At 44.3% G+C, this 204027-nt stretch overlaps 4 protein-coding genes, 1 long non-coding RNA gene and 1 pseudogene across 7 annotated transcripts; 3 read left to right on the forward strand and 3 right to left on the reverse strand.

The window, feature by feature from the left end:
- Positions 1-4291: 4291 nt before the first annotated feature.
- On the reverse strand, positions 4292-7023 carry LOC115146050 (NF-kappa-B inhibitor alpha-like). Its single transcript, XM_029687815.2, has 6 exons — positions 6706-7023; positions 6089-6194; positions 5689-5902; positions 5407-5495; positions 5008-5265; positions 4292-4790 (listed from the first exon to the last, which is right to left on the reverse strand). Exons 1-6 carry the CDS (start codon positions 6996-6998, stop codon positions 4746-4748), a joined length of 1005 nt encoding a protein of 334 aa, XP_029543675.1. The 5' UTR covers positions 6999-7023; the 3' UTR covers positions 4292-4745.
- A 12800-nt stretch (positions 7024-19823) lies between these two features.
- On the forward strand, positions 19824-22245 carry LOC115146052 (insulinoma-associated protein 2-like). Its single transcript, XM_029687824.2, has one exon. It carries the CDS (start codon positions 19965-19967, stop codon positions 21618-21620), a length of 1656 nt encoding a protein of 551 aa, XP_029543684.2. The 5' UTR covers positions 19824-19964; the 3' UTR covers positions 21621-22245.
- A 164-nt stretch (positions 22246-22409) lies between these two features.
- Positions 22410-99182, reverse strand: LOC115146051 (ral GTPase-activating protein subunit alpha-1-like). The gene is given in 42 exon segments (XM_065004163.1): positions 22410-26157; positions 29617-29741; positions 39413-39540; positions 40263-40421; positions 44649-44804; positions 45009-45132; positions 45253-45324; positions 48523-49516; positions 50839-51022; positions 53115-53249; positions 53446-53514; positions 53651-53761; positions 55548-55656; positions 58046-58104; positions 58812-58937; positions 60143-60271; positions 60365-60520; positions 60719-60817; positions 60996-61189; positions 61283-61441; positions 61632-61814; positions 61974-62190; positions 62389-62513; positions 64000-64955; positions 64957-65482; positions 67216-67392; positions 67532-67599; positions 67758-67927; positions 68330-68453; positions 68760-68908; positions 69053-69124; positions 69358-69540; positions 71518-71775; positions 72213-72427; positions 72877-73015; positions 76429-76535; positions 76768-76945; positions 77179-77222; positions 77734-77791; positions 79067-79116; positions 79207-79317; positions 98815-99182. Coding segments are annotated over 42 exon segments (7656 nt in total). The 5' UTR covers positions 98921-99182; the 3' UTR covers positions 22410-26005.
- Positions 92826-93770, forward strand: LOC135561564 (uncharacterized). Its single transcript, XR_010459561.1, has 2 exons — positions 92826-93180; positions 93361-93770. It is a non-coding gene; the product is annotated as an uncharacterized LOC135561564 (long non-coding RNA).
- Positions 99183-103337: 4155 nt separating the features above from the next.
- Positions 103338-167429, forward strand: LOC115146053 (tetratricopeptide repeat protein 7B). Of its 3 annotated transcripts, none has more exons than XM_029687825.2 (21): positions 103338-103512; positions 107648-107802; positions 108728-108896; positions 117168-117301; positions 119707-119828; positions 129678-129756; positions 129856-130034; positions 132033-132096; positions 132821-132958; positions 139215-139298; positions 139421-139525; positions 139655-139772; positions 140540-140597; positions 141282-141354; positions 142582-142742; positions 147218-147334; positions 148807-148904; positions 150310-150498; positions 154660-154800; positions 159447-159649; positions 164636-167429. In XM_029687825.2, exons 1-21 carry the CDS (start codon positions 103392-103394, stop codon positions 164855-164857), a joined length of 2730 nt encoding a protein of 909 aa, XP_029543685.1. In that variant the 5' UTR covers positions 103338-103391; the 3' UTR covers positions 164858-167429. The 3 variants fall into 3 exon arrangements, with proteins under 3 accessions (XP_029543685.1, XP_029543686.1, XP_029543687.1); XM_029687826.2 differs by lacking the exon at positions 150310-150498 and adding an exon at positions 151804-151863; XM_029687827.2 differs by lacking the exon at positions 150310-150498 and having other exon boundaries at positions 103339-103512.
- A 16639-nt stretch (positions 167430-184068) lies between these two features.
- Positions 184069-198595, reverse strand: LOC135561631 (helicase-like transcription factor; annotated as a pseudogene).
- Positions 198596-204027: the final 5432 nt, after the last annotated feature.

Below are 204027 nucleotides of genomic sequence, written 5' to 3' on the forward strand. Positions count from 1 at the left end.
ATTTTCCCATATAGATATGGTGCATATATCCAAAGCCTAATGCTGACTATAGAAATCTCTGAAACTCCTCTGTTACTTACTTACACTCCAGAGTGGCGCAGCTGTCTAAGGCACTGCATCTCAGTGCTAGAGGCTTCACTACAGACCCTGGTTCAATACAATTGGCTCAGCGTCGGGTTTGGCCAGGGCAGGCCGTCATTGTAAATAAGAATTTATTCTTATCTGACTTGCCTAGTTAAATAAAGGTTCAATTAAACTTACTAACCGACATAAGTGGTTTCAGCTCTTCTGGAATAAATTGTGGGCCACTAGTATTAAGCATGAGAGATACTCACCAGCTCAATACATTTGTGATGCAACAGCACAATAATATTATAATTAATTGATTGCTACTAGCTCCTATCAGTACAGCAAAAATGTCAAACAAGTACACAAATAATAAATCAAATGTCAGAACGAGTCCAGTTAACCCAAATAACACTTTCAGTAATCCAAATGCAATCTATTCGTATATACTGTTGAAGTCGGAAGTTAACATACATCTTAAACTGAGTTTAAATGCATTTGGTTTTCACAGTTCCTGACATTTAATCAGAGTAAAAATGATCTTAGGTCAGTTAGGATCACCACTTTATTTTAAGAATGTGAAATGTTAGAATAATAGTTGAGAGAGTGATTTATTTCAGCTTTTATTTCTTTCATCACATTCCCAGTGGGTCAGAAGTTTACATACACTCAATTAGTATTTGGTAACATTGCCTTTAAATTGTTTAACTTGGGTCAAACATTTCGTGTAAACTTCCACAAGCTTCCCACAATAAGTTGGGTGAATTTTGGCCCATTCCTCCTATCAGAGCTGGTGTAACTGAGTCAGTTTTCTAGGCCTCCTTGCCCGCACAAGCTTTTTCAGTTCTGCCCACAAATTTTCTATAGGATTGAGGTCAGGGCTTTGTGATGGCCACTCCAATACCTTGACTTTGTTGGCCTAAAGCCATTTTGCCACAACTTTGGAAGTATGCTTGGGGTAATTGTCCATTTGGAAGACCCATTTGCAACCAAGCTTTAACTTCCTGACTGATGTCTTGAGATGTTGCTTCAATATATCCACATCATTTTCCTACCTCATGATGCCATCTATTTTGTGAAGTGCACCAGTCCCTCCTGCAGCAAAGCACCCCCATAACATGATGCTGCCACCCCCGTGCTTCACGGTTGGTATGGGGTTCTTCGAGTTGCAAGCCTCCCCCTTTTTCCTCCAAACATAATAATGGTCATTATGGCCAAACAGTTCTATTTTTGTTTCATCAGACCAGAGGACATTTCTCCAAAAAGTACGATCTTTGTCCCCATGTGCCGTTGCAAACCGTAATCTTGATTTTTTTATGGCGGTTTTGGAGCAGTGGCTTCTTCCTTGCTGAGTGGCCTTTCAGGTTACGTCGATATAGGACTCGTTTTACTGTGGATATAAATAATTTTGTACCCATTTCTCCCAGCATCTTCACAATGTCCTCAGAGTGACCATCGGGTTCCTGGTCACCTCCCTGACTAAGGCTCTTCTCCCCCGATTGCTCAGTTTGGCTGGGCAGCCAGCTCTAGGAAGAGTCTTGGTGGTTCCAAACTTCTTCCACTTAAGAATGATGGAGGCCACTCTGTTCTTGGGGACCTTCAATGCTGCAGACATTTTTGGTACCCTTCCCCAGATCTGTGCCTCGATGCAATCCTGTCTCTGAGCTCTACGGAAAATTAGTTTGACCTCATGACTTGGATTTTGCTCAGACATGCACGGTCAACTCTAGGATCTTATGTAGACAAGTGTATGCCTTTCTAAATCATGTCTAATCAATTGGATTTACCACAGGTGGACTCCAATCAAGTTGTAGAAACATCTCAAGGATGATCAATGGAATAAGGATGCACCTGAGCTCAATATCTTTTCTCTGTAGACATCAATGATGTCACTCTTGCTTCTGGGGATTCTCTGATCCACCTCTACGCAGACGACACCATTCTGTATACTTCTGGCCCTTCTTTGGACACTGTGTTAACAAACCTCCAGACGAGCTTCAATGCCATACAACACTCCTTCCGTGGCCTCCAACTGCTCTTAAATGCAAGTAAAACTAAATGCATGTTCTTCAACCGATCGCTGCCCGACCCCGTCCGCCCATCTAGCATCACTACTCTGGATGGTTCTGACTTCGAATATGTGGACAACTACAAATACCTAGGTGTCTGGTTAGACTGTAAACTCTCCTTCCAGACTCACATTAAGCATCTCCTATCCAAAATTAAATCTAGAATCAGCTTCGTATTTCTCAACAAAGCCTCTTTCACTCACGTTGCCAAACATACCCTTGTAAAACTGACTATCCTACCGATCCTTAACTTCGGTGATGTCATTTACAAAATAGCCTCCAGCACTCTACTCAGCGAATTGGATGTAGGCTATCACGGTGCCATCCGTTTTGTCACCAAAGCCCCATATACCACCCACCACTGCGACCTGTATGCTCTCGTTGGCTGGCCCTCGCTTCATATTCATCGACAAACCCACTGGCTCCAGGTCATCTATAAGTCTTTGCTAGATAAAGCCCCGCCTTATCTCAGCTCACTGATAACCATAGCAGCACCCACCCGTAGCACGCCCTCCAGCAGGTATATTTCACTGGTCATCCCCAAAGCCAACTCCTCGTTTGGCCGCCTTTCCTTCCAGTTCTCTGCTGCCAATGACTGGAACGATTTGCAAAAATCACTGAAGCTTGAGTCTTACATCTCCCTCACTAACTTTAAGCATCAGCTGTCAGAGCAGCTTACCGATCATTGCACCTGTACACAGCCCATCTGTTAATAGCCCACCCAACTACCTCATATTATTTATTTTTTTGCTCCTTTGCACCCCAGTATCTCTACTTGCACATTCATCCTCTGCACATCTATCACACAGTGTTTAATTGCTAAAATGTCATTATTTTGCCACTATGGCCTATTTATTGCCTTTACCCCCCTAATCGTACTACATTTGCACCGCACCCACTGTATATAGATTTTTCTATTGTGTTTTTAACTGTACATTTGTTTATCCCATGTGGAACTCTGTCGCACTGCTTTGCTTTATCTTGGCCAGGTTGCGGTTGTTCTCAACTGGCCTAACTGGTTAAATAAAGGAAATAAAATAAATAATTGAGTCTCATAGCAAAGGGTTTGAATAGTTATGTAAATAAGGTATTTTATTTTTAATACATTTGCAAACATTTCTGAAAACTTGTTCTCTCTTTGTCATTATGGGGTATTGTGTGTAGATTGAGGGAAAACATTTTAGGCTGTAACAACAAAATGTTGAAAAAGTGGAAGGGGTCTGAATACTGTATATTCCCCTTCATGAAGACAGTCCGGATTTTCCATCCGAAGGCTTTGTCATTTCTCCATGTCATGCTGAGTCATACAAGTCCCTCTTAACCCCCATTGGGGCGCTTTTCTGAATTGCCTGACTGCCCCTCTGTGTTTCCTGCTCACTTAGGGCTTTGAGGGAGTATGCTATGACTAAATCATTTGCCTTCACTTGCAGAGGTTTCTTTGAGAATATACCACTGAAAAGTAGAACGACGGGGGCAAAATTACTCATCTTTGTAGTGTCAACACTAGTAGCTCTATGGTAGAATCCCGTGAGAATTTTAGCTTGTACAACCACACTGGCACTAGTATCAGATTTCTAGCAGACAGTTTGTTCAAACACGCAGTTAGTTATGCTGTATCTTCCTCATCATGTGACCATAATTACATTGGAGAATCCCTTCTGACTAATTGTAAGAGAGGAATTCCGTTAAGTTCCTCATGTCTGGAATACCATGTCTGGGAACTATGACTCCCCAGCGGAATTTTCAACGCTGCCCATCTTGGCCCTTCCCTTACAGGAAATTCCATTTTACTCCGCTATAATAATAATAATATAGATACAGACCTCTACAAGTCTATGGATATATGTTACGGCTCTTCCTGCCTGCGACTCATTCTGAAGCCTGATCACCAGCATCCTTACCCTTCAGTCCCTTATTCTGTTCAGGCATTTGTGGTTTGCCATTATATCTTCATAATAATGTGTGTCTTGAACACTGACCTTTCAGGATCTGTTTGATATATTTAACATAATGAAATAATTCAGTCTCAGAGATGGTCACATTCTAAATAGTCCATTGGGCATGTTGCCTGCACTTTCAAGTACTGGAAAAATAAAAAAGCTAATTTTTTTCATCACCATCTCCCACACTGATGGAAAAACACCAGAAATCAAGGCGAAGTTAAATGTCATGTTTTAATTTACTGGAGTTTGTGGTTTGCTTTACCTTTCCACACGCAATGGATAACATTTACAGTAATGTCTAACTTTATACATTTACAGTTATAAAAAAAAATATGTATTTGTATTCACAGCCATTTACAATATAATACATGCTGATGCTATTACATCGTTGGTTGGATGTAAGCTTTGTGATAATGAGTATCTATCAGAGAGCCATAAAGACCATTATTTATTGGCATCCATTTAGTTTATTTGGCATCTTCTCATTGGTTCACACTGTCCATCATCACTATGTCAGTCCTAGGGTGTACCCCAGCCTTCTGCCATCCTCAACCTCTGAGGTTGGCACCACTGCTGGGCATGCCACTGTACCATAGCTAGAGCCTGTGGGCAGCAGAGCTTCTCCCTGTCTGTACTACTGTTCTCTACAGGTTCTTTGGTCGACTTCCTACTTGTGCATATTCCATTGAATGTCATCATACCAACATGTTACCTGCGAAAGGAAAGAAGGTGGATTAGAGCCAAAGTTTATGACTATCTAAAACATCCAATCTGCTAGGTTCACTCATATGCTGAATATATGCTGAACCGTTTTCACAGCCGTTTCAACAGAGAATATGGAAAAACCCTACGCTGCATAAGCAATCACACACAGTAGAGATGCCTCACACACACACACAGTCCACATACATCAGTTCAGTCACACTCACCTCTTCCTCATCAGACTGCCCCTCTTCCTCGCTGTCCTCAGACTCACTGTCTGGCAGTTCTCTCAACTCCTGAGCTGTCAGCTCATACAGTTCCCTTTGGATGGCGGCGTTCTGGCGACCGTAGGTCAAGTGGTACGGCGTGTGACCTCCATAGGTCAGGCTGTTGACGTTAGCCCCGTTACTGACCAGGAGCCGTACCAAGTCCAGGTTCTGTAGGTCCACAGCCAGGTGGAGAGGGCTGCGGCCATTACACTGCTCCTGGAATGCCAAACAAGTGCCAAATAAGTTAATGGGAAATGCACAGCATTTGGGTGCTTTTTTAGGAAATGTGAATGACATAATCAAATGGACTATTGTGAGGGTGGGGTTGAAAAAAGGCTAACTTGCTGCATAGCCCACCTGTGCATCGATGTCAGCTCCGAGAGCAACAAGGCTCTCCACAAGCGAGAGGAAGCCATGGATAGAGACCAGATGCAAACAGTTCTGACCTGAAACAGAGAAAGACCAATGGTCAGAGAACAGGGTAATACTTTACATTAAGTTGATCTTATACCTGTGTAATTACTACAGTAACATTGTTGTTAAACATTTTTTGTAATTGTTTAGTTCCAGTAATGGCCACAGGTTCCCCACAAGCTGAAATAAGTAACAGAAAATAAACTGTGTTTTTCAGTGTCTTACCACTGTAGTTTGGTGTGGCCATGATGGCTGGGAGCTGGGTAGAGCAGGCCTGGGTCTGGGTGAGGACACTGAAGCAGGTGAGAGAGCCCTTCCTACAGGCGATGTGGAGGGCTGTATTGCCACTGTCGTCCACTAGCATTGGGTCACAGCCAGCCCTCAGCAGACGCTCCACTATCTCAGCCTGCTCTGTGATCACAGCCAGATGGAGCGGAGTCTGTATAGGGGAGCAGCACGGGTATGGTTAGGAACTGGAAGTACGGGTCTCTCGCTGCCCCACTCTCGATCTCTCGCACACACACCTTTTACTGTATTTGTGCATCTACTTCATTCCCTCTCATACACACACCTTGTATTCTATCTAAGCATTTACTGTACTTGTGCAGGTCTTAACTGTATGTACCTGTCTCTGGTAGTTCTGTTGATTGAGGAAAGGCTCATTGCAGGACAGCTCTATCAACTTCCTTGCACAGTCCTTGGCTTCATGGATAATGGCAAGGTGGAGAAGCCTGATTAGAAGAGAAAGGGGCATTATTAACTGCTCAGACTACTCAAAAATAAGTGAACATGATTCATGAATACGACATAAGGTTCAAACTTAAGAATGAAAAACAGGCAGCACTTCATAGTCGTCACACCTTTCCCTCAAGCTATTTCTACTAGTGGTGGCTTGAGGCACTGGCGCACGTTGCAGCGTATCTGGTTTCTGGCACGAGGCCCGGGACTTTCCAGACCAGCGGAGTGTGAGCGCCGCCTACTTTGACCCCCAGCCATAGTACATTCCGTTCTGAAAGGTTTGTTTACGTAAAGCCCACAATGGCCATAATCACTCTCCCCCAATACCTTCCTTGTGCATTGTTTAGATTGCAAATGCAACTTTTGCACACAGGAAGACAACCATAATTGCACTATAATTAGTCGACTACAAAAATGAGCTTATTATGTAACCGAGAAATAACAGTCGATTTAACTCGAAACAAAACTTGAATGTCTTGATTTGATTAAAGTATCTCAACATACGTGTCTCCGTCCTCTAAAACGTGTTCCTTCCAGGGTTCATTGCCGCATTCGTCTCTCTGCGGTGAGGAACAATCTACACGAAGACACTCGAGCTCACTGGCGACAACTTCATATTCCTCGTCTTTGAGAGAGTCAAGGCCGCTGTCCAGCCGCTCTTCGTTGATAGATTGCACTTTCCTATCCTTAGAATGTCGAGCATCAGTGTTATAATCCATGTGGTTGAGGATACTAGCTCGATGAAGGTCCATTGTTGACACTGGCTGCAGTGCTGGTAGTAATTCGGATCTTGACATACACCAGCGTTAAATTCTCAGTAGTGCCGGAGGGGGTGGAGTCAACACAGGGTGGGGGATTTCCAGGCGGGTACGCAGGACTCCAAACGGTCTCCATGGGGAAATTTGGGCCCCCCACATTTTTCAATTCTGCATTTTCATACTTGTGGCCTCAACAGATTAGGTTTATGTTAGAACACTGCAAAGGGGATTGGATATTTTGCATAATCCTACATAAAAGAAAAGAATAGCCTAAGTGAAAAACAAAACATATACATTCACTCATGAAATTAAATTGTGTCAAGAATACAAAATATGATTTTGTGCATGGAGATTATAGGCTATGATCTATTCGGCTAGTAGCCTACTGGCTGAGTAGACCTATCAAATGTTTTTATTTTTAAATATTTTGTCCCTTTGCAATGATATATATATATATATATATATGTACAGCTCAAAAAAATAAAGGGAACACTTAAACAACACAATGTATCTCCAAGTCAATCACACTTCTGTGAAATCAAACTGTCCACTTAGGAAGCAACACTGATTGACAATACATTTCACATGCTGTTGTGCAAATGAAATAGACAAAAGGTGGAAATTATAGGCAATTAGCAAGACACCCCCAATAAAGGAGTGGTTCTGCAGGTGGTGACCACAGAGACCACTTCTCAGTTCCTATGCTTCCTGGCTGATGTTTTGGTCACTTTTGAATGCTGGCGGTGCTTTCACTCTAGTGGTAGCATGAGACGGTGTCTACAACCCACACAAGTGGCTCAGGTAGTGCAGCTCATCCAGGATGGCACATCAATGCGAGCTGTGGCAAGAAGCTTTGCTGTGTCTGTCGGCGTAGTGTCCAGAGCATGGAGGCGCTACCAGGAGACAGGCCAGTACATCAGGAGACGTGGAGGAGGCCGTAGGAGGGCAACAACCCAGCAGCAGGACCACTACCTCTGCCTTTGTGCAAGGAGGAGCAGGAGGAGCCCTGCAAAATGACCTCCAGCAGGCCACAAATGTGCATGTGTCTGCTCAAACGGTCAGAAACAGACTCCATGAGGATGGTATGAGGGCCCGACATCCACAGGTGGGGGTTGGGCTTACAGCCCAACACCGTGCAGGACGTTTGGCATTTGCCAGAGAACACCAAGATTGGCAAATTCGCCATTGGTGCCCTGTGCTCTTCACAGATGAAAGCACGTTCACACTGAGCACGTGACTGACGTGACAGAGTCTGGAGACGCCGTGGAGAACGTTCTGCTGCCTGCAACATCCTCCAGCATGAACGGTTTGGCGGTGGGTCAGTCATGGTGTGGGGTGACATTTCTTTGGGGGGGCCGCACAGCCCTCCATGTGCTCGCCAAAGGTAGCCTAACTGCCATTAGGTACCGAGATGAGATCCTCAGACCCCTTGTGAGACCATATGCTGGTGCGGTTGGCCCTGGATTCCTCCTAATGCAAGACCTCATGTGGCTGGAGTGTGTCAGCAGTTCCTGCAAGAGGAAGGCATTGATGCTATGGACTGGCCCGCCCGTTCCCCAGATCTGAATCCAATTGAGCACATCATGTCTCGCTCCATCCACCAACACCACGTTGCACCACAGACTGTCCAGGAGTTGGCGGATGCTTTAGTCCAGGTCTGGGAGGAGATCCCTCAGGAGACCATCCGCCACCTCATCAGGAGCATGCCCAGGCGTTGTAGGGAGGTCATACAGGCACGTGGAGGCCACGCACACTACTGAGCCTCATTTTGACTTGTTTTAAGGACATTACATCAAAGTTGGATCAGCCTGTAGTGTGGTTTTCCACTATAATTTTGAGTGTGACTCCAAATCCAGACCTCCATGGGTTGATACATTTGATTTCCATTGATCATTTGTGTGATTTTGTTGTCAGCACATTAAACTATGTAAAGGAAAAAGTATTTCATAAGAATATTTCATTCATTCAGATCTAGGATGTGTTATTTTAGTGTTCCCTTTATTTTTTTTGAGCAGTGTATAATATTTCCTAATTGTAATGCAGTTCTAAGGGAAAGTCCTGTGTTTGCTTATTTATCCTGGGTGCCAATTTACTTTACTGTTCAAATTGTGTGGTTCTGAACAACACAGGGTATTCTAGGGATCTTCCTATTTGCATAACACGGGATGAAACACAATCACACATATCAAGGTACATTGCTCTTCAAAGCAACAGAAACACAGCAACTATCTCCATGTTACCAGACCACACTGGCAGGAACATACGCACTCTAGTGGTAACCACTGTTCATCTGACTTCATAGACTGACAAAACATGACTAATACCTCTGATAGGACCCAAACTGAACTGGGGGAAGAAAAGAAGAACCATTTGTTGACATTCTAGCCCTGTGTATACCTGGTGCTAACATGGGTCCTGATCTACTCTACATTCTGATTGTGCCCACATTTCCAGAAATGTGTCTACATATGGTATTAAAATGTGTCTTATCTACTGGGTCTGCATTGTGACCCGGTTTCCTGGTTCATTCCTTTATGCAAATTATTTCACAACTATTCTTTCTAAATCCTATTTATTGTAAGACGCATTTATGTTATTAATCAATGGTGCCACCTGTCAATGATTTTAGAGAACCGAATAATGATGATTTAAATATTCTCTGTTCAGTTCTGTCTACACTTGTAAGATATCCAGACACAATGAGCGTCTGACTACTGTACCTCGGGAGGTGTGAAAGTTGAACATTTAAACAATGAGATCACAATGTTCCTTTTGATTGTCTACCCCTGTCTAAAAACGTGGGCACAATCAGAATGTCGACAAGATCAGGACAAAAGACACAGCCAGGTATAAATGGAGCTTTTGAGTCTGTCTGTTTGACTATGGTTGAACCATGAGTTGATCAATAACCAGTATAACAAAACAACTTATCATTTGACAAGGCAGGTGGCAGAAAAATACCTGATTTGCAATAAAGGAAATAAGTCATGTTTACTTCACTGTGACACAAGACTGTTAAATCTGACTTTAAAGTCTAGGTACGGGAGGCCATCACGTTTTTTTTATCTCCTATTATGAGAGGCCTTGTATGGAATGTTCTCTTGAGATATTCTATTGAGACACATGACTGGGTGGACCAGACGTGGTAGGAAACTTCCCGGGACATGGAGTACTTTTTGAGGAACAACAAGAATGGTCTGTCTCTTGCTAACTGTGTGTAAACAACAAGGGGGATGGGAGACTTTCTTGTTACACTAATGAGTGTGCACGCAGAAACACACACACACACTAAGTATAAGAAATGCAGTATATTCATTTTCAAGAGAAAATGTCTCACCTGACTTTGTAATAGAAACACTTAACAACAAGCGTTGCTGCAGGAATAATGTGTGATGGGTGGATGGGAGTTTCCAAGGAAACTCAACCTTGTAAAAAACAATGACATAAAATACACTTAATATACCAAGGAAGGAGACAGAACGCGTCTCCTTCCTGAGCGGCATGACGGCTGCATGGTCCTACGGTGTTTATACTTGCGTACTATTGTTTGTACAGATGAATGTGGTACCTTCCGGCGTTTGGAAATTGCTCCCAAGGATGAACCAGACTTGTGGAGGTCTACAATTATTATTTTTTTCTTATGATGTCAAGCAAAGAAGTTTGAAGGTAGGCCTTGAAATACATCCACAGGTACACCTCCAATTGACTCAAATGATGTCAATTAGCCTATCAGAAGCTTATAAAGCCATGACATAATTTTCTGGAATTTTCCAAGCTGTTTAAAGGCACAGTCAACTTAGTGTATGTAAACTTCTGACCCACGATTGTGATACAGTGAATTATAAATTAAATGATCTGTCTGAGAACAATTGTTGGAAACATTACTTGTGTCATGCACAAAGTAGATGTCCTAACCGACTTGCCAAAACTATAGTTTGTTAACAATAAATGTGTGGAGTGGTTGAAAAATGAGTTTTAATGACTCCAATCTAAGTGTATGTAAACTTCTGACTTCAACTGTACCTCTGCTGCAGAGGATAAGTTAATTAGAGTTAACTGCACCTCAGATTGCAGCCCAAATAAATGCTTTACAGAGTTCAAGTAACAGACACATCTCAACATCAACTGTTGAGGGGAGGGCCTCCTGAGTGGTGCAGTGGTCTAAGGCACTGCATCGCAGTGCTAGCTGTGCCACGAGGGATCCTGGTTCAAGTCCAGGCTCCGTCGCAGCCAGCCGCGACCAGGAGACCCATGGGATGGCGCACAATAATTGTCAATTATTGGCCCAGCATTGTCTGGGTTAGGGGAGGGTTTGGACAGCAGGGATATTCTTGTAGTGACTCCTGTGGTGGGCCGGGCACAATGCACGCTGACACAGTTGGGCCAGGTGTACAGTGTTTCCTCAGACACATTGGGGTGTTTGGCTACTGGGTTAAGCAGCATTGTGTCAAGAAGCAATGCGGCTTGGCTGGGTTGTGTTTCAGAGGATGCATGCCTCTTCCGAGTCCGTATGGGAGTGGATCGATGAGACAAGACTGTAACTACCAATTTGATACCACAAAATTTCAGAGAAAAATGGGTAAAAGTAAAAAAGAAATACAAATACACACTGTTCAGAGGAGATTGTCTGAATCAGGCCTTCATGGTCGAATATGCTGCAAAGAAACCACTACTAAAGGACGGCAATAATAAGAAGAGACTTGTTTGGGCCAAGAAACACGAGCAATTAGACCAGTTGAAATCTGTCCTTTAGTCTGATGATTCCAAATTTGAGATTTGTGGTTTCAACCGCCATGTCTTTGTGAGATGCAGAGTAGGTGAACGGATGATCTTAGCATGTGTGGTTCCCACTGTGAAGGAGGAGGTGAGATCGTGTGGGGTTGCTTTGCTGGACATTGTTGGTGATTTATTTAGAATTCAAGGCACATTTAACCAACATAGCTACCACAGCATTCTGCAGCGATACGCCATTCCATCTGGTTTGCGCTTAGTGGGACAATCATTTGTTTTTCAAAACACACCTCCAGGCTGTGCAATTGGCTATTTGACCAAGAAGTAGAGTGATTGTGCTGTATCAGATCACCTGACCTCAACCCAATTGAGATGGTTTGGGATGAGTTGGACAACAGAGTGAAGGAAAAGCAGCCATCAAGTGCTCAGCATATGTGGGAACTCCTTCAAGACTGTTGGAAAATCATTCCTCGTGAAGCTGGTTGAGAGAATGCCAAGAGTGTACAAAGTGGCATCAAGGCAAAGGGTGACTACTTTGAAGAATCTAAAATAGTTGTGATGTCTTCACTATTATTCTACAATGTAGAAAATAGTAAAAGTAAAGAAAAACCCTTGAATGAGTGTCCAAACTTTTGACTGGTAATTTAAGTATCGCAATTAATAGTGTAGAAAATGTACTTTTTTGGTCTATCTTGAGACAGACCGCTCTGAACTCCTGACAGCATGTGGTACTGTGTAACCATAGCAACGCATGTAAGCAAATGTCCATGTATGCTATTCTAGTTTACAAAATGATAGCCCATTGTTGATATGATTAAGCCTGGATGAAGTGGTGATACATAACAACGGAACTGTTCTTATGGATTTTGTAATAGTCCTTTCACAACTGTTGGAACAAATAGTGCATTGGCAATGAATGTACTGTAGTTAACGTTAGCAGCAACCTAGCATGAAATTATGTTTACAAAAAGGCCATCAGTGAAGTAAGTGTTTTTTACAGTCTGAGTGAACAGTTTATTGTATTAAGAGTCGTTTATTGATCTTAACTAATGCAATTTATGTTTTACTGGCTTCACGGGGGAGTAACAATATAGATCTTAAATTGGTCAGCAATATTAAAAACATATTATTTTGGTATAATGCATTAACTTCTCCAGCTGTACATGACAGTAATCTACATTGTGTTGCTTTGTAGTGTATAGAGATGAGCTACATGTTTTCGTTTCAACAGCTACAGGTTTTGGAAGATGAATACGTTGTTTTGTTTTTAAATTCATTACAGACACTGTAACACGTATTTCTTAAACAATACATAGTACTGTATGAACTGAATAGAAGCCAATCCTTTCTCAAAAGAAAATAGTTTTATTTTTATAGAGTTCTTATGTTGCAGTCCAAACTAGATCAAAAGAAATGCATGTATTTTTGTCCTTGAAACATTACGTTGAAATACTGTAAAATCCCATAAAACCTATGGAGGTTGTTCCTTATGAAGAGTTTCGTAATGGTGGATGGCGTCTTCGAACAGCGCCCCCTGTCAGTCATCTAGTAAATACATATCATTGGTAAGAACCTATAATCTGCATCTCACTGGTAGAGGAGGAAAATGATGGGGGTGGGCATTGATGGAAATACCTAAAACTCCGCAGGACAAGAGTTTCTGAAACACTGAGCAAAGGCCGAGAGCAGACAAGAATGGTGACTCATAGTTAATACTAGTGAATTACTGAATCAAAATACAAAGCAAATTGTACAGTCGTGATGAGTGTGCTGCCTTATCAAACATTAACCCAATACAACCCAATGCAAAACAATAAAGTGTGTTAATGAAATGGATGACTGTGTATTTTGTGTGAACTTTGTCTTTACAGATTGCATTGCTTTCTGATATAATTGTGGCATGTTAACAACAGTGACCAAACATGTTCATACCATCAGCTCTCAAGTCGGACATGGAATAAGTGGAAATGCTTCATTTTCTTAATTAAACTTTATTTTAACAGGGAGGACATATTGAGACCTAGGTCTCTTTATCAAATGTTTCCTGTATAATACAACATACATATGCACATTAGAACCAACATATATACAGTGCTTTCAGAAAGTATTCACACCCCTTGACGTTGTCCACATTTTGTGTTACAAAGTGGGATGATAATGGATTTAATTTTCATTTTTTGTCAATGATCTATGCACAATACTCTAATAAGTCAAAGTGGGAGAGAAATTCTAATGTAAAAAATGGATGAATAATAAACCACTAATATATCTTGATTACATACAGTGGGGTAAAAAAGTATTTAGTCAGCCACCAATTGTGCAAGTTCTCCCACTTAAAAAGATGAGAGAGGCCTGTAATTTTCATTATAGGTACACTTCAACTATGACAGACAAAATGGGGGGGAATCCAGAAAATCACATTGTAGGATTTTTAATTAATTTATTTGCAAATTATGGTGGAAAATAAGTATTTGGTCACCTACAAACAAGCAAGATTTCTGGCTCTCACAGACCTGTAAGAGGCTCTGGTCTGATGAAACAAAAATAGAACTGTTTGGCCATAATGACCATTATTATGTTTGGAGGAAAAAGGGGGAGGCTTGCAACTCGAAGAACCCCATACCAACCGTGAAGCATGGGGGTGGCAGCATCATGTTGTGGGGGTGCTTTGCTGCAGGAGGGACTGGTGCACTTCACAAAATAGATGGCATCATGAGAAAGGAAAATTATGTGAATATATTGAAGCAATATCTCAAGACATCAGTCAGGAAGTTAAAGCTTGGTTACAAATAGGTCTTCCAAATGGACAAATACCCCAAGCATACTTCCAAAGTTGTGGCAAAATGGCTTAAGGCCAACAAAGTCAAGGTATTAGAGTGGCCATCACAAAGCCCTGACCTCAATCCAACAGCCCCAAAACATCACTGCTCTAGAGGAGATCTGCATGGAGGAATGGGCCAAAATACCAGCAACAGTGTGTGAAAACCTTGTGAAGACTTACAGAAAACGTTTGACCTCTGTCATTGCCAACAAAGGGTATATAACAAAGTATTGAGATAAACTTTTGTTATTGACCAAATACTTATTTTCCACCATCATTTGCAAATAAATTCATTAAAAATCCTACAATGTGATTTTCTGGATTTTTTTTTCAAATTTTGTCTGTCATAGTTGAAGTGTACCTATGATGAAAATTACAGGCCTCTCTCATCTTTTTAAGTGGGAGAACTTGCACAATTGGTGGCTGACTAAATACTTTTTTGCCCCACTGTAAGTATTCAACTCCCTAAATCACATTTAGCGACCATTACAGTTGTGAGTCTTTCTGGGTAAGTCTCTAAGCTTTCCACACCTGGATTGTGCAAAGTTTTCCCATTATTCTTTAAGCTCTGTCAAATTGGTTGTTCATCATTGCTGAAGAAACATTTTCAGGTCTTCAAATAGATTTTCAAGCAGATTTGAGTCAAATCTGTAACTCGGCCATTTAGAAACATTCACAGTCTTCTTGGTAAGCAACTCCAGTGTAGATTTGCTGAAAGGTGAATTAATCTTGCAGTGTCTGGTGGAAAGCAGACTGAACCAGGTTTTCCTCTAGGATATTGCCTGTGCTTAGCTCCATTCTGTTTCTTTTTTTTATTCTGAAAAACTCCCCAGTCCTTAATGATTACAAGCATACCCATAACATGATGTAGCCACCACTATGGTCAAAAATATGGAGAGTGGTACTCAGTAATGTGTTGTATTGGATTTGCTCCAAACATAACACTTTGCATTAAGGAGAAAAAGTGAATTGCTTTACCACATTTTTTTTTATTGCAAACATGATGCATGTTTTGGAATATTTGTATTCTGTACAGGCTTCCTTCTTTTCCCTCTGTCAAGTAGGTTATAATTGTGGCGTAACTAAAATGTTGTTGATCCATCCTCAGTTTAATGGCTACGATAGGAGAAAACTATGTAACTGGTTAAAAGTCACAAATGGGCTCATGGTGAAATCCCTGAGTGGTTTCCTTACTCTCCGGCAACTGAGTTAGGAAGGACACCTGTACAGTTGAAGTCTGAAGTTTACATACACCTTAGCCAAATACATTTCAACTCAGTTTTTCAGAAGTTTACATACACTAAGTTGACTGTGCCTTTAAACAGCTTGGAAATTCCAGAAAATTATGTCATGGCTTTATAAGCTTCTGATAGGCTAATTAACATAATTTGAGTCAATTGGAGGTGTACCTGTGGATGTATTTCAAGGCCTACCTTCAAACTCAGTGCCTCTTTGCATGACATCATGGGAAAATCAAAAGAAATCAGCCAAGACCTCAGAAGAAATCAGCCAAGACCACCATTTCTCACATAATTAGTTGTGCCGACACAAAATGGTCCCACCGTGTCAAGTGAACAAATAATCTGTCTGCATTTATAAACTCCTTACCGAAATGTTTTTTTTTTTTATCACAGCTGTCGTCATTTTTTTTACAGGTATGACTGTACTCGCATTAAAAACAACTGTAGATGGAAACATGGTTTAAGTCTCAGCTTGGCAACCCTTTAAGCCCAATGATGCGTTTTTACAACACTTACCTCTCTAGCTGTAGCTCAGAATGTTTGTTTCTCCATCTCTTCAGCCACCTCGTTAAGTCATGTACTTGGCATGGATGGCTTACAACATATGCTTGTGTAGGGGACCAATGTGGTGTCAGACAAGTGGACAGGTTCTAATGTTTCAGAGGCTACTGATGCCACAATAATCATATTGACACACAACAAATATTACTAAGAGATACATCTGGGTCAGAAGAGATGCACTATGTAGTGTTTGACATCATTTTTAAAATTTAGGACCTGTACGGAATGCAGTTTAGGACAAATGCAACCGTGGGTCACACAGGGTTAAAGGCAGTCTGAAAACACCTGATTTGGATACATGTGATGTATTGGGTTGAAACGATATCACTAGCTACACAACAGCAACATCTCAGTTCAAGCACAGCACAAGAAACATACGAATCTGACATTCTGAAATAAAGTGAAAAATGTAACCTACATGCACTAATTTGAGCACGAACTAATCACAAGACACCAGTAGATGGCGACAGAGGACAGACATATTCCTTTAGTTCATGAAGAAGAAAAAAAGCCTATGCATGAAGAAAAAAAAAGCCTATTCTGTAGACTTTGATTTACCAGTCGACCTTTACAGCAGTAGTTCTATATTATTCTAGCTAGGTAGGACTACATGTAAACAGAGAGGAATAATGTAATCATGAAAAAAAAAGAAAGAACGAAAGATGTTTCCGTTTAAGTCATAAACAAGGTTGTCCGATGTCTTCTTTCTAGCGGGCTGGGCAGAACATGAGTGCTAATTAAGAACAATCAAAAATGTAATTACTGAGCAATCTGTCGGTCAGGGAGCTGCCAAATCTTGCAGGGCTGGAGCTGAGGCTGGAGCTGTCCGTCTCCCGCGGTGCTGAAACACCACCGCACCACGCACTAACAAGAGAGCCGACCCTGAATCCAACACACACACTTAAACATCATATAATGCTTAGTAGTACGAGGTCCCCAACATCGATTAAATAAAAACAAAGAGCATAAGAAAAAATGCATATTATTATAAGGACTAAGCGATTATAGGCTACTGTGACCACATGCCAGGCTGTAGTCCAGTAATACTTTAAAACGGATGAAAAAGAAAAATCAATAAATTCATTTTCAGCAGTCTGTGGGATTAGAGGAAGGCATTGATCACACAGATGACATCTCAATAATCTGACATCGGGGCTAATCTTTTCAAAGCCGTAAGTCTATCTAGCAAAAAGAAACGTTCAAAAATCCGGCCAAGGTCGAAACAAATTTTGTTTACATTTTGACAATGAAAAATATTTCAAAAGTTCAATTTCTGAACGAAGTAGCATAGGCCTATGAGTGCCATGAACAAATAGTGTTGTAAATGTTTCCCTAATGTTGATTAGATTTCTTTCATTAAACAAGGCGTAGGCTATGCATGACATAGCCTGCTAAAATAGACTAGAATAAATAATGCAAGCGTAGGCCCACAATTAAAATATATTAGATGTTTTTAATAATACTTGGTGCAAAGCCTAATTGTGATTTCCACTGAATTCGCATTGGATGTTATAACACTCTGTACAGAGACACCTCTTAATTCCCCAGGTGGCCCTTGTCAAGCGCACGTCAAAAGGAAGTGCCGGTTCTCACGCTCATCCGCTTTGATTAATTTCCAGGGACGCCCCCTAACCACGAACCAACTCGGCACAACATATTGTAAACCACCAGGGCCAGAGCGATACGCTCCCCCGGGATAAAAATGTATTTGCTTCTCTGATCTCTTATCTGCGTTCCCAGCTTCGCAAGGAGGGCAGGAGAAACGTAAATGTCCTCTTTCCCGCTGGCAGGTTATCGGTGGGTTGGGTCTCCGCCACCAATTATCTTCTCTTGTCAGTGCCGTGAGCATCACTAACCTTCTGCAGCGGAGATAGCGCGTTGGTCTCACTAGGGAAAACGGACACGGAGATATTCTGTTAGATATTCCCATCGATAACGCAACAAAGAGAGAACAGATAGGGTGCTAATGAAAAAAGCAATGGCACATCTAATTATCTTATGACTTTAACTGATAAAATAGCCTACAGGTTTATATAGGCTGGTTCTGAATGCTGACAAATTAGGATGGCCATCTGTAAAAGCACAGTAGACCTAAAGGCTGAATAAATGAACATGAAGGACAGGCCTAACGATGAACGTAGGTATACTTACCATCTTAGGCACTACCTAGGCTATATCATTCTGATAAGGGGATCTGTTTGAATCAAAACCATCTGCATTCAGGCGACAGATTAAAAGGTGCGGAGAGATAACATCTGTGTTTTATTGTTGATAGGCCTAATTGGGCTCCTCCAATCCGTGTCACTGTACCCAGTTTTAATGACAGTTGGTAAAATCACGCACACATGTAAAACATGAAGATGTCTGTCAAGGAGACGTATATAGGCTACTCAAGGGGAGCATTCGTACGTCTAGTGGATGTTTCTGTAACATTGTTGGCATAGGTTAGGTCCTACTAATGGCTGTTGAAAGATTGCATCTGGAAGAGCTGCCTCTCAAATTAAACGGCTGAATCGCGCGGTTACATTCGTTACTGCGCGCACAGCTTGCAGCCCCACAAAACAAATGAGAAAGCAGGTAAAGTGCATCAAATGGACAGATTAAGACAACAGACTTTTCATAAATGCTATAAATTACGCGGCATGCCAACAGAACAGAAAACCAAAACAATCATGTCATCTTAATTGCTAGTCGCTTATCAACAGCAGGATAATTCAAATCCGAATAAAGAATTCCCAGAAAGGTTAGGCGCGTGAGGAAGCAAATCATTCATTCATTACGCACTTTGCTTGGAGAGAGGGAGTCACTCTATTATAATCAACATGATTTAGGAAATAAACGACCTATCCTTGTTGTATTTGTGACATAATATTAATATTAGTCATATGCAATGACATTATTAGGATTAAACAAACATTTTATGGGCTATTTTTCATTGTCATTTTCAACAATATTTGATCAATTTCTGGAGGTCAGTCTGCTTTTTCGTGCATTTGGCTAGTTTATTAAACACATGCTGTCCATAAAGGACATTAATTAATGTATTTGCAGAAACTTGACTGTCTACGAGATAGTATATAGTATTACGCATCTCTGTATCACAGAGAAAACATTGAAAAATCACAAAACATATCGTAATTGCATGGTCAGTTTTTTTTTATTCTTATACATTGACATTAGTAATGTAATATGGATAGCGTAACATTTAAGGTTTTAGGACATCTTCTGATTCGATCTTGCAAATCGTGAATCACTAGACAAGTTGTAACGTTATTGATGGGTTATTAAGAAGAACATGGTAAACCAATGGGATGATACAATGTTAAGTGTGTAACTGATTTATAATAATCCACTCCACATTAGTAATGTCTTTGTAACTGGATCGTCTCTTAAACGCTCGAGCGTCGCCCACTCCACTGTCCGTGCTGATTGGACAGGGCTTGGCCACAAACGGTGACTTCACAAAAAAAGAGAAGGCGACCCCAAAGATAAAAAACAAGCCACGCTCATCGATGTGGCAGTGTCCTCCGTCCCTTCCACCTGTCAGTAGTCACCTCGCCCGCGCGCCTATCAGAAAGCGACCGCGAGCGCTCCTTCACCAGTAACGGCACTTCAAAGTTGACCCGGGAACCGTTCCGTTCCAGCGTTAAGATGCCCAGAGGATTTTTAGTGAAGAGGAATAAACGCGGCTCAGCGGCTTCTTACAGAACTCGTAATGACAACGAACTGCCAAAAGTGGACATGCCTGTGCATACACCGGAGGAGCGAACTGGGGTGCCAAATGCGTGCCCAATTGTGCTGTTATCCGAGGATGGTACATTTGGAGAGCCATGGACCAGCGACCCGGCTGAAGCGGATCAGGTTCAGCTGCCGGAGAGCGCAGGCAAGGTGGAGATCAGGGAGGACTTTGGGAAATACCCCCTACACTATCCCCTCACTGAATCGGACCATGACGGGTCTCCTGGCCGGGCTGACCTCTCCTATAGCCCGATAAAACCAGTTGGCACCGAGCTGGAAAAATCTTTCTTCGACCGGTGTATGAGTTCACCAACCGTGACAGAGACGTTCGCGATGAGCACGCCCGTGTCCTCAATAGAGAGACTTCTACTAAATCACGCGCCCTTTGGACACTCTGATATGAAATTCGACCCACCTGTGCACCTCTACCCATCTCTCCATCATGCTATGAAACGCACGTACATGGAGCCGGAGCGAAAGACCAAGCCAACATCCAAAAAGCCAAAAGTGATCAGGAAGCTCAGTTTAGAGGATGAAATCTCCACCTCACCAGTGCTTGGGCTGAGAATTAAGAAGGAGACCCCTGAATTTAAAGCAGCAACAGCATCTTCTGGTAATAAGAAACCGTTGGGAGAATTCATCTGCCAGCTCTGCAAAGAGGAATATCCTGACCCTTTCTCCCTCGCGCAACACAAGTGCTCCAGGATTGTGCGCATAGAGTACCGCTGTCCCGAGTGCGACAAAGTTTTCAGCTGTCCTGCCAACCTGGCCTCTCATCGCAGGTGGCATAAGCCTCGTCCGGTTACCAACGGAGAGGCACAGAGCGCAAAAAAGTCACAACCAGAGGCACAGTTGCACGAGAGGACATCCGTGGAAGGGAAAGAGAATGCGAGCGAGTTGAGAGTTAACAATCAGCACCACGTCTCTCCGGACAGCTCCATTTGTCAGCGGTCCATCACGGTGGACAGCTCCCACAGACAAGAGCAGGTACTCAGAAGGGCACAGGAGAGCCCGCCGCCCTTCGATCCGCGCTACCGGGTCACAGAGAAAAGCATTGACCTGCACATCAGAGCGGGTGACAGCTCAAGCACAATGCATTGTCCGGAGACTGACGTTGCCTCTCCCTTCTTACAGAACTCCGGGACAGTTGAGGAGATTTACGAATGTCGCTATTGCAGCAAGAAGTTCCGAAGACAAGCGTATCTGAGGAAACATCTTGCAGCGCACGAGACAATCAAAGTCTCGCCATATAACCAGATAGAGAGTGGGCAAATCACGTTTCCCTGTCACTTGTGTGGTGCCCATTTCCCATCCGCTGAAATTCGGGACAAGCACAGAGTTTGGCATGCAATGAGAGACGACATTCTAATGAATCCAGGGAAGATTGCGGGTAGACCAGAATTAATAAGACCAGACCTCACACAGGGAGATCAACAGATATTCACCTGTAAGCACTGCCCCTCTACCTTCTTCAGTTCTCCTGGGCTCACGAGGCATATCAACAAGTCTCACCCTACAGAGAACCGACAGGTGATGCTGCTACAGATGGCAGTCCGGCCCGGCTGCTAGTAGCCTAGTCTACTGTAACACTGTAACCCATGAGCAACAAGTGGATTCATTCATTACTACATATGAAAGTATGAATGCATTTTCTTTGTACTACATGTGATTGTATTGTAACTTATTATACTACCTGATCAGGTCAAAAACATTAGCCTATTTTCATCACAAGATAGTATTTTTTTGTTTGTTTGCAATGACAGATGAGCCTACAGCCCACTAGGACCACATTTTAACACTTGCTTTTGGCCTATATTCACTAATGTACATTATTGATTGATTTACAGTGTAATGATTGTTGAAACATTTAACAGTGAAAATGGGTATATAAAATGTTTTAAATAGTCAAGAGCTGTCATTTTAAGCATGTAATGAAAATAAGAGGTTGATCCTGTGAATGGGCCATCTGAAGAGTACCAGACCTCACCACCTTTATGTTAATGTAGTTCCTATGGAAATTGAATGTGCTTGTTCAGTATAGTTGTGGAATTGATTTCTAAACCAGCAAGGCTATCAAGATGTATTTTCCTACAGAAAATCAAGCTTACCTGTTAGAGTATAAAACTGTTTTAGTGAGTTTAAAAGTGTATTTATTCTATAAAATGTAATTGCTCAATAAATTCCTTCATGGTGACGATGGTTACAATTACATTGTATTTTGATATGTAGCCTAGGGAACATGGAGAAAAAAATACGTACTTTGATTGTCAATAAACACAAGTCTGTGTGCATACTAATGATGGCTACTATACAGTATTTGATGAGATTTTCACAAGAGCTATTCCAATAACAAGCAGGTGGTAAGAATACTTTTTATTGTCAAATTCCATTGCACACCCACTCTCTTTCTGGACAGCCATTACAAACGTATAGATACAAGTATGCCAATACCATTTCATTTTGTGTGATTGTGTGTGCGCGCGTGTGTGTGTAGATGTTATACCAACACATGCAGTTAGTAGGCTTACTGGCATCATGCAGTATTTGGTCAGTAGTAACATACAGTATAACTCCATAAATGAGCAAGTCATTTTTTAAAAACTTTACAGTATGTACACGTTTCAGTCCCGTCTGAGTGTAGGGAGAGAGCAAACCAATCTTATCCAATCTCCTCAGCTTTAAGTAAGGATGCAGCATGATTTCCTCACTCTCTCTGGCAAGTTTTTAGTTCTCATCCTTGGTCATCTTATAATAATAATAAGTATCGGAACGGACTTCAAGCTCATATATTCAAACGTAACACAAAAATAACATGGATTTGACCTTAGACATGGCAGCAGTTTTTAAAAGATATTACAACCAAAAAGGTAAAAAAAATATATTTACAATCCCTTTCCTCTCTAGCAGAGAACCTATAGCTGAAAGCAAATAACGATAAAGTATAACAAAAAATAATAGCAGTATTCAAAGATAAAACTGCAGTGTTTGCTCTGTTAGTGCCGTAAAGTTGGACACAGTTGGCAACTGGAGTGACAAAGGGGTGGGTCGTTCTTGAATTGCAGTGGGATTTGCCTCCCTTGCCTTCGCAACCACGAAACACACTTTAAAATGACAAAAAGTTACACATCATACATGTTTTTGTTTATAGGGAACAGTTTATCAATACTAAAACAATGTAAGTCCTTTATACTGCAAAACGTTATGTTTATGCATTGTTTAAAGTACTAATGATAAGCAAATGGGCTTTTTCCAGTAGTGATGTAGAGTTGTATTGACATGTTTTGGGGATTTAGTGATCGATTATTTTGAATACTAGATAGTGAACAAAAGTATTTAATAGATTGTATAGATCAGGGATAGGCAACTCCAGTCCTCGGGGGCTGGAGTGCTGTCACACTTTTCCCCCCATCCCTATATCTAACATCTGATTAAACTAATTGCATTCTAAACTGAAGATCATGATTCTTTGATTAATGGAGTTAGGGGTGGGGGCAAAAGTGTGACACCAATCAGGCCCCCGAGGACTGGAGTTGCCCATCCCGGGTATAGATCAATAAAAACAGGCTATTTAAAAAGAAACTGTCCATCAGTTTTATGTCATTGGTGTTACCGCCTTGAAAATCACTCATTGCAAAGATATACAAGGACCTTGAGCATTCCCTCCAGTGGCAAACTTATCAGGGAGGGGTCTGTATTAAAGAAAATGTTTAGCTAATCACACCCTTTAAGTACGTCATACATTTGAGGATTTCATTGATCATTTGGTGTTTAAATCCAACAGGTGTTACTCAATTTAAATGAAGGGAAATTACATTGTGAGCAAAATTAGTAATCATATCACTTTAGTAAATTATTTATATTTTTAATGACTTTACAAGAAAATCCTCAACCTAAAATGTCTCAGTGTTACTACTCCTACAGGTGGCACAATGCTATCATAATGGTAAACATGATTTAAAGTCATTAAGCTGCCATATTAGCTGATTTAGACAGGAAGATGTACCCAAATACATGTAAATAAAAAAATATAAAAAATTACCCCCCCCCCCCCCCCAAACGCCATCGTAACTCAAGAACGACCCAGGTACAGGTGTTGTTGGAGAAGCAGGCCAGGGTGGAAGACCCTGATGAAGACCTGCTACAATACATGAAGGGGACAGTAAGAGAAGTGTTCACGACAAATAGCCCATTAGCTTGCTCTGAAGCCCACCTGCAGAGACCCTAGCTGGAGTTTCAGAAGAACCCAAATAAATAACAGTGGTGTCAAACTCATTTTGCCCCAGGGACGGCATTCGTTCTTCAACGAGGTCCAGAGGGCCACACTGAAAATGTTTTATATTCCCTCGAAGTCCAAATTTGCAAAAAATAGACAACAGTCTTGCTAATTGTTTCGATACTTCCTGACTGTCTAGATTTAATTTAGGTGATTATTGGCGAGCTGGACAGTGAAGAAATGGTATATGGTTGTTTAAGCTCCTATACAGTACATACTGTGTTAATACCAATACTTTACAGGAGGGAATGTCTCCATATCATAGGAGATGGTCCTCTTTCATTTGTGTTGTTGCACAGACAGACACACAAACCTTAACAGCAATGAGCTTTTTCTAGCTGTGGACAAAGCTACAGTACAGTGTTGTATAGGCCAACTTCAGCAGGCAAGCTTTGTGATGACGTCCGAGGCAGAAGACCTCTTATATGAAACACAAGCAGAAGATCTGATCACACATCCAACCGTTGGTCTACGTATCTTAAAGTTAATAAGACATCTAGTTTTTTTTTTGGCAGCTATATTCAAATCTGTACACAGACCAGGTATGGTCCTCAACACTACACACCTTAAATATGTATTCTCATATATATAATATAGTCATCATAAGTGAAAAAAGGGCTGGTTCAATACAACACATTGTATATGAACAAAACTAAATCATCAGTAACATTCTTTATCAGGTGAAAAACAATTTTACAATCTCGATTAAAAAAAATACGTGACCCTCAAAAGAACAACAGTAGTGTGAACTCAGTCGCACGTTTAGCGTGAAAACCAAAACCAAAATGTAAGTGCTTCACTTTAACTAAACAATTTCCACGTCAGAATTCTAGAAACAAACTTTTCCAACTTCAAAACGTTCATCTCATCTTTGAACACTGGCTGACATTGCTTCAGTCCAAGCATAAAGAAAGTGAAAACTCCTGTATATACAGAATATAGTACAAATATATATATACATTTGTCTCACGGTGGACACAGTGACCAAATATGACAAATTAGCTTTTCTTACTTTGTGTTTCTTTGTTCTTTCTTACAAACTCTTACAATCCCTTTCCTAGTGGGTGCAGAGTCAGGTGCCCAGAGAGCAGGGAGGACAGGATATTAGCCACTCTGCTCAGCTACAACAGCAGAGAAAGACCACACTATAGTTCATCATCTCAGTCTAATATCAAGTGATTTCAACCATCAACAATGCTACTTACAATGAACACACATCTCTCATGTTGCCTTTATGCATTCTGTACAAAACCAACCGATGCTGCTTCTTTTATATATCTAAGTATATTATATTTTGTGTAAAGTTGAGGTGGTAGTGAGCATAGTTAGCTAACCTTGCCCAGGGGACTTGTTTATTCTGTTGGAGGCCCTGCTACCACAAGCTGAGTCCTGGGGAACCCTGGGCTGGCCCCTGAGGGTCTGGCTCTGTTGAAGGCCTTATCCTGCATCTTGGAAGGGTGGTGGCAGTAGGGTTGATGCTGATTCTGACCCTGCAGGGCAGGCGTGTCCATGTCCATATAGTGGGGGTACATAACATGCGATGCAGCACTGTTAGCAGGTAAAGGCTGGTAGTTGCAGTGCAGTCCTAGCTATACAGTACAGAGAGTCAGTCGGTTTGTCTGAAGGCTGTGACCTCATGCAGGGCGTTGCATGGAGGACGATCAGCGGAGGGAAAGTCCGATCAGGTCTTATTGGCCGAGCCGGAGGAGCGTCGGAGCTTCATGGACATGCGGCTCTTGCTAGTACGAGGGGACATTGGCGAGGCTAACTGGTCGGCCCCGTCTAGTTGCACTGCTGCTGGACTTTCTCCCTCCTGACTCTCGAGGCATGAGCCTGTGGAAGGAGAGAGGGAGGGATGAAGGATAGGGGAAGAAACAGAGGGAGGGAAGGAGAGCACAGGTATTAGAGTCCTGCCCAGCCAACCCACTACATTCAATAATAAAACAGCAATGCTGAAGGCCCCCCCCCCCCCCCAATACTACTGGATCTTACTCCTCCAGTCTACACCCTGCCTTTCTGGGGTTAGTCCCCAGCTCATATTAGCCTTAGTCTAAGGAAAGCGAGGGGAAAGTCAGTACATGCACTTCAATTTCTACTATAGTGGTAGAGGTGTTATATCTCTTTTAAAATCATTGTTTTGACTTGTGTTTTAGTGACTGTATTATACAGAGAATACAGTCAGCTCTTTTTTAACCGTGATTAATCAAAGCATCAATGTGCATGAAATGAATCCAAACAACTATGGTGGTAATATTAAAACACAGGGATATGACACCTAGACCGTCAGAGAACAATGCACAGGACACTAAAGAAGAAGGAAACAGGGTAAGAAGGAACAAGAAAAAAAGGTACTTTGCCGTGTTCATGTTTCAGCGTACCATTCACAGCTAGCATGAAAGACCTTCCGTTTCAAGCCTTTGCCCTTTACCTTGCCGAGCCCAATGTTTTCTACTGGAGTTTTGGGAAGGAGCAGAAATATCAAGCTCTCTTTGGTGGGGAAGATGAAGAGAAGCCACAAAGCCACAGGGGAGAGAGGGGAGGAGAAGAAAGTAGAAGAGGAGACAACAGGACAACGGAGGTCAGTAGAGGTGAATTGGAAAATGGGTAAGGAGAGGAAAAGGGAAGAGGAAGTAATGAAGCAGTTTGAAGGAGTAGGCAGGGAAGGAGCGGTACAGCGGGGTAGAGCAAGCAAGGAAAGGATTGGAAAAACGCAAAAAGAAGAAGACAAAGACCACAGGAGAGAGAAAAGATAAGAGGTGTGAGCAGAGGGGGAATCAATAGAAGGTGCACAGAGAACAAAGACAGCAGAAGCACCACCTAAACATCATCAAACACACACACGTTTGACTGGCGCATTAATGCAATGATTACACTTACTTACCAACGTTTATGCTGTTTAAATATTGATCTTCAGGGCCAGCCATCTTCAATGGCTACATAACGTGTGTGCGTCTGTCAGTCCATGAGTAAAGAGAGCAACTGTACTGTGCTCTGACTGGGCTCATAAAACAGACTTGACTGCCTAACATTTACTGAACACATGTAAAGAGGTAAAGAAGCAGAGCTCCAGTAAATTCATGCTCAGGAACACACAGAGGAAGATGGTGGTTAGAATCAAACACAGGATTCAGAGTGGGAGTGATGAGGAACAGAGGACAACGTGAGAAAAGGCCTGTTATGGTGGAAGCATGCAAGGTCTGAGGTTCAACGTTAAAGTTAAGACACTCATCTGACAACATGATGGAGAAGAAACAAGAAACGGGGAACGATTGAAATCAGCAGATTTGGTCAGTGGAGAGAGAGAGACAGATAGGTATGGGTGCTCATAACATTGTTACACGTGAATCAGAAGGGAGCGGGGGTTTCCAGGAGTCTTACCTTTAGATATACACAAGTGATAGATTATGATCTAAAGGGGGAAACATAAAGGGAAAAAAAACAAAACAAAAAAAATGGAAAAAAGGGAGAAAAAAAATAAAAAAACAAAGAAACAAAACAGAAATATGATCATTTGGGGTTAAGAGGAACAGAGTCCATCGTGGACTGGTGTTATCAACACAAAGGCAAGAATTAAGGCAAGGTTTTAGGGCTGAAAGATACTCATCACATTCTGTACTAGGAGGCTAATGTTTGCTGAAGCACAGGTCAATGACATAATTACATTACCATAATATTATTGGGGTATTTTTCAGCCACAAAACATGCTTATGTTTCTCACTGTGCGGAACAAAAACCATGTACAATACACATGCATCTTTTTACAAATGAAAGGGTCACAAATTCAAACTGTCAAAAAGCAACGTCATGGACAGATTGAAAATCTTTAGGGATTTTTGAAAAAATTCTAGATTGTATTTATTTTACTCTCTTAATGTAAGCTACTGCTTTTAATAAGCACACACCTTCTTACATCTGTGACTAACATTAGAAAGAAGAGGACAGAGAGAACTGCTCTGTGTCACAGTAGAATGCTCTCCTTTAAGATTGGATATAAGGACAAGTCTTCCGGGTGACTGACCCTTTCATTTCCGGCATGCATGTGATGTAGCCTGTCGCCACAGAGCAGAGACAATGAAGCTGGAGAGAGAATCAATGTGATGTAGCCTGTCGCCACAGAGCAGAGACAATGAAGCTGGAGAGAGAATCAATGTGATGTAGCCTGTCGCCACAGAGCAGAGACAATGAAGCTGGAGAGAGAATCAATGTGATGTAGCCTGTCGCCACAGAGCAGAGACAATGAAGCTGGAGAGAGAATCAATGTGATGTAGCCTGTCGCCACAGAGCAGAGACAATGAAGCTGGAGCCTGTCGCCACAGAGCAGAGACAATGAAGCTGGAGAGAGAATCAATGTGATGTAGCCTGTCGCCACAGAGCAGAGACAATGAAGCTGGAGAGAGAATCAATGTGATGTTGGACCATGAGACCAGGTGTGTCAGCCAAACAAGCCCAGGTCCTGGCAGAGCACTTATCACTCCATGAGGGGCCCTAACTGGGGAGGGAGAGAGAGCACTACGCTATGGAGGGGTGTGAGACGTAGCTAACTGCTCCATATGCGTGTGTGTGTGTGTGGGGGGGGGTCTATCCAGGGGAAACACAGTGTGCATTGTTACAAGAATACAGAAAGAAATGACAGGTGCATCGACAGAACTAGTGCGGTGAAGGTTATTGCAGTAAGTGAAGGAGGTTTTTAACGCCAATACCTCCTAACTCATAACTACACAGACGAATTTGCGGATCATTTCTCAAACAGGCCAAACTTCTCTACTGCTAACTGAGATTACAAGAGTACTTAAGTAAAAACACTTTAATATGTATATTTTTCACAACTTTTACTTCACTACATTCCAAAAAAAAATAATGTACTTTTTACTCCATACATTTTCCCTGACAACCCAAAAGTACTCGTTACATTTTGAATGCTTAGGAGGACAGGAAAATGGTACAATTCACACACTTGTAAATTATGTCTGAGTGTTGGAGAGTGTCCCTGGCTATCCGTAAAATAAAACAAAAAAAACACGGAAATTATGCCGACTGGTTCGCTTAATATACGTAATCGAAAATTATTTATACTTTCACTTTTGATGCTTAAGCATATTCAAAACCAAATACTTTAAGACTTTTATTCAAGTAGTATTTTACTGGGTGACTCACTTTTACTTCAGTCATTTTCTATTAAGGTATCTTTACTTTTACTGCAGTATGACATTTGGGTACTTTTTCCACCACTGGTTGCAGTATATGAAAGATGGACTGTGATGGGCTACAGACCGAGTAGAGAGAGTGGCATACCGGGGTCTGAGAGGTGGTGGTGGTAGGGGGCGGGGCAGAAGACCCTCGCTGCGTAGTCCTCGAAGGTGGTTGGCTCCAGGTGGTGCTGGACGATGGTCTCCAGGTAACGGGCTCTCTCCTCGTAGCTGGTCCACAGGTCAAGGGTGAAATGTCATTCAGTATGGAAGACATTAGGGCACAGGACCTCTCTCTCAAAAGGGAGGTACAATCTTATAGAAAATGTGAAACTGACCAGGAGGAAAACATAACGAGGTTGGCAATAATGCCCTTCGGGACTGCATTACCTGTGCAGCATTGTACCCACATACTTATTCGACAGAGTTGTGATCAAATCTCCCCCTCTCTTCCCGTGTGTGTGAACCAAATAAGTCTCCCTAATCAGAGACTCTCTGGTCATAATGACAACCATCCACTGCCATTAGAAGCTCCAAGGTAAAATGAGACGAAAGACACAACCATCTCCGTCCAACCCATACTATCAAAAGTGTGTTAGGAACCCAACATCGGCTTTTCAATATCATGACATTTGGCAACAGTGGCCTTTTTACTGTCTCTATTATCCAGTTAGGTAAAAATGATGATATTCTGTTAATGGATAAGATTGGATTAGTTAGGATGTTGCATATGGCTTTCCCACATGAATATGGCAGGCAGAGGGGCTAGAGAGAAGTGGAGAGAGAGGGAGGTAAAGACAACCAGAGAGAAAGAGAGAACATGGGAGAGAGAGGGCATGTGACAGAGAGAGACAGAAAGGGTGAGGACCTTCTCCTGCTGGAGTGAGGAAGGGGAGAGGATATTTTGGGAGCAGCCGAGTGTTTCACTGCGCAGGGTGAGGAGCCACCTGGCAAACGCTGACACAAGGAACAGCAGCAAAACATTGTTAAACGGTAACACACACACAGTTTGACATCTAACATGGTAAAGTGTGATAGGCTGCACAGCAGGGGGAGGACAGCACTCCAGTGGATCTGCCACCTGCCTTTTCCCAGCACCCCACTTCCTGCTCACAGTTAAAGCTATCAAAGATGCCGCTCAGGGCTGTGAGAAGGCCTTGGAGCATGGTGTGTGTTCTGTGTGAGTGCCTGTGTGTGTCACAATAATAATGAAGGGACAAGTTAATGCAGCCAGCAGCCACCAGATGAGATGTCAACACCTCACCTCTTCATGCCACTTAAGAGAGAAAGACGCCCCACGCGGCTCCAACACAACACGTCACTCTGACACTAGGGCACATGAACACTGGGAGGAAAACAACACAACCAATCACCACTCTGGATGGATGTCTGAGATGGAGGGAAAATGCAGATTCTGCAACACAGTGCTTCATCAAGTCAACAGGTTTTCTACAGTTCCACTCCAATGAAATGAAAAACATAGTGTGTGTGTGTCAATTGGGTCTTGATATCAGTGCATCATCCTGATTCATTCAACGACACCCAGGCAGGTTACTGTATGAAGTACGTTCCAACCCAGTAGCAGAGCCTGTGTTTCTTAGGACACATGCCTGTCTGAGTGTATAGTATCAGTACTGTACATAACCCTCATTCACTGCACACACGTTACAGTGTGAAGTACTGCGTTGGGGGACCTGTATGTAGGTAGCCCAACATGCATTGTCGGACAACAGTAGCTGTGGCTGACCTCAGTTTTGAGAGGAGGAGCGAGCCATAGAAGCGACACTGCTGCGTTATTTAATGGTAATCATTTCAGCCTCCTTGTCTCCTCTTCGCCTGTCCCTGCTCTGCGTGTGTCCGCCAACTCACCCTGGTGTTGCGTCACTAATGCCACCCTGTCACCACGACAACTAATCCTCTGCACTGTTGACTTGGAGATGCTCTTTTGTGTCTTAAAAAAAAAAAAACAACGAGGTGAAGAGAAAAACAGATTTTTGCATTACACATCTTTCAACCATCAAACATGCCCTAGCCGGCTACAAATATACTGTAATTGAATTTGATGGGCATTACTTTTAACAGCTTGTTAAAGAAGAAAAGTGTCTTTAGAGAATGTGTATGGTTCTCTCTCCAGCCTTCCAGTCTCTCGAGAGGGGAGTGGAGCAGGAGAGGAGAGAGGGGGAAAAGAAAGGGGCTTTTGTGTATCACCAGAAACTCATTTTCCCTGTGGATGAAAGGCAAAAAGGCAACAAGGGAAAAATGCACCCCCCCCCCCTACCGAGCTTGTCATTGTCACCGCGCTCAACTCCCGGCTCTCGGAGGAAAGAGGACAAATTGCCAGTGAAGAGACACCAGAAGCGAGCTTGTTAGCACATTATCAGTGGTGGAGAGTGTGTGTGCGCGCGCGTGGAGGAGGGTGTGTGTGTGTGTGTGTGTGTGTGTGTGTGTGTGGGGGGGCTACAGGAACAGTTCCCTGGCGTTGTTAATTCAGCACACAGAACATGCTGCTGCTGATAGCCTCCAAATTGATCACTTTTTGTTGTTGTTGTGCCCTGCCTCCCTCCCCCTCTGTTATGAAGGAGTGAGTGTGCCAGGAGGAGAGAGCTGCCAGCCTCCCCAGAGCACTGTGTTGCTCTAAACAAGCCGCTGCTCTCCTCTCCACTCCATTTGGAGATTCAGGGCCAAGAGCGTCGGTCTCTCCACTGAGCAGAGCAGAGCAGCACTCCAATCACTGACCTGCTACACAGAGAGAACTCAGGCCCATCACTGACCTGCTACACAGAGAGAACTCAGGCTCATCACTGACCTGCTACACAGAGAGAACTCAGGCTCATCACTGACCTGCTACACAGAGAACTCAGGCCCATCACTGACCTGCTACACAGAGAGAACTCAGGCCCATCACTGACCTGCTACACAGAAAGAACTCAGGCTCATCACTGACCTGCTACACAGAGAGAACAGGCTCATCACTGACCTGCTACACAGAGAGAACTCAGGCCCATCACTGACCTGCTACAAACCTCAGAGCTCACACACAAAAAAGCAGAATCCAAAAAATACACTTCATCTGTAAAAAGAAGAGGAGTCGGGAGAAATGACCCATCAGTTAATGCAGACAATACGCATGAGCTGTACAGAGGGCACATATCAGACTTTCGTGCCCAATGAGTCAAATAGCTAACATTGAATTGTTTTAACGCGGCACTATTCCAAACCGTATGGACCCGAGAGGGGAGAGGTGTACGCCTAGCTAGGGGACCGAACTGACACCTACAGGGTGTCAGACACACACCAGCTGAGAGAGGACTTTTTAAATTGTACACTTGCTCATTCCTCCTCTCACACCACATCTAGCTCTATTATTTTAACCTAACAGTCCTCAGTGGGGTGTTGCACTGCTGGCATCTTCAGAAAGAAAATGCATGCAGAATGTGGAGAGCCCACTGCTCTATTGTGAGACGAGAGCATAGCTACAGAAAGAGAGAGGACACATTTCCCAATGTCTCAGTGACTGTCCCTCTACACTGCCTCAATACAGCTCTGCAATGTGCCAGCCAGGCCACTGGGGCCCCACTACAATAGGAGAGACAATATGGACATGATCATCAAGCCAGTTTAGAACGCACATTACTACATTCAACATCGACTGACAATTAGGCTCATTGACTGAAGCATCCCGAACAGTAAAACGGCCCAACAATAGGGTTTTGGTGAAGGTCGGGGTTAATGACACTACATTTCCTCTGGGCTCTGGTCAAAAGTAGTGTACTATATAGGGTATGCCATTTTGGACGTAGCTCCGGTACTTTGAAATAACCACAGACACCTGCGTGACTAGCGTTAGTCATCGGACCAGCGACTACAAGAATCCTAGGACTCCACTGCTTATCTCACAGCACCAGAATGACCAAATTGAATGATGGTAAAAAAATAATAATATGGGGTAGCAGAAATGGGCCCAACATCAGTGATTCTGACTGGCAGCGTTCGATTAGCTACCTGCTTTATTCTGCGCTACAGGGCAATGGTAGAGAGAATAGAGCAGAAAGAAAGAAAAAACATCACAGAAATAATTTAATTTGAGGACTTTTACAGACTATGATTACAGAAATCTGTGTGTGCCCTGAAGTGCAGGGTAATCGGTTTATTCCCCCATCTGATGGCTGTGATATCGAAGCCCTAACAGTGATTTTATTACTGGGAGGAGGACGGAGGGAGCTGCGGCTGGCTGCCATAGCCCTTCCTTGTCATTACAGCCAATGCACCCCTCGCTCCATCCCCAGCCACCAGATGAGAGGAGAGATAGCCCAGCTAATGCTTCTCCGCCTGGGGCCACACAGACATAGATCTGGGGCCCTCTGGAGTCAGATCCACTCCTATTAATCTCCTACCAAACCCAATTGGAGGCCTGGCCTGCCTGTGAAATATTGCTCGCGGACCTGACCTGCAGCCCTGATTTATCTGTCGCCCGTTCTGCCCCTTTCGCTCCACCCCGTCCGATGGCGAGACGGTGCTCACCGCTCGCGCCGTGTGCCTGATTATGTAACATTTAAAGGCACAGAGGGAGTGTTAATGTTATCCCGGGCATGAACAAATGCATATACACGCACGTACCTGGAAATTATGATTCATGAATTGCAGAAAGCGGGGCAGTTTACATGCTTTTCTGTCAATTGTTTTCCCCCCTGGACTGTGCTCTGTATGTAGGAGACTCAGTTATAAATCGTTTTATACAGCCAATACATGTATGTATTCTATTAATTTGAACTGTACAGCCATAGATCAGATGATACATTTCCTTATTATAGTGCAGTTCTCTATTGGTTTAAAAACACATTCCTAAAGGATGCAACAGTGAGGACTCAACGCAGTCACATTAACCTTTTGAATTATTTTTGTTGTTGAGGATTGAAAGCAACTAAGAGGAGAAGTGTGCTCTTAAAAAGCCCGTCTTTATAATGATCTAGGACAGTCAGCTCTATAGTAGCAACAACAGCTCTGGGTGAAGACTGGTTCTGTTCTGATGTGGTTCTAGTGTGTTTATCCAGGCAGCTGGTGGTCTTGGGCCTAGATGGGTCACAGGTAGTTTGCATTGATTCAGGCTGTGGGCTACCAGTCAGACAGCTCATCTACGAGCATACAGCATGCAACTGACCCGTGGCCAACACACACACACACACCTCATCTCGGCGCCTGTAGCCAACCTGCGGCGAATCCTAAACACCTTGTCAGAGAGCCCGCTCTCCACATCCGTGCCTCCGAGCCCCCCGAGGGGTTAGCTTGTTTACCCACTTTCCCCAACAAGGAGGGGGGCTGAAAGAACAAACCTTCTTATAAAAACAATCCCCATTATGCCTCTAGCTTATGTGTGAGCACAGTTCTGATGCTGAGGCACGAAAGAGACAACACAACAACATAGCTGGAAAACCAGAAAATGATTAACTAGGAGATAAAACAACAAGGTTGAAGACGTTCCATAAACACTGACTGATATCAACTGTATAAATAGTACGGCATTAAGAAAATAATTATGCATAGGAAAATAATAATGTGCTCATGGATGCATCTTGATATATAATTTCACATTAGAATGCAATTAGATCGATAACCAGATCTACTTCTTATCTAAATTCAATTGGCTGACAATGTACGAGAGATATATCTGAATTAGTGTACAGATTATGTTGTCTGTGCTAAATGAATAAATAAGTAGATTTCCATGCAGCCAGTCATCATCACAGAGGTCAGGAGGACAGAGCAGCTAGGGTCAAAGCCAGTCAGAAAATAAACAAAACCGGAGAAGAGGAGTGGGAGAAAGCGATTAGTTGTGACCCCGCCTATGTTTCTTTATTTACTCCCCCCTTTTATACTTCGACAGGAAACAATTAGCGAGTAGCTAACCGCCTCCCCCATCACACACACAGTCCAGCAGGCCGCAGTGCTACTGGGACACAATGGGGCCCATTGTGGGAGCTAGCTGTGTGTGGCTGCGCTGCTCGTTAGGCGTTTGGCTGGGCCTGGTTGTGTGTGGGGGAGAGTGAAGGGACAAAAGGAGCCCAAGCCCAAAGCTTTCATCAGCTCGGTTGCCTTTGGAAAAGGCAGAGTCAGAGCAAAGGGAGGAAGGCACTGACCCAACGCTCCCTCTATCCCACCACTATCACGATCCACCATATGCTGACCCCAGCAGCAGGGCAGTGATTGCTGCCAATCAGAATCCAGTGTGTGTGTGTGTGTGTGTGTGTGTGTGTGTGGCTGTCCCTACCGTCATACTCTCACTGGCTCGCACACAAACCACTGGACTGGCAGGGCCAATGGGGAAGCCGCTTAGCAACTCTCCTCTCTCCCCTCCTCCTCCACAACCAACATTGTCTCCCCGGCTCCACAATCGGCCACTGACAGATGGAAGATGGCCGTGGCTCACAGTTACATTTTAGTCTGCCTTCCAAACAGCTTGACAGTCCCCTATTCTCCTAAACACACATACCAGATAGGCAAAAACAGAGGGAGACCAGAGGCTGTGTTGTTGAACGTTATCAAGGGGCCTTACCTCGGACAGACCACATGGTCCACCGGCTGTAGAGGTGGTCTAGAGGGGAGATGGTCGAGCCCCTGGCCCTACGGCCAGAGAGGTCAACCTAGCTCTAATCACACCCAAACATTCAAAAAACTAACCAACCAGCGTGGTCACATGGTTTGCCGCGCCGCTCAGGCATATGGTTAACTTATCCTGTGCAATGCGAGCTAACAACTTTCCAAGCCGGTACGCTAAAAGCATTTTATCACACTGCCCCCAAACACACTGGGAGGGAGTGCATTTGTGTGTGTGTGAGAGACTGCCACAGAACAGATCTCCAAACTGGCTGTTTGAATGACCCTTGGATTACTCTTAGCGATGTAGCAACAAAAGCCTGATATCTGCGATAGGATAGAGGCCTGGGTTATGCTGCCTGTGTTACCCTGAGCCTCTCTCTGGCTGCGTTTGCCCAGTAGCTCCATGACGTGCCATGATTCGCAGCGCTGCCTGACGCCAGGTACTGTAGCAGCTATCTGCTATTTGAGTCCACCAGACATTAAGACCAGCAGCAGAGAAAGGGGGCCATTTTTTCCCTTCCAAGCACTGATTTCACAGTCATGGCAAATGAGGGATCAGTGAGTGGAGGCAGATGGACGAGCCCCGGGGCCAAGAGCATGAACTGAAACTTAGTGTGGAGGAGAGCGGGGTCGACGGGCACGTGCAGGAGGAGGGGAGAAGAGGCAGAGGAGAGAGAGAAAAAAAGAGGTAAAGGGATAGATGGCGGACAGAGAGTGTTCGCAACATCTGAAACCACAACTCAAACAAAAAGGCGCTGCTCCGTTCAGTAAAAGGTACGCAGAGGACGAAGAGGAGAAGAATAAGAGGAGAAAAGGCTCTTTTGATGTGGTTTCACAAAGCAAGGCGGTCGGCAGGCGGGCAGCCTCTGGAGGAGATAAAGAACCCAGTGTTCTCCTTTATGAACAGGATCACTTAGCCGCTCCGGGGTTGGGCACCGCTGCACTCCAGGGGGAGTGTGGGGGAACTAACCTACGTCACACCATCACTACAAGCTCCAGTTTGCTGCTGTAACACAGTTTGACCTGATTTCAAGTCCACTCACAGAGATCATACATTATTAAATAGGGACTCAATATGTAATTCTATGAGTCCACTATTCAATAGTATATCGGTCGAGTCTTCAATTTCCAATCCGCGCACCCTGTTTCCTAATCGAAAAGGAAAATTACAGCACTGAACGCTAAATTTGTTCCATAAAACAAAACAAGGACTCATTCCAGAACACAGGAAAATAACCAATCATCCTTAGAGGAAGACAGGAAATCCTTTTCTCCAGTGGATTTCACTAACAACGCCATTACAATCATCATAATCAATCATGTTGTTTGGTCACATTGTACAAGAACCATCAGTCAGAGGTGGTGGTGTGGGGGGTGTTGTTGCAGAACCATTGTACACCTACTGTTGAGGAATGAAAGGAGAGAATAGCCCGCCCACCCACCCTCCCACCGACCGTTTACTGGCTGTGCTCTGCTGCTCTATCAACAGGTAACTAAGTACTGCTCAGTGTCACAGTGTTGCTGGTCCAGTGGGGCCACTCAATTTTTTCTGCCTCAGTGCTCCCTAAAAGCCCCTCAGTGGAAGGCATTTAGAGAACATCTCCCTTAACACGAAAGCAGCAACCGCGGGCGCACACACACACAGGCTTAAAACATCGCTATGAATCATCCCTTACACAGACTACAATTAGCTGCCTGCTGAAAGACCAGATCTCTCTGTCCCCCTCACTCACACATTTCATCAAAAGAGTAAGAAAACCTGAAGTAAAAAGAAAATTTTAAAAAAGAGTGGAAAGAAACAAAACAAAGAGGGTCTGGAGGCAGATAGAGAGATAGTCTGGAAAGACATCCGTCGATAATGACAGATTACTGTAATTCTGGCTGTCAGGCCCATCGACCGGTGCAACTCACGCCAATCAATAGCCCAGTCCAGTATCGAGCCCTGCTCTGCCCCCCCCCCCACACACACGGGTGAGATTGCTGCGAGCAGTCTCAAGCCGAGCCAAACAATCATTCGCTCCGAGGACATGGCAGATGCGAATGGCTTTTCACCCCCTTATTTTTTGCTTTGTTTTCGAGCAGTATTATCCTTTTTTGAAAAGAGGAGAGCTTGAAAAGAGGGGATAGAGGGTTGAGATATTTAGAGGTGGGGATTGAAGCATGCGAGCTTGAGTGGTCAACATAGTAGCACTTTCCAGGGAGGAATAAAATAAATGACAAATGGGGAAGAAAGTATAGGTGAAATTACACATTCACTTCAGTACCTAGAAGCAAACTGGACTGGAGGGCAAAGTGGTACTTGGTTATAGATTTGAGTTTATTTCTACATGGCATAGAAACTGCTGGAGGCTTTTCCTATTGAGTCAAGGTATAATATACTGAAGCATTAACGTTCATGCTGACATTACATACATTGTTACAGCGATATTATTATTGGACAATATTGAAACTTTTTGGCAAAAATATGCTACTATTCAAAAGGATCAACATTAGTGATGGACTGAGTTTAAAAGCCATGTTATTAGTGATGGACTGAGTTTAAAAGCCATGTTATTAGTGATGGACTGAGTTTAAAAGCCATGTTATTAGTGATGGATTGAGTTTAAAAGCCATGTTATTAGTGAGAAGAAAGAGGAGAGGCCACGCGAAAGAAACTGCTACTGAAGCATTTCATTATTGGAAAACATTGAAACAATTGGGCAAAAATTAAGCTACGTAATCACCCCAAAAATGTGCCATTCAAAGGGATCAAGTAAAATTAATGTTTTTAAGAGTAGCCATGATATTGACACTGGGGTGAGTCAAAGTAGAGGAGGCAAAATAGACTACCAAACCACTACCAAACCATTTCAAAAGCAAATTTGCTCTGAATCATCGTTAGGAGACGATGGGCAATGATCAGAGGCTCCTGCGGTCTATTGGAGAAAAATGCTGTCACCTCTTTGCACCAAGCAGAATGTGAAGCTCTACATGTTGAAAATACAGTGCAGAAGGGGATGAGACATCGATAATTATCGAGCGAGAGAGACGCAGTGCAGTCTCTTTAGCTCTCAGTGCAGTCAGGAGCTGGTCTGTCTGTCAACCTATTTCCTTTGCCCGTCGCTACAGCAAGTTGACACACACACACTACTGATTTCCCTTGCTAGTGAAAAATTACAAGCTCAACAAACACGTTAACGTGCACTAGCCACAGGCGAGGATAGGCGTAACAGATCACGCAGTGTATTGTGGTTTTATCTCCCCCCTACAGGCAGTGTGCTGGACGGCTGGGGTAGGCAGAGTCAGGGTAGAGAGATGGGGAAGGATACAAGTTCTGGTAGAGGGGGATGAGGGATTTTAGAGCCCTGCTGGCATTGAGGGCTGTAGCCCGGACCATGGTGGGAAGGATCTTCTCATCCACTATGGCTCCATCAAACAGCGGCCCGAAAAATGGGACCTAGAGGGGGGATGGGATATAGTGAGAAAGAGGGACGAAGACAGGGCAAGAGAAAACAACTATGGAAGTTACCATTGATTAGATAAAGCAAAAACGATATAAGAAACTTTATAAACCAATAACAGTAAATAGTGGTCTTCATCTATCAGATCCCAGGGAATGCAACGTTCATTTGATAAAATAACATAAAAGCACTTTATGGCTGATTTCGTTTCAGTGCCAGAATTGACTTTCATGAAAGCCAGACCTCTTTTTTGTCCTTATCTGGCCATCTTTCCACATTTCCCCAGACTCTGAAGGGACAGACCCATCTTCTAGCCATATCCATACCACAATTTAATTCTAAGAATCCTGTTGACCCGATTAGTCCGGACATAACTGAGCAGGAAGCAGGAGTGCCGCGAGACATTATATATATATATATAAAAAAAATCGAACACTGCAGCAGGAATAGCTGTTATTGTCCATTGTCATTTTTCAGACCAAAGACATTTGTATTTTTTTGCTTTTAACCCAACCCCCCATGAGAAACACAGAGAGAGTTTGGAAGCCAGGGTCAGTCAAGATGCAGTGCCCCTGGAGCAATTTAACAGTTAATTAAGTGCCTTGCTCAAGGGCAATGACAGGAAATGGAATCTAGGATACCTTAATGTTTAATGTGATGAAGAAAACATCTACAGACATTGGAGTTTCGGGTGGATGTGGGACAGATCTGAACCCACCTCTGGCTTCTTGAGGATATGGATGCTGTACATGTGGTTCTTCATGGGGTAGATGATGATGAGGACGTCTCCAAACTCCGTGGGGATGATGCCTCTCCTGTAGTCTCGGGAGTGCTCCGACCACACGATGTGCACCTCGTCATTCCCAAGATGGCGTAGCTAGGAGGACATAGGTGAGAGGAGGAGAGGGGAAGAGGAGAGAGCAACAAGGTGAGTGTCCCCGTCTAGTCAATGTCAACGTTTTCAAAAATAGTGTTCAAGTTCATGTAATTCATGCACATGGCAGAGGACAATTGGATGCAGTCACACTTTAAGTGAGAGCCTGGAGCTTGGCATCCCCGATGAATGTCAAATCTTAGGCCGTCTTTGTCTGATACTCATTCTCTCAGGGCCCCCTATTCAAAAAGCATCTCAGAGTAGGAGTGCTGATCTAGGATCAGTTTCCGCCCCCTGTTCATATAATCTTTTTCATTATGTTCTAAAAAGCAACTCTGAATACAGTGTCTAAGGCTCCTTCATTCATCCAGGATCTGCTAACATATTGTGTCCTGTGTGGGGCAGGCAGAGAGGTCGCTGGATGCCTAAGACTCATCGATCATTAACCTTGAAGAGTGACAGGAGCCGCCCCCCGCCACTTTAGACCACTCCATCTTCTCACATTCACTCAATCTTTCCAACGTTTTCTCCAGCTTACCGTTCACTCAATCACTGAGGGCCACAGTGTGTTCACTAGGTACAAAAACGGCCAAAAACAGGAGGGACTACATGGACTTATCTAATAAGAAAAGCTCATAAAATGTTTGTTGTTGCGTGCCCTAATGAACATGACCCTGGCCTGTATAGCACCTTGTTCTCATCCTCTGCTCTCAATAAATAGGAAACTCTTTTTCCTCCCAGCAATTCATAAAATGTAATCCTCATCCATTGCAGAGCAGATCGCTGTTAGCTGCTGCATGAAACATCTCCCTCTTCACATATCACATCAGCAGTCCTCATTCATAAATCTTAAGACCCAGAGGGTGTGGATGTATTCTCAGCCTTCAACCTTTGATATGCCTGTCACTGTCTGTGGGGAGATGGGGGAACGGTACTAGCCAAACAACAAACAAATAAATATGCGGGGCTGGAGTGTGTATGTGTGTGAGACTGACTGTGTGTGTGTGTGTGCGCGAGCGCCTGCTGGCCGCTCTCTTGCTGGCTGAGCTGACACGCTTTAGTGTCTGGTTAACATGGTTTAGTGTCTAGCTGCAGATTGCTCTGTTGGATAGCATCTCCTCCAGCCTCTCCAAATCCAATCAGTTGCTGAGGAGTCATGATATGAGTTTAACCAGGGGGACAGCAACGGCCAGATCTAATTTGGCTACATTATGGCCATGTGCAGCGTGGACCGCCGGGTGAAGGAGGAGCAGGAGCGAGAGCTACGCTCCAGGCCCCTCACTATGACAGACATGTTATGGGTCCAAAATGGCACCCTATTCCCTATATAGTGCACTACTGGGCTCTGGTCGAAAGTAGTGCACTACATAGGAAACGGGTCGCAATTTGGGACAAACAGGGGGTTTGGGGGGGCCCCACCACCCAAACATACACTACATGACCAAAAGTATGTGGACACCTGCTCATCGAATACTTCATTCCAAATGATGTCCATTAATAGGGAGTTGGTCCCCCCTTTTCTGACATAACAGCTTCCACTCTGCTGGGAAGGCTTTCCACTAGATGTTGAAACATTGCTGCGGGGATTTACTTCCATTCAGTCACAAGAGTATTAGTGAAGTCAGGCACTGATGTTGGGCAACTAGGCCTGGTTCGAGGTCGGCGTTCCAATTCATCTCAAAGGTGTTTGATGGTTGAGGTCTGGGCTCTGTGCAGGCCAGTCAAGTTCTTCCACAACGATCTCGACAAACCATTTCTGTATGGACATCGCTTTGTGCACTGGGGCATTGTCATGCTGAAACAGGAAAGGGCTTTCCCCAAACTGTTGCCACAAATTTGGAAGCACAGAATCGTCTAGAATGCTGTAGCATCATTGTATGCTGTAGCGTTAAAATGTCCCTTCACTGGAACTAAGGGGCCTAGCCCGAACCATTAAAAACAACCACAAACCATTATTCCTCTTCCACCAAACTTTACAGTTGGCACTATGCTTTGGGGTAGGTAGCATACACCTGGCATCCCAATAACCCAGATTTGTTCATCGCACTGCCAGATGAAGAGTGATTCATCACTTCAGAGATCGTTTTTCACTGCTCCAGAGCCCAATGGCGGCGGCCTTTACACCATTCCAGCCGATGCTTGGCATTGCGCATCTTAGGCTTGTGTGAGGCTGCTTGGCCACGGAAGCCAATTTCATGAAGCTCCCGACAAACAGTTATTGTGCTGACGTTGCTTCCAGAGGCAGTTTGGAACTCTGTAGTGAGTGTTGCAACAGAGGACAGACGATTTTGAATGTCACACGGCGGTGACATTCTGTGAGCTTGTGTGGCCTACCACTTCATGGTTGTGCCGTTGTTGCTCCTAGGCGTTATCACTTCACAATAAAAGCACTTACAGTTGAAAGGGCAGCTCTAGCAGGGCAGACATTTGACGAACTAACTTGTGGGAAAGGTGGCATCGTATGACGGTGCCACGTTGAAAGTCACTGAGCTCTTCAGTAAGGCCATTCTACTTCCAATGTTTGTCAATGGAGATTGCATGGCGGTGTGCTCGATTTGTCTGAAATAGACAAATCTACTAATTTGAAAGGGTGTCACATACTTCTGGCCATGTAGTGTACAAACCTTGCTTTGCTGCCATACATACCCACCTAAATTGCAGCAACGAATTATGAGTAGAGCGGTGAGGACTGGTGCAGTACATGAAGACAGACAGGCGTTTTGGGGGCTGGAGGATGGAATGAGCGATTTGAGCAATGAAATGGGAGGCTCTTATGTGAGATACGGTGGTTAGAATTGTCCTTCATTTTAGGGTCATACCTTAAGAGGTCATCTGACGGACTGGATGCATGTTAGTTCACATTATCAGCAGTGTGAGTGAGGAACCAGACAGTGCTCACAGGAAGCAAGCAATCAGTAGTGTTTCAGGTCGTTATTCAACCCCTCAAATCAGACTGTGATAAAAGACACTCCTCTCTCTAAACCGCTCATCTAAGCTGCTGCAGAACAAAGGGAAGAAAATTTAAAAACTCACAGCTAACGATCCATCTGCTTAGTACAGGTCATTATACACCACAATGTTCCTCTGGTACAATCCCAATCCTCTCATCTACTATACTCAATATGAAAACACTGCAGCTATGCGTGTGTATTATTGGCCATCACTGTAAACCAATTAGAACGCCCCCCCCCCCCATGAACGTCTTTCTCAGGTCAAACCAAGTTCCTCCCAAAACACACACACCCCATTTCAATATTCCCCTCCTGTCGGTCTGCGTTCATTAATGAGTCTGTTGTTGGTATTAGCAGCACCTTAGTGTCTGGCCAGGGCTGTGTGTGTAATGCCAGTGTTGAAGACGAATGGCTAGGGGAAGTGAGGGGACAGCTCTAAGAGATACTTCATTGTTCATCCTGCATCGCCGCGGACATCTATGGCTACAGGCTGTATCATGAGCCGGCCTCACAGACAAACTCATTACAGCCCAAGCAACTGCGCTCTTATTCCATTTCTGCCTGCTGAAAATAAATACCAATGCAGATGGACTTTCGTAGAAGAGGACAAAAACAACGGAGAGGGGTGAAGTCTGAGGTAAAAGTGACGGAGGGGGAAAGAGAGAGAAACGCTGCCGTGTTCCAACGGGAAGGAGAAAAGATAAATAATTAGGTGAGTGAGGTAAAGGGATAGGAGGCTAGACGGAAGGAGAAAGGGCTTCATGAGGAATGAGAGAGAGGGGGATTTAGGTGAGAATATTGTTTCTCCCCCATTCCCCCTGTTGCTGGAAGGACATTTCATTTCCTCTACTCTTCTGTAGCAAAACATGGCATGTTTCTCTGTGGAGCTCAAGTTCACACAGAAACAGCTCTCTGCAGGTAGAAATGTGAGCCACCTGAGAGAGCTGGTCATATAATGGTTAGTAGCGGACTACGAACAGCGCCTTCTGAGACTGTCTTTTGTTCCGCATTGTAGGAGTCGGGTGGTACAGACAAGCACTACAGAGTGACGTCTGTGTAAGAGACACAGAGCAGACATTGGGTCTCTCTCTCTGTAGGGGATCAGTGGTCATCTAAGGTGGCAACACAAAATAACCTACAGCCTGCTGACTGGGTGAAAAGGGAGTGAGCGGTACAGACAGATTGTGTGCATCTCAATAAGAGAGCATAACAGGGTTGCAGGACATGACTTTTTTCCACAAAGACGTCAACTGGTATTTCCTGGAACATCATAACAGACCTTTTTGGTGAGTGAGTCGTCAGAGTCGGGAGGCATGCGTGTGGAGACGTGGAACATGACCTCGACGGTAGAGGTGGCGAAGTAAGGCGTTGTCAGACCCGTGCTCTTGTTCCTCTGAAGACCTCCCATGAAGCCACAGTGACTGGTCAGATTCACCTGTTACACACACACACACACAAAGGACCATCAGCACTGGACACAACCATATATTAACCCTAACGAACCACGTCACAAAGTCCCTCCAAGAGGCAGAAAACAATACAACGTAATATTAATATAACTCACTATTAATGATACATATAAGGCTTATATAAAGTGATGCTGAAAGGTTGTAGTGCAGAGAGCAGGGGTCTGTCTCACCTCCCAGCCCAGCCCAGAGACAAAGTCCTCGTAGGCCTGACTACCACTGGTGTTAGACAGGATAGAGTGCTTGTCCTCTTGCCCCTCCGCCACGTAAAACACGGCTATCTTGTGAGTCTCTCGACTAGAGGAAAAGAGGGGCATTGGAAGAAAAGACGAACAAGGGAAGATAAGGACATATTTTTGTTGTTCCCTAAAAATAAAACAGTCACTTTTTCAGTCTGAAAGAGAAACAGTAACTTACCACTGCCTGGAGTCGAGGTTCTTCAGCTCTCTAAGCAGTTTCTCATTCTTCTTCAGGAGATGGAAGTTGCTCCTATGACCGAAAACAAGTTTATATGCCATTGGCATAAATAATTGTGGCATAGATTCTACATAGCCTACAGATTACATTTACAACACCGTGAGGTCTTGGTATAGATTCTAAAGATTATCAAGCTTGACTGCAACAATAACACGGAGTATGGACAAAGTATCTATTCTAGTCTATTCTACAACAACAAGGCACTGCACTCTCATTCCCTACAGGCAGACAGTGATCAGGGCTGTAGTCCACATACATTCACTAAGTAGCCCCAGACCTCTCCCTCCAGACTCTCTCTCTCCAACATTAACAGGCCCACACTCCTAAATGGCCACCTCTTTGTTTTAGTCACAGTATTTCCTGGAAAATCAGACCAATCGAGTCAAACCACAGCCAAACAAGACGCATGCAGTGGTGGCAGTAACTCTGAGAACCCCCCCCCAATTTTTTGGCTAAAAACACAACTACTCTGCTACTTTATAGCAAAGCAACGTACAGATGATCCTGAGAAATCAATAAGCTTAGATCTTGGTTACCGGCGTCACAACATGAGATATGGAGTTTTTAAGATTGTGCATTATGTTCTCCCATCTGGAGCTTGAACATTAGCAGTTTAGTGTAGGCGAGAGGTCCTCAAGTGGGGGGTGTAAAAGCCACGACTACTTTCATGAAAGGACTTTGTTTCGTGGTGTTTTTCCTCCTCCCACCCTTTCACCATTTGAGTATGGGCCTCTTTATTAGCTTGTTACAACGTAATGGTCTTCATTTTCTCCATTGAAAGTGAGCCATTTCAGAGGCGGCAAGCGGGAACAGCATGAAAGGCCGTTCTTGCAGGCACTGTGTAATCTCGCTACCCCCAAGAGTGAACTGCAATATATTAGTCTAACGAGGAATAAACGGCAGTGTTTCCACTATAGTCAAAATCATTTTCAGGATGGAAAATGCTGTCAGTGTAAACTTTATCTGGTTTTAGTAGTTTAAGTGTGTAGAAAAGATAAAAGGGAGCAATATATTTTTGATAAGATCATCTTTGAAAACTAACAAATCACCAATAAAAACTAGACAGAGTCTAAAGGCGCTAACTGACAGCGGCAACTAGAAAGGCTGGCCCATTCATTTTCAATGAAGCCTAGACTGGGGCAAAATTCTACCCAGGCGGAGCGGTCAGTGGTGCTCGTGCCCGTGGAAGCAAAGCAGCCAAGGGGGAGAAAATAGGATTCTGCTCTATTTTTGAAGCAGTGCTATCGTTGTTGACCAATCACAGTAGAAAACGTTGCCTGCGTGGTGATACGCATGTCCAACAGCAGCACCAGCTCACTTACCCACTCTAGCTAGCTAACACTTATCAGTTTACAGAGTCACGTTTGAACAAAAATAATTGTTTTCTAATCCATTTGGGATGAATACTTTATGTTACATGTAAATATGTTTTCATGCATTCTTATACCGATGATTTATTCGCACGTTGATAATGTTTGTTTATTTTGTTGCTATGGTCACCGGTGGCTGTCGCCCTCGTGTGTGAAGGCACTAAGCAGCTTTGACTAGAGGGACAAGTGGTGTACTACGCAGGGTACTCTAGGTGATATTCCGCTGGCTGTCTGAAAATGGTTTAAAATGATTAAAAAATTATAATAATGCCTGAACCACAAATTTTTCAGGAAATTAGCTTTAAAACAGCAAATAATAAAATATCTGCAGCCAAGAGGGACTTTAAAAACTTTAGTTAAGACCCCGCAATTGGCCCCGCCCACTACCGCCCCTACGCTAACCTTTTTTATTTGATCTATATTTAACTAGGTAAGTCAGTTAAGAACAAATTCGTATTTACAATGACAGCCTTGGAACAGTGGGTTAACTGCCTTGTTCAGGGGAAGAAAGACGGGTTAACTGCCTTGTTCAGGGGAAGAAAGACAGATTTTTACCTTGTCAGCACAAGGATTCGGATCTTGCAACCTTTCGGTTACTCGTTCAATGCTCTAACTAACCACTAGGCAACCTGCCGCCCCAACATTGCCACAGCTGCTGAAAACAACCCAAGGGGAAATACTAAATGTGGTATGAATGCCAGGAGAAGGAAAGTGATGCATTTTTTTTCTCCATTTAAAATCATGATTTAATAAAATATTTTTTTAAAGGAGAGAGAGGCAGGGTTTTTAAAGGTCTGTGTCCTTTTATTCTCCCTTAGTATGATGGGAGTACGCTAATAAATGTATGTTCTAGTGCCTGTCCCTCCATTCAACTCATAAGATAAGAGATCTTTCATATAAACCCCCCTTCCCCCATTAAAAACACAAACCTGTTAAAGATACATTTTCGGACGAGTAATGAAGGGGAGAAATGAATGGAAGGGGCTATTTTTATGTCGAGCACCGCTCCTGGATAGATGGATGGAGAAAACATGTGTTCACTGATAAACACGGCCATTAGGGCTCGATGTGATGCGCGGTTTCCATTTAGCCCAATTAGTTCTCATCAATAAAGACCCAGCATCCATCTCTCATAATACAATGAGATAATACTTCAAAGACATCAATGCAATGGGAAAAGCCATCAGAAATAGCTGCTTCGGAAATGAATCTAAGTAAAGTAATTTAAGTGAAGTGTTGTGAAAATGAGTTGGATGAGATTATAGAGAGAGAAACAGAGAGACAGAAACGGACACAGAGAGAGAGAGGGAGATAAACAGAAAGACAAAGAGAGAGAGTGCGAGAGAGAGAGTGAGATAGCTGGACTATTTATTCTAAGCTGATTATACTAAATCTGACGGGCTGAGAGACAAACAAGGCTTGTGGTAGCAGTGACACAGAATGCAGTTTCCCACTATCTGAATTTAGCACAGTACCTAGAACAAGCCAAAGCCGACAACAAGCTAAAGTTAAATCATCACATACCCATCCTCTACCTGAATCTACTGGATTTCTAAAACATTGTCATCAAATGTCACAGTTCTCTAAACTAATACCTACAGAATAAAGCTATTTCACTATAAAAACTTAAATCAACTGTAAACTATGATTTTGGTTGTTCAGTAGGGCAAACTGTAGCAAAACTTTTTGAAACGGTTTGAAATGGAAACTGAAAATGGGCTTTTCATTTTGGACAAGGTAGTACAGTACCTCGCTTTCACTCAGTTTCAAAAAGTTCTCTCCTGCTTCATGCCCTACTGAACAGAACCCTAGTTTGTGGTGTGGTTGGTCTTTCTTTCACCTCTTCTCCCAGGAGTTCATGCCCAGGATGTTGAGTAGCAGCCTGCAGTAGTAAAAGGCGGACTGGGGCCTGTGGGGCTCCGGCTCCCCCTGCTCCACAGCCCTCATGTTTAGCCCATTCCCCCTGTGCACCGCAAAGTCCCTCTCCTCAGCACACTGCTTCAGGATGGCATTGATCACGTCGTTCTCCTGCTTCTCCGAGACGCAGACAGGGGGCGGGGCGGGGATGTTGAGGGGGGCACCGGCACGCTGCAGACACTCGGGGCTGGAGTAGCCCAGGTACTGCAGCATCTCATCTAGAACATCATCTTCTAGTAGGGAGTCCCAGGACGGAACCACCTCCCGACACACACGCTTGGCCTGCGGGGCCATCAGCTCCAATGCACCTTCCTCCTCCCCCTCTTCTTCCTCCTCCACAGCCTCCCCCTGCTCCTCCTCTCCCAGCTCATCCTCTCCCAGCACCACAACCACCTCTTCTTCTTCTTCCTCCTCCTCCTCCAGTGCAGCCCCCTCTTCCCTCTCTCCAAGCTCCCCTGCTCGGTTCTTCTCCCCATCTGTATTCGTTCTCTCTGTAGGTCTTTTACTGTAGAGGTGCAGGGGCTGGTTAGGAGCACCACAGTGAGGCGGGCCGTACAGTACAGCCGAGTCCCACGAGTGTTTGCCGGAGATATCCCTAACAATAACCCTCACACAGGCGCTGGTCGTGGTGAGGCCTGCAGACATCCCACCTCCGGGCACACCGTCCTCAGCCCGGATCTGGAGACAGGACAGGAGGGTGGTACCGTTCAGGACAAAGAACTGTAGGTTGGGCCCGTCGAAGAGCTCTGGGGCCAGGTCAGGGCTCTCGCTGTAGGGGTTGTCCATGTTCTCACAGACATGGCTGGTCAAGGTGGCAGGGCCTCCAGACATGGGGTAGTGGCCAAGGTGGTTGACAAGGTGGGTGATGACTGTCCTGGCTGCGATGGAGATCAGACCATGCTGGATACGGCTCCGCACTACAGGAGAGAGGAAGAATACGGAGATAAAGAGAGGAAGAGCTCCACAATTAGAACAGGGGTATGTATTGGAATCTGTTTGATGTTGACATTTCAAGGCCAGTGTCAATAAACAGAGAAGAGATAGAAAAAGAGAAGTCAGCCAGTCAGTCAGCCAGTCAATAACATGTAGGTATCAGCTCATCCCAGTGGGACCAGGTATTTGTAGTGTCAGAGTTTATCTCCAATAGAGTGTAGAGGGATGAGGGAGAGGACTCTGTCTGTGGAATCTAGCCAATCAAAGCGCATTTAGGGTATGATGAAGAAATCAAGGTCTGTGTAGTAGAGAGCTAGATTCCAGTTAGAACACTAGATACCTCAATGGCGCCAACTGTGTGGCACCATGCAGAGAACAAGCCAATGCCATCACACTCAGTGTGCTAGCAGCCATCCCTTTGCAATAAGCATAATTACAGTCCCACAGAGCTGCACAAACCCTGAGCGAGCCATTAGAGGGAAAAAAAGAATGTGCCTATCGACAGAACATGATGATAGGTTTCTCTCCAACAAAATCGAAGGTGCCCTTTCAGGTACAGGTCTCTCTTGCATAAGCTATTTTGATCTCAATGGAGGCAAACCTGTATAAATAAAAAGCTAACATCTTCCCTTCCCTCTCTCCATTCAGCCATCCTCGGCCACACCAAAAGAAAAGGAGTGAAATAAACAAATAAATGGATAGATAGAGGACCGGAGAGAAAGACAGTTAGTTGCTAACAACTTTGGAAGGAAAGCAGCATGCCTCACAAAGTGCTCCAATGATTAGTCATTTTCTACTGATGGAAAAAGCTGCAGGTGCCCAGGTACAGAGGCTCCCTGCTGCTCTGAATCTAACACAGGAGTCAGGACACAGAGGAACCTAGCTGCATTCACATCACATTCAGTCCTTAGCACTGCTACCTTTAACAAGCCAGGCCACACCTAGCACTGATATAGTGGTACCCTCCATTAGACACCATGATGAAGAAGGCTACAGACATAACATGGCTAGGCCAGACCTGAGGCAGAGCAGCCACACTGACTGGACTCAGCTCATCCATTTTCCCTCTCCTCATCAGATAGTTGGTATGATTTCAGTGGGGCGACAAAAATGTCAGGATCGGAATAACGGTAATAACATGGTTATAGTTACTCTGTAGTGTAATGTGCAACCAAGACATTTCTAAAAAGGGGCTTTTTAATATCCACGAGGTTATATGGACTGAAACATGAACGAGTAGGATATGTAGAGATGACAATGTGACTGAGAAAAGGAGAAGTAGCAACAGAACAGGTAGTGTTCTTACCCTCGGTGACCGGTTGTAGTTTGGAGGAGCGTTCTGAGTCTGGGGAGTGGAGGGGCTCTGGTTCCTTCAGACTCTCCAGCAGCAGGAAGGGGTCGTAGTCAGGACTGGTCAGGTCTGACAGGTTCATGGGGAAATACCTGGGGCTGTTGAAGTTCTGGGCCCCATACACACAGCCATGCAGCACCTGAGAGTAGAGAAGGGAAGAAAGGGAAGATCGGAGAAAGCCCCAAGAAATCAATCAATTAACACTACCGTATTTCACACGACTGTAGTTTTCTATAGAGTGAGAAAGAAAGAGAGAAAGTAATTAAATTATCTGCCAATCCCGTCACTGTGCGTTTCCATGGAGACAGAGAGGGTGGTAAATGGGAAGAGAGAATGCTGTGATTGAGTGCTGACTACCGAGGACTGACTACTGAGCAGTGAGTGAGCCTGGGTGCACTGAGTGCCAGCTGTGGCATGCATTAGGAAGGAGTCCCCCCAGTCTGTATTAAAGATGTAACAAAGCAGTCCTGAACTGTTCCACCATTAATGACTTCAGAGAAAGACAGACACCCTGCCACAGAAAGCCTCTGCTAATAGCTCCATTACTAAAAAGAAAAGAAAAAAACTAAACACAGAGAAATACTACTATGTGGTTTGTGTTCGACACCCCCACTATATGCTGCTGTCAACGTGAAGCAGAGATCCCTGCTAAGTAAAATCGAATACGTCGACATTACAGTTGAAGTCGGAAGTTTACATACACTTAGGTTGGAGTCATTAAAACTCGTTTTTCAACCACTCCACAAATTTCTTGTTAACAAACTATAGTTTTGGGAAGTCGGTTACTTTGTGCATGACAATTGTTCTCAGGCACATTATTTCACTTATAATTCACTGCATCACAATTCCAGTGGGTCAGAAGTTTACATACAAGTTGGCTGTGCCTTTAAACAGCTTGGAAAATTCCAGAAAATTATGTCATGGCTTTATAAGCTTCTGATAGGCTAATTGACATCATTTGAGTCAATTGGAGGTGCCTCTTTGCTTGACATCATGGGAAAATCAAAAGAAAATCAGCAAAGACCTCACAAGTCTGGTTCATCCTTGGCATTTCCAAATGCCTGAAGGTACCACATTCATCTGTACAAACAGTAGTACGCAAGTATAAACACCATGGGACCACGCTGCCGTCATACCGCTCAGGAAGGAGATGCGTTCTGTCTCCTAGAGATGAACGTACTTTGGTACGAAAAGTGCCTTATGAAGATGCTGGAGGAAAACCGGTACAAAAGTATCTATATCCACAGGAAAACGAGTCCTATCGACGTAATCTGAAAGGCCACTCAGCAAGGAAGAAGCCACTGCTCCAAAATCGCCATAAAAAAGCCAGACAATGGTTTGCAACTGCACATGTGGACAAAGAGAACTTTTTGAAGAAATGTCCTCTGGTCTGATGAAACAAAAATAGAACTGTTTGGCCATAATGACCATCATTATGTTTGGAGGAAAAAAGGTGAGGCTTGCAAGCTGAAAAACACAATCACAACCGTGAAGCACAGGGATGGCAGCATCACGTTGTGGGGGTGTTTTGCTGCAGGAGGGACTGGTGCACTTCACAAAATAGATGGCATCATGAGGCGGAAAATGATGTGGATATATTGAAGCAATATTTCAAGACATCAATCAGGAAGCTTGGTCGCAAATGGGTCTTCCAAATTAACAATGACCCCAAGCATACTTCCAAAGTTGAGGCAAAATGGCTTAAGGACAACAAAGTCAAGGTATTGGAGTGGCCATCACAAAAGCCCTGACCTCAATCCTATAGAAAATGTGTGGGCAGAACTGAAAAAGCGTGTGCGAGCAAGGAGGCCTACAAACCTGACTCAGTTACACCAGCTCTGTCAGGTGGAATGGGCCAAAATTCACCCAACTTATTGTGAGAAGCTTGTGGAAGGCTCCAAAACATTTGACCCATGTTAAACAATTTAAAGGCAATGCTACCAAATACTAATTGAGTGTATGTAAACTACTGACCCACTGACCCACTGACGAAATAAATAAAAGCTGAAATAAATCACTCTACTATTATTCTGACATTTCACATCCTTAAAATAAAGTGGTGATCCTAACTGACCTAAAACAGGGAATTTTTCTGAGGATTACATGTCAGGAATTGTGGAAAAAATATGTTTAAATGTATTTAAACTGTATATATTGTCTTGAAGTCAATCAATTCACAATGCTACTTCAGAAAGCTCACATAGAAAGTTACATTTTTGGATTGGGCATACCTTATAGATACAGCTGAGGACAGACTTGTCTGGCTTGTCCTTGTCAGGGCTGAGTGTTTGGACAGGCTGCAGCAGAGTCTTAGGAGGCAGGGCCATCACCCAATCCAGGAGGCACAACAGCAGAGACACCACCAACTAGGGACAGACAGGCCACAACAAATACAGTTTGATTACATCAATAAAGCAGAGAACAAAATACTGGATCATGATAGAAAATGAATTGTGCTTCTGCAAAAAACCATGTCAGGCCAGTACTGTAAACAGAAAACTAACAGTAACATTGTATTATTAATAGGTCTCCATTTGATGTGTATGAGGTGAGGTGACATACCCTCTTGTCCAGTTCATGAGGGGAAGATTCTGTGGTGGGGAGCAGGTGAGTTACGGTCGCTATGAGGATCTGAAACAAGAGTTAAAACAAAATTGAAAGCAAAAAGATACTGTATTGTTTTGTAATTTAAAAAGGATACTCTTGAAAAGCTCCAGGAATAATTTACATACCTTAACGCATAAATAAAATGGACACGCAAATTTACCTCAACTATTTTCTTTGGAGTGTCTGGGGGGAATTTCTGAAGGTCATCGACATAGTTTATGAGCAAGTGCAGAATGTCGGAGGCCACCAGCGCAACAGTTTTATTTGGAAACTGAAAAACAAAAAAACAGACAAAAACACAAACTGACTACTCTCAGCAGATGTAGAGTAGTGTAGAGCAGGGATGGGCAATTTGCGGTCCGCAGCCCCCCCCTTTATAGGTCTGCAGATCAATCTCCCCCCCGCCAAAAACACATAAAAACATCTCAACTTACTGTTGAGAGTTAGAATAGTAGAATACACCATGTGCCATTTCGAAATGTGGCTGCATCAGCATTTTCTTGCTTGTTTTGTCAGTAAATGACAGCCACTTAAATAAGCCCTTGTCAGCTAACATTTTGTAGATTGTAGTGAAAATGGTTGAATTAGTGAACGGGGGGCAGCCATTGATTTTGTTAGTCACTCACTTAGATATCATATTAAAAACTGCAAACACTTCTCTCCACCCGATTGACATAATTTCTAGAATTGCATGAAATTAGTTATAAAATTGCTAAATCTTCTTTCCGCTCCATGGCAAAATGGTAGAATTGCAGCAAACTTGCTATAAAACTGCCTCCCCCAACACAACTTGACTTAGGGCCCCCAAAAGTCTAGGACTCTGACTGCATGTGTGGGTATGGATGTGGCTACGCAGACCCACGAGCCACTGCAGCCCCTCATGACGAGTTAATTTTTTTGTGGCCCCCACCCCCCATCAAAGTTGCCCATCCCTGGTGTAGAGCCAAGCTGACAGGAGAAAAACAGCACATTGTGTCAGAGACTGTCTTGATCTGTGATCAGGATTAAGGTGTGGATGAGCCTAATTCTGCTGACTGGAAGAGGCCCAAACACTCACTGAGAGGGAGGGTGGGGGGCTCGACCCTCCTCTCGCTGTGAGAGGTGTAGGCTGAAGGGGCTCTGCTATTCCCTCCTCCTCTCTCTGGCACCATCTTAATTGCTTAAAAATCTCCTCCCTTTCATCTTCACCAATTGGAAAAGACTTGATAGGTGAAAAGGTGACAGGCTTTCACCTGGTCAGATATTTCAGATCAGTGCAATAAAGGAAAGGAGGTGGAGAGGACGGACATTTTAGACAATTGAGCAAGAGCCATTGTGACTGTGTGAGGGGTGTGTGAGGGGCTCAGGGAGACGACCCTCCTCTCCTTCTCATTGTGACCCTGGCTCAGGAAGACTGCAGAGTGCTTCTCCAGACCAGCAGTGCCAATGCCCACACAAAACAATGGGCCGGATCACCAGCCATCCCATTTGATTGGACAACAGTATGGACAGGAGGAGGGAGAGAAGGGGGGCCCGTTTGGCAAGCGCCCTCATTTCAGACGATAGAAATATAATAATTCCTTGAGGTCGGTGGAGCATGCATTCTTCACTGGATTAGCCTTCTGTCTGAGGAGAGTGGAGCGCAGTGGAGAAGCCAAACATGTTGACAGTCGGGCCAGATTTAGCTGGGTTAGAGTTGGGTGGTGTGAGTGTGTGGGGGGGCCCAGACCAGACGGTACTGTCAGTAAGCTTCTTCTGGCTACTCAGTGCAGCCCATCGCTCTCTCTCTCCAGGCTGGCTAAAACCAAGTGTGCCAGTAAACACCACACAGACCAAGGCAGGCCACAGGGAGACTGCTGCTGCTGTTCTACTTCTAACCAGGGACTGCAACAGAACACTTCCCATGGCAAGGGATGAAGGCAAGGCAACACATTTCAAAATTCAAGTCACTGTGCATGGCAGATGATGCCAAAAGCACCAAGGTTATGGGTTCAATTCCTGCAGCGATCACATCACAGAACTATGTCACTTTAGACAAAAGCATCTGCTAAGTAAAGTGGCATATTATATATAGCTACCTTCAGAGTGACACAGATGACGTTGAGGGCTTCTTTGATCTGAGTGTGTTGGGTGCCGTGGACCAACTCCTCACACAGCCAGATACCAAGACTGCACAGGGCCACGCACCTGACGGGGACAAACAACACGACACCTATTCATTCATTCATCTTAGCCCATTATAAATTATGTCACATGTTAAAGTTGGTAACCCATTAACCCACATTAACACATACATACAGTGCATTTGGAAAGTATTCAGACCTCTTGACTTTGTCCACATTTTGTTACGTTACAGTCTTATTCTAAAATTGATAAAATCGTTTTTTCCCTCTCAATCTACAGACAATAATGACATTTTTTTTTAGAAATGTTAGCAAAAGGTATAAAAAAAAACTGAAATATCACATTTACATAACTATTCAGACCCTTTACTTGTCACAACTGTATTTGGGAAGTTTCTCCCATTCTTCTCCGCAGATCCTCTCAACCTCTGTCAGGTTGGATGGGGAGCTTCGCTGCACAGCTATTTTCAGGTCTCTCCAGAGATGTTCGATCGGGTTCAAGTCCGGGCTCTGGCTGGGCCACTCAAGGACATTCAGAGACTTGTCGCGGGGCCACTCAAGGACATTCAGAGACTTGTCGCGAAGCCACTCCTGCGCTGTCTTGGCTGTGTGTTTAGGGTCGTTGTCCTGTTTGAAGGTGAACCTTCGCCCCAGTCTGAGGTCCTGAGTGTTCTGGAACAGGTTTTCATCAAGGATCTCTCTGTACTTTGCTCCGTTCATCTTTCCCTCGATCCTGACTAGTCTCCCAGTCCCTGCCGCTGAAAACATCCCCAAAACATGATGCTGCCACCACCATGCTTTACCGTAGGGATGGTGCCAGGTTTCCTCCAGATGTGACGCTTGGCAATCAGGCCAAAGAGTTCAATCTTGGTTTCATCAAACCAAAGAATCTTGTTTCTCATGGTCTGAGAGTCCTTTAGTGCCTTTTGGCAAACTCCAAGCGGGACATCATGTGCCTTTTACTGAGGTGTGGCCACTCGACCATGAAGGCCTGATTGGTGGAGGGCTGCAGAGATGGTTGTCGTTCTGGAAGGTTCTTACATCACCAAAGAGGAACTCTGGAGCTCTGTCAAAGTGAACATCAGGTTCTTGGTCACCTCCATGACCAAGGTCCTTCTCCCCCGATTTCTCAGTTTGGCCGTGCGGCAAGCTCCAGAAATTGTATTGGTGGTTCCAAACTTCTTCCATTTAAGAATGATGGATGCCACTGTGTTCTTGGGGACCTTCAATACGGCAAAAGAAATGTGGTACCCTTCCCCAGATCTGTGCCTCCACACATTCCTGTCTCGAAGCTCTACGGACCATTCCTTGGACCTCATGGATTGGTTTTTGATCTGACATGCAATGTCAACTGTGGTACCTTATGTAGACAGGTGTGTGGCTTTCCAAATCATGTCCAACCAATTGAATATATCATAAGGTGGACTCCTATCAAGTTGTAGAAACATCTCAAGGATGATCAATGGAAACAGGATGCACCTGAGCTCAATTTCGAGTCTCATAGCAAAGGGATTGCTTATGTAAATAAGGTATCCGTTTATTTTTAATACATTTGCAAACATTTCTAAAAACCTGTTTTCACAGTCATTAAGGGGTATTGTGTGTAGATTGATGAGGAAAAACATTAATTTAATCAATTTTAGAATAAGGCTGTAACGTAACAAAACGTGGAAAAGGGGAAGGGGTCTGAATACATTCCAAATGCAATGTAAACGCTTAATCAACTGGTAATGTCATTGTCAGTCTGACCTTGTATGAGACGAACAGGGACAATATGCTGTGTAGACTACAGTATAACCAAGGACTGTTTTAAATGTCACCACAGACAAAACGGTGACACCCTCCTCCCCATTCCCTCACGTCCAGCCCCCAAGGTCTCTCAGTCTTTAGCTGTCTAACACCGTGGCACGGACACCCAAACTAGCACCTCTTTCACCGAGGGGGCCCGGTCCTGCAGAAGACAGAGACTGTCCACCAAATAGAACCCTATTCCATATAAAGTGTCAAATTTCTGACCAGGGCCCATAGGGTAGTGCACTATATAGAGAATAGGGTTCCATTTGGGACACAGAAGGCAGCAAGGGGAGTACACTACTCCTCACTCCCCCATAAGCCTACAGTCAGTGGATTACTTCAGATGACACTTGGCTTAATCTGTCTGTCTGGCTAGGTTATAGTATGGATGACCAGACAAATCTGACAGCATTGATTATTTCCCTCTCCAAAACCCCAGCTCTCATGGCCTATTGTCTGCCACAACCATTATCACCATTATTATTACATTAATCTACTGGGCAGATGTCTTCCTCAGGTCAGAGAGACAAAGACTGCTTTACTGTCATATGCTAGTAATCTACCTCACAACTGTCTATGTATGTTTTCGTATAATCTATGTCAGTGATGTAAATGTTGATTGTCGTTTAATTCAAGAGCTCGAGACGTGAGAAAAATACCTGGCTGGGGCTGAAGGCTCATCTCTTGCTGAACTCAGGATGTGTTTGATGATGTGTTCCTAAAACAGAGAACAGAGTCAATCAATCGACAGATGAATGTACGAATCAGACGGTTTTATTCCCCGGGCTCCAGCAAAATCTGTAGGTCTGCTGAAAACACAGATGCACACACATACAAAACAGACTCCCTATTGGCTGAATTAACCAGTGCTTTGTCATTCATAGCCAGACCCAGGCTATCAGATGCCATCGTGTGAAATTCTCTGTCCAAATATGAAACGCTCTCATGCATGGAATTAGCTCTTTAACCAGCAATCAACCAAAAGCGGCCCAATAACAACAAGGTCCTGTGAATGGGCGCCTGTGGCATAGCTAATCACCCATTAGAGAGTTAGCTAGGCTGGCGTTGATGCTCCCTCAGCACCACAGGGATAGAAAAAAAAAAAAAAAGGTAATTAGGTTTAATGTGTGTTTGATACAACATCAAACAGTATGTGGGTTAGGTGGTCCAACGGTTACTGGTGATTAGTGATGCCACCTCCAGGTCATTAATGCCCCTGTCAGTATTGGTAATAAACTCAACGCCCACTGCCCTTTGACAAACTCTGTCCCCCTCCTATCTTTTCAATATACCCCTCTCTCTGACCATCTTGTAAAATGGTACAAAATGACCACTTCTCTGGAACCGGTTACTACAGGTTGAAGCAATAGAGTAAAGCAGGTTGAAGACAAGAGTTAAGCAACCACCCCACATGAGGACAGTTACCTTGACGTCTCTGAACTTGGTCATGACCACGTCAGCGGTGGTGGGGTGCAGGGCAGGCAGCTCCTCATACAGGTTAGGGAAACACACCAGAGAACCCAGCAGGATCTGAGCCTCCACCCGCGGGGCCTGACAGACGGACAGACGGGGTGTCAACTCACATCCACTGTTTAAATCCATATCACAACACTATCCTTTGCAATCCAGTCATGGGCAAACAGAAGATGACGGTGTTGAAACAGACTATCGAACTGTACTGGGGGTCAGTGTAGCGTGGTGCATTCAGAAGTGTGTCAAGATCACTTTCACAGTCAAAAAGCAAGCCGAGATCTACCACTCAGATTGATATATTTTTTCATATATACTTAAAAGAAATGTAACATGAACCTAATAGAAACAGTTCTGTAGGAATGAGGTTTGGGCAGTAGGCCAAATAGATTATCACAGCATATTGGCTATACGCCTGGCCTGACAATATTGTTATTCTCAAACCATATTATATTTAAAAACTAGAGCTTCGATAACAAAATAGAATTCCCAGTTGGATCTCATCACAAGCCTATGTCAATCTACTATCACCAATCTACCATGCTGAAGCCTGCCTACGGTTGCCTATACACTTGAATGAGAAGCGCGCTTCAATTACCAAAAATTGCTCTACTTAATTGTGGCCATCAAAACTGTTTTTAACACGCGATTGCCTTTAGAATTGTTGCGCAATGATTGGGCTTATAAAAGTACGTTTCACTTCACAATAACAGCACTTACAGTTGACCGAGGCAGCTCTAGCAGGGCAGAAATTTGACAAACTGACTTGTTGGAAAGGTGGCATCCCATGACGGTGCCACGTTGAAAATCACCGCGCTCTTCAGTAAAGGCCATTCTACTGCCAATGTTTGTCTACGGAGATTGCATGGCTGTGCGCTTGATTTTATACACCTGTCAGCAAGAGGTATGGCTGAAATAGCCGAATCCACTCATTTGAAGGGCTGCCCACATACTTTTGTATAAATAGTGTACTACATAGCCTACTCCGGCTGTAAAGTGGTGCCATTAACTCAAAATTGAGACGTGATAAATTATATATTCACAGACAGCTGTAACTCCCCTCTCTTTCAGAATGTCTTAATAATAATGTTTTGTATTTTTATTGTGAACCAAAAACTAAATTGACCAGCTAAAAAAACAATTAATTGGCGCCCAAGCTAAGAATTAAAAATTGGTGTCGCACTGCCAAGTCAAAGGGTCGCAAAATAGTTTTGGTGACAGTTTTGAGCCCTGATAATTTGTGTGTATATGGAACCAGAGAGGGTGAATGGTGGTGATGTTCTCACGTTGAGCGAAGAGCAGGCTGTGACTCTGCTGGCTGCGATGATAAAGTCCAGGATGAGCATGGTGGCCCCGGGAAGGCCGACGCAGAAGAACCGAGGAGAACAGTGCTTAATGATGGTATTCACTATGTCCTGAGAAACACAGAGAGTGAGAGTGTTACAGAGAGAGAGGGAGACCAATATTCACCATGACGCGAGAAGATTGGCAGATTGCCACACACACACCTGGTCGACATGCATGAGGCCACAGTGCATGATGTTGTAGAAGTGTGTGAGGAAGTCAGAGTTGGGCGATACGTCCTGCCTCCTCTTCATGATCTTACAGATGAGCTTGTAGGCGTGCAGCTTCCCCTGTTTGTACCTCTCAGTCAGCATGGTCGCCTGTACAGTGAACAACAAGCAGTCACAGATACAAGAGTAGAAGTATAACTTTGTCCACTTTTACATCAGGGTCATGGTAAAAAGAATGTTCGCTTGCATCTGCGCATTTGTTTCCCTGAAATTCAGAGGATAACGTGTGAAGAAGTGAAGTGACTTTTCCAGAACGGATTATATAAGGGAACGGTGAGAGGTACGAACTTTGAAGAGCCAGGGGGTGAGGATCCGAAGGGGAGGGATGAGGACCGGGGGAGGAGGAGACGACTGGTTGTCCAGAGAGATCCCCAGATTATCTCTGATCTGATGCGAGAGAGAGAGAGACACAATGAATAATAGAGGCGGAGAGAGAGGGGAGAGAGAGAGTGAGTGAATGTCATGAGTGAGTGTCTTGTGTGAACCAGTCTGATGTGTGACGTGATCTAAGGGCCTGTCAATGTATGGAGTACACAGTCGGATTGGTTCCCATATGATTCCCTACCTTGGCCAGGTTCTGCCACAGCTCACAGAGGTAGTCAAAGACCTGCGCGTGGATCTCTGGGTCCTTAATGGTGTTCACATCTCCCAGAATGCCTAGCATTCTCCGCCACATCACCGTGGCAACGTCAGCGTGCCAACCGGTCAGCGAGCCACCAGCCATCACACTGGAGTCCTCTGTAGGGAACTCACTGGTTTCTGAGAGGATAGAAGAGGGATGGCACTTTTAGTATCCAAAAAGGCTGAGTGTGTTGTGCGTTAGGTGATGAGAGCAGTGTGTATGTGTATTACCCAGGTCATCTGGAGTCTGTACTACAGAGTGATGTAGTTTCTCATCCAGCTGCAGGTCCTTGTGCTGCAGAGCTACATGTTCAGCGGTCAGCGTGGCTGGGGACGGGGTCTGAGAGCGGGAACCCCCCAGGGAATGCATCGGGGACGCACTCTCTGAACCTGGAGGGAGTCACAAACAAAGGAATGTAATTAATTAGGTAGTAATAATAGTTGATTGGATTTAATCCATATTTTTCTAGATGATTCCAGTGATTTTGTTAAGTAGGAAAGTCACTAAGATGTAGAAAAGGATGAGAGATGTGGACATTGAAAGGTGATGTATTCTGATTTGTTGATCTGCAGGTCTGACCTGTGATGGTGACGGTATCTGCAGACAGGCCAAGCTGGCTCAGACTACTGGTCTCTGAGTCAATGTGCAGGGTGGTGAGGCTGGACACCTCCTGTTCCTCTGCAGTCTGGGGTACTCCTCCCAGGCTAGTGTTATCCTGGTCCAACGACCCCGCACCAACGCCATCTGGACCAAAGCTGAAATCTAACAGCGCCACAACGGTCAGAGAAAGTAGTCCTCCTCCAGCATGTCAAGAGCAAGCTACAATCCACTCTAACACACTCCACTGCTATGTTACTTAGTTACACCGCCATGTTTTTTTACACTGTGAGCGAGCAGCAGCCGTGGTGATGTCAGACTTACTTTCAAACTTGCAGTTGGCATACTGGAAGGCATTAAATGAATCCGATTGGCTGTCGGAGCTGATTAAGTCGCTGCTGCTGCCACTGGCGGGGGAGGTCCACTCGGAGGGCACGCCGGGGTCGTCCACGGGTCGTGTGGAGTTCTGACGGTTCAGGAGTTCTGGCAGGTCCTTAGGGATCTCCAGACTACCGGGGCTGCTGCCACGCCTGGTCATACCCTGCAAAGAGAGGTAGATAGGACATGTGAGTGAGCGAAAGGGGTAGAGAGAAGATAGTACTCTGATGTTAGGAATAAAGTTAACACTCAGGGAGCATGAGATGAGGACATTCACTTACTCACTCAGCTGATAAACTAAGTGTGCGTGTGTGAGAGCATGAGATAAATAGAGAAAATAGAGAATAGAACGGCGACTTACAGAGGTGCCTCCCGCTCGCAGACGCTCTTGGATAAACTCGTCCATCAGGTCGCCAAAGTTTTGGCTGCTGTTGCCTGCGTCACTGGACACAGGCCGCATCTTCTGACAAGTTTCCTCTTTGTTGGCTGTGTTCAGGCAGAGAGCAAAGGACATGCACGTCACCCCACCGTTCTAGATACTGACACACACAGCACGACAACTACTAGCATCTTCACCTCACTAGCATACAGATCAACACAATAGCATTGGGGGAAAAAATCTTGAACGCATGTCCTTCCTATAGGCTGTGGAGAATGTTAAGTTCAGAAATGTGTGCCTGTGTAAAAGTATCAGTCCATACAGTAAGGTGACGGTGGTGTTGTATGTGATGTTATATAGAGAATAAGAATTAAGGTAACTGATGCACAAGGCTCAACAGAACAACCTTAAAGAAAAGCCAACCAACACAACAGGGTACAACCAGTGAAGCAATGCAGGAGTTACTCACATGCATTCCCAGAGAGAGAGGCCATGAGTACAGCACACCACAGAACAGAGATTAGTCAAGCTACGTTAAACTCAACTGTGGTTAGGTGAGAGGGTAGCCAGTGTGTTAACTGGGTAGCCAAGAGGTACTGAAAGATGAGGCAGCATACACAGAAAAAGGCCATGACACATTATCAAAACAGAGTGGTAGTGGTTATTATATGTACTTTTTCTCTCCGTTGGGCTGGATTGTCAGAGAGAAGCAGAGAGCAAAGAGTTTGTCCCCATCACGCCCTGAGACTTTCTCTGGTTAGTCTGAGCTTCCAAATTGATTTTAGTTCTAGTGACCTGACATTTGTTTATAAAGTGTCTACTGCCCTAAGCCACTAAATCTTTGCGTTAACTGTTAAAATAGTATCAGTAAAACCAAGGGGAAGAAAAAAGAAGAGACATGGGACTTTGCAGTAGTGTGTCATTGAGGTGACTCAAGAGGACCCAGCTTAAAGCTTTCCTGCCAGTTGGTGGTGCTGAAATCCTATTCTCCATCAGAAGGGCTATACTGCCTCCACCTGGTTGGAGGTAAAATGACATGTCAGAGCATCAGCGCAGACTAGACAGACACATTTCCCAGGCTAATGTTCCTGTATAAATGAAAGCAATGGACTTCAGAGGACATTATAATGCTACACTGTGTGTGTTATATGTCAATGTATTATTGTAAATTAGTTAGCCTGTTTTGGCCTGATGAGATTATAGGATTGACCAGTGTGTGTGTGCAGTGAATGTGTTGTGTGATCTGAGGAGGACGTGTGAGGCCGCATGCAGCATCCAGGGAGGGAAGGGGAGGGGCAGCAGAGATTTAGTCCCAGAAGCTGGAGGAAGAAGAGGAGGAGGGGGGAGCCGTCCCAGGAGGAGAGGAAGGGGGGCCTTCGGTTCTTTTTTTGGATTGTGTCAGCTACAGTACTTTAAAACAGGAAACACAAAAAAAAAGCTTCAATTCAATCCACATTCAGCAAAAAACTGTTAATTAAAAACGGAAAAGACGGAGGAGATAGAACGGTGGTGCTTTGTGTTTTTGTTTTGTCGTTTTGTTTTCCATGTTGTGGTAGTGCCTTGGAGCACAGCAACGCAACTGAAGTCTCTCACCTGGTGCTTTTCTTCCAAAATAGCCCAATACATGAGTGTACAGGTCCCTCAGGGGCGCCTCTGTGGCCCCGCCGGGGGCTTTGCTGTGCCGCTGGGGAGACGCTGAGCCGGAGGCGTGGGCCTTGGGCTTGGAGAGAGCATGGACCACAGATTTATACACACCGCCCAACAGAGCCCCCTGCTGCTGCCGAGAGGGACTGATCCCCGATTCCGCATCCTGGGATCTGGACCGGGTCCCACGGGGCCGAAGGGCAGAGCGCCCAAGACGGACACGCCCTTGCCCTGTCGCATGACCCCCCACTCCACTGGCCTCCCCATCAGGCTGCTCCCCGTTTCCGCTCACCCCCTCCCCTCCTGACCTCTCTTTACCCTTTGACCCACCCACTCCTGCCCCTCCAGACCCCCCCACTCCTACAGAGTGGCTGCTGAAGTGGCTGAGGCGGCGCAGCCTGGTCCTCCAGTGGGCCTCCTTGGAGTCTAGAGGGTTGTGGAACTGGACAGACTCTGTGGAGGGCCGGAAACTGACGTGCACCCCTCCCCCGTGGTGCTTTTTGAGCTTGCCCCGGACCAACCTGGGCTTGAGGGAATGGTGGAGAGAATGGGACTGCTGCCGGGGCTGAGGGGCTTGTAGGCCTGAACCTCCTGTCTCGTTATTATACTCACACTCTGTGGCATCCTGCCTGACCAAGTGGGGCTCTCCCCTATTCTCTGTGCCCTGAGGAGTTACCTGCTGGTCTAGACTAGAGCACCCCCTGCTGGCCAGCTCCCAGTCATCACTCTGCTCCAGACACTCATAAATGCTCCTCTCAGAAGGCTGCTGCTCTGCCTCTGCACTGTCCTCCTCTGCTGAGTCCAAGCTGCTCTGCTGCCTTACCTGGACCTGTTTCCTGACCTGCTGTGACCCTGACTGTACCGTCACAGCCACAGTGCTACCTTCCACAGCCTCACTAGGGCCCCTCCTCTCCCCCTCCACCTCCCTCCTCCAGGCTTCTTTGCATCAGATACTCCCTGAGAGAGCTAAGCAGGTCCTCCTCCCCCTCAGTCTCCCCCCCCTCCTCTCTCTCAGAGGACTGGGTGAGGGTGGAGGAGAAGGAGGTTCCACCACACGTCCAGTCATGGGCAAGGGGGCGGGGGCCTATCATCTGCCACAGGTGGTCATAGATGCTATCCCCCACCTCCAGAGAGGCCACGCTGCTACCTAGGGTAGTGGGAGGTTTGGAGGGGTGCAGGGCGTGGTGGTGGGGGACAGAGACAGCAGTGGTGGGGTGAGCGGGGGGACTGTCAGGGACAGGAAGTGCACCTTTGACCCTCTCGGCGATGAAGGGCTCCATGATGTCGGAGGCGCTGCTGCTACGGGGGAGCGTGGACCCCTGGGGGTCCAGGTCGCAAGACGCCGAAAACAACTCCGAAGCCGGGGTATCCTCGCTCTGGGAGCAGTGGCGGATCCTGGGGGTCCGAGATGCCATCGGGGTATCGTCCATGTCTGGACAGAGAGGGGGGGGGGGGGGGGGCACAGAGCACAGCTCATTGGAGATGGGTCCTACTAACTCTACATGCAGGAAATACAGCGATGGGAATGGAAACAGTAACATACACAACAATGTGGTCCAGCGATATGATCTTATATAGTTTGCAGACATGTCCATATGCAGCTTCTGTGGGCATTGTCAAATCAAATCAATTGCATGTCTATAATTGCCTATACATCTAATATATGTGTATAGGATTAGAGGATCAGGTGGTAGAAGGTAGGTGAGCTTGTATCAAAGGTTTATTCTAACCCAATATCGCTGGAACCAGGAGCACCAAACGTGTTATGTATGCATGTTCACGGATACAAAAACAATGGTACACAAAACATGGCAAAAACAGCATTCCTTTTCATGGTTAATAAATGAATATTTCAGTTGCATCAAATAATATCCATATCAAAAGACAAAACAGCTGCCACAGAGGAAAAAGACTAATTAGAATACATCAATAATAGCAAATGAGAATTCATCCAAAAATCGGCTCTGGGTTGACAATATCTGTCATTTGGAGCAGATGTCATCAAACCATACAATGATAGGGAATAGGGAGGCACCCCAAACCACATGCAGGACAAACACTTTTTTTTTTTTAAAACTATAAAAACACCCCCAGAGTCTTGGCCTGAGAGAAATATCCTTTCAGTTGTTTATGAAATGGTGTGGCAGCAAACAAGAGCCCCCCCCCCCCCCAAGACGAGCAGGCTGTGTGGAGTCGCAAGCATAGAAAACATTGCATACACACATATGCAAAGACAGACAAGAAGTACACACAGATAGTGAATGAAGAAGTGAAGTTGGTAGAGATACAGATAAAGACACAGGTACAGGCGTAGAGTAGTGGGCTCTACCTGCCAGCTTGTCAGCTAGGGGAGTGAGGACAGAGTCAGGCAGGAGAGGGTGGTGGTGATGGACGAGGACAGGGGCACTTTTAGCGCTGCGGATAAAGGCTTGGGACAGGAGGCTGTCGCCCGTAGAGCAGCTACGCAGGGCTGAGGGACGGATGGCCGCCAAAGAGAGGAGAGAGAAGGGAGGAGAGGAAGGAGAGAAAGGAGGGAGAAGAGTTGAAAGAACGGGGGGGAAGGAAGAGAATAAAAGAACGGTAGGGGTCATCAAATAGAGGGACAGAGGAAATGGATAGAAAAGGGTGGAGTTTAGAAACAAGGGGAAGTTAAAAAGGGGGAAAGGAGGAAGGAGAGAAGGTGAGAAAGTGAGAGGAAAAGACGGTGACAGCAAGGTAGAGAGCAGTGACCTTCAGAGAGAGGAGGACAAGGAAAAGGCAAAGGTGACAAGCTGCTGTGTGGAGGCAGGTGGCTGTCTGTCTGTTTGGTTGTCTGTCTGCTTGTCTGTCTCTCAGGAGCCAGGTCACAGAGCCCTCCGTAAGCCAACGAAATCCTCCTGCTCATTTTAACGATTCTTCACTGGAGGACGCCTACACAGTACCGATTTCCCATTTCAATGATTATGTATAAATGTCTAAAATAGGAATAACTTGCCTTGGTCAATTTGACGACAGTTAAATGGCAACATTGATCATCATACCAAAACCTTACAATGTACCATGTATAGATATACTGGAACCATTACATGCAGCATTTTAAACATAAACACCTTGACGAGGTTAAGACAACCAACCCTCCAGTATATAGACATGTAGTATGATAAATATGATGGCTGTGACACTAACCCCCAGTCTTCTGGCGTATGGTGTTCCTGGCCTTCTCCATGCCCGGAGAGCCAGCGGTGGTGGCACTGCGCTGCCTCATGGCTGCTGCCTGGCCGCTCCCACTCCCAGGCTGGTCCCTGCTCCAGCTCTTAGAGAACGAACGGTCCACAGCCATTTTCTGGCCCTCGTGAGCTCCCCCTAGTGACCCACACAGAAGGAAAAGATCGGGTACAGGTTGGTTCGTCTCTGTGGTGTTAAATAGAAAGGGAAAGAGAGGGAGAGCTAGAGAGAGTGGAAGCAGTGTGTCTCAGAGTGTAAAGCAGTGATAGAGTTGTACCTTTCCCTTTGTGTTTCTTCTGTTTCTGTTCGCTCAGCTTGTCCAGCGGCAGCTCGTTGAGGTCCAGACTGCAACATTTAAAAGGGGCCAGCACTCACTTAGATTCGTTACAATTTCAACCTCTATTTTAATATTATTTTATTTTCAACATGTCTTTTAACAAAACCCTTTGGCTTTTGCCTTCCTCAGTGCGTGTGTGCGAGCACACGTTCTATTCTGTTTTTACCTGTACAGGTTGCGGGCCAGAACCTTGGTGAGTGTCTCCATGGTGAGGGACCACTCTGTGACCAGCTCCTCCCAGCAGGTGAGCGAGGACAGCACGGCCAGCAGGTCGTCCCACAGCTCCCTGGAGATGTACACGTTCAGGTTCCCCTTGATCCACGCCACTATCAGGGTCTACCAGAGGAAGAGGCAGAAAGACTAGCATGAAAAGGAGAAACGTCAATCGCAAACTTCCCTTTGTTAGGTTTCATGCGGAGGAAGTTTGTGGAGGTACCATGGCTCTTTCTCAAGTCTTTGCTCGATTCCTTGTGTCCTCCTCTTCCGTCATTTCCCAAATTATTTTCTAATTGTCAGTGGGAAGCAAGGTGAGGATTCAAGGAATCAAGAGAAGACCATTGAGAAAGCACCCCCATGTGGTTAGTCACAGTATGTGTCCCAAATGGTTCAGTCTTCCCAATATGGTGCACTAGTTTTGACACCAGCCCCATGGGCCCTGGTGAAAAGTAGTGCACTATATAGGGAATAGGGAGTCATTTAGGGCACACACCTGTATGTTGTGAGTGCTACGTTGGGTACCTGAAAGACTGCCCCGGCCAGTCTCCCTGAGAGGGTCATGTTCTTCTTGCCGTGGGGCATGATTGAGGGAGGTCTCTTCATCACACATTCGGTTACCCTCAGCAGGACCAGAAGGATCTGCTCCCTGCACAGACAGACGCACAGACAAGCAGATGCACCACAAATGAGAAGTGGTCACATAAGGATATGTTGCACAAAAAGTAGAAAGGCCCTACCTCTCCACCTTGGCCCTAACCCTTCTGTAGGTATAAGGAAAAAAAATTAAGCTCCCCCAATACACTGCTTATACCTGTCTAGACCCCTCAGATCTGCAAACATTGAAGGGTTAGGGCTTATGGGAGTTGTGGGGAACAAATTGTGTCTGGCCGTAAATGTATGCTATGCTTCCTCATTAAAACCCATGGGCTGCTCAGTTAGTGTTGTGCTATACCATGTCTTCTGGTCCATGGTTTCATGCATAACCAGGCTGCGGTAGATGTTAAGGACTCTCTTGCACATGTCAACATGTTCCTCTAGCAGCATCTTCAGCTCGTTGGCTGGTTCCAGCAGAAACACATTGGCCGAGTTGGTGACAAACACCTGGGGTGGAAGAGAGAGGGAGATTACGGTGTTGAAGAAAGGCATGGAACTGGACAGTACCGGATGGAAGTTAGTGATCGTTACATAATTACTTAATATGGTTGCCTATTGTGCATAATGTGTGAGTTGGCCAATAGAACATACCTGAAGAGTGGGCTGAACACCTGCATGCACACTGTACTCCAGCAGCTCTTTCTCAGACACTTTATTCACCCTCTGAGAGGACACAGAAAGAAGCGCAAATACACAACATATGTTAGACAGAGACCATGAAGACATGATGTAGCCTGTCTCCTTTGTCTTGAGGGTTGTGTTCATTACCAAATGTAAGAAAACGGACTGAAACATGAGTGACTACCTGGACTCATTTTTGTCTTTAGTGTGTCCTAATTAATAGGTCCCCGGTGCATCCATCCTCACCCACCCATAGCCCTAGCTCCAGCCCTCACCTCTTCCTTCTCTGGGCCCTGCTGGGGTACAGGCTCCAGGTTAACCTCTCCGGCGGTGGAAAATATCCTCTCCTCCTCCGGCTCCTTCATAAACAAAGGTTTGTCCTCCTGGGCAAACCACTCCTGGTACACACGCACCACCTTCCTCATGGCTGCAGCCTCACACATTGGCAACAGGAAGGCCTGACGACAACACAACAACGTCACTGTGCTGGATTCAAATGGAGCAGACTTGTTTATCCTAGTGGCTCTCTGTGGAGCATACTGACCCACAATAACAGACTTTTACAGGGATATTTAGTGTGTACTAGTATATGTAGGGTCGTTCCACAAAATGAGTCCCTTTTGTGTAGTGTAACTTTGATTTCACCTAATTTCAACATTGTCATGAACAGCACGTTCAACTTATTAAGAAAACATGTTGATTTCCCAATCTCATGAGGTTAAATAAATACAAAAATATAATATGTGCCTATTAAGTGTCAAATAAAGTAACCGGGTTGGCGATTTCATCTTAAATCTTAAACTAAAAGAGTAGAACCAGCTAACCTGCTTTTACACTATGATTTGACTATTAATGTTCAATGTTTTTTTGAAAACATATTTTAAAAAAAATATATATATTTTTTTTAATCAGTTCATGTAACCTTAAAATGAGGGACAGGTTTTTGTGACCCTACAATGAAGCACGAATCACATTAAATACATCTTTAGAAATGACTTTGTCAAAGCAATAAACAAGGGCTTTCCACTAACCTCGTTTACATCCAGTTTTTATGCGAATAAAGTCATACCGAAAAAAGAAACAAATCCGTGATGGAAACAGGAAGTTTCGGTACAATTGTATAAATGCTGACAGATCATTTGTTCGTTCGACATGGTTGGGATCTTTTTGTATCTGTAAAATGATTAAGTGAGAAATGGCGGTGGCAACACCTTTATGCGCAAATATTGATATAAAAACCATCATATCAAAGTTAACTTGGAGTCACGTGATATGGTGTGTGGCCCTCCCACTACAACTTGGGAAACCATGCAGTTTATTAGGCTACAGAATCAATCATTTATGATGAACTTCACAGTGTGGTGAAAGTGCACAGTGATCTTGATGCTCATTTGCAAAAGAAATATTGAGGGTCTGATTCTGGTGACATGCTTGACTGACGATTGACAAATAAAACCCCATAATAATATAATAATCTCATAATAATCTCATTATGGAGACAAGCCTACCTGCACAGTATTCTCGCACTGCATCTGCGAGCTGTTGGCTAGATCGCACATACCAAGACCAAAGCAGGCACATTTGCTATATGCAGATTAACAAATCACGTACAGATTTTTCTTCTGCAGCAAGTCAGTTTGGTGGAAACAAACCACTGGTGGGAAAATGCACATATTTTCTTTATTTGGATTTTAGAATAGTTGCATGAAACCTAGCTAATGATCGTGAACATTAAGACATTTGGGGGTTAAGTATCTTAAAACCTTTCTAGAAGTCACAGAAAGGGCACAGAGGTACATGTCAAACTGATGAATTTTGGCACTTTCGCAAGTCCTCATTCATATAAAGAAATCTGACCTACTGAATTTTCCATGTGGTTCATATTAAACGGCACTTCATTTAAAGCTGCAACATTAACTTTTTGGGTAACATGAACAAATTCACATAGAAATGTGAGTAAAAGATCTGTCGTTCGCATTGAAAGCAGGTCTAAGAAGCAGTAAATCTGTTCTGTGCGCTATTCCTATGCTTCCCGTTCATAAATAGATTCTTTTGCATCTTTTACTTTCAGTTTTGTACACCAGCTGAAAATACAACATTTTTGGTTTTGGGAAATATATGTCACAGCGGTTTAGATGGTACAATGATTCTCTAGACTGTCACGTAATCTGAAATTAGGGGAACAATTACAATTTTAGCAACCAGGAAATGGTCGGAGCAATTTCGGCGTAGTGCAGTTTTACTATAACAGGCTTTTACAATTCAATATTGGTGCACAATTTCTACTTAAAATATAACAAGGGACCAAAAGGGGATTTTGTTGGAATGACCCAGTAGTAGTAGAAGAAATGTATTGATCCCAAGGACTAAAATGTATTTTTTTTACAAAGAGCACCAGCCAAACACAATGTACTGTGTGAGTAGGTGTGCTGTACCTGTCGGAAAATCTCAGTGATGAAGTTGACATTGGTCCTGGAGGAACAGAGGACTCTTCTCACAACCTCCATGTCAGTGAGGTGCTCCTCGTCCATACTACACAGGCTGGAGGAGCTGGGCTCCCTCTCTGTCAGGGTGGAGGTGTTAGAGTGGGACTGCTCCTTCTCACAACCTATCCCTCCATCCAGGCTGTCTGCCCTGGGGCCCAAGTCATCCCCTAGCCCATGTCCCCGCCCAGCCAGCCCAGCTGCTGCCCTCTGGGAGACAACCAGAGAAACACAATCATCAGTGACCACCGTACAGCTTCGATAAGGCCTGGCAAATATATATGTAACACAATGCATGTGTTGGAGATTCACTAGTATAACCCACAGACCGAGCAATATCACAACTGAAAAGCTGTCCCAGAGCCCGCGTTTAATGTGAAGATATAATTATGCTAACTCTTCATACCTCTTAACTTCCCTCAAGTGTGATGCCTGCATGACCTACATAGATGTTTTTTGGCACACTCTATGATAACTAGACAGGGATGGAAAATATCACATGGCATCAATTGTGGACCCGGGCTAGTAGAAATTGTTGTCCAGTAGCCCGGCTGCCATGTGCCCAAACGTTCCATCCATGTGCCTTGATACTATACATTGTGCTAACCCTGGCGAAGTCTCCCCTCGGGTGTGTATATAGTGATTACCTGGATGTTCTTTGGCACGCTCTCCCTCTCTCCGTCCACCCCGGGGATGTGTGTACCAGTGTTGGAGCGTGGCTCCAGCCAGAAGGACACCAGCCAGCGGATGAAGATGACCCGGGCGTTGAGGAGGCTCTCCTTGGTACAGTACACTGCCTCGTTGGTCTCTGGGTCTTTCTTCACCACACTGTAGTAAGGCTTTGGTCTCATTGATGGAACCTCTGTGGGGGGGGCACACAGACAGAGAGGGTGAATAGAGAATAAGGATGTAACGCTAGTCCCCTTCTCACACCATTGTGCCACCCGTACTGTGCTGGCTCTGATATTTTCTTTCCGGCATGGTTTAAGCACATGGTCATATCAAATTGTATTGGTCGCGTACACATATTTAGCAGATGTTATTGCGGTTGTCGCAAAATGCTTGTGTTCCTAGCTCCAAAGGTGCAGTCAAATCTAACAATACACAACACATAAAGCTAAAATGAAAAGAATGAAGAAATATAGAAGTATTAGGACGAGCTACGTCGAAGGATGTATGTATAACACGGCTCAGTAGTGTCAAAAAGGGTATCAATGGACTTTTATGCACACTGCACCACTATAGTATAATGCAAAACTAAAAATCAGTTTCTGTTTGTTTATCTCATACTAATTCAGATGTTCTCCTCACCCAGTATGGGATGGTACAAACTGGTCTCCTTGGAAAAGTTAGGGAATATGTGCGGCAGGTAATATTTCTTGAAGTTTCCAAACAGGAATGCGAAGCCCTTCTCGTGGTTATCTTTGCACTTCCACTCCAGACTTTTGGCCTGCAGGGTGTAAGACAACAACAGGGTGATTCTCATGAAATTTTGACAACAAAAAAAACTAAAATAAATTCCTATCATAATACCTCGTGGATCACGATCTGTATTTATCGAATTCATAACTATGGTTATGTTTGCTGATCAGATATTATGCATTTTACAACAATTTCTACAACTACTGACGCCAAAATTATCATTACCACAAGTTTTTGAAGTCCAAAAAAGTTATCCGAATCAATTTCTAATATTTTTAACTTGTGATGGGGACATTAAAAGGCCAATAAAATGTGCAGTTGTCACACAGTATACTGAGGAGTATTTATGTCTGTAATAAAGCCCTTTTGTGGGGAAAACTTTGTTATTGGCTGGGCCTGTCTCCCCAGTGGGTGGGTCTATGCCCTCCCAGGCCCTGTCATGTGAAATCCATACAGTGCATTCGGAAAGTATTCAGACCTGGACTTTTCCACATTTTGTTACATTACAGACTAATTCTAAAATTGATTAAAGACAAACATTTCTTCATCAATCTACATACAGTACCTCAAAAAGACAAATCGAAAAAAGGTTTAGAAATCTTCGCAAATTATTAAAAAATAAGAAACAGAAATACCGTATCTACATAAGTATTCAGACCCTTTGCTAAGAGACTTGAAATTGAGGTCAGGTGCATCCTGTTTCCAATGACCATCCTTGAGATGTTTCTACAACTTGATTGGAGTCCACATGTGGCATATTCAATGGATTGGACATGATTTAGAAAGGCACACACCAGTCAATAAGGTCCCCCAGTTGACATTGCATGTCAGAGCAAAAACCAAGCCATGAGGTTGAAGGAATTGTCCGTAGTGCTCCGAGACAGGATTGTGTCGAGGCACAGATCTGGGGAAGGTTACCAAAAAATGTCTGCTGCATTGATGGTCCCCAAGAACACAGTGGCCTCCATCATTCTTACATGGAAGATTGGAACCACCAAGACTCTTGCTAGAGCTGGCTGCCCAGCCAAACTGAGCAATCAGGGAAGAAGGGCCTTGGTCAGGGAGGTGACCGAGAACCCAATGGTCACTCAAACAGAGCTCCAGAGTTCCTCTGTGGAGATGGGAGAACCTTCCAGAAGGACAACCATCTCTGCAGCACTCCACCAATCAGACCTAAATGGTAGAGTGGCCAGACGGAAGCCACTCCTCAGTAAAAAAATAAAATTAAAAAAAATAAACTCCGACCATGAGAGACAAGATTCTCTAGTCAGATGAAACCAAGATTGAACTCTTTGGCCTGAATGCCAAGTGTCACGCCTGGAGAAAACCTGGCATCATCCAAAAGGTGAAGCATGGTAGTGGCAGCATCATGCTGTGGGGATGTTTCTCAGCGGCAGGGACTGGGAGACTAGTCAGGACCAAGGGAAAGATGAACGGAGCAATGTACAGAGAGATCCTTGATGAAAATCTGCTCCAGAACACCCAGGATCTGCAGAGAAGAATGTGAGAAACTCCCCAATAAGACTCAAGGCTGTAATCACTGCCAAAGGTGCTTCAACAAAGTACTGAGTAAAGGGCTTGAATACTTATATAAATGTGATATTTCCGGGTTTATGATTTGTCATTATGGGGTATTGTGTGTAGATTGATGACAGGAAAAAAATATTTAATCCATTTTAGAATAAGGCTGTAACATAAAATGTGGGAAAAGTCCAGGGGTCTGAATACATTCATTAGGGCCTAATGAATGTATTTATATTGACTGATTTCCTTAAATGAACTGTAACTCAGTTACAATTTCAAATCTTTTAAATTGTTGCATGTAGTGTTTACATTTTTGTTCAGTGTACATTTAAAATGTATTTTGCCATTTCTCTATTTACAAAAACCTTTTGTGATTCTTGTCTGTTATAATAGCTTGTGTATAGATGTCATTTTTAGTGGTGGGGTTGCTCTTTGCTGAAAACACAAACTCTAGATTGTGGCTTTATGTCAATTAAATGGGGTTTAAATACCCATATTTATTGACAACCCTTACTTAATCAAATTATTTTTTACAAAAAAATCTATACAATAGGCGTAAGCAGTTCTAGTAAATAATTGAGGTGACCAGCACAGTACACCCACTGATTATACCTTACTAGAATTAGCTTATTATCATTACCGAAATGAAGGTTCTTATTGCCAAAATTGACCTAAAAATGATCCAGTAATGAGAAAGTTGTGTTTCGGTAATGAGAGGCCCTTAGCTCAATCTGAAAGTAACAGGAGACAGCCATTATCAGTCAGCAAACAGTTGACCACATTACTAAAGCCCATTCATGTCTCCATGTTGGTAAGGTAATGGTTCTCTTTTTCCCCAAGTGGGTGTTTGAGAATAAGATACTCATTCTGGAGACATATAAGTGAAGAAATGACATTAACTTGTGCTCATCTAAGGACTACTTCTCTAGAAGATGCATCATGGATAAAACTTCATTTTAAAAAATAAAGCAACTTGAAAAAGTGTTACGGTATTGAGAAACATGACCAGACTTTTTTTACTTAAAAATTATAGTTTAATGTAAACTTCAACTAGTATACAATTTGTATGATTTATGGACAAACCACAGCAACATTGTGTTTTTCTAAAGTAAAATTGTATAAAATAACTGAAGAATTTAATCCGGACGCATTTCGGTAATGAGAATTTGGGGTGGAAATTTACTAAATTGGTGTATTTAAAATAAGTCACTGTACCATAAACTAAGCATCTTAGCCTTCAGAATGATAGTTGATTGTTGCAGATGCATCATGGTTTTCTAAATCTATTTGCTACTGCCATGGTTACAACTGGTTTCATGAGAACACCCTCAACACAGCAAGACTACTGTAAACAAAGAATAACAGACAGGATAAGAGACATGCAGGGAGAGGAGGCTTTGTCTGGGAAAGCCACAGAGAGAGAAAGCAGCACAGCCATTAGCTCAGTGAGTGTGTGTCAGCGTACAGTACACTGCAGCGAAAGCATGCAGATGCAAAATGTAATGGTGGTCAGTGTGTTGCTTATTCCACTGTCCAACCTCCCCAAACTGAGGTTGAACCAGTGATCCTCTGCTTTGCAACACACGTGACCGTGCTCCTTGACAACGTTGTAATGGGTTGAGCCACCCAAAACGGTACTGATTGGATGGCTCCATCCGCAACATTTCAAGCTAGCAGTAGCGGGCCTTTACGGCACGTTCTTAACTCCGTTACACAAGCTTATTTAAAATGACACAAGCTTATTTAAAATGACATAAGCCACTTTTCAGGGGGTTACCACCGTTTGCGCTTGCAAACAGACAGAAGGCCATGTCAGAAGGCCATGTCAAAAGGCTTGCCGGTCGGTAGAAGGTAATGCTGCATCCACGCCAAGCATTATAGCAGTGTTAGTAATAAAGGGAAGAGTACCTGGTTTACCATGTATTTCAGAAGAGCCTCCAGAAAGTATCCTGTGAGGTCTTCCTGGCCCTTATCCCCTGACTGTGGAGGAACCAGGGGACTGATCTCTTCTGGAGTCACTTGAGCTGAAGGAATGGAAGAAGGGAAGAGAAAGGACCCCAAATGCAGCAGAATCAACACCTTGAGAGGTACACCCACAGTTACGTGTTCAATAATTTGGTACCTGTATGACCATTAAATTTGAAATTGGCCATATCAGTTTGAATATGAAATAGTTGTTGGGTTGCCCTCAAGCTTCTTCCTAATAACATGTCACGAACAAGGTAACAGGTTTAGAAACAAAGCATTAATACTGACTCTCCTGAAGGCTGAGAGGAGGGTTCACCAGGTTGTCCAGGGTACGGGGTCCCAGCTCTGACTGAGGGGATGGGAAGCCTGGGATCAGACAGGCAAATATCCATAGCTGCTCTCTCAGTGCGTTACCCTGCAGGGCCTGCATCCATAACAGGAACAGACGCACACCCTCCCTTCGGATCTACAGGGGAGAAAGAGAGAGACAGTCAGGGACATACTCATAGAAATCGACTCTAGCCAGTCTATTTCTATGAGCATACCATTACCAAATGCCCACAGCAGTCAACACCATTGCAAAATAGGAAGAGAACAGAAAAACAGGAAGACTATTACAAAAACAAAAGTTGTACATCAATCAGAGGCAAGTTGGCTACTGGCTATGCTACTGACAAGTGAAGGACCAATCTGATATACCTTTAAAGAGTTCCCAGTGTGCAACAGCTTCTTTAGGATGAGGCCTGTGAGGGAAGAACAATTCACATCAACCAGAATATGAATAACCAGCGAGCCCCTCCCCCCCAGTACTACAGCACATGTCAGAGTACTCGGTCAGACCTAGGAGACCCTAATCCCCAGGTCCATGGCATTCTCTGTCTTTCTCTGGGTGGCCTTTGTATCCAACTGCACAGTGGTCTCAGTGCAGTGGAAAAGGAGAGACCACCTAGTGGAGGGGTGAGGAGAGGGCAGAGCTGCGCTGCGCTCTACTCGCCTTCCGTTCTCACTCCAAACGCATGTTACAAATCATGTAGGAAATCAATTTGCTACAACCAGAACTAAGAGACATTGGCAAGGGAGGAGTGCGTGGGCCCAATATCCATGTAACTGGCCTAACCTGATTTCAAACACATGGGACAAAATGTCTGATTAGGTCAACAAAAAAAAAGAACACGCACTCCCACACACGGTAGCTGATAAAAACGTCCACACTCACAATGGCACAACATGTACAAGGGCCTAGTATAAATGTACCTATGCTGTGGAACTGCCATCGTCCGTGTATTCGCTCTGGTAGGAGTTGCAGAATCTTCTGTAAACAGAACATAAATTACAACAGTCAGAAACGGTATTTAGGCCAGTGTCGGTATTACTACCGCGTTGAAACAAAATAATCCATCTTCGTTGTGGAATATATGGGCAATTATCCAAGTAGTCTGTCAGACGCCTCGCCTCTCCGTTATGGATGAGGTAACCAGCTAAGCGGTAGATATCTCAAGAAGAAGACAATGAGGCAACCTGGGAGAGGTGAGTTGAAGACACACCTTCCCATGGACATCTTTGAAAGAAAGACGAGGGAGGGGTGAACAGAAACCTACATTACAATAGTTTGTCTAATCCCACACATTTCAACACTCGAAACAGGCAGCCTAACGGTTAAGAGGCCAGGACAGTAACTGAAAGGTTGCTGGTTCGAATCCCCGAGCCGACTAGGGGACACATCGGCTGATGTGCACTTGAGCAAGGCACTTAACCCTGATTGCTCCTGTAAGTCGCTCTGGATAAGAGCGTCTGCTAAAAGACTACAATGTAAATGTACTTAAGTCCTGTCACTCTGACACTCAATTCTCTCAGGGAATTGGCAGTGATCTTAGTTGTGAGGTTTGTGTGTCATGTGCACATGATACAGCAGGTGTAAAACAGCACAGTGAAATGCTTACTTGCAAGCTCAACTGCAGCATGTGGACTTGGCCCACCCTGTAAGGAGACTATGAAGATGTAATGCCACATGACTCATTCACACCCCATGTCAACTGATAAACGGCCATTTGCTGTTTGGCAAACAGACCCATTTTGTTTGGACCAAAAACCAGCCTCTCAGTTCAACGCATGTGTCTATAAATATCACACACGTGCCTTAAACAACTAAGTCATCTTAAATACTTATTGTCAAAGTGTGAGTGAGAGATGTGAGATCATGTAGATCCTTGAAATCTAAATAGAACATCTCGCTACAAGCCTCGAGGCCTCAGTGAATGTAGCCTCCAGTCTAATAACATCCCGTGGCCAGGCATATGCCTGTATATGTGTGTTTCAATGGCTCCACACTCAAGGTCTGGGGGAGATTTCACACATGGGGATTGAGGAGTTGACAAACCAACTTTAGAAAACATTCAGAAGCACCCTAATCTCTGATTTACAGTAGCCTACACACTAACCTGCTTAGGCTAACCCTCCGTTACACCTACTCCATTCTACTTTCTAGGAATTCTGTGTATTATCGACCAATCAAATCAAATGCCATCACTCTCAAGAATTGTGACAATAAGGACTACTATCCTCAATATTTCAGAAATAACAGTCTTACCTCAAATATGAATAGAATGGAGTCAAGTTCTTCCCTTTGCGATTTGTGACCTACAAAAGAGAAGTGAATGTGAGGAAGTGGCTGAAACAATACCTGTGTCAGGCCAACCAACCAGAGTATTCTTGACCTTGTATTCTCACCTTTTTGTTTGAGACTGACTTCAATGGTGACAAAGTTCTCAAAGAACACATAGTAGATGTGAGAGTAGTACTGGTCAAAGAAGTGCTTCAGATCCCCCGACTCAGCATTTTCTGCAGAGAGAGTGAGAGAAAAAGCAAGAGAGCGCGAGAGGGGTCAGGTCACATGGTCAGAACAAGCTTGTGGCCCTACTGTAGCTATAACTTTACTTCGAAGTGGAGTCAGCCAGTCACTGCTTATTCTCAGTCATTTTCCCGCCCATTATCAATTACGTCAGAGCTATCCGCCTCGATGGGCTATTAACCCAAATAAAGAACACAACACTTCCACAACAACGGTAGTGGTGGACAAACACTTAGCAATGTGACCTTGACATCGTAAGCAAAGGCTCGGAGAATACCGACTGACCGACGAGTGTTTATGGTCTCATGTGACACACACAGACGGTGATAATAGGGGTGAACGCTCAGAGGCACCGGACCCCTGGCACTGTCCTGGCTGAGTGGGCACACACATCAGGGTTTCCATTAGCCGGTAATAGCTGGCTTTTGGACAATATTTTTTTATAGAAAAGTCGATAAATAAAATTGCCGCCAGCCAATTGTCCGAGAGAAGAAGAAAAACATTAAATTGCGAAATAATATTTTTTGGACCTATTCATTGATGGAAATACATTTGACTGGTCATGCTTATCAGTTCATTTGCATAATTTGGGGGAATTAAATTGCCGTGTCTATAGACTACATATTCGTTATGTAGGCCATTTAGCACATTTGTACGGCATACAGATAGTCTTTGAGCGGAAAGCAGAATTTTAAACAGCAAATGCACAGGGAAAGGAAGGCAGGCTTCATTAGTGCGTCACACCACTTTGCAATGAGCTAGAGGCCGTATGCATTTTGAAAACATGTATTTAATTGTTTGAAACCTGAACATTTTACTACATATGAGGCATTTCTTACCTTGCTTCAAAGTAGCCTAGCCAAAATCAGACAATTTCCATGGAGGCAATTATTTTACCATCCAGTAGCCAAATGCACAATCCTAGTCATATTAGCAACCCATGCTAGTTGTTACATATTGTATCTCACTTCTTTCTAAATTACTATTGGATGTTTTCATCTCGGTCACAGGAAACCGCTGACATGTGCCTGCGCTTTGACAACTGTGTTTTCCCATGAATTGCATTATGGAACAAACATTCATGCAAAGCCTACTGCCTTGTGCGCTTATGTGAAGAAATAATTTATAAACATTTTAGGATAAATATTCCAATCTTGTGCATCCGACTCGTCGATTTTTAACTTCTCTTTATGTAGCCTAGGCCTACTGGTTGTATGCTTTTGTCCCAGAGTCTGTTTGGAATTTCTTTCTCGACAAGCTGATCAACAGAATAGATACACTTTTCTACTATGGGGGATAGTACATTGACAGAGGCTAGAGGTCAACCGATTATGATTTTTCAACGCCGGTACCGATTATTGGAGGACCAAATAAGCCGATACCGATTAATCGGCCGATTTTCTTTACTTGTGAATAATGACAATTACAACAATACTGAATGAACACTTATTTTAACTTAATATAATACATCAATAAAATCCATTTAGCCTCAAATAAATAATGAAACATGTTCAATTTGGTTTTAATAATGCAAAAACAAAGTGTTGGAGAAGAAAGTAATATGTGCCATGTAAAATATGTGCCATGTAAAAAAGCTAACGTTTAAGTTCCTTGCTCAGAACATGAGAACATATGAAAGTTGGGGGTTCCTTTTAACATGAGACTTCAATTTTCCGATGTAAGAGGTTTTACGTTGTAGTTAATATAGTATTTATAGGACTATTTCCCTCTCTACCATTTGCATTTCATATACCTTTGACTATTGGACGTTCTTATAGGCACTATAGTATTGCCAGTGTAACAGTATAGCTTCCGTCCCCCTCCTCGCCCCTACCTGGGCTCGAACCAGGAACACATCGACATCAGTCACACTCAAAGCATCGTTACCCATCGATCCACAAAACCAGCGCAAGGGGAATAACTACTCCAAATCTAAAAGCGAGTGACGTTTGAAACAGTATTACTGCACACCCTGCTAACTAGCTAGCCATTTCACATTGGTTACACCAGCCATTAGGCTGATAGGCTTGAAGTCATAAACAGCACTGTGCTTGCGAAGAGCTGCTGGCAAAATGCACGAAAGTGCTGTTTGAATGAATGATTACGGGCCTGCTGCTGCTCAGTCAGACTGCTCTATCAAATCAGACTTAATTATAACATAATAACACACAGAAATACGAGCTTTTGGTAATTAATATGATCGAAACCGGAAAATATCATTTCGAAAACAAAACGTTTTATTATTTCAGTGAAATACGGAACCGTTCGGTATTTTATCGAACGGGTGGCATCCCTAAGTCTAAATGTTCTTGTTACATTGCACAACCTTCAATGTTTGTCATAATTCCGTAAAATTCTATCAAATTAGTTAGCAATGAGCCAGGCAGCCCAAACTGTTGCATATACCCTGACTCTGCGTGCAATGAACGCAAGAGAAATGACACAATTTCACCTGGTTAATATTGCCTGCTAACCTGGAATAGTAAATTATAACTAGTGATTATGATTGTTTTTTTATAAGATAAGTTTAATGCTAGCTAGCAATTTACCTTGGCTTCTACTGCATTCGCGTAACAGGCAGTATACTCGTGGAGTGCAATGGTTAGAGCGTTGGACTAGTTAACTGTGCGGTTGCAAGACTGAAACCCCTGAGCTGACAAGGTGAAAATCTGTCGTTCTGCCCCTGAACAAGGCAGTTAACCCACAGTTCCTAGGCAGTCATTGAAAATAAGAATGTGTTCTTAATTAACTGACTTGCCTATTTATATAAAAGGTAAAACATTTTTTTTTTTTTATTACACTGAAAAAAATAATCGGAAATCGGCGCCCAAAAATACAGATTTCCAATTGTTATGAAAACTTGAAATCGGCCCTAATTAATCAGCCATTCCGATTAATCTACCTCTAACAGAGGCTACTTATTTTTCTGTTCGTAACTCATCTTGTTGGCTGAGAAAAAGTTAATGTGGACAGTTATTCTATTACCTTCAAAGTGCGCATCAGAATTCGGTAAGACGGACCGAACCGTACATTGTTGCATCCTATGAATTACTATAATCTAAATGTGATTTCTGCCATTCTGAGTACAGTTGGTGGATGCCGTAATCTGGTTATGGGGTCAGGTACATTTCTCAAAATGTCCAGTAAATTAAAATGCTGTCTGTCAAATGTCCGGTGCCACATTTTGCCAACGGAAACCCTGACACACACATACACACAGATCATAGGGAGAGAAGCCCAGAGGCTTCTGGCTGAGTGTCAGATGGTCAGTATAACAACGAATTAGCCTTGAGGATCTGCCTGCTGCCTATCCAAAATTAATTTACACACTAATCAGCCAGGGAGGGTCTTGTGGAGAACGTTGCCAGGACAGTGTTGAGAAGCTTGCCAGTGGGAAAACACTACAGGAAAAGGGAGACACATGGAAGCATCCGTCCTCCCTTTCTTTCCAGTCTTACGGAACACTGGAGAATCTCAGCGAAGAGGCTTTTAAATCCCCCGTGACATGATTTTCCCCTGTAATCCTGAACAGACCCAGAGAGGAGAGGATGGATGATTCAGGAAGAGAGGATGTGTGATTTAGCTAACCTTTTGTAAAATGCTTCCAACAGTCATTTTTTTTCCTCGTCTGAATAATTAGAAAAATACTAGGCCTACAGCAGTGACTCAGGAGTTGAGAACCAATTTTTCTTGAGGACAAATTTTGGAAACGCTCTCACTGGTGCCACATGCACAGACACATCAACAGGCTCCAAGAGCTCTTCTCTGACCTCTAAGGGATATATGGCGCATATCTCACATAACTGATGGGACAGACTCTGAACTGAACAAGTTAATATGTGTAGGCTACCATTATAGTAACATTACACAGAGCTCAGACACTTCTACTAAACAACCTAACCCCAACACCACTCTCTATGACAGTCTATCTCCATCCCTGCAACACCTCTCCGCGCATCCCATGACCAGCCTGCTGTCGCTTCCTCTGGGCCATAAGCCTTTCGTTCCTTCAGAGAAAAGCCAGGACAGACGGAGGTCCAGCTTGAGACGGGTGCAGGGCAAAGAACTAGAGGTCGACCGATTAATCGGAATGGCCGATTAATAAGGACCGATTTCAAGTTTTCATAATAATCGGAAATTGGTATTTTTGGGCGCCGATTTTTATTTAATTTTTATACCTTTATTTAACTAGACAAGTCAGTTAAGAACACATTCTTATTTTCAATGACGGCCTAGGAACGGTAGGTTAACTGCCGTGTTCAGGGACAGAATGACAGATTTTCACCTTGTCAGCTCGGGGGATCCAATCTTGCAACCTTACAGTTAACTAGTCCAACGCAATAACGACCTGCCTCTCTCTCGTTGCACTCCACAAGGAGACTGCCTGTTACGCGAATGCAGTAAGCCAAGGTAAGTTGCTAGCTAGCATTAAACTTATCTTTAAAAAAACAATCAATCATAATCACTAGTTAACTACACATGGTTGATGATATTACTAGATATTATCTAGCGTGTCCTGCGTTGCATATAATCTGACTGAGCATACAAGCATAGAAGTATCTGACTGAGCGGTGGTAGGCAGAAGCAGGCGCGTAAACATTAATTCAAACAGCACTTTCGTGAGTTTTGCCAGCAGCTCTTCGTTGTGCGTCAAGCATTGCGCTGTTTAACCAAAGTGAAATGGCTAGCTAGTTAACGCGCGCTAATAGCGTTTCAAACATCATTCGCTCTGAGCCTTCTAGTAGTTGTTCCCCTTGCTCTGCATGGGTAACGTTGCTTCGATGGTGGCTGTTGTCGTTGTGTTGCTGGTTCGAGCCCAGGGAGGAGCGAGGATTGGGACGGAAGCTATACTGATACACTGGCAATACTAAAGTGCCTATAAGAACATCTAATAGTCAGAGGTACAGTGGGGCAAAAAAGTATTTAGTCAGCCACCAATTGTGCGGGTTCTCCCACTTAAAAAGATGAGAGAGGCCTGTAATTTTCATCATAGGTACACTTCAACTATGACAGACAAAAAGAAAAAAAATCCAGAAAATCACATTGCAGGATTTTTAATGAATTAATTTGCAAATTATGGTGGAAAATAAGTATTTGGTCACCTACAAACAAGCAAGATTTCTGGCTCTCACAGACCTGTAACATCTTCTTTAAGAGGCTCCTCTGTCCTCCACTCGTTACCTGTATTAATGGCACCTGTTTGAACTTGTTATCAGTATAAAAGACACCTGTCCACAACCTCAAACAGTCACACTCCAAACTCCACTATGGCCAAGACCAAAGAGCTGTCAAAGGACACCAGAAACAAAATTGTAGACCTGCACCAGACTGGGAAGACTGAATCTGCAATAGGTAAACAGCTTGGTTTGAAGAAATCAACTGTGGGAGCAATAATTAGGAAATGGAAGACATACAAGAGCACTGATAATCTCCCTCGACCTGGGGCTCCACGCAAGATCTCACCCCGTGGGATCGAAATGATCACAAAAACGGTGAGCAAAAATCCCAGAACCACACAGGGGGACCTAGTGAATGACCTGCAGAGAGCTGGGACCAAAGTAACAAAGCCTACCATCAGTAACACACTACGCCGCCAGGAACTCAAATCCTGCAGTGCCAGACGTGTCCCCCTGCTTAAGCCAGTACATGTCCAGGCCCGTCTGAAGTTTGCTAGAGAGCATTTGGATGATCCAGAAGAAGATTGGGAGAATGTCATAGAGCTCATCGATCGACCTATTTTTCCAACTTAATTGAGGAAAATAAGAACAATCCGAAATGTATTTTTGATACTGTCACAAAGCTAACTAGAAAGCAGTATTCCCCAGTGAGGATGGCTTTCACTTCAGCAGTAATAAATTCATGAACTTCTTTGAGGAAAAGATCATGATTATTAGAAAGAAAATTACGGACTCTTTAAATCTAGGTATTCCTTCAAAGCTCAGTTGTCCCGAGTCTGCACAACTCTGCCAGGACCTAGGATCAAGAGAGACACTCAAGTGTTTTGGTACTATATCTCTTGACACAATAATGAAAATAATCATGGCCTCTAAACCTTCAAGCTGCATACTGGACCTTATTCCAACTAAACTACTGAAAGAGCTGCTTCCTGTGCTTGGCCCTCCTATGTTGAACATAATAAATGGCTCTCTATCCACTGGATGTGTATCAAACTCACTAAAAGTGTCAGTAATAAAGCCTCTCTTGAAAAAGCCAAACCTTGACCCAGAAAATATAAAAAATATCGGCCTATATTGAATCTTCCATTCATCTCAATTTTTTTAGAAAAGGCTGTTGCGCAGCAACTCACTGCCTTCCTGAAGACAAACAATGTATACGAAATGCTTCAGTCTGGTTTTAGACCCCATCATAGCATTGAGACTGCACTTGTGAAGGTGGTAAATTACCTTTTAATGGCATCAGACAGAGGCCCTGGATCTGTCCTCGTGCTCCTAGACCTTAGTGCTGCTTTTGATACCATCGATCACCACATTCTTTTGGAGAGAATGGAAAACCAAATTGGTCTACACGGACAAGTTCTGGCCTGGTTTAGATCTTATCTGTCGGAAAGATATCAGTTTGTCTCTGTGAAATCTCTGACAAATCAACTGTAAATGTCGGTGTTCCTCAAGGTTCTGTTTTAGGACCACTATTGTTTTCACTATATATTTTACCTCTTGGGGATGTCATTCGAAAACATAATGTTAACCTTCACTGCTATGCGGATGACACACAGCTGTACATTTCAAAGAAACATGGTGAAGCCCCAAAATTGCCCTCGCTGGAAGCCTGTGTTTCAGACATAAGGAAGTGGATGGCTGCAAATTTCTACTTTTAAACTCGGACAAAACGGAGATGCTTGTTCTAGGTCCCAAGAAAAAGAGATCTTTTGTTGAATCTGACAATTAATCTTGATGGTTCTACAGTCGCCTCAAATAAAACTGTGAAGGACCTCAGCGTTACTCTGGAACCTGATCTCTTTTGACGAACGTCCTGTTTCAAGGACAGCTTTTTTCCCATCTACGTAACATTGCAAAAATCAGAAATTTTCTATACAAAAATTATGCAGGAAAATTAATCCATGCTTTTGTTACTTCTTGGTTAGACTACTGCAATGCTCTACTTTCCGGCTACCCGGATAAAGCACTAAATATACTTCAGTTAGTGCTAAATACGGCTGCTAGAATCCTGACTAGAACCCAAAAATTTTATCATATTATTCCAATGCTAGCCTCCCTACAATGGCTTCCTGTCAAGGCAAGGGCTGATTTCAAGGTTTTACTGCTAACCTACAAAGCATTCCATGGGCTTGCTCCTACCCATCTTTCTGATTTGGTCCTGCCGTAACATACCTACACGTACGCTACGGTCACAAGACGCAGGCCTCCTAATTGTCCCTAGAATTTCTAAGCAAACAGCTGGAGGCAGGGCTTTCTCCTATAGAGCTAAAATTTTATGGAATGGTCTGCCTACCCATGTGAGAGATGCAGATTCGGTCTCAACCTTTAAGTCTTTACTGAAGACTCATCTCTTCGGTAGGTCCTATTTTTTATATTTCACCTTTATTTAACCAGGTAGCAAGTTGAGAACAAGTTCTCATTTACAATTGCGACCTGGCCAAGATAAAGCAAAGCAGTTCGACACATACAACGACACAGAGTTACACATGGAGTAAAACAAACATACAGTTAATAATACAGTATAAACAAGTCTATATACAATGTGAGCAAATGAGGTGAGATAAGGGAGGTAAAGGCAAAAAAAGGCCATGGTGGCAAAGTAAATACAATATAGCAAGTAAAACACTGGAATGGTAGATTTGCAGTGGAAGAATGTGCAAAGTAGAAATAAAAATAATGGGGTGCAAAGGAGCAAAATAAATAAATAAAATAAATACAGTAGGGAAAGAGGTAGTTGTTTGGGCTAAATTATAGGTGGGCTATGTACAGGTGCAGTAATCTGTGAGCTGCTCTGACAGTTGGTGCTTAAAGCTAGTGAGGGAGATAAGTGTTTCCAGTTTCAGAGGTTTTGTAGTTCGTTCCAGTCATTGGCAGCAGAGAACTGGAAGGAGAGACGGCCAAAGAAGAATTGGTTTTGGGGGTGACCAGAGAGATATACCTGCTGGAGCGCGTGCTACAGGTGGGTGATGCTATGGTGACCAGCGAGCTGAGATAAGGGTAGTCTGGCCCAGGAGTGTGAAGGTGAACAGAAAGGCACTGGAGCAACGAATCGCCCTTACTGTCTCTGCCTGGCCGGTTCCCCTCTCTCCACTGGGATTCTCTGCCTCTAACCCTATTACAGGGGTTGAGTCACTGGCTTACTGGTGCTTTTCCATGCAGTCCTTAGGAGGGGTGCGTCACTTGAGTGGGTTGAGTCACTGACGGTCTTCCTGTCTGGGTTGGCACCCCCTTGGGGTGTGCCGTGGCGGAGATCTTTGTGGGTGATACTCGGCCTTGTCTCAGGATGATATGTTGGTGGTTGAAGATATCCCTCTAGTGGTGTGGGGGCTGTGCTTTGGCAAAGTGGGTAGGGTTATATCCTACCTGATTGGCCCTGTCCGGGGGTATCATTGGATGGGGCCACAGTGTCTCCCTGACCCCTCCTGTCTCAGCCTCCAGTATTTATGCTGCAGTAGTGTGTGTGACGGGGGGATAGGGTCAGTCTGTTACATCTGGAGTATTTCTCCTGTCTTATCCTGTGTCCTGTGTGAATTTAAGTATGCTCTCTCTAATTCTCTCTTTCTTTCTTTCTTTCTCTCTCGGAGGACCTGAGCCCTAGGACCATGCCTCAGGACTATCTGGCATGATGACTCCTTGTTGTCCCCAGTCCACCTGGCCGTGCTGCTGCTCCAGTTACAACTGTTCTGCCTGCGGCTATGGAACCCTGACCTGTTCACTGTGATTACTACTATTTGACCATGCTGGTCATTTATGAACATTTGAACATCTTGGCCATGTTCTGTTATAATCTCCACCCGGCACTGGCCACCCCTCAGCCTGGTTCCTCTCTAGGTTTCTTCCTAGGTTTTGGCCTTTCTAGGGAGTTTTTCCTGGCCACCGTGCTTCTACACCTGCATTGCTTGCTGTTTGGGGTTTTAGGCTGGGTTTAAATACATTTGGTTTGATTTGATTTAAAACGGAACCCCGCTCTCAAAATCCAGCTTCCTCAGCTGGCCCAGTTGTGTGCCAGAACTGTTCCGCCCTGAACAATAGCCAAGCTTGGGGAAGGAAGGGGACATGTTCTTGTTGACTTTCTCTGCTGAGATAGCAACAGGCAGAACCACTATTCCACATCCAAAATAGAACACACGGAAGAGAAAAGTCTCCTTATCAGATAGGCTAGTGACTGCATCTAAAATGGCACCCTACTCATAACTTTTGACCTAGAACTCTGGTCAAAAGTAGTGCACAATAGGGAATAGTGTGCCATTTGGGAAGCACACAGTTTGTGGAAGAGAGTAGCGTCAGGCGGGTAAGAACACTTAGGAGAGACTAATGGCCCACTCTCTCCTTCTCTCTCTCTGGTCATGTTTACATGAAGAATGTAGTCAGCAGCACTAAGCTATGCCAAGCCTTTGTCTATAGCACACAGATATACTACTGCGATTAGGAACATTGACTAGGTCCAACCATACACATTGTCTGTCTGGATTTGTTCTTTTGACATGGTGGTAGTACTAGTACCATGGGCCATTCAAACCTAAATGATGCATTCAGACCAGTGCCTGGCTCCGACAACACTATGGCTGCACCCAAATGTCCCCCTATTGCCAATACAGTGAACTACTTTGACCAGAGGCCATATGGTTCTGCACTGTATAGGGAATAGGGTGACATTTGGGACACAGATTATGGTAATTACATATACAACAGAAGAGGGCCCGGCCCCAATTCCTTTTATGAAATAGCAAAACTTCAAGATATCCTAATAATAATAATAATCTTGAGCTCATTGGATTGTTTGTTATAGCCTCAATTTGGTAGCGTGATGTCCACTGTTGTCTAGAGCTGCTGGCTGATAGGCTAATAGAATTAAACAGCATCTGACTGTATATAAAAGGCAATAAAGGACAGGGCATTGACTTGACATTATCAACTCCTCATTCTCAAAGACACAGACAGGCAGATGTTGTTCTGAGTTAGGCTACCACTTGCAAGTAACCATAATGTTTAGCCTACTGCTGCTTGAAATTATCGACATTTGATAACTAGCCCCTCACCCCTCTATTAGTTTCTTTCTATTGAAGATTTTGGTTAAAGGAACTGTCCTGTAAAAAGTTTATACTCTGTTAACGCATACCTGAATGTTGTTGACTCATCCCATACGCATGTGGCCAAAGCAGGAATTCGAGAACAAAAAAAAACACTTAAAAGTTCCCCACCTCAAATTTGTATCTCAAACAGAGAGATTCTAAAAAAGCTTGCTATTTCCTAAAAGGATGATGTCATCCTCCTGAGGAGGATGCAGTCTGATTAGCAGTCCACTTGCACAAATATTTTCAATGACCGATATACACCCTAACTATTCTATTGTTGGGGTACACCAACACCATTCCAACACAGAAAAGCACATTTTTAAACATAGTTAATTGCAATATTTTGGAAGGAAAACAATTTCCCTCACATTGTTATTTATTGTAGGTTCATATTTCATAGAAATCAGGAAACGCTGGACAGTTACTTTAAAGAAGCCCTGGATGTGGATTAAGCTACAGGAAACACTGACATAGGTTACACATCGTGTGGCGTCATGCCCGAAACTTGCCCTCTGTTGCTCAGCTGCCATTATGGTCAGGTAGCCACACTTCTCTCTATTAGGCCGAGCCTATATCCTCAACATGATTGCGTGATTCTTATCTGGGCCTGAAATTCCCCATGGATAGTGTGCGTGTCAGGGCACACAAATCCCACTTTCCAGAGTGCAGTTCCTAGCCTACTCCCTCCTCCTTGGCAAACTGAAGCCACTGAAGGTGTACACTGTGTGCAGCACAAAAACAAACAAAAAAATCAGGGAACAATACCTCTACTTTCTAAATAAAATGTGCATTTACAGTTACCTAGCTAAAGCACAGCACTCAAGTCATGTCTTTAGACTGTCACAATTAACATATTTTTGCTAGATACTACAGTTGTGATATTAGCCTATGGTTTTACATGAATTAACATTGTGTAGGTTTTCTTAATTCATCAACAACCAATAAGATGAAACGCTAGGCCTAACATCTCATTTAAAACATTACATTATTACACAGCATGTGGCTGTTGTTTCTCAGCAGCACACACGCCTCTCCAACCTCTGCTATTGGCACAGCAGCACAGTGACACGATGACAGTCTGTGCTCCCACAGTAGTTGCTGTACTGTGGGACAATGGAAACAGGAAACCTGGTAACGGCATTGAACACAATAGAGGAAATGGGTTCATGAGATGGAACTGCAATGTTTCACTCACAAGTCACAATGCCATGAAGCTTTCATCATTTTCAGAGCTACTGCAAAACCAACATCATTCAACCATCTACTCATTTCCACTCAAGAGCATAACAAAAAAGGCCTTGGAACATGCCATGCAACAAAGGGGATTGTGGCTTTAAAATCAGGACCCTTTGAGAATATAGTATTGCAATTCCATGATAAGAGTGATTCTGGGACTTGAGCGGTGTTTGAATACTCATACTAACTGCACTAACTGTACTATTTATGACGTGGATTGAGTACATGGTATGCTTATTGATCATAGTATGTCAAAAGTTCCCGGATGCCATACTAAATTAGTCAAAATATGAAGTATACACGCAGGCTTCACATTGTTTTTAGATTTGAAGAAATTGGTGGAAAATATGCAGCCGAAGTACAACAAGAGTAGATATAATTACTTAAAGCAGCGGTCACCAAACTACGGCCCGCGGGCCGGATACGGCCCGTCAGCACATTTGGCCCGGCCCTCTGAACAATACCAGAGACGCTATCGAATTTTTTTCCTATTTGGCCTCCAGAAAAAAAATCCTAGGCCCGGCCCTGTCAAAGAGAGAACGGAATAATGGCGAAAAGGTTAGGTAAGAGAAAAATTGATTCAGAATGCAGGGTATTTAACCTGCAGTGGACAAACAATTTTTTTTTGTTCAATGCAAAGAAAAGGCTGTTTGTCTCATCTGTCAAGAGACGGTGGCGGTATTCAAAGAATACAATCTTCGCCGACACTATGAATCCCGTCACAAAGACAAGTACGATAGCTTGCAAGGCCAAATACGAGCAGACAAACTCTCAAAGCTAAAAAGTGGACTACTATCTCAGCAGAATACATTTGTACGCCAAGCTCAGCTGAACCAGGCATCCGTTCGGGCCAGCTTTCGGGTTGCTAAACTGATAGCAAGAAGCGGTAAGCCTTTCACTGACGGAGAGTTTGTTAAGAAATGTATGGATGCTGTCGCGGAGGAGGTGTGTCCCGAGAAGAAAGATGCATTTAATGCCGTAAGTCTGTCGGCGAGTACAATCACCAGACGCGTTGAAGAAATCGGGAGTAATGTATATGCCCAGCTGCAGCAGAAGACGAAAGAATTTGACTTCTTTTCATTAGCACTGGATGAGAGCACGGACGTGCAAGACACAGCGCAACTGCTCATTTTTATTTGTGGAGTTAGCGCAAACTTTGAGATATGCGAGGAGCTGGCAGCCCTCCAAAGTCTCAAAGGGACTACAACGGAGAGGATATTTTTGACAAAGTGTGCCAAACCATGGAGAAGTTGGACCTGGACTGGTCAAAGCTAGCTAGCATCACGACTGACGGGGCTCCTAGCATGGTGGGCGAAACTCGCGGTCTAATAGGACGCATGAACCGGGAGTTGGAAAAAGGGGTCTCACCGCCCGCTACGAGTCCACTGCCTAATTCACCAGCAAGCACTGTGCTGCAAAGTGTTGAAGTGGGATTCTGTAATGAAGGTTGTGGTGTCGTGCATAAACTTCATCAGAGCAAAGGGACTTAAACACAGGCAGTTCCAAGAATTCCTGTCTGAACTGGAGTCTACGCACGGAGATGTGCTGTACTACACAGAGGTCCGATGGCTGAGCCGGGGCAGAGTTTTGAGGCGTTTTTACGAGCTGCTACCCAAAATTAACGCATTTCTTCATTTAAAAGACAAAACGGTCCCAGAGCTGATCGACCCAGAATGGAAATGGCACCTCGCATTTTTAACAGACGTGACAGAAATACTTAACAGCCTTAACTTGCAGCTACAAGGCGAGGGGAAACTCATTTGCGACATGTATTCACACATAAAAGCATTTGAGGTGAAATTAGCGCTGCTTTTGGAACAAGTGAAAAGCGCAACTCGTGCATCTTCCTGCTACCCAAAACCTGTCGACAGAGAACCCAGCGGTCCTGTTCCCAGCTGAAAAGTGCGTGGAAGCACTGGAAATGCTGAAGGCGGAGTTCGGTGTGCGATTCAGTGAACTACATGTTCATGCAAAAGAAATCCGTCTTTTTCAGAACCCTTTGTTGCCGACATTGATGAAGCCCAGCCTTCATATCAGTTTGAGTTGGCTGAGTTACAGAACTGTGATGTTCTGAAAGACGCATTCAAGCCCAACAGTCTCATTGACTTCTATGCCGCCCTCCCAAACGACACATATCCAAACATCAAAAAACACGCAATGAAAATGTCCACAGTTTTTGGCAGCACGTATATCTGCGAGAAAACCTTTTCTCGCATGAAACTGCTGAAAACCCCGATGAGATCAAGATTGACAGATGAACATTTGCATCAGTGCTTGAGACTGGCTGTAACTAGAATGGAACCTGATATTCAACTTCTCACCAGCCAGATGCAGGCCCACAGTTCACACTGATGAACATACATAGGTAAGCTCACTTTTCTGACTTGAATGAGTCATTCTGAGCATAAACAAATATAATCATAATAAAATCTACTGGGATAAAATCCATCTTTACAACCATACTGGTAGTGAAATGTATTGTGCTGTGTAGGTGCTGTATCACTTAGTTCAGTTTCTCAACCTGCTTCTTTTGTGGTTTTCACAGGGAAGTTGATGAGAGAGAGCTGCAAACAGCGGTGTCTACAAGCCTACTGGAACCTACAAAAGGATTATAAGGAAGGAACACAAGAACTTTAAGAGACTGCTCATATGTGTCAGAGAGATTCTGCTCTGACAACTGAGCTGAACTTTTATCTGTTAAGATTGTGCATGGCACGACAGAAAGTTAATGTTCCATGGCTTTTTTTTCTATGAAGAACCCAGAGAGAGTTATTTAGTTATTATTTATTTCCTGTTTTTTCTGTGAAGAACTCAGAGAGGGTTATTTAGTTATTATTTATTTCATTAATAGTGTTATTATTTGTTTCCTGACTTTTTTTTCTGTAAAGAACCTGGAAAGGGTTATTTGGTTATGTGTGGCTTTCTGGAAAACAATAAATTTTTTAAGCTCCCCTACGATCGTCACACTTTTTCTGTTACAAACTGACACCGGCCCCCCATCAGAGAAGGGAAAAGTTATGTGGCCCTCACAGGAAAAAGTTTGGGGACCCCTGACTTAAAGAAATGAATTTGTGACAAATGTTAAGAAAATATTGAGTAATGTAATGACGTTATGTTGGCTTACAATTTGTTTGCTACGTCGTCTTTATGAACCACATAACATATCATTACAGCAGTATGTACCTTTTGCTAGCTAGCTACCTAGTTGGCTACTTATACATCAAACTTGCCAGTATATTAACTATAGGCTAACTAACTACTTAACGTTTATTGACTTGATTATTCCTATCATTCTTAGCTTAGCTAAATGGTATATAGTTTTTGTGCGTTCTCAATGGACATTCGGGTGCTTTCGTAAATTCATTCTGGCTATCTACTCCGATTTCAGAGCACACGTCTGAGTACAAGAGCGCAGAATGATTCATTTACAAGCGCTCAACACCCGTTGAATATGGCTGGGGTCAGTAAACTTTGCCAAAAAGAATAATGAAATGGTTGCAAGCAGCACAGTTACAGTCATCAACGCTCTGGCTAACATGAAAACTGCTTAACTAGCTCTGCTAGGGCGAGTAACATGATCCGAGTGTTCCCATTGTGTTCTCATTGTGTCCCTCCTGATTCCTGCTTACAAGCAAAAATTAAAGCAGGAAGCACCAGTGACTCAGTCTATAAAAAAAGTGGTCAGATGAAACAGATGCTAAACCACAGGACTGTTTTGCTAGCACAGGCTGGAATATGTTCCGGGATTCTTCCGATGTCATTGAGGAGTACACCACATCAGTCATTGGCTTAATCAATAAGTGCATCATTGACGTCGTCCCCACAGTGACTGTACGTACATACCCAAACCAGAAGCCATGGATTACAGGCAACATTCACACTGAACTAAAGGGCAGAGCTGCCGACGAACCATCAACCAGGCAAAGTGTCAATACAGGAATAAGATCGAATCGTACTACACTGGCTCCGACGCTTGTCGGATGTGGCAGGGCTTGCAAACTATTACAGACTACAAGGGGAAGCACAGCCGAGAGCTGCCCAGTGACACAAGCCTACCAGACAAGCTAAATAACTTATATGCTCGCTTTGAGGCAAGTAACACTGAAACCTACATGAGAGCATCAGCTGTTCTGGACAACCGTGTGATCACGTTCTCTGCAGTTGATGTGAGTAAGACCTTTAAACAGGTCAACATTCACAAGGCCGCAGGGCGACGGATTACCAGGACATGTACTCCGAGCATGCGCTGACCAACTAGCAAGTGTCTTCACTGACATTTTCAACCTCTCCCTGTCTGAGTCCGTAATACCAACATGTTTTAAGCAGACCACCATAGTGCCTGTGCCCAAGAACACTAAAGGTAACCTGCCTAAATGACTACCGACCCATAGCACTCACATCTGTAACCATGAAGTGCTTTGAAAGGCTGGTCATGGCTCACAACACCATTATCCCAGAAACCCTAGACCCACTCCAATTTGCATACCTCCCAAACAGATGATGCAATCTCTATTGCACTCCACACTGCCCTTTCCCACCTGGACAAAAGGAACACCTATGTGAGAATGCTGTTAATAACTGACTACAGCTCAACACCATAGTGCCCTCAAAGCTCATCACTGAGCTAAAGGCCATGGGACTAAACACCTCCCTCTGCAACTGGATCCTGGACTTCCTGACGGGCCGCCCCCAGGTGGTAAGGGTAGGTAACAACTAGGTTGACCGATTAATCGGAATGGCTGATTAATTAGAGCCGATTTCAAGTTCATATAACAATCGGAAATTGGTATTTTTGGGCACCGATTTATTTATTTTGATCTTATACCTTTATTTAACTAGGCAAGTCAGTTAAGAACACATTCTTATTTTCAATGATGGCCTAGGAACGGTGGGTTAACTGCCTTGTTCAGGGACAGAATGACAGATTTTCACCTTGTCAGCTCAATCGTTGGACGACTGTACCTAACCATAAACACCAATGTCTTTCATAAAATGAATACACAGAAGTATATATTTTTAAACCTGCATATTTAGCTAAAAGAAATCCAGGTTAGCAGGCAATATTAACTAGGTGAAATTGTGTCACTTCTCTTGCGTTCATTGCACGCAGAGTCAGGGTATATGCAACAGTTTGGGCAGCCTGGCTCATTGCGAACTAATTTGCCAGAATTTAATGTAATTATGACATAACATTGAAGGTTGTGCAATGTAACAAGAACATTTAGACCGATAAAATACCGAACGGTTCCGTATTTCAATGAAATAATAAATGTTTTGTTTTTGAAATGATAGTTTCCGGATTCGACTATATTAATGACCAAAGGCTCGTATTTCTGTGTGTTATTATGTTATAATTAAACCTATGATTTGATAGAGCAGTCTGACTGAACGATGGTAGGCAGCAGCAGGCTCGTAAGCATTCATTCAAACAGCAATTTTGTGCGTTTTGCCAGCAGCTCTTCGCAAGCACAGTGCTGTTTATGACTTCAAGCCTATCAGCCTAATGGCTGGTGTAACCGATGTGAAATGGCTAGCTAGTTAGGGGGGTGCGTGCTAATAGCGGTTCAAACGTCACTCGCTCTGAGACTTGGAGTAGTTATTCCTCTTGCTCTGCAAGGGCCACGGCTTTTGTGGAGCGATGGGTAAACGATGCTTCGAGTGTGGCTGTTGTCGATGTGTTCCTGGTTTGAGCCCAGGTAGGGGCGAGGAGAGGGACGGAAGCTATACTGTTACACTGGCAATACTATAGTGCCTATAAGAACATCCACTAGTCAAAGGTATATGAATTACAAATGGTAGAGAGAGAAATAGTCCTATAAATTCTATATTAACTACAACCTAAAACCTCTTACCTTGGAATATTGAAGTTTCACATTAAAAGGAATCACCAACTTTCAGATGTTCTCATGTTCTGAGCAAAGAACTTAAACGTTAGCTTTTTTTACATGGCACATATTGCACTTTTACTTCTCCAACACTTAGTTTTTGCATTATTTAAACCAAATTGAACATGTTTCATTATTTATGAGGGTAAATAGATTTTTATTGATGTATTATATTAAGTTAAAATAAGTGTTCATTCAGCATTGTTGTAATTGTCATTATTTCAAATAAATAAAAATAAAAATTGGCCGATTAATCAGTATCAGCTTTTTTTTGGTCCCCCAATAATCGGTATCGGTGTTGAAAAATCATAAATCGGTCGACCGCTAGTATATACTCATTAAGTATGTAGTACACAGTATGTTAGCATGGGTATACGAACACAGCTTCAGACTTTTCACCTTAAAATGCATACCAAACAAAAACCTGATTGTGCTGTTGGTGCCATCATATGCTAAACCAAACTTTTGATCTGCACTGTTCAAGTAAATGCGTTTTAGTAAAATTGTGTGGAAATTGTTGAAACTATTCCTTGTGCATAGAATTGTATGGTTTGTTTAACTTTGTAATCATTGGTTTTTGTTTGACAGCATCACTGTTACCGTGGAATTGCCCAGTTGGATTCTGCACTCTCGAGCTGTGTTCGAATACTCATACTAACAGCACTATGTAGTATGAGTATGCAGTATGATTACAGGTCATGGATATACAGGTATGGATATATGCAAAAAGTTCCCAGATTTCACACTATATTTGCCAAAATACGAAGTATACAAGCAGTGGAAACTATTTCCTTGCAGCAGTCACCAACGCTCTAGATAACACGAAAACAGCCTAACCAGCTCTGCTTGGCCAAGTAAAATGGTCAGAGAGAAGTGTTCTCTCATTTGTGTCTGGAAGTAGCTGGCAAGCTAGCCAACTTTAGCAAGTTAGCTTGGATATTTGACTGCCGTTGTGGGGTCAGGATGCTCAGCTCAACCCTACTCCTTGTCCAGAACGGGCAGTGCTCGCTCTGAACGGTCTGAACTTATGAACGGACAACCTGACAACTCTCTGAATTTACAAACACACAAAGTCGTAAGATGTATAGCAAGTCATTTATTATGCTAACCATCTAGCAAGAGGTTGCATAACAACAGCATCAACTTCTGGTCGACAGGTGAAGTGCTAGAATGCTCAACTGAAAGAATACCGTTAGTTTAGCATGTGCTTCATCTGACCACTTTTTTACAGACATTGTCGCTTCCTATGGGGATGCTTTTCCCACAGCAGGGACAGAGACTGGTAAGGATAAAGGGAACAAAATGAATGGAACCAAATGCAGGCAAATCCTCGATGAGAACCTGCTTCAGAATGCAAACCACCTTAGACTGGGGCAAAGATTGAAGTTCCAACAGGACAATGACCCCAAGCTTACAGCCAACGCAACGCTGGAATGGCTTCAGAACTAGAATTTATAAGTCCTTGAGTGGCCGAGCCAAAACCCAGACTTGAATCCCATTGAAAGTTCGAAAATTTCTAAAAACATGCTTTCACTTATCCATTATGGGGTAGTGTGTAGATGGTTAAGAAACAAAAATGTAATACATTTTGAATTCAGGCTGTAACAACAAAATGTGGAATAAGTCAAGGGGTATTAATCATTTCTGAAGGCACTGTATGGCCCATCTTTAGTCCACAAATAGAGAATAAGACAAGTGGCAAAACAGAAATCAAGGACTCCTGACAAATGTGATTAACGTATATCAAAACATGGATGACGTCTCGATTTCTTTGTAGAATAGAATAGATATGGACCATCCTAAACCACTGATTACAATCGGTATGCAACCATATTGTTTTGACATAACTTGTACTGTTTGCCACACATTTCAGCACAGCAAATTCATTTCAAGCGTTGCAATGCAATAAAATATGATATTATATAATGGCTAGCTACAACTGTACGCTTCCAATCTGTCCAATGATGGGAGTAGAAACAAGCCAATGCATGTTAGCTACTCTGCATCAACAGAAAAAGTCGCGAGCTCGCTTCGGTAGCTTTGATTTAGCTGTAGCATCAAGCTACTGTATAGCCTAGTTAGCTAGCCGACCAAAATGTCTCATTTCGACTTACCACTAACAATCCGCAAGTGTTTCAGACGTGTCAGGACATCTTTTTTTGGATCCAACACTTTCTGTGTAGATTTTTTGACGTCCCCATGAGGCTTTTTGGAAAACATTCCGAAAGCAGGAGACGAAAGAATTTGTAGGGAGCAAGCCCCTTCTAATCTTCTTCAAACGATAGCTAACCACAAGTGAGCTGTGGGACCGTTGTCATTTGATGTAACGTTACTGCGACCTAACAGTCTTATGGACGATAAAATGTATATAAATAGATAAAATTAGTTGAGAGGTGTGCATTTTCCAGAAGAAAAGCGTATGTAAAATGTTGCTACCCTCTCCGTAACCCAACCAACACACCTCTCCGCAAAATCTCAAAACATGGCGGAGTTTGAGATATGAAAAACAAGGTAATGGAAATCAGAGCAATTCAACTACGTTATAATTATAGGCTAGTGAAATAATGTAGTGGCTGGTTTGATTCATTAAAACATTGTACATGACATTCAGAACCTAATAAATGGCATAATGTTGCCCAAGCAAGAAAGCAATCTGTAATTGTAATTTCAAAGACCACTCAATGAAAACGCTAAAGTTTCACATTATATGGAAAAGTGAATCGATGGCTTTTTCTTCAAGTGTTTATCATGTTGATCTGTCAGACTTCTGTCTGTGTTCTGTCTAACAAGAGGCAGAGAGAGATCTATGTCTCAGAGAGAGATATATTATATATTTCACTTGCTTTGGCAATGTTAACATATGTTTCCCATGCCAATAAAGCCCTTGAATTAATTGAAGTCAGAGAGAGAGTTGTTGCTTTCATATTTTTATGTATATCATTCCGCTTTGACAACATTGACCGTCATTCGTGCCATTTAAAGCATATTGAATTTGATAGAGAAAGAGTGACCAAAGTGGTGCCAAAAGCTTGACAGTGGAGGCAACAGTAATTAGGAGGTGAGGGAGTGGATGGAAGAGGGTCCCTGACTCCCTTTCTCCAAATGCACTGATTTGATTGGAACTGGACAGGTAACAGCACATTACTGAAGCCATGCAAACACATTGCTTTCCCTGTTCTGTGATTTCCGTGGTGATCTGAAAGCTAATTTAGCAAAGTGAAAGTAGTGTAACTAGATATTTACTTATATCAGGTTTCGCGTAGGCTTGAATTATCAGCATATTAATAGAAAATTCGAGACAATTTTCTCATCTAAACTTTTCTTGATTTGATTTGTATGGTCTAACGAGGTGCGCTGCTTTGTCAAACCCTGCGGAGTGTAGTTTGATTCCTCCCTTTTTGTTCGATTACTTAATGGTGAAGTCGTTGTAAAAAAACTACAATTCCCTAGCATCGCAGTATACGTCGATTCCTTTAGGGAGAAATCATTTTAAAGAAACTACAATTCCCTAGCATCGAAATCTCCGTCAACCACAGCGACTGTAAAAAGAATATGATCATGTCATATTCTTTGTTGTTTAATTAGTTAAAACCTGCATTTCCCCATAGCAGGGATTTTATTTGCATGTTTTAGTGCAACAACAAAAAAGTGTCACCTTTTTGGGCCCTCACCAGTTTGCATCAATTTGATGAGATGGGTTCGGGTCCTCTTAACTGTATCATGTCACGTGTGTGTCTGTAGGTGTAAATATAACTAGAGTGAGCTCCAAAAGTATTGGGAAGGTGATACATTTTTTGTTGTTTTGACTCTGTACTCCATCACTTTGGATTCAAATCAAATCAAATGTATTTATATAGCCCTTTTACATCAGCTGATATATCAAAGTGCTGTATAGAAACCCAGCCTAGAACCCCAAACAGCAAGTAATGCAGGTGTAGAAGCACAGTGGCTAGGAAAAACTCCCTAGAAAGGCCAAAACCTAGGAAGAAACCTAGAGAGGAACCAGGCTATGAGGGGTGGCCAGTCCTCTTCTGGCTGTGCCAGGTGGAGATTATAACAGAACATGTCCAAGATGTTCAAATGTTCATAAATGTTCATAAATAATAATCACAGTAGTTGTCGAGGGTGCAACAAGTCAGCACCTCAGGAGTAAATGTCAGTTGGCTTTTCATAGCCGATCATTGAGAGTATCTCTACCGCTCCTGCTGTTTCTAGAGAGTTGAAAACAGCAGGTCTGGGACAGGTAGCACGTCCGGTGAACAGGTCAGGGTTCCATAGCCGCAGGCAGAACAGTTGAAACTGGAGCAGCAGCACGGCCAGGTGGACTGGGGACAACAAGGAGTCATCAAGCCAGGTGGTCCTGAGGCATGGTCCTAGGGCTCAGGTCCTCCGAGAGAGAGAAAGAAAGAGAGAATTAGAGAGAGCATACTTAAATTCACACAGGACACCGGATAAGACAGGAGAAATACTCCAGATATAACAGACTGACCCTATCCCCCCGACACACAAACTACTGCAGCATAAATACTGGAGGCTGAGACAGGAGGGGTTACAATTTAACATTATACAATGAGGTGCTGACTGTCGGATTTAATTTGATGGTATATTCATCCATATCGGGTGAACAGTCTAGAAATTACAGCACTTTTTGTACATCGTCCCCCCATTTTAAGGGACCAAAGGTATTGGGACAAATTAACTTGTGTATTAAAGTAATCAAAATGTTTGTATTTGATCCCATATTCCTAGCATGCAATGATTACATCAAGCTTGGGAATTTACGAACTTGTTGGATGCATTTGCTGTTTGTTTTGGCTATGTTTCAGATAATTTTGTGCCCAACAGAAATCAATGGGGTGGCAGCGTAGCCTAGTGGTTAGAGCATTGGACTAGTAACCGGAAGGTTGCAAGTTCAAACCCCCGAGCTGACAAGGTACAAATCTGTCGTTCTGCCCCTGAACAGACAGTTAACCCACTGTTCCTAGGCTGTCATTGAAAATAAGAATTTGTTCTTAACTGACTTGCCTAGTTAAATAAGGGTAAAAAGGTAAATCATGTATTGTGTCATTTTGGAGTCACTTTTATTGTAAATAAGAATTGAATGTTTATAAACACTTCTACATTAATGTTGACTCTACCATGATTACGGATAGCCGTGAATGATGAGAATATTAGATGAACAAACATACATGCTAATTTCTCCTCATCATTATTCACTATTCATTCAGGACTATCCGTAACTAAATTAAAGCTGAAAGTCTGCACTTTAACCTCATAGTCATTGTAGAATTTAAAATCCAAAGTGCTGGAGTACAGAGCTAAAACAACAACAAAAATGGTCACTGTTCCAATACTTTTGGAGCTCACTGTATGTTCCAATACCATTTTTAGTGGGCAAGATAAAAACAGATATGGAGAAAATGAATTTCCAGACTCTGATTTTCTACAGGTTTGCCTTAATAGTAGCTCAAAGCCATAGGATAAATGTACAATATAAATGGACCAACACTGTTAGATCTATAGAAAGTTACAGTATATCAGCCTCCAATGTACTGTAACCTTGCCAAATATCCATTATTCTCTCTTGCCATACCTGTCTCTGCCAGTTCTACTTCTTGAATTTTTTAATCACCTATTATATTACTGGTAGGGTACCTGAAATGACTGTCTATATCTTTAAGTTGGCTAAATGTCTTACACCTTCCAATGTAGTATTCATTTGTTTCTTGCTGTCTGTCTTAATGACACTCATACTGCACTTCCAGATGCTGTGTGTGGCCTAGAGCAGAACCAACATGTGTCTTAAAGATGTAGTCCGGGATCTTAAGTGGATGGCGTAACATACAATTGTGCACAATTTTCAGGGACCTTTTGGGTTCATGAGAACTACTTTTAAAACTACTGGCTCAAATTATACAAAAGCTCTGGAGCATCATTTTAATGTACAAAATAAAGTGGGCCTGCATGTTTTAACCTTTAAATTGAGCAGGTTTTACTAAAGATATGCTCCTAAACCATAGAGAGCTGGAGTAGTAGCTGGAGTAGTTTGGAGATTCAAATAGATAAAGGTTCTAGCAATACCATCACAATCTACCACAGCCAGTTTCTTCTACCTAAGTTTCTTCTACCTTCTTCTACATAAACAGCCTAAAGTGTTATTATTCATATGACTTGGGTTAGAAAGCTTTTTTACTTGCCCAAACTCTACTGCCAAGAATAAGCTCAATATTTTAAATGTGAATTGTAGGGCACCAATGTGAATGTTGGTGTGAAAAGAATGAACTGTTTTGTTCTTGAAACTGACTTGGAAGGGATATGTTTGGGAGCAAGATTTCAGCATGTAGTCAGTAGTCTGTTCTTGCCCTAAAGCCTTTTGGGATAAAGTATCAATATGAATGTGTGGTATTAAAGTATTTCTATTCCATCATGACTGCCTGGTTGCACATTGTAAACATTAGAACAGTTGGCTAAACAAAACAAACATGGTGATATAATACATAGCTATGAATATGACCTTACATGCGTTTTTGAAAATGGCAATAAAACCTGAATAAAAACATTGACAGTTCAACATCTGACAGATGTGAGAGTGACAGCTACCGGGGGTGTCGCTGTTTCCATTCCAACCCGCACCGCAGCTGATGATTCGTGGCTGTCGTGTTTTGGTCTCTGCTAACGCCGGAGTCTGAAGATGACAGCGAGAAAGTCTGGGTCACGACTCGAGACCGAGATAGAACGGTGCCGTTCGGAAGGGCAATGGGACAAGATACCAGAGCTTGTACGGCAGCTGTCTGCTAAACTAATATCAAACGGTAAGAAATATGTCTGCGATTCGTGATTTACTTTTGCTCTGCGGTTCATTCAGCGTTTTGGGGCCTGGACAGGGAGCAGAATCCAAGGGCTTTCTTAACCACGTCAACGTGAATGCAATTTCCATTGCGAGTCGGTTCCAGCTAGCCAGCCATTTCTAGGTCATCTGTAAAAACGAAATAATTATCTTTAAACACCGTAATGGTTTATAACTATTTAGCGAAAACACCAAAGCTCATTTGAGTGTGCATACGCGCTCACTTCCTATTTCTTGTTTTGACAGTTTTATGTAATTTAAGCCAGGGCTAGCCAGCCTAGCTACCACCGTGTGCCTAGCTAAACTTGTCTTGGGCAGAGTATTCCCGGCGCTATGCATACTGGTTGAACGTTTTCACCCAGGAAAATGTTCTAAAATATTTTACTGAGCTAGCTTAACGTTAGCTGTCTTAACAGTTGCATAAGGTAGGCTCCATAAACATAGTTTAAGAATCTAACGTTACTTGTACTCCTGGCTGCATATCAATAACATCGGGCGACTAACTACTTAATGAAATGAACAAAAACTCAATTGAAATCTTTGAGCAGTGAGTATCCCTCAAGGAGGTGAGAAATATTTGCGGTCTTTGCAGATTTGGGTTCCGTTGGTGTTTGTTTGTCGTCACTAGTTACCACAGCCACAAAGTCATGAACCTGCCTATTCCTAAAATGTATCATCTTAAAATCTCATTTGAAACCTTAACCGCACTGCTAACCTTGTGCATAACCCTAACCCAAAACGAAGACTAAAAAGCACGTTTCTGCTTTCATAGATTTTATGAAATAGACCATTTCTACTTTGTGGCTGTGGTAACTAGTGGAAAACCTGTAAGCAGGAAGTCACTGAGATGGTATGATGATGTCATATTGCTGACTTCACCTTGAAATATCTTATTTTGGAATTAATGTATGTTTGTTGATGTAAACTGACAGGCATACATACCTATGTCAGTCAGACCAGAGGGTCACACTCTCCTGTCATGCATAATGGGCCAGTTAAACTCGTAACAAACTGGATTAGCCAACAAGTCCCCTTAAAAGTGTGGCATTGAGGGGTTGAATAACACTCATACTACTAATCTTGTACAAACCTAGGCCTATAATCTTCTTCTAGTCTTACAAACATTGCACCACACCAGGCTTCTCAATGTGTAGTGAGTTGTATTTTTGCATCAAGGAGAATGAGAGAGTTAGCCTGCCCAGTTCCAACCAGCAGTTGTGGTCCTCCCTATTTAGAGCTTGCCAACTTGTAGTCCTAATAACCGGAAATGAGTTACTTCGGGTTCGTTCAGCCATTCCTATGGGAAAATAACAGGGTTTTAGGATCAACGGCGAAAATAAGGTCTGAGGTTAACACAGGCTTAAGAGATCTTATACGTTTTGTTCTTTGCTATAGTATCAGTCAGTTAACATGATATTCATGAATAATGAAGCCTTTATGTGCTTTATTTTTTAAATTTGATTACATACAATAAATGCTTCATAATTCACAAAAAGTGAGGTTTGCTGATGAAAGTGATCTCGTAGAACAAAACGTGTAAGATCTCCTAAACCTGGGTTCAACACAGACCTTATTTTCGGCATTTATCCCAAAACCGTACAAAAACTGCATTAATTTCCCGTTTGGCTTTGTCCAACGAACCATGGCGAAGTTAGTGCCTACAAAAAGACGCCATTACTATTGCTCTCTCTTTGCTCTTATCCCTGAGTCATTCCACCTCAAAAATGACAAGCGAGAGGATTTCGACACCCACCATCTCAAGTCGTTTCTGTAGTTAGAAACGGATAAGATTAGCGTTCCTGAAACACATTATTTTGTTGAAATATAATTTGATCTCTAAGAAATGAAACTAATTGATTGCCCCTAAATTGGCCATTTTAATATATAGGATTCATATAATCTTCAATAAGTATAGTACCTAACATCCAATTTGGACCATAATTCCTCCTAATAATGAAGTAGCCTAGTGGTTAGAGCGTTGAGCCCGTAACCGAAAGGTTGCTGGATTGAATCCCCAAGCTGACAAGGTACAAATCTGGCATTCTGCCCTTGAGCAATGAGGTTAACCCACTGTTCCCCTGGCACTGAAGACATGGATGTCAATTTAAGGCAGCCCCTCGTACCTCTCTGATTGAGAGGGGTTGGGTTAAATGCGGAAGACCCATATCAATTGAAGGCATTCAGTTGTACAACTGACTAGGTACCCCCCTTTCCCCGTAAGACATGAGGAATTCAATAAAATTATCCAAACCCACTGACCCCCACGACAATCCTACACCAATAACCTATATACAGTTTCAGTTTTCTATGTCTGACAAGTAGTATGGAGATGCTGCTTGTAGTATTGCTTCTTCATTTTTTTGTAATTTATTCCCTGTGAATCGAGTGATGGGTTTTTCCCCTGTTCAGAGAAATTAACCATTGAAGTCGCTTGCACTATTTACCATAGTGTGAAAGTACTGCGTTATGCCCACTAGATGCCACTGTTCATGCTACTGCCACCACATCCATTTTACTGGTCTCTTGTGTTTATTAAATGGATCACAACATTTTCTTTGCAACTTTGGGTAGAAAACCAATAGCTTTTGCTGACGATGAAAATAAATTGTATGGTCATCCTCACAATTCAAGCCAGTCCGCCCTGAAAGCAATTCAGTTTGTCCTTCTCTTAGGCTTAATTTATGTCCAGGAAACGACCCCTCTGTGTGTGGTATATTCCGTTAAAAACAATTGGTCTGGATAAGTTAGACCATTCCTTGCATACAAGCAAACCATTAGGCTATAGCAGTTCTAATGGTAGCAATGTTATGGTCTTCAAATAGTGAAAGTCCCAAACACACACTGTATAGCAGGGATCATCAACTAGATTCAGCCGCTGGACAATTATATATATTTTTTGAGCAGATGGTTAGGGAGCCAGAACATAATTACAAAAAATGTGTAGACTCGGACTGCAAATTGAACGCAAGAAGACCAAACAGAATATTTGACTAAAACGTAATCATTTCAAACCTTGCTTACATTTGTATACAGTCACATATATCTGTGTATTATGTGTGGCAATGCTTTGGAACAGAGGTCCTAAATTAAAACCACTTGGAGCTGATTTTTCTGGTGTTTTTACAACAAAACAATTGAAATAATGGTTTTGGTCTGGGTTTAATGGTAAATGTCACTAATCACACTACAAATATAGCTGTTTTCTTATTGAGAATCATGTTACTGCCATGCAATGGTTTTTAATTGTATTATTTTATTAGGGTGGTCACAACATTTTAGTCACTATCCCTTAGGTGGCTTTTGACCATTTTACTCAATGATAAGAATACGTTTGGTCCAAATTGGATGTTGGGTACTGTATTTGTTGAATATTGTGTGAAGCTATCAATTAAAAGGGACCGTTTGGTTGCAATCAATTAGCTTGATTTTTCAGAGATCAAATTAGATATCAGAACAATCTGAGATGGTGGGTGTCATGGCTTGCTGAAATTATGACCCCCCCCTCCCGTCAACTTTTCTGAATACTGATGCTATAGTATTGTACAGATTGTTCTGAGATTCTGCGTATTAGTCAGGGTTGACTGATCTGTCTTTACTGTGATATATTATTGGAACATGATGTGTGTTGTCATTCCACCTATGAATCTGGTAGTTAGCCTAGTTGGTAAGAAATCAGTGGCTTGTTCTAGGTCATATTCATTAGTGAACATCATAGAAAAACATAGCAAACGTTTTGCGCTGGAAAACAAAAACACGTTTGTTATTGGACAAGGTCAGGTAGTCCTTCCCGGTTTCAATCCATTTCCATTTCCTTAATTTACCTAATTTGCACTCACTGTATATAGACTTTTTGTTTTCTTTTGTTCTACTGTATTATTGACTGTATGTTTTGTTTGTTCCATGTGTAACTCTGTGTTGTTGTATGCGTCGAATTGCTACGCTTTATCTTGGCCGGGTCGCAGTTGCAAATGAGAACTTGTTCTCAACTAACCTACCTGGTTAAATAAAGGTGAAATAAAATAAAACATTTGGTGCCTTTTGAATACAAGACCCTGTTGAACTGGGAGGGTAGTCTAAGGGTAGACTAAACTGTGTTTCAGATGACCTGGGGGAGCTGCTGCTGGGGGAGGCCAAGCTCCAGCAGTACATCAAGGAGAACCCCATCAAGCAGGGGGCCAGCCCCAGGGGCCCAAGACCCAGGCTAGTGGAGGTCCACAAACACCTGACTGCTGCCCTGGACCGAGGGAACCTCAAGGTAGTTGATGTAACACAGTAGACTTCACCTATGACCATTATATTAGTATACATCATCTGTCTACTTTTCAGTCTAGTTCAGTCTTGTAATAGTGTTATAATAGTGTAGTGCAGTCTTTAATGCTGAGCGATTAGTGATTTTTGAGGTCTGTTTCGGTTCGATTATTAAAAAGTAATCACGGTTTTCCATTTTGGTTTCGATTATTTGGATTGAATGCTTTAACATAGAATAAAACAATTATTAAAAGTCCTGTGATGGTAGTGACTGCCCATTACTGCTTATCATTTATTAACCATCATTTATTCGCATAACTTGAATAAGATATTTTATTTGATGACTTTCTTATTTCATTCCAAGTCATTGTCTAATTTCTATAGAGTTCCTGCCTATGCTGCCTGACAAAATCAATCAAAATCAAGTAAATAAGGCATACATTTATGACTGATGAATACCAACTATCAATCACTCAGATCATGTATTTTACCTCGCGAAGCAACAGCTGCTCTATATCCACGATTGCGCATTCTTCTCTCCGTCTCCGCCCCACACCAACCGTAGCAGGCGTAAAACAAACAGATCAGACAAGGAGATGCATAATGGATTGTCATTGTAGTTAATTACCAGGTTTTATGCACTAAATTTCCTATAATATTGGCCTGTTGGAAACTACAACTCCCTACTACATCTCACAGTTCAAGCTGGATCTGATTTATCTCTTGAGAAACTGTGCAATATGCGCGTTGAGCTCACTGCCTTTCCAAACTGAGAGAATCCCCTTTGAATTATAGAACCTCATAACGCTGCATCACTCCCTCGTGCAGCTTCTATGCCCTCTTTTTCTCTGAAGCGTGTACATTTAGCTACACGTCTTTGTGTGCAGGAGAAAACAACACTATCTGTCTCTTCTCTTTCCTTTCGTGCCCAGCCGGACTACATGCAAGAGGCCAGCATGTTAATGGCCAAGCTGTCCTACGTGGAGGGAGACTACAGTGAAGCCATCAACCAGTATGGCAAAGTGACCCTGGACGAGCTGGCGCTGGTGGGAGCCCCTGTCTACCGTCTCTCCATGATCGCCGAGGCATACGCTACCAAAGGTAAGAGCCTTGGGTACCAATTGTAGTATGCCTTCACATTACACCAGTCCGGGTTTTTCCAGGCTAAAAAAGAGGCATAAGGTGGAGGGCGTGATAAAACCTCTGGGTGGCCCGCCACAAAATACCCTGTGCGTAAAGAACCCTGCAAGTATTTCCCAAATCAAAATCTAGACACACATTTTTGTTTCAAGGGGACAGAAGTATGGTTTGGGAAGCTGCATAACCAGTGTTACCCGTTAATACATGGTGTAGCCAGCCAAATAAAAAAACGAGCCAGCCAGGAAGTTCCGGGCTGGGGGGGGTCCGTTTTTGTTGCAGAATGTGCTCTATTTTGATGGCCTCTGGTACATTCTAATGCCTTGATTCCATCCGAAATACACAGGTGACTTACTGAATACTTTAACGACTTTACAGATTGGTAAAATTAGTTGTGGTATTGAGTAGAAAGGCTTTACAATAACAATTACTGAAAATGTATGAATTCAGTGTGTTAGTTGTTTTGGATATCGTTTAGACCTATATGATCAGGACTATTTTTTTTTTTTTTAAGTAAAATAACCTTTTTTTTAACATTCAATCGGTCTTCTCTTGAGATTAAAGTCTTTTTTACAGCGTTACTACAAGATATAAATTGCCACTGATGTTTGTTCTTCAAATTATGTATTTTATTGTCTCTGCTGCTGTGGACACAGGAAAACCAATGTAATGTGGTTAAACTATCCCTTAGAATTTGGCCTGTCAATCAATCACTGTGGGATTTTGGCAGAAGGAAGGCTGTAGATTAGTAATCTATTTATAAATATTAGTGTAATCTTACAAGTTAATTTATTGTGGCAAAGACGTAAGTAAACATGGATTCCCTGTTGAGAAATAATATAGAATTGCAGTAAATTAGTTACCCCTGACAGATTGTGCAACCCCAAGTCTAGTTAAATAAAGGTTTAAAAAATATATACGTCAGGTACCCAAGAATAAACATACAGGTATGATTTGAAGAATGAAGCAGGTGTTAAACATGGGCTTTGCTACTCAGAAAGCAGCAGTTGACTACTCCATTGTCAACACTTTAATCAAATCAGAAGCCTATATCAACATCTATAATACCATATAAGTTTCATGCCATTAGCTTTTATAACCTTCAATCTGTTTTCTTGTATCATATTTTGGACCAGAATGAGGCTCTCTCTCCACTACCTATTGTTCCTGCAGTGAGGATTCAACCTCTTCATCAAATATTTTCATTATTTATCGGCAGATGGTGACCAAAAAGCAGTAATAGCCTACCAGTATTCAAATTAGTGTGCCAAATGAATGGCTCTCTCACCGATGCAATTTGGTTCCATTCACCCAAAAAGAGCTGTTCAAAAAGAGCCGAACAACCGATGCAATTTGGTTCCATTCACCCAAAAAGAGATGTTCAAAAAGAGCCGAACAACCCGTCACTCGTCTACACTGACGAGTCACTTTAGAGGACACTGGCAAGTCTCGACATGGTCTTTGAATCCTAGGAAAATCCAAACAACATCTTTTAGTTTACTTGTCCCGACACGATACAATAGACATATAACTACGTTGTATGATTTATGAAGAGCAAAGGGATATAGGAGATGCACTTTATTCAGTTCGTTCGTCACCTCTTAGAAACTAGTCAACACAAGCAACAGTAAATAGCCTATGTACCCCGAATCCGTGGTTGTCTGTAGGCCTTTGAAACACGCAAAAGAAAATAAATGAATGTGCCACAAAACAATAATGAAGTGGATTTCCACTCATTGCTAGTTGCTTGTAAATTCACTCACCAGGAGTCAATGAAGCAACATGCGCTCCTTCTGTGAAAATAAAATTGACTGTAGCCAACCACAGTGCACAAAAATAACACCGGTATTGAGAGGCAGGACCAACAACAGACTGACAAACCAGCAGTGTTTCTCTCTCATCGCTTGCTTTGTGACTGACAGGCGCCTGTCCTATCAATATACTGTAAAGAAGATGTGTATTGTTCATTCTAGTGGGAGAAGGCTATACAGACTTTTCTGACTAGCAAATGTAAACTTTTTTTTAAAATGAAAAGTGGAAGAAGGAGCCGGCTGACAATTAGTCTATCAGCTGTTTAGCCGACCTCCAGCGCTTATGGAAAACACTGCATAACCCGAGTTTCTATTCAACCGCCAAGCCTCAGCTCGATCTCAACTCTGCTTCAGTGCTTTACTCTACTTTACACATTCCATTCCAGTCATTTTGGTGACCAGCTTGATAGGAAGTGTCATCTGTCAATTCCCAAGGACGTTGAGCCTAATCTGAAACCAAACCTGAGGCTGAGGACAGGAACAAGTACAAGACGACCTCCGCGGAGTCATCAAATGAGTAAAAGGACAATCCAGGAATAAGGTAGAATCCTATTACACAGGCTTCCGACCCCCGCAGCATGTGGCAGAGCTACAGTCCGTTACAGATTACAGAAGAAGACCCAGCTGTGATCTGCCCAACGATGCTTCTCTCCAAGACAAACTCAATGCATTTTGTTTTGCACGCTTCGACAATAGCAACATCGTGTCGGGTGTGAGGGCCGCCACCGACCCCTTAGGATTGGGTAATCTTGCGCTCCGAGGCTGACGTGAGTAAGGTCTTTAATCAGGTTAACATCTACAAGGCTGCGGGGCCCGGCGGTGTTCCAGGTAGCGTTCTCAGAGCATGTGAGAACAGCTGGCAGGCATATTCACTATAATTTTCAACCTCTCCTTGTCCCAGGCTGTAACCCCCACATGTTTTAAAATGACCACCATCATTCCTGTTCCCAAGTACTCTAAGGCTTCATGCCACAATGACTACTGCCTTGTAGCACTCACATTTGTGATCATGAAGTGCTTTGAGAGGCTGGTTATGCCACACCTCCAACTCCATCATCCCAGACCCACTCCAATTTGCATACCGCCTCAACAGATCCATAGATGACTAAATCTCAATTGCACTCCACACTGCCCTCACCCAACTTAGATAAGAGGAATTCCTATGAACAGCATTTTCACATTGACTACAGCTTAGCGTTCAACACCATTGTCCCCTCCAAGCCCGTCACCAAGCTTAGGGTCCTGTACTCCCTGTTCACCCGCGACTGCGTAACCACGCACAACTTTAACACACGTCATCCAGTTTGCTGATGACACGTCGGTGGTAGGCCTGATCCCTGGCGATGAGACGGCCTACAGGGAGGAGGTCAATGACCTGGCAGTGTGGTGCCGGAACAACAACCTCTCCCTCAACGTCAGTGAGACCAAGGAGCTTCTTGTTCCTCGTTGTCCAAATCACAAAGGACTTCAAATGGTACACACGCACACAGTTGTGAAGAAGTCGCGACAGCTCCTCTTCTCTCTCAGGAGGTTGAGAAGGTTTGGCATGGGCTCTCAAACTCTCAAAAAGTTCTACAGCTGTACCATTGAGAGCATCTTGACTGGCTGCATCACTGCTTGGTATGGTAATGGTACCGCCCTCGATCGCATGGTGCTACAGAGGGTGATGCGGACAACCCAGTACATCACAGGGGCCGAGCTCCCTGCCATTCAGGACCTCTATATCAGGCGTGTGAAAGGAAGGGCAGGGAAATCGTTAAAGACTCCAGCTGCCCAAGCCATAAACTGTTCTCTCTGCTTCCAGTGCATCAAGTCTGACATCAACAGGATCCTGAACAGCTTATATCCCCAAGCCATAAGACTGCTAAATAGCTAACAAAATGGCTACAAGGACTCTAAGAGTTGACCCTTGTATTTAATTTGATTTTTTTCCCACTTTCTCTATGCACACTCACATGGCCCAACACACTCGTGCGCGCTGTCACTTCAACACACACACAAAAACACTCACTCCATAATTTGCTTACACACACATAAAATGCACATACATTTATACTGACTCTACACACACGCACACCCACTCACATACAATCACTATATATGATGCTGCTACTCTACATATTGTACACTACATGACCAAAAGTATGTGGACACCTGCTCGTTGAACATCTCATTCCAAAATCATGGGTATTAATATGGAGTTGGTCACCCCTTTCCTGCTATAACAGCAACCATTCTTCTGGGAAGGCTTTCCACTAGATGTTGGAACATTGCTGCGGGGATGCTTCCTTTCAGTCATGAGCATTAGTGAGGTCGGGCACTGATGTTGGGCAACTAGGCCTGGCTCGAGGTCGGTGTTCCAATTTATCCCAAAGGTGTTCGATGGGATTGAAGTCAGGGCTCTGTGCAAGCCAGTCAACTTCTTCCACACCGATCTCGACAAACCATTTCTGTATGGACCTCGCTTTGTGCACTGGGGCATTGTCATGCTGAAACAGAAAAGGGCTTTCCCCAAACTGTTGCCGTATAGTTGGAAGCACAGAATCGTCTAGAATGTCATTGTATGCTGTAGTGTTAAAATGTCCCTTCACTGGAACTAAGTGGGCTAGCCCGAACCATGAAAAACAACCCCAGACCATTATTCCTCCTCAACCTAACTTTACAGTTGGCACAATGCATTGGGGCAGATAGCGTTCTCCTGGCATCCGCCAAACCCAGATTCGTCAGACTGCCAGATGGTGAAGTGTGATTCATCACTCCAGAGAACGCTTTTCCACTGCTCCAGAGTCCAATGCGGCGAGCTTTACACCACTCCAGCCGATGCTTGGCGTTGTGCATGGTGATCTTAGGTTTGTGTGTGGCTGCGAGGCCAAGGAAACTCATTTCATGAAGCTCCTGACGAACAGTTATTGTGCTGACGTTGTTTCCAGAGGCAGTTTGGAACTCGGTAGTGAGTGTTGCAACAGAAGACAGACGCTTTTTATGCGCTTCTGTGAGCTTGTGTGGGCTACTACTTCGCTGCTGAGCCGTTATTGCTCCTAGACGTTTTCACTTCATAATAAAAGCACTTATAGTTGACCAGGGCAGCTCTAGCAGGGCAGACATTTGACGAAGGGAATCCTTGTTGGAATCCTATCACGGTGCCACGTTGAAAGTCACTGAGCACTTCAGTAAGGCCATTCTACTGCCAATGTTTGTCTATGGAGATTGCATGGCTGTATGCTCGATTTTATACACTTGTCAGCAACGGGTGTGGCTGAAATAGACGAATCCACTAATTGAAGCGGTGTGCACACACTTTTGAATATATAGTTTATTTCCTGATACCTAGTCACCTTACCCCTTTACATATTTACCTCTATCACTCCAGTATGCCTGCACATTGTAAATATGGTACATACAAACAGTCAGTTCCAAAAGTATTGGGACAGTGACATATTTTTTGTTTTCTGGCTTTGTACTACAATAACAGGGTAGGTAGGTTAGCATTTTATATCATACCCCCAATACATGCTAACCTCTCGCCATTACAATAACAGGGGAGGTTAGCGTTTTATATCATACCCTCAAGACATGCTAACCTCTCACCATTACAATAACAGGGGAGGTTAGCATTTTGGGGTGGTATGATATCTGTAACTTTCTCACTCCTCATTATTCACGATTTGTTCAGGATGATCTGTAACAATGCCAGCGTCCACATTAATGTAGAAGTGTTTAGAAACATTATATTCTTATTCATAATAAAAGTGACTCCATAATGACAATACATTATTTACCATTCATTTTTATTGGGCACAAAATAGTCTGAAACGCAACCAAAACAAACAGCAAATGTGTAGAGTCACAAGTCATTGCATGTGATGAATATGGGACCAAACACTTAATTTTTTAAAACACCTATTAGTGAACACATTTGTAGTACCACGTCGTTATTGATTACTGCATTGTTAGGTTTGGAGCTGTCGAGAAAGGCATTTCACTGTACTTGTGCCTGTGACATTAAAACGTTCAACGTAATATGTGGTGCTGAATCCCTCTTCATCTCCTGTCATTGAGAAAGTGCTGAGGCTGGGGTGACTGTATTAGCTAACTCTGCTGGTCTGGCCAGTCCGAGTCAGGACTTCGTGCCTGCCCTGCCGTGGCACCCTACCCCGTTTTTAAAGCTTGACATAAGTCATCTAGTCATGCTTTGGAACAACATTGTTACTCGTGTGTATTTGAAAATGTACATGACATGGAGGGAAAATGTGTTGTCTCTGAACTGAGGAAACTGACAGCAGGACCAGTCCTCGCAGCTTGACCTCGTATCCCCTGCAATGTGTTGTTTGGCCATGTGGTGGCGGTAGAGGTTCACTGTTGTGGCGAGAGGAGTCCTCCGCTCTCATGCAAACACACACACCATACATACCGCACACTCTCGCTCTCTCAATTTCTAATGCAGAGCACAGTGAATGTGTCAGCCAGGACTGCAGAGCTTTGATCAGAGTTCTGACAGACCAGCAGCAGTTGGCTGTGAGCTGAGAGAAGAAGCACTGCCGTAGTGTGGAGCCTCAGCCTGTCCACCGCAATACAGCAACCTAGTGTGCACACACACATACACCTGTCCCCCTCTATACATACACCAACATACCCTAGGGTTAACACAGACCACCCAACGATGCAAGCCAAGCAGTCGCCCATACACCACATCATCGGAGTTCATTAGTCAGTTGTGTTACTTTGTCTGGACCAGCCATTTTGTTTGTCCGATGGGGGTTAATGGGAAGACTTTAGTGCTGTAAAATTTTTATGAGCGTCCTAATCGAGAGGGGAGGAGGGGCTCAGGCCGGGCCTGTTTAGAGTAACACAGGAGCCCATTAGGCTGTTAAAGTGCCACAGTGGAATGAATAAGTTATGTGTGGCACGGCAGCAGAGCGAGCAGAGCCCCACAACGACAAGAGGATCCACAGTCTTTAACCCACCCACCCGCACCACCACAAGGGTATATCTTTATAAGGCAAAGACAGGCCTGGCTGCTGACACCCTCTGCTGCTGTCTTTCTGTCTGTCTCTCCCTCTCAATCGCGCTCTCTCTCTCCCTTGCCAGAGTGGGTGATCGAGCATTTTCATCTTTCCATCTCTCTGTCTCTGCCGGCTCTCCTGTTTTATCTACGTATACCTCTCTCTCCATCTCCCTCTCTGCCTCCATTTATCGCTCTCTCAACACACAGCCGTATTCATGTTCCAGTCATGTCCTATAATGAGAAGACGTCTGCACCTCTATGGTACTGGAGGTTTCAGGGTGTGTAAAGCAATCATGGGGAGTTGATGGATGAACCGTTTGGCTTGTATTGTTTGGACCCTGTTTAGTGAATGGCTCTATTTGAGCGCCACACAGTTGCCGTAGTCTTGTGTAATTCCAGAGACGAGAGCTATTTATAATTAATTCGTTATTAAGGCTATCATCTATTATTAATGTTTGTTTTAAAAGGGGGCTTCGGAAACTGCAGCTTGGATTTCATAACAATGAGGTGTGTGTAGCCACAATGGAAGTGTTGCTTTCCTCCATATTATCTCATTACATACAGAATGGTCTGGTGATTGACAGAGACACGGCCCAATCTACCCAGAGGTCAGACAGGGATACTCTTCCCGTACCAAAGAGTATCTTTTTAGGGCCCCAATTGATTTATTTTCCTTACCACATGAGTATACAAATAAAACTCTGCCTATAGCGAGGGGCCCAGGCTACAACAAAGCCCCAGTTTTTTTGTTTCCTTGCCGGTTACAAAATCAGGGAAACCACATGAGAGAAAATAGTGAGAGCCTTAATTTGTGAAACCAAGACAAGCAGCAGCCAGAAGTGGAAGATGATTGTTGTCCCAATGTCCTCTAGAAGAAAGGAAGGGGACTGCTATAAAATAAATCTGTCTCAGGTATCTCCTTCAGTCCTTGGCTGATGTGAGGTGTCCTTTACTCAGAACCCATACACTGGCTCCTGGAAGCCCCAGCCAGCCCCAGGGCCAGACAGAGCAGGACAGTGAGACACTTCCATTGCTCCTAGAGGTCCCAGACCGAGCAGAGCAACGAGACACTTCCATTGCCACCTAACCCTGAGTTTCTGGTTGCTCCTCCAGACGTCTGTCAGGCTAGTGCGTTGTCCTCTGAGCGTGTGATAAAACATTCAGGGGCTCTCTGCTGGCTGTCTGGGAGCCTTGATCACCTACTGATTCATATTGCAGCAGGGGCCCAGACCAGGTGTGTCACTTTTTCCGTGGCTGAGGACGGGCTTGAAGTAGCCAGAGAGGAGAGATGAGTGTACACTACGCACGCACACAAGTGCACACACACTAAAGCTTCAGCATGAACTTTAACCCTTGGTAGGCTGCATTGTGGCCACAATGTGTGTACAGTATACAGCATAATGAACTTCCTCTCTCTAGGTCTGTGTCTAGAGAAAGTCCCGGCTGCGTCTCCGTCCCTGTCCAATCGTAACGTGGACAAAGACCAAGAAGTGATTACCTGCTATGAGAAGTCTGGAGACATCGCCCTGCTCTACCTACAGGAAGTAGAGAAGGTAACCTAGCAACCGGCTGACATTGGCTTTACTTCTGGATGTGTTGACAGGAGGGAGAAGCTGGAGATGCTCTAATCATTTTGACCAAACCAAATTTTTAGGGGATCTAGGCTAATACTAACAAAATAACCAACCCTCTTTTAAAATTAGTTAAGTTGCAATACAAAATACCAAGACCAGCCACCAGCAACTTAATTAGTGGGGCGGCAGGTAGCTTAATGGTTAGAGCGTTAGACTAGTAACTGGAAGGTTGCAAGATCAAATCCCCGAGCTGACAAGGTGAAAATCTGTCATTCTTCCCCTGAACAAGGCAGTTAACCCACTGTTCCTAGGCCTTCATTGTAAATAAGAATTTATTCTTAACTGACTTGTCTAGTTAAATAAAGGTCAAATAAAAAATGAATGTTCTCGAATAGTTTCTGTTTGACCTTTTTAATGAATAGCTATCCATTCTTGGTGTCCTCAATAAGCTGATTTGGACATGGCTGTAATTAATTAATTAATTGATTGGATTTATATTGGGCTTTTTCAGTCCTCAAAGCGGCAACCATTTTGTGCCAGAACACTCATCACACATCCACTAATGTTTGGGAGTTGGATCTGCCTGTGTACTATTGCAGTAGGCCTATACTCCATCTGTAGTGCTGGTGTCTGTAGTATTAGTACCGTAGTGGTGGAAGGGGACCAGGGCCATCAGGCAGGCAGGTCCTGGAGCTGTTCCAGTCTCCAGCAGCATCGACAGACTGCCCCCATGGTTTGATGATCTTGTTTTCTGACCTTGGCTGCTGTTTTAATCAGCAACTTTTTTCTCCGCTCTGATTTGTTCTGCCAACACCCAGTTGTTTTCTTTCTGGGTGCTGTTTTTTATATATATATTTATTTTTTAAATTTAGGGGGTGGCTTTAATATTAATATTAGCTTTAATATTACAGATTTGTGCTTCCATCAATGTAATTGTCTGCATCATTTCCAGTCCCCTGTATATGGGAAATGAAGCAGACAATGCTCTGTTTCTTCTTCTCTGTCTCTCTTTCTCGCTCTTGCTCCCCCCCAATATCCAATATTCTGGCTTGTCACAGATAAAATAGTTTGTCACATTTTGCGGAGTCATCACTTGCCATTGACTACAATGCATTATGAAAATGTGTCTAAAGCTTGGTGAAAACGCTCCAAAACAATCCCAAACAAACTCATATTACATCAGAATCTCATTCTGAATGATGTCTCTGCACTCAATTTTAGAAATGTTTTTCCACTGTGCCATAAATCCATGTATGAATGATGCTGTTTACAAAAACAAGATGCAAATATGGATTTATGGGACAGCGGAATTTCTTTCTAAACATTGAGTGCCAAGACATTCAGAATGGGATTCTTAATGGCAAGTGATGACTCAACAAAATGTGACAACTGTTTCTTCTCTAACAAAATATTTAAAAAACATGATGGCCTGTGTCCTTAGTTGACTCATTTGGCCCATTTTGGGCTCATGGTGTCATTTTAGTGACCAAGCCTCTGGATAGAGCTGTGTTGTTGCTCCAAAATGTCATGAAACTGTATCGGCTATTTGAATTCAATATTGAAACTCTAATCTAGTGGCATCGATTCACTCCCCCAAATAGACCCTCTGCCTCCCTGTAACTGAACCAGCAGCTGATTCCATACAGCATGCAGAGAGACACTGGTACAACACCCAGGAGATGAATAGGGCAACAGGCCCTAGATAAACACCTGGCTGTAGTGCTATCTATCACTCCTCCTCATCTCCACAGAACCAGGCTAGTGCCGCTTTGTTCTGCTCTGTTCTGTTCTACTCTGTTCTTTTGGCTTACATAAGGCCAGGCTGCTCTAAGCGCTCTGCCTCTGTCTGTCCTGTCCTGTCTGTCCTGTCTGTCTCTGTGTGTCTCTCTTTCTCTCTGTGTCTGTCTCTCTTTCTCTCTGTGTGTCTCTCACTCTCTCAAGGTACTGTGAGGACACTAGCTACCTGCTGCTGGATGAAATGATTTCATCTGTTTGACAGACAGGGATGAGAGAAGAGTTGGAACACAATGAGGCCCGTCTGGTTGGACTGATGGAGAGAAAATAGGGAGAGGACAGGGATAGGAGGGGGAGGAGAGGGATGGTGAGAAGAGAGGAGCAGCCAAGGTTCTTCAATCTGCCCACTCTCCTCTCTTCTTCTCTCTTTCCTTCTAGTCCTATTATTACCTCCATGTTGTGTTTTCTTATCTCTCTGATTGGAGCGTTGCAGGCTGATTTTATGTATTGTGTGATAATCTATTGTTGATGCCCAGTGTGAACACTAGGCTGACTTTGTTCTCTGAGTCTTCAAGCGTTCACAGCAGACTGTTCCTAGACCAGTGTGTTGCCTGTGCTGTGTGTTCTCAGGTCTGTTTTGTGTGTTTCAGGCCCTCAGTGCGGGGATGCAGAACCGCAGTCCAAAGCCAGGCCCAGTGGCACAGGAACAGGAGCTGGGATACTTCCTGGAGACTGGACTTCAGAGGGCACATGTCATCCACTTTAAAAATGGGTAGGAGAGAGCGCGTGTTGTGTCTGAGAGAGACAGTGGGTGTGTTTGTGGGCGTGTTTGTGGGCATGTGTGTGGAATACACCTACACTGACATCTAGGCTGGTAATAATAATCATCACTAACCCACTGTGTGTGTTGCTGCTCCACTGTCACTCTTCCCTCTCTGCTCCACACTCTTTCATCCAATCCAAGGGTCCATTTGTCTCAGGACAGATGGTAGGTATTCCTCCACTCCTCTCTGCCCCTCAGCCCCCATAGAGATGAATGCCCTTGTAGTACCATAGAGACTCAGGTTGACTTGCAGCTCAAAGCCAAAATGCTAAGCCTCAAGCCTGCCTGAAGAAGAGTGATTGGACTCAGCAGGCTCAATGGCTTGAACATGGGATTTGAGACAGGGTCCATAGCTGCTGTGGTTTGATCTAGTTAGCCATAGTTTGGTACCTGCTGGTTAGCTTCCCTGTAGGTTAAGAGAAGTAGTGTGTGTGACTATCTAGATCTTATGATATGAAAGTAAAGTTTTTTGTGGCTGGCTGAGTGCGCGTGCTGGCTGGCTGAGTGCGCGTGCTGGCTGGCTGAGTGCGCGTGCTGGCTGGCTGAGTGCGCGTGCTGGCTGGCTGGCTGAGTGCGTGTGCTGGCTGGCTGGCTGAGTGCGCGTGCTGGCTGGCTGGCTGAGTGCGCGTGCTGGCTGGCTGGCTGGCTGAGTGCGCGTGCTGGCTGGCTGGCTGGCTGAGTGCGCGTGCTGGCTGGCTGGCTGGCTGAGTGCGCGTGCTGGCTGGCTGGCTGGCTGAGTGCGCGTGCTGGCTGGCTGGCTGGCTGAGTGCGCGTGCTGGCTGGCTGGCTGGCTGAGTGCGCGTGCTGGCTGGCTGGCTGGCTGAGTGCGCGTGCTGGCTGGCTGGCTGGCTGAGTGCGCGTGCTGGCTGGCTGGCTGGCTGAGTGCGCGTGCTGGCTGGCTGGCTGGCTGAGTGCGCGTGCTGGCTGGCTGGCTGGCTGAGTGCGCGTGCTGGCTGGCTGGCTGGCTGAGTGCGCGTGCTGGCTGGCTGGCTGGCTGAGTGCGCGTGCTGGCTGGCTGGCTGGCTGAGTGCGCGTGCTGGCTGGCTGGCTGGCTGAGTGCGCGTGCTGGCTGGCTGGCTGAGTGCGCGTGCTGGCTGGCTGAGTGCGCGTGTTGGCTGGCTGTGTGCGCGTGTTGGCTGGCTGTGTGCGTGTGTGTTTGTGTGCTGGCTGGCTGTGTGCGTGTGTGTTTGTGTGCTGGCTGGCTGTGTGCGTGTGTGTTTGTGTGCTGGCTGGCTGTGTGCGTGCGTGTGTGCTGGCTGGCTGTGTGCGTGCGTTTGTGTGCTGGCTGTGTGCGCGTGTGTTTGTGTGCTGGCTGGCTGTTTGTGTGCTGGCTGGCTGTGTGTGTGTGTGCTGGCTGGCTGTGTGTGTGTGTGTGCTGGCTGGCTGTGTGCGCGTGTGTGTGTTTGTGTGCTGGCTGGCTGTTTGTGTGCTGGCTGGCTGTTTGTGTGCTGGCTGGCTGTGTGTGTGTGTGTGTGTGTGTGCTGGCTGGCTGTGTGTGTGTGTGTGCTGGCTGGCTGTGTGTGCTGGCTGGCTGTGTGTGTGTGCTGGCTGGCTGTGTGTGTGCTGTCTGGCTGTGTGTGTGCTGGCTGTGTGTGTGTGTGTGTGTGTTGGCTGGCTGTGTGCGCGTGTGTGTGTGCTGGCTGGCTGTGTGTGCGTGTGTGTGTGTGTGTGTGCTGGCTGGCTGTGTGTGTGTGTGTGTGCTGGCTGGCTGTGTGTGGCTGTGTGTGCTGGCTGGCTGTGTGTGCTGGCTGGCTGGCTGGCTGTGTGTGTGCTGGCTGTGTGTGTGTGCTGGCTGGCTGTGTGTGTGTGTGTGTGTGTGCTGGCTGTTTGTGTGCTGGCTGGCTGTGTGTTTGTGTGCTGGCTGGCTGTGTGCGCGCGTGTGTGTGTGTGTGTTTGTGTGTTTGTGTGCTGGCTGGCTGTGTGCTGGCTGGCTGTGTGTGTGTGTGTGTGTGTTTGTGTGCTGGCTGGCTGTGTGTGTGTGTGTGCTGGCTGGCTGTGTGCTGGCTGGCTGGCTGTGTGCTGGCTGGCTGGCTGTGTGCTGGCTGGCTGTGTGTGTGTGCTGGCTGGCTGTGTGTGTGTGCTGGCTGGCTGTGTGTGTGTGCTGGCTGGCTGTGTGTGTGTGCTGGCTGGCTGGCTGTGTGTGTGCGTGTGCTGGCTGGCTGTGTGTGTGCGTGTGCTGGCTGGCTGTGCGTGTGCTGGCTGGCTGTGTGCGTGCGTGTGTGTGCTGGCTGGCTGTGTGCGTGTGTGTGCTGGCTGTGTGCGTGTGTGTGTGCTGGCTGTGTTGCGTGTGTGTGCTGGCTGTGCGCGTGAGTGAGTGAGCGCGCGCGTGAGTGAGCCAGCATGCGTGTGTAGCCCGCGTGAGTGAGTGAGTGCGCGCGTGAGTGCACACTTCTGAAGGGGTCATGTACAGCCGCTAAGCTAGCGTGTGTAGCCCCGCGTGAGTGAGTGAGTGAGTGAGTGAGTGAGTGAGTGAGTGAGTGAGTGAGTGTGAGTGAGTGAGTGAGTGAGTGAGCGAGTGAGTGAGTGAGTGAGTGAGTGAGTGAGTGAGTGAGTGAGTGAGTGAGTGAGTGAGCGAGTGAGTGAGTTGGCTGGCTGTGAGTGCGTGTGCTGGCTGGCTGGCTGTGTGTGTGTGAGTGCGTGTGCTGGCTGTGCGTGCGTGCGTGTGCTGGCTTTGTTTCAATCAGACCTGAAGGTGGATGATGACCTCTTCCTTTTTGTAGCCCCGCCCCCATACTGACGACATGACCTCCACTATCCCAGCATGCTTAGAGCTCAATGGCCAAGAGCCTATAGGGCTCTGGTTGAAAGTAATGAACTTTAAAAAGATAATTGTGCAATTTAGTATGCACACCATTATCAACCCTTTTCTTAATCGCTCTTTTTGCTATTGCCAATTCCCATACATTAATTATTTATCTCTCATGGAAGTTATGCGGAACTTGATCTTCTCATTTTAATACAGCTACATATTAAATCCACCATTAAATTCTCCTCAAGCATCCATTTGGACTGGTTTGTTCTCCTGGGAGGACCCATCCTTACCACAGTCTGCCTGGGAAACACTGGCTGTGTCCCAAAGGGCACATTATACCCGCTATAGTGCACTACTTTTGATGAGGGCCAATAGGGCTCTGGTCCAAATTTAGTGCACTACTGTATATAGGGAATAGGGTGCCATTTGGTACACAGACACTGTTCTAGAGCAAGGTCGATTTTTCCCAAGGAAAATAGAGAGAACTGTTTCCCACTTCAAAGCACGAGAGAAGAGATAAAAAGAAAAGGCTGCTGCTGAAGCTAATAGTTAATAGATGATGCAACACAGTGTCTCTTTCATGTTGAAAGCTACATATCTTCACCTACACTCAGCCTCCCCCTCCACACAGCTCTCTCCCTCGCTCACTCTCACTAATGAAACAACATGGGACACACACTGGTATAGTGGTATAAAGACATATACACTACATAAAAACACCCTACGTACAAATCTCTCACACAGTCCACACACAGTTCCCACATTATTTCAAGTGGGAAGGTGCTTTTCCTATCCTCGAGAATGCCAACGCTAAAAAGGAAACGTCTTCAGTAAATAGCCAGCTGCGTACATGGCTAATGTGTAGGCTGTGAGTAGCGGTAATTTTCTGAGGCTAAAGGTGTCTGCTAAGCTCATGAATAATGCAGCAGCGTTCCTGCCTGTGAATCTCGTGCTGCTCTCTCTGCTCGTAGATTTTGTCGGATCTGGAATAGTAAAAGAAATCTTCCAGTATGTGTTGTAGTTCATGAGGAGGAGGCATTTGGGACTGGGCATGGACCAGGCCAATTCTTCAAACTATGCCTTTTTAGTAATATGCCTTTATTGAATTGTCATGTTAAATAGAACAGATTTGTCTTGTTGTTAAATCTGATGCATCTTGTCCTTGGTCACGGAGTGATTTCTGATTTCCAACGGGGAAAGGTTTGATTGGTTGGATAAGAGTTTGTCTAGCGTACAAATGAACCAACTGGATGGATGCAAGGGGTGAGTCCCAGATGGTACCCTATATAGTGAAGAGGCCTGTGGGCCCTGGTCAAAATTAGTGCACTACATGGGGAATCGGTTGCTATTTGGGATGAATACTTGGTCTGTGCTTCTTCACTTCTTATCATCAAATCAAGCCACACACACATTCCTTCCTGCCTATCTCCTTACTGTCAGTGCTACATTGATTTAAGTTGATTTATGAAAATGAGGCCTGACAGCAAATACGCATTAAGCCTGTGATGATGCCCTCATTTGCAAACTCATATGCACCACCACGTTACACACAACACACACACAAGCCACCAATGATTCTGATGTACTCCCATGTAATGAACAGCTGGGCCAAGCAGACCAATGAAAGACTGCAAAACCTACCCACCACATTAACACACACTATAAGAAATTGCCTAGTTTACTCACGACACACACACACACACACACACACACACACAAAGACAATCGACCAATGCTAGCTTAGCGGCTGTACATGACCCCTTCAGAAGTGTACATTGGGGTTCTAGTGTGAGCGGTGGTCAAGCTATCGGTTAGCTCTACAGAGATGTGACAGTCAGTAAGTGATGCTGACACTTTGCTCTCTCTTTTCCAGCATCACCCCCTGTTCACCACACATTTAGATGGAGCTATTTATTCAGCATTTTTCTGCTTCTATTTGCGTTTCCTCCTCCGTAGCCTAGGGCTGTATACCGTTTTCTGCCCCCCTCTCTTCTCTTTGGTCATTGGGACAGGGAGATGGGGGAGGAGAGGAGCCGCTTGGAGCTGGGCCGCTCTCTCGTCTGGTGTTACCGGGCAGTTTAGCACTCTGATCTGAACCCTAGTCAGCAGCTCTCCAAAGTTACAGTGTGACTCATCAACAACACAACAAATGCTCACGGGCACATAAGATACTTTCTTGCGTTACGCACATAAACACCATCCCATGATGGTGTGATGCAGTCAGAGAATGCATGTGAAAGGTGTGTGTGTGTGTGTGTGTTGTCAGTTCAGCGGGTGAGTGTTAGCTGAGTAGGTGTGTCAGTATTGCTGTGTGTCTGATCCATAGAGAAGTGTTGAGCCAGGGTATTGACACCTACCATCAACTGACTCCCTCAGCTCAGTGACACACACACACTGATGTGGGCATACTCAGTATTTATAGGAAATCTTTAGATTTTTTTTATTTATTGCTTGTTTGTACAGGTCTATAATTCTGAGAACAGAAATTTTCTCAGAATAATCTATTTTCTGCTTGGTCTGTATCCGATAGGGGTACAATATGTATCCACACGATCACCACTATATATCATCTATCTACAATCACCACTATAAACTCAGCAAAAAAAGAAACTGTCAACTGCGTTTATTTTCAGCATACTTAAATATTTGTATGAACATAACAAGATTCAACAACTGAGACATAAACTGAACAAGTTCCACAGACACGTGACTAACAGAAATGGAATCATGTGTCCCATGTGTCCCTTGACCCCCCCCCCGCTGAACTGGGGAGGTCAAAATCAAAAGTAACAGTCAGTATCTGGTGTGAATTTCCTCCTCATGGACTGTAGCAGATTTTCCAGTTCTTGCTGTGAGATGTTACCCCACTCTCCCACCAAGGCACCTGCAAGTTCCCAGACATTTCTTGGGGGAATGGCCCTAGCCCTCACCCTCCGATCCAACAGGTCCCAGACGTGCTCAATAGGATTGAGATCCGGGCTCTTTGCTGGCCATGGCAGAACACTGACATTCCTGTCATTCAGGAAATCACACACAGAACGAGCAGTATGGCTGGTGGCATTGTCATGCTGGAGGGTCATGTCAAGATGAGCCTGCAGGAAGGGTACCACATGAGGGAGGAGGTCTTCCCTGTAACGCACAGAATGGAGATTACCTGCAATGACAACAAGCTCAGTCCGATGATGTGACACACCGCCCCAGACCATGACGGACCCTCCACCTCCAAATCGATCTCCTCCAGAGTATAGGCCTCGGTGTAACGCTCATTCCTTCAACGATAAACGCGAATCCGACCATCACTCATGGTGAGACAAAACCACGACTCGTCAGTGAAGAGCCCTTTTTGCCAGTCCTGTCTGGTCCAGCAACGGTGGGTTTGTGCCCATAGGTGACGTTGTTGGGCCTACAAGCCCTCAGTCCAGCCTCTCTCAGCCTATTGCGGACAGTCTGAGCACTGATGGAGGGATTGTGCGTTCCTGGTGTAACTCGGGGAGTTGTTGTTGCCATACTGTACCTGTGGTGTGATGTTCGCATGTACCGATCCTGTGCGGGTGTTGTTACACGTGGTCTGCCACTGCGAGGACGATCAGCTGTCCGTCCTGACTCCCTGTAGTGCTGTATTAGGCGTCTCACAGTACAGACATTGCAATTTATTGCCCTGGTCACATCTGCAGTCCTCATGCCTCCCTCCAGCATGCCTAAGGCACATTTGCGCAGATGAGCAGGGACCCTGGGCATTTTTCTTTTGGTGTCTTTCAGAGTCAGTAGAAAGGCCTCTTTAGTGTCCGAACGACCGTTCCACAGGTTCATGTTCATTAATTGTTTATGGTTTAGTGTTGAAACCCTTTACAATGAAGATCTGTGAAGTGATTTGGATTTTTACAAATTATCTTTGAAAGACAGGGTCCTGAAAAAGATGTTTCTTTTTTTGCAGAGTTTACGATCACCACTGTGTAGCATCTGTGTCTACTATCGCCACTGTGTAGCATCTGTGTCTACTATCGCCACTGTGTAGCATCTGTGTCTACTATCGCCACTGTGTAGCATCTGTGTCTACTATCGCCACTGTGTAGCATCTGTGTCTACTATCGCCACTGTGTAGCATCTGTGTCTACTATCGCCACTGTGTAGCATCTGTGTCTACTATCGCCACTGTGTAGCATCTGTGTCTACTATCGCCACTGTGTAGCATCTGTGTCTACTATCGCCACTGTGTAGCATCTGTGTCTACTATCGCCACTGTGTAGCATCTGTGTCTACTATCGCCACTGTGTAGCATCTGTGTCTACTATCGCCACTGTAGCATCTGTGTCTACTATCGCCACTGTGTAGCGTCTGTGTCTACTATCGCCACTGTGTAGCGTCTGTGTCTACTATCGCCACTGTGTAGCGTCTGTGTCTACTATCGCCACTGTGTAGCGTCTGTGTCTGCTATCGCCACTGTGTAGCGTCTGTGTCTGCTATCGCCACTGTGTAGCGTCTGTGTCTGCTATCGCCACTGTGTAGCGTCTGTGTCTGCTATCACCACTACAGTACCAGTCAAAAGTTTGGACACACCTACTTATTCAATTTTTTTAACGTTTTTTTATTTTTTATTAAAAAAGTATTTTATACATTGTAGAACAACAGTGAAGGCATCAAAACTATGAAATAACACATGGGATCATGTAACCAAAAAAGTGTTAAAAAATCAAAATACATTTTGGATTCTTCAAAGTAGCCACCCTTTGCCTTGATGACAGTTTTGCACACTCTTGGCATTCTCTCAACCAGCTTCATGAGGAATGTTTTTCTAATGATCTTGAAGGAGTTCCCACATATGCTGAGCACTTTTCCTTCACTCTGCGGTCCAACTCATCCCATATCATCTCAATTGGGTTGAGGTCGGGTGATTTTGGAGGCCAGGTCATCTGATGCAGTACTCCATCACTCTCATTGGTCAAATGGCCCTTACACAGCCTGGAGGTGTGTTGTGTCATTGTCCTGTTGAAAAACAAAGGATAGTCCCACTAAGCGCAAACCAGATATTATGGTGTATTGCTGCAGGATACTGTGGTAGCCATGCTGGTTAAGTGTGTCTTGAATTCTAAATAAATCACACACCGTGTCAAAGGCAAAGCACCATCACACCACCACCTCCATGCTTCATGGTGGGAACCACACATGAGGAGCTCATCCGTTCACCTACTCTGCGTCTCACAAAGACACGGCGGTTGGAACCAAATGTCTCATATTTGGACTCATCAGACCAAAGGATGGATTTCCACCGGTCTAATATCCATTGCCATTTCTTGGACCAAGCAAGTCTCTTCTTATTATTGGTGTTCTTTAGTAGTGGTTTATTTGCAGAATTTCAACCATGAAGGCCTGATTCGCGCAGTCTCATCTGAACAGTTGATGTTGAGATGTGTCTGCTACTTGAACTCTGTGAAGCATTTATTTGGAATGCGATTTCTGAGGTTTGTAACTATTTGTAGCTCCCTCTAGTAACCACGAGCACAACCGTTACTTGATTTGAACTTATTCTGTAGTTTTAGTCAGAATTTTCTAATTCCGTTGTCACGGACCGGCTCGAAGCCCGTAACAAAAAGGCAGACAACGTGGAGATAAGGAATAACAAAATCTATTTATTAACTAAGGTAACCTATATACTAATAAACAATAGTGTGTCTGCGTGGAGAGAGTCTCCCAATGAATGTGGAAGAGGTCTATTTATCCTGGGACACACCCGGGCCCAGGTGTTTCCCATGTCCCTCCCAGCTCCGCCCACCGGCATCCTAATAAGGAAATGAGCAAAGCGAGAGAATACGGCAGACAGAGTCAGAGGTTCGTCACACCGTGAGAATTATAACGGAAATGAAAATACATTTAAGCACACTCGTACAACTTTCTTGTCTTACGAGTGACTTATTAGCTTGATATAACTCTGAAGTGCTAACATGCATTAACAGTTTAACTGGAGCTATAACAGTATCAGATTAAACACATGAATAAAGGAAAAAGACCTAATTGGCTGCTTATTACAGAAGGGATGAAATCAAAACTTAACACTTATTATTCCTGGCATGAATTCACACTTCATCCTTAGTTATTATAACGTTTACCATCCTAACATACACACTTCAGCCTTTACGAACTACACCCGAAAACTTGGCTAACGCAGCGCCGGATTGCCTTCACTCCGAAGGTGTGTTGCTACGATAATGATCCCCATTACAACAGTTATTAGCCACGTAGTTCGGCTTGTCTTATCATTTCCCCCACATAGCGAACACGTGAACAATTCAAACAAAAAACACAACGACATAGACTTGCAGGTTAATTGTCAGTTACACTAATGAACTTATCCTCTGCAGCAGAAGTAACTCTGGGTCTTCCTTTTCTGTGGCGGTCCTCATGAGAGCCAGTTTCATCATAGCGCTTGATGATTTTTGCGACTGCACTTGAAGGTTACTTTCTTGAAATTTTCTGCATTTGCTGATCTTCATGTTTTAAAGTAATGATGGACTGTCGTTTCTCTTTGCTTATTTGTGCTGTTTTTTCCATAATATGGACTTGGTCCTTTACCAAATAGGGCTATCTTCTGTATACCACCCCTACCTTGTCACAACATAACTGATTGGCTCAAACGCATTAAGAATTAAAGAAATTACACCAATTAACTTTTAACAAGGCACACCTGTTAATTAAAATGAATTCCAGGTGACTACCTCATGAAGGTGGTTGAGAGAATGCCAAGCTTGTGCAAAGCTGTCAAGGCACAGGGTGGCAACTTTGAAGAACCTCATTTATAAACTATATTTTGATTTGTTCAATACTTTTTTGGGTTACCACATGTATCCATGTGTGTTATTTCATAGTTTTGAATTCTTCACTATTATTATACCATGTAGAAAATAGTAAAAATAAAGAAAAACCCCTTGAATGAGTAGGTGTGTCCCAAATTTTTGACTGGTACTGTATATAATCTGTGGACTCAGATTTCCAGAACATTCCTCCATACTTTAGAGACAGATCATGAACTTAAGATATTTTTGTTGCCACAGTAACCTGACCCGGGGAGTGGGCCGCTTCCGGGAGATCCTCCGAGCTGTAGAGACCAGGACCACACAGAACTTACGAATGGTGGGTACTAGTGTGTGTGTGTGAGAGTGTGTGCTTGCCTGCATGTGCACCTATGTGCTGTAACACTATATATGTGTGTGTTCTGTTTCCCTTTTGTAGACCATAGCGCGACAGCTAGCAGAGATCCTGCTGAGGGGGATGTGTGAGCAGAGCTACTGGAGTCCTCTGGAGGACCCTCCCAGCCAGTCCCCCCTGGATGACCCACTACTACGCCAGGGAGCCCCCTACACCAAGGACTACGCACTCAGCCGCCGGCCACGTGTCTACTCCGGAGAGAAGTATGGACCAACCTCTGTCTGTCTACTGGCTCTCTCTCTTCTCCCTCTCGCTCTGCCGGTCTTTTTCACTATTGTGTTGCATTAAAAAGTCCTGTCCAGATCATAATACTAGCCTGTGTACAGACAACACAATCCATGTGCCAATTCAAATCCAATTTAATTTTTCAGATTTTATGCACCAAATAGAACATGTGTAGACCTTACCGTGAAATGCTTACTTTCAAGCCCTTAACCAACAATGCACTTCAAGAAATAGATGTGAGAAAATATTTACTAAATTAACTAAAATATAAAAGATAACACAATAAAATAACAATAACGAGACTATATATAGGGGGTACCGGTACTGAGTCAATGTGCTGGGGTACAGGTTAGTCGAGGTAATTTGTACATGTAGGCAGGGGTGAAGACACTATGCAAAGATAACTAACAGCGAGTAGCAGCAGTATAAATACAAAGTGGAGGTGTCAATGTAAATAGTCCAGGTGGCCATTTGATTAATTGTTCAGCAGTCTTATGGCTTGAGGATAGAAGCTGTTAAGGAGCGTTTTGGTCCTAGACTTGGCGCTCCGGTACCGCTTGCCGTGTGGTAGCAGAGAGAACAGTGTATGACTTGGGTGACTGGAGTCTTTGACAATTTTTTGGGGCCTTCCTCTGACACAGCCTAGTATTTAGGTCCTGGATGGCAGGATGGTTGGCCAAAGTGATGTATTGGGCCGTACACATTACCCTCTGTAGCGCCTTATGGTCGGATGCCGAGCAGTTGCCATATCAGGCGGTGATGCAACCGGCCAGGATGCCCTCGATGACTCAGCTGTAGAACCTTTTGAGGATCGGGGCACCCATGACAAATATTTTCAGTCTCCTGAGGGGGAAAAGGTGTTGTCTTGGTGTGTTTGGACCATGATAGTTTGTTGGTGATGTGGACACCAAGGAACTTGAAACTCTCGACCTGCTCCACTGCAGCCCCGTCGATGTTAATGGGGGCGTGTTCGGCCCTCCTTTTCCTGTAGTCCACGATCAGCTCCTTTGTCTTGCTCACATTGAGGGAGAGGTTGTTGTCCTGGCACCTCACTGCCAGTTATCTGACCTCCCTATAGGCGGTCTCGTTGTTGTAGGTGATCAGGCCTACCACTGTTGTGTCGTCAGCAAATTTAATGATGGTGTTGGAGTCATGCCTGGCCACACAGTCGTGGGTTAACAGGGAGTACAGGAGGGGACTGAGAACCCACCCCTGAGGGGCCCAGTGCTGAGGATCAGCGTGGCAGATGTGTTGTTGCCTAGCCATACCACCTGGGGTCAGCCCATCAAGAAGTCCTGGATCCAGTTACAGGGAGGTGGGGAGGTGTTTAGTCCCAGGGTCCTAAGCTTAGTGATGAGCTTTGTGGCCACTATGGTGTTAAATGCTGAGCTGTAGTCAATGAACAGCATTCTCACATGGGTGTTCCTTTTGTCCATGTGGGAAAGGGCAGTGTGGAGTGCAATAGAGATGGCATCATCTGTGGATCTGTTGGGGCGGTATGCGAATTGGAGTGGGTCTAGGGTTTCTGGGATGATGGTGTTGATGTGAGCCATGACCAACCTTTCAAAGCACTTAATGGCTACAGATGTGAGTGCTACGGGGCGGTAGTCATTTTGCCAGGTTACCTTTGCTTTCTTGGGCACAGGGAATATGGTGGTCTGCTTGAAACCTGTCGGTATTACTGACTCGGTTAGGAAGAGGTTGTGTGTATCTACATTGGCAAAATGTGACCCTCCTAGGCAGTTTACCTACACATGAAAACCCCATGTTATGCTGGCTTGTGAACCAAGCTGAGCTGACAGTGGTGGTTTTCAGGCACTGTCTCTACAATCGGTTGCTAACTTTCTCTCCCTCTTTCTATTTCCCTCTTTCCTCTTTTTCTCCCTCTGTTCACCCCCCTCACTGTCTTTGTCTCCTCTTTCTGTCTCTCTCACTATCTTTGCTTCCTCCCACCCGCTCTCTTTCTCTCCCCTCAGTCTGTTTTGTCCACAGGAAAACACAGAAGAGGCTCTGCTCCTGTTGCTGATCAGTGAATCTATGGTAAGACTACACACACACACACACACACACACACACACACACACACACGTCTTTTATCCCTCTATCCTGGCAGTTTGATTAATCTTTCAGATCACGCATCTTTTCAACAATAACAACCGAAATCCCTTTGTTCAAATGTTAATGCATTCAAAGTGAATTTATTTTTTCTCTCAGTCACCAACTGTTTCATTCAGTAGAGTTTCCCCATCACACTCCCAAAGCAAGGCAAAGCAATGCATTGAAGTCCATGTTTGGAAGGCCTACTTTTTAAAAATCTTTCTTTCCTTTGGTCCATTAGTTAAATGGGTGTTAGATTTCCATGCTGTTAGTTTTTCCCTTCTAATGGGTGCTTTTAAAATCAGGGGCCCCAATCATCCTGTTTTCTGCCCAGTCAAACACAACACTCGTCTTTCGACTCTTCTCCTCACCACACACACACCACATGTTTTACTATCCTTGTGGGGACCTAAAATTGATTTCCATTCAATTCCATTCCATCCTATTTTCCCTAAACCTCAACCTGACCCTAACTTCTAACCCCTAAGCTTAAAATAGCGTTTGTCCTCGTCAGATAATTTTCCTTGTATACTATCCTTGTGGGAATTTCTGGTAACCATGAGGAAAGTAATACCACACACACACACACACACACACAAGCTCCTCTTTCTATTCTTCTCCATCACTGTGTGTGTGTGATATGATGATGTGTGTGTTCTCCCTGCAGGCCAACAGAGATGCGGTGCTGAGCAGGATTCCAGAGCACAACAGCGACCGCATCATCAGCCTGCAGAGTGCCTCTGTGGTCTACGACCTACTGACCATCGCCCTAGGCCGACGGGGACAGTACGAGATGCTCTCTGAGGTCAGGACACATACACACTGGACGTGTGTGTGTTGAAGTTGGAAGTTTACATACACTTAGGTTGAAGTCATTAACTCGTTTTTCAACCTCTCTACAAATTTCCTGTTAACAAACTATAGTTTTGGCAAGTCGGTTAGGACATCTACTTTGTGCATGTAATTTACACAATTACACAAGTAATTTTTCCAACAATTGTTTACAGACAGATTATTTCACTTATAATTCACTGTATCACAATTCTAGTGGGTCAGAAGTTTACATACACTAAATTGACTGTGCCTTTAAACAGCTTGGAATATTCCAGAAAATTATGTCATGGCTTTAGAAACTTCTGATAGGCTAATGGACATAATTTGAGTCAATTGGAGGTGCACCTGTGGATGTATTTCAAGGCCTACCTTCAAACTCAGTGCCTCTTTGCTTGACATCATGGGAAAATCAAAAGAAATCACCCAAGACCTCAGAAAAGAATTGTGGACCTCCACAAGTCTGGTTCATCCTTGGGAGCAATTTCCAAATGCCTGAAGGTACCACGTTCATCTGTACAAACAATAGTACGCAAGTATGAACACCATGGGACCACGCAGCCGTCATACCGCTCAGGAAGGAGACTCATTCTGTCCCCTAGAGATGAACGTACTTTGGTGAGAAAAGTGCAAATCAATCCCAGAACAACAGCAAAGGACCTTGTGAAGATGCTGGAGGAAACAGGTACAAAAGTATTAGTCCTATATCGTCATAACCTGAAAGGACGCTTAGCAATGAAGAAACTACTGCTCCAAAACCGCCATAAAAAACCCAGACTACAGTTTGCAACTGCACATCGGGACAAAGATTGTACTTTTTGGAGAAATGTCCTCTGGTCTGATGAAACAAAAATAGAACTAATGGCCATCGTTATGTTTGGAGGAAAAAGGGGGAATCTTGCAAGCCGAAGAACACCATCCCAACCGTGAAGCACGGGGGTGGCAGCATCATGTTGTGGGGGTGCTTTGCTGCAGGAGGGACTGGTGCACTTCACAAAATAGATGGCATCATGAGGCGGAAAATGATGTGGATATATTGAAGCAACATCTCAAGACATCAATCAGGAAGTTGAAGCTTGGTCGCAAATGGGTCTTCCGAATGGACAGTGACCCCAAGCATACTTCCAAAGTTGTGGCAAAATGGCTTAAGGACAACAAAGTCAAGGTATTGTAGTGGCCATCACAAAGCCATGACCTCAATCTTATAGAAAATTTGTGGGCAGAACTGAAAAGGCGTGTGCGAGCAAGGAGGCCAACAAACCTGACTCAGTTACACCAGCTCTGTCAGGAGGAATGGGCCAAAATACACCCAACTTGTTGTGGGAAGCTTGTGGAAGGCTACCCGAAACGTTTGACCAAAGTTGAAATATTTAAAGTCAATGCTACCAAATACTAATTGAGTGTATGTACACTTCTGACCCACTGGGAATGTGATGAAAGAAATAAAAGCTGAAATAAATCATTCTCTCTATTATTCTGACATTTCACATTCTTAAAATAAAGTGGTGATCCTAACTGACCTAAGACAGGCAATTTTTACGAGGATTAAATGTCAGGAATTGTTGAAAAACTAAGTTTAAATGTATTTGGCTAAGGTGTATGTAAACTTCCGACTTCAACTGTGTACACACACACAGTGCATTCGGAGAGTATACAGATCCCTTGACCTTTTCCACATTTTGTTAGGTTACAGCCTTATTATGAAATGGGTTAAATAAACATTTTCCCTCATCAATCTACACACAATATCCCATAATAACAAAGCGAAAACAGTTTTTTAAAAATGTATTACAAATTAAAAACAGAAATACCTTATTTACAAGTTTTCATACCCTTTACTATGAGTCTCAACTGTTTCCATTGATCATCCTTGATGTTTCTACAACTTGATTGGAGTCCACATGTGGTATATTCAATGGATTGGACATTATTTGGAAAGGCACAGACCTGTCTATATAAGGTCCCAAAGTTGACAGTGCATGTCAAAGCAAAAACCAAGCCATGAGGTTGAAGGAATTGTCCCTAGCACTCCGAGACAGGATTGTGTCGATGGACAGATCTGGGGGAAGGGTACCCCAACATTTCTGCAGCAATCAAGGTCCCCAAGAACACGGTGGCCTCCATCATTCTTAAATAGAAATAGTTTGGAACCGCCAAGACTCTTTCTAGAGCTGGCCGCCCTGCCAAACAGAGCAATCTGGGTAGAAGGGCCTTGGTCAGGGTGATGACTGCGTTGTCTTCTTTCGATCACGCGGACTGGGATATGTTCCGGGTAGCCTCAGAGAATAACATTGACGTTTACATTGACACAGTGACTGAGTTCATCAGGAAGTGTATTGGGGATGTTGTTCCCATGGTGTCTATTAAAACCTACCCAAACCAGAAACTGTGGATAGATGGCAGCATTCGCGCAAAACTGAAAGCGCGAACCTCTGCATTTAACCATGGCAAGGTGACTGGGAATATGATTGAAAACAAACAGTGTGTTATTCCCTCCGTAAAGCAATCCTACATGCAAAATCTCAGTACAGAGACTAAGTGAAGTCACAATTCAATGGCTCAGACATGAGACGTATGTGGCAAGGTCCACAGACGATCACGGATTATAAAGGGAAAACCTGCCATGTTGCTGACACCGACATCTTGCTCCCAGACAAGCTAAACACCTTCACGCGTTTTGAGGATCACAAAGTGCCACCGCTCCCAAGGACTGTGGGCTCTTGTTCTCAGACAAGCTAAACACCTTCACGCGTTTTGAGGATCACAAAGTGCCACCGCTCCCAAGGACTGTGAGCTCTTGTTCTCAGACAAGCTAAACACCTTCACGCGTTTTGAGGATCACAAAGTGCCACCGCTCCCAAGGACTGTGGGCTCTTGTTCTCCGTGGCCGACGTGAGTAAGTAATTTAAGCGTGTTAACTCTCGCAAGGCTGCTGGCCCAGACGGCATCCCTAGTTGCGTCCTCAGAGCATGCGCAGACCATCTGGCTGGAGTGTTTACGGACATTCAATCTCTCCCTATCCCAGTCGGCTGTCTCCACTTGCTTCAAGATGGCCACCATTATTCCTTTACCCAAGAAAGAAAACATAACTAAACTAAATGACTATCGCCCCGTAGCACTCACTTCTGTCATCATGAAGTGCTATGAGAGGCTAGTTAAGGATCATATCACCTCTACCTTACCTGACACCCTAGACCCACTTCAGTTTGCTTACCGCCCCAACAGATCCACAAACGATGCAATCGCCATCACACTGCCCACTGCCCTATCCCATTTGGACAAGAGGAATACCTATGTCAGAATGCTGTTCATTGACTATTGCTCAGCCTTCAACACCATAGTACCCTCCAAGCTTATCAATAGGCTTGGGCCCTGGGTCTGAATCCCGCCCTGTGCAACTGGGTCCTGGACTTCCTGACGGGCCGCTCCCAGGTGGTGAAGGTAGGAAACAACATCCCCACTTCACTGATCCTCAACAGGGGCCCACACAAGGGTGCGTGCTCAGCCCCCTCCTGTACTCCCTGTTCACCCATGACATGCGTGGCCACGCACGCCTCCAACTCAATCATCAAGTTTGCATATGACACAACAGTTTAAATGTATTTGCTTAAGGTCTATGTAAAACTTCCGACTTCAACTGTTTATACTAGGCGGTGTCAGAGGAAGGCCCAACAAATTGTCAAAGACTCCAGTCGCCCAAGTCGTAGACTGTGCTCTCTGCTTACCGCACGACAAGCGGTCCTGGAGCTCCAAGTCTAGGACTAAAACGCTCCTTAACAGCTTCTATCCCCAAGCCATAAGACTGCTGAACAATGAATCAAATGGCCACCTGGACTATTTACATTGCTGCTACTCACAGTTTATTATCTATGTATATTCACTTTACAAATTACCTCGACTAACCTGTATCCCCGCACATTGACTCTGTATATAGCTTCTTTATTGTTATTTTGTTCCTTTTTGATCATCCATTTTTTTTCACTTTAGTTTATTTTGTAAATATTTTCTTGACTCTATTTCTTGAACTGCGTTGTTGATTAAGGGCTTGTAAGTAAGCATTTCATGGTAAGGTCTACTACACCTGTTGTATTCGGCGCATGTGACATAACATTTGATTTGATGTGTGCATTGAATTCTATATAAATCACAGACAATGTCACCAGCAAAGCACCAACATACCACCTCCTCCTTGCTTCACGGTGGGAACCACACATGCGGAGATCATCCGACTCATCAAACCAAACAATCGATTTCCACCGGTATAATATCCATTGCTCGTGTTTCTTCGCCCACGCAAGTCTTCTCTTCTTATTGGTGTCCTTTAGTAGTGGTTTTCTGCAGCAATTTGACCATGAAGGCCTCATTCATGCAGTTTCCTCTTAACAGTTGATGTTGAGATATGTCTGTTACTTGAACTCAGTGAAGCATTTTTTGGGACTGCAATTTCTGAGGCTGGTAACTCTAATGAACTTATTCTCTGCAGCAGAGGTAACTGGGTCTTCCTTTCCTGTGGCGGTCCTCATGAGAGCCAGTTTCATCATAGCGCTTGATAGTTTTTGCGACTGCGCTTGAAGAAACTTTCAAAGTTCTTAATCTTCTGCATGGAATGGCAATCATGTTTTAAAGTAATGATGGACTGCTGTTTCTCTTTGTTTATTTGTACTGTTCTTGCCATAATATGGACTTGGTATTTTACCAAATAGGTCTATCTTCTGTATACCACCCCTACCTTGTCACAACATAACTGATTGGCTCAAACACATTTAAGAATGAAAGAAATTCCACAAATGAACTTTTTAACCAGGCACACCTGGTTAATTGAAAGGCGTTCCAGGTGACTACCTCATGAAGCTGGTTGAGACAATGCCAAGAGTGTGCAAAGCTGTCATCACGGCACAGGGTGGCTACTTTGAAGAATCTCTTTTTTTTGGTTACTACATGAATGTGTAGGTTTCTCCAAACTTTTGTGTGTGTGTGTGTGTATACTTATCCTACACATCCACACACCTATCCCCTAACCACCCCATCAGTAACCGTGGGAACACTCGAAAAGGCCCACTGGGACCAATCACGGCCTATCGTTGCCCTGGACACTTTAGCTGCCACTCTTCATTTACTGTGTCTCTGGAACCGGGAGCCGTCCTCCGGTCGATGGCCGAATGGATCTAATCTCATTGATCTGGAGGCCCTCTGAAGTCAATCCCTCCATCCCCCAGCGCTGCTATCAATCTCTTACTGAACAAGAGTCTCACTAACTGCATAGACTCCAAGACACTGCTACTGTTACTGCAGTCATCAGAAACACTAATCCAAAACATTTTTATTTTTTATTTTTTTAACCGGTCTTTCTCCTTGAGAGAGAGAATTGTGTTGATCAAAGTTGTGATAGCAGAGAAAGCCAATGGTTTGGCTTGTGAATACAACAAGCAGCCTGGGGGAGTATTTTGAGCCAAGGCTCTGTAAAGTATGGTCTTGAGTTATCAACATTGTGTTGTTTGTGTTAGCCCTGTGTCTTAAAATGCTACCCGTAGTCATCTGCCTGTACTGAAACACACTTTGAGCATTACACATATATTGCTTGTCTTCCTCTGTCCTCTGGCTTTCTTCAGTGTGTGTGTGTGTGTTACACTGCCTTTTAATCTGCCTTTGATTGTTCTGCCTGGGCCACCCTGCCACCCTGTTCAATTAAAATGTCCCCAGTAAGCTCTTTGTGTGTGATTAGTCCTAATACCCCCACAGCCTGCCTAGAAACCCTTTCAGATCAGCTCCTTGCAATGCTGCAGACACAGCCTCCTGCTGCCGCAACCTCCTGCAGTCACAACTGTGGCCACAGCCTGCCGTTCTCCAACCACAACATACTGCAAATACACACACACACGCTGAGTTGATCTAAATATGTCTCCCTGCCTTGTACTTTGCCTTGTTCCTTGAGGTGATTATTATTTATATTTGATATACAGTACCAGTCAAAGGTTTGGACACACTTACTCATTCAAGGGTTTTTCTTTTCTTTTTACTATTTTCTACATGAAGACATCAAAACTAAGGCTCCAAAGGCTGTTCAAATAAAGCCTTTCATGGGTTTGACTTAGACACTCTCAAAATGTATTTACTTTCTTGAGTAACATTGTAATGCCTGAGTAATGTTGAATTCAGATATTTCTCTATTTTAATTGACAGGTAAATGTGATATCAAGTGAGTGTTATTGATCTTTGTCTTGCGTCTGCAGTGTCTTGAGAGGGCCATGAAGTTTGCCTTTGAGGAGTTCCATCTCTGGTACCAGCTGGCCCTTTCACTGATGGCTGCTGGGAAGGTAAGTCTGACATCACTACTGTGACATCCTGCTTATTTCATTTATGTACAGCATTACTCTGTCCTTGACCGTGTGTGTGTGTGTGTGTGTGTGTGTGTGTGTGTGTGTGTGTGTGTGTGCAGTCGGCCCGAGCGGTAAAGGTACTGAAGGAGTGTATCCGTCTGAAGCCCGACGACCCAACCATTCCCCTGCTAGCCGTCAAGCTGTGCATCGGAGCACTCCATTGGGTGAGCGACAACAACAAGCCCAGCAACGGCCCTCGCATATCTCTCGTAGAAATCATGACATTATTTTTCCCATGTGATTTAACTTTCTCCATTATAGGACTCTAATAGTCTCTCACTCGTTCTGTCTAGCTGGAGGAAGGAGAGTGTTTTGCTAAGATGGTGGTGGACATGGGGGAGAAGGCCTCAGAGTTCCGAGCTAAAGGTTACCTAGCCATCGGCCTGGTGTACAGCCTCAAGGCTACAGACGGTGAGGGACCGCTCCCACTTTCAGCCACTGACATCGTACAGTATTCCACCCAGGGCCAGGGCTCTGTCTCAATTGCTTGAATACATGTCCTCTCCTCGTCTCCTCCCTTTCATTTGCACTTGATTGGACGGGTAAAAGCAATGGTGTAAAATCAGTAGGATTGCTTTCATCTGCTCAGTTCTTTTAGATCAGAGTGAGGTAAGGAGGGGAAGGATTGTTAATGTGACATGACCATAACACATTAATGTCCACAGCTATCAGTCACACCTCACCCAGTCACACCTCACCCAGACACACTAACAGCCACTGACTATCTCTGGTGTATGACAGTCCTACATTGCTCTCCTCTCACTCCCACATTCAGCTTATCTCCACTGTAACATATGGCGTACACAAGCTGAATATTTATGACTTAACGAAGCCTAATGTAAGCTCCCTTCCCTTCCTCCTCCTGAACCTAATCACTCTCTCCCCTTTTGTTTCTCATTCTCTTGCCTTCTCTCAATCTCCTTCCTCCCCTCCCGTCTGTTCTTCACTCCATTTCCCTCTCTCTGTCTCTCTCCATTTCACTCGCTCTTAAATGCTCACTCAATTGATGTGGCTCTCCCATCTGCTGCCTTCTCTGTTTTCTGCTCTGTTTACTCCTTTCTCTCCTGCTGTTTGTCCACTTTCTCTTTTCATTTTTTCCCTCATATTTCCTCTCCATCTCCCACACCCCTCATCCCCTTCCTGTCTCTCCCTCCCTCTCTCCCTCTTTCTCCCTACAGCGTCCCTACGGGGGATGCAGGAGGAGTATCAGAGGAAGGCGCTGGGTGCATTCCAGAGGTGAGTCCCCGTACCTCTCAGTTTTTAAAGAATGAAGCAATATACATATCCATGTCCCACATCCCCTCTCTCGATGTCTCCCTGCCCCTGCTGTCTCTCTAATGGTGGTGTTGTCTGACACCACTCTCCTTGTCCCCTGTACCCCATCCCATCCCTGTGTCTCCTCTTTCCTGTCTCTGTCCCTGCCTCTACTCCCCTCTGGGGCTTCTCGGCCCTGGCTCCCATAATGGAGGTTGAATCTTCCTCAGTCTCACACCACTCTCCTGACACATTAACTCAGCACTGGTGTCTACGAGCCTGTTTAAGCACAGAGATCGTTTGGTGAGAACCATGTAAGCCCACCTCAAGTGGTTTGGGGCAGGCCAAGACAAGGCAGGGCTTGGGGAGGCTTGTTCAGTAGGGGATTGGATGGATATATACCTCACTCATTCAAGGTTAGTCCCCTGGTGTTTCCAGCATAATAGGACCTGATACTATAGGATAGTGGTTTAAAAAAAATCCTGGTGAGTGCATTCATTTCCCTGCTTTATGAAACTGCAATCAATCAGCATTCTCAGCAGCAGTCATGCAAGGGTATATATATATATTTTGTAATGCCATAGTGGATCAGTGGTACCTGCTGATAGTATTTGAAGGACACTTTGTACCTACCTACTCACTCACTACACCTCATCTCTGTTTCAGAGCCCAGAGCTTGTCCCCCACAGACCACCTGGCTGCCTTCTACCTGGCCCTGCAGCTGGCTGTGTCACGGCAGGTAAGGCCACACACACACTGTGGCTCAGAGTCAGGATGGAACTAATGAGCTTCTCTGCGTGTCGGAGCTGGTTTAGCAACACTGATACTCCCTGTAGATGGATGTGTGTGTGTGTGTGTGTGTGTGTTTCCGCTCAGTGCCTCAACCCCCTACGAGGTAAAGGTGCTCATCTTTCACACGGGTCAATCTAAGGTCAATGTAAACTCGCTCTTTCTCTCCCTCTTCTGTCTCTTTCGGTCTCCATGTATATTGTCTCTTTCTCAACTCTATACTCCTCTCTATACCCCCCCGTGTGTCTTTCTAATTTTTTTCTCTGTCTTCTCCCTGTCCTTCCTCTGTAATCTCTCGTCGATCCTCCCATCAGATTGAGGGAGATAGATGAAATCTAACCGCTGATACAGGGACCAGGACTGTTTCCATGGTGATAAAGACCCAAATAAAGTGTTGGTTTGAGACACGGGGAGTCTGGAAATAATGTGACATTAAAATTGATTTAAAAACCATGAGACGGAAATGTCAAGGGTGCATTTCTGACGGGAGCAGGTCTGGAGAGGGGAGTGGAGAGGAGAGGATAGAGCGGGATTGTGAATTGTAATTACATTCAGTGATAGACAGCCATTGTACTGTATTATTATAAAACCCCCAGGTGCCTCTAATACCAAATGTAGTCTCTGATTAGATTCCATCTGTTGGCCAGTATTGATTCTCACACACACACACTCACACTCACAGCTAACATATACCATTGATTTTCGAAGTGGAAGACAAATGTAAAGGACCTTATATTAGTTATTACCGGGGTGATGAAAGCAGGTGTTAACGAGTAAGCTGTTTTTGAGCATGTATCTACTCCATCAGACGTGTAATTGGTTTTCACAAGATGGGCATGGGGGTGTATATAAAAACTGCTGAGCAAGTAAGTACATGAGCTGTTTGCCCTACTTTAGGTTAGGGCAGTGTTTCACATCTCCTGTCCTCCAGTACCCCCAATCGTACACATGTTTTATTGTTGCCCTGGACAAACACACCTCTATTCAACTTGTCAACTAATCATCAGGCATTTGTCCGGGACTGCTGTTTGGTGTACAGGAGGACTGGAGAAGTAAACCATTGGGTTAGTGATTAAAATGACATTTGTGGTCAGAAAGTGTGTCCTCTCCAGCATGGCCAGATAGCAGCACCTCTGGCTGTGGATGACTGGTGGTGTATGTGATCTGTGTGCTGTAGATCCCGGAGGCACTGGGGTACGTGCGTCAGGCTCTGCAGCTGCAGGGAGACGACGTGCACTCTCTCCACCTGCTGGCCCTACTGCTGTCGGCCCAGAAACACTACCACGACGCTCTCAACATCATCGAGATGGCGCTCAGCGAGTACCCAGAAAGCTTCATGTGAGTCTGGAATCTTTCTCCACATCGGACTCTCATACTCACTCTAAACTCTTCATACTCACTCTAAACTCCTCATACTCATGCAGGCCATCACAGAGGCATTAGTCTATAGCTTTGGTGTTGGCATGTGAACAAACACATTAACCAAAGGATCAGTCAGCGTGCCACTCTGCTCAGTGTGTTATTAATATTGTCCTGGGCATCAGGGAGATCAGCACCTGGCATCCTTAATTAGACTAGTGTGATGACTGGGGATGGGAGGGTTTGCTACCAGGAAGGGCAGAGGGAGTGGGCAGTGGGTACGGCATGCCAGCCATCCACACACACACAGATCCGCGTGGTTATTTTGGCGGCAGAGAGAGACAGCAATTTGAATTGTATTTTCGGAGCTGTGTGTTAGTTACTGATAGAAATCAGAGCGCTTTTTCCTTTGTCGTCTCTCCATCTCCTCTGTCTGATGGTTAATTTGTGCACAAACCCTGCCCCTCTCACACCCCTGACTCTACGTAACTCTGAGATCCTCTTTTTTTTCTTTCTCTCTTTTCCCTGCTCTGTTTGTTTCCGGTGTTTGAATTTCACAATATCTAATAGATTTAGTCTGCTGTACCCTCAGGCCAGCACAGTATTGGCTTCTGTGCCTCGGTATCTCTGCCTCAGCCACTTACATAACATTAAAAAGAACACGCTTTTTCATTTTCCAATTTTGTATTTTTTTTTTTACCCTGTTTTTACACAAGCTTGATTGAGCATCGGCTCTCCCTGGGGGGGGTGTGTGTGTGTGTGTGTGTGTGTGTGTGCGCACGCACGCCTGTGTGTGCATGTAAAAACATGACGCTGAGGGTGAGTTCTGTGAATATTTACTGTGCCTTGTGTTACAGCTTGAATTTAAAATGGATTAAATTGACATTTTGTGTCACCGGCCTACACACAATACCTCATAATGTCAAATTGGAATTATGTTTTTAGAATTGTTTTAACTAATTCATTAAAAATGAAAAGTTGAAATGTCTTGACTCTTTAACCCCTTTGTTATGGCAAGCCTTTTTATACTTAACAAGTCACATAATAAGTTACATGGACTCACTCTGTGTGCAATATTTGTGTTCAACATGATATTTGAATGACTACCTCGTCTCTGTACCTCATACATACAATTATCTGTTAAGGTCCCTCAGTAAAGCAGTGAATTTCAAACACAAAGACCAGGGAGGTTTTCCAATGCCTCGCAAATAAGGGCACCTGAATAAGCAGACATTGAATATCCCTTTGAGCATGGTGAAGTTATTAATTACACTTTGGATGGTGTATCAATACACCCAGTCACTATAAAGATGTAGGCATCCTTCCTAACTCAGTTGCCAGAGAGGAAGAAAACCGCTCAAGGATTTTCCATGAGGCCAATGGTGACTTTAAAACAGAGTTTAATGGCTGTGATGAGAGAAAAGTGAGGATGGATCAACAACATTGTAGTTACTCCACAATACTAACCTAAATGGCAGAGTAAAAAGAAGGAAACCTGTACAGAATCAAAAATATTCTTAAACATGTATCCTGTTTGTAAGGCACTATAGTAAAACTGCAAAACATTGGGCAAAGAAATTAACTTTATGTCCTGAATACAAAGTGTTATGTTTCAGACAAATCCAAGAGTTCCACTCTTAATATTTTCAAGCATAGTGGTGGCTGCATCATGTTATGGGTATGCTTGTCATCGGCAAGGGCGTTTTGGGGGGATACGTCCAGGCAACATCTTATAGGAAAACCAGGTTCAGTCTGCTTTCCAACAGACACTGGGAGACAAATTCACCTTGCAGCAGGTCAATAACCTAAAACACAAGGCCAAATATATACTGGAGTAGCTTACCAAGATGACGTTGAATGTTCCTGAGAAGCGTAGTTACAGTTTTGACTTAAATCGTCTTGAAAATCTATGGCAAGACTTGATAATGATAAACAACCAACTTGACAGAGCTTGATTATTTTTTTAAAGAATAATGTGCAAATATTGTACAATCCAGGTGGGGAAGTCTCTTTGAGACTTACCGAGAAAGACACAGCTGTAATTGCTGCCAAAGATGATTCTAACATGTATTGACTCAGGGTTGTGGATACTTACAGTTGAAGTCGGAAGTTTACATACACCTTAGCCAAATATATTTAAACTCAGTTTTTCACAATTCCTGACATTTAGTCCTAGTAAAAATTCCCTGTCTTAGGTCAGTTAGGATCACCACTTTATTTTAAGAACGTGAAATGTCAGAATAATATTAGATATTTATTTCAGCTTTTATTTCTTTCATCACATTCCCAGTGGGTTAGAAGTTTCCATACACTCAATTAGTATTTGGTAGCATTGCCTTTAAATTATTTACCTTGGGTCAAACGTTTTGGGTAGCCTTCCACAAGCTTCCCACAATAAGTTGTGTGAATTGTGGCCCATTCCTCCTGACAGGACTGGTGTAACTGAGTCAGGTTTGCAGGCCTCCTGGCTCGCACATGCTTTTTCTATAGGATTGAAGTCAGGGCTTTGTGATGGCCCCTCCAGTACCTTGACTTTGTTGTCCTTAAGCCATTTTGTCACAACTTTGGAAGTATGCTTGAGGTCATTGTCCATTTGGAAGACCCATTTGCAACCAAGCTTTAACTTCCTGACTGATGTCTTGAGATGTTGCTTCAATATATCCACATCATTTTCACTACTCATGACACCATCTATTTTTGTGAAGTGCAGCATAGCAGCCCCACAACAGGTTGCTGCCACCCCCATGCTTCATGGTTGGGATGGTGTTCTTCGGCTTCTAAGCCTCCCCCTTTTTCCTCCAAACATAACGATGGTCATTATGGCCAAACAGTTCTATTTTTGTTTCATCAGACCAGAGGACATTTCTCCAAAAAGTACGATCTTTGTCCCGGTGTGCAGTTGCAAACCGTAGTCTGGCTTTTTTCTGGCGGTTTTGGAGCAGTGGTTCTTCATTGCTGATCGGCATTTCATGTCGATATAGGACTAATTTTCCTGTGGATATGGATACTTTTGTACCTGTTTCCTCCAGCATCTTCACATGGTCCTTTGCTGCTGTTCTGGGATTGATTTGCACTTTTTCGCACCAAAGTACGTTCATCTCTAGGAGACCGAACGCGTCTCCTTCCTGAGCGGTATGATGGCTGCGTGGTCCCATGGTGTTTATACTTGCATGCTGTTGTTTGTACAGATGAACGTGGTACCTTCAGGCGTTTGGAAATTGCTCCCAAGGATGTATCAGACTTATAGAGGTCAACGATTATTTTTCTGAGGTCTTGGCTGATTTCTTTTGATTTTCCCGTGATGTCAAGCAAAGAGGCACTTTTTGAAGGTAGGCCTTGAAATACATCCACAGGTACACCTCCAATTGACTCAGGCTAATTGACATCATTTATCAGAAGCTTCTAAAGCCATGACATCATTTTCTGGAATTTTTCCAAGCTGTTTAAAGGCACAGTCAACTTAGTTGAGTTGAGTTTATTTTATTTTTACAGGGACAGTGCACATTAATCAACGTTTCAGTAAAAGTGCCGGTTTTAGCCAGTCGGCTCATTTTCAACCGCAGTCCCTGGGCAGGTTATAGTATGTAAACATCTGACACACTGGAATTGTGATACAGTGAATTATAAGTAAAATGGTCTGTCTGTAAACATTGTTGGAAAAATGACTTGTGTCATGCACAAAGTAGATGTCCTAACCGACTTGCCAAAACTATAGTTTGTTAACAAGAAATTTGTGGAGAGGTTGAAAAATTTGTTTTAACGACTCCAACCTAAGTGTATGGAAACTTCTGACTTCAACTATGTATTCAATATATATGTGTTTTATTTTCATTTTTTTGTTTAACCAATTGGGGGGGGGGGGGGGATTGTGTGTATGTTGGGATGAGGAGGAGATGGAAAGGTGACGGTAAGGTCATGTTGTATTTATATCACAGTGCTGCACTGGGAGGAACGCGTTCGCCTAGGAGAGAAGGGTGGGTGAGTTGGGGGAGGAGTCTATAAATGGGAACTTAATTCACAGCACTGTCCACCACCCCCCCCACCACACCAGACCAATGGAATTGTCTCACTACTCTCTCTCTCTCTGGGAGCGAATTAGTGTCCACATAGGCTTTCATCAAACGCTACTCTTCTCTTCTCTTGGTGAATGCACCCCTCCTCTGCTAGATCTCCTCCCAGGCATCCTGGAGATAGAATTCTAATGCTACTCATTGACGATGGAGTGTGTAGCAGGCGGTGAAGGGTGCTCTCCTCTCTCTGCAACCTCACAACATTGTGTACACATAGCTTAGGTGCTGGGTGGAAAATACTACATTTCTCCCACACCACCTGTATTACTACAACATTTTTATCTGAGTTGTATCATTATAGAGAGATGCAGAGAGTCCACTCTGTAGATAACTGTGTTTTAGAGTGTGTCATCCTGTGTCTCAAACTGGGTGTCTCCCGGGCAGCCTGTTGTTCACCAAGGTGAAGCTGGAGACGTTGTGTCGAGGACCTGAGGAGGCTCTGCTCACCTGCAAACACATGCTGCAGATCTGGAAGTCCTGTTACAACCTCACCAACCCCAGGTACAAGTATAGTAGTACCCATTACACAGGCAACATGTTTTGTCCGCGAGATTGAATGGAACTGTGTATGGAAAATAGCAGTAAAATATGTCGGACACACTACCATTGCAACCTGCGGTATTACAAACCACCTTCAGGAATATTATGCCGTATAATGTAGTGTTTTGGAATGTCAGAAAAGGACGAGCGAGTGAGACTGGTCTGAGTCTGGGGCCAAATGTGCATTATCCCGATCTCCTTTTGTAAATATGTGCACCGCCTTTAGCCACAATCTCCTGCAAAACACTGGTATTAACGATCACGAGAGATGGAGCAGCACTGCTTCCCTGATTTTTATCCATGGCTTTTTAACACGCTTTAAAGAGAAACAGGCCTGAGAGCAGTGTACTGGAAAGCACTTTGTAACTACTATCGATATAAAAAGGTTTTTATAAATACAACGTTGATTTATTGAGCTAAATGACGTATACTCCTTTCCTTACTGTTAGTGAATCTCGTCTAGCCATAACCCAAAATCTCCAGAGTGTGTGTCCCAAATGGTGCCTATTCCCTAGTTAGTGCACTACACTATGGACTCCTGTCAAAAGTGGTGGACTACAATATGGATATGGTGCCGTTTGGGACACAGCCCGTCTGCAGCTAATGGTAGCCGTGCAGCAGAGAGAGAGAGCGCGAGTCAGTGTGGACAGATCAGTCCCTCACCTCCATGTCAGACTCTCATTAAACTGAAGAAGTTTAGTCCACGGAGATCAATTACAAGTAACCAGACTCCTCTCCTCCTGGTCCTCTGCTGCACCCACCCCCCATAGACGGGGGCCGAGGCTACTGTTGCCCTACTATTCCTATACTGTATTGTCTGTGTATACTCGCTGGTCATTATAGACGGTGAAATAGCGTTTACCTCAGCCAAACCCTACAGGAGGGGAATATACCAGAAGCGAATACATTGCTGTGTTAAAGTTTGTCAGGAGCTCTGTTTTATGGCGGTTCTTCTGTCTCGCATTTAGAGTTTTACTGCCTCTGCGTGCGTTTCCCGTCAATGCTGTTGAAATATACCGTCCCGAACAAACGACAGAACAGAACTGGACTGAGTTCAGACAGGGACCAGTAATCCACCCAGACCAATACATCAGAATGTTTAACTGTCCCTGTGACACTTGACTAGGGGATATCTCCAAATTCGTGACTATCCAGTACATCCTTCTGTTTCATGAACTGGATTTTGCATTAGTCTTTGTAGCAGTCCGCTGCCTGGTACCTTACTCCTTCCTAAACTTGGAGCGTTGCTCTCGGTTTCATCACCTATCCCATTGCAGTAATTGTGAAGCTTACCAAAGAAAGACAAAAACACAGCCCTTAACCTGCGCAGCAGTCATGCTAAGAGGATAGATGGGCAGGGAGGGTTTTCAGGAAGCTTAGCTGTCTAGTTGGTGTTTTACCTATTTTCTCTCTGTGTGTGTGTGTGTGTCCAGTGATTCAGGTCGAGGGAGCAGCCTGTTGGACAGAGCCATAGCAGACAGAAGGACGCTCAATGCCATGACCCTGCCTGACTTCAGTGATCCAGAAACGGGTAAAGTCTAACCTCACTACCACCACCTCGCAACCATAGAGAAATGGAGAGGAGTTATAAAAGCAGGACACTAGCTTACCCCAGGACACTTAACATGTAGCCCGAGTGTGTGTCTGTCTGTGCCATCAGGGGCTTGACAGTGACAGCAGTGGAGTTGGCAAGAGAACAAACAGATATGTGACCAGGCTACTTAACATGGTCGCTATCCCATTATGAGGGAAGCAGAAAGCTTCAAATGCCTGTAGGTCATGAAAATATATTAAAATGAATCCCAGGGACATGCAGGTTAAAGCCTCTCTAGCAGCAGCTACATATATTCACATGAATCTACTACTGTAACTGTACATCCCTGTCCACGTCTCTGTCGTCACACTGTGTCCTGTCTCAACATGACTACTGTATCTACAACCACACCTGTATATTGCTCTCTGTCTCCATGGCTACAGGGTTTATGGCCATACTGGAGTAAACTACAAGCTGCTGCTGTTAAGGGCTGAACCTCCGAACAACCACTCAGCCTTTTACTGAGTGATCAGAGCAGTAGAAGTGGTGGGTTGGAGATTCAGCCAAGGAATACCATTCTAACAGCGGAGGCTGGTGGGAGGAGCTATAGGAGGATGGGCTCTTTGTAATGGCTGGAATGGAATTGATGTAATCGAGTTCAACATGTTGTTTCCATTTGTTTGATGTGATTTATTCCATTCCAGCCATTAAAATGAGCCCTTCCTCCTATAACTCCTCTCACCAGCCTCCTCAGCAGTCTAGAAAAGACAAGAAAAAATGTATATATAGGTCTCTTGTCATTGCAGCTAGAAAACGACACTAAAGCAGTCTGTCCAGACATTTTAAACATCACATCTTGTATTTCCCCATTCTGTCTCTGTCAGAGGTGTGAAGACACACCCTGTAGACTACATCCTGTCAAAGTGTGTGACCGTTGATCAACATCTTTCCTTTTCTAAATATTCATGTTTTTTACTGCAGTGTTCAATGTCCAACAGCTTTTCCTTCCTATCACAATAAAGGCTTTTATCTGTGTGTTACACCATACCGTATCAGAGTATACTGAAAAATATATATAAACGCAACATGCCACAATTTAAAAAATGTTAGTTACATATAAGGAAATCATTCAGTTTAAGTCAATTCATTAGGTCCTAATCTATGGATTTTACATGACTGGGTAGGGGCGGGGGAGCCAGGCCCAGCCAATCAGAATGAGTTTTTCCCCACAAAGACAGAAATACTCCTCAGACTGATCAACCGAAAGGTCTCTCTAAGTCAGCTATGCCATTTTCTCTACTTTCAGTTAGCTGTTGCTAAGGAAAGGCTGCAGTCATATGTTCTGTGTTATATATATATATATATATATCTGTGTCATCTTTTACTTTTCTGTTGTTTCTAGTCTCTGGCTCCTCCTCTCTCTCGGGGTCCGAGCCCGCCTCCCCTTCTTCCCCTCTCTTTCACGCCGGCCCCTCCCACCTCCCTCCACCCATCACACCCCCCAGGGCCGACCCCCCTCTGCACCCCCCAAAGCTGGCCGGCGGCCATCATGCTTTCTGTGACCACACCCCTCGACGAGAGTCCACCAATAGTAATGCTCCTCTGCACCACGTGCGGCCAATGGCATGTTGTGGCGTGCGTGACTCACTGCCCAATCACAACCATGCTTGCTGAGTGTGTGTTTTTTTTAACTCGTCCAAAATGGCACCCTTTTCCCTACATAGTGCACTAGTTTTGACTCTGGTGTAGTGCACTATAGGTAATGGGGTGCCATTTAGAAAGTGACTTCACTGATTAAGCCCTAGATACAGTAGTTGTAGTGTACCAGTGTTCTGGGCTGTGGTGTGTGTTCTATGTATAGTTCCTTAACAATGCTAAAAAACCATGCTGGAAAGGACGAGGTGAAAACCTATCATAGCCAGCCAGCACAGTATGATTTGGGTCGGCCCAATAGTGAGTCGGGTGTGTCCAGTCCTGTGGGCATAACGGGATCCTGTCCTATCGCCACGGAGACACTGAGTGGATGACGTTAAGTCCCTAATCTGCCTGAGAAACAACAACGTCTGACAAACAAGATGTCAGTTCAGTTGGCATGGAGTTTGTATGTTTTGGGGTTAACAGAGGAAGTGTAGGATACAGAGTGTGAGGAGAGGTTCTGGTTAGGCACTAGTACTACAGGTACACTCTACCGGCAATACAGGTAAAAACCCACCCGCACTCGCTCAAGCACGCTCACTCTCCCCACACACACACACACACACACACACACACACACACACGTCACAGTACTTCCTGTTATGTTCTCTCCTCTATCTAGCTCTCTGTCCCCTGGCTTTCTCTTTCTATTCATCACTCTGTTCATTTGTCCTTTGGTGTTCTACTATCTTTCCCTCGTCACCTTCCATTGTACCATTTTATGTTTTACTGCTTGATAAAGGGTTGGATTGAGGCACTTCAAATAACCACAGTGTATTTACACCTGCAATAGAGGTCCAAGGTTTTTGTGTTTGCCCGTCATAATGCATGTTTGATGTTTAAATAAGGAACGTGATAAAGGTGGTTTTTAAGGAAGGAAAAGCTTGCACTGGTGGCAATAGCAACCACAGAAAACGTGCAGGGGTGAAGCAGTTTAGGATGGATTGGATTGACACATTGATAGTGAATCATTGTGTGGATCCATTTTCACTGGCACCACCTTAGCATAAATAACTTCAGCAGTCACTAATGTTAGTGTCTTTTTGAAATGTTTCTGTTAAGTATACTTCAGTTTTGTTGTTGAGTGGAAGTGATTTTAAAGTTTTCTCCTAGCTGTATCTCTTTAATTTTCCCTCTTTAATTAATTTTCTATTTTAAGTAATCTTTGTTCTTTGTTGTTTGTTGATTTGTTATTTTAAAGGCAGCCCTCCAGATGCTAACTTTCATCAGTATCATGGTTTTTACTCCATGTTTTCAGTTTGTAAGTAGCGCTTTTCTCCCTCCGCTCCCTCTCTCCCACTGACGCTGGACTCTGACTGATGTATCACGCCTCCTGGCCTTGGCCTGATTTTTCTTTTCCTCCACAGTCCATGTATCCATCCGTCACCACCAACCCACCTGCCTGTCCCTCTGTCTGTCTGTGCTCCTAAAGTCAGTCAGTCATCCACCACGTGTGGACCATACCGGAGGCTGTCCGGCCGCTATTCGCTAGCTCACCTTATTTTCTGTTTTGTTTAGTTTAATTTATTTATTTTTGTCCTCAGGCCCTTTGTGCTACAGCTAAACAATTAGCTCACTGAGCTTCCTGACTCGGTGGGCCAGCTATGGAGTAGGCAGCTCCATAATTAAAGAGGCAGTATCATTTCCCCTGGCTGGCTGCTCTATTCTATCCACCAGACACACAGCCTTATCGTGTGGGCTCCCTCCACCATACAATACAGAGCTCATTAGCCAGACCAATCCCAGACGGGCTAGCGGTGTTTTTGTTTTTTCATTTGTAATTTTATTTGTGTTTAGTTAAAGAGCTATGGACTATGTTGTCCATGACTGACTTGTGTTGTAGAGACCAGTTAGTTTCACTGCTGGGCTTTCACAGACTATTAATAGGTTTCATTTAAGCTTCCCGAACACACACAGGCCACACTCTTGTCATACAGCCCGGTGTTCTTTGACATTCTCTTGGATTTCACTAGAAACAAAACAAAAAAAGGGGAATGGAAGAGGAGGAAGCAGCTCTGACCTCTCATGCCCCAGTGAAATGGATACTGTTTCTTTAAGAACATGTAGATTCTTTCTGTGCTGCTGTGAACTGACAACCCACCCTCCACATCGCTCTCCATTAGTGCCTTGCGCTTTGTACCTTGCATGAAGGCACTTTTGGCTACCCTTTTAGGCCGCTGTGTGTGAGAGAGTGTTTGTGTACTTTTTCCTAACAGCATGGATTACCATTTTCACTCATCCAGGTTAAGATTACACCAGTTTAATCCAGGCTTAATTTGACCCTTTCACCTGCAGTGGGTGCCATTTAATTGACTTCATTGGATAAAACGAGTATCTACAGCCTGCTTGGTGACACAGCTGTCTGTCTTGATGGTACAGCTCCTGGTGCTCTTTCTCCATCTATCCAGGGACCTTTTAAAACAATCAATCCCTCCACTCAACCGGGTGTTCCTTCCTTCTGTGATAAACCTTCTTCAGCCATATCAAGTTGGTGTGTCCATAGAAATAGAATGACTAGAACAGGCAAAGCCCTTCAGACCTTGCCAATATGCTCAATTTGGCTGACGTGGCTGTGTAGTTCCATGGTTGACGCTGGATGCATCCCAAATGGCACCCTATTCCAGATATAGTGCACTACTTTTGAACAGAGCCGGGCTGAGACTGGGGCTCTGTAGGCTTAGTGCTGCTGTGAGGGAGGGAATAGTATCGATCTCAGGCTCTGAGTCCCAAATGGCATCCTATTCCCTTTACAGTGCACTACTTTTGACCAGGGTACATAGGGCTCTGATCAAAAGTAGTGCGCTATATATGGAATAGGATGCAATTTGGGACACTGACAGGGTTTGTAGGTGCATACTGTGTGACTGTCGCTTCAGTCAATAGCCAGGGAGCCAGAGAGAAAGCAAACATGTTATTTTTCTGATATGAGGAGAGAGAAGAGTGAAGCAGTTTGACGCGAAAGGCTGCCTGCCTGCCTGTAATCCTGTGGTGTGGGTGTTCAGAGAGACAGAGTGAAGGATGAGAATGTGTAGTTGTAGGAGAGCGACTTCTTAGAGGAGCTATTGTGTTCAGATCATAGAGCTTTAACCATATAGGACGGTATATGTATGGTTCAGATTGTGTTCATCACTCGTGTGTTGAGGCAATAAAAGGAGTCGGTGTTGTGTTTTATGGCCAGTCGGTAGTAATGGTGAGTGACGTGTGTTGAGGAGAAGAGTACATGTTAAAGCATTCATGTGGACCATAGATGGATGCTACTGGTTGTTAAAGGGTCTATAGCGTAAGAGTCACTGAGCTCCAGTATGCAGAAAGTGTGTGTGTGCTGTGTGTGTGAGAGTGAAGTGGCCGTGTGTGCCTCACCAAAAGCCTGCCATGCAGATTGAGAACCCAGAGAATGATTCCTATTCCCATTTCACTAAATCCTCTTAGCAGCATTTCAGCTTAAACACAAATCAAATCTCTACTCCCAACTCACAAGACCTTATCAACAACATCTCTCTATTGCCAGGGATATTTTCTCTCCCCCCTAAATTCATCACAGGACTTTTCTTTACCCCGGTGCTTTCACTAGATCTTCTTGACAGGATTTGAAGATAGGGACCATTTGTGCTTTAATCTAAAGCTCTTTAAGGCCAATAATGAAAGCTCTTTCGCTCTTTAGAGCCGGGGAAAGTAGTATCCACTCCAAATAGTATTTTCCACCAACTCCAGTCCCAAATCAGTTGGCCTAGTTTGTACAGCTACAGCCAGGTTATTGTATGTCTATACGTCTGGATATGTGAATCAGTGGTTTGCAAGGATAATCGACAGTTAATAGCTGCTGACTTAGTAACGCTGCCTGTCACTAGTAGCCTATATAACATGAAGCTTTTTGTGAAGGCATGAAGCCATCTGTGTGTGAAGTTTTGTGCAGCTAATGTCCTGAACGATGGATGCAGAATGAGTGGAGTAACATTAGCCTAAAGTTGCATCCTTTTACCATGAGGAGGTGCTGGTGCTGCTGTGCTTACCCCCTCTTCTCCCCTGTCGTCCTCTCCTCCTCCCCCTCTATCTGCAGGCTCGGTCCACGCCACATCCATGGCGGCGTCGCGGGTGGAACAGGCCCTGTCAGAGGTGGCCTCCTCCATGCAGAGCAGCGCCCCCAAACATGGACCCCTACACCCCTGGATGACTCTGGCTCAGATCTGGCTCCACGCAGGTATGATAGTACACTATAACACACAGCTATGGTAGTACACTACACCACTATAACGCACAGCTATGGTAGTACACTACACCACTATAACGCACAGCTATGGTAGTACACTACACCACTATAGCACACAGCTATGGTAGTACACTATAACACACAGCTATGGTAGTACACTATAACACACAGCTATGGTAGTACACTACAACCCCTATAGCACACAGCTATGGTAGTACACTACACCACTATAACACACAGCTATGGTAGTACACTATACCCCTATAACACACAGCTATGGTAGTACACTACAACCCCTATAGAACACAGCTATGGTAGTACACTACACCACTATAACACACAGCTATGGTAGTACACTACACCACTATAACACACCGCTATGGTTGTACACTATACCCCTATAACACACAGCTATGGTAGTACACTACAACCCCTATATAACACAGCTATGGGAGTACACTACACCACTATAACACACAGATATGGTAGTACACTACACCACTATAACACACAGCTATGGTAGAACACTACACCACTATAACACACAGCTATGGTAGGACACTATAACACACAGCTATGGTAGGACACTATAACACACAGCTATGGTAGTACACTACACCACTATAACACACAGCTATGGTAGTACACTACAACCCCTATAACACACAGCTATGGTAGTACACTATAACACACAGCTATGGTAGTACACTATAACACACAGCTATGGTAGTACACTATAACACACAGCTATGGTAGTACACTATAACACACAGCTATGGTAGTACACTATAACACACAGCTATGGTAGTACACTGTAACACGTAGCTATGGTAGTACACTACACCACTATAACACACAGCTATGGTAGTACACTACACCACTAACACACAGCTATGGTAGTACACTACACCACTATAACACACAGCTATGGTAGTACACTATACCACTATAACACACAGCTATGGTAGTACACTATACCACTATAACACACAGCTATGGTAGAACACTACACCACTATAACACACAGCTATGGTAGGACACTATAACACACAGCTATGGTAGTACACTACACCACTATAACACACAGCTATGGTAGTACACTACAACCCCTATAACACACAGCTATGGTAGTACACTACAACCCCTATAACACACAGCTATGGTAGTACACTATAACACACAGCTATGGTAGTACACTATAACACACAGCTATGGTAGTACACTATAACACACAGCTATGGTAGTACACTATAACACACAGCTATGGTAGTACACTATAACACACAGCTATGGTAGTACACTATAACACACAGCTATGGTAGTACACTGTAACACATAGCTATGGTAGTACACTATAACACACAGCTATGGTAGTACACTATAACACACAGCTATGGTAGTACACTACACCACTGTAACACACAGCTATGGTAGTACACTGAGTCAGTACACCTCTGTCAGTAACACACAGGCTGGACAGCCAGAGAGGAGTTAGTATAATGCTGCTGTACTATCCTGCTGTTATTGTATTATACCCTTATCCTACTCTCATTAATTATGTGTACCAAAAATGATATCCATTATCCAGAATGATATCCTGGAGTTGTGTGTTGTGTGCACTTGTGTTCATGCATGTGTGTGGTGTTAGTGATTGGCAGGGTGTGTGTGGGAGTGGTAATCCATTGACTCAGGGGAGGTGGGGTAGCAGACAGCAGCTTAATGGAATCGATATGTTCCTGTGAGGTGGTCTGACTGTTAAGCGTTAACATATCCCAGGCAGGGCCTCCTGGACTGTTGCTGCTGCCTTTCATTTGCAGTCCTCCTGCGATGGGTGGGAAAGAACACACACACACACACACACACACACACACACACTGACTGCTTTATGTTGTCATTATCCTTATTGCCATCCTTAGATACTTAGATACTCACACTGATAAGAAAACCAAGGGGACGTCACCTCCCAATAAAACTGCCTCTCTTTGAATCAGCTCTGAAAGGGAGATATAAGGATGGATGGGGGCATTGTGAGAGGATAGGGGGGCATTGAGAGAAGGAAATGGGGTGAGAGAAAGAAGGGGAAGTTAGAGAGAGGATAGAGAAAAATGGGGCGAAGGCAAGTAGAGAGAAGACTAGAAGGAGGGGGGGGTGCAGGGAGAGGGAGATGAATCCGCTCCTGCTCTCACTGCAGAGCGTTGAAATGCCAGAAGCGGAGGCCAGAGCAGAGCAAGGTCCCTTCCCTCCCTCAGCCAGCTGCTACTGCTTGCCTATCTAGTAGTGCTGCTGAGGCTTTGTGAACCAACCCCAAACAGTCTCGTCCACACACACACACACACACACACACACACACACACACACACACACACACACACACATATATATACATACACACACGCTGCTGGAGGGTGAGCAGGGCTGTGGCGCTCCATGAAGATTTTCCAAAATGCCAGAGAATGGAGAGATGGGGGATGCTGTCCTGGATATAACCTCCTTTCTCTGGGACCAACAAATGAGGACAGCACTGGAGGCTTAGCTGGCTGCTCAGAGAACAGCCTGCCTATAGACAGACAGACAGACACATAGCCAGACAGACAGACAGACACATAGCCAGCCAGACAGACAGACACATAGCCAGACAGACAGACAGACACATAGCCAGACAGACAGACAGACACATAGCCAGACAGACAGACAGACACATAGCCAGACAGACAGACAGACACATAGCCAGACAGACAGACAGACACATAGCCAGCCAGACAGACAGACAGACACATAGCCAGACAGACAGACAGACACATAGCCAGACAGACAGACAGACACATAGCCAGACAGACACATAGCCAGCCAGACAGACATAGCCAGACAGACACATAGCCAGACAGACAGACAGACACATAGCCAGACAGACACACAGCCATACAGACACATAGCCACATAGCCATACAGACAGATAGCCATACAGACACATAGCCATACAGACACATAGCCAGACAGACACATAGCCAGACAGACACATAGCCAGACAGACACATAGCCATACTGTAGTGGCTTCCTTTCGTCTTTACCATAGCCACTGCCCAAGCCTGAAGCGGGGTTGTTTGGTACGCATACAATCCACACTCAAGGTTTCCAAACGGCCAAACATTCAATGACATCCAGGGATATGGTGCAACAAAAATGTTTATTCTTCTTATATCTAACAAATAAATGATTCTTCAATCAACTTGAAGCATAGAATACTTTATATGGAAAATACATATTATGACCTGTCTGTATGTCTGTATGGTCAAAAAACTATACCGCTCCCGCATCTAGCAAGGACTCTCCCCCTCCCGAAGGCCCAACTTCCTGCCTTTATCCTAACACACTTACCACAATACAATGAATAGGCAAGAGGGGGGGGGCAAAAACTAAGTTACACTAACAACAAATGAATATATCTCAATCAGGTAAATATAAATCATAAAGGTACGTACCTAATATTTCATAATTTACATTAATATATTTACACAAATATACATGGAGCTCCATATGTTCGGTCTTTTATACAAATATGTCCAAATCGGCTCTAACACATACAGACACATAGCCATACAGACACATAGCCATACAGACACATAGCCATACAGACACATAGCCATATAGACACATAGCCATACAGACACACAGACACATAGCCATACAGACACACAGACACATAGCCAGCCATACAGACACATAGCCAGCCATACAGACACACAGACACATAGCCAGCCATACAGACACACAGACACATAGCCAGCCATACAGACAGACACATAGCCATACAGACAGACAGACACATAGCCAGACAGACAGACAGACACATAGCCATACAGACAGACAGACACATAGCCATACAGACAGACAGACAGACAGACACAGACATACACGGACACAGACATACTCGGACACAGCCATACACGGACACAGCCATACACGGACACAGACATACTCGGACACAGCCATACACGGACACAGACATACTCGGACACAGCCATACACGGACACAGACATACTCGGACACAGCCATACACGGACACAGCCATACACGGACACAGACATACTCAGACACAGCCATACACAGACACACACATCCATACAAATACGGAAACACAGGGACAGTTTCACACAATCAGACTTGCACACACACATCAGTGCCACTATAAGGTCATGTTTGCTCATAATTATTATTATAGTTTTTCAGCTATTTCACCCAAAAGGAAGACCAATAGGAGACATGATATGATCTTTGGATGTAAGTCTGTTTTATTGCTTTTGGAAAACTCACTTTCAAGTCTCTGTCTGTATGTGATCTATGGGCTTTACTTTAAACCCTTATTTACAAAGCAATAAGGTGTGTGTGTGTGTGTGTGTGGAATGTTTATCAGGCTGGCTGCCACCTGCTAGAAGCTCTCATTTCCTCTCTTGATGAAATCATTAAGTCAAAAGACGGCTATCACCCCTCTGGTCTGCTGCACCTCCCATTACCATAGGAAGTGTGTGTCTGTGGGTCTGTCTGAAACGGTTTCTGTTAGTCAGTCAGTGTATGTCCTAGTTATTTATGTCAGTGTGTCACCCTATCTACTCTCTCTCCTATCTCTTTCTCTCTCTAGCGGAGGTGTACATTGGCATGGGCAAGCCTGCGGAGGCGACGGCCTGCACCCAGGAGGCTGCCAACCTGTTCCCCATGTCCCACAACGTGCTGTTTATGCGGGGCCAGGTGGCTGAGCTGCGGGGCAACGTGGACGAGGCCAAACGCTGGTACGAGGAGGCCCTCTCCATCAGCCCCACCCACGTCAAGACCATGCAGAGACTGGTGAGTGTCTCTTCTGTTCCCCTCTTCTCTGTCTCCCGCTATCTCTCTCTCCATCATCAGCCCCACCCACGTCAAGACGATGCAGAGACTGGTGAGTCCTGAACCTCTACATCCCTCTGTTCACATCTGTTCTGTTCTCCCTCTCTTTCGTCTTCCCTACTACTGCCACGTCAACCATGCAGTCTGACAGCTGACATTCTGTCACTCTTATGGGCCTCCCAGTCCCATATCCATAGTGCTTCCCATAGAGTCGCTCTCTCAGGTCATAGTCAAGTGGTGCAGACCGAGGGGGGAAGCCCATTGTTACTGTCACTCTGTAAACCTCCATGCTGCTTGCTCATCACTTTGAATGGAGAGACTGCAGGTCTGACTCATGCTGTTAGCAGATTAGCTTTTCCTTCTGTTTATTACAAACGAGACACTTTTGGGATGAAAAGGCTGCATTGAGCCTAATGAAAAGGGCCTTTTGGAGGAGAAGGGGAGAGATACCGAGAAAGAACAAGAACAAGAGACACAGCATCTCTCTATCTGATGAGCTCATAGTAAAAACCCAATTATGGAAATTGAAAATGGGAGCTTGTGATTGGTTGGTGGTGAATGCAGAATAAACCCAGAAGAACCCACCACATTGTGCTGTGTCAGCACCTCAAGCAAGGGGGATTGTCCAATCTGTTCTTTTTACATGCTCTCTCACTCTTTCTCTCTCTCACACTTTCTTTCTCTCTCTCACACTTTCTCTCTCTCTCACACTTTCTCTCTCTCTCACACTTTCTTTCTTCTTTCTCTCTTTCTCCCTTGCTATTTCTTTCTCGCACTCTTTCTTGCTCTTTCTCTCTCTCATATACTGTACAGCTTGGCGCAAAAGTGAGAAGTTTAGAGCTTCTACTGTGTTGTGACTGTAAACAGTCTAGCTAGAATGGGATAATGCCTGAGGCTGTAGTGGAGAACTGTCTTATTGTGTGGGCCTGTTCACTCAACTGTGCGCGCGTGCAGATCTGTGTCCTTGCGTCTCTAGGATGAGATGGTGCTGAGACAGGAACAGGATTTGTCCTCTAGCAGCAAAGAGAAGAGCAGCTTTATTGGCTGACTGACTAAAGGAAATAGTCCTTATTCCCCATGACCTGATTTGTGTTCTCTGCTGATAACTCTTCTCTCTCTGTGTTCGATTTCCCAGTTCAAAGTCTCTGCTTTGACTGTGTTCTAGTAGAAAGGCCGTGTTCCAGTATCCTGCTGAAAATGAAATCTAATAATGTGTGTGTCCGTGCGTGAGTCTGTTTTAAATGCCTTATTTTGTCTTCTACACCAAGCTAAGCTAATCACTGGGTGGAGACCTCCTTCCAACGCCTGTTGAATTATAAATGAGCCTCTTTCTTCTAGAGAAACAGGAGAGCAGTCCTGACTGCTGCCGTAGTGGGGACACACACATCCCTTACTGAGCTGAATAGTGGAGCCTCGTCCCTCTGACTGTAGTTTGTGGTGTGATGGTGACTGGAATAGTTTGTGTTGGGATGGTGACTGGAATCGTTTGTGTTGGGATGGTGACTGGAATAGTTTGTGTTGGGATGGTGACTGGAATCGTTTGTGTTGGGATGGTGACTGGAATAGTTTGTGTTGGGATGGTGACTGGAATCGTTTGTGTTGGGATGGTGACTGGAATCGTTTGTGTTGGAATGGTGACTGGAATAGTTTGTGGTGGGATGGTGTGATGGATGACGTTGGGTGCAGTGTTTGGCTGCTGGGTGGTGTGATTGTTTCACCGTGTGTCTCGTTGGTGTAGCGTCTGGGATGCACAATGTTTGTCAGTCAGTCTGTCAGAGCTGATAAAGCAACGTGGTAATGGGTCTTGCACACTGTATGGCACGATTTATACACTCTTTATACTCCTCTCCCTCCATCCACCACTCTTTCCATCCCTCTGCCTTGACAGGCCAGTTTGTGGAGGGCTGTGCATCACTCCACCACTGACTGGCAAACGGAAAGAGAGCGGGAGAGAGACGTGTCGTCTCCACCGTGTCGTCTCCACCGTGTCGTCTCCACCGTGTCGTCTCCACCGTGTCGTCTCCACCGTGTCGTCTCCACCGTGCCGTCTCCACCGTGTCGTCTCCACCGTGTCGTCTCCACCGTACCGTGCCGTCTCCACCGTGCCGTCTCCACCGTGCCGTCTCCACCGTGCCGTCTCCACCGTGTCGTCTCCACCGTGCCGTCTCCACCGTGCCGTCTCCACCGTGCCGTCTCCACCGTGCCGTCTCCACCGTGTCGTCTCCACCGTGTCGTCTCCGTGCCTCCGCCGTGCCTCCTCCGTGTCTCCTCCGTGTCTCCATGCCTCCGCCGTGCCTGCTCCGTGCCTCCTCCGTGTCTCCAACGTGCCTCCTCCGTGTCTCCAACGTGCCTCCTCCGTGTCTCCAACGTGCCTCCTCCGTGTCTCCAACGTGCCTCCTCCGTGTCTCCAACGTGCCTCCTCCGTGTCTCCGTGCCTCCTCCGTGTCGTCTCCGTGCCTCCTCCGTGTCTCCCGTGCCTCCTCCTCCTCCGTGCCTCCTCCAACGTGCCTCCTCCGTGTCGTCTCCGTGCCTCCTCCGTGTCGTCTCCGTGCCTCCTCCGTGTCGTCTCCGTGCCTCCTCCGTGTCGTCTCCGTGCCTCCTCCGTGTCGTCTCCGTGCCTCCTCCGTGTCGTCTCCGTGCCTCCTCCGTGTCTCCAACGTCCTGTCCTGAGGAGCCACTGCACTCACTGGGAGTCTGGGCTGCATCACCACTTATGCTGCACAAAAGTTAACACACATCAATAATGCAACACGGCATGTAGAAAGGGTAAAACTGTTCATTACTGTTAACAAAACAATGTCCATTACAGGCTGGAACACTATAAAATTCAAGAAGATACCAGTAGCTTCCAGCTTTGTAGGCTAAATTTCCATCAATTCACTACCCTAGTACCGTGTTTGGGATAATATGCAAACTATAATGCAAAATATTGCTGATTTCAAAGCTGATTGTGACCAAAAACCTTTTTCATTCACTTCGTCTCCCCCGCCTCACATCTCTTCCAGTCAAGATAATATTTGCTTGTGCCTCGAACTGTGTTTGTGAATGACGTCATGGGTCTTGAAGAGACAGTACACACTTTTATAAAAGAAGAGATGGCTTATTCTATGCAAACATTATTGATCAGTACCATTTTAAAATAAGTGACTTCCTCATGAAGCTGGTTGAGAGTGCCAAGAGTGTGCAAAGCTGTCATCAAGGCAAAGGGTGGCTACTTTGAAGAATCTCAAATATAAAATATATTTAAAAATCTACATCTTTTTGGTTACTACATGATTCCATATGGGTTATTTCATAGTCATAGTTATTCGACAATGTAGAAAATAGTAACAATAAATAAAAACCCTTGAATGAGTAGGCGTGTCCAAACTTTTGACTGGTACTCTGTCTTGAATAAGTTCTATTCTGTGACTTTGGCCATTAACCCTTTCTTTTTTTTGTTGCCCTGGTATCGTTTTGGTATCCAGTATTGTGATGGTAGCGAGTATCGTGATACTAAATCTGGTATCGGTATTGAAGTCAAAATTCTGGTATCGCGACAACAGTAGCACAGATCCTGTATCCCCCAACTAGCCTGTGTTACTGAGCTCTTTGATGGGCCTAGACGGGCTTATCTAGTGATGGCGCTGCACGTCTTCCAGTTTGGTGGTGGTATTATACGGGTAGTGTTTCTCTGCTAATGCTAACTCGCTGCGAACCACTACTTGATCGATCAGGTAGCAGTGGTGTGCCAGCTCGTCGACGCTTTCGGACAGTTATTAGATGTAGTTATCACTGTTTCTACTGAGAAGATGCCAACGATGCGCTGCAGTAGCAGCAGCCAGTGACTTTTTAACAGTTAATGATGTTAAAGGGGCAATGACTTTTACTCCTTCTTTATTCTCTCTCTCTCTCTCGAAGTCTTCAATTTAAATGGAGTTGGTGTTAATGCAGGAAGGGCAGGGTCCAGACTTCTCCTATTTCTGTATTCTCTTTCCTTTTCTCTCCATATCACTCTCTCCATCTATGCTTGTGGCGTGTCCCAGGGGTGTCTGTCTCTGGCTACAGTGCCAGTCCTGCTTTCCCACACACATTTGACTAATTAAGCAGCGTAGCAGCTCAGAGCAGCTTGCTGCGGCCGGGACCACAGCCACACATCACTCTGTGTCAGTTCTGCTGTATCTGAGCTTTTTCATTTTGGATTTATTTTGGCGTCTGTTTCGTTGGTCCGCAATAAGCAGGCTTGTCACATCTCAACAGCCTGTCAACTCAGGGGAGCGACAGGGGGCACATATACACACACACCTCTTTATGTCATTCAGCCAGAGTTCTGTGAAGAGGTACAGGGTGGAGGAGATGGCTCTCCTTGGCCTCTAACTGTGCTGACTGCTCTCTCCTCTCTTGCTCTTTCTCTCTCTCGCTCTCTTTCCCTGTCTCGCTCTTCTCAATCTCTCTTTCCTCTCTCTTCTCTTTCTCTCTCGTTCTCTCTCTCTCTGTGTGTGTCTGTCCGTTTGAGCCCTTTTCTCTCCATGGAGCCTTGGGGAAAGAGCCTCAAGGTTGCTCTGTGAATGATATAGCTGTCTACTGTAGCGACAACGGCTGACCTTTTGTGTTAGATTAACAGTTACTTAGCCTGTTTTTTCAAGGCTGGCTGCTTTGATAAGTTAATTGAAAGGATGAGATTACATGAGTGTAGGATGTGACTAAATGGAGTGTGTGATTGTACAGTTCTCTTTCTCTCGTGTGTGTGTCACTAGGATGGAGTCAGCTGGGCAGTGATAAACAGAAGGGTTTAAACTCCTCGCTCCTCTCTGAGTCGGTGTTACAGACTGTATTAACTCTCCCTCTGTTCTCGGGTCTGATCCTGCACCAGCTGCAGCGGTACAGCCTGGCAGAGAACATCGTTCACCCCTCTCTCTCACTCCTTCACTATGTCACTCACTCACTCACTCTCTCCCCATCTCCTAGGGTCTGATCCTGCACCAGCTGCAGCGGTACAGCCTGGCAGAGAAGATCCTTCGGGATGCGGTGCAGGTGAACTCGACGGCCCACGACGTGTGGAACAGCCTGGGGGAGGTGCTGCAGGCTCAGGGCAACGCTGCTGCCGCTACAGAGTGTTTCCTCACCGCCCTGGAGCTAGAGGCCTCCAGCCCCATACTCCCCTTCACCATCATACCACGACAACTCTGACCTGGGAGAGAGGCGTGTGTGTGTGTGTGCGCACGCACACACACACACACACACACAAGCTGCTTTATCCCCCCAGTGTGAAGGTGCCAAAAACCTTCCTCAGATGCGCCACCATCAACCACCCTGTGATGTCTCGGGCCCATCTCTTTCATCCCAATGAGATTAGACAACTACCTCTCTCCTCTTGAGGCCATTCATAGGCCTAGCTAGATGAGCTGGAGGGAGGGACCATGGACAAAAAACCCAAACACTGATTATCTGGTCCAATAATATACATCAATGTAACTGTTGTTGCCATGCCAACACCAATGTGCTGTCTCCGCCCCCTAGTCTCTGCTGTGACCACTGTATCGTATACCACAACCCCTTGCTGTGCCTGACTATGACTCCTGCACTCCAGCCTTTATCTAATCTACACTGAGCAAAAATATAAACGCAACATGTAAAGTGTTGGTCCCATGTTTCATGAACTGAAAGATCCCAGAAATTTTCCACATGCACAAAAAGGTTATTTCTCTCAAATGTTGTGCATAAATTTGTTTACATCCCTGTTATTGAGCATTTCTCCTTTGCCAAGTCCATCCACTTGACAGGTGTGGCATATCAAGAAGCTGATTAAACAGCATGCTCACTGCATAGGTGCACCTTGTGCTGGGGACACTAAAATGCCACTCAAAAAGTGCAGTTTTGTCACATAACACAATGCCACAGATGTCTCAAGTTTTTAGGGAGTGTGCAATTGGCATGCTGACTGCAGGAATGTCCACCAGAGAATTTAATGTTAATTTCTCTACCGTAAGCCGCCTCCAACGTTGTTTTAGAGAATTTGGCAGTACGTCCAACCGGCCTCACAACCATAGACCACGTGTAACCACGCCAGCCCAGGACCTCCTCATCCGGTTTCTTCACCTGTGGGATCGTCTGAGACCAGCCATCTAGGCAGCTGATGAAACTGAGTATTTCTGTCTGTAATAAAGCCCTTTTGTGGGGGAAAATTATTTCTGATCGGCTGGGCCTGGCTCCCAAGTGGGTGGGCCTATGCCCTCCCAAGCCCACACATGGCTGTGCCCCTGCCCAATCATGTGAAATCCATAGATTAGGGCCTAATGAATTTATTTCAATTGACTGATTTCTCCTTTGCCAAGATAATCCATCCACCTGACAGGTGTGAACTGTAACTCTGAACTGTAACTGTAAAATCGTTGAAGTTGTTGCATTTTATATTTTTGTTCAGTATCCATGGTGGGGGGGGGGGTTTAGCCGTACAGGCTGGCTACTCACTGATCCATCTGTTTTCTCTGGCTGTTGATCTATGGGAGAGGAGAAGGAGGGTGCAGAGGGACTTTCAGGCAGACAGAGTTGCAGAGGTTTGCATTCCAGATGACATGGACAATGTAGTGCTATGCAGCGGACAATGGCTGACTACAGTGGTACATACCATCACCAGACCCCCCCCCCATGTCTGTGCTGGTGAATTGTTGTAGCTTTCCACCCAAATGATGCTGACTGTGTTTAACCTGACAATGCTTGTATGTATGTATGTACGGTATGCGTGTCTGTGCGTGTGTATATATGCACCTGTTTGTATGTGCGTTTGTACATTTGCGTGTTCAAAAGGCTTTTCGTTATTTGTTCATGGAAAAAAAACTGTTAAAGAAGTTACACACTGTCACTTGAAAGATGTATATTTTATGGTGAAACTATAGTTTACATGATATCCCACACTCAGTGTGGAAGGCCTCACACACACACGTGTGTCGTGAGGTTGTGTCCTTTTGCTGTTCCTCTACATCCCAAAATGCAACAGTTTAAAAACAGGTGATGTTACTGCATTTGAAATGAGCTCCTCCTCCTCGATGAACTTCATCAGACGCACCCTCAGCGGGTTGGTATAACCGGAAACATCTGATTTACCATATCTTCAATGTGGGGACCCCATTCAGGCAAGTGTTTTATGCCTGCTACGTTAGGTTACATCCGATGTAGTTATTTCAGTTACTGTAACCTTAAATCCGTTAGATAGACAAGCTCACTGATGTGAATGCCAAAAACAGTGATTTTAAAACACTTAATGTCTTGTCTATGGTTTCTTTCTGTCCAAAAACAAATGACTTTTTTTTTCACATTACCTTTGATTATAAGTGCAGATTATTATTATTTCTGACTGGTAATTATTAGATGTTCATTATTTTAGACGTTTAAATTATATTTTACAGTGAATGACATTACAGAGGCGTCACAAACACTGCAATATGCTTCTTTTGAGTAGATTGTACTTGAAGTACACAGCGGAGAGGAGCTGACTGTTTTCAGCTCAGTTATAGGGTAAATATGTCAATGTTTCTCGTCTGCTGTAGTACTTCTTTGAATGCAGAATCTACCTAGCAACCACAATAGGAGCCTGCATGGCATGTCCCGTTGTGAATGGCCAGTATGCCCCAGGCCTCTGGTTTGATATGGTCCAACCAACAGCAACATTGAGATGGCATGTCTGTCTGTCTGGTCCTATAGCACATATATGATACAACTGGACAAACTATAATGATGTCAATAAAAAAGTGATTGGAATAAATACAGTGACGTAATGTAATATACACTAATGTGATCAGATATGGTTGTGTATCATCCATGTTGAGAATCCCTTGCCCTTTTGAAATACATCAGAGAGCAAGACACTACTTGGGCCTGTTGTTACGGTAACCTCTAGAGATGTGAGACATTTCCAGGACTTCAGTGTAGTGTGTTGCTGGACTAAGAAGACGTAGGACGTGTGTGTTTGGGGATCTAGTGGCAGCCAGGTTCTGTCTGCGCTGGTCTTTCTAGTACAACAGTCTGGATAAGAACAAACAGTCCGTGTCAACAGTGAATGAATGGCTTACATGTTAGATGGTGATGACAGAGTGAGTTGCCTCTTGTTTATTTTCCCCTAATCTTTACTCTTTCAAGAAGAGAAACATCACCATTCATGAATATTGGATGAGTTCTGAGTCTCCCTGATTTGTTACGTGTGTGTGTGTGTGTGTGTGTGTGTATGTACTGTATGTGCATACGTACGTTTGCGCATACCTTGTTATAAGTTCAAAAAAGATATCATAAATTGATGTAGGCATTTCAGGAGTTCAACAAGTACAAACCGAGGGGAAAGACGAGGAAGCGCTTCCAGAAAAAGGAGGAACATAATGGATGAGGGAGGGTTATAAAACCAGAAGGGCTGATAGGAGGGAGTAGAGGAATGAAGGAAATGGGAGGAAGGATGTGAAGGGGTTGATTTAATGCACACCAGCCCTGCCTTAAACAAATGAGAGTTCCCTGCCTGGCTCGACTCTGCTCGGGATGGAGCATGCGGCGTGGCGCTGTGTAGTAAATCTCCAGGGGAATGCCAGGCTGTGTTCTGTAATTGAAAATTTATAGAAGTGATTGAGCAGGAGGTTATTAAGAACATTGAGAGAGAGAGCGAGAGAGTGCGGTGGCGGTGAGGACAGCAGCGTTATTACAGTGCCAAGGCCCCTGGGAGACCCCACTGCCTAGCTGTTTGCTCTAAATCTGATACGGCGACACACACACACACTGAGCAGTGCGGCAGTGCAGTAGTGCAGTGCAGCACTCTCGTCTGCCCAGAGTTACCCAGGACTTCAAACTCAGTCAACTCACAGCTCAACTCACACTGGAATAGACTCATTGGGCCGGCTCAAGACGGCAGCAGCCTCAACCATACAGACGGCCCATTTTGTGCCACTGAGTCTGTCTCCTCTCCTCCCTGGCTGCTCTTGCTAGGTGAGAAGAAGCACCCATGTCCCTGCCTGTCACAGCAACACTCAGTCCTCCCTCCACTGCAACCCTCCTCCTCCTGTCGTCCTCACTCTCCCTTTCCCTCATTCTTCTACATACCAGAAAGGGTAGCAAAGCAGTTCAGTTCAGGGTTGGCTGGCTCTTTCTCTGTAGCTCACACAGGCAGCTGCAGTTGAGCTGGACAATCATCTGTTCATTTATTTGTAAGTAAGGAAAGGGGAAACTAAGAGTAGTGACCTTGGGTTTATGCCGAGGTAACAACCTAAAAAACCCTCAAGGAAGGAGAGGGTGAGGAAGGGGTACAGAGAAAGACTGACTGAATGAGAGGCCCTGCTGCAGTCCCCCCTCCTATCCCCACAGGTCTTTGCTGCTAACAGGGAATGGTGAGTGAAATGTAGACCGGACTCTCCTCCTCCCCCCTGACCCCCATCCCTGCAACACACACATACCTCTCCTCTCCCCACCCTTCAGTCCAGTCCACATCACTTCTGCTGGCTCATCCCTTTCTGTCAGCTGCCACTACCTCCCTCCCTCCCTGCCTACCTCCCTCCCTCCTTGCCTCCCCGGTGAACCAACGCTAATGCGGCACGGCGGTCTCCCCCAGCCACACAGCCAATTACACACGCACACACCCACAAACAAGCACACCACTCCCCCATCATCCGTCCCTGACCTGGGCACCTGCCCAACTACCTCTCTCAGATGTACAGCTGAACTGCTTACCCACCAATCACAGCTCTTTCACACTCTGCTGCGTTACGTCCCGACCAATCACAGTGATTGCCTGTAGCCCTGGACTGTTTACTGGTACACCACAGCTCAGTCTCGTGAGTTTGCCAGCCAATCACAGCGTTCCACACTGTGGCACACTAAAAACCTCTTGCCCAATCACAGTGCTCCACAGTGGAATCTGAACTGGGTTAGCAGTGCAGTGACAGGCTGCTCTACATACAAGCCCTCTGGGATAAGTTCATTACATATACTTAGAAAGAGAGAAGTCGGTACCACTTACCCTGAATGGAGAACTCTGTAATAAAAGACTGATTAAATCTCATTGACATATGACACACACATGGCCACGGTATATCCTCAGTCATAATGTACTGGATCTCTATATATGACTCTGACAAGGTGGGTTAAATGCGGAAGACATTTCGGGTTGAATGCATTCAGTTGTGCAACTGAATAGGGAGCCCCTTAATATCCTCTCATCATGTTTGTGGAATGTCATAATGATTTATTCATTTCTGGATCTGTTGTGGGTGCTGTGTGCACCAGAGTCTTGTATTGGGATGGATATAACTGTGGTGGGTTCTATTTGTGTACCATCTTGGGAATTCCCATCAACTCACCACTACCTGTCCTCCACGTTGGTTCCTCCTTTGTTTGCTTGTTAGTTATCTCAGAGGGCCAGGTCTGTATGAAGAGAGGGGCTGGACGGGCCTAGTATTTTTTGGCAGGGGCTGGTGCTGTGTTGGAGGTGCCAGGGGCACCCTGGGATACGGAGTGGGCAGCTCCGAGGATTTGGCAGCTGTCTTGTGATCACTCCGTGGCAGTCTGTTCCTGGTTCTGTTTCCACTACCCCCTCGAAAACACAAATGATCAGATCACAGCAACAATGCATCCTGGCTGATGAAAAGAAACGAGAAACCTGCCCTTGACACTGACAGCACTGATGAGAATGTACTTTATTTTTTATGGTGATGTTCTGTGTCAGGCTGCATTTAAAGACATTTGAGATCCTGTCTGTAGAAACAACCCACTAGGCACAGACGGTGTCATTTGTCAACGTATTGTGACGTGGAATCTATGTGGAAAATACATTGGATTTGAAAAAAGTCAACAGTGCAATCTAAGCTGGGTTAGCAGTGTAGTGTCAGGCTGCTCTACATAGTGGCAAGAAAAAGTATGTGAACCCTTTGGAATTACCTGGATTTCTGCATAAATTGGTCATCAAATTTGATCTTATCTTCATCAAGTCACAACAATAGGCAAACAGTGTGCTTAAACTGATAACACACAAATTATTGTATTTTTCTTGTCTATATTGAATACATAATTTAAAAATTCACAGCGTAGGTTAGAAACAGTATGTGAACCCCTAGGCTAATGACTTCTCCAAAAGCTAATTGGAGTCAGGAGTCAGCTAACCTGGAGTCCAATCAATGAGACAAGATTGGAGATGTTGGTTAGAACTGCCTTGCCCTATAAAAAACACACAATTTGAGTTTGCTATTCACAAGAAGCATTGCCTAATGTGAACCATGCTTCGAACAAAAGAGATCGCAGACGACCTAAGATTAAGAGTTGTTGACTTTCATAAAGCTGGAAAGGGTTACAAAAGTATCTCTAAAAGCCTTTATGTTCATCAGTCCTCGGTAAGACACATTGTCTATAAATGGAGAAAGTTCAGCACTGTTGCTACTCTGGCCGTCCTGCAAAGATGACTGCGAGAGCACAGCGCAGAATGCTCTAAGGTTAAGAAGAATCCTAGTGTGTCAGCTAAAGACTTAAAGAAATCTCTAGAACATGCTAACATCTGTTGATGAGTCTACGATACAGTGGGGAGAACAAGTATTTGATAACCTGCAAAATCGGCAGTGTTTCCTACTTACAAAGCATGTAGAGGTCTATAATTGTTATCATAGGTACACTTCAACTGTGAGACGGAATCTAAACCAAAAATCCAGAAAATCACATTGTATGATTTTTAAGTAATTCATTTGCATTTTATTGCATGACATAAGTATTTGATACATCAGAAAAGCAGACCTTAATATTTGGTACAGAAACCTTTGTTTGTAATTACAGAGATCTTATGTTTCCTGTAGTTCTTGACCAGGTTTGCACACACTGCAGCAGACCTTCTCCAGATCCTTCAGGTTTCTGGGCTGTCGCTGGGCAACAGACTTTCAGCTCCCTCCAAGATCTCGCGATACATGGCCCCATCCATCCTCCCCTCAATACGGTGCAGTCGTCCTGTCCCCTTTGCAGAAAAGCATCCCCAAAGAATGATGTTTCCACCTCCATGCTTCACGGTTGGGATGGTGTTCTTGGAGTTGTACTCATCCTTCTTCTTCCTTCAAACACGGCGAGTGGAGTTTAGACCAAAAAGCTATATTTTTGTCTCATCAGACCACATGACCTTATCCCATTCCTCCTCTGGATCATCCAGATGGCCATTGGCAAACTTCAGATGGGCCTGGACATGCTCTGGCTTGAGCAGGGGGACCTTGCGTGCGCTGCAGGATTTTAACAGTTGTTGCCTTCTCACCAAGCTGATTGCCTATTGTCCTGTAGCCCATCCCAGGGTTGTGCAGGTCTACAATTTTATCCCTGATTTCCTTACACAGCTCTCTGGTCTTGGCCATTGTGGAGAGGTTGTAGTCTGTTTGTTTGAGTGTGTGGACAGGTGTCTTTTATACAGGTAACGAGTTCAAACAGGTGCAGTTAATACAGGTAATGAGTGGAGAACAGGAGGGCTTCTTAAAGAAAAACTAACAGGTCTGTGAGAGATGGAATTCTTACTGGTTGGTAGGTGATCAAATACTTATGTCATGCACACTATCATACAATGTGATTTTCTGGATGTTTGTTTTAGATTCCATCTCTCACAGTTGAAGTGTACCTATGATAAAAATGACAGACCTCTACATGCTTTGTAAGTAGGAAAACCTGCAAAATCGGCAGTGTATCAAATACTTGTTCTCCCTACTGTACATAAAACACTAAACGGTGTTCATGGGAGGACTCCACGGAAGAAGCCACTGCTGTCCAAAAAAACATTATTGTACGTCTGAAGTTTACAAAAGTGCACATGGATGATCGACAGCGCTACTGGCTAAATATTCTGTGGACAGATGAAACTACAGTTGAGTTGTTTGGAAGGAACACACAACACTATGTGTGGAGGACAAAACCTCATCCCAACTGTACAGTGGAGGGAGCATCATAGTTTGGGGCTGCTTTCCTGCTTCAGGGCCTGGACAGCTTGCTATCATCAATGGGAAAATGAATTCCCAAGTTTAGCAAGACATTTTGCAGGAGAATGTTAGGCTATCTGTCCGCCAATTGATGCTCAACAGAAGTTGGGTAACGCAACAGGACAACGACCCAAAACACAGAAGTAAATAAACAACAGAAGAAAATAGGCCTTCTGGAGTGCCCCAGTCAGAGTCCTGACCTCAATCCGATTGAGATGCTGTGGCATGACCTTGAGCAGTTCACCAGACATCCCAAGAATTTTGCTGAACTGAAACAGTTTGGTAAAGAGGAATGGTCCACAATGTATTCTGGCCGTTGTGCAGGTCTGATCCGCAACTCCAGAAAACAATTGGTTGAGGTTATTGATGCCAAAGAAGGGTCAACCAGTTATTAAATCCAAGGGTTCACATACTTTTCCCACCCTGTACTGTGAATGTTTACACGGTGTGTTCAATAAAGACATGAAAACGTGTAATATTTTGTGTTATTAGTTTAAGCAGACTGTTTGTCTGTTGTGACCTAGATGAGGGTCATAAAATTTGATCTGATCAATTTAGGTAGAAATCCAGGTATTTCCAAAGGGTTCATACTTTTTCTTGCCACTGTACAAGCCCTCTGGTATAAGTTCATTACATACAGTACCAGTGAAAAGTTTGGAGACACCTATTCATTCAAGGGTTTTTCTTTACTTTTACTATTTTCTACATGGTCGAATAATAGTGACGACATCAAACATATGGAATCATGTCCTAGCCAAAAAAGTGTTAAACAAATCTAAATATATTTGAGATTCTTCAAAGTAGCTACCCTTTGCCTTGATGACAGCTTTGTACACTCTTGGCATTCTATCAACCAGTTTCATAAGGTAGTCACCTGGAATGCATTTCAATTAACAGGTGGGCCTTGTTAATTTGTGGAATTTCTTTATTAATGCGTTTGTGACATGGTATGGTTGGCACACAGAACAGCCATATTTGGTAAAAATAAAACACGTCCATATTATGGCAAGAACAGCTCAAATAAGCAAAGAGAAACGACAGTCCATCATTACTTTAAGACATGAAGGTCAGTCAATACGGAACATTTCAAGAACTTTCAAGAACAAGAAAGTTTCTTCAAGCGCAGTCGGAAAAAACAAGCGCCATGATGAAACTGGCTCTCATGAGGACCGCCACAGGAAAGGAAGACCCAGAGTTACCTTTGCTGCAGAGGATAAGTTCTGCTGCAGAGTTACCAGCCTCAGAAATTGCAGCCCAAAGAAATGCTTCACTGAGTTCAAGTAACAGACACATCTCAACATCAACAGTTCAGAGGAGACTGCGTGAGTCAGGCCTTCAAGGTCGAATTGCTGCAAAGAAACCAATACTAAAGGACACCAATAATAGGAAGAGACTTGCTTGTGCCAAGAAACATGAGCAATGGACATTAGACCGGTGGAAATCTGTCCTTTGGTCTGATGAGTCCAAATTAGAGATTTTTGGTTCCAACCGCCATGTCTTTGTGAGACGCAGAGTAGGTGAATGGATGATCTCTGCATGTGTGGTTCCCACCGTGAAGCATGGAGGAGGAGGTGTGATGGTGTGGGGGATGCTTTGCCTTTGACACTGTCTGTGATTTATTTAGAATCCAAGGCACACTGAACCAGCATGGCTAGCGCAGCATTCTGCTGCCATATGCCATCCCATCTGGTTTGCGCTTAGTGGGACTATCATTTTGTTTTTCAGCAGGACACCCCAGGCTGTGTAAGGGCTATTTGACCAAGAAAGAGAGTGATGGAGGGCTGCATCAGATGACCTGGCATCCACAATCGCCCGACCTCAACTCAATTGAGATGGTTCGGGATGAGTTTGACCGCAGAGTGAAGGAAAAGCAGCCAACAAGAGCTCAGCATATGTGGGAACTCCTTCAAGACTGTTGGAAAAGCATTCCAGGTGAAACTGGTTGAGAGAACACCTAGAGTGTGCAAAGCTGTCATCAAGGCAAAGGGTGGCTACATTGAAGAATCTAAAATATAAAATATATTTTGATTTGTTTAACATTTTTTGGCTACTACATGATTCCATGTGTTATTTCATATTTTTGATGTCTTCATTATTATTCTACAATGTAGAAAATAGTCAAATAAAGAAAAACCCTTGAATGAGTAAGTGTGTCCAAACAGTTGTCTGGTTCTGTATACTTAGATAGAGAGAAGTTGGTACCACTTAGGCTGAATGGAGAACTCCATAATAAAATACTATTTAAATCTCATTGACATATGACACACACAGGCCCACAGTATATCCTCAGTCATAATATACTGAATCTCTCTAAAAATATGGCTCTGAATATCCTTTCATTATCTTTGTGGAATGTCACAGCTACACATCGTAATGATTTATTAATTCCTGGATCCTCTGTGGGTGTTGTGTTTTGAGGGTGAAATTTCAACCACAGGATTATGTCATCATGGTAACCAAATTTCAACGTAGACAACCCTTGTGTAAAATAGGTTGAATTTTCTACCTTTAAAACAACGTCAGATCTTCAATGTTTATCCACAATCAGACATTTTTTTTGTTTGGGCAGCACCTCCTACTAGAGAATTGATCGATCTACAGGTACCGTTTGATCTCTCATGCAGGGTTTTAACCAAGCCCAGCCCTTATTAGCTATGATATTTGATATTTAAAAACTAAATAGAGTCACTATTGCTATCCAAGTCATTCCAAATGGTAGGTTTAACAGAGAAAATTAAATGTAACCATAATTTGTCACTCATATATCATCAGTGATGCTATTGAGGCCTATACAGTGCCTTCAAAAAGTATTAGCATCCCTTAAATAAATCATTTAAATAAAAAATAACTTGGCTACTCAGGATCACTGTCTTCTAGGTAAGCAACTCCATTGTAGACTTGGCCTTGTGTTTAAGGTTATTATCCTGCTGAAAGGTGAATTAATCTCCCAGTGTCCGGTGGAATGCAGACAACCAGGTTTTCCTCTAGGATTTTGCCTGTGCTTAGCTCCATTACGTTTAGTTTTATCCTGAAAACCTCCCCAGTCCTTAATGATTACAAGCATACCCATAACGTGATGCAGCTATCACTATGCTTGAAAATATGGAGAGTGTTACTCCGTAATGTGTTGTATTAGATTTGGCGCAAACATAACACTTTGTTTTCAGGACAAAAAGTACAATTTCTTTGCCACAATTTTAGCAGTATTACTTAAGCGCCCTGTTGCAAACAGGATGCATGGTTTGGAATATTTTTATTCTGTACAGGCCTCTTTCTTTTCACTCTGTCAATTAGGTTGGTATTGTGGATTAACTACAATGTTGTTGATCCATCCTTAGTTTTCTCCTTTCAGAGCCATTCAACTCTAACTGTTTTAAAATCACCATTGGCTTCATGGTGAAATCCCTGAGCGGTTTCCTTCCTCTCTAGCAACTGAGTTTGGGAACATTTGAAAAACAGATTAAATGTGTTCTGGGAACGTTATTGTAACATCAGGTGAATGTTTTTTGAACACGAAAAGAAACATTGTAAAGGCATCCACACAATTGTACAGTTTTTATGTTTTGAGACCATATCTTTTGTGTTTTCACCAGACTGTTTCCACAACCTAATACAAACATTCTAGAATAATCAGCACAACTGGACAGCTTTTGTGTTATGAGGACATTTGCCACAACATAACGAATGTTCTGGGAACTTTTACAGAAAAAAATGTTGGTTTGTTAGGCTGGCACTCCGGAAATATATCACGGACACAATTATGGAATCAATCTTCAAGCTGCTGAAATATTCTCACAGTCAGAGGCTGCCCCCTCTCTCTCTTCTCCCTCTCTCCTTACTCTCTCCTCCCTCTCACTTTTATTTGTACTGTAATTGAGTGACAATCAAAGGGACGTCATCTTGGCCTTGCAATGTTAGCGGTCTTTACAAAATGGTTCAACAGTGAAATGGCCCTGCACAGTTTATCTTTATGAGAAGGCAGGGTTTGCGCCTACACGAGAGAGAGTGTGTGTGTGTGTGTGTGTGTGTGTGCATGCATATGAGCTCAACCATAGTGGTGTCACTGACAGCCTACGGCTCAGATCCCATGAATGTGTTTAAAGGGCATTTCTGATCAATATGTTCTCTCCTGGGAACCCCATACCTTTTTAGTAAATGTCTCAAAATGGTGTGTGTTTTGTATTTGTTTGTGTGCGTGCGTAAGAGCGAGTGCGTGTGCGCGCATGCACACATGTACTGATGCCTCAACAGTTCACTACTGCCATCAAGACAAGTGATATGGATAACATCACTAACAAGCATTTAGACTCTTGTATATCTCCAGTCTACATGCAAGTATACACAGAGCAATCATTGTCAAAGACTTCTTCAGAGCAAATGTGTATTATGATCTTTGGCCTGTGAAGTGGTTTAAAGATGGGCAGTTTGTGTCTTTTTGAGAGAATAAAAGCCAGGCTCTAATGTAATCTCTGTATGAAGCCAGAGGTGAACTAAGAATAGAGCTGAGCCAGGTATTAATAGAGCTGTTCTAGCTGGGCTTCTCAGAGCAGCTAGCCGCAAAACCAGGAGAATCCAGGAGAGACCTCTATTCTCTCTCTATTTACTCTGTCTCTCTCGCCGTTTGTCGCTCTCTTTCTATTCTCGCTCACATTCTTTCTCACTTTTTCTCCTCGCTCTCACGCCTCTCTACCTTTTTCTTTTTTCTCTATCTCTCTCTCTCACCTCCTGTAAGTGCTGCTTTCTAAGATATCTGACAAAGTGGCTGCCTAGCAACATTCCTCCGGATGGAGACATGTATTTTTCTCAGAATGGAAGTTAACATGAAGGTTCATTATTACACCAACTTAATTACCAGTAAAGTACAATTATCTCGTTTAGAAAATGTCCACCTGAGTCGGCAGCCTCTTGTTTTGGGTGATAATAGATGTTGTACCCTGTTGATAACAGAGCAGTGTTTATGTGTGCTTGTTGGTGACGTGTTTCCATTAGTTTAGACCCATGGGTCTTATGAGCAGCAGAATATACACAGTATGCTTGCAGTGTGTGTGTGTGTGTGTGTGTGTGTGTGTGTGCACACGTGCCTGTTTGTGTGTATGAGGTATAGTAGATTCCCCCCTTCAGACCCCATAGGTCATGACCCCGCGACCTGAGGATGGACAAGGGATGGCACCTGGCCCTGGCGGTCGCTGCCGCTGTCATCAGTGGATTAGCACGCTGTTTGTGACGGTGCTGACGTGATGCCCATTGTGTGATGCCCATTGCTGTGACGGCACCCACTTTAGCCACATTGGCTGGTTCACAAAACACCTAGGATACAGCCTCATCAGGGAGGCAGGGTCAAGCTGGGGCCACACACACTGCCTGCGTGCGTGTGTGCGCCACAGCCCTGACCACCAGGCCCAGGTTTTAGATTTCCCCCTGAGCACAGTGACACTGCAGCCCTGGCCACCAGGCCCAGGTTTTAGATTTCCCCCTGAGCACAGTGACACTGCAGCCCTGGGGGCCATGAACTTCTCACACCAACCAACCCTACCCTGCATCCGCTTAGAGCCACATCCTTAATTGCCCTCCCGCCTCTCGAGACTGATTACAGACAGATTGAAGTGTACTGGATATATGTACAGTCAGGTCAAAAATTATTGGCACCCTTCATAAAGATGAGCAAAAACACAGTATCAAGTTAGTTATTTTGTATGCAAAACAAATTAGGAAATCATAACATTTTATACTAATACAATTGCTTAGAGAGATTTTTCTTAATAAGTAATATTGTTTTCCCAAAAAAACACAGGGGTTAAAATTGTTGCCACCCCTGTTTTCAATACCTTTTTAAGACCTCACTTTGCAAGGATAACGGCACTGAGCCTTTTCCAAAATGTTTTATGAGTTGGAGAACACATTGGGAGGAATCTTAGACCATTACTCCTTACACAATCTTTCCAGATCCTTGATATCCTTCGTCTGCGCTTATGGTCCCTCTTCAAATAAAACTAACAGCATCACCCTTTCACTATCCCTCTCCCCCGGCCCTGTAGAGAGTGACCAGTGAGTCGTACAATAACACTTAAGAAAAGCCACAAGCTACAGTAAAGCTGCCACCATTTTATGTCTATAGCCCTATGGATGTGTGCACTCTCTATCTCTCTTTAATACACACGCATACATTACACACACACACTCACACATTCACGCAGACATACTCACACTAGGCCCTTTTTAGACACCGAAAAGCCAATTGTTTTCAAACACTTGTATATTGCGGTCAAATGTCAACAGCTAGGTTTTATTAAGGTAGATGTAAGTTAAACGGTAGGAAGCATGAGTTTTTAATCACCAATGTAACAACCCAGTGTAGTCAGACTCGTAACTTAGTTGTAGTCACGATTTATTACCTATAAGTACAAACAGTGTTTTTTTATTTTTTTATTATTATTATTATTTTTTTATACATCTGACGTTGTTTTAAAGGTATTAATGTATTAATCTACTTCTGTATATCTTCTAAACTAATCACAATGCACTATTTCTCAACGTCATGTGGAGTATTTACTCTTTGCTACCGAGTTTGTATGCTACACTACATGACCAAAAGTATGTGGACATCTACTCTTCGAACATCTCATTCCAAAATCATGGGCATTAATATGGAGTTGATCCCTCCTTTGCTGCTACAACAGCTTCCGCTCTGCTCGGAAGGCTTTCCACTAGATGTTGGAACATTGCTGAGGGTTTTTGCTTCCACTCAGCCACAAGAGCATTAGTGAGGTTGGGCATTGATGTTGGGCCTGGCTCGTCGTCAGCATTCCAATTCATCCCAAAGGTGTTTGATGGGGTTGAGGTCAGGGCTCTGTGCAGGCCAGTCAAGTTCTTCCACACTGATCTCGACAAACCATTTCTGTATGGATCTCGCTTTGTGCATTGGGGCATTGTCATGCTGAAACAGGAAAGGGCCTTCTCCAAACTGCTGCCACAAAGTTGGAAGCACAGAATCATCTAGAATGTCATTGCATGCTGTAATGTTAAGATTTCCCTTCAGTTGAACTAACTCTTATTCCTCCTCCACCAAACTCTACAATTGGCACAATGAATTCGTGCAGGTAGCGTTATCCTGGCATCCCCCAAACCCACATGAGTTTTGTAACTTTTTCCACTTTGGCTTAGTGCTAGTGCACTAGCTGATGGACATCTGGAATCTATCTATTTTGGATCTCCCTGACTCTCTCTCAGCCCGGCGATGTGCCTGCCTCCCCCTCACTTTGGTATCTTACTCAGCCTGCACTCTTTTAATCTGTAAATCTGCTCTCTCTTTGATTTTAATCTGCAGTTATGTTTTGGTTGTGTTGTGTTCTAGCTGGTCTCCAATAGTTGGGCTCCAGCTTGCCGACCATAACAAGTAGGGGTAACTGCATTCGTGGAGTGTGTTTGAAAGTGGGCATGTCTGCAGAAGTGGGAGGATCAACAGTGATAGACATTACACCAGCGCTCTGTAATTGGTTAGGTGGTTTTGATTGAGCATGTTGTTTTTCGTTCCTTAACACATTTTGGGGGTCAGTTTCCTACCGTGTGACACAAGACTGGGAGAGCTAAAAGGCGTTCTATTGTTGATAACATTCAAATGGCACATTATGATTCTCTAACAGAACAAACAACAAACACCTCCCTTATAGCCTGAATATGATATCTTTATTTACCCGTTTTTTAAATTTACTACCAATAAATCTGAAGTATTAGGCCAAAACGCATTATGGCGTCTGTTCGGCTATCATATGATGATGGCAATAAATGTGTGTTTTGTGAATAAGGCTTATTATAATTACTCTTGTATAACTGGGCAGCAAACAGCCTTCAGGGTTTTTATTTACCAATAAATGTATGTTTGATTATTATAACTCATGGCATCCATTTGACTGTCATCAAATGATGACAATAAATTGTGTTTGGCTTAATATAATTACTATGGTAGAATTGGGCAGCAAACCAGCTTAGAATGAAAAGTATTCGAAGAGGGTTAACAAAAATCTATTACTAATATGACTCCCACCAGAAAACAGACGAAAAGACGAAGGCAAATTAACTTAACGACTTTTACATGACATTACTTCTCTGACAAGTGTGTTAACATGCTCAACACCATTGTTATTGATGGCTGTGACCTCAAAGTTAGAATTTAACCCTAGAGAGGCCACAAGAGTCTTTAAGCTGTCAACAGGCCCCCTTGGCGTCTCTCTACTTCGTGCAGAGGAACTTCCACCAGCCTGGGTCCCTGTCTTTCAGAGGTCTGCACATTCCCACACAGTTCCACTCGTGTGGAAGAAGGCGATCATCACCCCACTTCCCCAAAAGCCTTCTCCCTAAGAAAACAAAGTCTGTAGGCCTATTGCTCTGACCTCTGTTATTATGAAGTGTCTTGAAAAAAAATCAAGCTTCCTACATACATAACACGCTGTTGGACCGGTATCAGTTTGCTTACAAACACAAATGTGGCACTGATGTATCAATCCTCAGCATAGTGCATCTCATGCTCCTCATCTGGAGAACCCCAGGGCCTATGGTCGACTGCTATTTGTGGATTTTAGTTCAGCATTGAACATCTTGAAGACACACATCCTACTCAGTAAACTCAGACTGGTGTCAGTGAACCCCTATACCATCAGGTGGTATTACTCATTTACTCAACAGGACCAAGCAGGTCCGAGGGAACGAGACCTTGTCTGAGCCCAAGTTCATTAAGGTCCCCCCAAAGGCTGAGTTCACCCATCCTATTCACACTGTATACAAATGAATGTACAAGTACACACACTGATAACTATATTGTCATGTTTTCTGATTATACTACCATTCTGGGTCTAATGTAGTGCCACCCTGACACTGCTGTATATAGGTCAGAGGTCAGAGATACAGAGGTTTGTGCAGTGGTGTGATGACCACCACCTCATCCTAAATGTCAAGCAAACAGAGGAAATGGTTTCTGACCTCAGATCTGTTGGTGACCACTCACTTGTGGTGGTCTATAATGTAGACATTACTCAGGTCCACTCTTACAAATGCTCAAGGGTCCAACAACGCCTTTCTTTTCTGCGTAGGTTCAGGGTTTCATACAGAAGGTCGTGCTCCTATTCTACCAGGCTGTCATAGAGCGCATTCTATTCTATGGCATTTCAGCCTGGTTTGGCAACTTGTCTGTTACCTTAAATTCACAAATGATTCGCCTGGGCCAGACAGCCATGAAGGTGACGTGTGTGCGGTAGCACCCATCACTGCAGACTGTCTTTGAACAAGCAGTCATGAGACAGGACAAGAAAATAATGATAGACCCCTCCCGTGTACTCCACCTAGAGTTTCAGCTTCTCCCCTCAGGCAAACGGAACACGATTCCTCAGTGTAAGCTGAACAGATATAAGCCCTCATTCATCCCCCAGTCAAACTCCTACATAGCAGTATGTTGGGGGAGACCATGTGCAATGTGATATATACCGTATATATTGTATACAATATATATGGTACCAGTCAAAAGTTTGGACACCTACTACTTCTACACTGTAGAATAATACTGAAGACATCAATACGATGAAATAACACATATGGAATCATGTAGTAACCAAAAGTGTTAAACAAATCAAAAATATATTTTATATTTGAGATTCTTCAAAGTAGCCACCCGTTGCCTTGATGACAGCTTTGCACAATCTTGGCATTCTCTCAACCAGCTTCATGAGGTTCAATTAACAGGTGTGCCTTGTTCATTTCTTTCCTTAATGCGTTTGAACCAATCAGTTGTGTTGTGACAAGGAAGGGTTGGTATACAGAAGATAACCCTATTAAGTTTTTAAAAAACACGTCCATCAAATAAGCGAAGAGAAATGACAGTCCGTCATTACTTTAAGGTCAGTCAATACAGAACATTTCAAGAACTTTGAGTTTCTTCAAGTGCAGTGGCAAAAACCATCAAACGCTCTGATGAAACTCTCTCGAGAGAGGACCGCCACAGGAAAGGAAGACCCAGAGTTACCTCTGCTGCAGAGGATAAGTTCATTAGAGTTACCAGCCTCAGAAATTGCAGCCCCAATAAAAGCTTCACAGAGTTCCAAGTCACAGACACATCTCAACATCAACTGTTCAGAGGAGACTGCATGAATCAGGCCTTCATGGTTGAATTGCTGCAAAGAAACCACTACTAAAGGACACCAATAATAAGAAAAGACTTACTTGGGCCAAGAAACACGAGCAATGGACCTCCAGGCTGTGTAAGGGCTATTTGACCAAGGAGAATGATGGAGTGCTGCATCAGATGAACTGGCATCCACAATCACCCGACCTCAACTCAATTGAGATGGTTGAGATAAGCTACTGAGATAAGCTTTACACCTGATGCAATGTTGTTAACTTGTGTCTGTGGTTTTAAATGTCTGTTTGCTCTGGATAAGAGCGTCTGCTAAATGACTTAAATGTAAATGTAAATAATGTTGTCATGTTTACATTGCCTATCCAGCTTTAAGCTGGACGATCCTGAACCACAGATTTTGCGTGTAGTAATGATAGATGGACTCTCAAAATCACACATACATTTTTTTTTTTAGCTTGGTCTGATGGCTTCCCATGTGAACAGCATCCAAACGTATCATGTAGGACAATAATGAAAGACAGAATTTAATTATGGAAGAGGGCATTTTTAATTGGAGATATTCATCAAACAAAGTACCGCCCCAACAGAATGGCATTTAGAGTATATTTGAGGAACTAGGTCTTGACTTGGAGGGGTGTCGATGTTATTATGTCAGTCTAATCATCATGACTAAACCAGTTGGAGATTACAAGCGTCTATGCCTAAACTGAATCCTAAAGAAACCCACCCCTCGTCACAGACCTCTTTTTTTTTATACACTTGACATTTCTAACAATACAATGTACAAATTCTATCTTGGCAACATGACAATAATGAGCGCAAGAAATAAATAATGGACGTTTTTTTTTACTGTGCGATATTTATAGTATTTCCATGACTTATCAACACTTGTTCTCTCGTGTGTCTCTCTTGTCCCTCTGCAGCAGACGTACAGTATATTGTGCAAAATGTTTGGAACATCGAATCACAGTATTGAATCACAATACATATAGACTCTCAATACATATTGCGTCGGCTGTCGTGATATGGTATTTGGAGGTCCCTGGTGATTCCCAGAAGAATGTCATGATTTCCCCCCCTTTTGTTCTGGTTTGTCACAAACTGTATTCCCACATACACATATTTAGAAACAACTGCTCTAAAATATGGGCATTGTTGTGTGTGTGTGTGTGTATGTTTGGTTCCACAAATGGGAAAACATTCCTTCTAAACTTAAAGGATATTAAAGTACAAAAGAACAGTGAGAACAGTCTCCTTCAAAAACAGTCTTTAAGCAGTCTTTAAACAGCCAGACGTCTAGAGCTCCATTATATCATCTATGCATGACGTCTTCCTCTCGCTAGGGAGGCCGAAAGAATCCTCACCATGTTCTCCTTTATGGAGTCCTTCACTATGAATTTAGTGATGACAGCGTCTCTCTTCTGGTCGAGGCAGGGACATACTAGTCCTCTGTTGCTGGGTTCCAAGCGTGGTCCATGAGGAAGCGCGAGGTGGCTGTGAGGTTTAGCCCCACCCTTCCGGGTTCGAATAACAGCAGCATGATCAATGGGCTGCCAGGTGCATCGCTCTGGAACTCCTGGATCACCTGAGCCAGCCTCTTCTGGCTCAGTGCCGTCTAGACTCACAAACTTGAAACCCTCCTCCCTGAGTGGGACCTCCAATTAGAGTGAGGAAGCGTGTGAACTGAGAGACAACCAGACTCTGGATGCAGTTGTCTTGTGCAGTCCTTACACTGTTCCTAGAGAGCTACACTCCTGTAGGTTTTTGCTACAACCCCAGTTGTAACTAACCTGATTCAGCTTATCACACAGCTAATTATTAGAATCAGGTGTGCTAGATTAGTGTTGGAGTGATAACCTACAGGACGGTCGCTCTCCAGGAACAGGGTTGGATAGCCCTGCATTAGAGCCTCCACCTTGGAGCTGCTCCTCCAGTTCTCTGAGAGGTTGTTCTCCTCCTTCTCTTCCTGAGGAAACTCCACCAGCTCACTGGACTTGATCTGGAATCTGCACAGAGGGCACACCTGCTCGGGTACATAAGACCTCTGCGATGTGATGAAGGGCAGGCAGACAGTCCAGACACACAGCACACTCATCAGAGCCACTGCCTAGCACCAGCCTCAGTCTCTCTATCAGACGTTCTCTCAACTCTGCAGGAGTCACAGCTACCACACATGTGTGTGTAGTGGTCTTGCCCAGTAGGTCATGGTGGCAGCAGAACTGTCTCAGCCTGATCAGGATAGCCAGAACATCCGCACAGTTCCTGATGACGGTCCCCTAAGCAACATACCTGCTGATGGTGGTGCATCCCTCTGTGCGTGCCAGCTCGTATTCCTCCCTCTCTTTATCAGCTTCACCTCTTCTACACTTAACGCTCTTCTCCGGCAGAGAGACCAGAGGCTGCCCACACACACGGCTGGTCTTCGTACGATGCAGAGTGATACACTTCACCAGAGCTTGTGGGTTCTGAAGGCCGGTCATGTCCCCCTGTGTGACAGGTCTTTGTATGACTCTGTTCCACCACTCTCTCCTGTCGAACGGCTTCAGACGCAGAAATGCCACCAGCATCCACAGATCCCTCTGAAATGGAAAAAACAAACACTAAGTAAGTGTTCATAGAAAGGGATGCAAATAGCCTGGCAAGCCTATATGAATCATAGTATCATATGATGACAGGTTGCTGAACTAGTCTAATGGTCGGCTTTATGTAGCTAGTAGGGCCTGTGTGTAGCTATCTGTAACATTGTTATCCTCCCCCCCCACCCCACTGGGAAATCATATATTTTTTAAATAGGATGACGCAATAACTGTAGCTACAAGTGTTTACCTCTACGCAGCACAGCCTTCAATATGTGAGACTCAATGTGTGCCCACAAACTGGTATAGTCTTGGGGCTTGATAATGGAGAAATTATACAATCGGCACTTCTGGCACTGGGATAAATTCATGCAGCCAAGAAAGAGGCAGCTTTAACAACTGTGATATGCTGTCAAACACACATAAATGACAAATAGTTTAGTAAGCTAGCTAGTTAGATGAGTTGATCATGTTGGCTAACAGTCACTCACAGAAAACATGACCCTTGTGATGATAACTACTTTAACAGACTAGGTTAGCTAACCTTAGCTTGGCAGATTATAGCCACATCAATGATAGACAGCAATACAAAGCTAGTATACTATGAATATCTACGAATAACTTAGGTAGCTACACCAAAGACACAGCTCAAAGTGAATGGAAAAATGTCTAACTGAAATTCCATCTCTGCTGACCAAGACCACACTCCGCAAAACACAGCAGCCCCGCAAAACGGTCTTGAGTGGCAACCAATCTGCCCAATTAGCTGATTCGTTTTCCATACACCCACTACTTATGATCCTTCCACTTCCAGACACACGCCACATATGCAGTTACCCCTGACTCGACCGTAACCGTGGTGGTTGGCTAGGCTAATAGCTAGTTGTCTAAATAGCTAACGTTAGCTGGCTGGCCAAGATAACTGTATATAGCTAACATTCTTTGAAAGCTGGTTAGATGGCATTATGTATTTCCAAAACTTTGGTTTACTTAATTGTAGCTATAAGCTAGATGTTGATAGCAACTGGCTGACTCATGCACACTGGTAGGGCTTGTAACAATAAATGTATCAAGTATTTTCTCGTAAATTGGCTGAAAATGTAATTGAGTCATCGATACAAACGATTTGGTTTCATTTGAAGTTATACATTTGAAGTTATTTCTGTTGGAGTTTACATTATAGAGAACACGCTGGCTTGTCGGGTCCTCTATATTACACCCTGGAAAATATTTTCCGACATGACTTTGGCATTCTTTGGAATTGTATGTAATAACTTGAAAATTGAAGTGAACTTTGCATTGGGACTTTTGATGCGTATACTAATGCAAATACATATGTTACATGTGGTTACGTTTATGCTACCTACCCTTTAAGGACACTGACACACATGTATGTTACAGCCCAGTCACCCCTCCTTAACTAACCCCCTTTCCTGGGGGGCTATGGTGTGCTGGGTTTGGTGATGCGGACCGACGCAAGCCCTAATGCCTATCCCGGAAGGACGCCGGGGGACAGGGGAGGAGGATGAGCAGATGGACGAGTAGGGGGATGGGAGGAGTACATGGATGGATATGAGGAGGGAGGGGGAGGGGCACGGGAACCCTATGGGAGCCTAGACAATGGAGAGAGAGGAGGAAGGGCTCTGAGCAGTGAGCACAGCCCAGATTAGTAGAGTAGTGGAGAGCAGAGCTGGAGATAAAGAACAGAGTAGGCATAATTCATATAAACGGTCTTCATTTTAATTTGACTTTCGTAACAACGAGGGCTTTGTGTTGGAGCCTATTTCTTCCTTTTTAAGAAATAAGAGATAGGCCTACCTGTTTGAAATATGGAATTAGGCTATAAACTGCTATATCCAAATTTATAGGTAAATTCCTCCACCCACCATGCACTTTAAATAGCCTACCTCCATGTGAATGTCTGTTAAAACCAAGACTTGAATTGGGGGGGTATGGGAGGTGGGCCTACCTTTAATTAAAGAAAATGGCAAAAAGCACAGGCTAGTGTCTGGCTAGACTGTAAACTCCTTCCAGACTCACATTAAGCATCTCCAATCCAAAATTAAATCTAGAATCAGCTTCCTATTTCGCAAAAAAGCCTCCTTCACTCACACTGCCAAACATACCTTTGTAAAACTGACTATCCTACCAATCCTCGACTTCAGCGATGTCATTTACAAAATAGCCTCCAACACTCAGCAAACTGGATGCAGTCTATCACAGTGCCATCCGTTTTGTCACCAAAGCCCCATATACCACCCACCACTGCAACCTGTATGCTCTCGTCAGCTGGCCCTCGCTACATATTCGTCGCCAGATCCACTGGCTCCAGGTCATCTATAAGTCTTTGCTAGGTAAAGCTCCGCCTTATCTCAGCTCACTGCTCACCATAACAACACCCACCCGTAGCATGCGCTCCAGCAGGTATATCTCACTGGTCATCCCCAAAGCCAACACCTCCTTTGGCCGCCTTTCCTTCCAGTTCTCTGCTGCCAATGACTGGAACGAATTGCAAAAATTGTGGAGACTTATAAGTTGGAGACTTATATCTCCCTCACTAAATTTAAGCATCAGCTGTCTGTGCAGCTTACCGATCGCTGTAGCTGTACACAGCCCATCTGTAAATAGCCCATCCAACTACCTACCTCATCCCCATATTGTTTTTATTAACATTTTTGCTCTTTTGCACACCAGTACTTCTACTTGCATGTCATCATCTGCACATTTATCACTCCAATATTGATTTGCTAAATTGTAATTACTTTGCTACTGTGGCCTATTTATTGCCTTACCTCCTTTCTCCATTTGCACACACTGTATAAAGATTTTTTCTATTTTTTTATTGACTGTACTTTTGTTTATCCTATGTGTAAATCTGTGTTGTTGTTTTTTATCGCACTGCTTTGCTTTATTTGGCCAGGTCGCAGTTGTAAATGAGAACTTGTTCTCAACTGGCCTACCTGGTTAAATAAAAAAATAAATACAGGCCTTGTTATTTTTAATATTTTGAAGAAAAAAAAACATCTGATCATATAAAGTGATCTATAACTGTATGCTAGAAACAAGCTGTAAAATACCCAGGAAATACGTGAATCTGATGCACAAGGGGATATCATTGTTTTGATTCTTTGACATTCAAAGGCTGATCTACAACCTTCTAAAGCCGAGGAGACTTTGCTTGGAAAGTAATCTAATTTTGTCACTATTAATTGATTAAACTAGTCACTTTCTATACAATAGAATATGTTTAAACCCATAAATATTTTAGGGAAACACTTGTGACCTTCTCTCGTTGGGTTAAGCCACAGAAGAAGAGAGGCCAGCAGTTAAAATTTTACTGCCTGCGCCCGGGCCCACCACAGGAGTCGCTAGAGCGCGATGGGACAAGGACGTCCTGGCCAGCCAGACCCTCCCCTAAACCTGGACAACTCTGGGCAAATTGTGCCCCTCCTCATGGGTCTCCTGGTCTCGGCCGGTTGTGACACAGCCTGGGATCAAACCCGGATCTATCACTGCCTTAGACTGCTGCACCCACGTGGAGTTCCAGGTCTCCGGTAGCCTCTGGAACTGCCGATCTGCGGCCAACAAGGCAGAGTTCATCTCAGCCTATGCCTCCCTCCAGTCCCTCGACTTCTTGGCACTGACGGAAACATGGATCACCACAGACAACACCGCTACTCCTACTGCTCTCTCTTCGTCCGCCCACGTGTTCTCGCACACCCCGAGAGCTTCTGGTCAGCGGGGTGGTGGCACCGGGATCCTCATCTCTCCCAAGTGGTCATTCTCTCTTTCTCCCCTTACCCATCTGTCTATCGCCTCCTTTGAATTCCATGCTGTCACAGTTACCAGCCCTTTCAAGCTTAACATCCTTATCATTTATCGCCCTCCAGGTTCCCTCGGAGAGTTCATCAATGAGCTTGATGCCTTGATAAGCTCCTTTCCTGAGGACGGCTCACCTCTCACAGTTCTGGGCGACTTTAACCTCCCCACGTCTACCTTTGACTCATTCCTCTCTGCCTCCTTCTTTCCACTCCTCTCCTCTTTTGACCTCACCCTCTCACCTTCCCCCCCTACTCACAAGGCAGGCAATACGCTCGACCTCATCTTTACTAGATGCTGTTCTTCCACTAACCTCATTGCAACTCCCCTCCAAGTCTCCGACCACTACCTTGTATCCTTTTCCCTCTCGCTCTCATCCAACACTTCACACACTGCCCCTACTCGGATGGTATCGCGCCGTCCCAACATTCGCTCTCTCTCCCCCGCTACTCTCTCCTCTTCCATCCTATCATCTCTTCCCTCTGCTCAAACCTTCTCCAACCTATCTCCTGATTCTGCCTCCTCAACCCTCCTCTCCTCCCTTTCTGCATCCTTTGACTCTCTATGTCCCCTATCCTCCAGGCCGGCTCGGTCCTCCCCTCCCGCTCCGTGGCTCGACGACTCATTGCGAGCTCACAGAACAGGGCTCCGGGCAGCCGAGCGGAAATGGAGGAAAACTCGCCTCCCTGCGGACCTGGCATCCTTTCACTCCCTCCTCTCTACATTTTCCTCCTCTGTCTCTGCTGCTAAAGCCACTTTCTACCACTCTAAATTCCAAGCATCTGCCTCTAACCCTAGGAAGCTCTTTGCCACCTTCTCCTCCCTCCTGAATCCTCCTCCCCCTCCCCTCCCCTCCTCCCTCTCTGCAGATGACTTCGTCAACCATTTTGAAAAGAAGGTCGACGACATCCGATCCTCGTTTGCTAAGTCAAACGACACCGCTGGTTCTGCTCACACTGCCCTACCCTGTGCTCTGACCTCTTTCTCCCCTCTCTCTCCAGATGACATCTCGCGTCTTGTGACGGCCGGCCGCCCAACAACCTGCCCGCTTGACCCTATCCCCTTCTCTTTTCTCCAGACCATTTCCGGTGACCTTCTCCCTTACCTCACCTCGCTCATCAACTCATCCCTGACCGCTGGCTACGTCCCTCCCGTCTTCAAGAGAGCGAGAGTTGCACCCCTTCTGAAAAAACCTACACTCGATCCCTCCGATGTCAACAACTACAGACCAGTATCCCTTCTTTCTTTTCTCTCCAAAACTCTTGAACGTGCCGTCCTTGGCCAGCTCTCCCGCTATCTCTCTCAGAATGACCTTCTTGATCCAAATCAGTCAGGTTTCAAGACTAGTCATTCAACTGAGACTGCTCTTCTCTGTATCACGGAGGCACTCCGCACTGCTAAAGCTAACTCTCTCTCCTCTGCTCTCATCCTTCTAGACCTATCGGCTGCCTTCGATACTGTGAACCATCAGATCCTCCTCTCCACCCTCTCCGAGTTGGGCATCTCCGGCGCGGCCCACGCTTGGATTGCGTCCTACCTGACAGGTCGCTCCTACCAGGTGGCGTGGCGAGAATCTGTCTCCTCACCACGCGCTCTCACCACTGGTGTCCCCCAGGGCTCTGTTCTAGGCCCTCTCCTATTCTCGCTATACACCAAGTCACTTGGCTCTGTCATAACCTCACATGGTCTCTCCTATCATTGCTATGCAGACGACACACAATTAATCTTCTCCTTTCCCCCCTCTGATGACCAGGTGGCGAATCGCATCTCTGCATGTCTGGCAGACATATCAGTGTGGATGACGGATCACCACCTCAAGCTGAACCTCGGCAAGACGGAGCTGCTCTTCCTCCCGGGGAAGGACTGCCCGTTCCATGATCTCGCCATCACGGTTGACAACTCCATCGTGTCCTCCTCCCAGAGCGCTAAGAACCTTGGCGTGATCCTGGACAACACCCTGTTGTTCTCAACTAACATCAAGGCGGTGGCCCGTTCCTGTAGGTTCATGCTCTACAACATCCGCAGAGTACGACCCTGCCTCACACAGGAAGCGGCGCAGGTCCTAATCCAGGCACTCGTCATCTCCCGTCTGGATTACTGCAACTCGCTGTTGGCTGGGCACCATGCCTGTGCCATTAAACCCCTACAACTCATCCAGAACGCCGCAGCCCGTCTGGTGTTCAACCTTCCCAAGTTCTCTCACGTCACCCCGCTCCTCCGCTCTCTCCACTGGCTTCCAGTTGAAGCTCGCATCCGCTACAAGACCATGGTGCTTGCCTACGGAGCTGTGAGGGGAACGGCACCTCAGTACCTCCAGGCTCTGATCAGGCCCTACACCCAAACAAGGGCACTGCGTTCATCCACCTCTGGCCTGCTCGCCTCCCTACCACTGAGGAAGTACAGTTCCCGCTCAGCCCAGTCAAAACTGTTCGCTGCTCTGGCCCCCAATGGTGGAACAAACTCCCTCACGACGCCAGGACAGCGGAGTCAATCACCACCTTCCGGAGACACCTGAAACCCCACCTCTTTAAGGAATACCTAGGATAGGATAAAGTAATCCTTCTCACCCCCCCCCCCCCTTAAAATACTTAGATGCACTATTGTAAAGTGGCTGTTCCACTGGATGTCATAAGGTGAAAGCACCAATTTGTAAGTCGCGTCTGTTAAATGACTTAAATGTAATGTAAATGCACTACTCAGGAGGCCATGCTCAGATTCTTAATGACATCTCAGATTTAATTATTTGCAAACAGTGACAGTTTCATTGCAAACAAGAAACACTGATGTGTCATTGGGGAAATATGAATAGACGAACACATAGGCCTATCTCTCTGTCCATTCTTAGCCTGGAATTTCGGTAATTTGTGTGCTATCAAAAACGATTCTGCTAATATGTAGAATTGCATGAAATGTTTATTAAAGGCACATTTTTTTCTCTGACCTGCAAATACGATGATAGATTCATGCAATGCCTTTACTATAAAGGAGATCTTTCCAGTCCTACTTTTGTCCACAGTGGTCTGTGAACCCACAACAACAAAATTCCTGTATAGCCATGCTATGCTTAGTTTCAAAAACTGCATATCTAAGGCTCTGCTCTGTCCAAGAAGTGTGGGTAAACAGTAGACACGTTCTCTGCTATCCACTTTGTTTTAATTATTATTTTGAGAATAGAGAATGGTCACTTATTTGTTTTTAAGAGCCCAGTGAGGGTTTATAGAAGTCTGTTTTTCTCCATGTAACCCTTATTATAAATAGAGTTCACTCCCTGATTTTCTTTTCTTATATTAAGCACTTTAACATAGCACTTACTTTTGCAGCACTTAATCCCTTTTTCCCTTGGTATGATTTTTCATTATATTATTTACTTATTAAATAATTTATTCATTAATTTATTGATCCAGCTTGCATGCTTTATTATTATTTATTTGCTTCTACTTGTTTCCCCCTCAGCACTTATTTAACCCTGGTCTTCCTCTTATTGTTGTTTCCCTGTCATTGAACCGTTGCAGGTGACCCCTCTGAGCTCTCATGTCCACACCCTGGCTTAACCCTATCCCTTCGCTAACAGCCTTAGTTTCCCTTATCGGGTTGACCCATTTTGGTGTGGTAGTAGGGGGTTGGGGGCAGCAGGGTGCAGGGGTGTTTTAAGGAGGGGCTAAGTGCAGGGGGGAGAGGCGTGGCAGGAGGAGCAGCTGGAGTTAAATAAAGCTGTCAGCTGGCATTCCTGAAATTCACCCTCTCATCTATGATCAGTTAGTCTACATGGGTGTGCTCCCTCCCTTCCAACATCCTCATTTCAGGACATGAAGTCATGCGGTGCGGTGTTGGTGTTTGTTGGCTGACAAGATATAGAACCCGTGTTGAGGGGTCAGAGGTCAAAGAGTTGGGCGGTGTCAGAAACAGACCGACCGATAGACTGCAGAGCTAGGGGACAGTTATGAGAACAGGGAAATAGGATGGAACTGTAACCTCTGTCTTCTCTGTCTCTGGAGTAGGAACCATTTAATTTCCCTTGAGCCTCTTCAATCATTCTTATTGTGAGGAGAGAGAAAGGAAATAATTAATATGCTATTCTCCACTGATCACTAACGTAACGTCCTCTGCAACCCAAGCAAAGTCATGCTCCCTCTCAGGTCGGCTCATGGTAGCTTATTTGTTTATCAGATATACAGTACGAGGGACACTTTCAACAAGGGTGTTTATGGAAAAAGTGTTTAAGGGTGTTTATGGAACTGGAAAAAGAGATTTACCCATTGTGCCCTAGGAGTTCAGCTCAGGCTAGCTACATGCAATATGTTTATCAGATATACAATATGAGTGAGTTGATGAACTAGAAAAGAAAGACTGAGTTTACACTTTGTGTCCCAGTTTACATGGTGTAAATAATGTATGATACATACAGTTAGGCCTGGTGTATGTCTCTAAGGGATTTACAGTAAGGCTAAGGGGTTTTGTTCTACCACATTTGATGATAGCGTGCAGTTATTTTCTCGTGGCCAATGTATGAACTGAAGTTGCATAATCAATATGCTGTGTCTGTAAAATAGCTCGCAGTTGTTAGCCACTTCATGTACCCTACATGGCCCCCAAAAAAATGGATTTGGCTATTTCAGCCACACTCGTGAACTGCACACAAGCCTAAGATAACCATGCGCAATGCCAAGCGTCGGCTTGAGTGGTGTAAAGCACGCCGCCATTGGACTCCAGAGCAGAAGAGACACCTCTGGAGTGATGAATCACGCTTCACCATCTGGCAGTTCGATGGACGAATCTGGGTTTGGTGGATGCCAGCAGAATGTTACCTGCCCGAATGCATAGTGCCAACTGTAAAGTTGGGTGGAGGAGGAATAATGGTCTGGGGCTGTTTTCATGGATCGGGCTAGGCCCCTTAGTTCCAATTAACTCTACAGCATACAATGACATTCTAGATTATTCTTTGTGGCAACAGTTTGGGGAAGGCCCTTTCCTGTTTCAGCATGACACGGTCGCCAGGTGTGCGGTGTTTCCTCCGACACATTGGTGTGGCTGGCTTCCGGGTTAAGTGGGCATTGTGTCAAGAAGCAGTGTGGCTTGGTTGGGTTGTGTTTCGGAGGACGCGTGGCTCTTGACCTGCACTTCTCCCGAGTCCATACAGGAGTTGCAGTGAAGAGACAAGACTGTAACTACCAATTGGATACCACAAAATTGGGGAGAAAACGGGGTAAAAAAAAAATTCTGTCGAGATCAGTGTGGAAGAAATTGACAGGCCTGCAGAGAGCCCTGACCTCATCCCCATGGAACACCTTTGGGATGAATTGGAACACCGACTGGACTAATCTCCCAACATCAGTACCCGACCTCACTAATACTCTTGTGACTGAATGGAAGCAGAAGTGAAAAGCCTTAACAGAAGAGTGGAGGCTGTTATAGCAACAAAGGGGGGGGGACCAACTCCATATTGATGTCCATGATTTTGGAATGAGATGTTCGACGAGCAGGTGTCCACATACTTTTGGCAAAGTGTATGTAGTAAATGGCTTGTATAAAACAGCCTGCAGGTGTTTTGTTGTATTACAGTAAAAGCTTGCTGTGGTTTGCAGTGTGAAATGTTTGGCCGACAGCTGGCATTTAGAGTAATTTTGGGGGTGCTTATACTTGTCCTATTTCACACGTATGTATTTATACAGCTGTGTGAATTGGAAATTCATTTTTTGCATATCCCAATTCTCCGTGAGAGTGGGGCCACAGCCTGCCATTATCAATGGTGACCCTGGAGGAATTAGGCTAAAGTGCCTTGCTCAAGGGCACATTAACAGATTTTTCACCTTGTTGACTCGGGGATTCAATCTAGCAGCCCAACGCTCTAACTGCTAGGCTGCCTGCCACCACCATTTTAGCAATGGGATTGTATCTCCCATTTTGTGTATTTGGTGTGTGTGTTGGTTGCTGACTGTGCTCTGTGTGTTGTAGCTCCTACAACATCTTCTGCAGCTGTGACATGAGAGTAATCCCTCTCCCCATACTGCCCCTGCTGTGCACCGCTACACACACACACACACACACACACACACACACACACACACACACACACACACACACACACACACACACACACACACACACACACACACATCTCCGCTTACTGCCCCCACTGCGCTGAGCACGGCTGCCCTACATGTAAAATATTGATGTCTATCCACCAGGCTTAATTTAACCCTGGGAGGAAGGTGGGTTGTCACTCATCCAACAGACCCCTCCCACCTCCCCTCTCCTGGAATCGGAGCAGCAACCTTTCCCGGACTGACTCTCTCTAGACATAACACCAAGAAATGGACAGGTTACTGGCCAGCTGGATTAGAGTATCTGTAAATACTCTGCCTCTGTCTCTGTCGGTTATAATTACTTGGCCATTGCTGTAAACAACAACCATTGTTTCCCACTTCCCACATTGGGTGTTATTGTGTGTGTGGTCTGAGCTTTCCAGCTTGGTCATATGGTGTGAATTAAGTGGGGTGGCAGGTAGCCTAGTAGTTAGAGTGTTGGGCCAGTAACTGAAAGGTTGCTGGATCGCATCCCGGCTGACAAGGTAAAAATCTGATGTTTTGCACCTGAACAAGGCAGTTAACACACTGTTTTCCGGTAGGCCGTCATTGTAAATAAGAATTTGTTCTTAACTGACTAGTTAAATAAAGGTTAAATATATATTTTTAAAAACATTTCAATTGGCTGGCTCCCTACAATATTTATCCCAGTTTCTTTGAATAATCCAGTAGGGATGGTTTCTCCCACCATGGAAAATAAGGTGAGGATGCTCCTTAAGGAATCTGAACTCAGCCTGACTCCTATAGCTTATAGTGGAACTGAGGAGCGTTCGTGTGTGTGAATGTGAGTATGTATGCGTGCCTGTTTGTGTGTGTGTGTGTGAGGATGGTTATACTATTCTGAGGTCTTGCTCTGTATGGGCGATACTGATTGATCAAGGTGGTTTGTGAGAGGATGTAGTTCCCAGCTAGACTGTAAACTGCTGATAAATGATTGATCCGTTAAAGGTGATCAATAATGAAGAACATGTATTTGTGTTGTGTACGTATGACCACCTGGATGCTCCGATTGACTGTTTTCCTTTTCACTAACATTAAGCCTAGTGGTCCTGCTGTACCCTATAGGTGTGTCAATGGAAACAATGTCACTGTGGATTTTTGTTGAGTTATGTACAGTCGTGGCCAAAAGTTTTGAGAATGACACAAATATTAATTTCCACAAAGTTTGCTGCTTCAGTGTTTCTAGATATTTTTGTCAGATATTACTATGTAATACTGGAGTATAATTACAAGCATTTCATAAGTGTCAAAGGCTTTTATTGACAATTACATGAAGTTGATGCAAAGGGTCAATATTTGCAATGTTGACCCTTCTTTTTCAAGACCTCTGCAATCCGCCCTGGCATGCTGTCAATTAACTTCTGGGCCACATCCTGACTGATGGCAGCCCATTCTTGCATAATCAATGCTTGGAGTTTGTCAGAATTTGTGGGGTTTTGTTTGTCCACCCGCCTCTTGAGGATTGACCACAAGTTCTCGATGGGATTAAGGTCTGGGGAGTTTCCTGGCCAAAATATTGATGTTTTGTTCCCCGAGCCATTTCGTTATCACTTTTGCCTTTATTGCAAGGTGCTCCATCATGTTGGAAAAGGCATTGTTCATCACCAAACTGTTCCTGGATGGTTGGGAGAAGTTGCTCTCGGAGGATGTGTTGGTACCATTCTTTATTCATGGCTGTGTTCTTAGGCAAATTTGTTAGTGAGCCCACTCCCTTGGCTGAGAAGCAACCCCACACATGAATGGTCTCAGGATGCTTTACTGTTGGCATGACACAGGACTGATTGTAGCGCTCACCTTGTCTTCGGCTGACAAGCTTTTTTCTGGATGCCCCAAACAATCGGAAAGGGGTTTCATCAGAGAAAATTACTTTACCCCAGTCCTCAGCAGTCCAATCCCTGTACCTTTTGCAGAATATCAGTCTGTCTCTGATGTTTTTTTCTGGAGAGAAGTGGCTTCTTTGCTGCTCTTCTTGACACCAGGCCATTCTCCAAAAGTCTTTGCCTCACTGTGCGTGCAGATGCACTCACACCTGCCTGCTGCCATTCCTGAGCAAGCTCTGTACTGGTGGTGCCCCGATCCCGCAGCTGAATCAACTTTAGGAGACGGTCCTGGCCCTTGCTGTACTTTCTTGGGCACCCTGAAGCGTTCTTCACAACAATTGAACCGCTCTCCTTGAAGTTCTTGATGATCTGATAAATGGTTGATTTAGGTGCAATCTTACTGGCAGCAATATCCTTTCCTGTGAAGCCCTTTTTGTGCAATGCAATGATGATGGCACGTGTTCCCTTGCAGGTAACCATGATTAACAGAGGAAGAGCAATGATTCCAAGCACCACCCTCCTTTAGAAGCTTCCAGTCTGTTATTCGAACTCAATCAGCATGACATAGTGATCTCCAGCCTTGTCCTCATCAACACTCACACCTGTGTTTATGAGAGAATCACTGACATGATGTCAGCTGGTCCTTTTGTGGCAGGGCTGAAATGCAGTGGAATTTTTTGGGGGAGGGATTCAGCTCATTTGCATGGCAAAGAGGGACTTCGCAATTAATTGCAATTCATCTGATCACTCTTCATAACATTCTGGAGTATATGCAAATTGCCATCATACAAACTGAGGCAGCAGACTTTGTGAAAATTAATATTTGTGTCATTCTCAAAACTCCTGGCCATGACTGTACATTCATCCATAGATGCTGGAAATGTGTACATTTCACAAGAATAGTCACTAGACATCATGCTTTGTAAACAACAGGTGTATACGAACAGTGAAAATGCTTACTTTACGGGCCCTTCCCAACAATGCAGAGAGAAAAATGAGTAATGATAATTTGGCTATATACACGGGGTACCAGTACCAAATCCATGTATAGGGGTACGAAATAAGGTAGTTATGTACACATAGTTAGGGGTAAAGTGACTAGGCAGCATGATAGATAATGAAACATTAATTAGCAGCAGTGTATGTGATGAGTCAAAAGGGGTCAATGCAGATAGTCCGGACAGCTATTTGGTTAACTATATAGCAGTCTTATGGCTTGGGGTAGAAGCTGTTCAGGATCCTCTTGGTTCCAGACTTGGTGCGTTGGTACAGTTTGCTGTGCGGTAGCAGAGAAAACAATCTATGACTTGGGTGGCTAGAGTCTTTGACAATATTTAGGGCCTTTCTCTGACACCGCCTGGTATAGTGATGTACTGGGCCATTCACACTACCCTCTTTAGCACCTTGCGGTCGGATGCCATACCAAGGAGCGATGCAGCCAGTCAAGATGCTTTCAGTGGTGCTGCTGTATAACTTTTTGAGGATCTGAGGGCCCATGCTAAATCTATTCAGCCTCTTGAGGGTGAAGAGGCGTTGTCGTACCATCTTCACGACCGTGTAGGTGTGTGTGGACCATGTTAATTCCTTAGTGATCTGGAAACAGAGGAACTTGAAGCTATCGACCAGCTCCACTACAGCCCCATCGATGTGGATGGGAGTGTGCTCGGCCCTCCGTTTCCTATAGTCCACGATCAGCTCCTTTGTCTTGCTGACGTTGAGGGAGAAGTTGTTGTCCTGGCACCACAATGCCAGGTCACCGAACTCCCTATAGGCTGTCTCATTGTCGTCAGTGATGAGGCCTACCACCATCCTGTCATCAGCACTTGGTGTTGTAGTCATGGGTGAACAGGGAGTACAGTACTTATAGTACTCATGTTGAGGGTCAGTGTGACAAATGTGTTTTTGCCTACCCTGACCATCTGGGGATGGCCATCTGGTGGTCAGTCCCAGGGTTCTGAGCTTAGTGATGAGCTTGGAGGGCACTATGATGTTGAATGGTGAGCTGTAGTCAATGAAGAACATTCTCACATAGGTGTTCCTCTTGTCCTAGTGGGAGAGGGCGGTGTGGAGTGCAATAGAGATTGCATTATCCGTCGAACTGTTTGGGCCGTGTAGGAATTGGAGTGGGTCCAGGGTGTCTGGGATGATAGTGTTGATGTGAGCCAATACCAGCATTTCAGGCTACAGATGTGAATGCTACAGGCCTACAGTCATTTAGACAGGTTACCTTGGCGTTCTTGGGCACAGGGACTATGGTAGTTTGCTTGAATCATGTAGGTATTACAGACTGGGTCAGGGAGCGGTTGAAAATGTGAGCACTTGCAAGCTGGTCACGACTGCTCTGAGTACACGTCCTGGTAATTTAATTTTTTATTTTATTTTACCTTTATTTAACTAGGCAAGTTAGTTAAGAACAAATTATTATTTTCAATGACGGCCTAGGGGGTGGAAATGGAAAAGGAAATGGAACAGGTTCCATCTTAGCCCAAACTTCAATCATTTCTGAATTAAATATGCCCTGGAAGCACACTGTGCACGCACTCACACACACAGCGCAGAGTTCATTCAGGAGCCAACGGTAACTGCCTTGTTCAGGGGCAGAACGACAGAATTTTTTACCTTGTCAGATCAGGGATTCGATCTTGCAACCTTTCGGTTACCAGTCCAACGCTCTAACCACAAGGCTACCTGCCGCTCCGTGGCCTTGTGAATATTAACCTGTTTGAAGGTCTTCCTCACATCGGCTATGGGGAGAGAGAGAGCACACAGTCATCCGAAACAGCTGGTGCTCTCATGTATGGTTCAGTGTTGCTTGCCACGAAGCGAGCATAAAAGGCATTTAGCTTGTCTGGTCCCATTTCGACAAAATGAACCCTCCTACCATAAGCACGCACGCACGCACGCACGCACGCACGCACGCACGCACGCGCACGCACACACACACACACACACACACAATATATATAGTATAGGCCTAGTGCACACTGAGTGTACAAAACATTAAGAACACCTGCTCTTTCTATGACATAGACTGACCAGGTGAATCAAATGATCCTTTATTTATGTCACTTGTTAAATCAACTTCCATCAGTGTAGATGAAGGGGAGGAAACAGATTTAAGAAGGATTGTTAAGCCTTGAGAAAATTGAGACATGGATTGTGTATGCTTTCCATTCAGAGGGTGAATGTGCAAGACAAAATATTTAAGTGCCTTTGAACGGGGTATGGTAGTATGTTGTGTCAAGGAATGCAACGCTGCTGGGTTTTTCACACTCAACAGTTTCCTACGTGGATCAAGAATGGTCCACCACCTAAAGGACATCCATCCATTTTGACAACTGTGGGAAGCATTGGTGCTCATATGGACCAGCATCCCTGTGGAATGCTTTCAACACCTTGTAGAGTCATACCTCAACGAATTGAATCATACCTAAGCACATCTCAATATTAGGAAGGTGTTCTTAATGTTTTGTACACTCAGTGTATATGCCTCTTCAACAGGAATTGGCAGAGTTTCAAGCAGCAGAAAGACTGTTACTCCATCTTCTCCCCCCATCATGCACCATGCTCTTCTGCTCTACTGGACACCAACACACAGAGATCTTTAAATAATGATTTTGCATGGGCCGCTGCCTGCGCCTCGCATCCAGGAGAGACGGGAGAGAGTGCTTTAATTGTCCAGTGCGCTCCAGCGGCTCGAATACGAGAGGGGAGTTAAGGGTTCGCAACCTTCAATCATTTCTGAATTAAATATGCCCTGGAAGCACACTGTGCACACACAGACACACACAGCGCAGAGTTCATTCAGGAGCCAACGGTATCAGGTGCTATATTTCAGCACTGTGGTGTTAGAAAGGGAGGGAGACGTTGAGTGACAGAGTTATTCACCCACAACCACAGAGAGGTGACATACCAGGGTGACCAGAGCTGCATACCAAATGGAACCCTATTCCCTATATAGTGGACTACTTTTCAGGGCTCTGGTCAAATGTAGTGCACTATATAGGGATTAGGTTGCCATTTAAGACACTACCCAGGTCCTAGGGAGGTCCGGTCAACAGTATGCTTTACACTACCTCTACGTCTCCCAGGCCAGAACAAGAACTAAACCCTCTCAAAACCCTTGCATTTCCCTGACTACATCTTTCACTGTGTTTTTGGTGCCTACTTGTGTTGTTTTGTTCACAAAGCGCCTCTGTCATTGGGGATTACTGTTTCATTTCCTTGGCTGGGTTAGCACTGGGCAAATGAGGGAGGGAGTGAGCGATGGATGCACAAGGAGAGAGGGGAATAGAGGTAGGCAGAGGGAGGAAGGCAAATGAAGGAGGTAGTAGGCAATGAACCTCCAGCGCTGAATGCCAAATCAGGTGCATCCGATTGGTGCAATCACAGTCAGTCTCAGTGCAGGGCCCAGCGCAGGGCTGAGCTGTCTTCTGAGCATGCTGTCAGCCAAGCATCATAAACTGTCTGGGTTTGTGGGATTAAAGCGTGTGGGATTTAGTGTGAGGATAGTAGTGAGGCCTGCAGGTCCCGGGAAATGGAACAGGTTCCATCTTAGCCCCCCAGTAAAGGAAATGGAACAGGTTCCATCTTAGCTCCCCAGTAAAGGAAATGAAGCAGGTTCCATCTTAGCTCCCCAGTAAAGGAAATGGAACAGGTTCCCTCTTAGCCCCAGTAAAGGAAATGGAACAGGTTCCATCTTAATCCCCCAGTAAAGGAAATGGAACAGGCTCCATCTTAGCCCCCAGTAAATGAAATGGAACAGGTTCCCTCTTAGCCCCAGTAAAGGAAATGGAACAGGTTCCATCTTAGCCCCCCAGTAAAGGAAATGGGACAGGTTCCCACTTAGCCCCCCAGTAAAGGAAATGGAACAGGTTCCCTCTTAGCCCCTCAGTAAAGGAAATGGAACAGGTTCCCTCTTAGCCCCCAGTAAAGGGCGTGGGACAGGTCCCCTCTGTGGAATGGTACTTTTACATGACAGCCTGTGTTGCGTGCAAGCGTTGTAAAATAAATGTACTGTACACATACATGTTAATCAATCATTTCAATCGTCAACGGGCCTCTGCATAGCCAGGGGCTAAAATAGAACTTGGTTGTATTTTAGACGCTTGACACACTGCAAGTCCTGCTTCTCCCATCTACACATTGGTTTTACGAGCATGTGCCCAAGGTGGTGATTGCAGTAGCAGTGCGTGTGTCAAAATAACTGGGGAAGCCAAGCCAAAAAAACAAAACATATTATAATCTATGTGTTGTGATAATTGCATTGTTTGCTCTATAACCTGTTAGCTCATATGCCTTAACACCGTGATATATAGGCCTTAGGCCTAGACAATAAGAAGCCAAGTGGCATAATAAACTCAACGACACATTTCATTCATTACAAAACCAGAGAGCAACATCTATCTGGTGAAGTCCACAAAGCATATTGCATGTAACAAACAGTTACATGACCTACAGCGTGGTCAAGCATGGTAATGTTTCTGACATTTTCAGACTACTAAACTTTTGATTTAGAACCACAGAGAGTTGCCGCAAGTCGCAAAGAAAACAGGAGCTGCCTCCTGGAAGCATGGCTTCCCTTGGCATCCATGAATACACACCACTGGTTGATTGAAAGAGGAACGAGGTCCATACTCCTGCCCAGTTGGTGACGGTAATGCACCTTAAAGTTGGTTGCCAAGCGCAATAAAATCCACAGAAGATGAAGATGAACGAGGAGAGATTTATGAAAGAAGACGAACTAAAAACAAATGAGGTTTCCCCTTTTTATCTGTGTATTAATTGTTGGAGTAGAGAACACACGATTTTGTATGACTCAACATGGGTCAAAATTCTACAAAGAACCACAAAAAAAAGGACCATATGCATTTCAAGTAAAATAACAACCCAATTATAAAATACACTGTCTGTAAAATGTATATAGTATGTATAAGCTGGAAGTAGAAGCCTAAGTGTTGTTGTCTATTAGTTTACTCCAATTAGGGGAGGTAGGGTTAGGTGAAAATAATAAAGGAATATATATTTACAAAAATATAGAATGGGGGATTGGAAATGCAGACAATTACATTGATCGAAACTACAATCTATCAGTAATGTTAAAGCTAATCTACCCCCTAAAAAAATATATACACTACCGTTCAAAGGTTTTATAGTTTTGATGTCTTCACTATTATTCTACAATATAGAAAATAGTTTTAAAAAATATTTTTAAAAGTATGTATACCGTTCAAACGTTTGGGGTACTTAGAAATGTCCTTGTTTTTGAAAGAAAGGCACATTTTTTGTCCATTAAAATAGCATCAAATTGATCAGAAATACAGTGTAGACATTGTTAATGTTGTAAATTAGTATTGTAGCTGGAAACGGCTGATAGGTGTACAGAGGCCCATTATCAGCAACCATCACTCCTGTGTTCCAATGGCACATTGTGTTAGCCAATCCAAATTGATCATTTTAAAAGGCTAATTCATCATTAGAAAACCCTTTTGCAATTATGTTAGTAAGCTGAAAACTGTTGTGCTGATTTTAAAGAAGCAATACAACTGGCCTTCTTTAGACTAGTTGAGTATCTGGAGCATCAGCATTTGTGGGTTCAATTACAGGCTCAAAATGGACAGAAACAAAGGACACCCTTCTGAAACTCATCAGTCTATTCTTGTTCTGAGAAATGAAGGCTATTCCATGCGAGAAATTGCCAAAAAACTGAAGATCTCATACAATGCTGTGTACTACTCCCTTCACAGAACAGCACAAACTGGATTTAACCAGAATAGAAAGAGTGGGAGGCCCCGGTGCACAACTGAGCAAGAGGACAAGTACATTAGAGTGTGTAGTTTGAGAAACAGATGCCTCACAAGTCCTCAACTGGCAGCTTCATTAAATAGTACCCGCAAAACACCAGTCTCAACATCAACAGTGAAGAGGCGACTCCGGGATGCTGGCCTTCTAGGCAGAGTTGCAAAGAAAAAGCCATA

Source organism: Oncorhynchus nerka, linkage group LG18 (assembly GCF_034236695.1).
Source record: "Oncorhynchus nerka isolate Pitt River linkage group LG18, Oner_Uvic_2.0, whole genome shotgun sequence".
Taxonomy (NCBI): Eukaryota; Metazoa; Chordata; class Actinopteri; order Salmoniformes; family Salmonidae; genus Oncorhynchus; species Oncorhynchus nerka.

Coding starts and splice junctions, on each gene's coding strand:
- LOC115146050 (XM_029687815.2), bottom strand. CDS start 6,998: ATGTCAAGATCCGAATTACTACCAGCACTGCAGCCAGTGTCAACAATG. Junction 6,195..6,705: donor GTTTTAGAGGACGGAGACAC/GTATGTTGAGAT, acceptor TCTTCTAATCAG/GCTTCTCCACCTTGCCATTA. Junction 4,791..5,007: donor GGCAGTCTGATGAGGAAGAG/GTGAGTGTGACT, acceptor TTCCTTTCGCAG/GTAACATGTTGGTATGATGA.
- LOC115146052 (XM_029687824.2), top strand. CDS start 19,965: ATGCCCAGAGGATTTTTAGTGAAGAGGAATAAACGCGGCTCAGCGGCT.
- LOC115146053 (XM_029687825.2), top strand. CDS start 103,392: ATGACAGCGAGAAAGTCTGGGTCACGACTCGAGACCGAGATAGAACGG. Junction 129,757..129,855: donor CCACACAGAACTTACGAATG/GTGGGTACTAGT, acceptor TCCCTTTTGTAG/ACCATAGCGCGACAGCTAGC. Junction 132,097..132,820: donor TGCTGATCAGTGAATCTATG/GTAAGACTACAC, acceptor TTCTCCCTGCAG/GCCAACAGAGATGCGGTGCT.